Source organism: Lissotriton vulgaris, chromosome 5 (assembly GCF_964263255.1).
Source record: "Lissotriton vulgaris chromosome 5, aLisVul1.2, whole genome shotgun sequence".
Lineage (NCBI taxonomy): Eukaryota > Metazoa > Chordata > Amphibia > Caudata > Salamandridae > Lissotriton > Lissotriton vulgaris.
The window spans coordinates 357,707,906-357,996,263 of NC_141693.1; the positions used below are offsets into that span (position 1 = coordinate 357,707,906).

General features: G+C 46.7%; 1 protein-coding gene across 1 annotated transcript; it reads right to left on the reverse strand.

Annotated features, from left to right (window-relative positions):
- Positions 1-9,841: 9,841 nt before the first annotated feature.
- Positions 9,842-234,197, reverse strand: LOC147710896 (alkaline phosphatase-like). The gene is made up of 11 exons (XM_086921672.1): positions 233,902-234,197; positions 196,331-196,450; positions 194,504-194,619; positions 160,789-160,963; positions 147,448-147,623; positions 92,104-92,247; positions 89,886-89,955; positions 72,767-72,901; positions 68,092-68,283; positions 60,798-60,917; positions 9,842-10,449 (listed from the first exon to the last, which is right to left on the reverse strand). Exons 1-11 carry the CDS (start codon positions 233,963-233,965, stop codon positions 10,178-10,180), a joined length of 1,584 nt encoding a protein of 527 aa, XP_086777798.1. The 5' UTR covers positions 233,966-234,197; the 3' UTR covers positions 9,842-10,177.
- Positions 234,198-288,358: the final 54,161 nt, after the last annotated feature.

Genomic DNA, 288,358 nt, shown 5'->3' on the forward strand with positions numbered 1-288,358 from the left:
AGCTCGGCCTGTATGGAGGAGTAGAGCTTGGTTACCAGTTGTCTAGTCATCTTCTCATTTAAGACAGGGGCACAACTAGACCAAAACTTTGGGGGAGCTAAGACTCCTTGCCAGGGCCAGCTCGAGCACTGGTGATGGCCGTTACCACAGGATTTTTTGGTGCTTTTCTCTCCTACAACATCTTCTTCATATATTCCCTCACTACCACTTTCCAACAGTGCACCTCATCTCTCCATAGCATTTCTCTGATGTGCATTTAATTTTTTATAGTGTTACTCACAGTTTACTCAAGCTCAGTTGTGTGATCTGCATGGTACACATTCCTTGCAGCAGACATATTAACCCTCTGCGCTACTTTACAGTGAGTCAAAACAGCCACTAGACAAAAAATACAGCGCCTCCAACAGAGTCAATGCCAGGTGCTACTGCGCTGATTACTTCGCCCTAAAGCCAGTCCTGACACCAGCAATGGGGCAGGACACACATTTCCAGAAATGGGGTCAGAGCTAACCGCTTAGCCATTATATGAGGAAAAAGATATATGTAACTGGTGAGGTGTGATACTTCCCCCAAATTCCAGCAAGCAAAAGAAGTTAACAGATTTCTTCTAGATGATTTAAGGGAGAGTAGATTTCTCCTCTGAAATTTTTTCTGAAACGTTTGGGATCAAATTTGCTAAAACGCCAAAGACCCTTATAGGGCATTCGTGAAATATTCCAGCACTTTCCTGGTGCACCAGGGAAACCTGGCCTTTCCTAATAGCAGATCTCATTTTTTTCAAATGTCTTAAGTCAGAAATTACTTCCACTATACCAAGGTCATAATTATTTCATGGGTGAACCCCTTATGCCAAGGAGTACATTCAATATGACAGTGCCAGAATTTCATGTCATGTCAGGGGCAATTCACTCCATACATGGGTCTGCATTTTTTCATTGACACCCCACATAAAATGAGTACAGGAAATCTTACAACAAGAGTTACCTCAAATATCAGTTCCAACATTTTGCTATGGACCCACCCCATATGCTAAAAATCACATGCATCATGTTGAGGTCTTCAGCCAGGTGTGGCGGCATGTTTTCTGTGTCCCTGCCTTTGGGTATGACTGGGCTAGTGGCTTTCTCACTTAGACAGTTCAAGTTCCCTCAGCCAATGATGGTGTCTTAATAGATGCATGTCAGGGCCTGCAGTTTGCCATAGGTAACACCTCCCATCCATATGCTGTTAGTGCCCTTGTCAATAGGGCAAGAATAACCTCCAGAAGCACACTTGCACACATAAGACATATACCCTCAGAGATTCTCTCACACACACATTCTCATTTTGTCTTGCACTCTCTCCTACATATGCACTCTGTCACACTCACACACAGACACATTCCCGCTCACACTTAGTCAATCTGCTTTTATTGTGTTAGATAAGCTTGCTCGGCTGCTTCTGCTATACCTGCCTTTCTGTTAAATGAAGCCTAATAAAAACATATTCTCTACACGCAATCCAAAAATAATAATATATTGCATTGTCAATGTTTGTTACAAGTATGATGCGAATGAAAAGTGCACTTCCTTAAAGTAGCTGGACTTATATTCGGTTTCACGTGTGGATCAAACAGTTACAGTACTGGAAAATAACTAATCTACATTCTGACATGTAATATCACAGCATCCAACTGATCTAATAAAATGCTTGACTTCTTCGGCAACAATGGATTTTATCTAGTAACCCTTTGCATGTTTGGGTTTTTGCGACCCAACTTACAATGTAAAGAAACACCACATGTCCTGGAATGAAGCATCGTGGTGAATGGAAAGCCAGGAATGGCTGAAGGAGTCACATGATCCTTAATCACACCTCAAAGCCTCAGCCATAGGGCTGAATCTATGGGATATGGTGATGGATTGAGGATTGTGTGCCAACCCCTTGTGCCTTCCCACATTCTCAGTACGCTCTCCCGTCTTTCAACAGCCCCATTGTTGAAGATGGAAAATAGTAGGCATTTACTACTTTGGAAAGAGCAGGTATTCTGTGGGTAAAAACAAAATTAAAAATTCCCTTTTCACATATTGAGAGAAGAGACTTAGGTCTCTGGTGGGTTCAAGGGAGGGGGGCAGGGTGAGCCAACGGGCGTATCCCAAGTTGCATATGGATTTACAAATTCACAATACAATTTTAGCTAGCCTTAATTAAAAATCTTGAATATCAGTGCTGATACTTATTAAGGATTTATACACTAAATGTACACTTGTTTACAAAAATATATATTTTTACTTGAAGATATTATTTTCTGTTCATACCAAACAATCACATAAGTTTACACATTTATTCATAAAAACCATTAAAAACATTTGATGCAGCAAGTTATCACACAAAGTAACAATGTATTCAAAAAATATTCAAAATCAACGAATTTATCACACAAAAATTGTCTGTGGGTGCCTTTGTAGAAATATGTTTATATTCATGAGAGTTGTGTCATTTCTTTATGTGCAGAATAATAGGTATGCTCATTTAAGTGCTGGGTGATGGTGAATAGTATGAGGGAGTGCAGCATGAGTGGTGCGAGTGTAGTATAAAAAATGTGCAGATGTGAGCGTCGGGTGAGCTAAATCCAATGTGAGAGGAGGGCTCATTTGTCGGGAGAGACGAGTGCATGCAGAGTGAGAGGAGTGAATGCAAGGTGGTGTAAGCGGTCTAAATCCAGGGTGAGTGGTGTACCTGTGCGTGGTTCAGGGTGAGCGGTGAGAATGAAGGGTGGTCTGTGAGACTGACGGGTGAGTGCATTGTGAGAGGAGGTACTGCGGAGTGAGTGGTGTGTCCCCATGAGTTCAGGCAGACTATTGTCCCTGTGTGCAGGCAGGAGGAACAGATTGCCTATATGGAAAACAGGCTGAGAGGTTTGTTTGTGTGAGTACAGGATGAGAAGATGAAGTGCAGGGTGAGTGGTGTGGGTGCTGTGCTTATTTGCATGGTGTGAGTGCAGGGGGAGTGCTGTGCCCATGTGAGTGAGCGGTGAGCTGTGTGAATGAAAGGAGTACCTCTCAGTGCACAGTGAGCAATGTGAGAGTGTGAGAGGAGGGTTAGAGGAGTGACTGCAGGGTGGCTGATGTGACAGATGAGTTTAGGTGCAGGTAAGAGAACAGAGTGAGAGAAATTAATGCATAGTGATTGATGAGATTGTTTGAGTGAGATTGAAGAGTGAGCCATGAGAGTGACAGGTGAGTGAAGTGTCAAATGAGTGCAAGGTGAGTAGTGTGCTCGTGTTAAGTGCAGGGTGAAAAGCGTGAGTAATTGGTGAGTGAAGTGAGTGCAGTGTGATCACTGTGAGTGCAGGGTGAGCAGTGTGCTCATGTGACCACAGGGTAAGTAGAGGGAGGATGACGTGAGTTGAAAGCAAGGAGCATGAGTGTAGTGTGGTCACTGTGAGTTCAGGGTCAGCAGTGTGCTTGTGTGAGTGAAGGGTAAGAGAAGGATGTACAGCATGAGTGCAGGGTAACATCGTGAAATCAGTGTGATCGCTATGAGTGTAGGGTGAGCAGTGAAAGCTACAGGTGAGTGGAGTGTTATGTGCATGCAGGGTGAGTGGCGTGCAAGTGTGATTGCAGGTTAGGACGAGGGTGGATGGTATGAGTGCAGGGCAACAGCATGAGTGCAATATGATCGCTATGAGTGTATGGTGAGCAATGAACATTACAAGTGATTGGAGTGTCATGTGCGTGCAGGGTGAGCGGTGTGCAAGTGTGAGTGCAGGGTAGGAGGAGGGTAAAGGGGTTTGAGTGCCTGGGGAGCAATGTGAGTACTGTGTGACTACTGTGAGTGCAGGGTAATCATAAAAGTAAAGAGTGAGAATGAGGAGTGAGTTGTCTGAATGCAGAATGTAATCTCAGGCACCAGAAGTAACTCAGCATTGTATTGACGGTTGGCATAGGGTTTCAGATATAGTAGTAGTAAAGACTTTATTTCGGTTTTTGTACAAACCATAAAAGTACATATACAATAATAAAACAATTTAAAACACATGATTTGTAAACACATATCAGATAAAGTGCCAAAGGTGCAGGAATGCGCTGTCTTCCAAATAACAGAATCAAAAAGTAGATAATTTATCACAAGGGACCATTACCGGTCCATACAAATTCTCAGCCTCACATCCAATTTTTAAAATTCAGTAATTTGGAGAATACTGTCACTGTGCAAAAGTTGTAAATACATTAATGCCGGTCTGATCTGAATAAAATTAAGTTTTTTGAAAAGAGTAACCAGATATAAGCTAAACTATTGCTATTATGCCATAAATCAGGGATTGAGAGTGGAGTAAATAAATGAAGTGCTGATCTGCAACAAACTTTCAGTCTTCGGATTCGGGTTTCCAACTGACCAGATTTCTAACGGCAGCACCAGTATTTTGATGTGCCAGCCAGCACAGAAATAAGTGAAATCACATAAAGCCAGTACTTCTAGAACTTATCTGCCCCAGTAGCTGGAGCTGCAGCAGCCCGGGCTGAGACATATGAAAGGGCTAAAGCCCTTTTAGCCCTAAAGACATTGCACACCTGATTTAAGAACATGGTTAATATCTTGGCTTCAGCAGCTCCTCAGGAAACAGATGATAGTGCTCTCCGCTCAATGCCCGAAAGCAAAAGTAGGTGAATGTGCCCACCAGGAGCAAATCAGCTTTTGGGCAACCCAAAAATTGGATTGTATGGAATAGCTCCTTAGTCATTGGATCCCCCATTTAGTCAACCTCTTCAGGACAACTTTATCTTTAGTCAGCAGTATTAAAGGGAAGTGATGCAAGGAGTGTTCAGTGGAATATAGTATTGGGCAACCCAGCCTTCTACGGCTCTCCTCCAATGCCAACTGTGTGCATGCCACAGACTCTCTCCCTACTTGGCTGCAGTGTGGGGCCTTTGCAAAAACAACAAATGATGGACTGAATGTGGATCAATGTCACACACTCCCCCAGTCAAAAGATCTGGGCTCAAATCCATCGTTTTTTTGCACTCCACACCACCCTGGGTTAGACAATGGCGATATGCAAATCAGCTCTGACCCTGTTGCCCCATGGGAACAGTCCAGTCCGAACTACAAAAGCCATGTCCTTCCCAGAACGGAATCAAGCATCCGAGGACCGGACCGGTTTCGAGGTAACACCTCTCATCAGCCCGGCTAGCTTGACTCCAAGTGGTGTGGAGTGCCTGGGACCCACGTCTGGGCATCCCCAGCGCACTTAGGGCGGCAATTGCAAAAACAACAAATGATGGACTGAATGTGGATCAATGTCACACACTCCCCCATCAAAAGATCTGGGCCCAAATCCATCGTTTTTTTGCACTCCACACCACCCTGGGTTAGACAATGGCGATATGCAAATCAGCTCTGACCCTGTTGCCCCATGGGAACAGTCCAGTCCGAACTACAAAAGCCATGTCCTTCCCAGAACGGAATCAAGCATCCGAGGACCGGACCGGTTTCGAGGTAACACCTCTCATCAGCCCGGCTAGCTTGACTCCAAGTGGTGTGGAGTGCCTGGGACCCACGTCTGGGCATCCCCAGCGCACTTAAGGAGGCAATTGCAAAAACAACAAATGATGGACTGAATGTGGATCAATGTCACACACTCCCCCAGTCAAAAGATCTGGGCCCAAATCCATCGGTTTTTTGCACTCCACACCACCCTGGGTTAGACAATGGCGATATGCACAGGGTCAGAGCTGATTTGCATATCGCCATTGTCTAACCCAGGGTGGTGTGGAGTGCAAAAAAACGATGGATTTGGGCCCAGATCTTTGGACTGGGATGAATGTGTGACATTGATCCACATTCGGTCCATCACCTGTTTTGTTTGCAGTGTGGGGCCTGCCAAGGAAAGCCCCAAAGGATTGGGGTGTTTGTTGAATGGTGGTTTGGTAGTAGGTGCAAGTAGGTACCTACCGCTAGTACTACTCAGTACTACTATACTATGGACTGAAGGAGTGAATTGAGTGACTATTGGCCAAACTACCGGTAAGACACCCTTTTGAGACACTACAAAAGCATCGGCACCTGGGGCATTGGAGACAACAGGACCGAGGCTCCCCAGCGGCACCTGAATGATTAAGAAAGCCCCCAAGTGGCCTGCCTGACTTCAAAATGGTGGCCGCTGCCACAATACAGGCATCAATACCAACGTGAGTGCCAGAGACGGCGTACAAGGTAAATAATGTGCTGGAGGGAAGGAGCAACCACAAGACTGGGATCCAGAAAGGACAATAAGGGCAGATCAATCCTCTCTCAAGAGGTGAACTGACATTAAGCTACATATCAATGAACTGTCTTCCTTTAGACTCTTAGGGTAATTGAAATCAATACTCTCCCTGAGCCTTTTTTGTGAAACGCGCCTGACCCCAAAGTTGTGCAACAAAATGGCACCTGCAGAAGATCGTCGCCAGGGAACAAAAACAATCACCCTAAGGGAGCCACCTGACCGTAGAGACCTAGCTTTTTGTCCGATGCCTGGTGGGGCTACTAGATAGCTAAAGAGGAGATGGGCTGTGCAGTACCCCTTCGGCTGTCACCTACCCAGCCGGACTTTAGGCAGACCTTCCTTCGTCTCTCTGTCGTATTCTCCCTCCTACCCCTTTACTCCACTCACTTTCTCCTTTATGATACATTTATCCCTCCTCTTTGCTCTTTAATTGTTTTCCGGTTGAGACCTAGCTGTTTGGCTGATGCCCGGAGGAGCTACCTGATAGCTATAGAGGTGTTGGGCTGTTGTCTTCCCCTCGGCCGTCACCTATCCAGCCGTATTTTGGGCAGACTCTCCTTTGTCTCTCCATCCTATCTCCCTCCTTCCCCTTTACCCCACCCCCTTACCTTACTAAGCTCCATTTATTTTGTATTCTAAGTCCTTGAAATATTTTTCTAGTAACTGATGTAACTTGTAACTGATGTAATTTTGTGGAACCTTATGTAAAGCGCTCTGATACCTCACTAGCCAGCGCTATATAAAACTCAAATAAATAAATACAGATAAAAAAGTATCAACACCACAATCAAAATATAAGGCTCAGTCAAGGTCTTAATAAGTTATTCTCCTGCTCAACCCTTGGTAGCTGGCAGCCAGCAGACAAAGTTATCTTAGGAGACAGGAGTGTAAAGCTTTTAAAAACACCAATACACTAAATAAGAAAAACAAAACCGACAATAAAAACCCAACACCAATTTATTAAAATAGGAAATATTGTTAAGATTAAAATGGCATCAAAATGACAAAAATCCAAGGTAGGGAGCCAGAGACATACATTTTCAAAGATTTAATGTAAATCTGTGTGTTTTAGCACTAGAAAGTTAAAAGTGCCAACTGCAACTATCTGGATGCACCAGACCCGGACCAAGTCAAAATTCAGGCCCACTGTAATGGAGAGCGGATCAGATGCACTTGGGGGTTTGGAACGGTCAAAACTTTACCTTTGGACATAGTCACTTTTTTGGTTCTTTTTCTCTCAACGTCATGCTGGTTTCGTCAGCAGGCGATGTTTGGTGTTGACGATGGGGGCTTGGTCCAGCGGGCACCTCAGTAAACTCGCGTTGACGATGCATTGCTCCGGGGTATCTGCCATAATACTTTTAACATGGGTCCTATCCATTTCAACATAGGTCATATTCATTTCAATAGATGCAATATTAATTTTGATGTGTATCATATCCATTTTAAAGCATACCATATTCATTTTGCCAAGTTTCATTATAATTTCGGCATGGGTCATATTCATTTCAATGCGTGTCATATTCATCTTAGCATTTGTCATATTCATTTCAATAGATGTTTCAGTCATATTAGCGCATCTTATATTAATTTTAACATGAATCATATCCATTTCAACACATATCATGATCATATAAATGCATATCACATTACTTTCAATGCAAGCCATATTCATTTTGATAAATGTCATGTTCATTTTAACTTTACTTATATTCCTTTTAAAACATGTCAAATTCATTTCATTAACGCTTATATTCATTTCAACATATGTTATATTAATTTTAAAGTATGTTATATTCATTTTAACTCATGCCATGTTCATTTCAGTGGATGTTATATTAATATTACCACTTGTCATATTCATTTTAACGTGAGTCATATCCATTCCAAAATATGTGATTTGCATTTCAATGTTTATCATATTAATTTTAAAGCATGCCATATTTATTTTGTTCGGGCCACTTTAATTTCAGTATTGGTCATATTCATTTTCAAGCAAGTTGCATTCATTCCAATGAGACTCATAATTATTTCAACACATGTCACTTTCATCTTAGCATGTGACATATTCCTTTCACTAGATGTCACATTCATATTAATACTTCTTATTTTAATGTTAACATAAGACATATCCATTTTACCACATATCTGTGAATCATACTTTTTTTCAGAGCAAGCCATATTCATTCTGATAAATGTCATGTTCATTGCAACATTACTCATATTTATTTTAATCATGTCAAATTCGTTTTGAAAAAGCTTATATTTATATTAACACATGCATATTCATTTTAATGTGTCCTATTCCTTTCAATCAATGTTATATTTATTTTAATAGATGTCATATTCATATTAAAATGTGTCATGTTCACTTTAAGATGCAACTTACCCTTTTTAATTTATATTATATTCATTTGTATATATATCATATTAATGTCAATGCATGCCATATTAATTTTGATGGGTGTCATGAGAATTACAGCTTTGGTCATACTCATTTTAAGGCTTGCCACACTCAATTCAATAGGGCTTATATTAATTACACACAAGCAATATTCATTTTAAAACATCTCCTATTCATTTCTGTATATCTCATATTCAATGCAATCTGGGTAACATTAATTTCACAGCAATTCATATTAATTTCAACATATTTAAGGTTCATTTCATTGTATGTTATAATATTCTCAATGTGCATCATATCATTTTCAGAATATAGCATATTCATTTCAGTAACTTATATTCATTTCAATCTGTAATATACATTTCAATGTATGTCATATTCATCTTGGCATATGTACATCAATTCAAGAAATGTTTAATTCTTCTTGATGCTTATTACATTCGCTTCAGTGATTGCTACATTGTTTACACTGAGGGCCATATTCATTTTAGTTTGACTGATATATATTTCAGTATATCTCGTATTCAATTCGGAATGTGTATTATTCATATTAATCACTAAGTAGCACATTCACTCTGCCATGTTTCATATTTGTTTAGACACATGTTACATTCATTCTGGTGTGTGTCAAATTTATTTTGGAGCACTCCATGCATTTCAGGAGGTTTCTTATAAGGGGATCTGTAATTTTGACATGAACGGCTTCCCATACTGTTCACTGTCGCAAAAAATGTGCTGGAGCTGAAAATAAACAAGTCAGAGCCATTATGTTCTGTGTTTGCAGATTTGTGTTGTTTGGAACTGAACAAACAGATGTTGTTGCGCTGCACTAATTTGACAGATGGTGCAAAGCATTAGGTAAAATTAGATTGCTTGTTTGACTTTTTACGGAATCAGTAAAATAAGAGTTTAATACTCCTTTGTCTGGTTGGCCAAAACATTTGGATACACTGCGCTCTACAAGAAAAAGATTAAAAATAGTTAAAATTATGTTTTATCTAATTTTACCTGGATTCAAAACTGTAAGCAACATGAATATTAAATATGATTAGCGCTGGTAGCAAATACCTGCTGCAAAATGTTAAAACAACAATCCAACCATGGTATTTGTTAAGACAGACAATATGTTTTGATGAGAGATCTGCATCGGATCAATAGTGAAAAGTGTTTAAGAAAAACGTCCACTAGAATTGAATTTCAAGGCGCTTTATTTAGCATTCCCCTACAGAACAATTCAGAATATCAGTGCCAGTGGCACTCTGGGAACATTTACTTGCTGTTTTGGGAAAGCCTTGCTTCCATCCTCTCTGGAGGAGGAACTTACATTGGTACTGTCCTCTCTAAGGGAAGTAATTGAAGAAATAATGATTCAGAGACCTGTGTAGGTTTCAACATGAGTAAAAACATAAGAAATAAAAAACAGAATACATACACCTAAGGTTAATTCTACTGTTAAACGCTAACTCTAGGTTTTCACTCAAGACAGAACAGCTGATGGTTCACATCAGAAGGCGCAGCCTATTTGCTTAGAACAAGCACCATAACAGGATGAGTACCAGTAGGGAGTATGCAGAAGCTGTAGGCTGCATGGCCCTGCTCCTTTGGTAATCTTGCATGCAGTGGTTCAAATTCTGACCAATGCAGGTGGCATAGGCCATTGCATGAGGGATGAAGTTCTGCTCACGAACGCCATGTAGAAGGTGTGCCATGGGACCTTTGGCAAAGATGGCCACATCCTCACCACCATGTGTTTCATAGCTCAGAGGCACGGCCGCCTGAGCTCCATAGTTCCTATTAGCTGTGAAGAAAAAAAAAGAAAGTGTTACGACATGAATACTCTCTCAAGCAGCCAGTGAGTTGTCTCCCTTTTAAAGAGACAGAGCCATTAAAATTCGTCACAAATAGGGGTGCTATTATTGCCTGTTATAGCATCCATTCTCAGATTACCACTGACAGTCTTACTCTTTCTGGGCAAAGCACTTACAGTACGATGGCAAGTAGTATTAAACAGACATTTAAAATGCAATGGTCTCGGCATTATTAAAGGTAGAGCTATTGGCATTGCTCATGACATTTTTTTTCATTTTAAAAAACCCCAAATAAATGGTATTGTCATTTACAATGGCAATAGGTGAGCATTAGAGAGTAGTAGAGAGTATTCGCGGACACAGAGCCACACACACAGAAAGCCACACACACACACACAGAGCCACACCCACACACACACACAGAGCCCCACACACACACACAGGGAGCCCCACACACACACACAGAGCACCACACACACACAGAGCGCCACACACACACAGAGCCCCCCCACACACACAGAGCCCCCCACACACACACAGAGCCCCACACACACAGAGCCCGCCCCACACACACAGAGCCCCCCACACACACAGAGCCCTCCACACACACACAGAGCCACGCACACACACAGCCACACACACAGAGCCACACACACACAGAGCCACACAAACACACACACACACACAAAGCCACACACACAGAGCCTTCCCACACACAGAGCCACACACACACAGCCCCACACACACACAGCCGCACACACACAGAGCCCTACCCCCACACAGAGAGCCCCACACATAGAGCCCCCCACACACACAGAGCCCCACACACACACAGAGCCCTACCCACACACACAGAGCCCTACCCACACACATAGAGCCCTACCCACACACACAGAGCCCTACCCACAAACACAGAGCCCTACCCACAAACACAGAGCCCTACCCACACACACAGAGCCCTACCCACACACACAGAGCCCTACCCACACACACAGAGCCCCACACACACAGAGAGCCACACACACACAGAGAGCCACAACAATGCGCCCACTGATTCCTCAGGGGCAGAACGTTAAACGTTTCAAACCAAATCCTTTTTGTCCCTGCCCACCCTCGAGAGTTATCTCCCTGCAAGTAACAAGCACCAGTGTATTAAATAATTGCAGTCACATGTGAAAATTTAACAGTCCGCGTGAAAGGCAAAAGAAAAAAAAAGTCCGCTACTGGTTATTGCAGCTGGAGCAATGTTAAAACTGTTAGGGGGTGCAACCACATCAAGTATGAACTGCAAACACAAACCCTCAACAACCACGAGCATGAAGGTGGCTGGAAAACGTAGAGCAAGCTCAACTGCAGTCACCGACTATTTATTCAGTGATTGAGCCTTGTAGTGCTTCAGAGTCCTTTCAGCAAGCGAGGGAGGACAGGGGCCCATCCCGTCACAAGCAGCAGCTCACTAGGAGGTATACTGTCTTTTAACCAGAACAACTGCCAACTAAAGATTAGGGAAGCTTCTACCCACCCCATAAAGAATAATAAAAACAGTTACTTAATAATACTCTCCTGGCTACTACTTTGACAGACGCCTGCTGATTTTTATGGAGAACAGATGCACTTCACTTTATTTGCGCAGTCATACTACCATTACAGGTCAAATTATAGCAAGCTAGAAGGCACGATTGCCACAAATTAAACAGCAGAACAGCAACTACAGGGGATGGCTTCACTGTAAAAAGATGCTTTCAGCCAGCAAACACTGATCCTACCAGTCTCGGAAGATGTAGCAATGTAGAGCTGGACCCTGCAACAGCCAAGAAGGGAGGAGAGCTGGGAGCGGCGGGGATCACGCTCACCTGCCGCTCCAAGGCCCGCATCTGCTCCCATTGACAGGAAGAGGCCACGCCCATCATGCTCAGCATCCTAGATGAACTGGGACAGGCGAGAAACATTGGCAGTCGGCAGTAGAACCGTAGCCTGTCACATCCTGTGTAAAGCATGTGACACTGGTAGCATGTCTGCTTCTTGTGTAAACTGACTTTCGAAAGCGAAGCCTTACCACATTTTACAAAGAACCGTTTGGCCAGTTTTTGTCGTGTCACCATATGTTACAACTTCCAGTTATCTGTGCCTCTAAATCTTACGGATGGTCAGGTTTCCTTTCTACTTTGTCACTCCTTCCAATGTCAGGTTATTGCACCCCTACAGGCAGCCACTCTGTTTGCTAACGAGCATTATTAATGTCATTATGCCTGGGTTTAATGTGTAAACTCTTTTAAACACAGACTTTTGTAAATGATGTTCAGCTGGGTTGCATGAACCGTCGCTGTTTATCACATTAAAGCCTGCCTTATTGATTTTTCCGGCACTGAGGTAAAACAACAAACAGGGTAGGAAACCTCACACTTCACTCGCATTCGAAGAACGTCACCCACGTTTCAATTGTACTGAGCACGCTCCTAAAAAGCAGCATGCATCTATGACCCTCCACTAGGTCACTCTTTTGAAAACATAAGTAATTTCAGGCAGGTTTAGAGGAGGGAGGGGGTGGGATGGAGTAGACGAACCGGAACTCACCTTTAGGAACAAATGCTGAAAGGATGTTGAGCCAAGCGCTCGCCATGATGCAGCCTTTTGCCTTTGAGCCCCGTCCCTTTGAGACTGGGCTCCCGGACTTCCTGCTCAATTAAAAGGTTCCTTATCTTCTTTATGGGGTCATCTGGACCCATAAAGAAGATAAGAAACCTTTTACGCCAGCAGTAAGTTCCACACTACTACAAACAACTACAACATAAACTACCTCAACATAAACTATTATAACAGCATTCCATGTGCACCCATGTGTTGTTTAGTCAGTAATAAAAGTATTGATGATCACACCCTCATAGCAAGGAAAGACAGCCACCTATGACAGAAAAGGTGAAAACAAAAAAGAAGCATAGCAATTACCACATCATTAAATAGAGTACCACGCAAAGGGAAAACAAAATACCTCATCGTGAATAGCAGCAACACGCCAAGGCACAACTACAGCCCCAGTAAATATCAGTATGTTTTAGATGTACAACGAGGCAGTTGAAATGTTTAAAAAGTTTTAGCCCATAATGAATACTAATGGCTCAATAGAGATAGAAAAATAGCAAAGTGAATAGGGTTTTCATTTGCTAGCTCTCTGAATGACTTGGTCACTTCTCCAAAATAGAGTGCCGGAGATGAGTTTTTCCTGTGTGTTCAAGAATTTTAATAACAATTTAGAAATGCAAGTAATCACCGATTGAAGCAGGGTTCTCAAGGTAGGCTTTAGGTTAATGGATCCCCAAGTAGCATTCCTTTCTGAACTTAAGCTACTTTTTTCTGTCTCCTCTTACCTGTGTCAGGGGGGGCTCGCGACTTCCCTAGAAGCGGGTGAAGGTCTCACCTGTAGATGGGCTCGACAAATTTCCCAGTGACGAAGGGGGAGCCGCCCCGTGCCGGCAACAATCAAAAGGGGTCAGGGGCTGGTCTGGGCTGTCTCCCACGGTGGGGGGAGTGGAGGTGACACATGCCTTTTAAGTGTCAGTGCTGGGGTGAGCCGCGCCAGTGACAGGCACAATAGCAGCATCTTACCTGTGTGTGCCCCAGCCGCTGCTGAGTAGGGAGCCCGAAGGTGGAGCAATGTCACCAGGGCACATAGCGCTCCCCTCCAAGTCATGTGTGGCGAGAGAGGCTCGCCCACCTTGCCTGTGTGCCATGGGCGCTTCACCTCCACCAGTCACATGGCGGCCTGGGTCTTGCTGCTGTCGGGAGAGAAGTGCAGATCTGAACACATTGCTCTCAGCGGGCAGCCGCCGCTCTTTCGCTTTCACTTTCGGGGTCTTGTGGTTGAGTGTCACTTAAGGATATTTGACTTTGAATGGGGGAGGAGGAATATTGTTTTCGTGGTCGTTATGGCTAGGTAGAAAATTATTTAAACTTTTTTTAATTTTTAATCTTATAGCTTCTTGTTCTAAAAACGGAAAACGTACCCCAAGTTTTCTAAAATTGCATGCATAGTGACTTCTGCCGTTTTGCCCTCCGCTCCCACGCCGCAGCACTTAAGGAGGCAGTGTGAGGTGCTGGCTTTCTCCGACGCGGAGCGCAGCAGGAATCAAATAATCAACAAGCGCCCCACACTGCAGCTCTTAAGAAGGCAGTGTGAGGTGCTGGCTTTCTCCGACGTGGAGCTGAACGAGCCTTAAATAGGTGAACTTTTGTGCTGTCGGCCTTCCACCCATGGTCCACCCTCACACGCGGCAGTAATGAAATAATCAACAAGTGCTCGCTCTCCCGAAGGCAAGAGAGGAGCGCTCCACAGGACCATGTTACTCCGAGGCCCAGCAGAAATGCCTTGGAGAAAGCATCGTCATTTTGGGATTCAGGGGTGTGGTTTTCGTTCTCTCCTCTTCCTATTGGCTGGAAGGTAAAATTCCAGCCAATGGGAAGAGGAGAGAAAGAAAACAAGAAAGAAGCTAACCCCCCCCCCCCCGAATCCGAAAAAGACGGGGCTTGAACCGAGTGACGCCCCTCTTCTCCAATTGCTGGCCTCCGTTTACAACGCAGTCCTCGACCTAAACAGATCCAAGTGCTCTAGGGCCAGATGTGGGAGCACCTTCATCAGAGAAGGAGAATCAAGCAGTTTGCGACTGCTAAAACTGCTTTTGCAATATTCTAACCCTATTTTGCTACTTGGTAACTTATTACCGACTTGCAAAATAAGGTATCCGAGTCGATATTAGAAAGGGGATGTTTCAAGGGTGTCTCTTCCGAACAGTGAGTTGCAGTGGCATTTATGAAGGTTTTGCTTCTGGAATGTTGTTGCAAAACATTCATATTTGACCGACTTTGTGAAGGAGGTGGTAGCCCATTCACAAAGGGGAAGGGGTCCCATTTGTGAATTTGGGCGCCAACATTTTCTAAGAGCAATCAGTGGTTCCACATACCACTGCCTACTCTTAAACAATGAAAAGAAAACTTTGGGGCAGATTTATGAGTTCTGGCGCATCTCTGCAAATCAGCAGGGATGCGCCAGAACTGATGCGTCACGCAATTCCCTCCTTGTGACACCACAGATGCGCCCATTTACAATGAGGCGCACCATGGTGCAAGGAAGGACAGATGCGTGACGCATCTTGTGGTGTACGGGTGGCGCATTGCTGGAGTAGAGTCGCAAGTGCGACGCAACTCCTGCAATGTACAGAGGCCACCCATACAAAACGTGGTGCGTCACTCCTTACGCCTGCTTCAAGCAGGTGTAAGGATTTGACGCAGCAGCCTTGTAAAACTGACTCAGTGAAATCTTGTAGATTTCACTGCGTCAGTTTTACGGGGCTTTCCTACGAGGGAATGCCCACCCTGCGACAGAACGCCCACATGAAACCTGACGCAGGTTTCATGTGGCGCAGGGCTTTACAACGTGACGCATCTGCCTAGATGTGTCACGTTGTAAATAGGTCGCAGGGGTGCGCCACGTTTCCGCGCCGTTGCGTCACGCAACGGCGGCGTAAACGTGGCGCAAGTCCGTCATAAATCTGCCCCTTTGCATTTTGCTTTTTAACGCATCCAATTTTCTTATTAGGAAAACAGGCTGCATTTCAGAACTACGTTGCTTTATTTAAAAAGCAATCACCAAAATGGTGGTCTGCTGACCCCAGCAGGCCAAAATCCCTGTGATTACAAGCCATTCACAATGGGTCACAAATTGTGACCTACCTCATGAATATTAATGAGTTAGGTCATATGCGACCTCATTCGGAATCGCTCAATGTGTCTGACCCTTAAATTAAACAATTTTTAGCTGATACCTTTGTTCTAAAGACCCAAATACATAACCTTCCCTACAGGTCACTTCTGCATGAGCAGGATCTCAATGACCAAAGACACAAGCATTGGAAATGCAATAGGTCTCGCATTAGGAAAGTTTGAGCTATTGGTATTGTAAATGACACTTTTTTTATTTATGTGTTGGTTTTGAAAGTAGCAAAATTAATAGCTTTGTCAGTTACAATGTCAATAGTTTTAACTTTTGCAAATGTGACACCTATAGCATTTGTAATGCAATGTGTGTTGTATTTACGTGACTTAGATGTATTGATATTACAAATAACAATGGCTTTTAATTTTGTAAATAATTAATACTTAAATACAAGTTATTGTAATTTATAATGGTAATAGCTTAAACGTTTGTAAATAAGTTTTGTGAAGATTATGTTCAGTGTATTTTATTGTGACGACAATCCAAGAAAATTGCATTTGCACCTACACACACAGAGCCACACACATGTAGATGTGGTGGTGGTGGATGTGGTGGTGGATGTGGTGGTGGTGGTGGATGTGGTGGTGATGGTGGTGGATGTGGGGGTGGATGTGGTGGTGGATGTGGTGGTGGTGGTGGATGTGGTGGTGGTGGTGGAGGTGGTCGATGTGGTGGTGGTGGTGGATGTGGTGGTTGTGGATGTGGTGGTGGTGGTGGAGGTGGTCGGTGTGGTGGTGATGTGGTGGATGTGGTGGTGGTGGATGTGGTGGTTGTGGATGTGGTGGTGGAAGTGATGGTGGTGGGTGTGGTGGATGTGTTGGTGGTGGATGAGGTGGTGGATGAGGTGGTGGATGTGGTGGTGGATGTGGTGGTGGATGTGGTGGTGGTGGATGCGGTGATGGATGTGGTGGTGGTGGTGGATGTGGTGGTGGTGGTGGATGTGGTGGTGGTGGTGGATGTGGTGGTGGTGGTGGATGTGGTGGTGGTGGATGTGGTGGAAGTGGTGGATGTGGTGGTGGATGTGGTGGTGGATGTGGTGGTGGCGGTGGATGTGGTGGTGGATGTGGTGGTGGTGGATGCAGTGGTGGTGGAAGTGGTGGTGGATGTGGTGGTGGTGGTGGATGTGGCGGTGGTGGATGTGGTGGTGGATGTGATGGTGGATGTGATGGTGGATGTGGTGTTGATGGTGGATGTGGTGGTGGATGCGGTGGTGGTGGATGTGGTGATGGTGAATGCGGTGGTGGTGGTGGTGGATGGGGTGGTGATGGTGGTGGATGCGGTGGTGGTGGATGTGGTGGATGTGGATGTGGTGGATGTGGTGGTGGATGTGGCGGTGGATGTGGAGGTGATGGTGGATGTGATGGTGGATGTGGTGGTGGTGGTGGATGTGATGGTGGATGTGGTGGTGATGGTGGATGTGGTGGTGGATGCGGTGGTGGTGGATGCGGTGGTGGTGGATGCGGTGGATGTGGTGATGGTGGATGCGGTGGTGGTGGTGGATGTGGTGGTGGTGGTGGATGGGGTGGTGGATGTAGTGGTGGTGGGTGTGGTGGATGTGGTGGTGGATGTGGTGGTGGATGTGGTGGTGATGGTGGATGCGGTGTTGGTGGATGCGGTGGATGTGGTGATGGTTGATGCAGTGGTGGTGGTGGATGCGGTAGTGGTGGTGGTGGTGGATGGGGTGGTGGTTGTGGTGTATGTGGTGGGGGATGTAGTGGTGGTGGATGTGGTGGTGGTGGTGGATGTGGTGGTGGTGGATGTGGTGGATGTGGTGGTGGTGGATGTGGTGGTTGGTGGATGTGGTGGATGTGGTGGTGGATGTGGCGGTGGATGTCATGGTGGATGTGGAGGTGATGGTGGATGTGATGGTGGATGTGGTGGTGGTGGTGGATGTGATGGTCGATGTGGTGGTGATGGTGGATGTGGTGGTGGATGCGGTGGTGGTGGATGCGGTGGTGGTGGATGCGGTGGATGTGGTGATGGTGGATGCAGTGGTGGTGGTGGTGGATGGGGTGGTGGATGTAGTGGTGGTGGGTGTGGTGGATGTGGTGGTGGATGTGGTGGTGGATGTGGTGGTGATGGTGGATGCGGTGGTGGTGGATGCGGTGGATGTGGTGATGGTGGATGTGGTGGTGGTGGTGGATGCGGCGTTTCAACCCATCACACAGCTAGTACTTGTGGTTTAGAACAACAGACATATGAACTTCGATTATTTCAAAAGCCAATTTCCAACATGAAAATATTACCTTGTCTGACACCGACTCTTCTCACTGTGGTAAGTGTAATGCCGATAGTTAAACAGCGCGCAGGCTCCTGTGATTATTGTTGAGCACGTTTGGCCCACACCTTATCAATAAAATACACCGAGAGTGTCGTGGCTGACCAACTGCCCGACACAACAGTAAGGGCACATAGTTAACTGGCTCTCGGAGTGTCAGCTAGTCTTGGATATTTTAACCGAATGGGTAAAGTTACACCACAAGTCCCGACGTGCTAATTATAGACTTAAAAGTCCGAAATTGTTATGCATGGTTTTAGAAGCTGCAGCTCACTGTCAGGAGATGCCGGCCCCAGACCAATGGTGACCAACCTCAGACCACAAGAGGCACATTCTTATGGTTTCAAGTTTTCGACATTGGATACATTTGCATACCAGGAATTTGAATAGGATAACTCCCATTATGCCTCGGGTGTTCAGAAATCCGTGTGGTTACTCCGAATACTCTGGTTTCCCGGCTCCATGTGAATGGTAAAGGGTTGGAGGTTTGCAGAATCCAGTGTAACTAGTAAACTAAGCACTGGAGTCTGACCGGTTGCTTTGAAAATAGTGAAATAAGGGCTGGAGACAGATTTCAGTGTAAGTGATAAGCTAAGTGTTGGAATGTGAACATTTTCCATAAGTGACGAAGGGCATTGCTTTGGGGAGGGTGGAGGGGGGAGGAGAAATGCGACATGGCGGGCAGGGGAGGGTTCGGAGCGGGGGTGTGGGAGGAGGGAGAGCGATGCGGCGTTCCAACCCGTCAATAAAATACACCAAGAGTGTCGTGGCTGACCAACTGCCCGACACAACAGTAAGGGCACATAGTTAACTGGCTCTCGGAGTGTCAGCTAGTCTTGGATATTTTAACCGAATGGGTAAAGTAACACCACAAGTCCCGACGTGCTAAATATAGACTTAAAAGTCCGAAATTGGGCTGGTGCAACCCGAGGGTAGCTCTTTGTATCTTGAGGGGCAGCTCTACTATTTATGATATTCAGGTGTGCTTTTCTTACTTAAGAAATATCTATACTTTTTATGATGCGAGTGCATGTTTATGAAACCAGAAATATTACTCCACTGAAATTTACAAGCCTGGAAAACAGCGAAAAGTTACTAACACCCTTCTTCAATGACTGAGTCAACCTTCCACTTTTTTTTTTTTTAAAACCTTTATTCAAAACAAAAAGGAGATACATGCGCAGGCCCACAACCATCATGGCTGGCCGCAAAGACAATCAATGATAACAGGAGAGACTGAGGCCAATCAGTAAACAGGATATATCAAAGTATACCAGATGCGGTTGTGGGGCTCGCAAACAGGATGTGGGGTTTTCATTTTTAAATTTTAGAAAAAGAGTAGGGGCTGCAACAACAAGGACATCGCACCTCACAGGATAGGAGCACAAAGGAAACGATTGAGACTTACCCCAATTACAGTCTGAGATAGGCTATAACTAAAGCAACTATGCAATCCAGGCAGCCACGGCGATAATACTGGACAGTAAACCACATTACAATAATCCACAGTTCTAAAATCACCCCAGAGAGCCTAACCTCCAAGAACAGAAAAACAGAGGCTTGTCGAGAAGCCGAAAAAGAGAAAAAAGAAAGGTGCAAGACCAAGAGACAGCCAACCCTACGAAAGAGGAAAGAACCCTTCCAAAGCCGGAAAAGAGCGATAGGGACCATAGAACAAAACAAACTAAAATAACAAACCCCCCCCCGCACCCGCCACCCTGCACCCCTGTAATGGCTACGGCCTAACCCACTAACAGCGTGCCTGTCGCCCCGGAACTGCCCCACAGAAGGGAAAATATAAGAAGAGGCGGAGGAGGAGAAAATCAAACAAGCCCTCGGACACCTGATACCCCCCGCCGGCGGTGACCCCCCATAGCACAATCATCAGCAATAAAGCAAGAACAGTCAGCATTATCACGGGGAGGACAGTCACCAGGAAAACCCCCCCCACCTCCTACCCCCGGCCCGGTGAGGTATTCGGTGCAGTCCCGGCAAAAGTAAACGGAACAACCCCAGGGAAATAGAAGTCAACCCTGCAAGCCTCACGAGGAGATCTATCGCCAAAGTCATAGCAATTGCAAACCAAGGGAGCGTCTCAGATGGTCCAAAGCAGTGGCGAGAAGCAAGAAAACCTCAAAGTCAAAGTCAGCCCTGACCAGTGCGAATCCGTTCCGGAGCACATCCCGACCAAGTCACATCCGACCAGAGGCAGTCAAAGCGTCTATGGCGGACCAAGGCAGTGAAGGTGAAGCAAAGTCTGGTCTCAAAATGGCGACATCCGTTATGCAGACGAGCCGGAACAAAGGAAAATGGCGATCCCCTTCGACAGGACCCTGAGATTCGGCAATGAGGAACAGGACATCCAGAGGCGACACACCATCGGATAGGAGACGTAGAGGGAAGACCATGGGCTGTAGCAGATGAAGGAGAGGTGATGCCGACTTTCAAAGGAGCAAAGTCGGGCTGCCGCTCGGGCCCCTGCAGATGGAGGGTCAAATCGTTCATCTGGATCGCAAATTTCTGTGCAGGCGCTGCAGCATCCGTGGCCGGTCGCAAGCAGACAGCATCCAGTTTCGCCGCCAGGGAAACACATGCGCCGGTGAATTGCGAGCGGAGCGCCCCAATCGCCGCCATTACGGATCTCAATGAATGTGCGCCCTCCACCCCCACCATCCCGGGGTCCAGAGGACGGAGGGGGATACTATCTCCAGCCCACATCGCCGGGCTCCGGGTACACATCTGGCGATCGCAACAACAAGGGCGCCCCGAACTGGCACACTTAGAACAGACACCGGCCGTGGGTGCAGCCTGTCAGCCCCCGGACCGGGAAACGAGGGTCAGGCACACGACCCACAGTCGCGGTGCAGGAGGATCGCAGTACGTCACAGTGTCTCGTCTCCAGAACCATCCATCAACAAGGACAAGAGTCAAGAGCGGAAAGAATTATTCAGACCTGGAAGACCGGCCACAGTCGCGGTCCCACAGCCGATGTTGATCAGGTCCCTCTCGGGTGTTTCAAAAATCGAGGTCCCGGCAGCAGCCCGGGAGTAGGCCAAGAAATGGGACACAACATAGTTTCGTCTCTGAATAAGGTAGGAAATCCGGGAAAGCACCGTTGGCATCAGGCAACCTTCATACATCCAGGCACAGGGCGTGGGTGGAGGATAAACGACAGGATAGACAGGGTCGGCGGAGCCGGGAGCTTATGCGGCCATCTTGGTTCGCGGCGTAGCTCCTCCCCCAACCTTCCACTTTTGATGTATTAGCTTGTAGGTTGATTTAAAGGTAAAACAAACCCTTGAAACATAGCTAGGAAGGAGTAGATGCTCCCACAGTATATGCAATGCAATGGTTCTGGATACTGTACACAGATGAAGAGATCATGAAGGGTTGGGGGTGGGGGAGAAGTTTTTGGGCTTAGCCCTACTGACCGGAGGAACTGAATATCCGGAGGATGTAACTGACTGTTTAACTATAAGCGTTTTATACTAATGCTGTCCATGGTTTGTGATAAACCAAATAAATCTTGTAATAAGAAAAATAAAAAGTATACTATAATAAAATGTACAAATAAAAACAGTAGCTAAAAAAAAAATTTGCACGTTCTAGTGAGTTGCTGTCCTGTTTCCTGTGCTGCAGATCACCATCGTACACCCTGAACTCGAACGCAGAGCATCTAACAAAGGGTAACGCAGCTCGGCGAAGGTCCTCGTTCAGCAAAGTGCGCGAAACTGTGCGGAAAGTCCTATTGCCGTACAATTCCATTTGCAAACATGTTTACCACCGCATTTAACGCTACTAATTTTAGGACAAGAGTCAGAACGGATTTTTTGCATGGATAATGTGCCCGATCTACGCACCAATGTATCACCAACGTATAGGTGATGATAAATAAAAGTTTAAAACCTAGGGGATCCTAGTGTTAAAATGAATGCAAAACATATTTTGCACCAGTTATTGCCCACTTCATAGCGCCAAATGTAAACGAAGCCCCGAGTCCGAGCTACTTCCCCTTAGCGAGCGGTAAGTACATCCAGTCCGCGACTCGGCTGAAGCTTCCTGCCCACTCAGCACGTCAGTTACATCTCTGAGTTCCTGTTTACCAGTGAACCGGCGGGTCACGGCGTGGCTAAGAAGTATGAGGGACAGAGCGAAACAAAGAGAAACACGAGAGACGGCCTGCGGCCGTCAAAGTGAAAGTACGGCCGGCTGAGAGCATTGCTGTGGGGAGGGGGGATGAGAAATGCGACACGGCGGGCAGGGGAGGGGGCGGAGCGGGGAGAGCGGCATGAGGGTGTGAAGCAGCAGGGGAGGAGTGCTGCTGGCGATTGACTGGCGATTTGATGATGTGCACGCGCATTTTAGGTCAATGCGCTTGCGCATTGACCTAATAGCGCATGGGCACAGCATCAAATCGCCAGTCAATCGCCAGTCTAGGTAAAGCTTATTTAAGCCCCTATATATCTTCGCTCCCGCTCAATGCGCATGCGCATTGAGATAGGTCGCTCGACCTAATAAACTGCACAGGTGGGATTGTGAGGACATTCGGAACTTTGAAAAGGAAGAAATTAAGCAGAACATAACCCCTACTCCCTCTTCCACATCACATTCCAAACTGAATAATAATATAGAAAGTAAAGTCAAATCAGAGTCCAGGTACCTCTGGGCAGATGCCCGCAGGAGCCACAAAATCAATCCTATCCCACATGGAAACATCTGTCCTAACACACTGCTCAGGAAACTGGCAGAAAGCTATGAGAACCAGCAATGAAATGGCCTCAGGTGATCTGCCACATAAACCCATACAATGTGCTGATGGTAAAAGTGTCATTAAACAGGTCACAACGATAGAAGAATTCTTAAAAACAAACCAAAGCTACTGGAATATGAAGCACAACTGGTGACTCTGTCTGCCACTTGAAATTATATTTTCTTGGAAGGGATGGTACCAGTCATAAGCAGGTCCAGTGAAGATGCTCTTCCTTTACTAATGAGAGTTATGTGTCTGCCTACTTTAATGGAAGGCTGGGCTCAACAAGGGGGGCTTCTCTTGGGTAGTGGGTCTAAAGGGAACCAGACCAAGAGTGGTATTGCATGCAACAGACCCACCTTAGTACGACTGAGAGAGTTTCAACTAAGGGAAGAAGACACCTCCCACCTTAGAAACACCTGAAATATTTTCTTTTAGGATTGTTGCACTGCATTTGGGAAGACGTATGAAGATATGGAAGGTGCAGAGGGTGAATAAAGGCTGATAGCCCTCCATCAACCACTGCTAAAGGTATATGGAGACCCTGATGCAGGAATAAGAACACGACTGGACTTGGGGACAGGGAGAACAAGTCTGCTTTCAGTGTTTCCCTGGGGAAAGATCTGAGACTGGCCTGCTGTCCACAGGTGTCCGAGGACTAGAAGTGGCTCTCAAGGTTTGCTTCCAGGATAATGACATTAAAATATCAATCTTCCAAAGTATCGTGGTCATGATATCAAGTACTAGAATATCATGAAGGTAAACATATAAAGGCAAGTAAATATCTACTGCTAGGGTATTTGACTACCTCTGTGCTAGAACGCTTTTTTTCTCCAAACAATTGGTATTAAGTTGTTTAAAAGCCTGTGCCTCTTTGTCTGGCGCTTTCTGCATTCCTACCAACTATACGTTTTTACAGCACATTCATAGCTATGCATTGGTGAAAATCATGCAGCAGTATCTCACTGCATGACACAATAAATAACGGGGAGATATTTTGAAAAAATTATATTTGCTGAATATTTCGTTGCATTTGTCAAATGTACAGAATACTGACAGAGAAAACGTCCCACTGCATTTCAGAAGGTTCGGCCAATACTAAATAAGAGTGGATTTTCCAAGGGAATGTAGTCTGCACCATCAATTATGCTATTAGAGCAGATCGCAAAATTGTGGTACAATCACTATTTGTAGGGCACTGTTCATTTGATGACAGATACCAAACTTATTAGTGCAAGCTCAGTCTACTTTGTCCTGATTGGCTGGCCATTAGAACAGAGCATTTGTCAAATTAACATTTAGTTTGTTCACAAAATACAGTAACACCCTGCAGCCTCCCTCGCGCTGGAACGTATATCACTACCAATGCTTGACCCCGAACTTTGTTCCTCTGGGCCTCCTGAGCAAGGCAGTAGCAGACATGTCTGAGTTTTCTGTGAGTTTCCACAGGCAAAAAAATGTGTGCAGTGCAGTTTGGTAATTTAGAAGACAATTGTAAGCGAAATGCTGTTTTTTTGTCACAAGGATCACACCTGGCTGCTTTGAAACATACAACAACCATGTGTGTGTGTGTATGCATGTATGCGGTCTATCTAAAGTACAAATTTAGCCAAAAGCCAGAGAAGCACTGTTCCGGGATCAAATACAAGCATAAAGTGAATGAGTGATAGAGTGGTAGCTGGTTCTGGAATGTACTGCGATGTTCTGTTCTTTAAAGAGGCGCATCTTCAACTCTTTCCTAAATTGGATCCATGTAAGGAAAGTCCTGATGGCTGCTGCCAGTGGCGGCTGGTGACATTTGAAAGTGGAGAGGCATAAAAGTTGGAGATGAGTAGCCTGTGACGAGTGAGCATTACCAGCAAGCCTTACTGGCATAAGGAGGGGCACTTTCAAACAAATTTGAGAAAGCAAGAAGGTTAATAATGCACCTCTGAGCTTCCACTCTGCCTCAACCTTTCTCTCATCCTTCTCAAAGCCCCACGGCCACGGAAAGGCATCTGATGAAGCCCATCATAACATGGCTGGCGGTGTCTGATAGACACCGCCACCATATAAACCCTTTTCCGCCCCGGTCGCAAGGCGACCGGGGCATAAAAGCGGCGGACGGTGTTTCCGTCTGCCGCAGTCCCCCCACCATAGTAATATGGTGAGGGGGAAATGGGTGACAGACGGGCAAGGATGTCGGGCGGATCGCCACCGCCCGCATGGCGGTGGCGATCCGTCCGACATCCTAATGGGCCCCTTAGTCTACAATCTGATGGTGTCTTGGCTACAGTTGTGCCAAGAACAACTAGAGATGGTGAGCTTGTTTTCAGCATAAGGACGGGTGCTCGTGGTGATGACTTTATAAATAATGCAGCAGGTTTCGAAGATATGTCGGCCGGCAATGAGGCCAATAGAGTTCCATCAGGATGGGGTGATGTAATCATCATTCTTCAGGATGTGCTGTGGCATTTAGGATGCCTTTAAGAGTTGCAGTGTGCAGTCTGTGGCGTGTTATGGGGCAGGGTGTAACACTATCCAGATGCGGGGTACAAGGGTTTGAACAACAGTTCTCAAGATGCCTTCTGGAAGTAAGGGTTTTACTTTTTTTTAGAAGAGACAGCTGGTTCCAGGCTGTCTTTGTGTTTTTGGCAATATGTCTATCAAAAGTGAGGCTGGTGTCCATGGTGAATGCAAAATGACTTGGCATCCAGCGAAAGTTGGGGTTTGAAGCTGTCAAGAGACAATTTTTCACTGTTTGCTTTTGTAGGTCTTGGTAAATAACAGGAATTCTGCATTGGTTGCGTTGAGCTTCATGTAGGTGCTGAAAATCCACATCAGGATGATGTGCAGACAGTGCCTGAGGTGTTAGATGTCCGAAAAAAGTAGACTTTTAAGTAGAGTTTTATATCATCTTCATGGTGAATTATGATGCTATTATCTGCAAGTCGAGCACCAAGCGGGGCTCCATGTAGAGGCTGAATATGTCCGGTGTTAGCATGGATTTCTGTGGGTTGTGCAAGTTTTCTAGATCCATTTGGACCTGGAGGTGCCCATGTGCACAAACTGTTGAGTGTGAAGACTGGAGAAAAACCACTGAAGGACATTGCTGGTGAATGCTATTCAAGAATCCAGGCTGTGAATGAAGGTCAGCTGGTCAACTGTGTAGAAGGCAGCTAAGAGGTACAGCATTATCAGGAGGCAGGGCCTATCTTCATCTGTGGTCAGGAGGACATTGTCTATTATGGGTGAAGTAGCGGTCTCTGTGATGCAGCCTGATCAGAAGCCAGAGTGATAGATGTGCAGGAGATTGTTAGCATATGGCTAACTATATAGTTTTAGCATCTACACATGCTAAAGTTTCTATTACTGGGTACCTGTCCTTGTTCTCTTTGATTGGCTGGCCAGGAGATCATGCTTGTTAGACGGACCGGGAGGGTCGGCCGAGAATAAGGGGAGAGGTCTCCGGAGAGAGCCGTCTCCAGCGATCGTACAGACAAGTAACTTCCCCCCCACAGACGGACACCACACAAGGTTAAAGTTCAACGAGACTTTATAGGCAATTCTTTAAGTTACGATGAAATGATACAAGGAGGTCTGGACTCAGGGGTCCCCTCGATTCTGGTCTCTGGTTTGGGAAAAGGGGTAGCGGGACAGTCTTGTTACCAAAAGATGGATATAGCTCTCAATCCTCGAGCTCGGCGTTCTAGATGATCGGGCCGCGGCGGAGCCAGCAGGTCCCGAGATGGACGAAGGAAACGACGGTCCGCGGCGGAGCCAGCAGGTCCCGGTGAAGATGACGGTTACAAACGGTCCGCGGCCACGCCAGCAGGTCCCGACGACGATGAAGGATATGAAGGTTGCGAAGGTTGCGGCAGCGCCGGCAGGCAGGACGATGGTGCACAAGACAGAGCTATGGCAGCGCCAGTAGTCCGTCTAGGATGAGTTCCTCTTTGCGTCTCTCGACTCCAAGATACAACTGCCTTCCTGCTCTGGAGCTGCCCCAGTTATAGGGCTGGTGTGCTTTGATGTCCGGACCCTCGCACTTGGAGGTCGGGAGGTCCGGGATGAGGGAGTCCAGACACCCAGCAGGGGGGTGGAGCCAGCGCCCGGGGAGGCGATGGGCGAGCGGCACTTGGCGGGGGAGAGCCATCGACACCTCCTTCTCCCATTGACTTGCCAAGTAGCCCGCTCACCTCCTGGGTGGATGGTGGTGCCGGGGTGTCTGAGGCCGGGCCAGGCCCAGGGTTGAGGTCGATCGGGGGCCAGGCGGCCTCGTGGTGGAGTGTCCAAGATGGCGCCCCAGGATGGGCGCGTGGGCCGGCAGTGGATCGGACCCACGAGGTCGACATGCTCGAGGGCAGGGGTCCCTGGGGGGACGGAGGACGTGCAATGGTGGTGTGTGGTACTTGCGTGCCCGGGCTCGGGCCTGGTTGGGCCGGGGGAGAGCGGCCCTTCATGTGGCCTGTCCAACATGCGTCCCCCCCAGCTGAAGGCGGGGAGAGTTACCCATCCTCTTGGGGACTCTCCTCGTCGAGGCGGAAGAACCGGGACAGGCCATCCGCGTTGGCGTGATCTGGCCCAGGCCGGTGTTCAACTGTGAAGTCCATACCTTGTAGGGAGATGGACCAGCGTAGTAACTTTGGGTTTTCCCCCCGCATCTGCATCAGCCACTGCAGGGGTCGGTGGTCGGTCTGTACCCGAAAGTGTGTGCCAAAAAGGTAGGGCCGGAGCTTCTTGAGGGCCCATACCACAGCGAAGGCCTCCCTCTCTATGGTGCTCCAGCGTTGTTCCCGTGGTAGGAGTCGCCGGCTGATGAAGGCCACCGGTTGATCAAGGCCTTCGGTGTTCACTTGAGACAGGACTGCCCCAATGCCATGGTCGGAGGCATCCGTCTGGACGACGAACTCCCGGCTGTAGTCGGGGGCCTGGAGCACAGGGGCGGAACACATGGCGGCTTTCAATTGTTCAAATGCAGCTTGACACTCTGGGGTCCAGTTGACTTTCTTGGGCTGATTTTTTGACGTGAGTTCTGTGAGGGGCCCCACTATAGTACCATAGTCTTTCACGAACCTTCGGTAATAGCCCGTGAGGCCCAGGAAGGCTCGTACCTCGGTCTGGGTGATGGGGGGCTGCCAGGACTGGATGGCGGCAATTTTTAGCTGCAGAGGGGCCACCAGGCCGCTTCCCACCTGGTGCCCGAGGTAGGTTACAGACCCTTGCCCAATTTGACACTTGCTGGCCTTGATCGTGAGGCCAGCTCGCTGAAGGGCTTGCAGCACTGCTCGGAGGTGGTGGAGGTGCTCGGACCAATGGTGGCTGTATACAGCGATGTCGTCTAGGTAGGCGGCGCTGAATCCCTCGAGCCCCGCCAGGACCTGATTGACGAGCCGTTGGAATGTTGCTGGGGCATTCTTCATGCCGAAGGGCATGACTGTGAAATGGTAATGGCCATCGGGGGTGGAAAAGGCAGAACGTTCTTGCGCCCAGGGTGTGAGGCCGATTTGCCAGTAGCCCGCCGTCAGGTCGAAGATACTGAGGTAGCGGGCAGCTCCCATGCGGTCGATTAGTTCATCTGCCCGGGGGATGGGATGTGCGTCTGTTCTGGTGACCGCATTCAAGCCCCGGTAGTCGACGCAGAACCGGAGTTCTGGTGTGGTGCCGGGGGCAGCTGCTTTGGGGACCAGTACTACAGGGCTGGCCCAGGGGCTGTCTGAGGGCTCGATGACCCCGAGCGTGAGCATCTTGGCTACTTCTTCCTGGATGCAGGCCCGTACCCGATCTGGCACGCGGTAGGCCCGGTGGCGGATAGGGGGGCTGTCCCCCGTGTCCACATCGTGCACACACAAGGAAGTGACACCTGGGGTGAGGGAGAACAGGCTGGCGAACTGTGACAGGAGGACTCGACACTCCTGGCGTTGCTCTCTGGTGAGGGCCTCCGAGAGTCGGACCCCATCCACGGAGCCGTCTTGCTCCCGAGTCCGTAGGAGGTCAGGGAGGGGCTCGGAGTCTTCTTCAGCCCCATTGTCTGTGGCCATCAGGAGGCTGAGTTCTGTACGCACAAAGTGGGGCTTCAGTCTGTTAGCGTGGAGGACCCGGAGGGGGTTCCGGGAAGATTCCATGTCGATGAGATAGGTGGCAGGGCCCTTGCGCTCGACTACTTTGAAGGGCCCCATCCATTTGTCTTGCAGGGCGCATGGCTCGGTGGGGGACATCACCCATACCTGTTGGCCAGGTTCAAATTCAATGGATGAGGCATTCCGGTCATACCACTTTTTCATGTCCTCTTGACTGGCCTCTAGGTTAGCTTTTGCCAGCTCCCTGAACCGCCGGGTCTGGTTGCGGAGGGTTAGGAGGTACCGGAAGACATCTGGAGGGTTCTTTAGCGGAGGCATCTCCCAGCCTTCTTTGACTAGGCTGAGCGGCCCCCGCACTGGGTGTCCATATAGCAGTTCAAACGGGCTGAAGCCCAGGGATTTCTGGGGGACCTCCCGATAGGCGAAGAGGAGGCACGGCAGCAGCACATCCCACTGGCGACGGAGGGGCTCTTCCAACCCCCCGATCATCCCTTTTAGCGTGCGATTGAACCGCTCAACGAGTCCGTTCCCTTGAGGGTGATAGGGGGTCGTGAATCGGTAGGTCACCCCGCACTGTTGCCAGAGGGATTTCATATATTTAGAAATAAAGTTTGTGCCTCTGTCGCTGACGACTTCTCGGGGGAAGCCCACACGGGAGAAGATCCCCATCAGAGCCCGGCCGACTACCGGGGCTGTCACAGTCCGCAGGGGAACAGCCTCAGGGTAGCGGGTGGCGTGGTCCACTAGCACCAAGATGAATCGATGGCCTTGTTTTGTGCGCGGGTCCAGGGGCCCCACGATGTCTATCCCGACCCTCTCGAACGGGGTGGTGACCACGGGAAAAGGTTGCAGGGGGGCCTTTAGTTTGCGGCCGCTCTTTCCACTGGCTTGGCACGTGGGGCAAGATCGGCAATGCTGGTGTACATCGTTCCTCATTTTGGGCCAGAAGAAGTGGGTCACTAGGCGACTGTAGGTTTTATCTTGTCCCAGGTGTCCTGCCAGGGGGACATCGTGGGCCAGGTTTAGCAGAAAGTCTCTAAAACGGAGTGGTACCACTAGGACTCGGCTGGCCCCCAGCTCTGCGATTCTTTGCTCACTGTACAGCAGATCATTGTCCCAGTAGACCCAGTGAGTTCCGGAGGTATCCCCTGCGCTTTGGGCGAGCGCTTGCTGGCGGAGTCCCTCGAGGGAGGGACAGGTCTTCTGTTCTTGGCGAAATTGTTCTTGCGTGGGCCCCCCCTCTTGAGGCCACTGGTCGAGGTTAGCGAGGTCGGAAGGTTGAGCTGGTTCGGGGGGGACGTCACGGTCGGTGGTTTCGGCTGGGGCGACCGGAGGCGGTGGCGCCGGCCATTCGGGTTCTTCTGGGCGGTGGTTGGCACGGGCGGCCATGGACCGGGTGGTGACGCACGCCCAGTCCGGGACGCCTAACATCCCCAGGTGTTCTCTTCGTTCTACGGCTGCCCACGGAGAGCTTTCAAGGTCATTCCCCAGGAGGCAGTCTACGGGGGCATCGTCTCGGACCGTTACTTTCAACATGCCGGAGACCCCTCCCCATTCGAAGGGGACGCAGGCCATCCGACACAGACTTTCTGAGTTATCGGCTGAACGTACAGGGCAGAGAATGTTCGGTAGATACTGTTCTGGGGTCACCAGGTGACAGCGGACGGCTGTTACACTGGCCCCGGTGTCACGGAGGGCTTCGGCCCGGCGTCCATTGATGCTCACCCATTGGCTGTACTTCTGGGTGTTAGCGGGTAGGGGGACCCGCGGGATCATGTCTTTCCCCCCTAAGCATGCTAGAGCCATGGCGGCTGGCTCCCATTCTTGATGCTCTTGTTCATATTCCTCTTGTTCCTCTGTGATCTGTTCCTCCCCTAGAGCAGCAGCGGCTACTTGGCGGGGCCTTGGGCTCTGGTACTGGGGGCAGCTTGGGTCGTTGGCGTAGTGGCCGACTCGTTGGCATCGATGGCACGTAACATTGGCTCGGTATCCCGGTCGCGCCGGGGTGCTGCCCCGGTTGGCCGGGGGGGTGGTGTTGGTAGCGGGGGCGACCGGGCCGTTGTCTCTTCCGCGTCCTTGGCCCCCTCCTCCTCCTCTGGGTCGGTGCTGACCATTGTTGTTCCGGTTCTGTTCGTAGGACCCATTCCGGCCCACTCTGGTGATCTCCCACCGGTCAGCTTCGGCTGCGAGCTGCCGGGGATCCGTTAACTTGCTGTCGAGGAGGTGCTGGCGGAGTTCAATGAAGCAATTGTTCGATAGATGCTCCCATACCATAAGATTGAACAGTTGTTCGTAGGTTGTGACGTTGCTTCCTTTGATCCAGCCCTCGAAGGCTCGGCTAAAGTAGTTGACATAGTCCACCCAAGTTGTACCCGGGATGCGGGTGCAGTCTCGGAACCTCTGACGGTACATCTCGGGTGTGAGGCCATAGCGGGTGAGGAGTGCAGCTTTCATATGGTCATAGGAGGTCATCTGGTGGTCCGGGAGCTGTAGCAGGGCATCGCGGCCCTCATTGAGGAATCTCCCCCATAGACCGGCTCCCCAATCGCTTCTATCGATCCGGTGTGCAGTCATAGCGATTTCATAGGCCTTAAACCATTGCTGGATGTCGTCCTCTCGGAAGTATTCTCGGACGACATCCTTGGGGATGTGTACCTTTTTCTCTGTTGCCCCTGGGGTGTGGGGTTGCTCGGGCACCCCTACTCCTTTATTCTGCTTGCGTAGGCTGATCTCAGCTAGGTTCCGCTCGTGTTCGTACGTCAGTTTCTTTTCCTCGAGCTCCCTTTGTCTCTGTTTCTCCTCTCTTTCTTCTCGGAGACGCAGGTGCTCTAAGTTGATTTTTTGTTCGGCCAACTTAAGTTCAACGTCCATTTTGAGTCGGGCCATTTCCAGCTCGTGTAGTCGGGTTTTTTCTCTTTCCTGGATCTCGTCTTGCGAGAGACCCGTTCTTCGCTCTTCAGGGGCCGTGGTGGTTTTTGCTGCGGTGCTTTAATCGGGGGTTCCGGCAGCCCCGGTTTCTGCCCAAGCTTCTAGGGCATGCTTAAAATCGTCTTTGGTACTTAGTCCGGTGGTAGCGATACCTAGTTCGATGCAGAATTGTTTTAGTTCACGATGGCTGTACTCATCCAATTTCTCCATCTGGAACTTCTCGGTTGATCCGCTTTCTTTAGTTGTCATTGTGATTTCGTCGTGGGGTGAGCTACTCTCTGTACGTTTATGCGGTGATTCGGATCGCGCCGCTGGCCACCAATGTTAGACGGACCGGGAGGGTCGGCCGAGAATAAGGGGAGAGGTCTCCGGAGAGAGCCGTCTCCAGCGATCGTACAGACAAGTAACTTCCCCCCCACAGACGGACACCACACAAGGTTAAAGTTCAACGAGACTTTATAGGCAATTCTTTAAGTTACGATGAAATGATTCAAGGAGGTCTGGACTCAGGGGTCCCCTCGATTCTGGTCTCTGGTTTGGGAAAAGGGGTAGCGGGACAGTCTTGTTACCAAAAGATGGATATAGCTCTCAATCCTCGAGCTCGGCGTTCTAGATGATCGGGCCGCGGCGGAGCCAGCAGGTCCCGAGATGGACGAAGGAAACGACGGTCCGCGGCGGAGCCAGCAGGTCCCGGTGAAGATGACGGTTACAAACGGTCCGCGGCCACGCCAGCAGGTCCCGACGACGATGAAGGATATGAAGGTTGCGAAGGTTGCGGCAGCGCCGGCAGGCAGGACGATGGTGCACAAGACAGAGCTATGGCAGCGCCAGTAGTCCGTCTAGGATGAGTTCCTCTTTGCGTCTCTCGACTCCAAGATACAACTGCCTTCCTGCTCTGGAGCTGCCCCAGTTATAGGGCTGGTGTGCTTTGATGTCCGGACCCTCGCACTTGGAGGTCGGGAGGTCCGGGATGAGGGAGTCCAGACACCCAGCAGGGGGGTGGAGCCAGCGCCCGGGGAGGCGATGGGCGAGCGGCACTTGGCGGGGGAGAGCCATCGACACCTCCTTCTCCCATTGACTTGCCAAGTAGCCCGCTCACCTCCTGGGTGGATGGTGGTGCCGGGGTGTCTGAGGCCGGGCCAGGCCCAGGGTTGAGGTCGATCGGGGGCCAGGCGGCCTCGTGGTGGAGTGTCCAAGATGGCGCCCCAGGATGGGCGCGTGGGCCGGCAGTGGATCGGACCCACGAGGTCGACATGCTCGAGGGCAGGGGTCCCTGGGGGGACGGAGGACGTGCAATGGTGGTGTGTGGTACTTGCGTGCCCGGGCTCGGGCCTGGTTGGGCCGGGGGAGAGCGGCCCTTCATGTGGCCTGTCCAACAATGCTCAACATGACATTTGATCTTTGGTACTTGTCTGACAAAACATATATTCCTCCAGTCTCCCTCAGGCAGGAACATATACCTACCTTGGCTTGACCTACAACTTTGTTCCTTCGGGCCGCCTGAGTGAAGGGGTTCCAGATGCTTAGGTTTTCTGAGTGTTCTGAGTGTCCACGGAAAATAGACTATGTACAATGCATTTTGGAAATTTGGAAAACAACTGCAAGCAAAATGCTGCTTTAGTCTATCTGTCTTTTGGTTGCAGTTATCACCCCAAGTTGTAAGTAAACATACGACAACCATATATTTTTAACATTTGCACAACCTTGGGTTTTATTAAGTGGATGCCAGTCTTCCTTTACTCTGATTAAAATGACCTGGAGATCCTGTTGAACATGACGTTTGTCGGATCTTTGGGATTTTTTTGCTCCAAAACGTGCTAATTCCCTCAAGTCTCCCTCACGTTGGGGCATATTTCTACCAAGGTTTGAGCCCAGCTTTGTTTATAAGTCTGCTGAGCTTGTCGGTATGAGACATATATGTGCTTTCTATACATTCCAGGTGCCCACATGAGATAAACTGAGTACAGTGCATTTGTAAATTTAGAAAGAAACCAAGGGCAAAATGCTGGCTTAGGCAACCTATCTTTTGGCCACAGGTCTCAGCTGTGGGCTTTTAAAAAACATTCCACAGCCATATAGTTTCAACCTCTGCACATCGTAAGGTTTCCTTTGCTGGGTTCCAGACCTCTCTCACTTTGATTAGCTGGCCAGGACAACACACTGAACAAGACAAAAGTCAGATTTTCAACATTTGTTCCCAAAACATTGTAGTTTGCTTCAGTCTCCTCGCACAGAAACACACTTCTGTCAAGGCTTGAATCAGGTCTGTGTTCTCATGGGTCTTCTGATTCTGGGTTTACCAGACAAGTACTGGGGTTTTATGGATTTGAGAAAGCATTCACACAAGAGACTCCAGGGAATGATTTGTAAGCTTCCACCTGGGATGTCCACAGTCTTTTAGCCTGGGATCAATGCCCACCAGGGAATCCTAGAAACTCAAACATTTCTGAAAACTAGAAACATAGCAGAAGCCACAATAACGTGGCTTGCATGAATTCTGCATGTTTAATTACAGTGAATCTCCTGCAAATATCAAAGCATGGGAGAAAAGTTCACCATATCTTTACTTCTGTGTGACAGAACCCTCCAGAACATCAAGCGAAAGGCAACAATTATATCATCCAATGTTCAGACTTCGCTCTCATTAAAACAGTACCCCAAATTTGAGGTGCAGCCTATTGCTTAGGACAGAAATACATCAAAATAGTGACCATGTGAAGGGCACATTGACACTATTTTGACTCACATGGTCAGAGAGGAGGGTTGTTCCTGTCGGGTGCAATAGGCTCAGCCACGCATGTGATGTCCTGTTTTTATTCAAAGTAGTGTGGAAAAATGCTAGACAGTCCGGAAATTTCTTTTACATAAATGTGAGGGAATTCTGGGGCATATTACCAAGCAATAGCGATAATTATCGCTATTTCTTGGTTAGAGACAAAAATTTACCGCTGAGCTGCGGCGATTTTTATCGCAGATAAACCTTGGTATTACCAAGGTTTATCGCAAATGCGATAAAAATCGGCCGCAATGCATGAATATCGCAGAAAAGTCAGCGATATTCATGCATTACCGAGCTAATGCTCTTAGCCATGTTATCCACCTCCCATTGGATAACATGGCTCAGAACTGCTCAGGGCAGGCGTTAGCTTTTGGAGATATTCGCGCTTAGCGCGAAGATCTCCAAAAGTTGGTAATAGGAGATAGCGATGTTAGCGATTGTTTTCAGTCGCTAACATCTTGGCACGCCCACTTTGCATGTCATTAGTGATAAATATCACTGACATGCAAAGTGGGGCCCAAGATGGTGGCTATCTCCTACTAGCTGACGCTAACTGGTGATTTTATCTCCGCTTTCTTGGCTTTTAAAGCCAAAAAAGCAGAGATAAACCCCCTTGATAATATGCCCCTTAGTTTTATTAACTTTGAGTTGTGTAGGCCATTCTGGGTAAGATACAGTGGTGGCATCCATGCAAGGCACACCTCCCAGGACTCCTCCCGGTCTCTAGTGGTCTGAAGAGCCTGGAGTGGCACGTTTCCAAAGGTGCCAGACGATCCCAGAGCCAAATATCGCAGTTGCCACTTCCAAAAGCAACCCAATCCTACGCTTCTTTCTTGCACTTTTCACTGTCTCATTCTTGGGTCTTTCCCGCCTGGGGCAGTACATTTGTGGGCTACACTGAGACGAATGGAGGAGAAATAGCTACGGTGAAAACTATATCAAAATTGAGGAATATTGTGAAGGTAAAGGCAGCATGCTGTATGCTACTGCCACGTGCAGAAAGAGCTTGACAAAATGAGATTCAGCCAGGTGACAGCCTTTTGAAACTTCAAATAATTTGCAGACTCAACCCGTAACCAGAAAGTTTCTGTGATGGCCAGGCAGAAGGGGATAACCTGAGGATTCTGTTGATCCCTTCTCCAACAAAGTGGAAGAACTGTTTGTCTCCTCTTTGTTACATGTAAAATTGTTTTTCTAGTTTATCACTGTAATACATGATCTATACATCTTTAGTCGTCCTGGGGTAAATTGGGCACCAAACTATCTAGCCACTATAACATGTTAAAATCTGTAGAAATCCTTTCAAACATATGTGTGAACTGTCAGTCAGCTTTTGATACTCAACCAAGCCCAAAAACAGTCACAAATGTCAGCGTTACTGCTTATACATATTTACCTTAATGGGTTATGCCTCTACTGAGTGCCCTAAGAAGGAGACTCAAAAGAGATGAAACGTATGATCTGAGGAACCAATCGGGAGACCTCAGGTGTAGATCAGAGCATATTGGTTTTCAGGCCACAATCACTCACCTAAGAGTCATGCCTGGAAGCAAATGGAGAAGTGGCCAGCAGTGGCCCCTGCAGGTAAGAGCGGTGGGGGGTGGGGGTGGAGGGGGGGGGCGGGTGGGACCAGGTAGGGAGGGGGGTATTTTGATAGACGACGAGGGAAATGTAATTATTTATTTCATTTTCCCTGACAGTTGTCTGTCGAATCCACTCCCAACACGGCCCCCTCGCTCTTACCTGTATGGGCCGCCGCTGGAAGTGGTGAATCCCTCAGATGGCGGTGTCGAAGGACTGACTTCAGTATGCTACTAACATCTTGATTACAAGTTGGCTGAAGTTAGGTACAGGGTTACTGGGTGGTCAATTTGAATGTCTTGCACCTAAATCCGCCCATTACGATTAATTTCACCTGGAATAAAGCTTAATATGTGGACACAGTTTTATAGGGGCAAAAGCTGATTGCGGATCTATATTTTGTGCTGGAAAACAGGCACTTTTCTTCTCCCGCTCCTCTCGTTAGATTGGCCCACTATTTTTGGGTGAAACAAATGTATGCATTGCCATTCCTAACCTTTATGCTATAGCCCATCCACTGAGAGTACATTTCTATGGTGGCATTAGGATCTAAGAGAGATACTTCTCTGCCATTCTAAGGGATTCAGGGGCCATATTATCAAGAAAGTGCGATACATTATCGTCGCTTTTATCGGCAGGAAACTGCCGCTAAAGCGGTGATAATGTGCTTGATAATATGCCCTTGTGAATTCCCATAGAAGCCGAGGTTAACACCAGAACCTGGGCTTCTATGGGAATTCACAAGGGCATATTATCAAGCCCATTATTGCCGCTTTAGCCGCAGTTTCCTGCCAATAAAAGCGACGATAATGTATCGCCCTTTCTTGATAATATGGCCCTCACTCCCACCTATAGCTTTTATGAGAACCTCACCTTTCGTTATTTAAAGGGGTCATATATAGGCATGGCATCGCACCAAGAGAACTGGAATGATGAACGTGAGAGCTGCAAATTCAACATGTGCATTCTCTACCTACAGCAAAAGTACTCCCAGACTATGAATTATTAACATGTAAACAAATAAATGAGAGACCATGTGGGCACAGGCCATGTTTGGAATTCCACTTGAACAGTTGCAAAAGGTTTGTAATTGCTGACTACTTACCTCTAAATTACACCGAGTCCTCTCTTTCTCATGACAGTACATACTAAAAGAGTTATTGCAATAGATTGTGTAGTACGTCCTGCAGAGACGTTTAAAGCGTTGCCAAAGTAAGCAATTGCTTAGGGCCCCCACCAAAGGGGGCCCATGGGCAAATTATTTTTCTCTCTCTCTCTCGCCTCTACTTCTCTGAAAGCTTAACATATAATGTAATATTGCATTGCATGATGCAGCCTTGAAACAGAAGAAAATTGGTAATGAATTGCAAAGTTGTTCGGAACAGGTGGCCTCAAAATATTTCTTACCCGGGAACCCAAAAATCCTCAAGATTACGCTTACGTAGCGTGAAGAGGAAGAGGGAAGAGAAAGTGAGCGTTTGGGCCTTTAATGTACTGCTACAATAATAGCTGCAGTTGAATCCAGTAGGCGCTGGAATGTTCTTGCTCTATGTTGTAAAACCAATATAGAGATGGAAAAAGCAGCAGTTGATTCCATTTGCATTTCTCAACTGGTTATTGCTGTCCACCAAAAGTATATTTCTAGTTTTCATTAATTTTTAACTAGCAGACCGAGCCCTTGTTTGTGTTGTTCAAGTGGACATTTAAGCCCTAATTACGAGTGCCCCAGAGGGTTGAGTCATAATGTTCGCGCCCATTAAAACCTATACTCCAAAGTTTGGAATTTTTCTGGTGTCATAATTATCTTCAATTACAAGTTTTCCTATACAAATGATTTTCTGCGCTAAAATCCAGATGTCCTTGGAATCAGTTACAAGTTCCTCCCCTGCACTAAGGGTCGCTACACACAGGCTACGCCAGTCCCTCTAGCATTTACAGTTGGTCACTGGAATGTCTGGCATGAATATATAGTTCAAACCCCTTCCACTCTTTCCACTGACGCTAAATTCGTTGAGAAGACAAATTGTTTGAGCGATACTGACATCTAGAGGCAATTACATGAACTGGAATGGCCTTATAAAATACCGCATGCATGCAAAATACACTTACAATTGGTATTTCGCTGTTGCAGCTGTTATTTACGAAATCTAGACAAGGAAATACCGCAAGTCACAATGTAACAAACTTATACTGCGTTTCAGGATTTTCTTCTGACTTGCAATGTGCATTCCTGGACCACCTACAATTCAGGCTTAAATTGGGCGTCCATTGTTCCTTACTAACTGCCAGTGGCGGCTGACACAGAAATACATGGAGGTGAGGGCCAACGGGAAGCGCGTGGGGGGTTTTAATGATAAAAAAGCACACTTACCTGGGGCTGCCGGCAACCTCGCACTCCTCTGTTTCCAGTTCCTGGCATCAAGGATTCCCCATCCAATCCCCCCGCTGCTCTCAAGCATGAGAGCAGCGCGGTGGTTGGCCTAAACGGGCTGGATTCACTTTCGCTCAGGCATAGGGAGCCTGTGCTGTTTCTCCAACCAAGTTGTGCAATACAGCCGGGTTGGAGAAACTAAGTGTGCATGTCAGTGTAGGCGACAGGCCAAACTGACATGTGCACTTACAAGTAAACATCTACCACTCCTCTTCCCCCTCCCATGGTCTGGTCCGCCCATCCCTGCACATGCTGGCTCAGAGCCAGCACCTGAAAAATAAAACAATAGTAAAATATCATTTTGTTTTGCAGCTGCTGGCTCTAAGCTAGTGGGGCGACTTTCCTCAGCCATTGTGGAGGAGCTGCCACTGCTAACTGCAGGGACATGCATGAATACTTAGCAACCCTCACTGATGCCACGCCACCTACGTATAGCATGCAGGATTGGATTCACAAAATGGAAGCTGTTTGTGAACTACAACTTCAACTTCAACTTTGCGAAGGTTGTCTCCGGCATTTGGGGAAGCATACAGTTGCCCTCACAATGCCATTCACACAAGGTTTGTTTTTCTTCTTTTTGATAGCAGCCCCCATCCAAGGGGCAGTGGCTACAATCATGTTTGCGAGTCTTAGTGACATCCTTTGAGGCACAGGGTATTTTATATCTCTTGTACCTCAAAGGGAAAGACTGCTTGCAGCACCATCAGGGCAGACTGGCCGAAGTGGACTGCACTTGGCATTTTCTCCCAGTGGGCCGGAAGGGTGGAAGCTGAGGTTGGACCAGGAGGGGCCAGTTTTGCAGCAGTGCTGCAATATCGGCCCCATGTAACAAAAGCGAGAGTGATGCTTCTCAGTAGCACCACCCCCACCCCACCCCACTGGGGCCAGTCGAGCAGATTGCCAGGACTGGTTGCTGTTCCCAGTTCGTTCGTGGGCACAGTGCACTATGATGAGCCATTTTTGTACATCAAAGCGCAAGTACTAGATCAGGCTCAATAGCTATTTGGCCCTGTTTAGCACTAATGGCCATTAGGAGATTGTGAGAAGTTGGCCTGGCATATGCTGTCCACTATTCTAGTGGCCGCCTTGCACCAGTCCAAACAACCCTTATTGATGATAGGCTTAAGACAACCTTTATTGAAAGCTATCCTGGTGGTAGCAATGGAGAGCAGTCTTCAGGCTAAGTCTTGAAGGAGGGTAAAGCAGCTTGGTTTACCAGATTATAACCTATTGAATGTCTAAATGAAAAGAGAACTACAAAAGGTATATATATATAAAATATATGTATTTCTTTCTAAACACTCTCTAGTAATCCCTCTATGACATTACAGAGCAAAGTACACAATTTAAATGCAATAGAACTTCAGTAAATAGCACAATATACACTGGGCACCAGCGGGGTAGCAACCCATATATTAAGAAAGTGGTATAAGAACCACAACTTGACTAGACACAAGACCTAGACCCTGTAGAATAGCTGGGACCACAAGGAACCATCCAAGGTAGTGACCCAGGGGACACACGGGTGACGCGTGCAGTGTGCAAATACAGCTGTGAATCCCGTTATCTTCTATGGGGAAAGTCGTGGTTGTAAATTTAAAGATTAAGTACACTTAGGAGAGGACTTTGAGCAAACCCCTTTAGACTTAAGGGTTCTAGGGCCAACAGCCACAGGAGCACTGGAGTACTCGAGTTACCTCACCCAGGGAAGCTGGGTGCATAGGTGTCTTTTGGTGTTGGGAATCATCGTTGATTTCAATGGCGATCTGCTGCAAAGTGCTGCTGCTGTGGAGAAGAAAAGTGTCCAGTGTGATCCAAGCCTGGATCGAAGATGTGAAGAACCTGAAAGCAGAAAGGACAGAGTGTGGGTCACTTGCCAGTGTCCAGGGGCACGATAGACGAATGCCCACAGATGTCGGGTGATTCGGGTGTGAAGAGGTGAAGCTTGACTCTACAGCCACGAGGACCAGGAGGCGTCAACAACAACCAGGAGCTTGATTTGAGCTGCCCACAAAGGATGTCGAGTGCTGCAGTGTCAGTGCCCGGAGTGGACCCAACAAGCCTTGGCAACAGCAACCCATGCAAGAAAAGAAAAGATGCTTCGGTGTGGTCCAGCAAAATTCAGGGGACTCCCCAAGTGGCGGAGAGTCAGGGCATGTCTGGAGCAATCAGGGAAGCCCAAGGAAAGTCAAAGTTGCCTTCTCAGGGACCCACCAGTCAACAGACCAGGGATCACAAAGGTACCTCGAGCGAAAACACAAAGGGCCGGAACACTCATGGAGTATAGGCCAGCAATCTTTGGTGGAAAAGGTGCTTGGGGTCTGGGCTTCAAGTAACCCAATGCATAATTTCAAGGGACGTTGAGAAGCTAATGCACTTGCAAATGTGCACTGTGTCCAGGGGTTTCAATTCCACAGTACCCAAGAGAGCTTCGGGTCGCAGCTTTGCTGGGGACTCGGGTCAGCCTCGGGGAAGTCTGGGAATCCTCCTCGTGTGTTGCAAATACTTCGGAGTCAGGTGGGAGCTTCGGAGATGCAAGCCGGTCAGATGCGTCTTTGGTGCCTGCCAAGCAGGGGTGTAACTCCTTTACTCCAAGGGAGATTCTTCAGTCATCCAGCGTCGTGCAGATCATTGAAGTTCCAGGATTCTGTATCAGAGTTTCGTCCAGGTGTAATCTAAAGTCCTGTTGCCAGGTGTTCCTATCTTATACCCAAGGAGGGGGTGGGACAATCTTTGGGGACCCACCTATGGGAGAGTCTGGAAAGAGGGGTGGCTACACCCCTTTCCTTTGTCCAGTTTTGCATCAGAGCAGGGGCTGGTAGCCCCTGCAACCGGTTTGAACTGGGTTATGCACAGGGACACCAAATGTGCCCCCCAGTGCTGACTTCAAAGCACTCTCAAAGTGCTCCCACCCAGCCCCAATACACTAAAACCTGTCTGGGAGATGGTGACACTTCCCTGGGACAGGAAACATATTGTCCAGGCCTCCCCTGCCGGAGTTTTATCCAGCACCAGGTGGCCAGACTCGTGTCTGTGGCATCCATTTTGTGATGCCAGAGCTCTTTTAAACTGGTGTACCGGTGTGTACATGTCTCTCCCTCTAGAAGGGTGGAATCATACCCCCACTGCCAAGACTGGTGAGGGGTATGATTTCAAAGTGTTTGACACCAAACACAACATGTTTCCTTGCAGCCATTCTAAAGTTAGCATTTACCACGAGGTTATAATGACTTAGGAGTATATGGTCTGGCTGCATCACAGAACAGCCCCGGAGAATAGATTACGAAAGCTGTAGTGGGGACCTGCTCATGCATGGGCACCCTCTCACACTAAACCCAGCACCCTGCCTTCAGGATTGATAAGGCTTGCCATAGGGGTGACTGATAGGTTTATATGTGTAGTGATATAAGGTAGATATAGGGAACCTATATTTAAGTAAGGGGTACATACACCACCTTACACAGGCTGCAGTAGCAGACCTGTGGTGTAATTTTGGAAGGCTTCCCAGGGGTGGCATAATACATGCCTCAACCCCTGGTAGTAAAGTGGTACATGAGTATAACCCATAGACCTAGTCGGGATCAGGGTAAGGAGGTAAAACAAATAACAATATCCCAGCAGGTAATATTTGGTAGACAATTACATATGTGTGCAGAAAGCATTACAAGAACGAAAATAAAGGAGACTGTTACTCAATTGGTCTTGTGTCGTTATTCATATTATATTTGGAAAAGAATTGTTATGCAGGGTCATATTTATACAGTTAGAGTAGCACTGTATTAGACAAATCATATGACAACCAAATATATACTTGGTGCTCAAAGGTGTACAAGTGAACAGTGGCGACGCAAGTGGTAGGTCAGACAGCGTGAACGGCGCAATGTGAAAATAGGTGAAAGTATCATACAGTGGGTGGCTGGGTGAAGGGAACAAATCAAGTGACTTAAGTGTTCAATTCACGATTAAGCAACAGCCACAGTAGAGAATGCGCCAATTAATGTGCTGTAGAGTCAACGGTGTTTCGATCCTGAATTGTTTGGGATCGTCATCAAGACATGGTTGTCTTTGGTAGTAGTGCTTTGTTGGGAGTGAAGGATCAACGATGAGGAATCCTTTGGGATGGGTAGGCGAACAGGCGTCTTACCGGGACAATTTGTGGAAACTGAGGATCGAAGATGAGGATCCCCGAGGTGGGGAAGCGAGCTGGCGTCTTCCTGGTATGATTTGTATGAAGCAGAAAGGAGCGCCGATTCCGTACGACTCAGGGTGTCAGGGCGATCGGGTGGATCGTAGCGTGAGCAGGACCTGGATAAATCGCGGTCACTCGGGGGAGTGGATCCCGTAGATGCTCTCAGCAGCGAGGCGAGCTGGGAAAGACTTCCGCGTTTGTCACCCCCCCCTGGTAGGCCTTTGGGGTATCTATGCCCTGGGTATATAGGATACCATATACTAGGGACTTAAAAGGGTACCCTAGTAACCGAACTGGAATGTACCTAAAGTACATGGAATCATTTTAGAGAGGAAAGCAGATAGACTGGGGCCCTGAATAGCAGGATCCCAGCCAAACTAAGTCGAAAACCATCAAAACACCAGGAAAAAAGTGGGGGCAACCATGTAGTCAGATTCCTCCTTCCTACAGAGATGATCACAAATCGTGCTACTGAAGGTTTCTGCATTAATACAAGGTTTTATTAGTGGTATTACACAGCAAATTGTTTTGTAAAACTCAGTATTATCATGTACAAAAGAGACCTATAAAGATTTGAACACTCAACTCAGGATTTGTTAATATCAAACCCGCTATTGAACACATAAACACACCCAATGTTAAGTTATGTTCTGCTACATAGTATTTTGAAAGTGCAAGACCTGCTCAAGGGTATCTTGGCGCTGGTGGGGTCATAGAAAGGTGAATGAGTGAGAAAGTCTGTTTCCAGCTTCATTATCTGAAGGTTTGCTTAAAAAGTCATGTCTTCAATACTTTCATAAAGTGTGCCAGTTCCATGATAGTTCGTATCTCTATAGGAAGGTCATTCAATTCATTGGGCACCCGGACTAAGAATCTTTGTCTCCCTGCCCTTACTTTCTGAAATCTACATGCCACAAAAATGTTAGCTGATGACGAGTGGTGGGTCATTTTACAGGAGTATCAGTCTGTTTTTTTAGAAATTTAGAGGCCACTCCTTTTAAAGACTTGAAGACTATACAGCCGCCTTTAAATGTAACATGCTGTTTAATAGGGAGCCAGTGCCGAATTTTTTTTTTAAAATTATTTTTATTGCAAAGTCATATAGAATTTTCATCACAGTACATATATGTGCCTACAACCCTGAGGCCGGCTTGCAGCATGATGTAATGACGATCTGAACGTAGACCTTGTAGCCTTTTCTGGTTGTAGAGACAGTATCAATTACTCAGGATATGCAGTCATGTGGAACGAATGAAACTTACAGTGAAGATACAATGTGCGTTTTGTGTTTTTGTTTTCATTTTTAAAACGTAACTAATAAACTTCACACATGAATCAGTACGACAATAATTTACATTCGGTGTATTATCTGGCATCGAAGCTGCCCTGTGAGAGAACAGTTGTGCAATTCTCCCAATTTCACATCCCGCCTGCACACCCCCCCTCTGCCAAACCCCACTGCAATGTACCCAGCCCTGTTCCCTTCACGTGTGTTGCCTACCGTTGGTCTCGACCCCTATTCAGTGTCCTCCTCATCCTCAGAGCCTTCAAGATCCTCCTCCGACAATGGCTCGCAAATATCCCCCCTATAAGTGTTCCACGGTTGCCAAACCCCATTCGACTTGCGTGGGTTATCTCTCAGTTTGTAGACTGCCCTTTCTTTCAACATGAGCATATCCATGTTCCTGCTCCACTGTGCCAATGTGGGGAGATCAGCCGTTCCCCATTTTTGTGCAATGTCTCGTTTGGCTGTGACAAGTCCTATCGTAGTCCACACCCTCTCATAGAATGTAAGATCTGTAGGCCCCCACACATTCAATAGGCATACCCGTGGGTCCAGTGTGAGTGAGGTGTGAAGTGTTTGATCGATAGTGCGGAGTACCCGCTGCCAGTAGCTGACAATACGTGGACAGCCCCAGAGCGTGTGTATGAACGTGCCCTCCTCCCCGCAACCCCTGAGACAATATGGATGCTCTGCTCTCTGCAGTTTGTGAAGTGTAGTTCTTGTGTAGTATATCCTGTGCAAGATTTTTAGTTGTACCAGGCGGAATTTAGACAATATACCAGCCTCACGTGGAGATGCAATGGCTGCGTTCCAGTCGGATTCGTCTAGGTCTCCGACGTCGGTCACCCATTTGTCTTTTAGCCTCTCCAGCGGGTCAGGTAAGTTGTTGATTAACTTACGATATGTTAATGAGGTGGCACCTTCCTGCATGAAATCTGTGAGCAGACGGTCCTCCAGCCGGGAGGACTCTGGTGGAGTCGTGTCTGATGGGATCGCCGCCTGGAGGGCGTGTCTGATCTGTATATATCTATACAGCTCGCTATCCCCCAGTTCGTACTGTTCCTGAAGGGTCGCGAACGGAATCACTCCCTCTCTAGTCCACATGTCTCCCACAGTCGATATCCCAATGTTATCCCACTGGGTGAAGCCCTTAGTGCGCCGTAGATGTCCCAGTGCCTTGGTGTCCCACAGTGGTGTGAGCTTTGTGATGGTCCCATCCCAGTGTAGCTTCGCCTGCGCCTTGTGCCATAATTGTATGGTGTGTTTGGTGGGTCCTATAAGTTTCGCCGCCGTGCCTCGGTGGTATAAAGGTGCTAGTAAGCTATTTGTACCTAATTGTGCCCTGTCTGCTTTGAAAGCTGGGTCGTCCTGCGGGGCATGCACCCACTGGTTGAGGATCTTGAGTTGGGCCACCCAATAATATAATTGCATATTAGGCAGCGCAATTCCTCCATCATACCAGCTCCTATTAAGCTTCGTGTGGGAAATTCGGGCTGGCCGGTTTCCCCAGAGCAGACTCGAAATCTGTGCTGTTACTCTCTGGAGGAAGTTGGCGGGTATCAAGTGTGGGGCGTTTTCAAGGACGTATAGAAAGCGCGGCAGCGCCATCATTTTAAATAATGCTGCTCTGCCCAGCAATGTTAGTGGGAGTTCTTTCCAGTGTTGCACATCGTTACAGAGCCGGATCAAAGGGGGTTGCAGATTGAGCAGTGAAAACTCAGTTTCATCTCGAGTGATATGGATTCCCAGATACTTAAAAGAAGAGGGAGCTATCTCCAGCGGACAGGAGTCTGGCAGGGGCGGGAGTGGCCCCTTGAGCTCAAAGATTATCGACTTCGACCAATTGATAGTATAGCCTGACACTCGCCCATGTGAGTTGCAGATTACTAGGAGGTTGGGAAGGCTGTTTTCTAAGTCTGTGAGGTATATCAACATGTCGTCCGCGTACAGGGACACTCTGTCTTCCCACTGTGGATCCCATCTTATCCCCTTCAGAAGTTGTGTAGTACGGATAGTGACCGCCAGTGGTTCTAGGACCAGAGCAAACAGGAGGGGCGAGAGTGGGCACCCCTGTCGCGTACCACGTCCTAGACGTATGGCTCGCGACGTGTGTCCATTCGCTACTATCCTGGCCATGGGATCCTTGTAGAGCATCCTAATCCAGGAAATAAAGACGGGTCCAAAGCCCATGCGAGTGAGCACCGCGAAGAGATAGTTCCACTCCACCAAGTCAAACGTCATTTTGGCGTCCAGTGATAATATCGCTGCTGGTTCCCTCAACATTGGGAGTCGCGCCACAACTCCGTGCACTCTGCGTAGGTTTAAGGCCGTGCTTCTATGCGGCATAAAGCCGGACTGATCCGGATGAATCAACTGACTTAAGCATGGCATAAGCCTGTTCGCCAGTACTTTCGCTATTATTTTGGCCTCCGGGTTCAGGAGGGAAATAGGTCTATAGGATTTACAGTCGCTGGGCGGTTTTCCCGGTTTCGGGATGGCGACTATATTTGCCATCCGTTGATCTGGGGGCAATGTTCCCTTTATCCTACTTTCTTCATACATTTGAAGAAGGGGCTCACTTAGGGACTCAGACATGATTTTAAACCACTCAATGGGCACCCCGTTGGGGCCCAGAGCCTTACCCGAGTGGAGGGAGTTAATGGCCGACTGAATTTCGTCAGTTGTTAAGGGGGCGTCGATGTCTTTCGCCGCCTCTTACGTCAGCGTTAGCAGAGGCACACAGTCGAGGGTGTCCCGGGCTTCTTCCTCCGCCACCACTATTGTCGGAGTGTATACTTCAGTAAAGTGATCAGCCAGTGCTTCTACTATTTCCTCCGGCTGGGTGTGTACTGTGCCACACGAGTCTGTAATTTGTAGTATGTTCCTACCTCCCCCTTGTTTCTTGTCCAGCCACGCTAGGAGTTTACTAGCTTTGTCCCCAATATCATAAACCCTGTGTTTAGTCGCGGCGATGTCCGCCATGGTCATGATGTAACTGTAGGTCATGAAGTGTGTCTTCCGATGGGTTCGCCATATGGGCAGTGTTGGCCCTCTCGAGGCCCAACTCCAGTTCCAATGCTTCCCTCCTGTGTGCTCTCTTGTGATTCGTTATCGCTGCAATAGCCTGACCCCTGAACACTGTTTTGTAGGCTTCCCACAGTATTGAGGGGGAGTCTACCGAGGACTGATTCTCCTCAAAATATAGCCGGGTCACTTTCTTCAGGTCTTTACTAATCTGTGGGACTTTGAGATACCCTGGAAAAATCGGATACATCCTCCTACGTTTGGTGTCTGTACTAGCCACGGTCAGAGTGACCGGCGAGTGATCCGAAATGCCCCTCGGCTGTATCCCTGCCCCGTTGATGTTGAGGAGAGAGTTACCCAGTGTAAACAAATAGTCTATCCTTGAAAGGCTATTGTGGGTCGCTGAGTAATAGGTGTATTGTTGCTGATCTGGGTGTAGTGTACGCCACACATCCATTAAACCCTGCGCTTCTAGAAAGTTCTGGAGTTTGCTTGGGCCATCTGTGTGCGTTCGTGTGGGGAACCGATCAAGGGTGTTCGTGAGCGTCATGTTAAAGTCTCCACCAATAAGTAAATCCCCTTCGGGGAGTTCCAGCAGTAACTTGCCGAGATCCGGCAGTGCTACTGCTTGCAGCGCCGGCGGTATATAAACGGAGACCACGTTTAGCAGTCTACCCTCCCACTGGCCATGTACTGCTGCAAAGCGGCCTTGATCATCTATTTTTGTGGATTTCACTATGTACTGGGAAGACTTTCGTAGCAATATGCCTGTGCCACGTGACCCTGAGGTAAATTCAGCGTGCACTATCATATGGTACCCCCTCCTGTCCAGAGCACGTGTGGCCGCCCCCACCAAGTGTGTTTCCTGTAAAAGAACTAGGGTGGGCCCCTGTCTCTTAATACCTTGCAGCACCAGGCCCCTTTTGATCTTGTCGCCCAGGCCCCTAACGTTCCACGACATGATTTGCAGCGGGGCTGGTGGAGTGTGGCTATCTATCCTAGCCATAAGAATTGCTGGTGTTAGGGCCCGAAGGAGCTCATAGGGTGCAGTCCCTCTCTAGTCTTAGGGAGGGATCACTATAGGCCGTGAGGCCTTCTCGCCATGAGTGAGGTGTTGTATGGAGACATGCGCGAGGCAGGTGCGACTCTACCGTACCTCCCGCCATCGGGCTGTCCCAGTGACTTACGATGCTTTCCAAATGCTGAGTCATACCAATTAACATGTGTGTGTGCCAAACCAGAACTTGCAGGACCAAGTGGTCCCAAACCTTAACCATCCCTGTACCCCTACCTACCCCCTCCCTGCCCCCCTGCTATACGGACTCAAAACTGCCCGCCCCCCCAACTGAGCAGAGTGCATACCCCAACCCCAAAGCAGTGTACTTGCGCGTCGGAGTGAGGGACTCTCCGCTGCCAGCAGTCTCTCACTCACACCCTCAGAGGTCCATCACCCAGTGTCCAATGGCAGGTAGCGTGTGCGCAGCACAATAAGTCAAGTAAAGTATGGAAACCTGGAGATTACAGTTCCTCGTTTTCCTCCTGGCCGCCGTCTTCTCTTAAGGGCGAGCTGCTCTCTGGGCCCCCTCCCGACGCCTGGGAGTCCGGATGTCTTCCTGCATTTCGGCCCTTTGGGGGCCGGTTAGTTCGTCGAGGGTGGTGGCCCGGTCTCCATCCCTCCAGCCATTTCTGCACCGCTTCTGGGGTGTCAAAGAACCAAGTTTTATTTTCTGCTACTACCCTGAGCCTCGCGGGGAAGAGCATGGAGTATGGGATTTCTCGTGTCCTTAGTTCTTTTTTAACCTCAAAAAAGGTCCGTCGCCTGCGTGCAACGTCCGCCGTGTAGTCGGGGAAGAAGGCTATGGTGGAGTTCTGAAGCCTGATAGGAGGGGACGTCCTGGCCGCCTGCAAGATGGCGTCTCGGTCTCGGAAATTGAATAGGCGGGCAACTATAGGCCGCGGAGTCGCCCCCGGCTTCGGTTGACCGCCTGGCACGCGGTGGGCCCTCTCCACGAAGAAGAAAGTAGACATACCCTTTGGCTTAAGTTCGTCTGTAATTAGGCTCTCCACAAACAAGTCCATGGCTCTTGTGCCTTCCGACTCCGGTACTCCAATAATGCGGATGTTGTTCCGCCTAGAACGCCCTTCCTGCTCATCAAGCTTCTCACGCAGCAGTTTATTGTCCTGTGCCATTTTCCCCATTGCCTGTTGAAGTTCTGAGACATCCTCCACGAGGGATTTTGTGACCACTTCCATGTCTTTGACCTTCTCCGACATTTTGTGGAGGTCGGCTCTAAGCAAAGTGACATCCGTGGAGATCGAGCCCACTGTCGTTTGTAGCTGAGCCAATGCTTGCATCACGTCCTCTAACGTTGCCCTCTTTCCTCGCGGTATAAGAATTGGCTTGGTAGTTTGGTCTGCCCTGTTCCCATGATGCACTGGGCCAGGGTCAGACTAATTTGCATATAGCCAAGTTCCGAGCTGGGATGGTGCAGTGAGCTAAAAAACGGTGATGGATAAAGCCCTGATCTTTGGACTGGGTAAGAGTGGTCTGCTTAATTCAGACACTCTGTTCATCACCACCCCCTTTTCTGAATCTCTTTCCTCCCGGGGCATCTGCATTTTTGCCTCCTGTGTCTTTCCCCGTCACGGGGGAGGTAGTTGGCTTGTCGGACGTGTATCGTTCAATGCGGGTCTGCGTGGCGCCGCCCTTCGGTCCTTTCCCTGCCATGCCTTTTGGTTTCGTGGCTTTCGGGCCTCTCCGCTCCAGTTTGTCCGGAGTGGCTCACCCACCTCGGCCACGGAGTGTTGGTGTTCTCGTCCGCACGTGAGCGCGGCCAGGGAACCTCTCAAATGTCCGCCGGCACCAACGAGCTGTCCCCCCCCGGGCCCCCGGGGGACCGTATTGTGCTTCCAAACCGGGTGTATTCTGCTGCGTGTGTTCTGGCCCACCAGCCGGGTATCTGTAGGGCGTTCCGCAGGGCGAGGTACGCTAGCGGTCCATAAGTGCGCAGTGTTTTCTTCCGCCTAGAAAATGGCTGCTGTCCTTCACCATCCTAGGCTCCCCTCCGCCTGTGGCCGCCGGTCAGTCAGAGAACAGGGCCGGGGGTGTCGGTCACAGTGCAATAGTGCAGTCACACTTCCTTGGTTCGTAGGTGGTGCCCAGTCTGGCTGCGTAGTTTCGGGTTTTCGGCCGTCCTGTACGGCGTGCGGGCACTTCCGGCCCAGGTCCCCCGGAACAGCTGTATTTCCTGCCGGGTTATTCGATCATGGGAGGTCCCGGTTCAAGTGGTCGAAGTAGGCCAAACCGCAGCTTCGACGGAGCTCGGTCCCCAGGCGTCGGATTTGAACGCCGCTTCTCGCTACTTGCTCCGCCCGGTCCTAGGCTCCGGTTCCCTCCTGCAGGGCTTGAAAATTGTGGCGGATTATGAGCCGGATAGTCGAAGAGGCCGCTTCAGCCGTGGAGCCTGTCCCTTATGCTGCCGCCATGATCGGCTGCTAGCCACGCCCCCAGGGACGAATTTTAAAATAGGGGGTGACATGTGTTCTGCAGGGTACTCTGAAGTTCAATCTGGCCGTCCTATTCTGAATCTACTGTAGTGTCTTTAGGCCACTATTGGAAAGGCCAAGATGAATGCTATTCACCTAATTCAGTCTGGAGCCAATAAAAGTTGTACGAGGCTTCGTGGCACTCGGATCTAGGGGCCAGAAGGTGTTAGTCCGCAATGTAGGATTTTTGCCTAGCACCATGATCTGTCTTTTCCTTGACCCCACCAAGTAGGTCGCTTCCCCTCCGCACAGCACCGCCAGTGCCTCCCTGCTCCAGCTGCCGCTGCTGAGGAAGTTCGAGGTCCTCCACCACCCGCAGGCTACCACCTGCACCTCATCCCTGGTGACCAGTGGTAGGCCGTAGGTAGGTTTGTTCATCCTCCGCTTTACTGCTTTTATTGTATTGCCTGTATTTTTATTGTTGTGTCTGTGACTGCTGTTGTCTCTCTTCCCCTGTTGCCCTAATGTGTTCCGTGCCCCTTTTTCTTCCCTCTGTTCCCCTCACTGTCCGTGCTCTCTCTGCCCGGTCTTTCCTTCTGTTCCCTTCTGTTCCCCTCGCTGCCCGTGCCTTCTGTTCTTAGCTGCCCCTGTATTTCTGTATTCTGTATTTTGCCTCTGTGCCACTCATTTTTCCGGTATTTATGTGCCCTTTTTGCCTTCTGTGCCACTAGTTTTTCCCTCGTTTTTGTGCCCCTTTTGCCTTCTGTACCACTCGTTTTTTGTGCCCGTCTGCCTTCTGTGCCACTTGTTTTTCCCTCGTTTTTGTGCCCCTTTTGCCTTCTGTTCCACTCATTTTTTGTGGCCTTCTGCCCTCTGTTCATATCGTTTTTTGTGCCCTTCTGCCCTCTGTGCCACTTGTTTCCCCTCGTTTTTGTGCCCCTTTTGACTTCTGTTCCACTCGTTTTTTGTGCCCTTCTGCCTTGTTCCACTCGTTTTTCCCTCTTTTTTGTGCCACATTTGCCTTCTGTTCCACTCATTTTATGTGCCTTTGCCCTCTGTGCCACTCGTTTTTTTATGCCCTCCTGCCCTCTGTGCCACTTGTTTTTCCCTTGTTTTTGTGTCCCTTTTGCCCTCTGTTCCGCTCCGTTTTTGTGCCCTTTTGCCTTCTGTGCCACTTGTTTTACCCTCGATTTTGTGCCCCTTTTCCTTCTGTTTCCTTCGTTGTCCCTCACTGCCCTCGCCGCTGCATCGCCTGTGGCCCGCCCCCCTGACTGTCCATTTGCTACCCCCACCTCCCTCCTCCCAGCTGCTCCTACCACCCACCTCCCCATATATGCCAGCCGCGCGCCGATCGGCACGCCTAAGGCGAGCCCGTCTGCGCCCGTCCGTGCCTGGACCGCGCCCAGGGCCAGAACTCCTGGCCCCCGGACCCACCACGACGACCACCGCCACTACAATGCCAGCACTCTGCACACTCTCAACTCTGGACGGAGCCACACCTGCTTCAAGACCGCCCAGAAACGCACACACGGCCCCTTCACCTGCAGGAACTGCAGCTACACCAGCGTTAGAGCCGACGAACCACCAGCCAAGAAAGACCCCAACCACCTCCGATGCATACTACTGAACACCCGCTCCGCATGCAAGCATGCTGTCGAGCTCTGGGACCTGCTCGACTCAACTTCCCCGGACGTCGCCTTCCTGACAGAGACCTGGTTTAACTACTCCTCCGCACCCGACATCGCCATAGCCATCCCAGACGGCTTCAAGATCACCCGCAGAGATCGCACCAACGGAGTCGGAGGAGGAATCGCCATCGTCCAGAAATACAGCATCATGATCTCGACTAGCACCGCTGACGCGCTCAGCACCACCGAACACATGCATTTCCAGATCCACCCTCAGAGGCACCCTCGTCTACCGCCCCCCCCCCCCGGACCCTGCCCCCAGTTCAGCGGCTCCACCACCGACTTAATCAGCACGCACGCCCTCACCTCCACCGACTACATCCTCCTCGGAGACCTGAACTTTCACCTTGAAAACAACAACAACAACAACTCCACAACCCTGATCTATAACCTCGCCAACCTCGGACTAAGCAACTCGTCACAATGCCCACCCACTCCGTCGGCCACACGCTTGACCCCATCTTCTCCTCAAGTCCGTACGTCTCCATCAGCCACACCACCGAACTCCTCTGGAGTCTGGACCGACCACCGCTGCATCCACTTCGCCTTTCAGAAACCCACCACACACCACCGCACCCAACATATCCCCGCAGCTGCTGGAGCAAAATCACTGCAGACCAACTACACGCAAACCTCGCTCTCAGCCCACCCACCCAACCCTCCAACACCATCGACGCTGACCACAGCCTCAGATGCTGGATCAAGGACTGCGCCAACACCCTCGCCCCGCTGAAGAACCCCCCCCACAGAGACACCAGCAAGACTCCTCCTCGGGGACGGTGCTGACCTTGGTGGTTCCGGTTCTGTTCGTGCGGCCCATTCCGGCTTACTCGGGTAATCTCCCACCGGTCAGCCTCGGCGGCGAGCTGCCGTGGATCTGTCAATTTGCTGTCGAGGAGGTGCTGCCTGAGCTCGACGAAGCAGTTGTTGGAGAGGTACTCCCACACCATGAGATTAAAAAGTTGTTCGTAGGTTGTTACTTGGCTCCCCTTGATCCACCCCTCGAAGGCTCGGCTGAAATAGTTTACATACTCCCCCCAAGTTGTACCCGGGATCCGGGTGCAGTCTCGGAACCTCTGGCGGTACATTTCGGGTGTGAGCCCATATCGGGTGAGGAGGGCAGCCTTCATGTGGTCATAAGAGGTCATCAGATGGTCTGGGAGCTGTAACAGGGCATCACGGCCCTCATTGACGAACCTCCCCCATAGACCGGCTCCCCAGTCACTTCGATCGATCCTGTGGAAGGTCATGGCGATCTCGTAGGCCTTGAACCACTGTTGTATGTCATCATCTCGGAAATACTCTCGAACGACATCCTTGGGGATGTGTACTTTCTTTTCTGTCGCTCCGGGAGTGCGCGGTTGCTCGGGCACCCCCAGTTCTTTGCTCTGCTTTCGTAAGTCTATTTACGCTAGCTTGCGCTCATGTTCATACGCTAGTCTCTTTTCTTCGAGTTCTCTTTGTCTCTGTTTTTCTTCTCGTTCTTCTCGGAGCCGCAGATGTTCTAGGTTCAGTTTTTGTTCTGCTAATTTGAGTTCACCGTCCATTTTGAGCCGGGCCATTTCTAACTCATGTAGTCTGTTTTTTTCTCTCTTGGATCTCTTCCTGCGAGAGACCCGTTCTTCGCTCCTCGGGAGCCGTGGTGCTCCTCTCCGATGTTGCAACATTTTGGTCCGGGGGTCTGGCGGCCCCGGTTTCTGCCCATGACTCAATGGCGTGTTTGAAATCGTCTTTCGTACTCAGACCGGTGGTAGCAATGCCTAGTTCAATGCAGAATTGTTTCAACTCACGATGGCTGTATTCTTCCAATTTCTCCATCTGGAATTTCTCGGTGGATCCGCTCTCTTTGGTTGTCATTGTGGTTTTGTCGTGGGGTGAGCTACTCTCTGTACGATTACGCGTTGATTCGGATCGCGCCGCTGGCCACCAATGTTAGACGGACCGGGAGGGTCGGCCGAGGACAAGAGGAGAGGTCTCCGGGGAGAGCCGTCTCCAGCGATCGTACAGACGAATAACTTCCCCCCACAGACGTACGCCACACAAGGATAAGGTTTAACGTTCTTTATAAGCAATCTTTAAGTACGGTAGAATTGTACAAGGAGGTCTGGACTCAGGGGTCCCCTCGATTCTAGTCTCTTGGGTGGAAAGGGGGTAGCGGGACAGTCTTGTTACCAATCTGGTAGATACGATGATAAGATGGATAGCTCACAATCCTCGAGCTTGGCGTTCTTAGATGGTCGGGCCGCGGCAGAGCCAGCAGGTTCCGAGATGATCGTAGGTAGCGACGGTCCGCGGCGGCGCCAGCAGGTCCCGAGATGATCGTAGGTAGCAACGGTCCGCGGCGGCGCCAGCAGGTCCCGGTGAAGATGAAGGGTTCAGAAGGTTTTGCGGCAGCGCCAGCAAGCAGGACAGTAGTTCACAAGGCAGGGCTACGGCAGCGCCAGTAGTCCGTCAAGGATGAGTTTGTCACGGTGTCTCTCGACTCCAGGATACAACTGCCTTCCTGCTCTGGAGCTGCCCCAGTTATGGGTCTGGCGTCCTTTGATGTCCGGACCCTCGCACTTGGAGGTCGGGAGGTCCGGGATGAGGGAGTCCAGACACCCAGCAGGGGGGTGGAGCCAGCGCCCGGGGGAGCTGGGGGCGATCGGCACCTGGCGGGGGAGAGCCATCGACACTTCTTTCTCCCATTGACCTGCCAAGTGGGCCGCTCACCTCCTGGGTGGATGGTGGTGCCGGAATGTCGGGCCCTGGCCAGGCCCAGGGTTAGGGTCGATCTGAGGCCATGCGGCCTCGTGGTGCAGTGTCCAAGATGGCGGCCGGGCCGGGCGAGGGAGCCGGTAGTGATTCGGCCCCATGATGCAGAGATGTCCGGGGGCAGGAGTCCCGTATGAGACGGGGTGCGGGTTTGTTCTGTGGGTAACACCTGGAGGGCCGGGCTCGGGCCCTGTCATGCGGGGAGGAAGCAAGCCCTTCACGTGGCCTGTCCAACAAGGGCCAGCTGGTTTACCCCAGAACTCCTAGCCTTCAAGCAAGCCTGCTGGAAACTAGAGAAGAAATGACACAATGAACAAACTCTGGACAGCCACGCAGCACACAAGGACGCTATCCGCAACCACCACCACCTCATGAGGGAGGCCTAGAGGACCTCCTTCAAAGACCGCCTCAACAACAACGCACACAATAGCAAGGAACTCTTCAACATCGTGAAGGAACTCTCCAACCCCAGCTCCAACACCAACAACATCCCGCCTTCGCAAGCCCTGTGCGACTCCCTTGCCACCTTCTTCCACCGCAAGATAGCAGACATCCACGACAGCTTCAACACCCAGACAGCCCCAACAGACAGCAACACAACAGACCCTCCGTATACCATCGACCACGACTCTCTGCTAGCCTGGGCCAGCGTGAGCATCGATGACACCATCAAGACCATGTTCTCAGTCAACTCCAGCTCTCCGTCAGACCCATTCCTGCACCGCGTCTTCAACAGAGCACGCAGCTCCATCGCAACCCACCTGCGCAATGTCATCAATCTCTCCCTCAAGACCGCGACCTTCCCAGAGAGCTGGAAACACGCCGAGAACAACGCCCTACTCAAAAAACCTAAGGTTGACCGAAGAGACCTCAAGAACCTCCGGCCCAACTCTCTACTCCTCTTCCCGGCCAAGGTCATCAAGAAAACCGTCAATAGACAGCTATCCTGATACTTTGAAGAAAACAGAATCCTGGACCCTTCCCAGTCAGGGTTCAGCAGCAACCACAGCACCGAGACTGCCCTCATCGCCGCCACCGACGACATCAGGACCCTGCTGAACAACAGTGAGACCGCAGCACTCATCTTCCTAGACCTCTCTGTCGCCTTCGACACCGTCTGCCACCGCACACTATACACACGCCTCCACGCCACAGGGATCCGAGACAAGGCTCTGGATTGAACCACCTCCTTCCTCTCCGGCAGAACCCAGAGCATCCGCCTCCCCCATTCCATCCCAAAGCCTCTGAGATCATCTGCAGGGGTCCTCCCTCAGCCCAACGCTGTTCAACATTTACATGGTCCCGCTAGCACACGTAGCCCAACAGCACGACCTCAACATAATCTCCTATGCCGACGACACTCAGCTGATCCTCTCCCTCGGCTCCAAACCTTCAGCCTGGGACGACTTCTGGTGGCCGACGGCACTGGGAGCAGCCCTGACACCCACCAACCACGCACGCAACCTAGGAATCATCCTCGAATCAACGCTCTTAATGACCAAGCAAGTCAACGCCGTCTCCTCCTCCTGCTTCAACACCCTCCGCATGCTCCGCAAGATCTACAGATGGATCCCGACAGATACAAGAAAGACAGTCACCCAGGCCCTCGACAGCAGCAGACTCGACGACGGAAGCATCCTCTACGCGGGAGCCCCGACCAAGCTCATCAAACGACTACAACGCATCAAAAACGCCTCGGCATGACTGATCCTCGACAAACCACGCCACGGCCACATCACCCCCACCTGAGAAACCTGCACTGGCTCCCCGTCAACAAGAGGATATCCTTCAAGCTCCTCACCCACGCACACAAGGCACTCCACAAGACTGGCCCAGCCTACCTCAACAGACTGCTCTCCTTCTACATCCCCAACCGCCAGCTACGCTCCGCCGACCTCTCACTCGCCACCGTCCCGCGCGTCCGAAGAACAACCACTGGTGGGAGATCTTTCTGCCACCTCGCCGCCAAGACATGGAACACCCTGCCACTGAGCCTACGACAGACCCAAGACCTGCCGACCTTCAGGAAGATACTCAAGACCTGGCTGTTGAATCAATAGCGCAGCCCCCCCCTCCCCCTCCCCAGTGCCTTGAGACCCTCACTGGTATGTAGAGTGCTTTACAAATGATTGATTGATTGATTGATTTAATTTCAGGTGGTTTTGTCTCATCCAGCTACAGATAAAGTGCATCATGTTCCTGAACTGAGCTTATATTTGTTCTGTGGTGTCAGGCTGTAGTAGGATCTAGCAGTTGTCCGCATAGTTGAATATCCTGCACCTTCTTTCCACAAGCTCATTGTAGAAGTGGCTGGATGTATATATTGTAGGCGTGGAGGACCCCGCATTCAATCTTAAGGTCTGATGCCTTAAAATGTTTTATTTGGGCTGCCTATGTCCTGTTTTCTAATGCCAGCCAGCTATAGTTGATTTAACAGAATCCTGTGGTCGACAGTATCAAAGACTGCAAACAAATCCAACAATATGAATACAGCACTGTGTCCATAATTTAAATCACCTTGCAGATCATCTATCACTGACATGATTACTGCTTTCATGCAGTGTTGTGTTCAAAAGTGTGCTTGAAAGGGAATGAGGTAATTAGAGCTGGATAAAAAGGACCTCATCTCTTTGGCTATGTGGGCTTCCAGTACATTTACACAATATGGTAGCAAACAAAGAGACGGGAAAAAATATTTTTAGGATTTTTGGGGTGTTCGAAATTGTCTTTGAAAGTAATATCACAGTTGCTTTCAAAAAAGAGGTGGAAACCTCTCCAGCTTTTTAGGAGGATTTCAGAATAGTAGTGAGAGGGTTTACTACAGAGGGAGATATCCATTGAAATACTTTAGGTGGGCATGGATCTATTGGTGAGATAGATTTTACTTTAATGAGCAGGCAATAAACATTCTCACACTGAAGTTTAGTAAATTCATCGAGCTGAGGACTGTTTTCCTTACTCTCCAACCAGGCACAGTCTGCTGTTGGGCTACAATACCCATTTTAATAAGCCTGATTTTATCCTTCAAGAAGTTATTCAATTCATCACAGCATTCCTGCGTGTGGATCGCCTGATGTCTGATTCTGTCTGTATTAGAAAGGTAGTTTACTTTATCAAAGACCTCCTTCTGTTGGTTCTTGAAAGTGCTTAATTTATTTGGGATTAAGTTTGATTCCTCTTGCAGTATCAATTATTTGTATTCGAAGGCTGACTTTGCACAATCATCATCATACTTCCTCCTCTATTTTTGCTCTGTACTTCAAAGCTTTATTTTCGCTTTACGCAGTTTTTAGTGGATCAGGGGCTAGACTTTTGTTGCCTGTGTACTTTCTAGTGGCACATGTTGTTCAATTCCAATGCAGCCACATTAGGTCCATTAATTAGGGCTGGTTTTGTTCTTGGTTTTGTTCCTGGTTCTTGGTTTTGATCCTGCGTATCTTGATGGCAAACGTACCGACTTTCCCCCCACCTTTGAACCACTTCTCTTTGTGCTGGGGGACATGTTCTCTTCCCCTAGTATATATTAAGAGAGAAGTGGATCATCATATGATCGACTATCAACATGGTTTGATACCGCAGTTAATATGCAGGTCGTTTTGCGACCATTCCTGGTCAAATATATGTTGGTTGCAGTGCGTAGCGTGCTTTACATATTGCATTAGATGTAAAGAATGCATTAGTTCAAAAAACTATTTTTCCTGTGGGTGTATGTTAAGCTTATCTTCTCTATAGTTAAAATCACCAATAATGAATACTTTGTTGAAATGTTCTCCTAGCGAGCATATAATCTTCTACAAATCTATAGGAAAACTTGGCATGTAGTGTGGAGGGCGGTAAACTAATAGTATTGTCACAGAGACATTGCCTACTATAGCCTTTGAGCCCGCCGTGGCGGACTCTATCGCCCATCAAAGGCCTGCTCCAGTGTTGTTTTGGCCTTTAACAAGGGAGAGGGCCTTTAATGGCTGGTAGAGCCTGCTACGGAGGGTTCTAAGGCTATTAGAACATTTTGTCCCTACAGGGTGGAATGTACTAATTTGTAAAACAAATGCCTCATGGAGCCAGAGGGCATTGAAATCCCCTTGGGCTCTGTGAGGGCGTTGTTCACAGCAACAGCTGTGAACAAATATTGGCATGTTGGAGCTCTGGGCTTCTACTGGCCATTAGAAGCCAGGAGCACTCCATTGTTTTCAATGGAGTTCCCAACAATCATCCAATGTTTTAATAATAGTTTAAATAGGACAATCTAGATTTTAGATACTTCTAAAGACTACTTTATGATGGCGGCTACTCCGCTTCCTGTGGTGCCTTGTTCTCAGTTATCACTTAAAATGTCGTAGACATCAGGGACTGCCTCCAACGAGCAAGTCACCAAAGTTTCAATAAGCTAAGTTTTGGTTAATAGAAGACAATCTGGTTGTTCAGAGCATAGCGTTTTAGATATGAATGAATGAAATATAATTTGTAAACGCGCTACTATGCCCAGTGGGCGTCAAGGCGCCTAACTCAAAATTAGCTGCGGGCAGACAGAGACAGGAGCTCACTGATAGGCTTTGGTAAAACACCAAGTTTTCAGAGCTTTCTTGAAAAGATCAAGTGAGGGCTGTTGCTTGGAGATCAAACAACAGCCCTCACTTGATCTTTTCAAGAAAGCTCTGAAAACTTGGTGTTTTACCAAAGCCTATCTCAGATATCTCAGTTCTGTGTTTTACCAGTGACCTAGTATTTAGGTACATAAACTTCAATATATCAGTGAGTTTAGTTTCAGGGAACAGCTGACATGACTTTACTGACTCTTTCCCCTTTTCATTTAATATCCCGCTACTCTCGATCATTGCTAGTGCTTCAAAAGAAGAGAGATTTTTTTTTTTGATTCAGTGTGTGAAGCTCATTTGCCGAATATATGGCAAACGAGACATTAAGGCTGGCCCCTGGTCCTGTGCGGGCAAAGAAGGGCACAGATGAGCTTTCCTTAGGAGCACTTTCTGTGTGCCAGCGGGGTGTCTGCACATCAAGTTTCCTTATATAGTCTTCCTTTCACATTTAGAGCATTGACCTTCACAAGATGGCGCTTCCATTCATTCCAAGACTGGCCCCACCCAGCTGAGGGACACTCGCAGTGTCCCCGTAATAAAATGCAAACATGCAGATCTTTTTAAAAAACAACAATCAGTCAATATAACTCATTGACTGAGCAGAGAAAAAATCACATGGCACAAAGTTTCTGTGTGCAGCAGTGTTTTTGTTCCGTAACATACCAGGGATATACCTTATTGTGTTTTCATAGTACATTCACCTTTTCTGTAGTTTGCCATTTTCCGTCTGTCACTGATACTTACTGGTATCAACACTGGAAACATTCTCTCTGCTGCCGTTCACTAGTTTGTACCCTGGTCCATTTCCGTACAAAAGGGTTGTGTAAGGTTTGCCATCAATATCACTCAAATCAGGTGAGAGGCCTGGACACAAGAGACAGATGCAAGTCAGTAAGGGTAACATTGGTCACTACACATACAGCAAGTGAGGTCACAGATTTTAGCTGCCTGTTCATTCTTTGCAAGGCCAGAGGGAAAACTTGAAAAGAAAAAAACGATAATGGACTTACCCTTCAATGAAAATCCATACACAGTAAGGAACAGTTTGTTGGCTGAGAAGATGGTGGTGAGAGGAGAGGCAGTGGATACCAGTATTTTGATAAGATTGGAGTTTTTTCTATGATTGGTAAGTCAGGATCAGTAAACAAACACCACAAGGACCTGATCAATGAAGGCTGAATCTACTGTCATATATAGGATTGGTAATGGGTATTCAACTTGTATTCCCCATCAATCAATCAATCAATCAATCAATCATTTGTAAAGCGCAATACATACCCGCGTGGGTCTCAAGGCGCTGGGGGGGCGCTACTGATCGAACAACCAGGTCTTAAGTATCCTCCTGAAGGTCAGCAGGTCAGCAGGTCTGTAGTAAGTTCAGTGGGAGGGTGTTCTACGTCTTGGCGGCGAGGTGGGAGAAGGAACTCCCACCGGTGGTTGTTATTTGGATGCGCGGGACGGTGGCGAGTTAGAGGTCAGCGTAGCGTAGCTGGCGGTTGGGGATGTAGAAGGAGAGCCGTCTGCTGAGGTAGGCTGGGCCGGTCTTGTGGAGTGCCTTGTGTGCGTGGGGGAGGTGCTTTAAGGAAATCCTCTTGCTGACGGGGGATGTGGCCATGGCGTGGTACGTTGAGGATCAGTTCTGCTGAGGCATTTTGCATGGGTTGTAGTCGTTTGATGATCTTGGTCGGGGCTCCCGCGTAGAGGGCGTTTCCAGAGTCGAGTCTGCTGCTGACGAGGGCCTGGGTGACTGTCTTGCTGAGCATGCGGCGGGTGTTGAAGCAGGAGGAGGAGACGGCGTTGACTTGCTTGGTCATTGAGAGCGTTGAGTCAAGAATGATTCCCAGGTTGCGTGCGTGGTGGTGGGTGTCGGGGCTGCCCCCAATGCCATCCGCCACCCGGAGTCGTCCCAGGCTGAAGTGTTGGAGCCGAGGATGAGGACCTCATTCTTGTCCGAGTTCAGCTTCAGATGGCTGGTCTTCATCCAGTCGGCGACAGGCTTCATTCCTTCGTGATGAGTGGCTTTGGCAGTGATGGGGTCATTGGTGAGGGAGAGGATCAGCTGATTGTCGTCATTGTAAGAGATTATGTTGAGGTCGTGCTGTCGGGCTACGTGTGCGAGCGGGGCCATGTAAATGTCGAACAGCGTCGGGCTGAGGGAGGATCCCTGGGATATGTCGCAATATGATCTCGGAGGCTTTGGAACAGAATAGGGGGAGGCGGGCGCTCTGGGTTCTGCCGGAGAGGAAGGAGGTGGTCCAATCCAGAGCCTTGTCTCGGATCCCTGCCGCGTGCAGGCGTGTGCGTAGTGTGCGGTGACAGACGGTGCCGAAGGCGGCAGAGAGGTCTATGAGGATGAGTGCTGCGGTCTCGCCGTTGTCCAGTAGGGTCCTGATGTCGTCGGTGGCGGCGATGAGGGCAGTCTAGGTGCTGTAATTGCTGCGGAACCCTGACTGGGAAGGTTCCAGGATTCTGTTTTCTTCGAGGTATCGGGTTAGCTGTTTGTTGACGGTTTTCTCGATGACCTTGGCCAGGAAGAGGAGCGGAGAGATGGGCCGGAAGTTCTTGAGGTCTCTTGGGTCTGACTTCGTTTTTTTGAGTAAGGCGTTGATCTCGGCCTGTTTCTAGATCTCTGGGAAGGTCACGGTCTCGAGGGAGAGATTGATGACGTTGCGCAGGTGGGGTGCGATGGAGCTGCTTCCTCTGTTGAAGACGTGTTGCGGGAATTGGTCTGACGGTCTTGATGGTGTCATAGATGCTCACGCTGGCCCAGGCTAGCAGGGGGTCGTGGTTGGAGGTGTGCGGAGGGTCTATTTTGTTGCTGCCGTGCTGTTGTGCTGTTGTGCTGTCTGCTATCTTGCGGTGGAAGAAGGTGGCGAGGGAGTCGCACAGGGCTTGCGACGGCGGGATGTCGTTGGTGTTGGAGCTGGGGTTGGAGAGTTCCTTCACGATGTTGAAGAGCTCCTTGCTATTGTGTGCATTGTTGTCGAGGTCGTCTTTGAAGGAGGTCCTTTTGGCCGCCCTGATGAGGTGGTGGTGGTTGCGTATGGCGTCCTTGTGTGCTGGTGGCTGTCCGGAGTTTGTTCACTGTGCCATTTCTTCTCTAGTTCCCGGCAGGCTTGCTTGGAGGCTAGGAGTTCTAAGGTGAACCAGCTGGCCCTCTTGCTGGTTTCTCTGTCGGGGGGGTTTCTTCAGCGGGCGAGGGTGTTGGCGCAGTCTTCGATACAGCGTCTGAGGCTGTGGGCAGCGTTGTCGGTGTTGGAGGGTTCGGTGGAAGGCCTGAGAGCGAGGTTTGCGTGTAGTTGGTCTTCGGTGATTTTGCTTCAGCAGCGGCAAGGGATCTGTTGGGTGGTGTGGATGCGGTGGTGTGTGGTGGGTTTCTGGAAGGCAAAGTGGATGCAGCGGTGGTCGGTCCAGAGGAGTTCAGTGGTGTGGCTGACGGAGGCGTTCGGGCTTGAGGAGAAGACGGGGTCGAGCGTGTGGCCGCCGGAGTGGGTTGGGGTTGTGACGAGTTGCTTCAGTCCGAGGTTGGCGAGGTTATCGATCAGGGTTGTGGAGTTGTTGTCGTTGTTGTTCTCAAGGTGAATGTTCAGGTCTCCGAGGAGGATGTAGTCGGTGGAGGTCAGGGCGTGCGTGCTGATCAAGTCGGCGATGGTGTCGATGAACTGGGGGTGGGGTCCAGGGGGTCGGTAAATGAGGGTGCCTCTAAGGGTGTAGTTAGGGTCTGTGTGGATCTGGAAATGCATGTGTTCGGCGGTGCTGAGCGCGTCGTCGGTGCTAGTCGAGACCCTGATGCTGGTATTGTGGACAATGGCGATTCCTCCTCCGACTCCATTGGTGCGGTCTCTGCTGGTGATCTTGTAACTGTCTGGGATGGCTATGGCGATGTCGGGTGCGGAGGAGTCGTTAAACCAGATCTCTGTCCGGAAGGCGACATCCAGGGATGTTGTGTTGAGCAGGTCCCAGAGCTCGAAGGCATGCTTGCTTGTAGAATGCATCGGAGGTGGTTGGGGTTTTTCTTGGCAGGTGGTTCGTCGGCTCTGAGACTGGTGTAGCTGCAGTTCCTGCAGGTGAAGGGGTTGTGTGTGCATGTCGGGGCGGCCTTGAATCAGGTGTTGCTCCGTCCGGAGTTGAGAGCGTGCAGAGTGCTGGCGTTGTAGTGGTGGCGGTTGTCGTGGGGGGTGCGGGGGCCAAGGGTTCGGTCGCTGGCAGCAGTCCAGGCTCAGACGGGTTTGCCTTAGGCGCATAGGCCGGCATATATGGGGAGGGGGGAGGGAGGAGCAGTTAAGAGGCGGGGGCAGTGAATGGGCAGTGGGCAGTCAGGGGTCGGGCCGCAGGGGAAGCAGCGGCGAGGGCGGTGAGGGACAACGAAGGTAACAGAAGGAAAAAGGGACACAAAATCGAGGGAAAACGAGTGGCACAAAAGGCAGGAGGGCACAAAAACAAGCGGAACAGAAGGCAAAAGGGGCACAGAAACGAGGGGAAAATGAGTGGCACAGAGGGCAGAAGGGCACAAAAAAACGAGTGGAACAGAGGACAGAAGGGCACAAAAACAAGTGGAACAGAAGGCAAAAGGGGCACAAAACGAGGGGAAAATGAGTGGCACAGAGGGCAGAAGGGCACAAAAAAAGGAGTGGCACAGAGGGCAGAAGGGCACAAAAAAATGAGTCGAACCGAGGGCAGAAGGGCACAGAAAACAAGTGGAACAGAAGGCAAAAGGGGCATAAAAACAAGGGAAAAACGAGTGGCACACAGGACAGAAGGACACAAAAAAACGAATGGAACAGAGGGCAGAAGTGCACAAATAACGAGTGGAACAGAAGGCAAAAGGGGCCCAAAAACAAGGGAAAATCGAGTGGCACAGAAGGCAGAAGGGCACAAAAAATGAGTGGAACAGAAGGCAAAAGGGGAACAAAAACGAGGGAAAAACGAGTAGCACAGAGGGCAGAAGGGCACAAAAAACAAGTGGAACAGAGGACAGAAGGGCACAAAAACGAGTGGAACAGAAGGCAAAAGGGATACAAAACAAGAGAAAAACCAGTGGCACAGAAGGCAGAAAGTTCACAAAAAACGAGTGGAACTAAGGCTAAAGGGTAACAAAAACGAGGGGAAAACGAGTGGCACAGAGGGCAGAAGGGCACAAAAAACTGTGGAACAGAGAGCAGAAGGGCACAAAAAACAAGTGAAACAGAAGGCAAAAATGGGCAAAATGGGCACAAAATGGGGGAAAAACAAGTGTCACAGAAGGCAAAATACAGAATACAGGGGCAGCTAAGAACAGAAGGCAGAACGGGCAGAGAGGCATGGGGGCAGCGAGGGGACCAGAAGGGAAAACTGGGCAGAGACACAGGGGCAGCGAGGGGTACAGACGGAAAGACCGGGCAGAGAGAGCACGGGGACAGCGAGGGGAACAGAGGGGAACAGAGGGAAGAAAAAGGGGCACAGACCACGTACAGGCAGCAGGGGGAGACAGACAACAGCAGTAAGCGGAGGGTGGACAAGCCTACCTACGGCCTACCACTGGTCACCAGGGATGAGGCGCAGGTGGTAGCCTGCGGGTGGTGGAGGGCCTCGAACTTCCTCAACAGTGGCAGCTGGGGCAGGGTGACACAGGCGGTGCTGTGCGGAGGGTGAGCGACCTACCTGGAGGGGTCAAGGGTCGCTCCCCGCTTCTTTATATTGTCCCAAATCCTTAAAGCCCAATAGGTTATTATTTTTCTTAAACATCTTTAAGTTTGTCAGTCACTGTGCTCCAGATATGTCCCCCACTTAAACAGGTGTACATTTAGCAAAAAAACAAATCGTGAAAAAATTCCAGAACAGTGTCTAGAACAAAAAGGTGAAAAGGTATTTTGGGTTTATCACAAAAAAGAAGAAAGAGACCCTGTAAAGTTAAATTGAGGTAAGCCACACGTACAGCAAATGCCAATTTTATTAAAAAATCGTGAGCTTACTCAAAGTTAAAAACAACTACATGTACCATAGGATGAGCGTTGACCGGAATGAGACAATGCTCATCCTATGGTACACGCGATTTATGACAACATATGTGTTATAAAAGGGTCTCATAACAGAAGCAAGTACCCTATGACGAGGTGGATAGCTGGTACGAGGGGCCTTGGCTAATACCTGTCACTTTGTGTACAAAACGAAAGTCCAGTAAGGTGATTAACAACCTCGAGCCCTGATGAAATAGCCACTAAGAAAAACAGGCAATGAAACATGTTGGCCCATCTTCAATTGGTCTGCAACATGCAGTTGTTTTTCACTTTGAGTAAGTTTATGTGGGGGATTTATCTGGAGCACAGTGACTGACAACCTTAAAGATTTTTAAGAAAAATAATACCCACTGAGCTTTAAGGATTTGGGACAGTATAAAGATTTTTTTTTTATGGGGAATACAAGTTGAATACCCATTCCCAATTCTATATATGACAGTAGATTCAGCCCATATTGATCAGGTCCTTGTGGTGTTCGTTTATGTTTTGAGTGAAGGGCGACCTGATCAATTTTTCCCTATATAGCTCCTTATTGTGAGAGAAGTCAGGATCAGTGCCTGGTGTGTGGCAAGCCTTTAACGAGACATTCATGTTGTTGATCAATGTTTTGGTGGTCCCTGGCAGTTGTCTGGCTTTTTCCGGGTGTCGTACCTTGCACAGAAGGAGTGCAGTGGAGTTAAAAAGAGAGATATTAGGGTGATATTTTGGCAGAGGGTGTAGCGGTGGCATGATTTCTTGCCTGCCAATAATAGGGTTAGTGATGAGGACTTTATTTTATGTATGGGACTTGGAGTACTGGATGAGATATTTTTTTCAGAACAGCTTTCAGTTTACTGGTGGTCTTGTTTGTATCTTTGCCTGATTGTTTTTTAAGCCTCCGATACACAAGCAGTCAAAAAGAGGCAGGAGTTAGTAGGCCATACATCTGGTGAGATCTCAAGTGAGTGTTATTATTACCCAGAGGGTGGAAGATGATGCTAGTTCTAATGTGTTTATCCTCGTTGAAGGGAATTTTCGTGGTGAGGGATTCAAACATGCAGAAATATTGAATTCTGATGATGCTGCACTTTATGTGCTCTTTGTACGTGGGTTTACTTGTCTCTCTGGGATTTGCAGAACTGTCTTTGTATTGGATGATGCATGCATGAATCTATGCCAGGCTGATATGCTGGGTTGCACCAGGTCTCAGCGATGGTTGCATCTTGGTGGATGGGAACATGTGGTTTGATGGGAAATGTACCAATGTTGAAAAATCTGGGCTATGATTTAAGAGGCTGTAGGTGGGTGAAGCACTTGTCTTGACATAGGGTCTGAGCTCGTGGAAATACAGAACCAAACGTGTTCTACCTCTTGCAAGCAATATTTATATAACTTACAAGAACAGACTAAAAAGCATCAACTTCCTCTGCAATGAGAAAAAAGAGAACCACTAATGCACAATGTTGGTTCCAATGTCCCCCAATCAACAATAGTACGGTCCCCCTCAGGCCATAAATATAGGAATGGCACCTGGAGTGTAAGCTGCTGAATTATGTTTTAAATATGATTTTTTGCAATTTAATGTAGGGCAAATTTGACCCAAGGGCATTAGAGCATTTAAAATAACAATCTGATTACATTACACACTGCCTTATTTGGGCATGGGGAGTTTAAAAGATTTACCCAGAATCGCAGGATGGTTAAATAAACCAGATTTCTCAGTTGCAAGGTCGGATTTCTGGCCTTTTGGCCACATCTCCTCCCTAAGGGTTACTTATTTCACATTCTCTGCATCACTTGTAAGAGAACACTGTAATGCACACAGCGATAAACTCCACTGAAACAGCCTGAGACTTCTTCGGAAATCACAATATTTTTCTGTTCTGGATTTTCCTCTGTGAAAGCAGATAGTCTAGCATTTCATGGACAGATCTTTGGGATAGCGTTATTCAATAAGGGAGTAATGGTCGAATTTACTGCAGTATTAAAGTTTACCACATAATTCCTACCTTTGTCACTGTATGTGCTTTGGACCACTACAAAAAAGAGGCAATGGTACTTACCAAAGATGGGATTTCCACGGTCGGGGTAGCCGGCAATCATAAAAACATGAGAATGGTCTGCTGTGACCACGGTCAAGGTGTCGCTTTCTGAAGTCATCTTGTCTGCTAGGCCAATGGCGTTGTCCATTTCTATCGCCTCGTGCAGCGAGAGCTGAGCCTTCCCTGCATGGTGGGCATGATCGATCCTTCCTCCTGGTGAAAGAGAAGAAAGTCAGAAGCAGGAATCATTATGGGGCAGATCTCAGGATGAGTCCTTCTTCTCTCTCAGTTCATGGATCTTTGGACAGCACTGAATAACTTTCAAATGTGGTATTAAGACTATAAACCTCTCTTGACATATAGGGGTAATCAAAACTATCTTGTGAGGGCATCAGCTACATTTCCATCCTTTGTGGAAAGCTAATGCGGACATTCTAGTACCCTAACACCATTTTAATACCAACTACAAAAAGAGAAATCCCTCTAAAATATGTCCGGGTGGAATTTCAATTATGCCAGAGTATTTGGAGTAATTTTGAAATTCTGCATCACTCTTTGACTCAGAATTACACATAATAATGCAATTACTCCTGCCCGTGTAATTAAGACTAATTTTGGGGGGAAATCCCACTGCAAGAGCACGTTTAGTGAGCAGCTGCTCACGCTTGCCATACTTGTTCAGCTGCATTAGAGCTATATCTTAGCCCAAAAAGCATCCTCACATCCATTTTGGACCAAAGGGTGCATAATGTGCTAAGACAATAGCATTAAATGTCAGGAGTAAGTTGGGGTAAATTCCTACCCCAGGGGTACATTTTGCACTACTTCTTAGTGCAAAATGCATTTTTGCGTCCATTTTGGAAGCAAGGAGGCATTTTGCACTAAGAAAAAGGCGCTAAATGCCGGAAGTCAGATGGGGAAAAATCCCACCCAAGAGTACATTTGTGTTTTGTAGCATTTAGTGATATTTCTTAGTGCAAAATGTATCATGTGTCCATTTTGGACGCAAGAGGGTATATTTGTGCTAAGAAATATTGCTAAACACAGACTTACTCTTCATGCGTAATTAGGTATACTTTCACAGAAATCTTAGATAACTCTGCATGGTTAAACTACACTGAATTAAGCAAATTAATCTCATCCCTACTCTAAATTAACTGGCCAGTTAAGTGAGAAAACCAACTATGACCGAAACGAGGCATTGACAATTGCTTTGAAAACCATCACTGCTTTTTACATTATACAATCTATTAACAGTTAAAACTTGTAATTTGTAATTCTGTGTGCTGATAAAAACACAAAATAGTAGGATTTGATTAAACATTAATGAGACATGATCGAGTGAAAACATCTGTGGACTTTTTATTAGAAAAAAACTATTTGTAAAGAATAGACAATTTTAATATTTTGTTGTAACATGCTGTATGTTTGCGATTTTGTCTATGGGTTTTAAGCAAACTAAATATGATATATTTTTTATATATAATTATCATCAGCTAAGGAATTAGTAACGTGGTCTCACAATCATGATGATATAATTGAAATTTTTCAGAATAAATATTCCTCTAAGGTTTCGGATATAATCATGGGGAATCCCTTTTTTGTTGGTTTTAACTTCCTGATACAACATAGCATTTGTAGTAGTATATAACGCATTATCAATTTTTCTATTTTCTAGCACAGGCCGGTTCCAAACTGTTAGATTAGACAATCTTTGGGTGGTCTCCCCCCAACTTTTTGCCTACCTCCTCCACTTTTCTGACCTTGTTTTTTTCCTGACTAGGACTCTGTGCACTTTACCACTGCTAACCAGTGCCAAAGTGCTTCTTCTCTCTCCCATATGCATGGTAACATTGATTTATCCCCCAACTGGCATATTTAATTTACTTATAAGTCCCTAGTGAAGTGGTACCCTTGTACCCAGGGCCTGTAAATTAAATGCTACTAGAGGGCCTGCAACACTGATTGTGCCACCCACTTAAGTAGCCCTATGACCATGACTCAGGTCTATCACTGCCGAGCCTGTGTATGCAGTTTACTCTGCCATGCGAACTGGCAAAACAACCATTATAACAGTCACCCCTAATGTAGATCATGTATAATCTACAGGGCAGGGTGCAGTGTATTTAAAAGGCAGGACATGTTCTTTTAAGTTTTCCATGCCTTGACAGTCGAAAAACTACAAATGTCGTGGTTTCACTATAGCAAGGACTATCTCTCCCATAGGATAACATTGGAATGACCTTATTGCAGTTTTATAAGTATAATTTCCAATTGGGAAGAAATAAGGCCCCCAAGTCTGGTGTCTCTGGAATCCCAATTCAAAATCACAACGTATGGTGAAGTAGATTTTTAAAATTGCAATTCTATAAATTCCACTTTCACGTAGCTGGAATTTCTTACTTTAGGCATTTGGTGCATGTTGCCTTGTCTCTGTTTGTGACAGCTGGGCTTTGTGTATTCCTCTAGACAGACACACAGAAATTGAGCTTAGGTGTATTGTGATGGGCCATCCTGGGAGATGGGAGGGAGGAGCTGGGCACAGCTTCAAACTTACAGCTGAATAGGCTGTGTCCTGTCCATGCACAAAGGGCTACATACCAACCCTGTGGTGAGTTTGGAACCAGTGCAGGAAGGGAGGACCTCTGTGAACTTCAAAGATCCTTCTTTGAAGTCCCAGCCACTTCAAAGGCACAACTGGGTATAAGTACTGGATCTCTGAACCATGATTTCAGTACACTTCTGGACCTGTGACCACTCTCCCAGGAAGAAGAACTGCTGTTCTGCTGAAAGGACTGCCACTCTCCTGGACTGCTGCTGGGCTGCTACTTTGCTGGAATCCTGCCTTGCTGTGCTGCCCTGCTGCCTGCTGTTCCCCTGATTGGGTGAGAAGGAATGGATCTGCATCACTTGAGTCAGAGTAACTCCAAGGGCTTGCTGGCTAGCCTCCTGATCTAAAGTCTTAAGGACATAACATACTTCAAACTGTTGTGCTGCTTTACCTGGATTCTGCCATCTCATGGGTTAATCCACCCTGCCAAGTGGTGCCACCCCAGTCCCAGTTTATTCTGCAAACATTCATATCTCTACTTATTATATTTTTGTCATTTTGGTCTTGTTTTATTTATAAAATTAAGCTCTAGTTTTCAGAGCTGGTGTGTAGTATTTTTGTTGGTGTTTTCACTGTGTTACTTTTTAAAGTGTTGCACAAATACGTTATACATTGCCTCTAAAGTTAAGCCTGACTGCTCTCTGCCAAGGTACCAGAGGTTGAGCACAGGTTAATTTAGTGTGTGTTTGTGACTTACCCTGACTAGGATGGTGGTTGCTGATTGACTAAAGGTCACACCCCAGTGAACCAACAACACAATTTCTAACACAGACCATGTTAAAATATTTCTCATTTAACTTTGAATCCTCTTAAACCTTTATATCAATGTATTGTATTGTATTGTATTGTATTGTATATTGTGTATAACTTCCTGGTGAAAAGGGGCATGGTCAAGGGGAGGGAGATTGGAAGGGAAAGGCACTATTTTCAATCATTACGTTTACTGTAAAACAAAGTTTATTCTTTGCTTTCCTCTGACCTAAAAGATCCTTATTAAGGCAATTTCATTCTTTTCCACTGCCTATCCCCCATATGAAACAAGTTCGATAGCCCTTATTTCTATTTGACCTGTTAATGCCTATCTGCACATCCCCCTATTAAAATCTCCACCTATCTTTTCCCATGCCACACCACTTGATAATCTATTTTTGTTCCCCTCTGTCCACCTATTATGCCATCCTCCCCTCGCTAAATCCTCCATTCATGAATAGTTCTGCTCATCTCTCCAACTCCTTGTCCATTATTAGCGTATCCGAACACCTTTATAGGCTAAGAAAAGAAAACCTTCCTTCATGATCACCCCCACACCCATCTAGTAATGGTACCACTCCTCTCTCTCACTGTCCTCCCACCAATCGGCCTTTGCCATCTCCACACTATTCGCCTATGATACGTGTCACCTGTCTCCCTCCAGTATCTATCCACAATGAAGGGGGTTGCTACTCACCTTCCACGTGCAAAAGAAACAATTGATTGACAGAATGCTGGACAATGCAAACATTCACCTCCAGTCACTTAGATCTGGGTTAAATCCATCATTCTTTTGCTCACCACACCACCCAGTTTGGACCCAGCCATATACAAATCAGTCTTGACCCTGTTCCGTGTGGGAACAGCCCAGCCCGAACTGACAAGCCAGGTCCTCCCTGGACTGTAAACAAGCATCCTGGGACCAGTTTTAGGGCATCACCCTTCATCAGCCAGGCTAGCTTGAATCCAGTGGTGTAGTGAGCACAGAACCCATGTCTGGGCAAACCCTTCTCACTTAAGGCGACACATGTAAAAGAAACAATTGATGGACGGCATGCTGGACAATGCAAACATTCACCCCCAGTCACAAAGATCTGTGTTAAATCCATCCTTCTTTTGCTCACCACACCACCCCAGTTTGGACCCAGCTATATGCAAATCAGTCTTGACCCTGCACCTCATGGGAAACAGTCCAGTCTGAACTGCCAAGCCAGGCCTTCCCTGGACTGAAAACAAGCATCCTGGCACCAGTATCAGGGAATCACCCTTCATCAGCCAGGCGAACTTGAATCCAGTGGTGTAGTGAATACGGAACCCACGTCTGGGCATACTCACCTTCCACGAGCAGGAAGTATCCGTTAGGGTTCTTCTTGAGGATGCGGATGGCCACACTCACCATTTCTGTCAGAGAGGGGTCTGTCGAGATATTTCTCTCCAATTCATACATCAAATCCACGGGCTCAAAGAGACCTGTGACAGGGGAAAGAAGCATCCAGACATAAGAACCTGATGATGGTGATAGGGATAGAAGTACTAAACATTTCCACTTAGAAGCAAAGGCCTGTCTGCAATAGTGCAGCAGTTGCAATGGCTTATGGGTGCGAAGGTCATCAATTCCCCATTTATGGCAGTCTTTTATACCAGACTCTGGGCACGAAGGCATTATATGTACTTGCTCAAGGCACCTTTGCAAAGCCACTAGTTTAAAGGTGTGGTCAACCTGTCCAAAGCACTTTCTGGGGCATCATTCTACCCTAACCAGTGCTTTAAATGGACAGGTACTCACACATACTTAATACATGCATTTCTATCACCTGAAAGAGAGAGGACCTTCACTTCTGAGCAGGGATGTAATTCTTTTAATAGGAAAGCACCTGCACTTCTCAGTAGCATACAGGTACTCTCGATTAGTGAACACGCATATTTTTATATTTCAATTGTAAGCACTGACTGCAGCCACACAAAACTAATATGACCTGATATATCTAATAATTGGCTTTATGTAGCTCACTCATCCCCCTTGTTTTAACTCTTCAGTGGTTTTAGTGCAGGAAGGTACTCCTTCTTGAACAAAAACAATTGCTCCAACAACACAAAGACCCTGGCACCATGGTGCAAAGGTGTCTGTGTTGGAGCTTGGCTGCAAATTGTTCACTGGCGTTGGCAGAAAGGCTAGGAATGCACTGTATCTTGCAAATGCGGTGTATGCCTGCCCTTTCAAATTGATGTAGGACAGCACAGCAAGAAGCCTTGCGGCGCTGCCCTAAGCCAATTTCTTGTAAATGAGGCCCTAATTGTCAAACGGTTTGAAAGCACTAAATTCTATTACCATTGATCAAATTCTTGTACGATTTACATATTAAATAGCAGATGCATTTTTCCTCAAAGACTTGATTCAAACATTTCGTGGTAAATGGAGCATTTGTAAGTGTAGTGTGTTCTGAACATTGGTCAATATGCTTTTGAGACCTTGGCCCAGATTTACTGAAATCTCTTGCAATGCAGCACAACACCCAAAAAATGCTGCACAGCATTGCAAGAAAAGAATAGAGGAGTAGAGAGCCGTATTTACAGAAATATGGCACTCTTATCCCCTCTCACTAGCACCGGGGCTAAAATTTGCTGCCATGCACCATGCAGACACCTTTTCACCATGGTGCAAGGGTGTCTGCATAGGTCTAGCATAGGTTTTACACTGGAAGGATACCATCAAGTACAAAGTATTATGCTTAGATTAACTTTAAAACTGTTCCCACATTGTATGTGTGCTGTGCAGTGCAGCACACATACAAAGTCGGAAAAGAAAGGAGACATAAAAGCCTTTCTCCGTGATAGGGCCTATTTTAAATGGGTGCTGTTTTTTGCCGCAAAACCTTGTCTATTGTTTTTAGTAAATAAGGTTTGCATCAAAAACCTTGGGTGGTTGCATGGGAATGCCCATGCACTACCCCCTTGGGGATAAGTAAAGCAAAGCAGCACTATGCGCTGATTTGCATTACTTGCAATTGATTTTTCAGTGCAAAACAACTATTGTGATGGAGAGTAAATTGGTAAAAAAAGATTTTGCATCGATTTGCATCACTTTTGTGGCACAAACACGACGCACAATTTTAATAAATATGCCCCTATATTTTAATTGGGCCTTTAGAATTACTGAGTAAGAGTTAATGAGAGAAAAAGAGATGGACCAAAAAAGAGACAGAAAAACTGGACAGAAGAAAAGGAGACTGATTAAGAGAGATTTGCATAAAGACTTTATGTTAAGGCACTTTCTAAAAAACAGGATTTGTTGCATAATTGAACGTCACACAGACTCAACAATGAAAATCTGTGACACAGCACACATTCGAGAAACAAGCTAAGAGTTGGGATTTAAGGGCCCGATGTAGGTATCAAATACCGTTCGGAAATGGCCGATTTCGACCGGTATTTGGCCTACTGAGATGTAGGGGACCTTTTTTTGTCCGATTCGGTATTTTACCGATTCGGTAAAATTACCGAATCGCAAAAATACCGAATCAGTAATTTTACCGATTTTTAAATTTGGGATGTAGGTGGGACTACTTTCTGTCCCACAGGCCCTTCAGATTCAGTATTTTAACACCCAATCCAATTGGGTGTTAAAATACCGAATCCAGGTGTGCATGCACATGTGTGCAAGCACACCTATGCCATGTGACAGACAGACATGCCCTTAGGGCATGTCTGTGTGCCACATGGCTCACATGCCTGTTTTGGGGGTGCTAGAGGGTGTCAAAGTGACACCCCCTGCACCCTTGCACAAATCGGTAATTACCGATTCGGTAATTACCGATTCGGTAATGCCCATTGATTCCTACGGGCTTCAAGGCCCATAGGAAGCAATGGGGGATACCGAATCGGTATTTACAGAATCGGTAAATACCGAATCTTACAGATTCGGTATTTACCGAATCTGAAATACCTACATCTCCCCCCCTCTAATTTACCACTTCATAAATACCGATTCGGTATGATTCGGTATTTATGAAGTGGTAAATATAGATTTACCTACATCGGGCCCTTAGTGAGGATGTCCAGCTCTCGGTTACCTCCATGCGTGAATCTGGGAGTTCTGTTTACAACGTTCATGAAAAAGGACCTCAGTAACACGTGGTATGGCTATACACAGGTTTAGGATGCTAAGGCCCAGATGTACTAGTTTTTCACCTGGCAAAGGGGCGGAGGTAGCCTGGGTGGATACAGGGAGGAGGACCTGAAGGCAGAGAATCAGAGACAGGTGTTGAAGTTACTAGTGCTTGATCTATCTGCCAAGATTGACACTCTTGACACTTTGATAAAAGTATCTCAGAGTGTCGCTGAGGTGTCAGGGATTGCCCATGAGGGGATTGTTAAGGAATGTCACAGAGACTGCTGGATATCTTTTAAGAATTATTGAGGGTTAAGTACCCTACATTGGATCATTTTACAAAATCTCCACTTGCCACAGGTATCATTTCAAATGACTTAGTAAAGTAGATAATGAAAGAATATTTCAAATGAAGTAACAACTTGGCGAACAAGAATGCAGAATACCAATTACAGATCACAACAAAGACCCCCTTCCCGCCTTAATACTCTTAAACACCATACACCCACGAAGACATTCACACTCACCAAATAATACACCCACACCACAGTTCTAGCAAGCTAAGTAGCACTACCTACACAGTTCTTGCTCTATTTACAAACTCCTTCCACTACTAAATGATTGAACACCACGTCGGTCACCTTAAGAACATCATACCACATTCCACACAAAAAAACACAGGTTTTCTTACAAGAACGAAATTACGAATTTAAGAAATGAACTCTTCATCACACCATCATACATATTTTTATACTCTGCCTGCCTCCTATCATCCTTTTTCTTCACTTCTTCCAAATCAATACTTTTGTCTTTATGTCCCATTCATGTGGGACACAACGCAGACCTTCCACTCTTCAACAGAAATGGAGCAAATTTGGTCCCAGTATGGGTTGTTGCTCTGTATCTTTAAACAACGAGAGAGAGAGTGAAAACAAAGGAGCCACTCTTGGCCCCCGTAGTGAAATAGCAAATAAACAACAGAAGAGTGAAGCCAAATATATGAAGAGCTAGCAAGAGTAGTCACTCTTGTTTTTAGAAGAACCGTCACTCACCAACCTGGTTGGCGACATGCTTCATCATTGGGTTCCCACCAGAGAGGCCGAGTGCCTCCCTGGTGTGCTGCAACACCTGATTACAGCAGAGCTGTTTTTTTTATTTGTGTGGAGGTGCAAACAGTGATGATGCAATTGTTAAATTTGACCACACCTTATCACCACATTGGGTTGTGACCGGCCAATATACCCAGTCTTACATCCACCTCACTAAAATTGTTTTAAAACTTTGCTTACTGCTCCACCAATAAATATTTTGGATTGCAGGTTTGGTGAGTGTTGCTCTGTATGCCATCAGTCACATCTCCAACTCATTATGATATGACAAATGATTTTTAAAAGTCAACTGCATGGTGTCCATAAACCTCCTGTAACCATTTCTGCTTGTCCATTTACCTCAGCTTCACAAGAAGCTGACAACCTGGCTTTTCGAGTAAGCACCGGGGCTGAACTCACACACCTGCTACAGATCACCTGGATATCCTCACAGGTGACTATTGAACTAAAAACACCAATGGCATAACAGGCAATATATTGCAGGTCAGAGTGTTCAACAACTTATCCAGACAAAAACGTAGTCCTATCCCCTTAACATAACTGCTGCTTATTGTCCATAATAAACCCCTGAGGCACCCTTCCCTCAAAAACAGCTTCTCAAACACTCTTATATCACCACACATGGCTGTCGTTGATAACCAGCTTCAATACACTTAAACAAATAGTTAACCATGTCTACTACATGCCTACAACTTCAACCAAGACACTACAATGGCCCCAGAAGCGACATAGCATATTTGTTCACACACATTATTAGGAATGGAGACAGGAACTAAAAATCCACTCACTACCTTCAAGCCCTTATCAGACTTAGCAAGTGCCAGATTCTGCTTTGCTGCATACTCCACCATCAAATCCATATCTGGCCACCAAACCTTTTCCATCACTCTTGTCTTTGTTATGCTGGGTCCCAAATGCCATTCATGCACCACGTAAATAATTCCTTTCTTCAAACCAACTGGTGGCATGGACCTCCCATTCCTCCAAATTTCAATATTGTCTTCATACAACTCATCCTTCACCACCTAAACCCTCTTCCTACCACAATCGTAGTAGGTCAGCGATCAGCCATTCGCTGACTTCGAAGGATTGCGGTATACTTGTTTGTGTTGTGTTAAGAGGCCAGCACCGGTCTTCCACTGTTTACACAATATTTGTGCGCTATGAGAAAGATTTCCAGTATCCCAAATTGAGTGCCAGTGGGGCCCACTGCCACAACTGGCGCAATAGGACCACTGGATAGGCACTAGGCTCTTAGGACTACCAAGAAGCTTGTTTTACTAATAAGGGGAGAGAAGGAGATATTCAGTCCTGCGTGCAGGGAGGCTGCCTTTTCAAGCCCTAAGAATTAAGGCAGGCGCCGCCCGTGCAGGTAAGAGCGGTGGGGCAGTAGTGTTGGGTTGGTGGGGGATAAGACAGATGACCACGAGGGGAAATTAAATCCCCCTACCCGGCCCCACTGCTCTTACCTCCACGGGCTGCGGCTGAACGAAGGCTCGGCTGCTGGTGAGCCTGTCTGAGACTCACTACCCAAGGCACTGACTGGTGCTGAGACTGGAGACCATCCCCGTTACAGAGCCTGACCCTGGGTGATCATCATCAAGACTGATCTCTCATCTTTACCTGCTGTCAGTAGTGAGAGGGAATACCTCATTCTCACAAACTACCTTTGGAGTGTGGCTTGTTTCAGGTGGGAATCTTTTCTGCCCCCCTGAGATTGTGGCCTGCTGCACTGTGTGCTGCTGCAACATGGGACTTTGTTGCCACCCATGTGTTCTCTGGAAGCTCCTTGCACCTAGGACGCCTGCACACGGTTTTGTTCATCATTCAATCAATCAATCAATCACATTTGTAGAGAGCACTACTCACCCGTGAGGGCCTCAAGGCGCTGGAGGGGGGTGGGGCGGTGCTGCTACTGCTTGAACAGCCAGGTCTTGAGGAGTCTCCTGAAGGTCAGCAGGTCCTGGGTTTGTCACAGGCGGATCGGAAGGGTGTTCCATGTCTTGGCAGCGAGGTGGGAGAATGATCTGCCGCTGGCGGTCGCTCGTCGGATACGGGCAACGGTGGTGAGGGCGAGGTCAGAGGAGCGAAGCTGGCGGTTTAGTGTGTAGAAGGTGAGTCGTTCGTTGAGATATGTTGGTCCAGTGTTGTGGAGTGCTTTGTGAGCGTGGGTGAGGAGCTTGAAGGTGATCCTCTTGTTGACGGGGAGCCAGTGCAGGTCTCTCAGGTGGGGTGTGATGTGGCTGTGGCGGGGGATGTCGAGGATGAGGCGTGCAGAGGCGTTCTGTATGTGTTGTTGTTGTTTCTGGAGTTTGGCAGAGGGCTTTGCCGTAGTCCAGTCTGCTGCTGACGAGTGCCTAGGTGACTGTCCTTTTGGTTCTGGTGGGGATCCATCTGTAGATCTTGCGGAGCATGCAGGGGATGTTGAAGCAGGAGGAGACAGCGTTGACTTGCTGGGTCATTGACAGTGATGAGTCCAAATAAATCACTGTCACCCCAAAAGAAAGAGGCTTTGAGTTCCAAAGCGCCCTGCTTTAGAGGACCATGGCTGTAGGAGTGCTGGATCAGAGTGAGTACCATCCCACTAACTGCGACCACCCTGCATGATGCCACCAGCCATCCGCTGGGAAAGGACACTGGCCATGTGCATTTCAAGCACACACAGCTAGTTAGAGAGCTCTGAGTGCCTGCATCCTAAGCATGAGTGGCTACCTGGAGAACTTCAGCTAAGTACATTAGAAGCACACACGGTCAACCCAAAGATGAGATGTGCAGCCTGCATCCACTGAAGGACCAGTAAGACTGATATCAACTGCATGTATATACATTTCTGACTTTGTGCTGAAGACTAGAGACCCTGGGCCATATAATCAAGAAAAGGCGATACATTATTGTTGCTTTTATCAGCAGGAAACTGCCTCTAAAGCGGCAATAATGAGCTTGATAATATGCCCTTGTGAATTCTCATAGCAGCCCAGGTTCTGGTGTTAACCTGGGCTGCTATGGGAATTCACAAGGGCATATTATCAAGCCCATTATTGCCACTTTAGTGGCAGTTTCCTGACGATAAAAGCGGCGATAATGTATATCCCTTTCTTGATAATATGGGCCCCTAGTTCCACGTAGGATCTGCATCCATAGACAGTGTAAACCAGATTTTCACTAGAGTTGAATCAGATTACTGTGAGGAGAATGCATGTGTCTCACCTTTTTAGGTTTTGACTAGCGATGCATGCGTACGAAGTACGCATGCGCTAGGAAAAATCTTATGATCTGTGTGTGGAATCGGGTCTACGCCCCCTCCTCCCATTGGCTAGCTCCATAAATGGAGGCTAACCATTGGGAGTTGGCTTTGTCCGTCAATGCCGGACCAGATTTGGGGGCGTTCCCGAGAATTTTTGGCTTTTGGCTACGTCAGCCGAAAGCCTGTCCTCGGGAACGCCCCCGAATCTGGTCCGGCATTGAAGGCACTGGCTCCCGTTCCCGCCCCCCTACCGCTGCCTCTGTAGTTCGCCCCTAGCGCTTTGGGGCGCTTCATTGTCCTCGTAGCGCTTGGGAGCGCTTTTTGATGCCAATCCACGAGAGCCCACCTCACTTTATTATTTACGTTGATCGAGAGCCCACCTCGATTTCATCCCCGTGATCGCCGCCCGCCTGCCTGTCTGAATCGGGCCGCCGCGCTGCCCGCGGTGACCCGGAAGTGCTCAGCCAGCCGGCCAATTGCAGCGCGGCCGGCCGGAAGTCCCGCCCCTGAGCTCGGGGGAAGCATGGCGGCCGTTACGGGGCTCTTCTGACCTGAGGGAGCCCCGGAGAAGGAGGAGGAGGCGCGCCTGGAGGAGCGGTAGCGGAGGGGGCGCGAGGCACATTGTCGGTGCCTGCCCCCGCCGCGGAAAAGGGAAGAGAGGACAAGTGTGGCCGGCCTCTGGGGCTCCCGTGTGCAGAGGGAGCCCCGAGTGAGGAGAGGAGCGGCAGGCGGAGACTTGCGGCGGGGGCGCAAGGCACATTGTCGGTGCCTGCCCCCACCGCCAGCGGAGAAGAGCCGCCACCCGGAGGAGCCGCCCCTGAGGCCCGGTGAGTCTGGGCTGGGGCTGCGTGTATCCCCGGCCCCGTTCCCACCCCCCTACCGCTGCCTCGGCTCCTGTTTCTGCCCCCCTACCGCTGCCTCGCTCTCCGTGTCTCCCCGGCCCCGTTCCCGCCCCCCTACCGCTGCCTCGGCTCCCAGTTCCCGCTTCCCTACCGCTGCCTCGCTCTCCACACTACTGCTAACGGTACTATTACACCAGGGCTAATAAAAATTAATAGCATTACAATTGTTACAATTGAGATTACATACTAGTGACACATTACAAGCTACAGAAATAAAAGTAAGATTCAAAAACGTTACTTTCAATCACTCCTGTCTTTACATCATCTCATGTGCACCCGGAGCTACACCCCAGGCAGCTAGAAATCTATCACTTCAGAATCTAATTGTGTTCCCTTTAAAATACCTCGATGCCTGCGGGGGATGAAGGTGCCACATCTTTGGGATGAACCCAGGAAACGTGTGTTCTGTTATTGGGGTTTGTAAAGCACAAGTAACACAGGAGGCGTCTTGGCGCTAGCTAAGAATGCAGTGAATGGTATAAGGGGAGGAAACTGGGAGGCCAAGGAGAGATAAAAAGCCATTCCGGAAGTCCAGTAGGTTGGGTCCATTTTTGATATGCAAAATGTGCTTTTTAAATTATTATTGCTGTTGTTGTTTTTATTGTTATTGACCTCAGACACGCGGCCCCTTTCTGCTCGGCTCCTGCCTCAGGTAGAAGTCACCATGTCCCCTGCGCCTCTGTCCCGTGCATCCCCGTGCGCCTCCTCCTTCCCTCTTGTCCTGCTCCTCTGCCTCCTTTCCCTCTGCACCTGTCCCGTGCCCCTGTTTCGAGGGTGTCAGTCCCTCGTGCCCTTGCCCAGGTGCCCCCTGCCTCAGTGCCACGTGTCTCTGTTCCCTTTGCCTCCGTTGACAGTTCTCCGGTCCCCGACCCGGTGATTCAGCCCTGGTGCTCCTGTCCCTCCCCCTTGCCTGTCTCGTATGCCCATGTCCTGTGTGACTCTCCCGTGTCCCCCTGTCCCATGTGCCACCCCTGACCTGTGTTCCTCTGTTCCGTTTGCCTGTCCCATGTGCCAATGTCCCTTGAGACTCTGTCTGTGTGCCTGCCTCATGTGCCCCAGCCCCGTTTACCTGTCCCGTGTTCCTCTGTTCAGTTTCCCTGTCCCTTGAGCCTGTCTGTGTGCCTGTCCCATGTGCCCCTGTCCCGTGATCCTCTGCCTGTGTGCCTGTCCCATGTGCCCCTGTCCCGTGAGCCTCTGTCTGTGTGCCTGTCCCATGTGCCTTTGTCCCGTTTGTCTGTCCCGTGTGCCCATGTCCCGTGAGACTCTGCCTGTGTTCCTCGTGTGCCCCTCCCCACGTGCGCCCGGTTCTCCCAGCACCACCGTGCCTGCAGGGTGCCAGGCTGCCTACCTGGGGTTGCTGCCGGCCGGTCCCGGTGCGCTCCGGCGGGGGCTGCTCCGATGGCCGTGTGTATCCGATGGCCGTGTGTGCTGAGTCCAGACTCCACGCCCCTGACCCCGCGGCTTGAGGTTCTTATCCCCTTTCGTTCCTGTCCCTGCTCTGTTTCCCTTTTCTCGTGTGCTGTATCACTGAACCATTTCTGCTTTAACTCTGAACTTTCTATTCGGCCGCCTCTCCCAGACCCCTGTCTTTACTGCCCTCTGTCCATTCTCTCGGCCTCACAGTGTTTGTCCGGGGAGTCACTCTCTGCCCGCTGTCCCTCTCACTCTCTGTCTCTCTGTATTCTTGTATTCTTGTCACCTGCTCTCTGCTCTGTGTCTCTCTCGATCTCTGCTCCCAGCCCTCATCTACTTCCTTCTCCCTTTGTTTTTGTTGACTCTCACTTTCCTTCTGTCTCTGATTTGTCTCTTCCCCTGGCCTCCCCTGTCTCAGCTCTCAGCGCTCATCTGTCCCTGCTGTCCGTCTCCTCTCTCTCTCTCTCTCTCTGCTTTCAGCCTCCCTCTCCCCTGGCCCTGCTCTCCTCTCTGTTCTGCCCGGCACTTGCCTTTATAATCTCGCTGTAATTGCTTTTAATCGGATTATTGGCGGCTCTCTCCTCTCTGCTCCTGGATAGGTCTCCAGGCCCCACTCAGGCTCCGCCTGACGAGAAACGTCATTTCTCAGCAAAACGCCCTTGTGTTTTACCCTCTCTCAGTTTCCCTCCGGCGTGTTCTGCCCCCCACCTGCTCCCAGATACTGGCCCAGTGGCACGGGCCCTGGTGCCAACCAGGAAAAGTGCCTCTGGTGACCCGGTTGGGAATTAAAATCTGAATGCAGTGGGCCTCTGGGAGCACTGGTGCCGCTGCACCTGCTGCACAGTGATAGCCACGCCGCTGCTAGTTCTCATGCACTGGGATGCCCCCTGATCCCTAGGCCGCATGGCTCCCTGCTCCCGCGGGCCCAGTCTCATGCAGGCCTCTCTCCTACAGACCTGAAATTCCTTCATGGCCTGTGCGGTTCTGTACCCACCCTGGCATGGATGCCTCTTCCTCGTGCAAGCCCGCGCCATCTTATCCAGATCGCCACTCTACCCTGCTTCTCCAGAAGGTTCACTGCCCTCTCACCCTGCATCTCTTACAGGGCTCTTGTATCTTCCCTGCTTCTCCCTGAAGGGTTACTGCCCTCTCGCCCTGCATCTCTTGCATCTTCCCTGCTTCCCCTGAAGGGTTACTGCCCTCTCGCCCTGCATCTCTACCATCTTCCCTGCTTCGCCCGAAGGTTTACTGCCCTCTTGCCCAGCATCTCTTGCAAGGCTCTTGCATGGCTCTGTGAGGGTGTGTGGAGAGCTCTGTGTGGCTGTGTGTGTGGGGAGCTTTGTGTGGCTGTGTGTGTGGGGGGCTTTGTGTGGCTGTGTGTGTGGGGGGCTCTGTGTGGCTGTGTGTGTGGGGGGCTTTGTGTGGGTGTGTGTGTGGGGGGGCTCTGTGTGTGTTTGTGTGTGTCATTTGCGAGAGATAAAGCTAGTGGCATTGTAAATGACAATGCCATTTATTTATGGTAAAAAAAACATAAATAAAAATAATGTCAAGAGCAATGCCAATAGCTCTAACTTTAACAAAGGCAAAACCATTGCATTGTAAATGCTTGTTCTGCACTAGTGTTCTATCACACACCACCCATCCATTGGAAGGTTTGACCACATATCTATATATACGTCGGATAAGTTATTATATGAATGTTAAATGAAACAAGGTTTTCAACAAAGGTGCGGGCTACAGTACTTGGAAAACGTGCTGAAATAAACCAAAAGCATTACAACAAATTAAGGTGCTCAAAAATATCGTAAAATAAAGGGTAAAGCAAGAGAAAGGTCTGCATCACTGGCAAAGTGGAGAGTCGTCATGGTAACAGCTGGCCTATGACAGGTTGAAATTGTTTCAGCCAGATATGAATGGAGGATTCTGTATTGCGCTGTTATGTACTTTGTTCAATAGCCCATTACATGAACTATTTCAGACATTTTTGGATTTTTGCCGTAGGTTCTTCGTACTTTATCTCAATTTGGAAACTTTTAATAAATGAACGATATTGTCTAAGTAAGAAGAGTTATGTGCCACAAAGTTCAATATGAATATTTTCTAGTTCTCTATTTGTAAGTAGAGCACTTTCGCACCCAATACTATATTTTTCCTGTATAAATAAGACTGCTTTTGTGGTGCTTTGACTTGGTGCACGTATAATTGACTCCTATGAACGTGATGTTGTGCAGATACAGTACGAATGGGCATTCATTTATGTGAATGCAAATTGGGACTACGTTGTAAAAAAAATCGATGGAAATGAATATGAAAAGAACAATGCTGTCCCCTACAGGTAAATAATATATCGCCAGTAAGAGTATGTGGTCCATTAAGATGCATTTCTATTCTCTCTGTTTCTGAATGAATCGCAAGAACAGCAGGAAAAGCACGACAAAATACACTCTGTTGGAAACATATTTAGTTACTTGCAATTGTCCCATACAATGAGGAAATTCCTTATAATTATTTAACGAGCCACAAAGTTGAAGTGATAGTTAAGAGATGATCTTGATGCATAGAAATGCATAACAACGGCAATTGTTAAAAGAAGTACTGGGGGAATAATTAACAAAGGAATGTGTGCACACCTATTTAAATTTTGCTTGGCAGTCACTGTTTCAATTGAGGCAGGAGAATGACAGAGCACAAACAAATAGAACACCTAAAGCACAGAGAAAACATTGCAACATTGCAAACCTCTGCCTGCTGCAGCTAATAAGGTTTTTAGTATAAGATAACAACAGAAACATGCCCAGAGGCGGAGAGCAGTGGGCACGAGTCAAGGTAACCTCTCCCGTAACCAAAAGAGATATTAGTTATTTGGGCTCCTATTTTATTTGATTGTGGTGTGTTCTCAACTGGAGTTAGAGGACACTCGCACAGTGTAAATACGTTTGTGGATACAAAAAATAGGCAATCACTGTGAAGGGGGTGTTTCACAAAGCCATTTAGGAATATGTGAAGTAATATTCCTATAGTACTCTTTTCCTTTGTGAACTAGTCTCAAAACATCTAAAAGAGGTACACAATGGGAATATTCCTATACAGTTGAAAAGCCGGGCCTGGTGGAATAGTGGACCAACGTGCCCACTGTAGAGACCTGTGTTTGTTATGTTATGTTATGTTATATAGAGTTTTATTAAGTGCTCAGCTACTCGAACCGAGTGTCCCGGCGCTGTCAGACCCAACACAACACAACCATCGCGGCCGAGGGGAGTTAATTGCAGAACAGCCACGTCTTAAGCTCCTTCCTAAAGGACAAAAGGGTCACGCATTTCCTAAGTGACAGTGGCAGTGCATTCCAGGCTCGGGGTGCAAGGTATCGGAAAGAGCGGCCCCCGATGCGAGCACGCCTGACTGCCGGGATAGTGGCCAGTGAAAGGGACGCAGAGCGAAGTGCTCTGGATGGAGCCTGAAATCCCAACCACTTCCTTAGGTAACCTGCACCAGAGCCATGGAGTGCCTTAAATTCCATGGTCAGCGTCTTAAACTCGATGCGTTTCCGTATCGGAAGCCAGTGGAGGGATTTGAGCAGGCCCGCAGCGTGAGACCTCCGGCCATGGCCGAAGATTGCACAGAGCAGCCGAGTTCTGCACCACCTGCAGATGTGAGAGAAGATAATCAGGGAGGCCGAGGTAGAGTACGTTGGCGTAATCAAGCCTGGATCCTACCAAAGCATGCAATGTACTTTTCCTGTGGGCGATGGATAGGAAAGGAAGGAATTTCCTGAGCATTCTCAGTATCCTGAAGCATTGGCCCACCAGGCCTAGGATCTGTGGTTTAAGGGACAGACCGGTGTCCAACATGACTTGACCTCATTGTTCAAGTCCCAGAGGGTCCACCTCTGCTTTTCATCCTTCTGAGGTCGATAAAATTAGTACTATTGAGTTGGGTAACAATAAACATCTGTTATTTAGCACCAAGAATCCCTTCTGGGTGAACTTGCGCCTTACAAATACACATGTTATGTTACAGTTTGTACAAATAGTAAGGATTGTGTTCTCTTTGCACTTTTACTAGACGGGGGTTGTACGTTTTGGGACAATTTACAAAGTCATTAACAAGTAAGTCAAACAGAACTCCTGTTTCAATACTTCTGTAAAAAGAAATGCTTTTTATGAGTGAGTTCCATCATATTGAAATAAGCATGAGATTGTTCTGTTAATTCCTAAGGAATGTCTTCTGGCTTAAATCTGAGCCACCACTTTGCTTTTCCACAGTTCAAACCCACTCTTGGAAAGTGGCTTCGAAATCTGGAAAAGTTGCCAGCAGTCCATCTCACTCCCTACTTTTTAATGACATGGGGATAACTACAATCAGAAATGTAAGTGAATTATTTATATTGTGCTTGATGTGTAATGAATTATCATGTCTAAGTCACAACACTCAAAACCTCTGTATCCCAATACCATCACTAAAAGCCCCTTCCCCGAGAAATGCACTTTTGTACCACTTTCCATGATGTGTAAAGCCCTTCTGGCTGAAAAGGTCCCAAATCTTCCAATACATACAAAAATATATAGAAAAAAACACAGATGACATGCCGAGTCAACACATTGAAATTAAAGTTATGAGTATTAAACATGTTCTCTTCATTTTAACATTCATATGTCAAACACCCTTCCTTAAGGTTTTTGCTCTGAGGCAAATCAGACATGCAACAAAACCAAAGGAAATCCCATAATTCAGCGCATTGCTCTTGAGTTAAGTGTATATAAGTAACTATTTTTCAATTAAAATGAAATCTAATTGGGTCATAGGTGTTCACAATGTTATTAATTGGTGCTTAATTTATAAAACAATTAATGCTAGAGCTCAAGATATTTCTCAGTAGGTTAATGCATTTTGGACCATCTATGGTCACTGCCAGCATTGCCAAATATCAGCAACTATGACACCTGCTTGCCATTGTGGTCCTACAAATGTGACAAATTGGACTATACTAGGTGATCCAAAGATGTAAGAGTGGCCAGAGCACCTTGCATTTTTATTTTATGAATTATATATTACATTGATAAAATATTTACTCATAGGCTGTTTTAAAAATGGACTGACAGTATCACCATGTGGTGGACTGTCAGTAATGTGTGTCGGTTTTACAAAGTGAGTGACGGTGCCACGCACGGCAAACACTGGTACTAATTAAGCACCGTTATTAATGAAAAGAGCACAGCACTATATTACTCATATGGATCTAGCCTAAGTCAAACAAGTTTTGGTGTGAAACATCGTCCCATATGTCACTGTCAGGCAAGTGCACTGCTGTGGCAGATGGTCTGACTACATATGCATCTTCTTCTGCTATGAAAATCAGATTTTCAAAGAAATCTTCACATTTGTGCCCCTACATACTTCCCTTTGTTATTCATGCACAGGGCATCTGTCCTCAAAACCCATGATGTTTAACCTGGGCCAAATAGAATTTTCAACAAACCTGCACCATATACAATTCACAATTCTATGCAGGTATTTCTAATAATTGTTGGATAAATTGGCTAAGAGTTTATGAGGCAAAAGCTGTATGCAATTTTTCTATTGGATATGGAAGTTACTTTTTCTGTGAATTTAAGGAAGATGCTTCTAATATCTGTAAATAAACCATCAAATACATTGAGAATTAAAGGGGGAAAATGTGTACAATTTGCATCAGCATTGCGAGCTGGAGGACAAGATGTTGACCGTGTTTTGATCCAAGCTTTAGAAGTACACGATTCTGTGCAAATCAATTTATCTTCCCATCCCTGAAACTTTAAATATCTCTAGTGCAAGGTTTGACACAATTGCTCTAGGTGAGCGTTGGTTCCTAGCACCACACAGGAATGTTTCTTTTCTAATACAGTTTCTTTTGAGTGCTGAAGAAGCACATGCGGTACAAAAGGGGTTGGTGATGGACGGAGCTTCTGAATCAATCAGACACTCACACCCAGTAAAGAGATTTGGGTTTAATCCATCACCGTTCTTTAGCCCACTCTGCCACCCCAGTTCAGACATGGCTATATGCAAATCAGTCTGACCCTGTGCCTCATGGGAACAGTGCAGCCCGAACTGCCAAGCCATGTCTTCCCTAGACCGGAAACAAGCTTCCGAGGACCGGTTTCTGGCATTCCAGCCTTCTTCAGCCCGGCTTGCTTGAAACATGTAGGCATCAGTACAGAGGTGGTAGCTTCTTTGGACCACATCTAGTGTGGTAGAATTTTTTATCTTATATTTAGGACTTTTGAGGTTGGTTTGGAAATGTAATTGGGCGGAATGGTTACGAACTGTCTTGTGCACATTTATGCTGTTTTGGGGGAATAGACGGCTCTGGAAGATGATGTCAGTAATGGAGTCGGAAAGAGAGTCACATGGGATAAATGCCGATTTTCCCAAATTTAATACACAATGGGCCTCATTTATGAGGCCGTGCGTCACTTTTACGCCGCCGGTGCGTCACTTTTTGTGACGCACCAGTGGCGTAAAAAATGCACCTTGTTGCACCATATTTACAAAGTGACGCATCTAGGTAGATGCTTCAATTTGTAAACCCCTGCGCCACTTATACCTGCGCCAGGTATAATGTATGTAAGGGGGGTGTATTGACGCAAGGAAGGGTCGTAGAAGTGACGCAGTGAAATCTATGAGATTTCACTGCGTCACTTTTAGGACGCTGTTGCGTCAAAATCTTGTGCCTGCCTCACAGCAGGCGTAAGACTGACGCAGGCCCTTTCACATGGGGCAAGCCCCATGTGAAAGGACGCTTTGCTGGAGTTGCGCCACTTTTGTGACACACTCCAGCAATGCGTCACTTTGGCGCTTACAGATACGTCAGAAATACTGACGTATCTGTAACTCATGCGTCATACATTACATATGACGCACCAGGAATGTCGCAAGGAGTGCGCACTGAGAAGTGACGCATCGCTGCTTTCACGCAGCGATGCGTCATTTCTCATAAACGAGGCCCCATATGCTTAAGGAGATTCTTAAGATTTGTTTTTGCTAAAAAGTTGAAGGTTTCATTTTTTGAGTACCCTGATGCTGGCCGGGGGGACGGGGTTTGAGGGGGGGATTTCCCTTTCACTCCAGGGGTGCAGATTTAACGTGGATTTCGACTGAGCCGGAGCTGCTCCCCCCAGCCCCTTGAGACCCTCACGGGTGAGTAGCGTGCTCTATAAACCACTGATTGATTGACTGATTGATTGATTGATTGATTGGATTAAGGGTTGAACCCCAAATAAAATCTTTTATACTGGACCCGAAGTGCCCTGTAATTCCTCATTCTACCCTTAATTCCCTCCTGGAGACGTCGGCTGGTAGGGGAAACATGAGCGGTCTCCAGTCATTGTGCTGACCTCATAATTCCTGAGGGGGCCAGTATCAGGACTCCCGCATCAGGAGTTACAGGCCTCCCCTAAAGAGGGCCTGAAAGAGATCAGTGTGAACATTTACAAGTGTTTATATAGAATATAATCGAAAAAAATGCAGTTGACATCCAAACCTTCTACTAAAGGCAACTATTTAACATGTATGCATATCAAATATCAACGTTCACTTGCTATACTTTTACAGTTTCCTTTTCCTCCTCTTCTTGCTTCCCCAACATGCCTTCCCTTCCCTAAAGCATAATGCTCTTCAGCTCCTCTTCGCCTGAACTCACCCATGAGATAGTCGACGTTGTCAGGGTTGAGATTTAATAGAGCTGTCCGGTTCCAGACGTAGTGAGCCCTCTGTGTACAGTGAAAGTAGAGGTATAAGAATAAAAACATTAATGCAATGGATGAGTAAATTAGAATACGTCTTACTCCACACGGCATCTACATTGGTGTCCTAGGTGAGGAGGACATGAGGCTAAAAGAAGACCAAAAACATTTCCAAAACAACTGCTTCTGAGATAAAACAGCTAAGGATTGAAAAAATATTGTACCTATTTCTAAAGAATGAGAAACATTGCACTTTACTCCTAGTTAGAACTCCAGCCAGATAATGCTTTCTTGCCTATGTTGGTATTATTTTTGTTTTAACAGTATGAATATTTTTCCAATTCAAACAACACTGCTGTGATGTACAGAACTATGTTTTCTTGGCATAGGCCAAATTAAACCTGGACTCCATTTTTGATTTAGATATATCCATGTTTCACTTCTCATTGACATCGCATGGGGCATAATGTGCACTGATGCTTTGTGTTGACAACTGTTCCTAAAAAGCCAAGGAGGAAGTTCTTTGGTTAAATTGTTGCTCCCCAATGTCTCTTCCTGTTCACACACTGTTACCCTACTTATTCATAAGGATGGTATTGTTTAAGTATCCAGATCTTTGCTAATACATCCGATGACATTAGGTCAGAAGATTTTTATTATTATTCATTTAGGGGGATAGTGCTAGGATGGTGGTTCTATATGACATTTTTAAAATTGTGTATTATGACTTGATGATATGCTGATACATTTGCTCACCCTTTACTGACTGCAATTTTCATTGCTTTCTATTGTAAAGTTGTCTCTAAAAAGATGTGTTTTGGGGGTGACCCAGAGAAAATCTTCTTGGCCTCGAAGGATACCCCCTGATTTTCTATTGATTTGTTGTATGTTCTGGACTTAGGCTATTTTCTAGATTTTTATCAGGCTACATCTACTTTAAATTATTCCTGATCTTTATGCTTATGATTGGAAACATTATTTTTTTGATTGGCTTTGATATTTCCTTGCCTTCTGCACTGCACTTTAATGCCATTAATAAAACGCATTGGGTCTAAATTAGTGGTTACGAGCCTTTTTGAGTCAAGGCAAAAGGTTATTAACTGAAATTTGAAGTGCTGCTTTGTACCTTTATCATTTAGGACACTGCCTCCTCTATTCTTAAGACAACTACATCCTAGACCCCCCCCTCATTAGTTTATTTCTAACAAGGAGAAATAGTTTGCTATTCCTGTAGGAATTGATTTCTCGGTATCTCTTGTTATCAGTTTTGAGAAGTATCACTTTCTCCCCAGTGCCTTCAAAACAGGAATCCGGTATTCAAGACAGAGAATCCTGCACTAGAGTCTCTTCTTTTCGAAAATATCCGGGACATTCCTTCCCACTGACACCTTGCACTAGCAATCAAGGTTCATTTTCAACTGAGAGTAAATAAATATGTCTCATCAGAGACTTTGATTTGTAAGTGAGCAGATGGGAGACTGGAAATGCTGGCAAATGTGCTTAGAAAAGTTTCAACCTGCTTGCCACATTAGTTTCTCTTTCACTTATTAACTCAGTTGCTCTCTCGCTCACAAACTCACTGATGCGCATCTACAGCCACTTATTCCCTCACTCATGCTTCACAGCGTTCTCACTGTCATTCAGACTTCATTTTAAATATTCAAATGACCAGCAGCTCACACTCACTCATCCTAATTCACAGATTCTCACTTACTTTTAACCATATTTTCGTTCACATATTTACTTACTTGATCAATCTTTCACGTCTGTAAACTCATTCTCACTCACACACTCCTTATTCACTCGTATCTGTTACTTACTTGCATACTCTATTATTGTCAGTTGCTTACTCTTTGCTGCTAATTTACTGATTCTTAGGCGCTCTTACATTGATCCAAACAATTCCCTCCTTCTCACTTAACCATATGCTAATTCTCACTCAACGGGTTCCTCGAGCACATGCATTTATTCACTTCCTTAATTACTTACCTTACATTGTAAGATAGATGTACCATTGGTTTTGAGCTTTAACTCCTTCCATTATCAGACCTTCACTCTGTGCTTTCCACAAACAGAGGCCCACCTTTGAAAGCACTTCCAGAGCACATGTTTTCTCATTGGAGAACATCAAAGTTGAGGTTTGTTTTGATTCATATAAATAAATACATTCCTTACCTTCTGCGCATGTTTCCTTTCAGCCCACACCTTTACCAGGTCCTGACCATCTAGGCGGGTGCCATTAGCATCAGGGATTTTGGGGTACTCCACATCAGGGGTGCCAGCGGGGAACATATACTTTCGCCCGCCTCCTAGTATCACCTAAGAAGAAAAATGAAGATGTGTGAGTGATGCACATTTTCAGTGCATATCTTCTCTTGTTCTGTCAGTCCCGCATAATTCCAGGTGAACCTTTGTCTTTTTTTGGGCCAGGTTAGTATTAATTAAATGTCGATGGAACTGGCATCGGGTCACTCCGATATTGACATATGGAATATGATAACAATCGCAAAAAGGCTGATATAGCTGGATCACAGTGAGTCACGTGCCACAATGACTCTGATTGGAGGGTCTGGTAAACTGGCATAAGAATCAAACCTCTCATTGCCATGAGTTACCGTACAAGCACTGTGCAGTCAGGAGTGGGGTGTAAGGAAGCATTGCCTCCATAAGGAGCAGAATACACCAACAAGGTCCCCCAAGAATAAAACAATTTGTACGAGATGGGTCAGAATTAAGATTGAAAGAGCTTTCATATTATTAGTTAAGGGCCCATAGTTCCTTTTTCAGTTTGCTCCTGTGAAGGTTGACCGCCGTCTTTAGGTGTGGACATTGTGGGTTAGTTCTTAATGGCTGCAAAAGCTTGTTCATGGTTTTCTTGCAAGACCTTACTTCAGGAGGCAACCATTGTTTTGGTTGGGCCTTCGGAGTATGGCTATTAATAAGACATTTCCCTTTTTTTTTTTTTAATTGTTTATTAGAGAGTAGCAAGACATCAAATTTCAGAGTACAAACAGAAAATAAAACAGAAAGTATACAATACATAGTACATTTCATCTGTGTTATTGCTGCCCATTTTGTATTATACCCCCGAACCCCACCCTAACCCACCCCCAGGGATCGCTACAGGAGGAGAGAATAAAAAGGTGAAAAAAAACAAAAAATAAAAAAAGAATTGGATATGGTAAACTCGTGTTATGAGACAGGTGTATCCCATTATATTTCATTATATACAATATACACGTTTCATCCAAATTGTCCTCCTTCTTCAAGAAGAAAAAAAAAGGAAAGAATATTTTTTTTTTACTGATTTTGATTATCCAGCCAATTAATTACCGGCTCCCATACTGATTCGCCCTCTCTTTGAACCCGTGGACCTCTCCTCTTGAAAACCAACAGCTCCCACTTCCCAACATTCAAAAACTTATTGAACCACTTATGTTCTGACTTGGGGGAAGGATCTAACCACACTGTTGCTAAACATAATCTAAATGTAGCCATAGCTATGTAAAATAACGTCCGCTCTGGCAGCGTCATACTTGTATCTGCCACCCCCAATATAATGGCTTGCGAAGACAATTGTATCTGATAACCGAACACTTGCTCCAACCGTTGTTCCACTTTAATTATCAATGGAGTTAAACTAGGGCAGGAAGAGAACATATGGATACTGTCAACTGCTATTCCCCACACCTAGGACAATTGACTCCCGTGATCCCGCCCCATTGTTGTATGCGATGTGGGGTTATATATACAAATTAAACCATGTTTTAAAACATTGTACCTGGAGGTTAGCAGATATAGTGGCAGTTTAGCTTAAACATAATGAGTCTTCACAAACCTCCTGCCCAGCTTGTAAACCAATCTGCCATCGGTTAAAGTGTTTGGGTAGATCATCACTCCGCCTTTCATTCAACATTTTATAAATTATAGATATATTAAGAGTGCCCCCCACTAATAGCCTCAACTATTGGGACGAAATCCAGCTGACAGATTTCCTAGAAAGAAAGTCACGAATCTGTAAGAACTTAAAAAAATGCTGATTACTAATACCAAATTTATGTTTAATGTATTCAAATGTCCGCACCCCCTGAGCTGAAACCAGGTCCCCCAACATAGTAACTCCATGTGTAGTCCATTCTCTGAAATACTGTCTGCAAATATTTCTGGCAGAAGGGTATTAGCCATTACATATGTATCCTTCCTATATTACATAGTTTCCGCACAGGCGTCCAGACTTTAAAGGCTGCCAGTAAAACTTTAAACCTCACATGTTTGAAATACGCAAAATCAATATGCCTGAATAGAAACCCCTTCACCTCTTCCCCATAAATTAAACAATACGTAGAGAGCTCAGAGACCTCTAAGTCCACAGAATCCATTAATACGGCAATGTGCCATAATGTAATTGCCCAATAGTAAAGCTGAAAGTTAGGTAAAGACCAACCCCCCCCCCTCTCCCTGGGTAACGTCATATATTTATGGGCTCGTCTAGGTCTTTTACCTGCCCATACAAACCACGATATTAGACATTCTAATTTCCTAAACCATACTTGTTCAAACAATACAGGAATAGCTCTAAAAAGATACAATATTTTTGGTAAAAAAATTATTTTAACAACATTACAGCGACCCATCAGTGTTATTTGAAGGTTGTTAAACTTTCTAGTATCTTTTTCCATCTTGCCTAACAGTGCTTTAAGATTAATCTCAACAATGTCCTCGGGATTAGAGCTTATTACAATTCCTAAGTACTTTGCCCTATCAATGACCCGAGGATCCAACAAATAATTTTATCATTGCATATAATTTGGGTCTTGGAGTCGTTCAAAGGATATCTAGACAACTTACCAAACTGTGATGTAAGGTTTTGAATATCTAACAGTGCTGCCTGAGGAGAGTCTGTCAAAATGGCTAGATCGTCTGCATACCCCAGTATTTTAGTGTTACCACCCCTAGATCTCACTGGGCAAATCGACTCATTCAAAAGAATTTTTTTAAAAAGGGGATCAATATAAATTGCAAATAATAAAGGGGAGCAGCGGCAACCCTGACGTGTACCTCTTAAAATATTAATTGAACCCTTCTGGATCCCCATAACTGAAATTTGGGCCGTCGGGTGTTTATACGTGCTCTGTATCGCCCTAATGGTTCTTTCTCCTAGGCCATAATATCTCAACACAGCCCATAAAAAAGGCCAGGAGACCCTATCAAAGGCCTTCTCTGCATCTAGCAGAATTAGGGCCATAGGGTCTCCTGAAACCTTAGTAAAATCAAACAGCCTAATAACACGGCGTATATGGTCTATAGTTTCTCGCCCAGGCACAAAGCCATGTTGTTGAACAGAGACAAGTTTCTTAATCACCCCTGAGATCCTATTAGCGAATATTTTGGCATATATTTTAATGTCACTGTTGATGAGCGTGATAGGGCGATATGATCCCAGATCAGATGGATCTTTATCCTTTTTTAGAAAAATTATAATTCGGGCACCGCGCCAGGACTCTGGAGGAACCTCCCCATCCTGAACTCTACAAAGTAATTCTAACATGACCTGAGTGAGCTGAGGCCAAAATATCTTATAAAATTCCCCCGGCAGAAAGTCTGGGCCAACAGCTTTGCCCCGCGGGAGAGAACTATAGCCTGCCAAAGCTCCTCAATACAAATTTCTGCGTCTAATGATTCTCGTTCTTCCGAGGTTAGCGTATCCACCCCGATCCCCTTCAGGTATTTCTGAATTTCCGCCCGGAGTGCATCGTTATCACAAATATCATCATAATATAGTTTTTGATAGAACTTTTCAAAGGCGAAAGCAATGGCCTTCTCCTCAGACACGAGCCCCAAATCCGGATCCTGAATCTTCTTAATACGTATAGCTGCTTCTCTGTCCTTAGTTCTTGCGGCTAACATAGGCCCTGCTCTCTCACTACTCTCGAACATTTTAGATCTCCAAGCAATGAATTTGCTAGCAGCTTTCGCCTGTGAACGTTTTGTGATAGCTGATTTTACTATAGCAATCTGTGTTAGGGCTAAATCACTATCCCACACCTATCTGTATCGAGCGAGCCATGTTCACCTCTGCTTTTTCCAGTTCTTTATACAGCCTCTTTAAATTAGCCTTCTCCTTCTTTTGAGCATCCCAGCCATATCTTGTAGTTTCACCCATGATCCCAGCCTTAAGAGTATCCCAAACATTCTGAATACCTGTGCTACCCTTATTTTCCTCTAAAAACTTTAGAATCCAGGGGGACATAGTATCCACAAACTCCTTCTCACTAAGCAGACCACGGGTAAAACGTCCAGACATCACTTTTGCTCTTACATGCCTGTATATTCATCTCCAGCACGAGCGGATTATGGTCCGACATCACGCGTGGATATCTAATAATACTGGAGCCTTGACTAAGAACTGGTGATATAAAAAAATAATCAAGCCTGGAACAAATTTTATGTGGCGCAGAAAAAAAAGTGAACCCAGGATCACCCCAATTAAAAAACGCCCAAGCATCAATTAGTCCATGTATCTCTATCAGATGGCGTAGAGCCTTGTACACTTTAAGTTTTCTCCCAGTGTATGCACTCTCTGGTTGATTCAATAGTCCACACTCCATATTGATATTTAGATCCCCGCAGATTATAAGCGGGGATGACCATCCTACCAACTCCAGGCTTAGCCATTTATACAATTCTGGGTCATCCAATACTGGGCCATATAAAACACAAAGTGTGACATTTTTGCCCTGAAAATCACCGTATACAATTACCCAGAGACCCAAACTATCAGCCAAAGAGCGAATTATATTCACCTTCCCTCGTCTTGCTAAGATTGCGACTCCTTTGGTCTTAGCCTTAAGTTTAGTCCAAGAAACTAGTTGGAACCCCTCAAATTCCAACAATTTATGGCGGCTAGCTTCTATATGCGTTTCCTGTAGGCAGAGAACATCTGCCCGCAAGAATCGCAAACCTTCCCTGACTCTTTGCCGTTTAATCGGATTATTAAGCCCACATATGTTTATGGATACAATTCTAATATTAGCCATTTCTTAGAGAAGATGTTCCAGAAAACAAATATAACCAGCACTTCATAATAATGTTCAATACGGAGAGTTTATCAGAAAACAATGTCTCAAATCCTACCATTTGTGCCCCCCGTAACAGATCCCCCTCCCCCTCCCCCCCAATCCCCTGACCCCTCCCCTCCAAACACAGGCAAAATAGGACCTCAGACCCGTGTGATGCCTCCCACACTTCCCGAGTGTGCCCTGGTCACTCACTCCCTGTCTATATGTCCTTAAATACAAAAGTGAGCGAAAGTGCCCAAATAAAATTGAATCCCATGTAAGTCTACCCGGGGTAAAATCAACCAAAACAAGAGAATATGAGCGACCATAGTATACCCCTCTCTGCCATTTTCCCCCTCCCTCCCTAGTTGAGACTTGATCAAATACCACAGCAGATTAAATCTACATTTATACTGATAAACCAAAAGCCATTTAGCCAATAGGTAGTTCTTTTAAATAGTCCTCGGCCTGTATCTCAGAAGTGAAAACCCGGATTTTGCCACGAAAGATAACTTTAAGCCGTGCCGGGTTCATTAAGAACACCTTGCACCGTTTCTTTTGGAAAGGGGTAATCAATGAACGGAGCCGCCACCTCCGTTCCACGGTTGCGTGGCAAAAATCCGGCCGCACAACGAAAGTATGACCTTCAGCAGTTCTTTTGGTATCAGGACGCGCTTTTTCAAAGATGGCTTGCCGTAGTAAAAAATTGCCGAAAAAAATCAGGATGGCCCTAGGTTTTGCTCCTAGATCAGGATTCTTTTTTGCATAAGGGGAAAGCGATGCGCTCTTTGGATCTCAGTGTCCCATGTTCAATGAGAGAGCTCCGGAAAAGCGGCTTGAGGTGTGGACATTGTGGGTTCTTAATGGCCGCAAAAGCTTGTTCATGGTTTTCTTGCAACACCTGACTTCAGGAGGCAACCATTGTTTTGGTTGGGCCTTCAGAGTATGGCTATTATTAAGACATTTTCTAGAGAATTTCGATACAATGTATTCTGAAAGGTCCAGCCAACTACATGTAGGGTCCTCAAGGCTTGAATTACTTAGAAAAAAAGTTGCACAACTATGGAGGATTTCTGGTGCTATTTCCTCGTCCCATTTATCTTCTTTAGGTTCACGGTAGGTCCATCTTACAAGGGGACCTTTGACTCATAGTGGATCAGGATATTTGTTGCCAATGTACTGACCTGGGTGAAGGTGGTCACTATCCAGATGTTGGTTGATGCTAAACTGCTAGATAGGGCTGAACAAGACAAAATTCGCCAGTGTGTAGTACAGGTATGAGACACATTCCTCCGTTATCCTGGTCCACGCTGGAGGGTTATCGTCGGATAACCTGCCGGTGAGGACAATGAGGCCTACTAAAGTGCAAAAAATTAAAGAGGGTCTCCCCTAGTCTGTCAAAACGTTTTATTGATGCAAAATATTATTTTGGGTTTACCCCTTAGATATCTATCTCACTTTGGTCCCTTTCTTCTCCTTGGGTGTGAAACAGGTCGAGGATGAAGTTCCCTGTTAAGAGATGTCTGCATCATTGTAGATCGCTTTCACATCCATTATGACTTGATATAGTTTTTCAATTGCTCGCGTTCTTGGGGGGTTTAGATAGAGGTTTGTAATGAAAAGGGGGGTATTCCCTTCTGACTTCCAGCCTTCCAAAAGCACTGCAAGGAAGCCAGGCCCTGTCAGCATCAAGTGGGAAATGTGTACCTTCCGGTCAGAGCTAACATAGATGTAGACACCCCTGCTGAGGCGGACAGGCTGCTCTTCTTGAATGGCCAGCGAAATGTACTCAGGTTAGCGAAACTGAGGTTGGTGACCAGGATTCTTGAAGTGCTATAACATGGAATTGCTGCCAATATGTTGTACGATCTTCATGATGTATGTTTCTGCTTAAACCCTCCAGGTTCCATCAGAAGCTCTTTAATACTCTTGGCTCCTGCAGCTGAATGGCGTTCGAACTTATTTAGTCACTGCTGGGATTTGTTAAGAGTGCAGCTGCAAGCCAACTCCACCCTAAGGAGTGACGGTGTGATTGACTGACTCTATGCCCAGCCATCGCTTTTTGAGGCCGAACCAGATCGGGGGGCTGTCACACCGGGGTGGGAGGAATGCTGATCAGGATGGCCCCATGGTGCTTCTCACAATAGAGATGGAATTACTTCTCCCCATTGGAGGGATTCTTGACTTGCTATCTGCGAGGATATGCATTCCCAATGACCTAACAGATCTTTATGCCCTAGGGTCCTGAAGATTGCTCGATGCTGATATACCAGTTTGACATGATGGTACATCGCAAAGGTGACATCTGTAGGCTCGGTTCACTGAAATCCATGAGGGGGTATAAACTGTATGGAGGGGATGTATCCCGCTTTTAGGCATGCTAGCACAGACATTTTGGCCAGCTACCTAAGAATATTGGTATCATTTAGCACACCCTGATTGCCCCTTTTTTTATATTCTGGGTACCACAGTATTTTGTTTTGCTGAAGTATAAATGGTTGGTCGTTGCTTGGCCCATGAACTCTGTTTAATTCCTCTTCTCTGTAGGAAGGGATTTAAAGATTGTCTTATTACCTTTACACATCCATCTGAAGTGAAGTTCTTGGGATCATGCTTGGTATCCCCATTTTGGGCACCTTCAAGCTTGTGAGTTGGTTCTTGATCCTTAAGGACTTCGTTGGGGCCATTTGTGGTTTGATGGATCGTTGTACCCACTACCCGCTAAGAAATCTGGCCTTAGTTCACTACTGGGGAGATTAAGTAATTTGATCAGGTCAAACCAAGGCATATTGGAGGCTGATTGAAAGATCTGGGCACGTTCCCCCCAGTATTGTGGGGAGCCCGAAATTGACCTATTCGTTTTGAGTAGTCACCACCTCCCACAGGGGCCTACTGGTACTACGGTCTTATTTAGATGCGGTTCTCCCTCCTGCTGGCCTTATAGCATCCATTTGTGGACAGTGTTTTCAACCTTTGTGACTGCCTTGGTGGTTTCCTCTTCCTCTCCTTGAGCAATGTTTCCTTGCTGTTCTCTTTATTGAAGATTGGGTATAGCTTCCCTATTTCTGTGGGTTTGCTGATGCAGAGTTTTGATTCCTTCCCTAGTTAAGCTTCTTTCTATACTGTTTACTTAATCGGGAAAGGGAGTGGTCCTGTGGCCTTTATGAATAGGCATGCAGGAATGGATTTGTTACACTGCTGGGGACGTTTCCTGGGCAGCTTGTCTGTCCATCACAGTAAGGGTGTCCTCTTTACCTCCATCTTCTGTGAGCTTCCACCTGCATGTGTTGCATTTGATTTGGAGTTATTTACAGACTCCCAGTTAGCAGCCCTGTGCATTCTGCAAGTGTCTGGCTGGGGAGGGTGGTTAACTTATCTAGTATGGGTGAGCATGTGCAGGGAATTTCTACTTTTATGTTAGCTTAAGCTCTTTCAATAAGTAAGTTGAGAAGTCTTAGTTTATCATCAATCGCTGCTACAAAGACAGCAAGTGTGTTGAGCAGGTTAACTTGAATGTCCAATTAATCTCAGCTGTAATTTATTGCAGGAACTACTGATTGCATCGTATTCAAATGGCTTGCCAGGTGGGGCTATGGACCAGCTGACTGGATTTTTGCTCTACCCCCTCAGTTGACGGCAAAGTATAGAGGTCTGATTGGTCATTCACTCGCAAGGAACTTTGGGCCACATGCATCAACCTATTTAGGAAGTGCAAACGGTGCGAATCGGTAAATTCGTCCGTTTGCGATTCCTAAATAGGTTTTTGAGATACATCAAACATTTTTTGGAAAATTGCTATTTTTAGCGAATTCCAAAAATGCGATTGCTTTTAAGGAATCGCAAATTTGCGATTCCTTAAAAGCAATGCATGATTGCTTTTAAAATTGCGAATTCGCAATTAGGGGTGCAAATTACCACGAGGGTGAACCTCGTGGTAATTTGCGAAAAACTATTAAAATGCTCAAATTAGCATTTTAAACACTGTTATGTTACAGACACACATGTCCTTAGAACATGTGTGTGTGAAACATGCACTTTAAAATACATTTCAGGGGTGCAGGGGGGGATCCTTTGGACCCCCCCTGCACCCATTGAATGCATTAACATTTTGCGAATCGCTAATTAAAATTTGCAAAATGTCAATGCCTTCCCATTGATTCCTATGGGCCTTTAGGCCCATAGGAATCAATGGGAATTGCGAAATCGCAAATTAGAATTTGCATAATATTTGCGATTCGGTAAAAATTGCGATTTTTACCAAATCGCAAAAATTATGCGATTAAATTGATGCATCCCGTTTTGCGATTCCTTATTTGCGATTCCCTATTTTTCGCAAATAAGGAATTGCAAAACCTTACATTGATGCATGTGGCCCTTTGCTCTTAAAGATTGACAGAACTTTCAGCCCGTGTCCGGGCTTTCTGCTGGGCTGTCTGTGGCATAACGTTCAGTGCGTCCATGTTGGTAAATTTATTTAACCCCTCCCATGCCCATGACGAGCTTAGCTTGTCATGAGCCATGGTTGCGCTGTGCTCATGACAAGCTTAGCTCGTCATGACCGCCGTGGTACTCACACACGGGGATAATTCCCCTGCTGTGCTGAACGTTCCACGAAAAAAGGTGTGGTCATGACGAGTTCGTCATGAGCACAGCAACACCGTGCTGCATGATGAGCCGAGCTCGTCATGAGCACCGAGGCACTGCGTGCGCCCCCTCTCCCCCCAGCATAGTGGGGGAGTTACCCCTGCGGCGAAGGGGTTAATATTGTTGTTAAAGGACTCTATTAGCATTGCGCCTGTTCAAAATTATACAGGGTTAAGTTAAAGAGGGCAGCATTGTTTGTGCGGTACCAGACAGTAAGTTTTTCTATTGGTTCTTGCCTGATAGATGGCAGGATGCCTAACAGCAAAGGAAAAGTGTTGATGGCAGTGCTAGGGCCGGCATAAAAAGCCTGGCTGGCCTTCTTGATATTGTTCTTGCTTGACATTGCAACTTTGGACTGGTTAATCCTAACTCACCCCTCTCTTTAGGGCAGTATGAGAGAGTAAATGATGAATTTCCTTGGGCCCTTGAGCCCTAGCTTGTATGTAGGTCACTCTTGCTTATTTTTCTTCCGGCCTTTGGTTTCTGGGGAGACAAGGTTTTGAAAACCGTAAATATCCTTGAGAGCTCGAGACTGGTTCCAAGGAACTCACCTCTTGCTAAACTTACAATTTGCGTGCATACTCATCATAATAATCTCTGTGCAACATAGTCTCCTGGGCTTACTCCCTGTCATAAGGTTTATTTGAATTCTGACAGATCGTATTGCTAGGGGAGCCTGCCTGCTTCCCACTACTTTTGCCCTTAGGTAGTTGGATTTTCAAGGCCCTCTGATCGGGCGCAGAGCCCGCATGCCTTGACTGGTGGCGTGCTTACTCTGCTTGGCTTGCTCGCTTGTTTTACTCCATTTTGATGCGCTCTGCACCCTTGCTCCCTTCTCCAACTGTGGGTGTTTGCCTCTCCCCAGGTTTTTGATGGCAGGCTACTGTCGCTAGTGCTGGTGCTTATCTTCACGACTTTAGGATTTTCTGGGCCTTCCAAGTATTTTTGGGGAGGGGGGCACAGGAATCTCTCAGGATATAGGGGCACAAGTCGCACTGTTCCCTAAGCTTCTGCACCAGTTATGTAAACAACATACTCTCCCTGTTTGCACCCGTCGCACCTTAAAACAGGTGCGCCAGGCGCAAAGAAGGAAAGTGCGCCCTAATACATAGAATGCGCTACCCGTAGGGCAGAAAACGGGAACTCCATGGCCCTGGGGGCAGGGCATTCCTGTGAAAAACTGAGCAGTTGCTTTGAAGCCGCTTCGTGTTTTCACAATGCAGGCAGCACTGCCTGCACTTTTGAGAGGGATTTGAGATCCCCTTGCAGACCGGTGCAGTGACTTCATCCGCCTGCAAGGAGATGTGTTGGGGGAGGTCTATGGGACCCACTCCCCCCCCCCCCCATCAGAGGGCTGCAATCAGGGGGCACACTGACAGTGCACCACGGTCAGTGCACCTCCTGAGGACTTCTTAGTGGAGAAGTGTGGCTCAATGGTTAGAGCGGCAGATCCTGATGCAGAGGTCTGGTCCGGGGCCAGGGTTCAATTTCCACCTCGGCGGGTCTTGGGCTCAATTTCCTCGGACCTGATAATTCTCGCCTCGGTGCCTATTCTAATCATGGGTCCCACTCTGCAACTCTGTGCAATAGCTTGCTTAATCTCCACAACGGCCCCAACAACCAACAACGCTAGGATGCCTGGCTTCACCTTGGGGGTGTCCAGGAGTGGGCACTTCACAGGGAAAAGCCAGGAAGGGTTCCACAGCGGAATGCGTACAAGCGCCGAGATACCCTCAGGGGTCGATTTGTGCGCTATACAAGTACTACTGCATCTACATTTACATTCTTTGCCTCTGTGCCCGCGTCTGTAATATGGCAAGGGCCAGAGGCAAAGGGATTCCCTCATTTGCATGGGGCACTCCCCCATGCAAATGAGGGATCGCCCCCTGAAGATAGTGCTGGTGCTTTACTATCGATAATACAGAAGGGGCCACACAAGCACCTGCGGCTCCTTCTGTAATGCCTCGGGGGTCAAGCGCCGATTGCCCCCGGGGTAACTTGTGTCATATTGCCCCAAGGTGCCTAGGACCGTGCTCAAGTGTGGACGAGGCTGAGTAACTGCGGTCAGTACAGGCAAGGCCACGTCCAGTGTAGCTGGAACAGGTAGAGGAGACACTTTTGGCAGGCAAGGTGTGGAGCAATGGAACAACAGACGGTGTGATGCAGGAAATCGTCCCACTCTCTACTGAAGCAGCCTCCATCAACGCCGCGGCTGCAGGCCTAGTTTGCTCTACCCTTGCTGCCTGGATCTGCCGCTGCCTGCTCCTTGTTCCATCCTGTGCTCCCAGGCTCAGCTCCTGGCTCTCTCATTCGGCCTCCATGCCTCTGTCCCTAGGACCTTGGCGGTCAGTGATTGGTAGGTAGCCTCTCCCTGGCCACGCCGCATCTGCTCCTCTGAGGTGCCTACCCCTTTATTCACAGTAGCAGCCGTAAAGTCAGTCCAAAATCAACAATTAATAAAGATGTTTGTAGATGTACTGTTTGCAAATGTTTTTGCTCTGCTAAGTTCTATATAGATATCCCTAAATAATCATAAAAAATTATTACACAGAATGAATAGATTTTTACAATAGTGTCACAGTTTTCGAGTGGCATGCAACATGGTAAAAGTATGGTATTTATTTTTTGTGGGTGTAAGGTATAAAACAATCAACAAAATAACATAAAAATAACATGTAAAAAGTAATTTCTACGAATAAATCCTGATATCAAGGAAAGAATACTGCAGGTGTGATCTCCAGAGCACCTTTGGGACTGAGAATATTTTCATAAAGATATGAAGATAAATACATACAAATTCAAAATTGTGTTAGAAGAGATAAGCAAATGTAGTCTATATAGAATGAACTAAGACGACTGACTGATCGATTAAGTACTGGGATAATCGAGGCTTGGGCTCTTATGTGGTCTGTTCTATGACGACCGTCAGGCCGAGTTTATCGCTGGCTGTTGTGACTGTCAAGGGAGGTTCAGGCCAATTAGCTAAAAGTCACACTTTCTTCTGGTGCTTATAATCTGACCTAATTTAAACATTAATGGTGACCTAATTTAAACATTAATGGTGGTTGATAAGACGAATGCTATGCATCTGTGAACAGTATCCAGATATAAAAGCCCAGCAATAATTGCAGAAAAGTATCTCAGTAAATCATGTACCTGCAATAGAGGTTTGTGTGACATGTGCAAGTTTGAATCTAGGCGGGGAGTGGGGGCGGGGGGGGGGGCGGGAGGAGGAAGAAGACTCAGACTTTCATTCTTTTGGAGTTTATAAAGTTACAGCAGTTGAAGATGGGCATATTTTGCGACAATTGCCCCTGGGTATAAAGCACTCAATGTCGGGCATGTCTTCCTCTGCTCTTCTTCCTCCTGAGGCCCGTGAAAGAAGTATCAGTTTTCTTGATAGCAACCGACACAGGCAGTATTCCTGAGAGCTGGAGGGGAGCTATTATATCCCCGATCTATAAAGGTGGGGAGCGCAAGGATCCAAACAACTATCGCCTGATTGCTCTCCTCGACGCAGAATCAAAATATTATGCGTCACTGATACTTGCGGACCTGGCTGAATGGTCAGAAATGAACAGCAAAATACCATTGAACCAAACCGGTTTCCGGCGCGGCATGGGAACAACGACGAACGCCATGGCCCTATGCCTTATTGCCGAGAAAAGTCTACAGGACTCCCACGATCTTCATACCTGTTTCGTAGACTTTAAAGCGGCATTTGACCGCGTTAACAGGCAAATGCTTTGGGCGAAATTAAAGCACCAGGGCCTACCGGACTCAATTCTCTCGCCCATCATTAACCTTTACACTGAAACTTGGATGCAGGTAAAAGTCGACAATGGACGACGTCTGACCAGGAAGATCTACACTGTTGACGGACTAAAGCAAGGATGCGTCTTGGCCCCACACCTATTTAATTTATTTATGAGCGATCTGGCAGAAAGTTTGGACAAGGTTAACGCACATCCTCCCAAGTTAGGCACCCTTCGCCTAACGCACTTATCGTATGCGGACGATGTGGTACTCCTGAGCCAGACAAGAATCGGCCTCCAACGTCTGTTAGACGACTTGTCCGCCTACACAAAAAGGAACCTATTAACCATAAACATTAAGAAAACAAAGACAATGCTCATATCACGCCGACGCAAAAATCCGCCAATTTTTCAAATAAATAACGACCAGCTGGAATCCGTCAATGACTATAAATATCTGGGGGTACACCTAGACAAGCATTTAAATTTCCTGGTGCACTTCAAAGCCATGGAAAGAAAGGGGGCATCATTATTGCATGCCTTCACTAACTTGGCAGCTGAGCTAAAGGGCCCTCTTGTCTTCCCCCTGCTAATTGTAATGAAAGCCAAATTATTGCCTACAATAGCGTATGGGAGCATTTTGCACCATGGGAAAAGCGCCACCCTCCTGGAGAAAATACAAACTAAAGTCTACAAGCGGGTCTTCTTCTTACCGAATAATTCTTCTCCAGCACAAGTCAGACTTGAATTTGGTCTACAATCCCAAGTCTTACTGAAAAAACATGAGGCCATTAAATTTTGGTACTACGTCTGGAGGAACAAGGAGAATAAAATGAATGATGCACTTTGGGGAGCGATCCAGACAAGCCCGAACTCTGAGTACTCAAAATATTTAAAGCTCTCACTGGAGGAAACTGAGCTCGGAGCTTTGTGGGAAACAAAACTCCCAGCCCCTTTATTCAACCAGGTAGTCAAAAGGACTGCCAAGAAGCACTCGTTCCTCAACGACAAAATAATTTTCAGTACCCGGTCCCACGCCTGGATGACTATTAAATCGTACACAAAGCAAGCGCCAGCCCCTTATTTAGACACAGCATTCTCGTTGAACCTTAAACTTAAATTCCTCCATTTAAGGCTGGGCATTTTACCCACACGACTAGACCAACCTAGATGGAGACCACAAGTAACAACTGAATGCGATCTCTGCGGTGCAGGTAACCAAGACTTTACACACATAGTCTGCATCTGCCCAGCCATGTACTACGGACGGCGGCACTGGCTCAAGGACAAACTCAACGAGCTAGGAGTCCGTACTTGCCGGTCCGCGATAGTCCAAGTCTTATGCTCAGCGGACGCCCAATTGATCTGTAGACTAGTAAAATTCCTGGACAGCTTCGCGGAGAAAACAAGGCAAGCTGCTGCTTGCCGGACCCCCATCGAGACTTAAGATCACTGTTGATAGATAAATCTGTATTACACCAAATCCTGCTATGACTGGCCGGACTCCTTGTATCGCAAACCTTTTACAACGTAAACCTTTCTTTTAACTCCTTTCCTTTTCCTATTTATTTCCTTGCTAATATTTTAAGAATTCCGTTTTAACTGCTGTACCATATCATATATTGTAATGGTTTTAACTAACCAAACAATAAAGAAATTTACTATTACTATTGATAATATTTCCACGGGGACAGTTTATGGCTGGCCTGTACAGTTCTGCGGAGACATTGTAAATCACGTCAGGCATGCGTAGTGCTGCCCTTTAACCGAAATGTGAAGAAGAGTGCGATGGTGTACAAATAAAATTACACAGGCCAACCCTTCGTCTGGGCTCATACTGAGGTACCAGGCGTAACACAAAATGATGCTCCCTCCCAGGCCCGGCTCCAGGAATTTTTATTTGGGTGGGCCAATGGTGCATTAGGGTGGGCCACTGCGGCACTCGCGGCCGGCATGACTCGCGGGGCAAGGGAGACGGGGCAGGGGGTTCATGCGGGGTGGGGGCACACGGGGTGGTGTTTAATTTAATAATAATTATTATTAAAAAATATAGCTTACCTTTCCGTTGGCTGGGACCCACGTCTTCTCGGCTCCTGCTCTCCTGCCACTGGTAGGAACAAGATGCAGGCAGCCTGGCTCCCTCCCCAAAGCCAATCACAACGCTGCAAGCAGTGTTGTGATTGGTCGGGACACCGCCCAGCCAGGGCCTTATGTGGAGGCCATGTTCTCTATGCAGGCTGCATTGCAGCCAATGCAGCCTGTATGGAGAAAGACATAGTGGGCATGACTAGTTTGGGCAGCCCCAGAGTGCCGACCAAACAGTCTGTGCACTCATGACCTGACAGCTAATTAAATAAACAAAAACCGAAAGGGCATGACAGGGCCGGCTTTAGCACTAATGCGAAAGTCTTGTTTGGCGCCCCACCAATGACCTCTTCATCCGTAGATACCATTACTACCACCCTTCAACAGTGCCCTTCAACCCTCTGTAGCCCCTCTCTCATATGCATTTCATTTGTCGTATAGCGCTACTCATATCAGTGTAGGGTGTCACAGTACTTCACATAACACACACATTATACAGAGATAATGAATGATGCAAGTAGGTAAATCAGTCTATAGGGAATGTCGCATAAGCCAATGAGGATTAGAAAGTGTAGGACTCGTGTCATCCATACTGGTGGGCAATATATTCTAAGAGGGTATGGTCTGGAGAAGCACAAACTCAGGATTTAAAGCATACCCTAATGGTTGGTGGGTTGGCTATACTAATAAAATGTATATCTGCCCAAGCTAACTCTTTTTAGCAAGATTAGAATAATGAAAGACTGAGGAAGTTCTAACTATATCTCAACACAAACAAAATGTGAAGTTCTAACTAAACCATTCAGATTTGTATGCAGCTCTTTGATGACAGTTCATAGGTCACTGTTCTATGTTAGGATTGTAACTTCTGAGCTGCAAGTAAAACAAGAATCGTTGTGACAAAGACAGTAACCCACTGAGCTATCCACATAAAATACAGTTGATCTGCATTTCAAAACTACCAACAAAGAATTGCTCTCCAGCAGGATCAGTAATCATCAGTTATCTGGACAGTTTTATTGTTGCCTTGCATCCATGGTCAATATAATGATAACAAGCATTTGCAATGCAATAGGTCTCTGGATAATTAAGTTTGAGCTATTGGCATTGCTAAATATTCCAACACCAATTGCAACAAAAATCAATAAATTGTAGGCCAAAAAAATGTGTATGTATTTTTGTAGCAATGGTGGCATGCTGCGCTTTAGATGAATATGTTTAAAAGTAAAGTGCGCCATACTGCGATTGCTCCAATAGTTAATTGTGGATGCGTTAACAAATTATGTGTGCACTAACGGCTGGTGGTGTGTGTGCCTGTAGAAATTGTGCACTGATGGCTGGGAGTGTGTGTGTGCCTGGTGAAAGTGTGCAGTGACGTCTGGTGGTGTGTGTGCCTGGTGGAAGCGTGCACTGACGGCTGTTGGTGTGTGTACCTGGTGGAAGTGTGTACTGCTGGCTGGTGGGAGTGTGCCTGGTGGACGCGTGCCTGGTGGAAGCGTGCACTGTCGGCTGGTCGTGTGTGTGCCTGGTGGAAGCGTGCACTGAGGTGTGATGTTTGTGCCCGGTGAAAGCGTGCACTGACGGCTGGTGGTGTTTCGGCCCGGTGAAAGCGTGCACTGACAACTGGTGGTGTGTATGTCTGGTGATAGCGTGCAGTGACGGATAGTGGTGTGTGCCTGGTGAAAGTGTGCACTGACGGCTGAAGGTGTGTGCCTGCTGAAAACGTGCACCTCCTACAGCACCACTCAACCCCCAACGCCTACATCACCACTCAATCCCAACCGCGTACAGCACCGCTCAACTCCCAACGCCTACAGCACTGCTCAACCCCCACCGCATACAGCACCACTCAACCTGCAACGCCTACATCACCACTCAACCCGCAATGCCTACAGCATCACTCAATCCTCACCGCGTACAGCACCACTCAACCCACAACGCCTACATCCCCACTCAACCCGCAATGCCTACAGCGCCACTCAATCCCCACCGCGTACAGCACCACTCAACCCACAAACTTCTGAATGCAGGGTCTCTTACCGTGTACCCTCTCAACTCACCTGAAAGGACATCTGCATGTAAACAGAGGCCAAGTTCGCTGAGGTATGGGGACTAAGGCGCCCATTTTGCAAAGACTTCCCATACCCTTTAGTAAAAACAACCATCCCAGATGTGTTAATGGGTACCTGGAGGTACCTCTGTGTGTGAGTTCAAGGAGGGGGTCTAATGTGATTTCATTTATGGAATAACTTGAAGAATCATGATGACAAAAAAAAATGTTTTTTTTAGAGGCAATGTAAGGTTGTTGAGTTTTAAAACGTGTTTTTTTAATGGTCATAAAAAATGTCTGCAATAGGTACAGTCTGGTTAGCTATTACTGCTGCTAAAGCACTTGTTTTATCTGATACAGGGCTGCTGGAATTATGCGATTCTGCATCTGTGACATTTTTCACATAATTATGTATTTTCCACATAATCCACCACGTGCAGTTTAACATGCAGATTTAAAAAACAATTGAAGCTCAAATGGATCAAAATTTACTACAAAACATGGTGACGTGTTTGCGCGCATTGGAAGCCCTTTTCAAAGGGTAACTTGCCAACTTTCAGTAGCTTATTTCTGTATTTGGCTGTTAAATTGGTACTAATGGGGTGAAATGTTTACCCAGACCGTTCTACCAAGTAAAAAAAATTCAAAATAATGAACTTATACTAGTATACAATGTGCTGTATTATACTGCATAATTTGTCTATGGTGCTCCCCTTCCACATAATTCCATTGGCCCTGATCACATAATCATTGTGTGGCAACCTATGTTATACAGTGTTTATTACAATTCTAGAATAATGCCCTACATATTCACATTGCTTTCTGTTCCATGCTGGGACCGCAAAACTATATAAATACACGTCACTATTATGCACTCCAGCATCCTGGATTCAATTTTGTGACTGTTCTCATACAGACATCTTCGGGTATCACATTAACCAAGTTTCATGATGTGTGTGTCCCATCAATTAGTTTAATGTGCATTTATTTAACACCTCTTTACTCACTTGTAGGCGTGAGCATTATTTTAAGTGCAGTTGCTGAACGTGAAAATACAACAAAATACTTATCAAATATTGTGTTGTTTTTAGCAAAGCTGTTGACTTTAAATGAAGACAGCCTAGAAATGCAAAAAAAAAAAGTTGCTCTTCCAGGCCATCTTCATTCTTCAGTACTTAAAGAGGCATTTGCACCCTCCTGGGACTGCTGCCACTGACCCACAGTTTGAAGACCTCCGCCCTAAGGCCAGGGCAGGAGCTCCCACCACATGCTGTGACTGCTGGCTTTGGCCCATTTTCATTCTATATGTGACAATGAGCCGCGATAATCTGTGCTGGGCTGCACAGAGGCTGCAGCAGCCTCTTCAGGGCCGGCTCTAGGCATGTGCAAGCTGTGCACCTGCACAGGGCCACCAAACCCCAGGGGCCACCACACCAATATATATCCTTAATATATTAATCCTCTGAGGATGGATACATATTTGTGTGGCGGCCCCTGGCAGGGATTTGGCGGCCTCCGGCTCTGTTCCACTTCTAAACTCCATGACCCCCTCCCTCTTTACTGGCCTGCGCGCTCCGCCCCGCCCGGGCCCCCTCTTCCGGGCCCCCTACCTATGCTCCTTGCCCAGGGCCACCATGAGCCTAGAGCCGGCCCTGGCCTCTTGAATCGGATCAGGCAGAGCCAGCCTGAACACAGATGGCTGGGGGTAGAAAAACGGCTCACATCATGTTTGGGTGGGCCAGGCTCATGTTTGGGTGGGCCTGGCCCACCCGGCCCACCCTCTAGAACCGGGCCTGCTCCCTCCCTGCTGCAGAAAGCAACGAGGGGGCCAAGACTCTTCTATATCTCACAGACATTTAGTGGCCTTGGGCTTTATGGCCCCCCTTTGAAGAGTTGGGGGCCGTGAGGAGGGTTGGGGGCCACCCTGCACCGCAGGAGCCTATGTTACGGCCCTGTAAGGTACCAGGAACTTCAGCCTGATGCAATTCTCCTAAATACTAGCTGTATTTGGTGGAGGTTGATAGATTGAGGACAGGAAGAAATGCCTCTCAAGCAAGTACGCAAGGAGTTAAGGATGCAGACGAATAAGCACGGTGCTAACAGGTCAGGGGGAACAAACCCAAACAAAACAACCCCTGTGAGTGTGTAAGTCAAGACCTACACAGTGAATATAGAACCAAGTCCTGTGCACATGTATGAGGGTGAAGGTTTTAGTCTAAAAACCAAACTTTAAAGAACTTTTTTTGCAGAAATTATGGAGGTCAGCACAGGACTAGCCTGGGCTATTTCGTCAGTTGTCAGGGCACTATCTGTAAAATCACGGTCCTCCTTGGACAAGCACAGGAGCCGTATATCCCGGAGCAGCAAATGAGCGTCTTCCTCCGGCCGATCCGAGACCGAGGTGTATACAGTTTGAAAGTATGTTGCAAAACTATCAACAATACTCTGGGGATCAGTAAGAAGCTCCCCCTCGGCCGTCACAAGTTCTGGGATGACACGCTTGGCACTATCCTTTCTGTCCAACCAGGCTATGAGTTTCCCAGCCTTATCTCCGAGATCGTAAAGCCTCCCCTGCTGCTCCCTACTTAGAGCCCTAGCATTCTCAGTGACAAGAGATTTATAATCATGCTGCTTAAGAGTCAGAATATGCAATTTAGCTCGAGTCACCTCACGCTCCAGTTCTCCCTCTTAGCGACCAATCTCAGCCTCCGCTTCAACAGCATCTTTGTTCCTTTCTTTTTTCATTCCGGCTATCAACGACAGAGCCTGACCCTTGATAACCATTTTAAAGGCTTCCCACAGAGACACAGAGGAGGACACCAACCATTCCTTCTCCAGAAAATAATGATCCAGAGCCTTGATGAGGTCCTTGCGAAGTTTGGGGTTACGCAAATACCAGGGGTTAATAGGGGCTACCCTACCCGCCGATCTCAAAGCGACACTAAATCGGAGCCAGAGCGGGGAGTGATCAGAGATGCCCCTAGCCAGGTGAACAGCCTCAGTTATGTAAGATACATGGGCCGCAGGCACGAAACAATAATCCAGGCGGGAGAGGCTGCCATGTTGTCAGGGCTAGGGTGGCTTGTGGTCTAGGGCCCGCCCCACTCTGCATTCGGGGTTACCCCTGTGGCAAATTGCATCAGTCCTCTTTGGGAGGGCGTTGGTGGCTGAAGTGCTTTAAACCTGCTTGTGCATTTAATTTGCATCCATGTTAGTAGATCTGCGCAGGTTCCCTGCCCTTTAGCTGCTGTCTGCTGCTGTTTGACATGCTCACGCCTAATGCGTGAGGTTTGGCATGCTCACGCCTAATGCGTGAGCTTTGGTTGTCGGGTCGCATGCGTGAGCGCCGAAGGCACGCTAACTTACGTGACCGCGCCCTGTCTCCTGCGCTCACTATTCTGGACTATTCCTAGGGAGTGGCTGTGGTTTCTTCCTGCTCCCTTTCCTGTTTCCCACAGATCCAGCGTTTTGGATTAGGATTTCACCGGTGGCTTTCGGTGTTCGTTGCAGGGGGCGTGGCAGTTTCCAGCTTGCTCCGTTTTCAGCTCTCCTGTATAGAAGAACCGTGTTGGAGCATTTCATGGGGATGTTTTGTCCATCAGAGTAGTAGAGTAGGTCGTACTCTATAGGTAGGGAATAGGAATTCCTTGTTCATGGCTAAAATGTTTGAAATCGCTTTCTTGTTTTAAAAGGTGATATTTAAAGCTGCCAAATGCATGATAGATGATTTCTTAAACACAGAAAGTTTGAATCCTTTAATGTTTTATTCCTCAAGTAGGGAACTGCAATCCATTGCTGGCAAGGGTTGTTGAAAGTATTTCTGGGGAACGCAAAGCTTATCTGAATGCGCGTAAATTCTGTTTTATTGCAAAATTGTCTAGGCGCATTCCTTTCTTGAGAATTCTGGCTAAGAGGCCAAAAGGGTTATTTTTTGCTGATGATGTTTATGTGGTATTCATTTAGTTAGTCCTCCAAAACTTGGCAAAGGAGTTTATTTGCTGAAGTGTGGTGCTATTTCTTTTATGAAGAATCTGTCGCAATTCACAAGAGTTAGGAAGTCGCTATTCACAAGTGATTGAAAATTAAACAGCATAATTAATAGAGAGTTTTATTCTTGAATACAACTGTGTAGGAAGCTTATCGGATTTTTAGAGAGTTTGTCTAAAGGCTTGTGTTTTAGTATATTCTCAGTCTTGGTACAAAGGTTATTTCCAATTTAGAATTGCAGAATATTTTGTTACTAACTTTTCCTTTTCAGATCTCCTTCCCCGCAGTTCCCTTCCCAATTCCCTTTTCCCCCCGCTTGATCACTCCAAGATTCTGTGTAATAATTACATTCGGAATTGGAGGTATCGAGAGGTGGGCCCTTATAACTTCACGACAGACCCTGAGGAAGACGTCCCCTGACAGAATAGTGAGCCCACGAATTATTTTCCTCCTGGTCTGTACGTGAAGTCATAATGACCACCATCAATGATTTAATGTCTGCAATCATGCGTATACAAACAGACTTAAAAGAAACCATGGATGTAACTGCTTTGTTAGCAGCTAAGGTGGAAAATATTCAATTACAGAGTACTCCTCTTCCGGAAGAGGTTCAAGAAACTGGTGCTAGCAGGGGAAATACAAACATAGCTGTTACAGTGCCCCCCCAGATTCCTTTGGCAGCTCCTGAACGTTTTTCTGGGGACCCCTCTAAGGTGCAAATCTTTTTGACCCAGATAGAGTTGCATTTTGCTTGTAGACCAACTGCATTTCCAACCCCACAGTCTAAAATTGCGTTTTTAATTTCCTATTTGACCGGAGATGCCGCAAACTGGGCAGTTCCTTTGGTCAGACAAGATGACACTTTGCTTTACAACTGGAAAAGATTTGTGGAAGAATTTGAAAAAGTTTTTGATCGCAGAACAGTTACTTTATCCGCAGATCGAGAACTACTTCAGTTGAAACAAGGCAATAGGGACCTTGTTTCTTATTTGTCTCACTTCAACAGATTAATCGCTGAAACTTCTTGGCCAGAGGAAAAAAGAGCCGCCCTCTTTTATCAAGGTTTAAAAGACGAGCTAAAAGATGTTCTGGCGCAAATTGATCCTCAACCAGTAATTTGCTCTGAATTGATTAATCTAACGCTGCGTTTAGACCACAGACTCTCTGAACGGAGATCAGATAAAAAAAGAACAGACAAACCAAACTGGAGATCAGAAGCTAAATCCAGGCCTCAATTTACAAATTCTGAAACTGGTTCGGAGCCTATGGAAATAGGAACTTTAAGACAACCATTGTCAAAAGATGAGAAAGACAATCGTCGAAAGAATGGACAATGCCTTTATTGTGGTCGAAAAGGTCACTTCGTGAAGGACTGTTTAACTAAGCCAAAGGGAAAATTTCCTAACTCTAGTAAGTCAGCAGCTCTGGAAAAAACAGATCTAAAATCGGAAAACTAACCGGCCCAAGATGTTTGAAGGGAGATCTCTTGGGTACCATTGCCTTCCCTTCTGTGAACTCATGTGTCTCTAACTACAAAGCTCATTTTAGATTAGCCGTACAAATCAGGTTAATTCATGAAACATGCCAAATGGAAGTTTTAGTTGATTCTGGAGCTACAGGAAATTTTGTAGATTTAGAAACCGCCCAACGCTTAGGAATCATCTGTGAACAAAAAGAGACTCCAGAAATAGTGCAAGCGGTGGATGGAAAAATTCTAGCTGGAGGGCCAGTAACCATGCAAACATCTAAGGTTATTATGTTCTGTGAAGATGCTAAGCAACAAATACATAAGGAGGAGCTTCAATTTGATGTTATCCAAGCACCTCAGTATGGTTTTATTCTAGGAATGCCTTGGCTTTGCTTGCACAATCCAACCATAGATTGGCGAAAGAGAGAACTGGTTTTTCTGTCTGATTTTTGTCATTCGACTTGTCTTAATGCCTCAAAACCAACTCTAAGTCAATTGGCCACAGCTGAGGAAAAAGAAACATTGTTACCTAAAGTTTACAAGGACTTCGCAGAAGTTTTTAGTGAAGCTAAGGCAGCCCTCCTTCCTCCTCATCGAAGCTATGACTGTCAAATCGATCTTGTACCTGGATCTAGTGTCCCAAATTGTCGCATTTATGCTTTGTCTGAAAAAGAGAACCAACATTTAAGACAATATCTCGACCAATATCTTGAGAATGGATTCATCCGCCCCTCCAAGTCTCCGGCAGCGTCTCCTTTATTTTTCATTCCGAAAGCAAATGGGGAATTGAGGACTTGCATCGATTATAGGGCGTTGAACAAAATCACTGTCAAAAATAAATACCCATTGCCTCTCATCCCTGTTCTATTGGACCAAGTTAAAAGGGCAGAAATCTACACTAAATTGGACCTCAGAGGAGCCTACCATTTGGTTCGTATCAGGCAAGGTGATGAATGGAAGACTGCTTTCAAAACCCGATATGGATTGTTTGAGTACTTGGTGATGCCATTCGGGCTGTGCAATGCACCAGCAGCTTTTCAGTTTTTTTTGAATGATGCCTTGAAGGAATTTTTGGATCTTTTTGTTATTGTCTATATAGACGATATTTTGATCTATTCTGATTCTGAAGCCGAACATGAAGGTCACGTCAGAAAGGTTCTGAAAACTCTGCAATCTCATAATTTGTACTGCAAATTATCCAAATGTGATTTCCATGTTCGGGAAGTTGAATTTTTGGGAGTTCTCCTCACTCCAACTGGGATGAAAATGACTGACAGAAAGATCAAAGCTGTTGCCGATTGGCCCACTCCGACATCTGTTCGAGACATACAGTGCTTTTTGGGATTTGCTAATTTTTACCGCCGCTTCATTGATCACTTTTCTGCTGTGGTAGCTCCCATCACACGGTTGTTAAGAAAGAAGGTGAACTTTGAATGGTCCATAGAAGCTGAACATGCATTTCAGAAGTTAAAAAGAGCCTTTACTGAAGCTCCCGTTCTCATGCATCCCAATGTAGAGGAACCCTTTATCATTGAAGCTGACGCCTCTGATGTAGCTATAGCAGCCATTCTCTCCCAAAGACATCATACTACTGGTCAAATGCATCCGGTTGCCTACATGTCTCGAAAACTAAATCCCGCAGAGCAAAATTATGTAATAGCTGAAAAGGAACTACTAGCGATTCTAGAAGCCTTCAAAGAATGGAGACATTACATAATGGGAGCAAAATTTACTGTAACCGTGTACACTGATCAGAGAAATTTACAGTTTATGAGCTCAGCCAGAATGTTGACCCCGAGACAACTCAGGTGGATGATGTTCTTTGCCGAATATGACTTCATAATTACCTTCCGTCCAGGCCAAGACAATAAGAAAGCTGATGCCCTGTCCAGAAAAGACTCTTCTTTGCATCGCTTTGAAGGAACTCCTCAACCAATAATCGATCCAGGCAAAGTAATTAATGTACTCTCGGCAGATCAATTTTTGGAGAATATTCACGAAAATTTTCCTTCTTCTCAGTGGAAATCATGGTTGGACTCCAATGTTAACCAAACCATCAAAGAAGGGATACCTTTCCATGGAAAGCAAGTTTATCTGCCCTCTTTGCAATTACAAGAAACTGTATTCAATTGGTTACATTCACATCCTATGGCCGGGCACCCAGGCCCTCGAAAGACTGTGGAGAAAATACAAAAGATGTTTTGGTGGCCAACGCTGCAAAAGGATGTGCTAAAAATGGCTAATGATTGTGAGGTCTGTGCAAGATTTAAATCCGATCACACTAAACCTAAAGGTTTTCTACAGGTTCTACCTACACCAACTGAACCATGGAAACATATTTCGTTGGATTTCATTACTGATTTACCACCAATCCAACACCATACTGTGATTCTATTAGTTGTGGACAGTTTAACCAAATATGCACATTTCATCCCTTGTAAGCAGCTACCCACTGCGGGACAGTTAGCACAAATATTTCTGCGACATGTGGTGCGCTTACATGGACTGCCTTCAGTATTGCTTTCAGATCGAGGGTCTCAGTTCTCTTCCAAGTTCTGGCAACAATGGTGTAAAGATCTGCACATCACTTCCAATATGTCCACTAGTTATCACCCTCAAACTGATGGGCAAACTGAAAGACTGAACCAAACTTTGAAACAATACTTGAGGTGTTATGTTACGGACTCTAAGAAATCTTGGTTAGATTTCCTTTGGATTGCTGAATTTGCGTATAACACTTCGCCTCATTCATCAACTGGTTTCTCACCGTTCAAGGCACTCTATGGCTATGAACCTAACACCATACCGTTAACTATGACCAATGATGGTAGTGGTGTGCCAGCAGTTAGTGACTCTGTACAACTTATGCAAACTATCCACCGTCAAGTTCAGAATCGCTTGTTGCAAAGCAAGAAAAAATACAAAGAGCAGTATGACAAAAAACATCGTTCAGGTCCTACGTATGCCCCTGGAGACAAAGTTTGGTTGTCCACAAAGAACTTAAACTTCAAACACAAAAGTATGTTTCAACCTAAGTACATTGGTCCTTACCCAGTTCTTCGACAAGTGAACCCTGTGACATTCAAGTTGTTGTTGCCTAAGTCTCTACGAATTCATCCAGTGTTTCATACTTCCCTTCTTAAACCTGCTAAACAGAATCTGGCTCCCCGTCCAGCTCCAATTTTAGTTCATGGTAATTGGGAATATGAAGTGCAAGACATTTTGGATTCTAGACGTCGGGGTTCCAGGTTGTGGTATCTTGTCTCCTGGAAGGGATACGGTGCTGAAAATGATTCCTGGGAGCCGGCTGACAATGTTCATGCCCCACGCTTGGTACGCCGTTTCCACCTCCTCCACCCTCTAAAGCCGGGCCCTAGACCACTCTTGGGAGGGGGGAGTACTGTCAGGGCTAGGGTGGCTTGTGGTCTAGGGCCCGCCCCACTCTGCATTCGGGGTTACCCCTGTGGCAAATTGCATCAGTCCTCTTTGGGAGGGCGTTGGTGGCTGAAGTGCTTTAAACCTGCTTGTGCATTTAATTTGCATCCATGTTAGTAGATCTGCGCAGGTTCCCTGCCCTTTAGCTGCTGTCTGCTGCTGTTTGACATGCTCACGCCTAATGCGTGAGGTTTGGCATGCTCACGCCTAATGCGTGAGCTTTGGTTGTCGGGTCGCATGCGTGAGCGCCGAAGGCACGCTAACTTACGTGACCGCGCCCTGTCTCCTGCGCTCACTATTCTGGACTATTCCTAGGGAGTGGCTGTGGTTTCTTCCTGCTCCCTTTCCTGTTTCCCACAGATCCAGCGTTTTGGATTAGGATTTCACCGGTGGCTTTCGGTGTTCGTTGCAGGGGGCGTGGCAGTTTCCAGCTTGCTCCGTTTTCAGCTCTCCTGTATAGAAGAACCGTGTTGGAGCATTTCATGGGGATGTTTTGTCCATCAGAGTAGTAGAGTAGGTCGTACTCTATAGGTAGGGAATAGGAATTCCTTGTTCATGGCTAAAATGTTTGAAATCGCTTTCTTGTTTTAAAAGGTGATATTTAAAGCTGCCAAATGCATGATAGATGATTTCTTAAACACAGAAAGTTTGAATCCTTTAATGTTTTATTCCTCAAGTAGGGAACTGCAATCCATTGCTGGCAAGGGTTGTTGAAAGTATTTCTGGGGAACGCAAAGCTTATCTGAATGCGCGTAAATTCTGTTTTATTGCAAAATTGTCTAGGCGCATTCCTTTCTTGAGAATTCTGGCTAAGAGGCCAAAAGGGTTATTTTTTGCTGATGATGTTTATGTGGTATTCATTTAGTTAGTCCTCCAAAACTTGGCAAAGGAGTTTATTTGCTGAAGTGTGGTGCTATTTCTTTTATGAAGAATCTGTTGCAATTCACAAGAGTTAGGAAGTCGCTATTCACAAGTGATTGAAAATTAAACAGCATAATTAATAGAGAGTTTTATTCTTGAATACAACTGTGTAGGAAGCTTATCGGATTTTTAGAGAGTTTGTCTAAAGGCTTGTGTTTTAGTATATTCTCAGTCTTGGTACAAAGGTTATTTCCAATTTAGAATTGCAGAATATTTTGTTACTAACTTTTCCTTTTCAGATCTCCTTCCCCGCAGTTCCCTTCCCAATTCCCTTTTCCCCCCGCTTGATCACTCCAAGATTCTGTGTAATAATTACATTCGGAATTGGAGGTATCGAGAGGTGGGCCCTTATAACTTCACGACAGACCCTGAGGAAGACGTCGCCTGACACATGTGCACCTGAGTGAAAAGTGTACTGCTTTTCGCCTGGATGGAGCAATCTCCAGCCATCTACTAAACCCAATGCTTCAAGAAAATCAGGCAACCATCGCTGAGTACGCCCCGTATCACGCTGGGGGTGCCTGTCCATAGACACAGAAACCACTGCATTGAAATCTCCCCCCAAGATCAGTAGTCCGATTGGTAGGTTCAACAGGAGTTTCCCCAAATCAACGAAAGTAGTGGCATGCATACCCGGTGGGACATATGCCGACAAAAGGGTAAGAACATGCCCCTCCCAACGACCCGTCACCCCAACATATCTGCCTCTATCATCCTCTAGCGTGGAGTCAATCACCAGCCTAAGCGCCTTACGAATCAGCATACCCACCACCCTGGACCCTGACGTAAATCCCGCATGAGCCACCATGCTATGCATCGCTTTACATGAGTTACCCACTAAATGCGTTTCCTGGAGCAATACAAAATCTGGCGCATGACGCTTGAGATACTGAAGAACAACACTATGTTTGATTTTGTCCCCCAACCATTCACATTCCAACTCTAGACCTTCAGTTTCCTATCCCCCATGGTCATACATGAAAAAGAAGCTAGAATCATCTGTCTGTTGCCAGTGTGTCAAACATAGAGCAATGATGCTGTTAACCACAAAGAGATTAGCACAAACTGCCAATATTACAAAAAAAACAAAAGTGAAGAACAAAAACATCTCAACAACATTCCCCTCCCGCCACCCCCCACCTAGCACCCCTGCTCTCGGCGTCCGCCAACCCCCAGTTCGCAGTGTGCATGTTACCCCAAAATCTAAATAACCTACTATCTAAATATAGATCAGAGGAGGCCGCCAGCACCCCGCTCCCCCGCCCCGCCCACCAGAATCATATTTAGCACCACATACAATACACAATTTGAAGGGGCAGCAGCAGCCGTTTGTGAAAGCTGGGAAGATGGTTATTTCAGCACCACAAACCCTTTGTTGATACCATGTGCTGGGAAATAACCAGACGCTGTCATCTGTAGTACTTTTTCCCCATTTCTCACAAAGACATTTAGCTGTGTTTTGGCTAATTTCTGGGTCTCCTTCAGGGCAATCAACAAGCCCTGAGTACCTTTAAAATGTCCATGATGTTGGAAGAAAGGGACGCAACTTTGGTGTGGATACTTTATGTGGTCAAAAAGTTACAGGGGCCTAAGCGTGAACTACCCCAAATAGCCAAAAGAAGGCTTAGCACGGGGTAGGACCAAGTAGTGAAAGGGTTAAGCACTTTTGTATATAAAGGCCGGGTAAACAGGATTGTTACACCTCTTCATGACAGCAATGGTGAGAACATTTGGCATATCCTGTAAACTGGAATTCATAGTGTTAAAAGAAAAAAGTACCATTTAAAGAGAGGCAGGAAAGACATTTTGAACTACCGATGTGCATAATTACAACACATTCTTCTATAAATTCTTGAAGATAAGGAACGTTTCAGATAGTTTCTGAATCTCACATAATTTAGCTCAAAGGGTGTGTTTCTCTTATTAAAATCTTCTAAAGTAAGTTTCAAGCGGTTTTAATTAGTTTTTGTGCTTTGGTAAATAGCTTTTTTGTCAATGTTGTCTTTGGATTGAAAAAGGTAATAAAAGGCACTACTAATTCCATTTCTGAGGCACATTTCGAATTACAGAAACATTTGCCTGTTTAGTGAGATGCAAATGTTGAAATAAATGTTCACTTTCCAAATCTACAGAATTTTCAAGGAGCAAAATTGAAAAGATGAAAAACACTTGGACATCTCGCGTTTGATTCCATGCTGGGACCACTGATCAGATGAATAAGAATAACCTGCACTAGAGGAAATATCAAGTAAAATAAAAAAAAAGTGTACAAAACTGCAGACTTGGCATGGCTCATGGAAAAGATATTCAGATTAATGCTAATAATATAGTTAGTCAGCTAATCACAGGGTGGTGCCGTGTTTATGGTGTATCAATTAAATATTAGTAAATGTTGAAGCCCTGGAAATGAAAGGCTTTTCCAGGTCAAGGCGAGAGGTGGCAGCTGAAATGTATGCAGGGCTAACTCTAGAAGAGCAGAGGAGATGGCAGATCATGATTTGAGATACATTGGCAGATCTCTGTTGGATTCTAAACATTGGAGAAGTGAGGTGGATATTGCAGTATGTGTGTGTGAGTTTGTGTGTGTGTGTGGTGTGTATGATTGTCGGCTGTGTGTTGGTTATCCGTGATGGCTTTGGCCACAGGGCCTGGCCAGGGGAAATGCACTGTGGCCAATTCCCACTGTGCATGGCCAACGGCAGCAGATGGGGGTTGGCTGCCCATGGGGATTGGGTGCAGTGCCTGGCTGTAGGCAAGACCCTGTGACCAAACCCTGCTGTGCATGGCTGATGGTTGTGTGAAGCGAGGGAGTTGGGTAAACACAATAAAAAAAACTGAAATTCACTGAAAAAAACAACAGTTAGATTGAATTTACAGATAGTTATGTGTTGAACCTGACCCTATTTGCAGGGTCACCTCAAGCGTTTTACCTTCACCCTCCTGTTCGTTAAACCCATTTTTTGGGGGGAACCTGCGTAATTTAGCACTGCTAATCAGGGCTAAAGTGCTTGTGCTCTCTCTTAAAACATGGTAGAATTGTCTTATACCCAATTGGCATAGTTAATTTACTTATAAATCCATAGTTGCTTGTTGCACCTCACTTCTCGCCACTGTAGCTCATCCCAGCTCATTACCTTCATCAATACCTCCTCCCACCTCAGCCTCTTCAATGCCTCCTTCAATTTGCCTCCTTCCACCAAAACCTTCCCAGCATTCCGCTTTTCCAGCAGTACCTTAATCAACTGAATTATCCCACAGAGCCTCCTCAAAGCCATGTCCCTCTACCAGTCCCCCCTTACCCCCAGTTACTTATCTCACCTTGCCCCTTCACCATAACTTACTCACTAACTCCTGCACCATACCCTGCCTACGCCCTTTCACCAGTATCTCCCTCCATTTCAACCCGAGTACACCCTATCCTAGCCCAGTCCCTCCACCAGTTCCTTTCTCACTTTACAGCAGGAGTGCAATGCCCTTTAGGCTAATGGGGTCCTTAGCTTAATGGGTCTTCAGCCCCTTCTCCCACCATGTCATGTGCTGTAGCCCGGGCTGCTGCAGGTTCCAGTTCTAACTGATGTGTGCACTGGGCTTGGGCCCCAAGACCAGTCTCACCAGGGGTGAAGATTCAGATGGAAGTTTGGGTTGTCACACCTCACCTTTCTAACAAATGAATTTAGCAGTTCCTGGTTGGGTCTAGGAACTCTGAGTTGGGGTTGGGAGTGTCTGAATAGGGATTTCCTTGGGTTCATAAATACTCACAGCACAGAAAATGTCCCTGTTAACCTGTGAAGAACATGTTTAGACCAGCGGCCCGTGCAGTTAAGAGCGGAGGGCCCTGGTGTGGGAGGGATTTCGACAGACGATGACGAGGGAAAATGTATTATTTATTTATTTCCCCGGCCCCACCGCCCTACTGCTCTTACCTGGTTTAGACCGGCCCCACCATCTTTCACAAGGGTTGCTGTTCAAGGAGAAGGCAGGGAGATAGGTTATGGTAGACATCCATGAAAAGGGATGAAGAAGGAAAGAGAAAAAGAAGAAGACGAGAAAAGAACGAAGAAAGAGAAAGTGCAGTAACCATATCATCAGCTAGGGATCGCCCCACAATCAACACCAAACCAAAATCCCCCCCTACCTGGAACCCTTCCCAATACCATCCAACACCATCCCAAAATTACATGAGCCATGTAGGCCTCGACCGGCCACCTAGCCAAACTGTGCAAGCCAAAACAAAAACAATAGGAACGCTGGCTGAGAAGTATACCAGTATCACTGAAATATCAGTGTACTAGCATGAATACAATTCTATCTTGAATTTACATAATCGTACATTGATAACATAAACATAATACTTCTGTTAAGCAAAGTATAAATGCTCGAATCATGAGGTTTAAGGTGAGCGACCATCCTTAGGAGAGAGAAGCCTCTTAGTGTAAGCAGTGCTTTAAATGGGCCAGTACTGTCCTTCTCTTTTTATTTTGGGCATTTCTCAAGAGAAATGTTAAACTTTTAATTGGAGAGTACCGGCCCTTCTCAGAACTAAGCAGGTACTCTTTTAATTGGAGAGTACCGGCACTTCTCAGAACTAAGCAGGTACTCTGGTACAGAGTACCTTCACTTCTATTTTTCCATTTCAAGCACTGAGTGTAAGTATACTTACAGAGAGTGATTTTTGTTTTAAAGACATATTTTATTGTTATTAATAAGACAAACAGGCATCAACAGTTACATAGCCAATTCCTATTGTCCTGTGTCACAGGTGAGGTTAGGTAATACAGCAGAAGCATGACTTCATTACAATAATGGCATGCCCTACATACACATTTTCATAAATGCCCTGAAGAGTAACTGATTATAGCCTCTCAATCTTACAGAGTGTGATTAATGAGACATATGTGGGTGTATCAAATCTTTTTGCCCCCCCCCCCCCCCTTGCCCCCCCCAGCACCTTGAGACCCTCACCGGTGAGTAGCGCGCTTTAAAAGCCCCTGATTGATTGATTACAAAGGACTCTAGGTCCTTAGGATCATCATAGATAGTGATGCCGCCTTCATGTGTGATTCTCATTTTCGCCGGGCCAAACAGAAGTAAACAAAACATTCAGGGATCTCAGATCCGGATTTAGAGCAAGGACCCTTTTCCTGAGGTTCACTTTTCAGTCTTGTGAGATTCGGATTTTATGTCCTTTCCAATTGATGACTCATTTGCCTCATGCGATCAAGAATCAGCTCTATGTGATGGTATCTCAAGGACCAAAAGATTAGGGGCCTCATTTATGAAAAGTGACGCATCGCTGCGTGAAAACAGCGATGCGTCACTTTTCACTGCGCACTCCTTGCGACACCAATGATGCGTCATATTTAATGTATGATGCATCATGTCGGTAAACAGTCATAATATCGATTCCAAGATATAGAATGGACATAATATCGAAGTAAAAATATAGAATGGACAAAATATCGAATGGACACAATATAGTGGTTAAAAATATCGAATTTAAGGTAAGTGATATCGATTTTCAAAATATAGAAGTCAAAATATCGAAGTATACAATATAGGCATTAAATATATCGATTTTTTAATAATATAAATTTTTTTAAAGTGTTTTGTATGTTAGTATATGTGTGAAAAGTGTATATTAATTTTTGTAATGTATGTTTAATGTATTTTAAGTAATGAATTTTATGTTATTTAATTTTTGCGTAATTTAATTCTGTAGCGGGTTGTGGGTTTATAGGGGAATAGGGTGGGAAGTAATTTAATTGTAATTAATTAAATACTTTTATTTATTTATTGGTATTCATTTTGAATTTATTGTTATTTTTTAATTGGTAATTAATTTTTATTAATTGCCAATTAATTTGTATTAATTGATTAATTGTTAATTATGTTAATTTTCTAAATTTATTTTCTGTAGTGGGTTGTGGGTTTATAGGGGAATAGGGTGGGCAGTAATTTAATTGTAATTAAGTAAATAATTGTTTTCATTTATTGGCATTGATTTTAAATTTATTGTTAATTAATTTTTAATTGGTAATTCATTTCTATTAATTGGCAATTAATTTTTATTAATTGGTAATTATTTTGTATTAATTACATATTTGATAATTATGATAATTGTATTAATGTATTTTTTGTAGTGGGATGTGGGTTTATAGGGGAATAGGGTGGGAAGTGATGTAATTGTAATTAATTACATATTAAAAATACTTTTTGTGTATTGATAATTAATTTACTGTTAATTTTTTATTAGTATTAATTTTTATTATTAATTCGTTTTTGTTATTGAAAATTAATTCGTTGTTAAATAATTATGAATAGGTTATTAATTTTTAATAACTAATATGTAGTTGTATTTCTAATTAATTATTACATAATATTACATTGGTTATTAATTTCAATTAATGTTTTATTGGTATTGATATTTAATTTATTTTTAATAATATATTAAATCATTACTTTCCCTACTGTTAAACTCACTGGAGTGGGAATAGTAATTTTCACCCTCCCGCTATCCAACGCTTTCCCTACTGTTGCACTCTCTGGAGTGGGAATAGTATTTTTTACCCCTACGCTATGCAACGCTTTCCCTACTGTTGCACTCTCTGGAGTGGGAATAGTAATTTTTACCCCTACGCTATCCAAAGCTTTCCCTACTGTTGCACTATCTGGAGTGGGAATAGTAATTTTCACACTCCCGCTATCCAACGCTTTCCCTACTGTTGCACTCTCTGGAGTGGGAATAGTATTTTTTACCCCTACGCTATCCAACGCTTTCCCTACTGTTGCACTCTCTGGAGTGGGAATAGTAATTTTTACCCCTACGCTATCCAATGCTTTCCCTACTGTTGTACTCTCTGGAGTGGAAATAGTAATTTTTACCCTTCCAATATCCAACGCTTTCCTTACTGTTGCACTCTCTGGAGTGGGAATAGTAAATCTTACCCCTACGCTATCCAACGCTTTCCCTACTGTTGCACGCTCTGGAGTTGGAATAGTAATTTTTACCCTCCCGCTATCCAACGCTTTCCCTACTGTTGCACTCTCTGGAGTGGGAATAGTAATTTTTACCCTTTTGCTATCCAACGCTTTCCCTACTGTTGCACTCTCTGGAGTGGGAATAGTAATTTTTACCCCTACGCTATCCAACGCTTTCCCTACTGTTGCACTCACTGGAGTGGGAATAGTATTTTTTACCCTCCCGCTATCCAACGCTTTCCCTACTGTTGCACTCTCTGGAGTGGGAATAGTAATTTTTACCCTTACGCTATCCAACGCTTTCCCTACTGTTGCACTCACTGGAGTGGGAATAGTATTTTTTACCCCTACGCTATCCAACGCTTTCCCTACTGTTGCACTCTATGGAGTGGGAATAGTAATTTTTACCCCTACGCTATCCAACGCTTTCCCTACTGTTGCACTCTGGAGTGGGAATAGTATTTTTTACCCCTACGCTATCCAACGCTTTCCCTACTGTTGCACTCACTGGAGTGGGAATAGTAGTTTTTTACCCCTACGCTATCCAACGCTTTCCCTACTGTTGCACTCACTGGAGTGGTAATATTAAATGTTACCCTCCTGCTATCCTACGGTAAAATATTGTACATTTTTTTATTAATAACTTAAATTAATTATATCTTAATTTTAAGGTTATTTGAGTATTTTTAAGTATGTTTTAGTTAATTATATTTATTATTTCATTAATTTTAAATTACTTTTAAGACATTTAAAAAAATTCGATATTTTGACTGACTATATTTTTTACAGACTATATTTTGGATTCGATATTTTTGTACTTACCTGTTTGTAGATAGGAATTCGATATTTTGTCATTCTATATTTTGGTGACTATATTTTGGTAAGTCTATATTTTGTCATTCTATATTATGTCAGTGATCCATCATGTCGCAAGGACTTACAGATACGTCAGTATTTCTGACGTATCTGTAAGCGCAAAAGTGACGCATTGCTGGAGTGTGTCACAAAAGTGACGCAACTCCAGCAATGCGTCCTTTCACATGGGGAAAGCCCCATGTGAAAGGGCTTGCGTCAGTCTTACGCCTGCTGTGAGGCAGGCGCAAGATTTTGACGCAACAGCATCCTAAAAGTGACGCAGTGAAATCTCATAGATTTCACTGCGTCACTATTATGAGGCTTTTTGCGGGGGAACGCCCCCTCTGCATACATTATACCCGACGCAGGTATAATGTGGCGCAGGGGTTTAAAAAGTGACGCATCTACCTAGATGCGTCACTTTTTAAATATGGCGCAACAAGGCGCATTTTGTACGCCGCTGGTGCGTCACAAAAAGTGACGCACCGGCGGCGCAAAACTGACGCAAGGCCTCATAAATAAGGGCCCAGGGGTCTTGGCTTTGATAATGTAGCGGCAGCATTCAACAGATTTCTATGCGCTCCGCAGATTTGAAAGCCTTTGGAAAATGAGATGTCAGAACTTGAGGGACCTAGATTCCAAGGAAAGTTGCACATGACTTGGCGCTGTATTCTTTCTTTTCAAGTTAGCCGAAAGATTCTTAAATTGCCATAAAGTCTGAATTTTTCAGTAGTGAATTTTGGGTATCCTCCGTTTTCCCAATTTCGGGAAATGGGGTCCCAAGGGCCCAAATCAGCCCGGGGAGCAGCGCAGCCCCCTCCCCATTCTATTTTAGCTACCCCCGGGGAATGGGGTCCCCAGGCTGGATCCAGCCTGGCGAGGAGGGGCTGTGAGCCTTCCCGCTCACAAAGAAAAATTATATATATACTAAAGCCGGACCCCACGGATGGGGTTCCCAAGGTCGAAATCCGCCTGGGGAGGGTGAGCCACACAGCCCCCCTCCTGCATTGAAGTATGGTACTCCCCAGGGGGATTGGGTCCCCAGGGCCTAAATTGGCCTAGGCATGCGGGCTGCAAGGCCCCACCCCCATTCAAATGTGGCCAGTCCACCCACACGCCCACTCACAGACCCACACAGACACTCACACACCAACTCATTGACCCATTCAGAGACTCACACACCCACTCATAGACTGACTTAGAGACTCATGCACCCACTCACAGAACCACTCAGACTCACTCATCCACTCACAGATCCACACAGAGACCCATGCACTCACTCACAGAACCACTGAGAAACTCATGCACTCATTCACAGACCCACTCAGAGACTCATGCATCCACTCACAGACTGACTGGAACACTCATGGAAGCACTCGCAAACTCACTCAGACACACTCACACCCATTCATAGACCTACTCAGACACTCACGCACCCACTCCCACACCCAGTGAGACAATTTTGCAGCCACTCCCTTGCCCACTCAGTCACTTACACACCCACTCAAACACCCATTAAGACACTTACACTCTCACACCCACACATCCACTGATACACTCACTCTCAAAGGTTGCAGATTACAGTTAGGAAATAAAATTTAAATAGCCTGCTTATGACCACATATATTACATCACTCATGACATGGTCAGTGACATTTCTGGTGACAACACTGATGATACCTCAGATGACATCACTGATGACATCATCCACAGAACCAGTCACACCTCCATAGAACCCCTTATACACCCACTCCCACTATTATACATCCCCTCACATACCCATTCACAGACCCATACCAGTGCCCACACAGCCAACCACTAAACCATAGAGACACTCACACAACTACTCACTTCTACTGCCACTCACTAACTCACTGATACAGTCACTAATGCAACCACTCACTCACTGATACAGCCACTCTCAGATTCAGTCATACAGATATACAGACACTTACACACCCACTCATGTACCCTGACAGCCACTCACACGCCCACGTAATCACCCACTCAGAAACTGACACAGCCATTAACTCACCTATACAGATACTCACACACCATATAGCCACCCATACAGCCACTCACACTGCCACTCACTCACTAATACAGCCACTTACACACCGACTCACCTACCCATACAGCCACTGACACAGCCATTCACCTATACAACCACTCACACACCCACTCACTTTTAATTACAGCCACTCACACAGACATTCACCCTCAAAAACAGCCATCATGCCCACTCACTTACCTATACATGCACTCAACCAGCTGCTCACTCACTCATACAGTCACTTACACAGCCACTCAGTCACCCATACAGCCATTCACACACCTATGCAGCCTCTCACTCAGCCACTAACTCATCCATACAGCCATTCATACACCCACTCACTCTCCAAAACAGCCATTCACACAGCCTCTCACTCACCCAGACAGCTACTCACATACCCACCAATACATCCATACAGCTGCTCACACACCCATACAGCCACTCAGACATCCACTCATACACTGATACAGTCAGACAGCCACTCAGATGAGATATGTTAGAAATAGTATGACTAATTACTAGTACAGAAAGAGAGAAATGTAACTTATTCTGTACCTTAGTATTTATTTTTAACCTCTTCCATGCTGATGACGAGCTCAGCTCGTCATGCAGCACAGTGGCGCTGTGCTGATGATGAGCTGAGCTCGTCATGACCTCCGCAGAACGCCCAGGTGGGGATAATTCCCCCGCTGTGCTGGGCGTTCCATTGAGCGGGCATGGCCATGACGAGCTCAGCTCGTCATCAGTAAAGCGCCACCATGCTGCAAAACGAGCCGAGCTCAACATCAGCACTGCGGCAACGCGCGGCGACCCCTTTCCCCCCGCACCACCGCAGGGGAATTAGCCCCGCGGCGATGGGGTTTAGTCTCAGAAACATTTACAAAAGTCTTACAGTCAGAGGATGATGTCATCAGTGATGGCTTCAGTGATGTCAGTAGAGATGTCATCAGTGATGTCACTAACCATGTCATGAGTGATGTAATATGTGAAGTCATAAGCAGTGCATTGCGGGGTCAGACGTTACAGTTAGCTCAGGTAACTGCTGAATTTCACAGATTTTGTACGATTTAAATTTGAGGCTAACTATAACATCCCTGTAACCTTAGTTTTTTTCAGTAAATTTCTGAGGTCTTTTAATTCTATTTCCTAACTATAACTTCCTTTGATACAGGCTTATATGCACACATTCAACCACACCCACATTCATATAGAAAAGTTGACAAAGGGAAGATAGAATAAGAGAAAGATCACATTACCAGGGGGCCCCTTGAAAGGCAGGATCCATGGGCAACTGCTTACTGTACCCATGCCTTAAAATGTCTCTGGTTAGATATGCTGCAGAAATGGTTGGGAAATGTCAGATTTATACCCCCTGACCCTCACTGGCTAAGCTATGCTCCTGAGCCTCATCCCAAGCTTTTCACGACGCCGAAAGCTCATTTAAAGATACAGGTGGCTTTTTATTGCTTATTACTTCTCTTGCCCCTGCAATCTTGGTTCTTTGGCTAATTATCCTATTTGTGAGGTGTTCAACTTAGTATCTGGGAATAGATCATGGGGTATGAAAGGCTTAATTATCACACACAGTCCTTTGACAAATACACAGGAGGGTGTCTCAAATTGCTCAACAGACTGGGAACCAAGGTGTGTTTAAGTTTCCTAGCACTGTGAACCCATTCTTAAAGAAAAGCACCAATGAAACAGAAAGTGAATGGAAAACAATGTTATGTCCTGTCATCAGGTTCTTACACTCATTCTAATTAATGGTCTAGCCCTCCAACCCAGTCTTCTCCCCGATTCCAGGAAATTGTTGCCTAAACTAAATTGTATTGAGTGTGATGTAGGCCATGTTGTACTGTGAATGCAGGGTATGCAACATTTTCCTTCTACGGAGCCTGCTTTGAAGGTGAAGTAAACTCTTCTGTCTTTTAACTTCATGAATCACTGGGTCTGCATCTCCAAAAAGTAGCACCCTCCATCTCTAAGCATTTCCTATGTGACATATTCTATGACCCCTCCCAAGATAGTAGTTTTTGGCACGGACAACTGCATCTATCTTCACACTTTTCTCCTACATCCATGAATAAGTGCAGCATATTTGCAATGATATGTTGCATTCCGGTGCTCTCCCCTGTGCTGGCGCACAAACAGCTGCCATGCGCCTGCTCAAGCACCCTTGCACCATAGTGCAAGGATGCCTGCATCATGGGGAGATTGTTTTTGTGCAGGAAGGGGCACCTTCCTGCATGAAAATAATCACTACAGGTATTGTCCTCTTTCAATGCGTGCTGTAGAATGCAGCACGCATTGAAAGAGGAAAAAAACGAGGAGAAATGAAAACATTTCTGCTTGTTGCACCTCGCTACACCATCCTTAGTGTGGCTTAACATACTGACACATTTCCAGGTTTACGATTCCTCCTAAATCTGTAAATGTGTCTAGTTCCATGGGTGTTGCGTGGGAACGCCCACAGCAATACCCATGGAACGCCCCTTTCATGCAAATTACTGCGTGTAAAGGGGCCATTTTTACAAGAACAGGAAAAGCCACACAGGGTGGCTTTTCCTGTCCTTGTAAATATGGGGCAGAGAAATGTGCTGTCAGTGCGTCACAAAATGTGACGTACTGGCAGCGCAAGTGGCTTGTAAATCTGCCCCTATATATGCATTGGCTTTTATGTAAAACAGCACTTGTTTCGAGCCCTGTACATCACTTGGAGGAATGAGAGACAATGAGAGACAATCTACAAGACCAAGTACATCAATAGGGACTACACAAAAACAATTCATACGTTACTTTTTTTTACACTTGGAGAGATTAGGTGATTTGTTTTGCCCAGAATCACACAATAGGGAGACAATCTCCTAGAACAGAATTCGGAACGGGGTCCCCAGGTTTCAAAGTCAGCAGCTCTATCCCCGTGGCCTCAGCTCCTCCCATCCATGCATTTGGGAGGAAATGTGGCCTAGCGGCTAGAGCTACCGACATTTAAACTGGGGAAAAAATTTCGCCTTGGATCAAAATCCTGTAATTCTGGGCAAATCATTTAATATTCCTGGGCATATATAATGTGAAATGTAATCTGACTCCCTTATAAAGCACTCCAATGCCGGACCAAGTTCATGCTATGTGAAATTGGAAAATACATTAGAATCTAATGCTTGAGTGACCTATCTCTTGTTCCCTTTTACTTAAAAAGTACGACTAGAGCACAACTTTGTTTCTCACGCAACCCATCCACAAATGCACTTTGGCACCTCATTGTGAGTAAGAAACATCATATAAATAAAACGGGGAACAGCGTTTACAACACAATTTTTACCACGCAGTACCTTTACCACACAACTTTTACAACGCAAGTTGTTACAACGACTTGTGCTGGGGGGCTTTGTAGGATAGGGAATAGTTTAATTTACTATCCAAAACCTTCCCTACTATCCACGGGGACTGGAGTTGGAATAGTAAATTAAACTATACACTATCCAGTGCCCCCCAACGCAAGTCGTTGTATCGACTTGCGTTGTAAAACCTGCGTGGTAAAGGCATGCGTTGTAAAAGCATGCGTAGTAACGACATACATCCAAATAAAACTATAATTGAAATCAATATATTCTATCCCTACAGCCCGGCAAGGCCATAATAATGGAAAGGCAAGGATAGACAAAAGCCTGAATCATAACTAACCCTGCCGCCATAACCTTGCAGACTTTATATATATATATTTGTTTAAATGTTTAACTCTTTATTTTAGACTGCACAGTATGCCACTTTGCACATCACATTTACATATCATATATTACAGTCCTTTTTTTAACTTTCTTTTCTCCCCAACTTAACTCCATCAGCCTGAGGCTATTACGGCTTGATCTTTATCATTGCTTAACCAGAGTATAAAAGCATAAAGTCCCACATTCCTGTTTACACATATATGTCGTCCAACCACGTCCTTTGTGCAGGCATCACTATGCAGGACCTCTTGTCCGATAAGCCTGACAACAGTGAAATTATCGTAAGCCGATCTCTTAAACTGTCCCTCTCCCCGTAACCCTCCCCCCCTACCCTGTACCCCTCCTGGTCATACTGATTCAAAAGGAATAACACTTCCAAACATTAATGTTGAGCTAACTAGGCATATAATGAAGATTTACTAAAAAACAAATCTGTGCGTTTGTTGGATCTTGTGCTCCTACAGTACCCGCGCTGACATTCCCCACATTCCGCCCACTTTCACAATCAATCCGTCTGTTTTGGTACCAATTCCATCCCTTCCAGCTCTAACATCATAATTTCCGATTCTCGGCAAACGGCACAGTCCTGGACGTATATGCTAGCGCCTTCCTCCAGCACGTCAGTGCTGTGCGCAGGAGAGGATGGCAATCCGGAGCAATCCTAGTCCTGGGCAACAACAGAGAATGCAAGTCTCCACGTGCCAGTTGAGCCGCTGTAAAATTAATCTTGAATAAATTCCTGCCCACTGGAACTGACTAGCGTATTAATATCCACGCAGGTCGGGCACCCCGAGGCCACCCAGCTTAGTCCCAATCTGAAGCTTTCGGAGGCTGATACGTCTCCGCCCGGACCCCCAAATAGGAGTTGTCAATATCGTATTCAATGTATTGAATATCTGTTGTGGGAGGACGACCGGCAAATTAACAAAATAATACAGCATGCGGGGAAGAAGAACCATCTTCGAAACAGCAATTCTACCCAAGACGGATTCGGGTAAGGACGTCCAGAACCCTACACTGCCCCGGAGGCCAGCGATGGCCCTTTTAATATTACCCTAAATCTGGTCCTCGGGTGTTCTATATACTTGTATACCCAGGTATTTAAACGTGGTCTGGGCCACCGGGATCTGGTATCTCCCAAACTGCAGCAGAGGAGGGTGTGGTAGATCTCAGAAGTAAAAGCCAGTAGATTTCCCGGGGTTTATAGCAAGACGGACACTTCCTCGAAGTAGTTAAAGATGTCTGCTATAACCGAATGGTCTTCTTCCATATCGCGAAAGTATAATAAAATGTCATCTGCGTATATGGAAATCAGATTATGGGTCTCTCCGATCGAGATACCCATTCGTTCCTCGTGAGCTCTAACAGCTATAGCTAGGGGCTCTAGCGTTATAACAAATAATAAGGGCGATAAGGGGCAACCCTGCCGGTTACCTCTGTATACCGAATAGCTATCTGAGATGTACCGGCCTGTACGCGCTCGGGCCGAGGGATCCGTGTATAGTAGGCGTGCCCATTTTAGCAAGGAGTCTGGAAAACCGAAGCACCGCAATACCTTGAACATAAATGTCCATGACGGAGAGTCGAATGCCTGCCTGAGGTCCAGCGCTATACATCCGGCCTGAAGAAGGTCTTGTGGCGTGGCTAACATAAGGGCATGAAGTCTCCACGTATTTTGTGACGTACTCCTACCTGGGAGGAAGCTGCACTGGTCTGGGTGTATCAGAGCGGGAAGATGGGGTTGTATCCATAAAGCATTAGCCTTACTAAGTATCTTTTACTCAGTTGAGAGCATTGAAAGGGGCCTGTAGTTAGTCAGTTCGAGCGTATCTCTTCCGGGTTTTGGGATGGATGTGACTAGGGCTTGCATCGTCGAAATGGGTAGGTGACCTTCTTCGTATGATGTCTTATAGACTTTCTCGAGAACGGGCACCAAGGTATCAGATAATGTCTGGTAAAACTCCACTGGGAGCCCATCCATACCCGGTGTCTTGTTTTGGTTGAGGGACCGGATAGCAGCACGAATGTCCCGTTGTGTGATGGGGCCACCTATTTCTTCTTGTATTTCTTGTGATAGGGCTGGGAATGGCAGGTCTCGAAGGAACTCCGCCATCCGATCCGAGGCCTCCAAGGGGACAGGAGCATACAGTGCCTGCAAGTGATCATGGAATGCCCTATTAATCTCGGTCTGCGTATGTACTATGTTTCCCGACTCGTCACGGATCTGTGTAATCACCGGGGGGGCTGGTCTGTCCCACACCAGTCGGGCCAGTAAGGCGCTCGACCTGTCAGCTTCGGCGTGTTGCCGGCGTAAGTAGTCTTTATTGTCAATGGTCCTCAGAGTTTCTAATAATTCTGCATGATCTATATTCTCTGCTTGCAGTTCTCCCTTCTTTCCTGGGTCCACACTTGCCTCCCCCTCTAATGTTTTCAATCTGTTCTCAACTTCACAGAGTCTCTTATGAATTTCTTGTCTGGGCCCCACCAGTTGACCAATAGCGGCGCCTCGCACCACTATTTTCATAGCATCCCACACCACCAGGTTAGACGACGCAGTGTCCCAATTTTCAAGAAAATAATTGTTTAAGGTGTCAGACAGGGAAGTACAAAAAGGGGCATCTTCTAAGAGCAATGGATTAAGTCTCCAGGTGGGCACCGGAGACGGCACCTTACCCCACAGGAGGTCAGGGGCCTATGGTCATAGAAAGCTTTGGCCAAGTATTCCGAGGTACTAATCTTGGCCAACAGGGACCTGTAGCACAGGAATCTATCCAATCGTGTGTGTAGGTTATGTACTGGGGAGTAATAAGAATACTCTTGATAGGCCGGGTGTAATTCACGCCAAGTGTCCACCAATCTCCAACCCTCAGCCCAGGCCTTAAACGTCTCAGCCATTTTGGTCACCCCAGCCATCTGGAGAGGGGGGTGCGACCTATCCAAACCCACATCCAGCACCATGTTCCAATCACCGCCCAGGATCCAGGGGATATCCATCCAGTCAGATAACGCCCGTCCCACCTTACAAAGAAATGTATCTTGGTCAAAGTTCGGGGCGTAGATACTGCCAAGAACCAGTAATGTGCCATCCAGTGTGCCTTTCACCATGATATACCTGCCCTGATCATCCACCTTCCGCTCTAACTCTACAAAGGGTGTCCCGTGGCGTACCCATATGGTTGCCCCCCTGGAAAAGGCGGAGTAAGACGTGGAATAGATAGAGCCTCTCCATCTTTTCCTCAGTGTAAGAGCCTCGGATGCATGTTAGGTGAGATTCCTGCAAGAATGCGATCTGTGTGTGGTGCCGTAATAGAAATGCATGAATCCATTGCCTCTTTTGTAGTGCACTTAGCCCACGCACATTCCAGGTAGCTAATTTATAAGACCCTATTATGTCAGCCATAATCACCTCCGCTCTTATCCCGAAGTGTTACAATGCCTCCTCTGAGACGTAAAATAAATGGTAACCAGGAGACGTACTCTGTCCCTCCCAATGTCAAAACTAACTTGGCCCAGCATATTAACATTGCTGAGCCGAACGAGATAATTAGAAACATAACAATCCAAACACAGGTGCATGCGCCTTTGTGGGGGTGGCCAAGCACTGTTCTCTTCATCCTAACTGTCCTGCCGGATGCCGCCGGCTCAACCGTACGCCGACCTGGGGGTACTAATCAGGAACTTATACGCCAACCTGGGGGTACTAATCAGGAACTTATACTTAGGCCCTCTCTGGAGGACCCAGACAGGGGGACAGAAAAATCCTTCGGGGTATAGCAACCCAAACTGGCCCCACTCCCATCTCCTATTCAGCCGTGAGTCGAGACACCACTACATCCAGTTCCATGCATCAACAATAAATATAATTCCCCGGTCCCCCCGGTACCTCCTCGCATACCATAATGACAAATTTCAGCCAAATGTCACAAAAGGATATCAAAGTCTTTGAGCGATCCATCTACTTTAGACCGTGTCGCTTGGCCTCTCAGTTGTCCAGCATATCGTCTGCCGCCCTGGGTGTGACAGTAGGGAATAAAATCTTGCTGTGGTCCGAGTCTGAGTGAATCGTACTATTGTCCGTGTCCGTACTAATCTTCTCCTGATCGTCCCGGAAGGTGCCCACCAGTGCAACAGCTCCCAGCTGATCTTTCTTCTGCTGTTCCCGCGGAGGTCCGTGAGGTCCCGACCTCCTGCCTGAGACAGACGAGCCTCCGTCGTTTTGTCCCGAACCTCTCCTCGATCCGCCAGAAGATGCGTCCTGGGTAGCCACCTGACTGCCCTCAATGCCCATCACTTCCAGCCACTCTTCCGCATTCGTTGGACTTTCGAAGAAATGCGTTTTCTTGTCATACACGATCTTCAGGCGAGCCGGGAACAGCACCGCATACTTCAACTTGGCTCTTTGAAGTCTCTTCTTCTCCTCCAGATGTGAAGATCTTTGTTTTTGCACCACGTTGGTATAGTCCGGGTATAGCGATCTTCGACGGTTCTCAAATTTTATTAGGGATTTCTCTCTCGCCTTTTGCAGAAGGACATCCCTGTCCCGGTAATTTAAGATCCGTACGATCAAAGGGCGGGGCGGACGGCCCGGTCTATGCCTTCCAGTGGGGATGCGATGTGCTCTTTCCACACAAAAGTGTGGCGACAAGCCGTCCATGGCGATGTGGTCTCAGAACCATTGTTCCATTAAGTCCTCCGTATGGGTCCCCTCACAGCGTTCCGGAAGGCCAATGACGCAGATGTGATTGCGTCGATTGCGGCCTTCCGCATCTTCCACAAGGTCCATCAGGGAGGCAGCCTGCTGCTGCAACTGCTGGATAAAGGTCTGCCACCGTCGGGGCGTGGCCTGCCATCTCCCGGCCCTGGTCCTTAACCTTGTCAGCCAGTTTAGTACGATCTGCTTTAAGCAGGGAGAGGTTGGTGGTAAGGCCCCCGAGTTGTATCTCCATGGCTGGCCTGGAATCCCTAATTTCTTTTAGGATCAAGTCCAGTTTGTCAGTTTGTTGTTCTCCAATAGGGCTCAGCTCAGCATTCCCCGAAATAGCCCCTCCATCCTCGGCGTCCTGAGTTCGCTGAACAGAGGCCGGGCCCTCCCGGCCTTCAAGCGCCTTCGCCCCCTTCCGGACCATGGCCAGGTATATCGAGGATTGTCTGGTCCTTTTCACATGCGCACTGTCCAGCGCAGGCCCTATAGCCGGAGCTATTCCGTGGGGTACAATTTAGAAAAGGGGGTGGTGATGAACAGTGTCTGAGTTAAGCAGACCACTCTTACCCAGTCCAAAGATCAGGGCTTGATCCATCACCGTTATTTATCTCACTGCCCCATCCCAGTTCAGAACCTGGCTATATGCAAATCAGTCTGTCCCTGGCCCAGTGCATCATGGGAACAGGGCAGACTAAACTACCAAGCCAATTCTTCACCAGAAAGGAGACAAGCTACCGGGGACCGGTTTCTGGCATTTCAGCCTTCTTCGGCCCGGCTTGCTTGAATCCTGATGGAGCAGTGAGAAAGGGACTCATGTCTGAGTATACCCTGCCACACCTATAGTGGCCAAAATCGATTTAGAAAAGGGGGTGGTGATGAACAGAGTGTCTGAGTTAAGCAGACCACTCTTACCCAGTCCAAAGATCAGGGCTTGATCCATCACCGTTATTTATCTCACTGCCCCATCCCAGTTCAGAACCTGGCTATATGCAAATCAGTCTGTCCCTGGCCCAGTGCATCATGGTAACAGGGCAGACTAAACTACCAAGCCAATTCTTCACCAGAAAGGAGACAAGCTACCGGGGACCGGTTTCTGGCATTTCAGCCTTCTTCGGCCCGGCTTGCTTGAATCCTGATGGAGCAGTGAGAAAGGGACTCATGTCTGAGTATACCCTGCCACACCTATAGTGGCCAAAATCGATTTAGAAAAGGGGGTGGTGATGAACAGAGTGTCTGAGTTAAGCAGACCACTCTTACCCAGTCCAAAGATCAGGGCTTGATCCATCACCGTTATTTATCTCACTGCCCCATCCCAGTTCAGAACCTGGCTATCAGTCTGTCCCTGGCCCAGTGCATCATGGGAACAGGGCAGACTAAACTACCAAGCCATCAGGATTCTAGCAAACCGGGCCGAAGACGGCTGTAATGCCAGAAACCGGTCCCCGGGAGCTTGTTTCCTTCCCAGTGTAAGAATTTCCTTTTGTAGTTTGGCTTGCCCTGTTCCCATCATGCACTGGGACAGGAACAGACTAATTTGCATACAGCCAGGTTCTGAAACTGGGATGGTGCAGTGAGCTAAAAAACGGTGTTGGATCTAGCCCTGATCTCTTGACTGGGTGAGAGCTTTCTGCTTAATTCAGAGACTCTGTCCCTCACCACCCCTTGTTGTAAATATTCTGTGGGGTACAGCACCTCCCTGCGCCACTTCGTAAGCTCTGTCCCACCAGCCCGCAGGGTCCAGAGTAGTTTTCCAGCGAAGGTGCCGCCGCTATGGCCTTCTGCTTCACTCCGGAGACGTCTCCACGTGTCCTAGGCCCCGAAACCACACTCCGCCTTCTCAGGACCTCCTATTCTCTCTTCGGGTACTGCCTGGCAAGGGGTCCGGTCCTCACCCCCCGGGGTGCACCACCGCGTATCGTAGAGGGGGAATCTCCCAAGCATAGCCCGTAATGGCCGCCGCTCTAGTACCCCTCTTTGGGCAGTTGCCTCCTCAAAATGCCCATCTCCACGCCACCCTCCGGGCGCAGCGTCCACTAATGTCGCGGCGCGGGCAGGGGGGGAGGGATGGAGAAGCCCCCCCTCATCAGTATTGCCGGTCTCTTCCTCCTCACCTCTGGATCCCGCACCTAGGGGCCCGCTGAATGTTAAAAACGACGTGGGAGCTCTCCGCCTCCTCCAGCCCTCTGGGTCAGCCGTCCAGGATTATTGCCCGCTCCCCGCAGTTCCGGGCAGGTCCCATGCCTCAGTCCGCAGTAGTGCCTGTAGGCAGGTCTCTGCAACACAGTGCTCCACCACGGGGCCACCGGCCCGTTTACGGGCCCAGCCCGCAGTCCAGCCCCCGGCCTCAGGCTCGGGGGAAGGCGCAGCAGGCCCAAGCTCTTCACCGGCACCGCGCAGTCTCTTGTGCTGTCCGTCCCAGCACGGGGGCCCCCGGGGGGGTCCGCCGCTGAGTTTGTACTGCGGTCGCAAACAGGGACCTTCCAGAAGCTCTAATTAGGATAATGACCCCCAGGCGGCTCTGGAGCTCCAGCTTCAGCTGTCCGCCATCGTGGCTGGCTAGCCACGCCCCCCTCCTTGCAGACTTTATACTTAGGCCCTAATTCCAAGTTATATTTTAAGTTCCGGCCCATGCACAACTGGACGTTCGTGCACAGTTTGGATATTTAAGTTGTTCATCAATTACCACATACCACAGTTTTTCCCTAATAGATTTCACCAGGAAAAAGCTTGTGAAATCTAAAGGCTAAACACTTCAGGAATAAAGCAACACATGTGGTAGAAGGCATGGTTAACACTGATTCCACATTTTAGAACTCCTTCTGAGTTGGGTGATTCTGAAGAGACGATAATTACGTCACCTAGTAAATACTCCACCCCAGGATAGCGATAATTATTACCTAGATGCTGGAATTGTAATCCAAATTCTGCACAACACAGAATCAATGTCTCAGTCTCTCCATCGGTCTTTCTATTATGTTATTCACAAATGTACATAGCTAACTATATTTTAGTCTTCGTTTGATGTCACCAAGCTCACCTATTTTGTCAATGTTTCTACCTCCTGTAACTTCATATACTCTAATAATTCTCCATTGCTGCTGTCTTTGCCCTGACACTACAAATACAAATTATATACATGTGTGTACACATATACAGATGGCAAAGCAAAAAGGCTCATCTTTTATGTACATTTTCCTCCCATTTGAATTCACCAGCTCTGTTTTCACTCTTGCACTAACATTATATGTCATAGAGAGGCATAGCTAAGTAAACAAGATCAAACGTACACAGATATTGATAATACAAAGCCTGCATATTCCACTGTTTACTAGACATTTTTCAACTGATAAATTCCAGCAGGCTTGAGTTACTGAATGTTAACGGGGGAGGGGTACGTTATTGTACCCATTCATTAACACATGAGATAAACATCACAACACTTATAATTGTAATCCCTGTGCAAACAGGTGTTTGCAGAAGAATCACAACTGAATGGGTTACGTATAGTCAGGCCTATAGCCTTCACCTATGCATTTGAACCTGGTGCACTGAATCTGAAAGCATGTGGTTAATAAATAAAAAATAACTCACCAAAACATTCTGAATAACCTTAAGCATGGCTTTTTAAAGAGTAGGATAGACTGGAAGTAGCTTCGGATCAACAAACCATCATTTTGTATATTTTGTCTGTTCTGAAGAATTTATGTGATAGTGACAGACCTCTCAGGCCCTGATTCGCTGTCTGGAAGATTTGTTCAAATGGCCATTTGAGAATGTTTGTACTGGCTGGTGACTATTGGACTTGGCCCTTTTTGCAGAGTTATCCCCAAACATTTTGCCTTCTTCCTCCTTCTTTTTCTGACCTGTTGTTGTTGGCTTTAGGACTCTTGACACTTTGTCACTGCTAATCGGTGCTCAAGTGCATATGCTCTCTGTGTAAATTGTATTGGTGATTAGTTTATCCATGATTGGCATATCTGATTTACTAGTACGTCCCGAGTATTGTGCACCAGGTATGCCCAGGGCCTATACATCAAATCCTACTAGTGGGCCTGCAGCACTGATTTTGCCACTCACATGATTAGCCCTATCCCCACGTCTCAGACCTGCCACTTCAGTGTCTGTATGGGTAGTTTAAACTGCCATGTTGACTTGGCAAGTGCACCTATTTGCCAGGCCCAAACCTTCCCTTTTACTACATGTAAGGTATCCCTAAGGTAGACCCAAGGTAGCCCCATGCTCAGGGTGCAGTGTATTTAAAAGGTAGGACACGTGCTTGTGTGTTTTACATATCCTAATAGTGAAATACTTCTAATTTTGTTTTTCACTATTGCAAGGACTATTTCTCCCATAGGTTGTCATTGGAGTTACTTTGTAACCTCTTACAAGTGTAACTTCCAATTGGGAAGAGATAGAGATTTGGAGTTTGGGACCTCTGAACTCACAATTTAAAAATACATCTTTTAGTAAAGTTGGTTTTTAAATTGCGTGTTTTGAGAATGCCACTTTTGCATTTTCTTGCTTTACTATTGTGTGTCTCTGCCTGTCTGTGGAATCAATGTTAGAGGAAGGGTGACAGTTGGGCTGTATTCACTCTAGACAGTCACACAAAGGGACCTAAGGGGTGCTCTGCATATACTGATGGCCCATCACCTGGCTAATGGGTCTTCTTGAGCTAGAGTGGTGGTAGGAGTTGTCACTGACACCTGAATAGGGCTGTGCCTGTCCTCACACAAAGCTGTCTCAACCCCCCTGTAGTGTGGAGCCAGGTCAGGAAAAGGCAGGGTCTTGTGCAATACAAAGACTTTCCTTTGACGTTTGCCTACTTCAAAGGCAGAAACTGGTATAAGTACTGGAGCTGTGACCCCACATTTTTAGAACTCTTCTGAGCCAACAAGAGATTCTGCCAAGCAGAAGAGCTGGAGAAGCTGTAGGAGGGGAACTGCCACTCTGTTTGGTGCCGTGTTGTGCTGGCCTGCTGCTTGTGGCTTCTGTTTTGGGCAGTAAGGGTCTGGACTTTGCTTTCTGCATCCTGCTTACCAAGGTTCTTCAAGGGCTAGTGTGTGCTTGCCTTCTGTTAAGAACTCTCAGGATCATCAACAACTTCATCTGTAGCCCTTGAACACTCCTCTGCTAGGAGTTCTTTCCGACCTGCCAAGTGGTGCCAATTCCAGTTCTGGGACCTGGAGATGGCTTTACTGCAAAATACTGAAGAAACTCCATGCATCGACCTTCAGTGCCTTTCTTTCCTGCTACAGCATTGCCATACGATTGAAAAACCAATGCATTACCAGGGTGCGGCCAACGAATCAGAGCAGCACCTGCCGAGCGGCTGAAATGATCGCCGCAGACCAAAATAAGAGCACAGTGTCACCGGCGTCCGTGGCACCCCCTCCGAGTTCGATGCGGCCCTGCTCTGCGGCTGAAAAAATCGACACATCACCTGTTCCAGGGCTGGCTGGAAAATCTATGCAGCACTCGTTTGCTGCTGCCGCATCGACCCAGTGCATCCAAATTTTTGATGCATCACACCTGGGCGCTAGGTTCTGCATCAATGGTATCTAGCAGTAAATACCAGAGGCAGTATGTTCGGAAACCGAAGCATCACCTTCCCTTACAGTAAGGAACCAATGTATCATCTTCCCTGACAGTAAAGAACCAACACATCACCTCACCTGCGTTGCAATAAGGAACCGATGCATCCCCTCCTTCATTTTTGATTTTGACGCATCCCAGGTACTTTGTGATAAAAGCGATGCATCCATAGTTTCCTATAGACGAAACTATTTTGAATCTTTTAAAATTGATATCTCTACTTGTGTATGTCGGATTTTTTGTTGTTTTGCTCTAGTTTTATTCAGATAAATATTAGTTATTTTTCAAACTGGTGTAGTGTCCTTTTGTAGTGTGTTCACTGTCTTACTGTGTGTGTTTGGACAAGGGCTTTACACATTGCCTCAGAGTTAAGCCTGACTGCTTATGGCAAGCAACCAAGGGGATGAACAGGGGTTATCTGGGTGTGAAATCCCCTTACTCCGACTAGAACAAGGGTCCCTGCTTGGACAGCGTGCAAGGCACTGCCAAATAGAGACCCCCATTTCTATCATAGGTGGCAGCCGTGAGATAGGACTTGTGTTTGTACTTTGCATACAGTGATTGGTGTCTACTACCACCAGATCACAGACCATTAAGTACCAGCATAACTTTTTTTATTTATCTTTTTGCAACTCTTGAATTTGTCCACAATCATGTCTCAGTCTGGTGAGCCATCAGCAGTACCTGCAGAGTTCGTGTTTGAGCAGGAGAGGTTGGTGCCTAAGCTCAATGAAATTCTTCAGGGATACCAAGTGTTCTTTTAAAGACCTCACTGGAATGGAGGAGCTTCAAACGATGCTGAGGGCCTAGTTGGCAGCCAGGGAGGCTGGTGGGCAAACAGAGAATGAAAGTTATGCTGTGGAGGAGAAGGAACAAAGTGTGCACCTGGGATGGCTGGAGGAGCCAGCATCGCCTGTGGGTCGGGGCCAGCCTGAATGGTAGAAGATCTCCCTCCAGAGCTGGCAGCAGTGTTTCCTCTCCAGTCTTGTGTCCAGAAGGCCTTGAGTTTCAGGGAACCAGGAAAATCAAGCAGGAGCTTGTAAAATCCTGGGTGACGCAGAAAAGAGAGAACATTGTGGAGATGGAAAGAAACAGATTGAGGCCTAGAGAAGAAAAATGCTTTTTACTCATGAACTGAGTTTGAGAGAGCTGCAGTTGAAAGTCAAGAGTGCTGAGTCCAGCTCAGATGGTGGCATAGCAGCGAAAATGTAATACCTAGTACTGCAGAGTAAGTACACTTACCAAGAGGCTTAGGGGCTGACTTGAAGAATGGGATGACATACACCAGTGGGTTCAGGTTTATCAGGTAGCTCAAGAGGTGTGCAGGGTCCCTGAGGTGTATTGGGGAACTGGCACGAGGAGTCATATTGCTAGTGGTAGAAGGGACACTCAACTGGCTCTCGACAATTTGAGTGCAGGAGAGCTTATGTTCAGTCACGGCCATCACCCGGTGCGGCGAGATCTCTCTGACCCAGGGAACTTGCACTGGATTTTGGTGGATGCCAGAAGGGGTGGTTCAGGTTTTACCCAACCAAAGAATGTGGGGGAGGTTTGCAGTAGCCCAGATAGGTGTTGTGGGATGAGTAGGGGGTCCCATGTCCTTTCCCAGGGTAGGAGGAGAGGTGGGTATAGGCAGGGGCCCAGGTTTCCCAAAACCCTGTATGGTTCCGAGAGCAAGCACCAAGAGGGCCTAGTCTGCACCCCAAGTCCCTCCCCTGAGGCATACCTCATATTGTCAGGGGAACTGGGGGGGGCGGAGGGGTGGCGGCTGTCACAAGCGCCCCACTAGTTCTGGTGTCTGGCAGCTCCACTCCGGAGGGGAGGGTGCAGAAGTCCAGATGGATGGATGAGAGGGGGAGACAGTCCCCAGAAGGTGGACCAGTGGGTTAGGGGTTGCCAGCTCTGAGGTCAGAACACCGCAGGACTGACCAAGGCATGGCCACATCTGGCTTGAGCGGCTCCAGGTGCTGCCAGATGAACAGAGGGCAGAAGACTATTGCCAAATAGACTTTGCACAACACCTGCAGTAAGTGTTTCTCTTGGTTAGGGTGGATATACTACCCCGGAAGTCCTGGTGTGCCAGGCACCTGCTCAACCTAAGGGTATAGATCCTGGGTTGGGAGACCAGTTGCAGGGTAGCACCCCTGAACTGGTCGGAGAATTGTGCAGGACACTTGCCACAAGCACCCTGACAGTTCTGGAGTCTGGGGGTACCACTCCACAGTGAAAGTTATACAGCCCCAGAGGGGGAGACAAGGTGTGGGAGTGCCCATGCCGTCTTCTGGTCAGTCTCGGAGTATAGATCCCTGGCTGGAGTGCCAGTCTCAGGATACCACCCCTGAACTGGTTGGACGGAGAGAGGATAAAGGGTGCCAGTCACCTGGGGCTACTTCCCCCACTTGGAGAAACCACAAAGGTTGGAGAGTCCTGAAAGGCCTGAGCCCTAGCTCTTGTCACTGACAGCTGTCAGTGGCCACTGTGGATTACTGTCCTGGTGGACTGAGTTGCCCTTGGGTTGGGGACAAAAGTTACACCCCAGGGGTGGAGTGTACCACACCACTGTGTTAGCCGTGGTGGTACTGTCTGCCTACTGGGATATATTTGTGAGTAAAGCGCGGTTAGGTGCTGCCCAGATGGGATTCACAGGTGAGGGAAAGCATTCCCCATGGGTTAGCTTAGTGGGCCCTGAGAGTATGGACAGAGGGATCCAGCTGGTTTCCGAAAGGAGTAGAATCAGAACTTGCCCCTGCTGTTGTGGGCCAGGGTCCATTTTCTATCGCCCTAATCAGGGAAGTTCAGCAAGGTATTGATTATTCTACCCTGGATTTAGGCTTGAAGTGGGTTGTGTTGGACCCGTCCCTTTTTGCAAGGTTATCCCCAAACGTTTTGCCTTCTTCCGCCTATTTTTTTAAGACCTGATTTTGTTGGCTTTAAGGCTATGCATTGGATATGAGAATGGCTAAATGAGGTTGTTAACAGCAGCTATTTTATTTTTATTTAGCGTAGCGGACTGTCATGGCAGAGCAAATAAGCAACAGTAATATTGCCAACGGAATGGCACTCAACCAGTCTTGGAGAAAGGAAAGATGAAACGGGAATCTAACATATCGTTTGTGATTCATATAACCCAACATCAGGTATGTTGTTATACCACTCACCTTAATATTTTCTAAGACCTGTCCAAGTATGTGTAACAACCCCAACAACCATAGGGTGCAATATCCAAAGAGCAGATTAAAGACATGCCGTTGGTCAATAAAAAGGCAGAGACCTTTTTCTGGACATATAATGATCAATTTTTTATAAGCACATTGTTCGTTCACATAAGAAATTCTGTGAGAAATGTCAAAAGGGTTGTTGTCTTGTAATAACCATATAAAAACTAGGTTTCATGTTTTTTCCTATTGAAATCTGAAGAAACAGCTTTCTCCTTTATTAAGACCACTGAAAGTAGCCTTTAGAGAGGGATGAATACACAAAAACAGGTTGCATTGTGCTTTTTTAATATGCTTTAAATGCACATTCCCTCTTGTTTTCTTGTACTGCCTCTGATTATACTGCCTCCAACCCCTTACTTCTTCTAGTCATATTTTAGCTAGGCCTGGGCGGAGTTCGCAGAGTTCCAAGTGATCAAAAAACCCTGCTGCACTATGGGGAGTTCCACAAGCGGCAGAGTGCGATATATCACAATGCTTATGCTGATTATTATTATTGGTGTTGGTCCCAAGCTCTAAAATCAGTGTGAACGGCACCACGTGCAGCTCAAGAGGGTGCTGCTTCCTTCTGCCGCTCGAGTAGTTGTTCTCCCTCAATGGCAGCTCCTTCAACATGAGAGTAAGTCTCAGCGCGAGCAATAGCAACCAGCTGCAACCGCCTGTGTTGAGAAATCTCGCTGGGAGGTGGTCTGGAGTAAGGTTTTCCTCGCTCGCTAACTTAATGTTGGTGTGTTGCTGGAGAGGAAAAACTCCACTCCGTGCTGTTGCGCTGTGTTTTTTGGTACTCCGCTCTCTATGCAGAGCTGGGAGTGGGAAAAACTCTGCAAACTCCGGAAGCGGAGCAGAATTGCACGCCCAGGCCAGGAATCATCGTAGCCCCCTTCAACATTTGGATCTAGTTGCACCCCTGCTCTGCAGCCCCATCACAACAGTTTTGTCCTTCTCACTTCCCCACAGTACCACATCCCAGCTCAGCACCCACAGCTTTACCTCCATGTCAGGGATGTTCTCTAACAGCTGCCAGGCAATGTCCTTGCAACCTTGTTCTCTAGCTTCTCGTGGTATGTCGCTATCAGAATACCAGTCCCTGTCGACGACATGTGCGTAAGCAGCTCCTGGGGTGGCGTGCTGGACTCTGGTCGTTGTCACCAGCCCCACAGACTTCCCTACATTGAACACAGAATACATAATCATTAGAAGATATGTATTGTTACAACACAAAGAACATATGCCCTAAAAGCTACGAGAGCGATCACAAAATACTTTTCCTGCGCACTTCATCCAAACAAAGTGATGCGTTTTGTTGAAATGTGAATGAGCCTTACCTTGTCGTTACTTTTTCTCCCTAATTAATTACATAGTGAGGCTACCATGCCGCACTATGCAAATAATTAGGGTGAAAATGTACTCTGAGTTAGGCAAGTACCAGTAAGAAATTGAAGCAATACCTATGTATAATGGAAGTATGCAAGTCAGCAGTGGTGACGTTTTTTGCCTATGTATGTATTTCCTGCACTTGCCACAGAAATATTGATCTTCTGCATAACTTGCAGATTTTAATAAAAAGCTTTGTTTCTATCTCAAACAGGTCAAAAGTCACACAAAAAAGCAGCAATATATGTTGCTGCACAGTGGGTGCCCTTGCCAAAGGTTGACTGGTCCGCTTTCTGTAACCTATTGTTGTATTGGAGTGTTAAAGTGGTTAGTGGCAGCCAGTAATGTGTAGCAGTGGCGGAATGGGCACAAACACACTTTCACATACATACTCACATCCAGAACATGGACACGCACGCACAATTCAAACCATGCACAAACATACACATATTTATACATGCACACACACAAACGCACCAGCCTAACATTACAAAAAAAAGGTTAAAGGGCTGAATCTTGGATGGCAGAAGGGAAGCCGCAGTGGTTTCTGTAGGACTAGGACTGCCACATCCTCTCTCTGGCTGACCGTCAGCCAATGAAAGGAGGCAGTAAACCCTTACCTGTCACAGAGTGGGATGGAGTCAGTGAAAGTTGCTGACCCAACCCCACTCTGTGATGAGCATCCATGATGGACACTCGGCCCTAAGCACTTCAGGCCTTAAAACTGAAGTGCCCAGGCCCAAGTCGATCAATGATGCTCCCCCTTTTCATGAGAGGGAGGCTCATTGAAGACTTTGCCGGGGTGTGGAGGCCACACATGGGAAATCTTCAGCCTGGCAAATATTGGCTCAGCCAACCAGGTGCATGCACATTTAGAGCATGTACAGCCCCTGGATGCCTTATCCGAACACAAAGAGTATTTGTCAGACTGATCCTTGCTCAGCCTGACAGACAGTCTTCATGTAGGAAAAAGGTGGAGGCTCGGGGCTTCTCCACCCTCAATGGCGGGCTGCTGCTGGAAGTGGTACTAATTAGATTTCAACCTGTGCTAAGACAGTTTACATAGATGGAAATTACAAAATAATGAAGTAATACTGTCAAAGAATGTGCCACATTACGTAGCAAAATTTGACTTTTCCGGACACATTTACCCAACTCAGTCACATAATTTGCCCCTCTCATAATTCCAGTACCCCTGCCTATGTATCACTGAGTATGGGTACTGTAGCAGAGGGCAAACACAAGGAGATGATGGACGTAGCACTGAAACTTTTCAGACACTCATAATCATTCTTTATCTCACTTCGCCACCTCAGTGCAGACCCAGCTATATGCAAATCAGTCTTGACCCTGTGTCTCATGGGAACAGTTCAGCCAAAACTGCCTAGCCAGGTCTTCCCTGGACAGGAAACAAACATCCCGGGACTGGTTTCGAGGTAACACCTCTCATCAGCTAGGCTAGCTGAATCCAGTGGCAAAGTGGGCAAAGGACCCACGTCTGGACATACTCTGCCAACTTAGGGCGAACAAAGCAAACACAAGGAGATGATGGACAGAGCACTGAAACTTTTCAGACAGTCATCCCCAGTCACAGATCTGGGTTGAATCCATCATCGTTCTTTAGCGCACTTCGCCAACCTAGTTCATACCCAGCCCTATGCAAATCATTCTTGACCCTGTTCCTTATGAGAACAGTCCAGCCCGAACTGCCAAGCCAGGTCCTTCGTGGACCAGAAACAAACATCCTGGGACCGATTTCGGGGTAACACCCCTCGGCAGCCAGGCTAGCTTGAATCCAGAGGTAAAGTCAGCAAGGAACCCACCTCTGGGCATACCCTGCTAACTTAGGGGGAACAAAGCGAACACAAGGAGATGATGGAATTAACGCTGAAACTTTTTAGACACTCACCCCCAGTCACAGATCTGGGATGAATCCATCATCGTTCTTGAGCTCACTTCGCCACTCCAGTTCAGACCCAGCTATATGCAAATCAGTCTTGACCCAGTGCCTCATGGGAACAGTCCAGCCCGAACTGCCAAGCCAGGTCTTCCCTGGACTAGAAACAAGCATCCTGGGACTGGTTTCGGGGTAACACCCCTCATCAGCAGGCTTAGCCAGGGGACCTCTGTTTGCAGAATGCAACTCTTTCTCTGCTAACTTCCTTCTTAGACTGGTCAGTCACCACAGGCTATCTCACTCCCATTCCCACCCTGTCCAAATGATACTTTTCAATCATATCATGCAGAAACAACACTACATCATGATTACTCTGTTACATGCCATGAAAACGTTGGTTCGTTCAACATGCCCCACTTCTCTCAAACTCTTTCCATGTCTTCCTGTAATCAGTTAAGTTGGTAGAGGTTGTGATCCTTCCTTTCCAATGTGCCAGAAGTCATACAGTAATTGGGGAGGTCACCTAAGTTTCTGCCATTGGTGTCCACCCCTAACTCTTGCTCACCATGTATAGTATAAAGGTTCAGCCAAATATCAATCCAGACTTTCACTATGTGACCTCTCTATATGATGTTCCACCTAGGGCACTGTAAAACCTACACTCCTACTATTTCTAGTAGACATCTGATTTTCCTGATTAGCTCATTGCCCGAGGCTACTTTGTTTTGTCCAATGCAAATGTAACTTTTTAAGACATCTTCCTTTCCAACAAACACACAGTTTCCAAGACTGTGGAAACTCAGTAAAAGGCATCACTATGATTCTCTTATTTACTAGCCCCATGGCCATTTATATAACTAGGACAACTCAAAATCTCCACTCCAATGGTGTTGTTTCAACATGTTAATCTTTTGGTGGTCACACAGAGACACCTGTAACATTTCTAGGTCTTTTCTAAATAAATGCAATAACCTCCATAGTTGATCCCAGATTAACAAAACTGTCACTCAATGCAGACCAGTACCCAAAGTTCCTGCACTGCATTGTGTGTCAGGGATAGAGCAGGTACTTGATTTCTCCCTAGCACCAGCGCACAATTAGGCCGCCAAGCGCCACACACAAACCTTGTCAACATAGTACAAAGGTGTCTCTGTGAGTCTAGCTTAGTTTTTGCACTGGAAAGGTAACCTTCCAATGCAAAATACTATGGTTAGACAAACTTTACAACATTGCCTGCTTTGGATGTGTGCTGTACAGTGCAGGACACATGCAAAGTGGGAAAAGTAAGGTGAAATGAAAGCATTTATGCTTTTTGATGCCTGCTTTCAAGTGGTATTTTTTTAATGAAACCCCTGTCTACTGTTGTTAAGAGATAGAGGTTTGCATCAAAAACCATTGGTGTTGCTTGGGAACTCCCACGTGCTACCAATGGAAAGTCCACTTGACGCAGAATAATGCAAAGAAGGTCTTTGTGCCGGTTTCTGCTACTTTCATTTGCACAGGTTTGCGTCACTTTTTTGACGCAAACCCAGCACAAAATATATGTTACTCTGGGCCGTGGTGTGAACAACATGCCCCTGACATGGCCAAACGCATCTGTCTACTGAATGGCCTTGTGCAAAAAGACGTTACAGAAGAAGTTCAAAAGTCCTGACAGTTGTTGAATTTTTCTCAGCTCACATTTCTCCATTCCCCAACCCATGTACTAGTACACTAGTGTTTTTTGGGGGGAGCCATTATTCCCCCAAGACTGAGCCAAGTTTATAGCACAGAGGAGCTCATTTGTTTTTGGACTTCTATAGTTTTCCCAGTGGCAATAGAACCCTAAAGTCTGTTGTCATTTGTTCAAATTCTCAAAAGAGCCCTTTACAATGGCCTTGCACATGCACTTTTCCTACAAACCAGAAGTCACTAAGATAAAATAGTCTCTCTTAGTCCCAATCATGATTTTGCGCACTCCATAAAACTGCATCTTAAAAACTGTGCCTTATAAGTAAGCAACCAATGGGCATTTCTTTGTTTACAAAATATTGGCATCAAATCACATTCCAAATAAGTTAATGTCATTGAGGTTCCCCAGTGGGAAGAAATTATGATTATTATTTCTCACACATCAACATATTTGATTCTCCTCCATTTGCGTTAACCAGTTCAATTGATTTGACCACTAAGTAATAGAATTCGTTTTTAAATGAACTCATCTTGGTGCCAGGATAACTGATGTTTTAGTCCAAATTCACCTTTTTCTATTCTAAAACACTTTTACAGTTTCTTAACACTATTTTTGTCTAGATAACAGACCTGTCACTTCTTCATGAGATCTTGCTTATCAAGTGCATAACCCCCCTCCCAGCATTGGTCTTCTCCCACCTCTTGCTTCTCATACACTAAGGGAACGTCCCTTGTTCCTTCATAACCTTGCATCATTTGACACCTACCCACCCATATTGAATATTCACACTTATTCTTGCATCAGAGTCTAATGTACATTACCACTGTGCATCCAACATTCATACTGAGCCACTGATCCTAGTCGGGTGAACACCATTGAATGGGAAGACAGCTTGAAGTCCACTAAATGTTTATTGCGCGGAGACTGATCTCATTGGAACTGTCCATAAAGCCTTAGGTACATAGGGCCCGATTCACAGAACTAAGACAAAATCCTAAACTTACAACCATTTTGGTATTCACAGAAGGCACTTACTCATTTTGGTATTTACAGAAGTTGGGAATCCTAACTTTAGGACTCCTAAACTGAGAAAAATCCTAACTTTAAGATTTTCGGTATTCACAGAAGGCATTTAGGAGTCCTAAAGTTAGGACTCCTAACTTCTGTGAATACCGAAATGAGTAAGCGCCTTCTGTGAATACCAAAATGAGTAAGTGCCTTCTGTGAATACCAACATGGTAGTAAGTTTAAGATTTTGTCTTAAGTTAGTTCTGTGAATCAGGCCCATAGTCTATACACCCAGTTGATTGATTTATCTTCCCACATTGATAACCTGAATTCTATGTCAGGACCGGAGGCTTCAGATTATGCTTTTTCCTTCTTCGTTTTTTTATTTAGCTCAACACACAGCAGCCAAAAAGCAATAACACGAGCCCTAAATCTCCAAACAAAGGTAAAAGGGCTAGAACATTAACAAAAAATTTCATTAGAAACTACAAGTCCCATGACAGCAAGCCAGGCAGTCCACAGCTTAGTCCTTCCTCAATGTCCATACAGGCTAGAAATGACGTCCTCTCTGTGACTACTTCCTCTTTCTTCGCTGCTTCGCAGCCAGTTAAGTGTTACTCCTTATCTCCTCATTTGTGTGGAACTCTTTGCCTGTTGCTCTGTTTCCTTTTCAGAGCCCTTAATAGTCGCGGGGACATTCGCGGTCCTTACGCGACTTTTGCCCAGTTCGCGGCCTCCTCCGGCCGCTAGGGGGCGCCGGAGCGTCTCGCTGGTCTCAGCGCGGTCTTTCTCCTCAGGGGAACCGCGCTGGGGAGAGCGAGCCGCCGGAGCCCTGTTACCGCCTCACCGCTATGCCCGGGTCCGTCCTGGGTCAGTACTCTGCCCTGATTCTTTGGAAAAAGTGACGCCCCGCTGGGGTCTGTAAAGCGGTTATAACCGCTGTGCCGCCTACGGGCGTTTTCTTTGTCAGGACACGATAGTAATCCCTGCTTCAACCATATCGCAAGCGCCCATGGAGGTGGTTGGACCCGGTTCTTGTAAGGGTCGGCGCGCTTGGGGTCTGTGTCCCCCCCCCTCCGGTTACACTGGGGCCAAAAGCGGCAGATTCGCTCTGCACCAAAATTTGCGCAGGTGCTGCCTGCTGTCCTGATTTTGTGCCTCCCAGTTCCCTGCTAGTTGGGCCATGGATCAGGAGGAATATTATGAGGAAGGGGAATCCCATCAATACTTAAATGATGAGGAATTCTACAACGCAGTTGACAGCTCTATTTACCGCTGTGTGTAGGAGATAGTAGGCCCTATGGAGGACCGCCTGTCTGCCCGCATTATTCAGGAGTGTGAGAGGGTAACTCAGGCCCATCTAGGGGTCGCAGACCCGTCAGTGGTCCCAGCTAGCAGTGTCCCGCCTGCCCCTAAGAGGATGTGTAAGGACGGTGTTTCTGGGGCGGCGCAGGGTGTGGACAGGGACGCCTTTGAGCGCTTGCGTGACACCTTTTTGGCCAAGGCGACCGCGCCTACCCCTGCACCTCCACCAACCCCGGGCCCTTCGGGGTCCATAGTCACGGCTCCCTTGTCCCCGGGTGGTATGTCACCGGCAGACACGGATGACGAGGAGGAATCTGTGCGTTCTTGGCACCCTTCGGGCTCCGCCGCCGACTTGCCCCAGGACAGCTCGGGCATGCTTGACCCGGATGAAATAATGCATCCGCGGTCGGCTGCCTGGACCCCGGGGGAGAAGGAGAAGGTGGCGAAGTTCGTCGCAGGGCGCCTCCGCAAACCCCTGGCGAATGAGGCGAGGAGTTGTCTGCGGGGAGAGTGCCCTAGGCCTATATTGGAGGGCAAGGTGGCCCTTACTCCAGAAATAGACCCAAAGATGGCCACCTTCCTTGCCAAATTCGTTAAAGATCCTCGCAAGGGGATTGATCGGTCCTGGCGTTCCTGCCAGGATAAACTTTTGGATGCCATAGGCCCGATCACGAAGATACTAGACATGGCTGAGGAGGCTAAAGTGTCAGGGACGGCCATTTCTCCAGACGTGCTCTCTAATTGGGCTCAGAGAGTGGTAGTTTTCCTGGGCAATGCAAATTGCGCCCTCTCGACCGAGCGTCGTAGGTCCCTCTTAATTAAATTGGACCCGAAGCTGGGTGACTTGGCCTCTTCTGAGGCGGGGGCGGTGGCCCAAGGGGGACTCTTTGGGGACCCTTTCATTAAAGAGTTGGGGAAATTCGTTTCCACCTTTACGTCCCTGGACAGGGCTCAATCAAGCATTAAAAAGGTTTTCCAACAGCGTTTCTCCCGGGGGGCTGGTCGCGGTGGGGGCCGCGCGACCGGCCGTGGCGGTCAGCAGCAGGCTGGCAACAGGAATCAAGGCTCCGGGCTAGGTCAATTTAACGCCTCCTCCAACTACAACACCTTCTACCCCACCAGGGGCCAGGGCTTCCGAGGCAGAGGTAGTTTCAAGAACACCGCTGGAAACAGTTCAAACGGTGAGTGTCATCCCGGCGGCTCAGGTCCGCATTGGGGGGCGGTTGGCTTTATTTCCGGAGGCCTGGGCCGCGATCACATCGGACTCTTGGGTCTTGCAGACCGTCCGAGGATTTCGCATAGACTTTTACGATCGACCCTACCAGCGAAGGCCTCCACATCCTATCGTTTTTTCTCACGCAGATGCGCAGTTGGTCGACAGAGAGGTCTCGACTTACTGAAAAAGGGAGCCATTTGTCTTTTGACGCAATACCCTCCGGTTTTCTGAGCAATCTATTCCTAGTGGAAAAGACGGATGGGGCAAGCGACCGGTAATCAACCTCAAGGAGTTCAATGGATGGTTGGTTTACCGGCATTTCAAGATGGAAGGTATCCATCTGTTGCGGGACGTGCTACTTCCCGGCGATTGGATGGTCCGGCTGGACCTCAAAGACACATATCTGGTGGTGCCCATTCACCCCCTGCACCGTCGTTTTCTTCAATTCCGGTGGAGGGGCCAGGTTTTTGAGTTTATCGCCCTTCCATTCGGGCTTTCCTCAGCGCCTTGATGCGTCACCAAGCTACTCCACCCGTTGGTGGAACACTTGGGGAGCCAAGGGGTGCGGATGATTGTCTATTTGGACGACATCCTGTTGATGGCGCAATGTCCCAAGAAGCTATTGCTTCAACTTCAGCAGACAGTGTCCCTGCTCCAGGGGCTGGGGTTTGTCGTGAACGAGGAAAAGTCGGTTCTCTCTCCTTCTCAGTCGTTGGTGTTTCTGGGTTTTACGGTGGACTCGGTGCAGTGCACCCTGAGTTTACCACCCAGGAAGATAGGGAAGATCCGTCACATTTTGCGCCAGACGATCTCAAGGTCTCACACTTCCCTCCGCCAGATTGCCGGGTGGTGGGGTTACTTTCTTCATCCATCCAGGCAATCTTCCCGGGTCCCCTACACTATCGGGCCCTTCAGCGCCTCAAGGCACACCATCTACGTCGGGGATTGACCTACGATCAGGTGGTCCCTCTCTCCGCCGAAGTGAAGGAGGAAATGGCATGGTGGCTCGCTCATATGGAGGCCTGGAATGGTCGGGCGATTTTCGGACCAGTTCCGGACTTGGTGATAAAGTCCGACGCCAGCAGAGCCGGTTGGGGCGCCCGTTGCAGAGAGTTCTCTACAGGCGGCGCCTGGTCGTCCGGGGAGCAGGAACTGCATATCAACTGCTTAGAGCTGTTGGCGGGGTCCTTCGTGGTGTGCTGTTGGACCAAAGAGTCAGTTCGTTCCTGTGTCCTGCTTCGGATGGACAACATATCTGCTGTCCGCTACGTCAACCATCTGGGTGGACCTCGCTCCAAAGCCCTCGCGGATCTAGCAGAGGATTTCTGGGATTATTGCCTGGCACACCACGTCTCAGTGACGGCGGAATACTTGCCGGGTCAGGCCAATCAAGTAGCGGATTGGCACTCCCGGCACTTGAGGGACTCCAGTCAGTGGAAGCTGGACCCACAGGCCTTCAGGTGGCTGGACAGTGTTTGGGGCCAGTTCTCGGTGTATCTCTTTGCATCCCGCCTGGACCATCAGTTGCCGCGGTTCTTCAGCTGGAGGCCGGACCCTCTCGCGGAGGCCACAGATGCTTTCCTCCAGGACTGGGGTCCAGAGAGGTCGTACGCTTTCCCTCCGTTTTCAATGATTCTGAGGGCGGCCCAGCTTCGCCGCCAGCGAGCGGAGGTGATCATGATGACCCCCTGGTGGAGATCTCAGGTGTGGTTTCCAGTTCTTCTGGAACTTTCTTGTGATTCTCCAATCCTACTCCCCCGGTTTCCGCATCTTCTTCTCAACGCGGACGGGGACCCCCATCCTCTGGTGATGCAGAGCTCTCTCCACCTCATGGCGTGGAGGCTTTCGGGCGACGCTGGTCGCTCCTAGGCCTTTCGGGATCGCTGAAACTTTCCTCTCCAAGGCCTGGGCCGGTAGCACGGCGAAACGATACTGCTCGGCCTGGGATAAGTGGTCTCGTTGGTGTCTTCGACAGGGTCTGGATCCCATGGTTGCAGGCGTCGTGCCAGTTCTAAATTTTCTGGCGGACTCGGCTTCGGCCGGCCTGGCGTATCGTACTCTCAATGCAATGCGTTCGGCGATCTCAGCAGGCCACCACCCGGTGGAAGGTGCACTGATTGGGGCACATCCTTTTGTCTGTAGGCTTTTGAGGGGCATTCGCCTTTCCTTGCCCCTGGAACCGCGATATTCGGTTCTCTGGGATGTTAACCTTGTGTTGAATCTTTTTTTGTCTTGGCAGCAGAATAGATATTTGTCCTTGAAAGAGCTCTCAGCTAAATTAGCCATGCTTTTGTGCCTGGTTTCATGCAGGCGAGTTTCGGATGTGCGAGCTCTGGATGTTTCAGCGAGGGTTTTTTCCCCCGATGGGGTCGTCTTCACTTTGGGGTGCCGTACGAAATGTGGGTCAAGGACGATTTCCTACCCGTATTTCGTCGACGTCCCCAAACTCTGTGTGGTGCAATGCTTGAAAGCGTATGAGGAAGCGACCCTAGAACTTCGCCCTGCGGGCGAGCGACAGCTCCTGAATGCGTTGCGAAAACCGCACAAGGCTGTCTCGTCACCCACCATTGCCAGATGGGTACGGTGGATCATGCAAGAAGCAGGTATTGATACGAAGCAGTTTGGTGCTCATTCGGCCAGAGGGGCCATGGCTTCAAAAGCCTTTTCGTTGGGAGCCCGCTTGGAGGACCTCATGCGCGCGGCGGACTGGTCCTCGGATTCCACTTTTAAAAGGTTCTACTTTAAACCGGTGGTGGATATCGCACAATTGGTGGTAAGTAAGCTTTGAACTAGCATAATCTGAGGCCTCCGGGCCTGACATAGAATCGAAATTTGCCTAGCATTGTAACGGTAAGTTTCAATTCTATTAAGGACACGGAGGCGAGGATTATCCCTCCCGGGCCTTCGGTGGAGGCAGTTACCCCCGTTCTACAGTAAGTAGTCAGTTTTCCTCTACTGTGCAGTTGTAACCTTCACTGTTCTCACAGTCATAATTTTTTCCTGATGGTGTACATAGGGATTCTTTTCCTTGCACCGCTGACGCTTTGTGTATTTTTCTTGCCAGGAAATGATGGTGCAAAACAAGACCAGTGATACTATGGCTTGACTCGCGCGAAGAAAGAGGAAGTAGTCACAGAGAGGACGTCCTTTCTAGCCTGTATGGACATTGAGGAAGGACTAAGCTGTGGACTGCCTGGCTTGCTGTCATGGGACTTGTAGTTTCTAATGACATTATTGTTAATGTTCTAGCCCTTTTACCTTTATTTGGAGGTTTAGGGCTCGTGTTATTGCTTTTTGGCTGCTGTGTGTTGAGCTAAATAAAACAGCGAAGAAGGAAAAAGCATAATCCTCGCCTCCGTGTCCTTAATAGAATTGAAACTTACCGTTACAATGCTAGGCAAATTTTGATTCTTCACCATTGCTAAAAAATGAGACTCTCCTGTCTGCATATCATATTCTTCACAGATCAACAGTCATATAGTGCAGATGTGGACATCCAACTTTCCACCTTGGACGGCGCCTGGGAAAGAAAGTCAATTCTCAATCTTCTTTATCTTTGGAATCTTCTTTGCATCTGATCTCTTTGTACATTAGCTCAATGATCTTTACAAAGTCTACGGTCCCTCCAGACTTTCTCTTTTGTGGTAGCCATGGGGTGGGATTTGGGGATTTATTAATTCATGATATGGCAATGTTTGCTTTATGCTTTATACTTTGTATGCTTCACCATTGGTCTCTTCTTTTTAGTTAGCCTTTCTGGTTCTACTATTTACATTGATTATTGGCGGCTTTGCTATCTTGTAGCCTGACATTTGACCTCTGGTTGTGAACCACAGCAAATGTTACAAAAGAAGAAGAAAATGTAAATCTATTTTTACTGCTCATTCACCTTTGGAACTCCAGCAATATTATTTTGGGGTTGCTACAGGACCCGCAACACAATTAGCTCCAATGCCCATGCTGGAGAGAGGCCTCTTGTTTCAACCACCTTTAGTCTCCCTAGCTCCTTCACATGGGAATCTGCCCTCTCAACCTGTCCTCCATTCCAATTTCACATTACATGTGCCCTTTGTCCAATCACAGTGGGCGCCTCATAAGGGGGCTCCTGTCTGGCCCTCAACCAAAATACAGAGTCCACAATGGTGGCACCCACCTCACTCCTGGGGAGCATTTGAGTGATGCCCCTTTGTAAAGAGACAACAAGAAATCTTTGCCAAACATTGTGATAGCAAGAGATGGCATTTGAATAGAGGTTAACCTCTTTGCTGCTAAGAGTTTCCCCATCTGGCCCTAAGCCTCTTATGGATGTTTAGGGCAATGCACACTTAACCGTCATACCTTTTTTCACAAAAGGTGTCCATGCCAAATCTGCATCCTTTTTTCCACCATCCTGGAGATTCTAGAGGAACCCAGTGTTTGTAGATTCCCATTGAGGAAACTATGAGAATAGCCAAAATACATTATATTTTTAGGGGACAAATGGGAAAGAAAGTGCCGTGTAAGGAAAGCATGTGTTTTTTTCTATTTTTCTAAAAATGGCATTGACGAAAGGTTTGCTGTGCTAGGATTGCTGTCTTCCCAGCTTTCAGAAACAAGCAGAGTTTTATCAAATAAACTTTTACCACAGGTTTTGTGTTTTTCTAAGAGGTAGTCCATTTCCCCTACCCTAATTTTTGCGCTTTCAACCTACTTGCAATTTGTGATGAAAACAGGTGTGAAACCCCTTGGCCATTCAGGAGTAAACTTGTGCAGATATACCAGTCAGCAATCTGCAAACAAGTTTACTTCTAAGGCCCTGATTCCGATCACGTTAGGAAAGCCCTCTGAACGACTCGGTTCTGGAGAGCATTCCAAGCGAATCGTGCTCTGGGAGTCCGTGCTACTGATTCTGATGCATCCGTATAGTGACAGACTTGGTTCGCTCGGACTCCCATTGAACTCTATGGGAGCCTGTGTACCAAACACGTACATAGGCTCCGATTGCAAAAAGGGGTGGGTGGGGAAAATTGTGCACCATGTTGTGGTGGACCCCATGGTGTCGTACACACTGGTCATGGTTGGGTAAAGGGGACCCATGAGTAACCTCCGGGTCTGATTCGGAGAGCCCGGGGTGAAGTGGGTCCAGCTATGGGCCCCCATAGACCGATTCCGGAAGCCTTTATGATCCGGGCAAACCGAATCTGAAAGGCTGTCCGCATCATTCATCGTACTTGCTCGCTTGGAAAACCTAGTCTATAGAGCTGTATGAATCAGCTTTGGAGGGCTATATCTCCCCAATTGCCTTACGGAACCGATTCAGTCAGAGCTAAGGCTTTCCAGGCACAGTACTCTGTAGTTCAGAACTGTGAACGATTCGGTAGGAAACAAGGGCTCCGGATTGGTTAAGGCAATTCCAAATCCGGTTCGGAGCCCTTTCGATCGAGATCGTAATTGACCCCTAATTTGTATTCATATTCTTGTGGGTTCTGGAGCATGAGTTAAAAAAGTGGGGATCTTGAGGATTCCATAGCAGGATTGAAAGAGCAGGTATAATGCCAGGAAAATCGTGATGGAATCATTAACTATGGTGACAACATCATACTGACATGGATAAAGAGTCTTTGTCACATGCAGCCTTTGAGCAAAAAATGCCCTTATAACAGAGTAAAGGCACAATATTTACAAGCTATGTTATGCTATGAATTTACACTGTGTAGTGTTATTTAATTGTGCAGGTTTGCATGCTTCAGATGGGACTGCATTTTTGAGTTTTTGCTTTGTGAGACTACTTCTGATCGAAGGGCTCCAGGACGCTTGACAACTTTTTGAACTTTGCAACATGGGGTGAAGTAAGGGCCAAGTATCCAACTTTCTACTGACCTGCAGCTTTGGCCCACTTGAGAACTGAATCCACCTCATTGCCTTTGGTGGTGTTGCATTGACCTTTCACCGCAGCCGCACTCACGCCAAGAGTTCCCATGTTTGTCTTTACCCCACAGAGGAAGGCTGTAGCAGTGCCAGCACTGTCTGGAACTTGGTGATCGGTGTTATAAGTCTAGGAGATGCAAATGCAGAAAACAATGACGTTATGGAATTGTAATAACAAGACAATGTAAAAATGTTAATATTTTAATATGGAAATTCAGTGCAGACAATATGTGGGGAAAAATCGATAGGGACAGTTGTGAATAAGGGCTTAGTCTAGGAGGTTTTGAATCTCACTTTCAAGAAAAAGGGAAAACTAATGTTCACAACATAGGAAAAAACATAGACTAGTCAATTTCTTATGGATGCTTACTGCTTTAAAAAACCGAAAATGGCCAACAAGGGGATCATTTACAACAGGTTTCAAAGAGGTGACATGTGAATGTTGCCGTCTTGTAGCTGTAATTCCCTTTAAGCTTATTCACAGACCTAAAACGTTCCGATTTAATTCTATAATGAACTGCGGCCTCACAGGTGAAATATTACTTTATATACAACATAACTTTTGATCTAGCTCTCCTGTGGAAATTGCAACCTTCCATTAAGGGTCTACTCAAATCAACCACAAAAACAGTCCTGGAGAAGGTCTTCCGTATTACATACAAATAGAGACCGAAATGTTGACTTCTTCTTCAACAGTTAACTGTGGGATCGACATCCATAAAGCACCTGCTTTGCACAATGGACTGACTCCATATTAAGAATGGATTTACCATACACTGGTCTATGGTCAATGCCTAAATAGAAATGTATTGTGGACAGACATGTTAAATGTATAGTTGTTTTGCTGATCACGTACACTTTATTTCATAACTTTTATCATTACAAAGTTTGGATCTTACAATATGTTGTCTTTATTTGGTTTTCTTAGATCATTGTTTTTACCTTCGATGTATTCCTTTGGATCTAATTCTGCATGTCATAGCTCAGAACATTATAATTAGCTTCAAATATTTAAATCCTATTGTAAATGATCTCCTTGTCCACCATTTACCTTTTCATAAAAAGTACATAGCCTACACTGAAATAAGTATGCCATTGGTTGAAACGACTTTGGCATGCATTGTAAAGAATGTGATACATATCGAAATGAATAAATAACATACATTAAGGTAATGGGTTTAAAGAGTTTTTAAATGATTATGCTAAGTGTTGAAATGAATAATAAGTGCTCTCAAAGTAATTTGACACATGTTGAAATTAATATGGCACCTCTTTAAACGATTATGACCCATGTCTAAAGGAATATGTTGTTCATTAAAAAGAATATGAATCTGGTTGAAGACTATATGAGATAAATGAGACAGATTATGAAATGCCTAGCATATTGAAATAAATATGAAGCATGGTTAAATTATATGACATCCAATTGAAATGATGATGGCATGTTTTCAACTGAATGTGACCTGTTGAAATGCATTTACAAGCACTAAAATTAATATATCCGGCACTGCAATTAATATTACATTCATTAAAAAGAGAATATACCCTTTGAAAATGCAACCCATGGATTTGCATTATGAGGAGGTCGTGGTGGAAGAACATGAAGGATGAGTAGCTTATCACATGGTTTCATGTGGTGATACCACTCAGCTCAAAATTCAAATAATACTTTCTCCAATTGCACACGTTCTGTAACAAGTTGTTTGCAGATGAAACTGTCAGACAGGTGGAAAGACTACCAAAAAACCCAATCTTCTCCGGCAGACTCCCATGTGTTCATGTTTTTGCCATTTAACCACCTCAGTTGTATGTACGTCCTAATGATTGCACCTGTGCATGATTTTCACAATACCAACTACAGAGTTTCTTGCAGCTTTAGATCATTCGGCTCCTTACCTGTTGTGCCTTAGTTTTTTAGTTTATTAACATTATGTTACTTATCAACAAACAACTCACCAACCACTTCGAACTACAACGCCTTCTAAACTGCACCCAATCAGGATTCAGAAGTTACCATTACACTGAAACTGCACTCATCGCGGCCCCATGCGACATTTGAACCATATTGGACCGAGAAGTGAATGCACCCCTCATCCTGCTTGACCTCTCTGCACCCTTCGACCAGTCTCCCACCACACATTCATCAAAAGACTCCACAATATCGGCATTCGAGGAGTGTCCCTCAACTGGATAGGCTCACACCTCACAGGAAGAACTCAGAGAGCCAGACTACCATCCAACAAATCAGAATCCAAGAACCTGATCTGTGGAGTCCCTCAGGGCTCATCTCACAGACCTGACTAGTTAAACATCTATATGACTCTGCTCGTCAACATCATCAGAGTCTAAGTTATTACCGTCAGATCCTAAGTCGATGACATCCAATTCATCCTATCCCTAATCAACAAGACAACCACACCAAGAATCAACTTTACCAACCGCATGATCAAGGTAGCAGAATGGATGAGAAACAACTGACTGAAGCTCAACTATGACAAGACAGATGTGATGGCCTTTGTAAACAAAAACTCTCCCTGTGACTCACCCTGGTGGCGCCAGAGCTAAGACTCGTCAGACCACGTCAGAAAACTGGGGATCATTCTGGATGATAAACTCAATATGACAGCACATATCATTACAGTCAGCTTCTCCTGTTTGCACATCTAACCCACGCTACACCAGATCTTCAAATGGGTGTCTCAGAACATCAGCGTACTGCCACACAAGCACTCATCACTAGTAGACTCAACTACTGCCGCAAGACTCATCCTCAACCTCCCTCATAGTACTCACATCTCTCCCCACTTCAGGGAGCTCCCCTGTCTCCCCATACACAATCTCAGCTAATTCAAACTCCTCATGCATGCATACAAGGCACTGTACTACATGGGACCAGCATACCTAAACAACCATATGAACCTTAACCTGTCAACTAGACACATATGCTCAGCCTCACCCTCACTTGCACACACACCCCGCATCCACAAAGGCAGAACTTGAGGTCGCTCATTCTCTTACATCACACCCAAAACCTGGAACGACCTCCCTCAACAGATCAGAGCCTCCTGCTCGGATCTTGAATCACGCAAAAAGCTAAAGACCTGGCTCTTCGACTAACTCTGTCAGGCCTAGAGGCTACGCACCTGCTCAAGTGCCTGGATACACTCACAGGTGATTAGCACGCTGCACAAATCCATGTAACATAATATAGCATCCCATAACATAATATAGCATTGATTACTTGATAAATTACATTAATTACAACACAAATGCCAATATAAACATTGAAACAGCTTACAGTATAACAGTCATTGTTTCATAGTGATTGAATAATTAAGTTACTTTTTTTAAAATAAAAAACACAATTAGTTTTTAGGCGGTTGGAAACTCTGCATTAGTGGAAGTCTACATATGAAATCCTCTGTTTACATGCAAGATGCTTTTTGTTACAGGATAGCTTTCTGGTTGTACTGTGGCATGTTGTGCAGGTGTAGTAGTACGGGCGATCAGATTGTGCTAGGAGTGCCAATTTGTGCATGCTTTAGGGCAAGGACAGAGCTGAGATGTTGCTTAAATATGCTTTGCATTCCAATAGAGTAGATCCGTGGTCTTTTAATTTTCTGTGCAAGTTTCTTTATTTCCTGAGGTAAAAGCCTGTGCCTGTTTTTTAACACAGGTTGATATGTACGAGTCCTTATGATCAGGGTAACTAAATGAGTGAAGACACACAGCACTCGTTGTACAAGCCTAGGGCTTTCTCATGTCTGAATGGTAAAACATAATTAAAAGTACCGGAAAAGCCACAGTGTGTATTATACAAGGGTTGAAAACAAATATAAACTGAATAGCGGAAGTGAAGATGTCTTTTTGAAGGGTGCAAATATGGTCATGGCCATAGAGAAAAAGAAAGAGATTCAACACAATGAATATCCAAGCACATCAGTAACCGTATCCAAGAACAAAGATAAGTGTGGAAATCATACTTAAAGGTGATAAGTACATCACGTGGTCAGATAAGGAATTATGTGAAATCAGGAACAAACCCCAATGAATGACTGAACAGCAATGTGACCATTATGCATATCATAGCATATTATGACAGATTATATTTATAAATGGAAAAGACAAAAAATGGAAACAAGAAGAATTGAAAGAATAAAGAAATCACAAGTAATGAGCATATGGCCAGATGAACTTAATACATTTGTTACAAACGTCGGATTCCATGCATACGTTAATATCAGTGAATCAATCAGTACTTGTTAAGCGCAGCTACTCACCCGTGAGGTTCACAAGGCATTGGGGGTTGCAGGTCTGACTAGGTGCTATGGTTCATCCGAAGAGCCGGGTCTTGCGATCCTTCCTAAATTGTGTCAGAGATTAGGAGATCCTGAGGTGGAGAGGTATGGCTTTCCAGAATTCGGCAGAGAGGTAGGAGAAGGGTCTTCCTCTGGTCCTGGTCTTGTGGATCTGAGGGACTGTGGCGAGGGCCAGTTGGGCGGAGCGGAGGTGTCTGGTGGGTACATAGCATGAGAGGTGGTGGTTCAGTTATGCTGGTCCGGAATTGTGGTGGGCTTTGTAGGCGTGTGTGAGAAGCTTGCAGGTGACTCTTGACTGGGAGCCAGTGGAGTTCTCATAGGTGTTCGAAGATGTGGCTGCTGCAGGGGATGTTGAGGACCAGTCTGGCTGCTGCATTCTGGACGTTCTGAAGTTTCCTGAGGAGTTTCTGGGTGGCTCCTAGGTAGAGTGCGTTACTGTAGTCGAGTCTGCTGCGGATGAGTGGTGGGTGGCCATCTTCCTGGCCTCAGTGGGGATCCATCTGCAGACCTTCTGAAGCAGGCAAAGAGTTTGGAAGCATGATGCAGTGACAGCGTTGATCCGGTGGTTCATGGTGAGCAAGGAGTCCAGTATAATGCCGAGAGTTTGTGCATGATTAGTGGATGGGGGGATTCCTAGCTTGGCTGTCCACCACGAGTCTTCCCAGGCATAAGTATTGGGCCCCATGATGAGGAGTTTGGTCTTGTCCGAGTTGAGATTGAGGCAGCTGTCTCTCATCCAGGTGGCGACGCCCTTCATCCTGTTGTGAAAATTGTTTCCGGAGATGGTGGGCTCGTTAGTGAGGGAGAGAATCAGTTGGGTGTCATCGGCTTATAATACAATGTTGAGTCCTTGGCTCCTGACAATGGTTGCGAGCAGGGCAATGTAGATCTTTAAAAGCGTGGGGCTCATGAAGGAGCCCTGAGGCACTCTACAGCTGATCTCTGTGGGTTACTAGAGGAACAGGGGAAGTCTGACTCACTATGTGCTACCAGTGAGGAAGGAAAAATCTAGTCCAGGGCTTTGTCGTGGATGGCGGCGTTATAGAGTCTCGTGTTTAGGGTACGATGGGAGATGGTGTCGAAAGCGGTCGAGGAGGATGAGGGCTGCTGTTTCCCACCCGGTTGAGGACGGAGCAGATGTCGTCGGTGGCGGAGAGGAGGTTGGTCTCAGTGCTGTGGTTTTTTCGGAAGCCCATTGAGAGGAGTCCAGGACATGGTTAGCTTCGATGAACTCGGAGAGTTGGGTGTTGATGGTCTTCTTGATGACCTTAGCTGGGAAGGGGGGCAGTGAGATGGGTCTGAAGTTGTTAAGGTCCATCGGGTCGGCTGATGGTTTCTTCAACAGGGGGTTGATCTCGGTGTGATTCCAGTCATCAAGGAATGTGGCAGGTTTGAGGGAGCAGTTGATGGTGTGGCATAGTTGGGGGTCGATGGTGGTGGTAGCTCTATGGAAGATATAGTGCGGGCAGGGGTGCGAGGGGGCTCCGAAGTGAATGCTTCTGCTGGTTATGAGGGTGTCATCTGTGGTGAGCGGGGTCCAATTAAGCAGGATCTGTTGAGGGGCGTCGCCATCCCGTGAGGTGGTGCCAGGAGTGATGGGTGAGTCTTGGGTGTCAAAGCTATCATAGATCTGCTTGATCTTGTGGTGGAAGTAGGTGCCGACTTTGTTGCAGAGGTCTTTGGAGGGTGGGACTCTGTGGTCTCACTGTGGGATTTGGATAACTCCTTGACAATGGCAAAGAGTTCTTTTCTGTTGTATGCGTTGGCATTGATTCTGACTTGAAGGGCCGCTTTGAGGAAGGTGTAGGGTTGTGGAGGTGGCGGCTTTGAAGGCTGCATGGGTTTCCAGTGTATTGTTTTTCCTCCCTCTCTTCTTGAGCCATCTACATGTGTGTCTGGACTCGTAGAGGGCGGGAGTGAACCAGCTGACTTTCTTGGATTGTTGCTTGCTGGGTGCTGTCATGAGTGGTACTAGTGCGTCAGAGCAGTTGGCTATCCACCGGTGGAGGTTGTGTGCTGAGGTATTGGCGTCTATGGATGTCAGAGGTATGGTTGAGCTGAGGGAAATGGGGAGGTGTTCTTTGGTGATCTTGTTCAGACATTGTTCACTTTAATATTGGCATATGTTAATACAACAATCATAATTTCATCTCATACACATTTTTCGATATTTGAGTGATGGAGTGAGCAGTCCAAATATGAAGCCCATACTGAGATTAATTTGCAAGCAGCAGGTAGATGACACATTATGATGCGCAATTTGATACAACATATAAGCTACAATGTATCACATAGGTGATGGGTGGATGTACACATAAGCAGCCATGAGAAGGAACAGTCATACATACGTATATCCAAATGTTATTTTGTCAAATAGTCGAAATGTGTGGAGCATGATGAGGAAAAAGAAGGGGGAAAAATATAGAACGACTTATGAGTTCTGCAACTGTGGAGCATCGGTTTCCCAACTAGTCCTTTGGTCACCTATAGTTTTAGCAAATAGGTAGGATAAGAACACTTGGCCGATAGGGATGACAGTCACATCCAGAACTCATTAGTCGTCTGTTATTTTTCCCCTCCTTTTCCTCATCGTGCTCCACACATTTTGAGTATTTGACAAAACAACCTGTTTTAACAAAAAACATGTGATTCTAAACTTAAGAACCACTTTAAAGCACAGGTTTGTACCTCATGAAATAAAAAGAATTGCACAAAAAAATAAAAAAAGAGCAGTGATCTACTTTAATTGGAATACAAAACATATTTAGGCAACATCTCAGCTCTGTCTTTGCCCTAAAGCATGCTCCTCACCCTCACTCAATGGGTTAGGGGTCTCCCATTAACTAAGGACATATGCACAAACGCATTAACTCCACTACAAAAGAACAGGCTCACCTGGAACATTCACGCCTTCTACATTGAACGCGTGCCTATTTGTACTCTGTCTGCCCTTTGTGACTGTTTTTATTCCCTCTATCCCTTTCCTAAATCTCACCCGAGTCCTGCATCAAACCCATATGGTGTTTGCACTGTGGATCAGAGTCGGGGAATAGTAAGGGATTTTGTGTTTCCTCTGCGAAGTGGATCGAAGAGCTCCTGACTTGCAATCCTGCAGCACCGAAACATCAGGGTTACTGAACATCTGACCTTAAGGATCCTGAGAGACGAGTCGACTGCACAGTGCTGCACAAGGGGCTTTAATCCCTCATTGTACTCTGCACCCATGTTACATCCATGTTACAGCAGCCTGACATTTTACCAGTAGTGGCTACTCCATTAGGGCGTTGGAGCACCACCCCACTGCTTTCCCGCAGCGGGAGAAGCAGAAAATAGAATGGTATGTTAAATACCATTTTATTTTCTGCGAGAAAGCAGAATACAGGGGTATGCCTGGTTGGGTGCTGGCGGAAGGATATGCCTGGTCAGGGGGTTTGGGGAGGAGTGGTTTGCACCACTCTGAGTGCCCTGACTGCTTGGTCTGCCCTGGGGCCGACCAAAGCAGTCATATACACTCTACATTTTCTTTTTGCAGGCTGCATGCAGCCTACATAGAGAAAATGGCCTCCCTACCTGGTGCTGTTCGGGACTCCGCACCAATCACAACGCTGACATTGCAGCATTGTGATTGGCTACAGGAGGGGAGGGCGCGTTCCTGTTCTGGACCGGCTCAGGAGCAGAGGCGGCGCCCTGGGATTGGCAAACCCCCCCGCAACTCACCCACGAATTGCGAGTTGCAACTGCATTTTACATGTGTGTGACATCATAGGAATAGATGACAGAATTCTAGGAAGCGAAGTATTGAGAGCCCAGTGGCAGTCACACCAAGTTTGGTTATCACCAGCGTCAGAATGACCCATATAGACATTAGGAGATTTTCAAAGACCATTTTCTCTGAAAGCTGGTGAGGTTGGGACTTAGGGCCCGATGTAGGTAAATGGCATTTACCGATTGGTAAATACCGAATTTTACCGATTCGGTATTTACAAATCGGTAAATGCTATGTAGGTATTTTTACCGTTTTTTTTACCGATTCTGTAACATTCGGTAATTACATAGGAACCAATGTCAATTACTGAATCGGTAAATACCGATTCGGTAAAATTACCGAATTTACAAGGGGGACAGGGTGTCACTTTGCACCCCTGATTCAGGCGTGTGTGCCATGTGACACACATACATGCCCTGAGGGCATGTATGTGTGCCACATGGCACAGGTGTACATGCACAGATGTGCATGTACACAGGAATTTGTTATTTACCATGCAATAGTATTACATGGTAAATAACGAATTCTTAGGGGCCTGTGGCACTGTTTCCAGTGCCACCTACATATAGATTTACCGATTAGGTAAAGTTACCGATTCAGTATTTTACAGAATCTGTAAATTTACCGAATCGGTAAATTTACTGATTCTGTTAAATATAGGCCCCTACATCTCAATCACCAAATACCGGTCGGTAACGGCTGAAATCGGCCGTTACCGACCGGTATTTGTTGGCCTACATCTGGCCCAAAGTCACTTAGCCTTCGACGTGCAAGAAGCGAACAAAACTGGGAGATATTTTGGGTCCGCTGTAATGAATGTGGGAGAATTGGTCGATATTGCTGGCTACTGACTCGAAATGTCCTTTAGGTGTTTTCTGCAGTGTCCTGTCATGCTACTTTATATTGCCAATAATGTGTAACGTGCTAAGGCACTGCACAGCCTTTCCTACGTGCTTGAGCCTTCAGCATTGTTGTGACTGCCCTCAACTGGGCCTCCTCCTACATCTTAAACTGTACCTTCTCTTTTTCATGGTGCTCGGCCCACTCCTTATCCCCCGGTTCCAGTGGGTGTCCACAAAGCCCAGCCCCAGTGCCTCATTTGTAAAATAAGAAGTGCCAGGACCCTGGTCAGCAGTCCACTGCAGCTTGGACCACCCATTGTCACTACCAACACCGCCAATAATAATGGCATCATAACTACTAACCATCACACTCCCACAACTGTGACAATTCAGAGTACTCCAGGGTCCCACAGCTATAAGAATGGCTTGGGGAGCAAGTATTAGTCATTTTATAGTGTATTGAATTGACAAACAACTTGAAGGGAGGGTTAAGGCCATTGCAGGATCAATATTTAGGATGGATGTTACACTGGGTCCTAAATCCATCGAAGAGCTTCGAGAGACATATCATGCAAAAATAGTTTGTTTGCTGTTGTACAGGTGCAAGTTTTTGATAGGTAAGAAAAATGCAATTCATTAAAATGAATGTCTGGTAGAAAGGGTTGGGCCTACCTAGAGGAACTGTAAACAGGGCACTGAGGCTTGACATGGGCCTAACAAATGTTTTATTTAAGTAAAAGCAGCAGCTCCTTGGATGCTAGTGGATGAGGGTTCCTTAAGGCAAAATGTACAATCCAGCCTGCAGAAGAAGTATGCCGACAGGTAGGTGGCTAACTTACCGGATATTAAGGAATCACTAGATGTTGCAGCACGGGAGAAACTCCATGGGTTGCCTGTTACACAGCAGAAGAAAATTGTAAAGGATGTAGTTAAGGAGGGCTTTAGGAGGAGTAAGTTGAAGACCTGTATAAGAAAGCAAGCCTGTGCCATTTAAAGGATATAAGGTATGGGGCATATTCAACCTTATCTGTGGGAAATAAAGAGCACCCATATAAGGAGGTGGGCATTAAAGGTTAGATTGGGGCAGCTTTTATATCAGCTTTTATACGATGGAAGCTGGTTCAGCAAACTAGGATGGATAATGCTATGTGTCCCTTTTGTTTAGAGGGACCACTGACCTTTTTGCATTTACTTATAATTTGTCCTAGTTTTGCATCTAGTAGAAGAAAGTTGTTGCTACTGACCTTCAGATCGACTCAGATCCGACATACTAAGGGTATCCTGCAACTAATTTTAGGATTTGAAAATATACCCATGTATTATGCAGAAGGGAAATTCTTGGCTGTTGTCATTGACCAGTTCATTAAGAAAAAAAGTTTGCCTCATTAGGGATATGGAATGGAGGACGTTACGTTATAGTTATATTTCCAATATAATGAAGGGTATTGTGAGGAAAGGTGATCTTTCTTAATACTATTATGTATTTGCACTTTGTTGTCTAATTTTGCACAAAGGAAAAAGGACTTTTTACACTTTCAATTGCGAATATTTTTAGTATAGAAATTTTAATGTCACATTTATCTAAGGGCGTATGATCTAGAAAAGGCTGTTGAATTATAATGTCTCCTCTATCACCATTTAAGTATTTTTAATATTAAAAAATGTTCTATGCATTTGGTGAATCATTTATCTAATGTCTTTTTTGATTACTTGCCCAAGAGATAAAGATACTCGCATCCATGAAACTATTGCTCCAGTTTGCACCCAAGTGGATTGTATTTTGCACAAAGATAATGTCTACCCTGTATGGAAATAAGATTTTAACAAATATTCCCATGGTAGGGGGGTTAAGGCTTGTTGTTTTATTCTGAAATAGGTGAGATTTTAATGTTTTTAGACATTGAAGGGCCATATGTAAAAAGAATAGTTGATGGTTTTAATACATGTATGTGGGCGAGTAAAGTATATTAGTAACAAAAATATTTTATTGGAAAAGTATACATTTTTAAATGCAACTTGTTTTTCTGTATTGCTAGTGTATGTCAATTGTTTGTAATGCCTTTTTAGGCATGATATCAAACTATTAACAAACTGAAAACTGATAAACAACTGTTGTTGTTCTCAGCTTTAAATTAGAGAACCAGCACCACCATGTGGTGCTCTGTCATAAGGGCTGGTGTTGACCATTAAGTGCTGGTGCCAAGCAGCGGAAACAACCAGCTCAAATTAAGCAGTGCTTGGCCGATCAACTTTTCTAGCTGTACACCTCCTCAGTAGGTGAGACTAATTCCTTGTTTGACTTATTGCCTCTATAGCAACAACACCGAAATCTTCCCTTATCCCCCTTTCGCACCTAAGCTTCACACTCCAACCTTCATCTGTCCCGCTGCTCTCATGAATCACAAGACTCTACATTATTTCATCCTCAATTCAATCCACCTTCAACCAATCACTCTGCCTATCTTTTTCCCCTGGAGTCCTTGCTTTTTGCCCTTCTGCTAAAGATTTAGAGTTCTATTTGACGCAAAAATTCACCAACAGTGCTTTTTTTCTGCATCACAACTACATCCCCGCCATGTTCCCAATGTCCATGTGCGATGTGCTACTCCAGTCCAGGTTTTGTCTCTCAATTCTGGGACTTGTAGACTTGTTTTTTTCATTACAAAACAGGACTACTAGCCCCAGAATTCAATGGAATAAACCTGGAAAGGAGTAGCACTTTACACTGGACTTAGGAAACTTGTCAACTATGCAGCTAATGCAAGTATGCATAAACTGCCCACTATCATAAATATTTATCCGTACCTTCAGTTTAAATCTGCTGATACAAGCAAGTTAGTCTGTAAGTAAGGCTCCTGAAATATGCATTCTCTTCCCTTGACAAAGTCAACAATTTTGCAACCTTCATGCTATGTGGGCTCACTTACCAGCCCTTACAGCAGTGAAGTTGGCTTTCTGCAAGCAGTAGTTCTCAGTCTAAGCTATTCATCTTGGTACATGGACTGAAGCTACTTACATGACTGAAATTCTCTCTCTTGCCGCTCACCTTCTTCACATCTACACTCTCCTTACCTTCACTTCTCATTGTTGTGATTCACACACAATGTTGTTATTGTCATTCTACTTTCTTGTCCTGCGTCATAGAAAATGGGTCTTAAAACTCACCTTACTCCATACTGCCCCCTTTCCACACTGTTCTCCCCAATTGATCTATTTAGATGACCTCAAACCCCATAACATTCAGGTGGTTAATGCTTGATATGAAAAAACTAAAACAAGCGTTCACATGGAATTCATTTAGAAACACAATGTGATAACACAAAAATTCTATGGAGACTTAATTTACATAGAATAATTTCTAATGAAACAGGCACATTTTCTGTAAAGGCTTGATGTTTGTTCAAATTCAAGTGACAAACAACCAGTATTTCATTTTCCAATTTGATTCAACAGAATCTAAGTTTATTTTGAGCCACACAATATAAAAAAATATATCATTCACAATAAAGTGAGCGATTAGAAGATTTGAAGGAGCACCCCAAGTGAAGGAAACCAAAACCACGAAAGGACACAGTGACCAATTATGTGAGTATAAATGGTAGATTGGAATTATTGTTTTTTTTCTCTGAGGAGACTGCCAAAATACTATTCCACATAGCTTGACACAAAAGGTAAATACTCAATGTGTTCTGTACAACTGACTGTGGTCTGTCTCTTTATTGTTTTCGATAGCGTATCGACCCTTTTTCGGGATACTAGGGAAAACAGAAAGGCAGGGTTTGAAGAAATTGTGGAGCTAGAAAAGGAGCTGCTGGGTTATGACAACTTAGAAGAAACTAAATTTGCCCTGGAGAAATTAAACAAAACTATTGCAGAATGTAACACCATAGAGCTAAAGGAAAAGGCTGACAAGGTCCAAAAGGATATAACAAACTTTAGCAAGAAGAAAGCATATCCCTATCTACTTGATGACTACTTTACTCAGACACAGCTACCTCGTAGACATGTTACCTGAGGTAGGTACAAATATCAAAGATTAATCACCTTCACTGAGTTGTCTGGGACCTCTGATGGCTCAGAGGATCCAGGGGAGGGTACTAGTGGAGACTCAGGCAACCAAGGACACAACAGTGAGGCTGGGGCAAGAGAGGGAATTGAGGGAGATCAATGAACCAACACCCAGACGACCGCCAAACTCGGAGGTGCAACTATAAGTGGGGGTCGGGAAGGACACTAGGCCACACATACACAACTTATACAAACCCATTTGACCCAGAGTCACCACTACACGTTTTGTCTGATAGGACGGTGGGCCAGAGGAATACTTCCCAATGTGTTCCAAACTTTAATCTGTTCAATCAGATACTTTGTTCAGTAGAAGCGATATGTTTACTCAGCAAGAGATTGTCATTTGTTTTTAACGGAAAAGACAGACTTCTTCAAGCTTCAATCAGAAATGTTTTTTTTTAAAGAAGAATCAGGTTGAAGTATTTTTTTCTATGGCAAGGCCACCCCCAATTACCCTCAGCCTCCCAACAAGGGGCTAACTCATCATTTATACCACCTAATGCATTAATGCCAGCAGAGATGCTAGCATTCACGAAAGTGGTGCTGAATGACATCAACATTCTTGACAACCATTTTTTTTACCCCATATAACATCACATGCAGGAGAGACAGTTACTTAACAAACTTAAAATGAAAAAGTCCTTTATAATTAAACATGGGGACAAAGGAGGGGGAATTGTCATGCAAGACAGACACATATGAGGCAGAAATCTCTAGACACCTTACGTACACCAATCATTATAAAACGCTTTTCTCAAACCCTGTCCATGAGATCAGACAGGTAATCCTTGAGACCACTACCAGAGCATTGGAACAAGGCTATCTTACTCAACACAAATTTGAAGTTGTGAATAAAAAGTCTCCAAGGACTCCAGTACTCTACACGTTACCCAAGATCCTCATAAATGTGACTAACCCCCAGGCAGGATAATACTATCAGGATGTGACTCCATCTTGTAGCCACTTGGAAATGATATCAATATCTTCATCAATGAATATGCACCTCTCCTACCCACATATGTACGTGACAGCACATTCATGGTCAATCTCATTGAAGATTTTGACTTTAAACCCACACGAGAAGTATTATTGACTCTAGATATAGAGTCACTTTATACTAACATCCCACAGTGAGAAAGCATTGAAGTAATCAGAGGTATCCTCAATATCCAACCTGCTCCAGTGAATGTCGCGACAATGTTTATAGTTGAACTCTTAGAGATAGCCCTGACCACCAACTACTTTATGGTTAAACAGGATTATTATCAGCAGTGCTCCGGGACATCCATGGGGGCAATTTCTGCACCCGATCTGGTGAATTTGTTCGGTAGGCCAGTTTGAGTATAACTTTATCACCACTGATCACAACTCCCTTCTTCGGCAACATCTGATGTTGGAAGAGATATATTGACAATATCTTTTTGATATGGAGAGTCCATTTATCGGACCCATTACATTTTATACAATACCTTAACATCAGTTAACTATATCTCACATTCACTCACAATGACAGCATTCCATTTCAAGACCTAAAAAAAAACACATTGGCAAAGACCTCATGTTTTCCCTCTACACTAAATCCACAGAACGAACCACACTGCTGCAATATAAAAGTTACCATCCTAGAGCATTGAAGGACGACCTTCCCTGTAGATGGTTCTTCAGTTTGTGCAGGAACTGAACTCTCATATAAGATTTCTTTAGGGAAGGGGCCATACATAACATGAAACTCTGTGAAAAAGGTAACCCCAAGCCCCTTGTGAAACCTTTTATGAAAAGGGCTGGGTTTAGCCCTAGGGAACAGATATTACAGACCAGGACCAAACCTATATCAGACAAGATAGCATGCATCACAACATTTTGTCCAGAAACCAACTAGATAGTTAAGATCATCAAAAAACATTGGCCCATTCTAACAGCCATCAATGCTTTCAGGGAGCTTCCCTTGTTCTCATACAAGAAAGGCAAAAATATTAAGGGTCACCTTGTTCATTCAAATTGCAATGTCACCAAACCCACATCTGACTGGGGTCTTAGCCCCGTAAAGGGCCATTGTAATTGTGGGAACTGTGTTTCATGCCAGTATAGTACAAACACCAAGACCTTCACACACGGACATATACACACCACCTAACAGCACCACACTAAGGGGGTCATTACGATTGCGGTTTTTCTGCATCCTCGGGGCCGGCGGAAGCCACCGCCGGCCCCGAGGATGCGGAAAAACCGCAGCGGACTGACCAAAGACCCACCGCCAAATTAGGATGGCTGGTGGGTCCTGGTTTCCGTCCGCAGCTTTTCCGCCGCGGTCGGATTACAACCGCGGCGGAAAAGCTCTAATATGGTGACGGTGTCTTACAGACACCGTCCACCATATTAGGATGGCCAGTGAGTTATGCTTTTCCGCGGCGGGTTTTCCGCCGTGGAAAAGCATACGGATCTTCACTGCGGGGGCCCGTTGCGGGCCCCCTAGGTGAAGGGGGGGTGGGGGGTGCACATGGGAGGTACCTATGGTACCCCCCTGCATTTGCATGCAGAAAGCGGCAGGCACCGCGCGGTGCCTGCCTCTTTCTGCATGCAAATGCAATGCATGCATTTTTAACATTGCCGCGGGTGCAGCTTGAAGCTGCACCCGCGGCAATGTTAAAAATAGAGGATGTGACCGCCAGGGTGGCGGTCACATCCTAATTACACAGGAGGGAACTCCGCATGCCATGCGGAGGTTCCCTCCTGCTCTGGGGTCGCGGACGGACGCAAGTCCGTCCGCGATCCTAATCGACCCCTTTCTGTGCATCAACAAATGTGATTTCCTGTATTTGGCGCCCTTGAGATTTGATTTATGTAGGACAGACATCACGGCAAATCAAGGCCAGAATATGACAGCATAGAAGCAGGTGTTGCTGCTTGATTATGACAGCTCCTGTGGTCTCACACTACATGGAAAAGCACTACACAGCAGACGACATAAGGTGGCAAATAATTGAGAAGTCCTATCCCTCCCCCAGAGATGGAGACATGTCATCCAAAGGCTGGAATACAAATGGATAGACAAGTCTGCTAGTCTTTCGTAAAGCCTTGAAAACCGTTTTGTTTTAATAAATTCACTTTTTTCCCTTCTGTTCTGTTTCCTGTGGTGTTGCATTTTTACCTGCCATGCGCCTGGACGCCCCTTAGCTGGGGCAGCAGTGCGCATTACAAATGTATGTAACATAACATAACATAACAAGTGTGACTCAATAAGAAATGGATTGAACATTTAGAAGGGGTGGAGTAAATTCATTGCACTTCTGAACAAACTTCTTTGGTCTCTTTACATATACACTCCCTTTTGTGTTACAAAGCCTATGTTAGTGTTTCTTTTTTATTTTGCAGTATTTTTTATTAAGGACGTGGAAGCAGTGTGCTCAATTGTTTCTTGTTTGCAATTTTCATGTTTCTTGTTTGTATTTTCCATGGCTTATATTTGTAATTTGCTCTTCGTGTCCCCCGTCTGATCTGTTCACGGGGGTTCCGTTTCTATGTATCCTTGGTATATTGGCTTGAATCATGTTTCTAAAATATGTGGGCTACAATGTCTCTTCTGCCGCCCAAGGGCACTACAATATTGTTCTCCCTTCAGATGCAATCAATATTTCCTCTTCCTCTTCTTAGGATAACACCTGCACACTGGATTAGCTCTCTTTTAACAGCATAATACTTCCACTTAGAAGGTGCAGGGTTCGATCTACGACATTTCTGTTTTCCCTTTTGACAATCATTGTCATTCCTCCATTTTTGTATATCCACTAATCTGTAATTTTATTTAATTTTTTGGTGCCTGGTCCGCTCCGGTTTTAGATGACTAACTGAGAGACTACCTGCCTCTTTGAGTCCCGCCCCATGAAACACCCACTCACATGCCTCCCCCTCAAGGACGTTGCATGGTGGAGAGTCCTAGTCTATTTTATCCGCTCAGATGAGCCAGCGGGTTCTGCATTGCCCTTCACAGTGGCATAGCAAGTTGGGTCTAGAGATTTTGGTGGTTCTCCCTGGACTGGAAATAAGCATCCTCGACCGGTTGTGGGCTTTCACCCCTCATCAGCCGGGATAACTTGACTCCAGTGGGCAAGGGACCCATGTCTGGGCATACCCTTCCTACCGGGGGTGACAAATGCAAACAGAACAATTGATGGACAGCATGCAGAACAATGTCATAAATTCACCACAGTACAGAGATCTGGGTCTAAATCTATTGTTTTTTTGCTCACCATCCCATTCCAGTTTGAACCCAGCCATATGCAAATCAGTCTTTACCCTCCGCTCAATGGGAACAGCCTATCCTGAACTGCCAGGCCAGGTCCTCCCTGGACTGGAAATAAGCATTCTAGGACTAGTTTTGGGGTTTCACTCCTCATCAGCCAGGATAGCTTGACTCCAGAGGCATGGAGAGCACGGAGCGCACGTCTGGGCATACCCGTCCCACTCGCGGGGACAAATGCAATAAAGAACAAATGATGGACAGAATGCAGAACAATGTCATACATTCACCCCAGGAAATAGTGAATGGATTGCACACTCCCTTATAATTCAGATAACTCAAGTTCAACAAAGTAGGTTGATCAGCGTGCCACACTTGTGAAATGACTGCCTAGCATGTGGAATAACTAGTAAAGAATGGCGAATCCCTAAGGCGACTTGGACTTGAGCGTGCACTTTAGCTATAGTGACATTATGTCAACAATTTAAATGAATTGTGTTTGACCAGTTTGTTAGATTTTTACTCAAGAGTATATTTATTTTTACTCTGTGCTTTTTATGTGTGTATGAAACAAAATTACACATCAAATTTCAAATAAAACAAAACATTTTAAAAAAATTCAATCAATTATGAGCAAAATACAAAAGCATTTGATTCAATAGAAGGAAGGTATGATGCAGCCCGATGCATTTCGGGATAACTGTCCCTTCGTCAGGGGAAAAACCTATTTACAATAAAAAGTTATTAAGTACAAAGTTAGTTCATCACGAAAAATCAACAACGCTGTTTTTATCACAATTTAGTAAATTATCAAAGTGATGTCACCGCTAGCCAGTGTTACCTTAATGAATGCCAACATGCACTCCTAGCACAAAAACCTAGTGTTATTTTGTTAAAAAATTGTTTACACCACCTAGCCACCATGAATTTTAACATCATGTCACCATCCGATTTAGTAATGAACTAGCTACCTTGAAAAACACCTTGTATGGTGTGTGCCCGTGCTCATTCTGAATTAGCATGAGCAATCCTTCATTTGCTGTATCAAAAACAACATCAAACCATCTTTAAGTTGGTTGATAAGGCAACTAGTTACAAAATTTGGCAAATGAACGTGGCAACTGTACTAAAATTTACCTGAATCTTTAAAAGACGCAACTCGCGTTCACCGTGCAGTCAAACCTCCGAATTCCTGTGACGTTGCTACCCCTCCCTAGCAGAGAAATAGACACGTCACACACTATACTGAACAATGGTCTTAAAACTGTCCAGCTCAACTGGGCGCTAAGTACATACTGCAAGCTTTAATGTACACTGTGTCTAAGTGTCCTCGCTCGTTCCATGGTACAACTGGACTTCCGAGCTGCCGGTTATCAATACGCCACGAGATCTCGCGATACCTGAAGAAACAACAAAAACTTAGCACTATCTTGGAATGGAGTAAGTCAATAACCTTGTTACGTTGACACCAGAGTAATCTTGATTTATCCGTCCTTCAACCACGAATGGAAGTCGCCAAACAGCTTGATATATCTATTACATCGTCTCTAATACTCGTATGAATACAACGCTCATCTTCTGAGTCTTGCGATAACCAGAATTAACACGTCTAAGCGCCATCTTGGAAAAGATAACCAAAGAAGGCTTCAATGTGCAACATTGCAACTTTATAAATCAATCCTGTTGACAACTGAACAACCTATAAAGGCCCGTCCACGAATGGAACCATAAAGATTGCCGAATCAGTCGATATTCCAACATAATTTTCTGTGACTTCACATGTAAAACCTCCACTAGCCAAAACTACATTTCTGTATAACGCTGACTAATCACATGTTACATTGAACAAGCAACCTTCCTACTGTAAATGTGGCATATACGAAGGGTATGCTCATCAGGTTATTTCTCTTATGGTATACATTTAGGGTGTTCCATTTACTATTGTGACAGTTCAGCCATTCTGTGAATATTCCTATTACATATACAAACATAAAGAACATACTCGAATATACATATTATCCATCACAATGAAGGACATTTCTCATGACAATTATACATGGTATATTAATCATAGTTGTTATGAGTACATTATGCCTTTGTGTGTGGGTGTACTGATACCTTTTTATAAGTGTGAAGTTTCTCTAGTAAACCCTACATATTTCTAATCATCTCTGATGACTAACTTATAGAAAACATGCTATTCCAAACTTGTCATTCAGACCAAATGGCGTGAGGGTGTTTAATTTTTTGATCCAAAATGCTTCTCTTTGCAAGAGTTTTCAGGAATTTTCAGCGCATTCTGTAATAGACACTTGTTCTATAATTTGGAACTTTAGTAGAGCTATTGTATGTCAACACTGCTCCCAATGAGTGGCCAAGCTTGATGTAGTGTTTTTATTTCTGATTTTCCTCTCATGTTCAGTTAGACTAATTTGAATTTTTCTTTCGGTCTTCCCTATATATAGTAGACAACATGGACATTTGATGGAATATACAACATTTTTAGTATTGCAATCTGCCAAGTGTCTGAGTTTGTGTCATCCTCTATCACGTTGTTACAGTGAATGCAGTTGTAGCTATTCTTCGTGCCTGTCTTTCTTGGGATAGTCTTATTTTGATGTTGTATTCTAATTTCTTTTAGGTTCCGTGATCTTGTGTGGGCTAAGATAGGTTTCTCTGCATAAATTCCATGAAAATCCAGCTCTTCCTCAAGAAGTTCCCACTGTTGGCATATAATTCTCTTCATCCCTTTTGACACTGTGGACAATTGAGAGACGAATACCAATCTGTTTGTTGTTTTTTTGGGGGGTTTTGTAGTAGTTCCTCTCTTTCATGAGACAATGCACGTTCTGCATCTGCGTCCAACAAACCCTTGGGATATCCTTTTTCCGCATACTTAGGTTTTTTGTTGTTCTATGGTCTGTTCACAAGTGTTGATTTCTGATGTCATCCTGCGGGTCCTCAGGAACTGCAAGTATGGCAAATTCTTGACTATCAATCAATCAATCAAAGACATTTATAGAGCGCACTACTTACCCGTAGGGTCTCAAGGTGCTGGGGGGAGGGGGGGTGCCGTTACTGCTCGAATAGCCAGGTCTTCAGCTTCTTCCTGAAGGAGAGGTGGTCTTGGGTCAGGCGCAGGTCGGTCGGGAGGGAGTTCCAGGTCTTGGCGGCCAGGTAGGAGAAGGACCTTCCTCCTGTTGTCGCTCTTCGGATGCGGGGGACGGCGGCGAGGGCGTGGTTGGCTGATCGGAGGTGGCGTTTGGGAGCGTAGAAGTTGATTCGGTTGTTGAGGTAGCTCGGGCCTTGGTCGTGTAGGGCTTTGTGTGCGTGGGTGAGGAGGCGGAAGGTGATTCTTTTGTTGACGAGGAGCCAGTGCAGGTCTCTCAGATGTCCGGAGATGTGGCAGTTTCGTGGGATGTCGAGGATGAGTCTGGCTGAGGCGTTCTGGATCCGCTGGAGTCTCTTCTGGAGCTTGGCGGTGGTGCCGGCGTAGAGGGCGTTGCCGTAGTCCAGTCGACTGGTGACGAGGGCCTGGGTGACGGTCTTCCTGGTCTCGGTGGGGATCCACCAGAAGATCTTCCGTAGCATGCGTAGGATGTTGAAGCACGCCGAGGAGATGGCGTTGACTTGCCTGGTCATGGAGAGGGAGGAGTACAGGATGAAGCCCAGGTTGCGTGCGTGGTCTGTTGGTTTGGGTGCGGTGCCCAGGGCGGGAGGCCACCAGGAGTCGTCCCAGGCGGAGGGCGAGGAGCCTAGGATGAGGACCTCCGTCTTGTCTGAGTTCAGTTTCAGGCGGCTGGTCGTCATCCACTCGGCTACCTCTTTCATCCCTTCGTGCAGATTGGCTCTGGCGGCGGCGGGGTCGTTGGTCAGGGAGAGGATCAACTGGGTGTCGTCGGCGTAGGAGATTATGTTGAGGTTGTGTTGGCGTGCGATGGCCGCGAGGGGGCTCATGTAGACGTTGAAGAGGGTGGGGCTCAGCGAGGATCCTTGAGGGACGCCGCAGATGACTTCGGTGGCCTCTGACTTGTACGGTGGCCTCTGACTAGTGACAGAGGGTGAAAACTCTGGTACATCAGTGAATTGTTCCTATCCGTGGGTCTCTTATACATTTTCGTTGTGATCTTTTGCGAAAACAATTGTATCCAAACATCAAGAATGCTATTTCTCTCTTGTTGATGGTGTAGGTGAATTGTATTCAGGGCTCTTTAGTGCTCAAGATTCTGATGTTCTCCAATAATGATTCTTCGGTGTGATTCCAAATTAAAAAGATATCAATGTAGCGCTGAAAAAAGATTAATCCAATCGTCTATGCGGAGTTTCTCAGAATGTGGTCATATTCAAACTGGAGTTCCTGGAAAACCCATCGATGTTCCATTGAGTTGCAAATAAAATTGTTCATGTCATCCAAAATAACTTTGATGAAGATAAATTTGCAATACTTCCACCACAAAAATATTTTGATCACTATCTTGAGATTGTCTCAGTGATACCCATTCTACTGCTTCTAAACCACTAGAATATGGTATAGAGATATAGAGTGCCACAACATCAATTGTGCAAAGGTACCATTCTTAATTTCCTCTTTCTGGTACGGATGTAATGCTTCTTAGAAAACCAGTTGTGTCTTCAATATGTGTTTCCCAACTTGACCATGGGTTGGGAGATGAGCATTGATGTATCGCCCTGGTGCTTCAAATACTGAACCGCAGCCTGACACGATCGGTCTGAATGGTGGATTCGTGGTGCTTTTATGTATTTTGGGTAACATATATAGCTTGGGACGTCTGGGAAAATAAGTGGTAAGGTACTGTTTGGTGGTTTCATCTATCCAGTTCAAGTTGACAGCTTTAGTTAGAATCTTTCCAAGGAGATTTGATATTTCTGAATTTGGATCAATTTCCTGTTGTGTTTAGATGGTATTGTCATTAACATGTTCATTCACTTTAGTGACATAGAATTTGCGATCAATCATTACTAGATCACCTCCTTTATCCGCTTTCTGACATGTTACTCCCAGACTTCTGGCCAAATGTTGCAGGGTGCTTTGTTCTGTGTAGCTTAGGTTGCATTTGTTTTTCTTTGCCTTGGCATAAATGACTTTACTCACATCTCTCTCACTATTAATTCAAATATATCAAGTGTTTTACGTGATACTGGATCCATAAATATGCTCTTTGGCTTGAAACATGTACTGTCTTGTTCCTAGCTAGAGGTATCAACAGGTATGACGTTAGTTAAGAAATTCTTCAACCCCAGCACTCTCACGAATTTTAAAAAAACAATCTTGTTTTCAAGGGCTGTGCTGTTATATGTTGGTCGAAGGATGTTCCTTTGTTTAATGTCACCCGCTGCGCACCTGTTAGGTCGACTGAAGAAATATTTATGTTGAGGCTTTGTTCTGGCTCCTTAATCCTTTTTTTGATTTTTTCTTTTCTTTTTCCTCTCCTAGTTTTTTTGCGCGAGGAGCTTGTTTTTCTTGGAGTGGGTCCGGTGGATGCCCTGAATCCATTGACAGGGATAAAAAAGTAATCATAGAGGAACTAGAATGTGCGCGTTCACTGCTTTATTTGTTGATTGTGCTGCTAGTTATTGACTCAAATCTAGATGTTATAGGCTTCAATGGTACTCTTGCAGAATCATTATCCTTCTCAGATGCTAAGCTTTCTTCTGATGAAGTGTAGGTTCTTCCTTTGGGCATATACCTCGGCCCATGTGTAGGCCTAATTCAATTTGTAGTCTATTGCATCGCGCTTAAACTTTCTTATTTTTATTTCTTGCAACTCTTTACCATAAACTTCTAGCTTGGTGTTAAGCTCTTCGAGAAAATGTTTTCAGTGTCCTTCGTCCATTCTTTGTGAAAGGTCACACTTTGTTCTGTGAATTTCTTCTTCCAGTTCTCGAATGATTTTGGATAGTTCTTCTATTAGTAGCAGGTTCAAATCAAGTGAACACTTGTTTAAAATCGCATTCCACTTTACCATAAATGCCTGGTTATGTTACAATCCATATAAAATAGGTTTAATGGTAAGCATGGGCGGAAAATCCGTTTCGCTCGCGGATTTTGCGGATTTTCGATAAATTCGCAATCCGCGAGATTCGCGAATCTCCCGCAAAATTCGCAAATCCGCGAGCAGCGGATTTTATGGCTTGCTCGCACTGTTCGCGTGAGTTCGCGGCTTCCCAGTACAACTTCGCGCCCAGCGAATAAGCGCTAAATTGCAGAAATACGATCTTAGCAAAACTGAAACTACTTACCAGGTTCAAAAGTTCAGGCTCCTCATTAGTAGCCATTTCCTGTAGTGCTTCCTGAGGGGCCCCTCCAGAGTTCAGTTGCCAGTTGCAACTATTATGTGACCCTGCTCTGAACCTCAGAATAGTTACACATATGCCACAAAGGTCCTGAATTACAGCTAAGGGAGACAAGCAGGAGCCAGGCTGGAAGTTCAAATCCATTAATCAGCCCCTAATTCATTATTGTCAGTTGGGGCAGGGCAGGTGTTGTAACTAATTTTGCAACAATGAAAGCACTTAGCAAGTGCAAAAGATCACTAATCAGGAAGCACTAAGGAAGCAGGTGCCAGCTAAAAAAATATTCTGTGACACATTAATCAGCCCCAAATTAATTCAGGTCACTTGAGGCAGGGAAGGTGTGCTTTGCTTTGCCACAATAATGTACACTGACTGGACAACCAGAGGGTGCTGTGATGAAACAGAGGGTGGCATGGGTTGGCCAGAGGGTGGCATGAGTAGTCAGAGAGTGGCAGTGGTGACAGAGAGTGGCAGTGATGAAGAAGAGTGTCCCAAACAGGCTGGACACGTAGAAACAACAAGTTCGCGAAACTTGCGACCCGACAGGTAAGTTCGCGTTTGCGAAATTGTACAAAACCCTCGCGAACTGGCAGAAACCCGCGCGAACACAAAAAAAAAAATCCGCAAATTCGCGAGAATTCGCGGATTTTGCGGATTGCGAGTTCGCAAATCCGCAAAATTCGCGAACGCGAGATTCGCAAAATTCGCCCATGCTTATTTAATGGTCAGTTTTAAGCCGCGAGGTATCCGTTTTCCTTTGTGATATTTGATGAGAGTGGATGCATGTAGTCGTTAATTTAACTCTCTCCGTGATAGAAATTCAAGTTGTTTTAGTTGTTGCATTATTGAGCCACTTTGTACTACAGTTCGGGCTGGACTGTTCCCATGAGGCACAGGGTCAAGACTGATTTGCATATGTCCAGGACAAAACTGGGGTGGCATGGTGAGCAAAAGAATGATGTATTCAACCCAGATCTCTTGACTGGGGGTGAATGTTTTGATTTGTTCTGCATTCTGTCTATCAATTGTGTGTCTTTTGCTTTCTTGCCCTAAATGCGCCGGGTTTGCCCAGACGTGGGTCCCGGGCTCACTGTGCCACTGGAATCAAGCTATTGTGGTTGATGAGGGGTGAAACCCCGAAACCGGTCCTAGGATGCTATTTTCTGGTCCAGGGAGGACCTGGCTTGGCAGTTTGGACTGAACTGTTCCCATGGGGCACAGGGTCAAGACTGATTTGCATATGGCCAGTTCCAAACTGGGGTGGCATTGTGAGCAAAAGAATGATGTATTTCCGTAATCCGGATCTCCCTCTGACCCATGCCCGGCCAGAGTACTTGCGGGTGTAGCGGAATCGGTGGGAAATGAGGTAACCCAAATTATTAACCTCTCGCTCTACTCAGCTACCGTCCCTGACTGTTGGAAACAAGCAAAACTGCTTCCACTATTAAAAAAAAATGGACTTGATCCGGCCACCCCGTCCAATTTTCGACCAATATCTTTGCTGCCAGCGCTTGCAAAAGTATGCGAAAAGATTGTTTTTGGTCAACTAGAGAAATTCGTGGAATCCACGGAGGCCCTACACCCAGCTCAGTCTGGCTTTAGGGCCGCCTACAGTACAGAGACGGCTTTAGTCGAAATATCGGAGGCTATTCGGGAGTGCCTTGACGGGGGTGGCAGAGCGGCTCTGATTTTATTGGACCTCTCTGCTGCCTTCGATACGGTGCCTCACTCCCTTCTACTCTCCAGACTAGCCGATATAGGTATTACTGGCTCCGCATTTGACTGGCTGACCTCATTTTTAAATAAGCGCACGCAACAAGTTTGGTTGCCCCCCTTTGCTTCCACTCCTAAATTGCTTTCTACTGGTGTTCCTCAGGGGTCTATGTTAAGCCCTTTGCTTTTCAATATTTATCTTACCCCTCTGATCTACCTGGCTGAACAGTTAGGGGCAAAAATTATGGCGTACGCCGACGATACGCAATTGTTGTTTACTTGGCCCAAAGATAATTTAGATACGTCGGCGGCCCAATTATGCCTATCTTCTGTCTTCCAATGGTTAGCTAACGCCCAGTTAAAATGTAATGAAAGCAAATCCGAGATCCTGCTATATGGCTCTTTCCCTGAGGATTTTAGTGACTGTCTTTGGCCTACCAACCTACCCCCTCCAAAAGCTGCTTCGGGCCCAGTGAAGAATTTGGGGGTTTGGTTCGGTAAGAACCTTAAGTTTGAAGACCATATAAATAAAGTCACTGGAGTTTGTTTTTTCACTCTAAAAACTGTGCGCAGGTTTTTCCCTCTATTACCGAAAGAAGCTAAAGAGACTGTCATTCGGGCATTAGTACTCTCTCGGTTAGACTACGCTAATGGACTGTTCTCTGGCTTACCGGCTTACCTGATTCACCGCCTTCAGGTTATTCAGAACGCCGCCGCCAGACTCCTGTTCAATGTCCCAAGGCGTTCCAGTGCTCGACCTCTTCTCCGTGCTCTGCACTGGCTCCCTGTTGCCCACAGGATTCTGTTTAAAATCCTAGTGCTGGCGTATCGAGCCATCCATCACACTGGGCCTGTCTACCTGAGAAATAGGTTCTCCCTGTATATTCCCAATCGCCCTTTGCGTTCGGCTAATCTGTGCCAAATGACTGTCCCCAAATTTAAATATTGCAGACTTGGCGGTCAATCGATCTCAGTGAGAGCAGCGAAATCCTGGAATACTTTACCTCTTCATCTAAAAACTGCACCGACTCTTTGTTCCTTTAAGAAGAGTCTAAAAACCCATCTTTTTAATATTATAGTCTAAACCTCCCCACTCCCTGTATTCCTAGCTATTTACGCTCACCTAGTCTGCTCTGCCTTCAACGCGCCAGGATACTATTTTTTTAGTAATAGAGCGCGATATAAAAGCCTTTAAAAAAAAAAAAAAAAAAAAAAATAATGTATTTAACCAAGATCTCTTGACTGGGGGCAAATGTTTTGATTTGTTGTGCATTCTGCACATCAATTGTGTGTCTTAGGCTTTCTCGCCATGAGTGCGCGGGGTATGCCCAGGCGTGGTACCCGGACTCACTGTGCCACTGTATTCAAGCTATCCTGGCGGATGAGAGAAGAAACCCTGAAACCGGTCTTAGGATGCTTGTTTCTGGTCCAGGGAGGACCTGGCTTGGCAGTTCGGGCTGGACTGTTCCCATGAGGCACAGGGTCAAGGCTGATTTGCATCTGGCCAGGTCTAAACTGGGGTGGCATGGTGAGCAAAATAATGATACATTTAACCCAGATCTCTTGACTGGGGGTGAATTTTTTGATTTGTTCTGCATTCCGTTCATCAACTGTGTGTCTTTTGCTGTCTTATTATGTAGGAATGAATCATGCTTCTTTCCGTCAACCAAAGTGCTTTATGTAGCCCAATCAGGGGATCATGCCTTTATGTACCATTGGTTTACTATGTCCAATGGTGTACAAATACTATTTACTCAAATGCAAATACTTGCCAATCACTACTATACCATTTAATTATTGGACAATGACAACAATCAAATCCAAGGGACATGGAGACCAATTACTCATATTTTGACTTTAAAACTAGATCCATAGCCACCGTCAGGAGACCCTGTCAAATGCTTTTTCATCATCCAGCAGGATCATCCCTGCGGGTCCATTTAATTCCCTTGCCACATCCAAACCAGACATGGCAAGAGTGACATGAGAAACAGAGTCCATTGAGTGTACAAATCCATACTGCATTGTGTCAATTAATAGGAACATCTCAGCAGCTTGTTGATTTGACAGGATACGGGTATAAACTTTAGAACCACAATTAACCAGGGAGACGGGATGGTATGAGCCACAACTTAAAAGATCTTTGTTCTTTTTGACAAATATAGAGATATATGTTTTCCCCATGAAGGTGGAACTGATGTTAAAAAAAATCCAAATTAGCTAACTCAGTAAAGAGAGGGGTCAAGATGTCATTACACAGCTTAAAGAACTCAGTTGGAATCAGGTCTTGACCTGCTGCATTATCACTAGCAAGTTGCTCGATAGCCATTTCAACCTCTGCCCCGGTTATTATGTCATCCAGCAAACTATTTTGCTAATCAGTAAGCTGATTAAGCCTTGGAATCTGTACATGTGATTGAATATTTTCTTATGTTGCAACACATTCTTACTTATATAGGGCTGAGTAGAACTGATGGAAAACTGCTAATATCTCTGGGCTTTTTGTTACCACCTTCCCAGCTGAATCCCTAATACACCAAATCATGGTGTTATCGCTCTTTGCCTTCATTTGGAAGGCCAAATGCTGTCCGATCTCCCAACTATTTTTAAAACATAATAAGCATTTTGCTTAATATTTAGTGCAGGCCCTCTCCCAAATCCATTTGCTTAACTGCATCTGCAGGATAGTCAACTGATGGAAAAACTTGAAAGTATTATCTGCACAATGTGATATCTTTTGAAATGATGAGTATGTCAATTCCAGTTGAACAAGCCTTTACCACAGCCTAACATCTGTTGCCTTCCCCTCCTTACCTTTAGCAATAACGTAGCCAGTAGTCTGACCCTGAATATAAGCTTTTAAAGCATCCCAAAACCGTTGTTGAGTGGGATGTGCCTCTGTAAATGGAAAAATTCGCTCAGGCCTGTACCCATAAAAATCGATATATTCATGGAGTGTCCAATAAAGGCTTACGGTCAAATGTCCACCTTCGCGGGGATTGAGAATCAGGCAAAGATTAATAGAGGGTTATGATCTAACACAATACGTGGGTTCAACTTGATTGCCACTGCAGGCAGAAAACTGTGGCTGACAATACACATAAATAAGGTGTGGCATGAGAAATCAAATGAAATGTAAATCCTGATTAATGGACCCAGTGAGTATGCCTAACATCTGACAAAGCATGTTTTGTCCTAATTTGCTTAACACTAGACATGGCCATCCTCCCCTGTGTATCAAAAGGAGGAGTTGTTGAGTTTACCCCGGCTCCATGACAAGATTGCAGTCCCCACACATAACCACTGGGTTTGGCCATGTTCTGAGTTCGCCCAATAGGTAATTAAAGAGAGAGAGGTCATCCGTCTTTGGGGGCATAGACCACACGGACTGTTAAAGTTAGACTGCCATTACCTATACATGCGATTAGCCCTCTCCCAGACCAGTCAATCTTAATCCGACTAGCAGGCGATCCTTTCCCCTCCGAAGGTAAAGCAACTCCCCTCTTTGGGGCATCAATACTAACAAGAGTATTATAGCCTAAATCGTTACGATTACGTAATTCCCCAGTAGTAAGATGCGTCTCCTGAATGCAGACAAGACATGGATTAAATGTAGGGTTCTTCCCTCAAATATAACATTTTCGCATTGGAACTCATACCATTAATATTCCAACTGAGAATATGTATACCCTGATTGCGACCACTGATGGTGTTATCTATCATTTAATTGAAGCATATTCCTAGACATAAAATGATGGTTTAATGATACTGACGCCCATGCAATTCCTCCTCTTTTTAACTGAACTAACCCAAGTGCCCCCCTGAACCCTACAAATCCATAGCTTATCCATAACCTCCCCTCCCCACCCCAGACCACAGCACCAAGCCCATTCCAGTCCCACTCGGCCGAAGAGGACTTTGCTGTAGCCCTAGGTCCACACCACACTCTAGCAATTGTGGCAATTTGGCCCACAGCAAGCACATTCCCCACCCAATGGATAAACAGAAAATACCTAAACAGTGACTGGATACCCCCACCAGGCAATGTAGTTATACAGAAAAGATAGAGCATTTCAGAAAGACCATAGCCGGATAATACCAGCCGATACCAAGCAAGAGTTAGCCAGTTAGATTAACCAGTCGCTGACTGGAAACTAAAGTCTGAGCCACCAAGCAGCTAATCTTTAGATTCTCCTCAAGATCTCAGAAACTCATGCGCCTGTGCTGGGTCTTGACAGTAGATTTTTTGGCCTCCATAAATAATCCTCAGTTTAGCAGGTTCAAGCAATGAGATCGTACACCCAAGTTTCAGAAAAGATGGCACCGTTACCTGCAATAGCCATCTGCGCTCCACTGCCTCACAACAGAAATCAGACCTTACAGTAACATCTCCACCACAGGCTTTGTTTGGTTTTGTTAGGGTGAGCCAGCTGAAAAATGAGCTGCTGAAACATAACATTCCCAATGTGAATTAAGATAGCCATTGGATAGCTGGCAGCGCGACCTTGTTTGGGTTGGTTGACAGGAACCTGGGTATACTTGGCAGTCCATGCCCTAAACACTAAGGGGCCGATTATGATTGCGGTTGATCCGCATCCTCCAGGCTGGCGGAAGCCACCGCCGGCCCGGAGGATGCGAATCAACCGCTGCGGTCTGAAAAAAGACCCCCGCCAGATTAGGATGGCTGGGGGATCTTTTTTCCCGTCCGCCGCTTTTCCGCCGCGGTCGCCTTCCGACCGCGGCGGAAAAGCTCTAACATGGCTGGCGGTGTCTATCAGACACCGCCAGCCATATTAGGATGTCAGCGGTCCTATGCCTTTCCACTGCGGCATTTCCGCCGTGGAAAGGCATACGTACTTTTCTTTGGGGGCCCATTGCGGGCCCCCAGGGGTGAAGGGGGGAGGGGGTGCACATGGGGGGTACCTATGGTACCCCCCTGCCTTTACGTGCACGAAGCGGCAGGCACCACGCGGTGCCTGCAGCTACGTGCACGCAAAGGTAAACATGTTTTTTTTAACATTGCGGCGTGTGCCAAGCAGCACCCGCCGCAATGTTAAAAATACAGGATGTAACCGCCAAGGTGGCGGTCACATCCTAATTAGCACGGAGGGACCGCCGCAGCCCCTGCGGACGGTCCCTCCTCCTCTGGGGTGGCGGACGGACGCAGGTCCGTTCGCCATCCTAATAGGCCCCTTAGTTGGTGAAAAACCTGTTCAAGTAAGTAGATAATATATCTTCTGGTGGCATTCCCCTCATTCCCTTCCGGTATCCCCAATACCCAAAGGTTATTGCTTCACATCCCATTTTCGACATCATCGAGTTTCTTTGCCATAGTCTGCAGTTTGCCATCATGCTTCTTCATTTCCTCTTTAACCCATTCCGTGCTCCCGTCGGCCAACGTCCGACGGGAGCACTACCTGGCTGGTGCTGCGAACAACCATTGGCCGACGCAGCCCCACACTTTTTTTGAACGTTCCGCACTGGCGCGGAACGTTCGAAACAGCCAAGGTGTTAATACCATGTGTGGACGTCACCAGGCTAGCAGATTGACTCTCTATGTCATTAAGATGGCCACAAAGGATATTTATATGTTGGACAGTTTTCTTAACATAACCTGCGTCTTCATGTCAGGGGTCATCGGGGCCAATGAATCCATCTCATATTCCTCTCTATGCAATGAGAGTAGATTATATAGGGTAGGAGTATCTTCATTTGTAGTTGTTGTTGGTCAGATTTCACTGGCTCCATCCTCAAATGGGTGTGCAATGACTGGTTGCCCAAAGAGGGGGGGCGGGGGGGTTATAAATCCCACGCTGCCTATCAGGGATACCAACTGAGGCACCAGACAGAGGGAGTACCTCTCGTATAGTTACATTTGTGGGAGTGGGTTCTACCCTGTGCGGGTCCCAGAGCATTTCGTTCTTACTAAGATCTCCCAAATTACGGAGAGGAACCATAGCACTTGCCAGAGTTGTGCCCAGTGGCCTAGCTAATTGTGTAGCTCTTTGTTTGATCATAACCCCATTGGTCAAATCGGGGGATGTAATTTCATTAAAGATGACAGTGTTGCCAAATTATCAATACGCATTTAGGTCCATTCCTTTGTATTTATTAAAAAGTTTTTTTTTTAATGTAAAAGTAGCTCGCAAAAATTTATTTGGGCTTACAAAAACCCCAGTGTGTTATTTGTTATCTTCAACTCCCACGTAGGGAGGGGAGTTCGCACTCCTGATTCTGTAGTATTACTACCTAGCTTTGTTTATGTTTCTGCTCTCTGCAGTAGTAAGTTCTACCCTAAGGGACCTCACAGACTTATTCGGGGAATACCAGATTATCCCTATGACCATTAAGTCAGATCAGAGCTTGGCGATACTGCTTACTTAAAGCATACGCAGCTTAAGATGTTATTAGTCTACCATCAGGTTTGGCAGGTTATTCAAGACAATTGTCAGGTAACCAGGTTCTATCAATATACCCTGTTAGGAAACTTACCTAATTTTCCATTCTCTTTTAACAAATAGCTCTCTTTAATGTTAACAAACAGTGAAAATTCATTATCTGGGTCAATTTTTTAAGAATGGTAGCTTTTTATCAATTCATGATATGAATAAGGAATTGGCCACCCTAAGACGGGGGCGTTCTGCTATCTGCAATTAAGAGTATGTACGCAGTCACTCCCTGATATGAACCCTAATTAATTTCTTTAAAGTTTTATTAAGAATAAGAGACATGGTTTTATACATATCTTCTATCTGATTCTGGGACATCAGGGCAAAATGCTTAATATATTTGAGAAACTTGCTGTTAAGTGAGTATGAAGTTTGAGTTCAATGTCTCAGTGCCGGAGATACATCAAGATAACATGCTGACCCCGGGTGCTCTAAATTTCTCAAGGCACACTCTTTTAAGCTCTTCAATTATAAATATTATACACCACTCAACCGGTAAAAGTGGGGCCTGAGGGAAACATTGGGTTCTTTTCGTTGCGATGCACCCAAGGCTGATACTATCCATATTTTTGCAACATGTGGCTCTATTATACCATTTTTGCACACATCATTTGCATTCATAAACAAACTGTGTAAATCTAGTATTATCCCTGATAATAAAGTCTTTTGTTGGACATGTCCTGAGCCGGGCCGAGGTTGTGGGTGTTTTTTATTTTCTAGTCACTTCTAGGAGATTAATGATTGCTCGAACCTGGCTGCAAAAGGAAACACCAGAATCAAAGGCATATTTACAAGGAGCTAACACCGCCGCAGCGTCATTTTTTTCTACAAAGCAAAAGTGCAATTAGTGCTCCACCCTACTCCATATTTACAAACTGACGCTTGGGGCTCAATGCATCAGTCTGTAGCGGCCTGTGTCATATTATACCTGCGTGAAGTATAATGTATGCAGGGTAGGCTTTCCCACATTAAAAGCCATGTAGAACTGATGCAGTGAAATTTACAACTTTTCAGTGCATCACTCTATGGCTTGACTGCATCAAAATCCCTTCGCCTTCCCAAACCAGGCGTAAGGAGTTGGCTGGGCTTTTAACATCAGACTCGCCTCTGTGTTCTGACACATTGCTGGAGTTGCGTTAGTCTTTCGACCAACTTCAGTTCTTGTAAATATGCCCCTCAGTATTGGGGTGGTGGGAGTTTATATTTCTCAGTGGGGTGGAGTTTGCAATAATTGATAATCATTCAAATTGATTTAAGTTAAGAAGAATGTGGGAACCTGTCAAGTGGTGTATACTAGATCTCTTTTCTGGTTGTGACATGGCAATATGATCCAACTGTATAGTTTGAAGATTTTCAGATTCTTTTTCCTGTGTGTATTTGTTATGGTTCTTTATCTTTCCTTCTTTTATTTTGAAATGGAGCCATTCTTGTATGTGTAATTCTGTTTTCTTTTGAGACAAAAATAAATGAATAATCCTCAAGCAAAAAAATCAATAATCTAGATCTTCCCTGCTCAGCTCTTTACCTTTTTGCAGTAAACGAGAAACCATTTTGTAACATTAGGGATGCTAGGAATTGGTTTGCTGATTCACACTAGAGGTACCCTTTATCTAGAGGTGTCTAGGATTACCTTGTGTCAGAGGCATCCATATTCACATTTGACCAGAGGATGCCCATTCACATAATGGCTCTTGGGGTGATTATGCTATGCAGGGGTAGGGATATAGAAGATTTCAGTGGGCCAATGTGAATGCAGCATTACCATGGGTAGGCTTAGATAAGGGTATATCCATGGTTTGTTCGGGTCAGAGAGTATTAGCGCATAAAATAGGTTATAGGGCACCATTCTTCCATAATGTATAGTGTATCCATTTGTACCTAGTGATAGTGGGCATACTGGCTTATCCTAGGTTCGAGGGAATCCAGACATACCAGGATCAGGATGTATCCAGGCTTACCTTGGACAACGCCACAAAGGGAAACTTGTCCATCTCTAGTTGAATCTCCTCTCCGGGTTGGCCGGCTAACTGCCCCTTCCGGATCCGGGCTGCGGTCACAGTGGACACTCCCATTCCTGAAACAGGGGCATATCGCAGTTAGTGGTGGAAAAATCCGCACATTAATGCACACATATTAGTATGTTATGTTACACCGAGTCAGGGACCACGCGGGTGGACAGCGTCCCCCCACTTATATTACCGGGTGGACGCCGTCCCCCTTGCCAAACAGCTGGACTTCACTCTTTGGCCTCTCTGGGACGAAATTGGAGCCCACAGCACGCTGCACACGCGCTGGCTTCTCAGATGCAATCGCATCTAAGGGGTGAGCGAGAGGAGGCAATGAGCCCGATGGTGCAAGCCACATTTCGTGACGTCTCTTCCTGTCGTGACGTCACTTCCGGTGACAGCGTCCTCGCACTTCTTTTTTAGGTCTCCCGTGGCGTACTGCGCACATGCGCAGTCAAGCTCACAAGATTTTATGTTTTAGAGTGTGCTTCACTAGCGAGGGTTAAGCCCCGCCCCTCTTCTCCATTGACTGTCCTCCTAAACGGTGGCCAGCCATTGGAGAAGAGGTCCTAGTGAAGTTCTCCTTTCTCTCTAAGCCCCGTCCTTTTTAGACGGGGCTCCTTGACTTACTGCTGGCGTAAAAGCTTTCTTATCTTCTTTATGGAGCCAACAGATGGCCCCATAAAGAAGATAAGGAACCTTTTACGCCAGCTGGAAGTCGGGCTCTAAAAGAGAAAACTCGATATCGTGTGGTTTCCGGGGCACGGCCCGCCCCTTTTTACCCGCATTGTTGTTGTTCTTTCGGCGAGAGACAGACTTCTTTTGTCCCACCCTCTCTCCCACAGCATTCACCATGAGGCTCCTATACAACACACACTCCTTTTCAGAATCTCGTTCCAGTACCGCTGGACGAAGCACAAGAAGGACCCTAAGGGCAAGGGAGGGGGCAGCTCCCCCGGCGGGCAGTCACCTAGCAGGAGCCCCCTCCCCCCCGCAGCTCCACCCCTACTCCGGCCAGGGGGCCATTCTGGAGGATGCGGGTTATACCCTGGTTACACATGTTTTATCATAGTGTATAGCTGCCTGTACCTTGGCTGCTGGCAGTATGCAGAAGCAGGTGTTTGTGTTTGTGGGTTATCTTTGGGGCTCGTCCATAGGCATGTCCATCGACAGACCATGCCTATTGTCAGGGGCATCACGCAGGCCCGTGAAGGCAGTGTGGTCAGGAACTCCCAGTCTTTCAAGGGGCTCCCAACCATTCAGTGGGGGGGCATTCAGACCAGTTTAAATTCACTTAATATATGTGCAATGCGATAGTCTCAGAGGCCATCTTAATATACTAGGGGCGGGGCTTCAATTTGCGTTACACAGTCACTTACGCCACTCTCCACTGTAGTGATAATCGGTGATTTACGGTAGTGTGAGGGAAGGCCATTATCGGAGTGTATGGCGTTGGTGCCGATGATGTTTTAATGTGAGTCTTTCCCCGCTTATGCAATGAGTCTAAAAGCTAGTTCCTGGCTTTCGCAAGCCCTCAATCAAGAGTCTGTGCAGGGTAAATACCAGGTGAAAATTCCCAGAATGCAGGCTTTTGCATGCTTTTGCAGGCCATGAAAGAAGATCTAAAGCCCGTTTCCGCCTCCCTTGTCGAGCCAGCAAAAAACGCCCACCCCCCAAACGTTCTATTAAAATTAGACACACTTTCCTATTTATTTATGGCACTCTACTCATTGGCCCTCCAGTGACACGTTCCCTCTCACACAACGAAAGAGCACTTACCGTCCCCGAGGAATATGATGCCATTTTTAGCCACGTTGGTGTTCAGCACCTGGAGCTCCAGGGATTGCTGCAGCGTCTTCTGGGCGGAGTCCCTCCAGTACTGCGGGTCTTTCTCTCTGTCTGCAGGGAGATGAGCAAAGAAGGGGTCACTTCGGCCCTACATTGTCCTATCTGAGGCTGGACTAGGAAGCCCAAAGGAGGCTCGGCAAAAGTGCTCAGAACAGCCCCGCTCCCTCCTTCTCCTGTGCAATGTCTCTGTTGCATCTACCCATTCTCCCTCTCTCCTCTCTGGTGGCTTTTTAGTAATTAAACTCGGGGGCCTGAGTAAGTAGGAGAGGCACCAGGAGCCGCGCTAGGCTTTCAAAACAGGACTTTAAAGGCTCCAGCCTTCTCCCCATTGCCTCCTCCCACTCTGCTCAGCATCTGGGATGCTGTACCAAGTAAACAAACAGTGGAGGAGTACCCCCTATGGGCCAAAAAGAATTTATACCAAGAAGAGATTCCTTCGGTATCAGGAGCTTAAGGCCTTGGTTTTAGCAAGAGATTGCCCCAACCTTTTTATATTGGACAGTCATAGTCCTTGTAGAAGACCCCTCACTCACCAACCTAGTTGGTGACATGCTTCATCATCGGGGTCCCACCCCATAGGCCGAGTGCCTACAGGGTGTGCTGCGACACCTGGTTACAGTGGAGCGGGTTTTGTTGGTTTTTATATGTGCGAATGGTAATTACAAAAAGTGTGTTAAAAAGGGTTCGAATCTACTCACACCAAGAATTTATTCTGGAGTGTTCGGACCCTATTAAAAATATGTTGCACCAGTGCCTATTTAGGAAGGGTTAGGTGCTACGAGACGTGTGAAAAAGAATAAATAGCGTAGTGTGCTATGTGAATTATTTACAAGTTAAAATAGGTCTACATGTTTCAACCATAGGTCGTATTAGGTGGTTTTCGTCAGGACCGTGTTGTTTGGAAGGGGTGGTACACCCACGCTAAGGAGTGTCCAGTCCTCATCCAAATACAGACCATAAATAGCGGTCTGGTGTTAAAAAAGTGCTTTTTCCTGGATTCAGGAGAAAAACCTGTAGGAATAAAAACATATAAAAAACATATATAAGGTTGGGAAAACGTACTGGGGATCACAATACAAGGGTACTACTTTATGTAGTTATTGTGCTAGGTGAGTACTCAAGTGATAGTCAAACACCTCGCTTTTCAAGTCGTACCCGTGGGCTGTCTGTGGTGGTTGACAGAAGTGCTCAGGCGGAGTTTACCGGAGCATAAATGTGTTGAGAGTGGATCCAACCGCTAGTTGAATACACTCGTTTAATGGTACACGTGACTGAGGAAAGGGGGGGGTGTGTGGGAGAGCAATCGCTATCTATGGTGCGGCGTTTCAACACGCCCAAGCATTTCTGACCGGTATCTAAGTTTTTGCATCAATACACAACATCATTCATTTAAAGGGTTGTTTTGGCTTACACTTGAAGCTGCGATTTGCGCTTCATGGGCATCGAGTTCGCCAAGACTGCAGGTATCCGTTACCTAAAGAATTGCGGCAAATCGAAAAGTTTGTATCCCATAGTACTGTAGTAGCAGATGGGCATGTACTGCTACGGGACGCGATAATCGCGTCTCGGATCTGTGAGGCAGGGCACTTACTTGCGGCTTCTGCTAGTCAGGCTTCACAACCTACTTGGTTCTGCACTCGAAAATGCCCCGTGGAGTAACCCGTGGCGGTACCGGCGTCTAGAAGTAGACTGACCGTTACTTCCTGGGTAGGCGGTACTCCGTTCGGGGAGGTTGTTTCTGAGCCAATCAGTGCGCGGCTCATGGGTGGTGCCCGATGACGCTGTGTGTGACGTTTACGGTCACGTTGCTTACAGCGTTGTTCGGTTACCTTGGTAATGCAGAACGCGGACGGCGCTCATGGCTGGTGCCCGATGACGCTGTGTGTGACGTTTACGGTCACGTTGCTTACAGCGTTGTTCGGTTACCTTGGTAATGCAGAACGCGAACGGCGCTAAAAAGCGGGTCGTGCATTTGGAAAGGGAAACAGGTTTTTAAAGAGACTTTAAAGAGGCTTCCTAAGCTCAAGGTTGAGCGAAAAGTATGTACTAGGAGGAACAGAGGTATCAGATTGTGCAGGACATGTACCTATATTAGGTCCACGTGTTTCAGTTGTTAATTCGGATATTACAATCCTAATGTGAACTTGGGATTTTCAGAATTTACAAGACGAGTTTGGGAACATAGTCAGGTTTACTTACACACTGTGTTGCTATTTTCAGTGACATCGTGGTATGATTTTAGGCAACATAAGGATTGCTTACACGCCGTATTCTAGGTGGTTATGTATTACCCCATTACAGAGTTCCATGGGATGTTATCGTTAAGCCCAGATATGTGGGTGGCAAGCCTATAAACCCACCTTTGTTCTTTCTCAAAAAGGCGTTGGTTTATATTGATTCCTGGTCTTATTTGTTCTATCACTGTCCAGCGAATGTCATCAGCATTATGGTTAGCCGACTGGAAATGTTCAGTAAGCCTTGTGTTTGTTTTTTTGCACCTAATGGTGCTTCTATGTTCACCAATGCGTGTCTTAATTTTTCTGCCAGTCATACCCACGTATCTGAGGTCACAAGGACATGTTAGCAGATAGACTACGTTTTCGCTGTTACAATTTGTATGTCCCCTGAGTGTCCATACTTTGTTGGGTTCCAGTTGTAATGTTTTTACATTGTTGGTGAACGGGCATACGCTGCAATTACCACATTTATAGTGTCCTGTCACTTTTGGCAGACCCCATGTGTTCAAAACAGACTCAGTTTCTGTTGTGTTTATTTTTGGTCTGGTATTCACAACTGCATCTTTGATGCTCCTCGCTCTTTTGTATGAAAAGAGGGGCTTTTCCCAATGTAAGTTTCCAGTATTGAGGATACTCCAGTGTTTTCCTATGATTTTGGTTACCTCATTGGAAATTGTGTTGTATGTTGTGACACAAGTTAATGGAGGTTCCTCTTCTGTTCTGGTTGTATCCTCTAAGAGGGCCGCACGGTGTTGATTGCGAGCCCGTTTTTGGCTTTTATTCAGGATTTTGTTGGGGTAACCCCGATTTTTCAATTTGTTTGTGAGATCCTGTGCCTGGTGCTTATAATCATCCAGTTCACTGCAATTTCTGCGTAAACGTAGCCGCGCACTGATTGGCTCAGAAACAACCTCCCCGAACGGAGTACCTCCTACCCAGGAAGTAACGGTCAGTCTACTTCTAGACGCCGGTACCGCCACGGGTTACTCCACGGGGCATTTTCGAGTGCAGAACCAAGTAGGTTGTGAAGCCTGACGAGCAGAAGCCGCAAGTATGTGCCCTGCCTCACAGATCCGAGACGCGATTATCGCGTCCCGTAGCAGTACATGCCCATCTGCTACTACAGTACTATGGGATACAAACTTTTCGATTTGCCGCAATTCTTTAGGTAACGGATACCTGCAGTCTTGGCGAACTCGATGCCCATGAAGCGCAAATCGCAGCTTCAAGTGTAAGCCAAAACAACCCTTTAAATGAATGATGTTGTGTATTGATGCAAAAACTTAGATACCGGTCAGAAATGCTTGGGCGTGTTGAAACGCCGCACCATAGATAGCGATTGCTCTCCCACACACCCCCCCCTTTCCTCAGTCACGTGTACCATTAAACGAGTGTATTCAACTAGCGGTTGGATCCACTCTCAACACATTTATGCTCCGGTAAACTCCGCCTGAGCACTTCTGTCAACCACCACAGACAGCCCACGGGTACGACTTGAAAAGCGAGGTGTTTGACTATCACTTGAGTACTCACCTAGCACAATAACTACATAAAGTAGTACCCTTGTATTGTGATCCCCAGTACGTTTTCCCAACCTTATATATGTTTTTTATATGTTTTTATTCCTACAGGTTTTTCTCCTGAATCCAGGAAAAAGCACTTTTTTAACACCAGACCGCTATTTATGGTCTGTATTTGGATGAGGACTGGACACTCCTTAGCGTGGGTGTACCACCCCTTCCAAACAACACGGTCCTGACGAAAACCACCTAATACGACCTATGGTTGAAACATGTAGACCTATTTTAACTTGTAAATAATTCACATAGCACACTACGCTATTTATTCTTTTTCACACGTCTCGTAGCACCTAACCCTTCCTAAATAGGCACTGGTGCAACATATTTTTAATAGGGTCCGAACACTCCAGAATAAATTCTTGGTGTGAGTAGATTCGAACCCTTTTTAACACACTTTTTGTAATTACCATTCGCACATATAAAAACCAACAAAACCCGCTCCACTGTAACCAGGTGTCGCAGCACACCCTGTAGGCACTCGGCATATGGGGTGGGACCCCGATGATGAAGCATGTCACCAACTAGGTTGGTGAGTGAGGGGTCTTCTACAAGGACTATGACTGTCCAATATAAAAAGGTTGGGGCAATCTCTTGCTAAAACCAAGGCCTTAAGCTCCTGATACCGAAGGAATCTCTTCTTGGTATAAATTCTTTTTGGCCCATAGGGGGTACTCCTCCACTGTTTGTTTAATTCTAGTTTAGGGGACCAGGAGTTCCCACCACACATAAGACTGTGCAAATTTCCCTTACTCTCTTTGTTGTTATACACATGCTGTACCAAGTACCTAAAAAAACATTCTCAAAGCCAATAGGTCACAATGGCGCAAACGCGTGGCTTTGCCAATGCTTGTTTTTTCCCTCAGGTGATGGATACCATGTTTGCTTTGACACAGCTACCTTAACAAGAGCACTGGTTCAAATGCATCACTCTCAGTGCAGTCCAAAGTGACAGTTTCCATTACTGCAATGCAGAGAATATGAAGTAGGAAGAGAGACGTGCAGAGGAGGAATGCATATGAAACTGATGTGTCCTTCCAATCATGTTTATTGGCGTTCTATAACAATACAACACGAGGGCCCAATGATCAGTCCCCAACCAAGTTCCCTGCCACCAACCCTGTTCACCACCAACTCATAACCTGTTTGTTCCCCCTCAGTGTTCTTGCCAGAAATGTACAAGCTTTGGCCTGGTGCCTTATGCAAGATTTACCCAATTTGCCTTCCCTTAGCTGATGTACTGCCTATGCATCCAACCCAGTACTCTCAACTTCCTAGGGTTTGCGAGACCTCCAGGATCCCAACCTAGGAAGGGGAGAACTGGCTTCCTGTGTACTTCATTTATCCTCCAGGTCAGTGCCTGCTGGTAGTGTGCCTCAGCAGTGGGGTTGACCATACGCGCGTGCACAAATATTCACACTTACCCATCACACATTCACGCTCACTCACATCCATCCATTCACAAGTACGCACACATACACCCACCATTCACAAGCACATGCAGACATTCACAGCATGCACGCACAAACATACAGATATGATTCACAAAAACGTTCCAGGCCGCAGCTCTGATATTGGGTGGTGGGTGGGAAGCCTCAGTGGTTCTTGGAGGCTTTGGGAAAGGTCCTGCCACATGGTCTTATTGGCTGACCTTGTCATGGGTCAGCTAATGGGATGAGGGCCTCCCCTTACTTGGGACTGTGAGCCTTGCTGACCCCACCCCACTGTGTGACGAGATATCACTGATGGACAGCCTACTCTGGGCTCTTCAGGGCTTGACACTGAAGAGCACAGGTCTGAGTCTATTAGCAATGCCCCCCTTGTCATGAGAGGGAGGACCTCACAGCCTAGTGCTGGGATGAGAAGTTTGCTGTCAGGGCTGTGAAATCTTTAGCCCAGCAAAGTTCAGCTCAGGGAGCCAGATGACTCCCCATTTAGCGCATGTCGGACTCCTGGCTGTCTGACCCGAACATGAAGAGTGTCTGTCAGGCTGACCTTTGTTCAGCCTGACAGACACTTTTCATGCTTTAAAAAGTTTGAGGGATGGAGCTCCTGTGCCCCTAATGATCGGTTGCTCTTGTTCCAGGCCCGCCATAGCGTAATCCAATTTCCCATCACCCGCTAAAAACCCACACCATGGCCAGAGGTCAATCGTCAGGCATATGTTCTTACCCCATATGGAATCACCTTTATTGCAGCAAGCTAAGCGATTAGGCAGCGTTACAATGCATGCGATACATCGCATGCCATAACAACGTGGTCATTACAATGACCGCGTTGTTACATCGCATACCATTACAACGGAAGCCGTTACAACGACTTTGCGGTAGGTGGCGCGCTGGATTTTGGAATAGTATAATTTACTATTCCAACTCCAGTCTGTGCAACAGTAGGGAAAGTGTTAGATTTTACTACCAACACCTTCTGCTCCCTACAGCAAGTCATTGTAACGACTTGCTTTGTAATGGTTTGCGATGTAACAACGCGGTCGTTGTTATGACTGCGTTATAATGGCATGCAATGTATCGCATGCCTTGTGAACTATGTTTCCCAAGCAAAAGATGTGGGAAAGAGGAGAGGACAGATTGTAGGAGCACCACGAGGGATGCACCTTGCGGCAAATGTGACTAGAGGGGTCCCTCAATTTCCTCACTTCCCATGGGACAACCCATTCCCCTAACCTAGGGTTACGAAGTCTCAAAGTAGAGTTTCACAAAGGTCAACCTACCAAAGTGGATTTATCTTCGTCTGTTAGAGACTAGATAGGAGCCCTATTATTTTGTCCTAAACAATGCCATAGACCCTCCTGGCCATGTTGGCAGAAACATGTTTTAATATTAAGCAAACCCCATATAAATAAAATTACATGTGGAGTTTGCATTCATGTTTTAAGTCACTCACTCACTTTTGCAGGGGTCCCCACTTAGTTGTAGAAGTGCCTCCCTGTCTCCAGGTGAAGGCCCGCTCTCTATCAAACGTGGTTTTTAGAGAGCGAGGACTGCGGATGATGAAGCATGATGCCTGGTGGTGTGTGAAGACAGTCCTTCCATTTTTTTGATATGCCCAACACCACACAGAAGAAGGCGTAGGGCGTCTTTGTCCATTTCAGAATCAGACACTTATTCAGGGTAGCTTCTTGGTGTGTGTATCCAGATCCTCTTTCCCTACCCGAATGGAGGAGGAATGTCTCCCTGGTGATTGTTACCAGGACCACTATTTTAGGACATTGCTCTATCTCTTGTCCTGTTGCCTTGGTGACCCCATCTAGTACCACCACCCAGAAATGTGTAAGCTTTGGGCATGACCATTGTATATGTATGATGTGGAGGTCTCCCTGCATTCCCCACAAGCGTTTCTTCAATTTTGCACGTTCGGACTCAGGAATGCTATAATGCCCTTTGATAGTCCAATATATACATTTTTTCCCCTGACTAGATCACGCAGTCTGAAACACTAGTGCCGTTCCATGGCTTGAAGGCAGGTTTTTCTGGCCCAGGGGAAAATCCAGTGTTGCCAAACAGTGGCATCAGTGGAGATGGGTCGGTGGTTTGACCTCTTCCACAGAAGAGACAGTCCCTCACATCGATTGTGGAGTTTGTATAAATGAGGATAAATATATGTTTCGGCCTCGCTGGGGTTTCTAGACCCAAGGAATTTCACCCAATGAGTGGGTGGCTAAGTTCAGACCTATGAAGCCCCTTAGCATTTCAGACTCGCCATGAAGCCACTCCACCATGTAGAGTAGTTGCAAAACCAGGGAGGAATGAAGCAGATGGGCCACCCATAGAGCTCTCTGATTTGGATGCTTTGTTCATGTTTTCCAACTTAGCCTGGGCTTTCCCCCCGACCATATAAATGGTTTTCATATATTTTTGAGCTGGACAAACTCCTCATTTTAAAGGGGTAAAGAGAAACCTGAAAAACAAATAGGATCCTTAGAAGAAGCATCATATTGAGAGCGGCTATCCAGCCAGCCCAGCACAGGTTTTCCTGGATGCAAGGCTAGTCTTAATTTTCCTCAGCTGAAGCTGTTCATTGCATGAGTCATAGGTCATGAGAGAGATTAATGCCTAGATACCTTAAGCTCTGGGATGACCATTTGAAAAGGGTCATGGATTGCAGTTGAGCTGCTAACTGATGGTCACCTCCCAGAACCAGGCCTCCAGGTTTGTCCAGATGTTGCCCTCCACTATTTCCTAGTATACCTCTAATTCGGAGATTAATTCTTTTTAGGTTTTGGCTTCGCTCTGCTAAAAATATTAAGATGTTGTCCGTGAATGCCATACATTTAAAGGTGTTGAGATGAAAGCTAAGCCCTTTAATCCGAGGGTTCTCCCTGATCTTTTATATTAGAGAGCAAAAGTTAAAGATTAGAGGGGTAAACCCCCTCTCCCTCCCCCGAATTTTAACTGCGTCCTTTTACCATAAATTACACCGCTTGACAACGTGCTGTGGGGCCCTGGGCAATTGCCTACTTTGCCAAAGACAAAAACTTTCGTAGGCAGTGAATACCAATGGCATTACATTGATTTTTTTATCATGCTAAATAAATCAATGTAATGCCATTGGTATTCACTGCCTACGAAAGTTTTTTTCTTTGGTAATTTATCCTGTCCTAGGAGTTCTAGAACCATACAGGGGGTCCTAGCTTTTCACATCAAATGCATACTTTGCCCATGCCTTAAAACGTCTCTGATTGGCTCGAACCAGTCCTTCTGCTTCCCATTCAGAGAACAATGGCAGACACACAGAAGTTCAATAGGAGAGTTTGGCATGTGGATTGGAATAGTTAAGCCCATACAGCCCTCGATAGAACTCCTGAAACGCTTGTACTTTCCCCTCTTCTGACCCATTAGTTTTGAGCTGCGGCGCTGTACAGTTTCTGTGGGCTGGAATTAAGTCAAAGTGTGGAAGCTCTAGCCAGCTCAAAAAGTCCTATAAAGCAATTGAGACCCAGAAGAAAGTCTACCCTTGCTGTATCTCATGCAGAGCTGCGGAAATTAAACCAGAGAAATGATGGAAAAGGGCTGCCCGACAGATCGCCCGCTGTAAGTGTAATTGAGGAGGTAGTGCTCAGCCTGCTTAGCAAGCACACTCCTTTTGCACCACCTTTTTTTTACATTTTCTATAAAAGTATCATTGCTTCCTTTGACCTTCCAGATGCAGTGGGTTAAACCCCGGGTACTAGACAGGTATCTAGATCAAGGGGCCTTTGTGATCCACCCTAAGTCCTGTGTTCCACACTGTAGCCCTCTGTGTCTGTGATCCTACGGGATTGACATATTTGCACCACACCCCATGAACTCTGAGGAATGCAGATGCACATGATACTGTTATTACAGTTGTGTTCTTTTTCAACTGTCCTATTTAAGTACATGCAGCTACGGGTACAGCCACCTCTTAATATAACCATTTGGAAAAAAGTATCCCATTTTTGTGGAAAAAGTAGTGATTCTGCATTTTAAACCACAGTGTCTGTATTTGTGAAGCTTCATGAAAAGGGAATGTCGCTAACCATATAACGCAGTAAGTATACTGTCTGTTTTATGTCTGAGCTTCACTAGCAACAGAGGGGCAGATTTACAAGTTCCTTGCATCACTTTTGCGCTGTCGTTGTGTCACTTTTGTGATGCAGCGGTGGTGTAAAAGCTGTGGCCCATTTACAAAGTGGCTCATCTAGGGAGACGCGTCACGTTGTAAAGCCCTGCGTGACATTATACCTGCATCAGGTATAATGTATGCAGGGTAGGCGTTCCCACGCAGGAAAATCTCGTAAAAGAGATGCAGTGAAATCTACAGGATTTCACTGAATGAATTTTAGAACGTCGCTGCATCAAAACGTAAGGAGTGACGCAGTGTATTGGGAATAGTCCGCAACAGGCATTGCTGGAGTTGCGTCGTGTACCAACACTGTATATTATTAAGCAATCGCATAGAATTGTGTAATGCCATGTTTTGTGAACTCTCCATTTATTATGGTTATAAGTTTGCTGTAATTATATAACTTTGTGAGTTATTAGCAAAAGTGGTGTTTACACACAGCCCATTTACAGGACATGTAGACTTCTTTAGAGGTTTGATAGCTGTTTACACTGTACCTAGACCTTCCCTATGCACCCTCTCAATTGAGGTAAACCTTCGACTACTCACCCATGTCTACCAAAAGGTTGTTTGAGTGCCCTGCACTTACTGCTAGGTCCTGTATCCTCCCGTCCATTTGTTTAGTTTTTAGTTACCTGTGAACCAGCTCTCGAAAGGACAGATAAGAGACAGTGGCAGAGCGCGGAATAACATCAAACCAGATAGACTGTGCTACTATCCTTGATGACACCCAGCCACAATGAGGGGACTTGGATCCGATTAGTAATGCTCAGAGAGTATAGTCGGATCCTTAGTCCTTAGACTCCCAAGCGTCTATGTTAGAGAGGACACTAAATAGGATGCACCCTTCACAGCTCTGGTTCAATTATAAACTAAAGATTCTTAAACAAGAGTGCAAAATAGAAGAAATGAGAAGACAGTCTGAGTGCTCAGTGCTGGCCATCAATGAGAGAGACCTGTGCATTTTTCAAATGGGTATTGAAAAAATATGAGTATGTTGCTGGAGATGTGGGCCGCTGTGCCACCAATGTACTTACCGGGGGAGGGTAAACACCCATTATTCCGCAACTTTCTTTCCGCATACCATCACTCTGCATACTTTCATTACAGAACTACCATGACTCCGCAATGCCATTGTAACGCATGGCATTACATTTTATATACTTTTACCACGCATACATTTACAACGAAATTCGTTGTAAATGTATGAATAGTAAAAGCATGTTTTTTTTAATGTTTGGATAAGGTAAGTATGGGTATAGGGGTATATGTTTTAGGGGACTGAGGTAAATGTTTCGGGGTGTTTGGATATTTTAAGGGTTCATATATAGTTTTGGGTTATGGGGTACAGGGGCAGTATTAGGGTTTAGGGATAGGTATGGGTTTTGGGGTACAGTGGTATTTTTAGGGTTCAGGGCTAGGTTTGGGTTTTGGGGTATAAGGGTATTTTTAGGGTTCAGGGGTAGGTATGGGTTTTGGGGTACAGGGGTATTTTAAGGGTTCAGGGCTAGGCTTGGGTTTTGGGGTACAGTGGTATTATTAGGGTTCAGGGCTAGGTTTGGGTTTTCGGGTACAGGGGTATTTTAGGGTTCAGGGGTAGGTTTGAGTTTTGGGGTACAGTGTTATATTTAGGGTTCAGGGCTAGGTTTGGGTTTTTGGGTACAGGGGTATTTTTAGGGTTCAGGGGTAGGTTTGGGTTTTGGGGTACAGGGTTATTTTAAGGGTTCAGGGCTAGGTTTGGGTTTTGGGGTACAGGGGTATTTTAGGGTTCAGGGGTAGGTTTGGGTTTTGGGGTACAGGGGCATTTTTAGGGTTCAGGGCTAGGTTTGGGTTTTGGGGTACAGGGGTATTTTTAGGGTTCAGGGGTAGGTTTGGGTTTTGAGGTACAGGGGTATTTATAGGGTTCAGGGCTACGTTTGGGTTTTGGGGTACAGGGCTATTTTTAGGGTTTAGGGATAGGTTTGGGTTTTGGGGTACAGGGTATAATTATAGGGTTAATATGGGTTAGTGTTTAAGGGTGTTGGGGTATTTTAAGGAGTAAGGGTGGGTTATGATTATGGGGTGCAGAGGTATTTAAAGGGAGCAGGGTGGGATTAGTTTTCAGGTTGTAAAGGGTAATAAAATAAAATAATAAATAAAAATAATATAAATAATGCAATTTAAAAGAATAAATGTTTTAATTAAAATAAAAAAATATGTATATATATATATATATATATATATATATATATATATATATAAGCACATATATACAGACATATATTTGATGTTTTAATAATGTACTTTTACAATGTATATGACTTCACCACACATGCATTTGCGTTATAATGGCATGCGTGATAAAGTCATATGTGTTGTAAAAGTTCTAGAAATAATGTCTTTGCGAGTAATAGTCCCCCGTTATAAAAATTGCGGAGTGATGGTATCCGGGATGTTGGTTTGCAGAATATCATATAATAATAATAATAATAATAATAATAATAATAATAATAATAATAATAATAACATATTCCCGGGGGAGGGATAGTCCCTTTCTTGCTATTTCTGTGGAGGTAGGCCTTGTGTCCGAAACTAATTTTCATGACCTTCTCTACCATTTATCACATATTCCTAATGTTCCCTTTTGTAAAAATTGCAATCTGGCCCATTGATTACACTTTATCCGGCCCCAGCCGGAGATTACGGCTTAAGCGGAGAGTACGGCCCTAGCCTGTGAGTACACTCCCGGTGCATAGAGTACGGTCCTGGTATGGAAATTCCGGCCCAAGTGCGGACGTAAAGTTAGGAGTCATAAGTGCATTCTGTGAATTCGTATGTGCCTTCTGTGAATACCAAAAGTAGTAAGTTTAGGATTTTGTCTCAGATTAGTTCTGTGAATTGGCCCCTCTGAAAGGACCACTTCTAACTTCAACAATTGTCTATAGCCCAGAATCGGCATTGTCTGCCAAATGGTGGCCAAACTTCTTGAGTATTGCACCAGTGTCAATAACAGAAGATCGTAAATGGGTAGTCATGGTGGACAAGAATGGAAGTTTTATTAACAGGTCAAACCGATTTTCTCTAATGACATCAGATTACTACATTTCATCAAGAAAATCCTCTTGTCCCTCCCAGTCAGTGAAGAAATAATTGATTTAAACACTTATTATGACATGCATAGATTACTGTAATGCCCTTCTTGTTGGTCTATCAGAATATCTTTCTCAGTTACCATCTCCAGCTATTACAGAATGATGCTGCAAGGCTGATCTTTGGTCTAATAAGAGATACTCTGATATCCAACACCTGCACAAACTCCAGAAGCATTGGCAAAGCCAATAAGTCTGGCCTTTGAGACCTATTTGCTTTGCCAATATTTTTTAGCGATATTGGAGGGATGAGAGTGCTGCCAGTTCTGTGCAACTGCTACTCAGTGTGAGTTTGAGAGCGTTGTTGATGAGTTGTGAGTGTTAGTTGGTTAGGGGTGGGAGAGTGCATCTTGTAGGGTGTGTAACGGCTAATCAGTCAGAAATGAGTGTCATTGGTAGTGTGAAACAGCTACTATGTGCGGGTTTCGAGCTCTGTAAATAATATGTGAGTGCTCAGGTGACTACTAGGTATGGGCAGTAAACTCCGCTCTGTTCACGGGGTTTGCAGTGTTGTTGCCATTCTCCACGGAGTGGTGCAGAGCAGAGTTTTTCCGCTCTTGCGGCTTACCAACATTAAGTTGGCAAGCTCAAGCAAATAAACTCCAATGCTAGACCACCTCTTCATGAGATTTCTCAATGTGGGCAGTCGCGGCTGGTCACTACCGATCAGAAGCTGCCACTCGAGTAGAAAATCTTGTGCTTCGTGTGGTGGCATTAGTTCTGATTTCCTGCCTGGGACAAATGTCCAGCACTACAAATCAGAACGAGCAGCAACTTACCTCACTCTGCCACTTGCAGATCTCCACAGAGCTCAGAGGAGTTTTTTTCCACTTCTCCGGACTCTGGGAACTCCGCCCAAGCCTAGTAACTTCCTCACTCCACATCATTACGAACATTGTTTCTAGCCCTGAGTTTTCCCCTGCAAATAATTGCTGTCTGCTGTATTAGTTTTATTAGTTTAATGGGTGCAAAATTAGACCACAACATAAAAAATGTGGTAGGCTATCACACAAAAGTCTGTGGCTGGAAACCACGTCAGCAGTGACATGGAGTAAGTGGTCTCCCCAGTGAGTGCTGCTCTGTGATGATTTTAAGTGCTATGATGACTAAAGCTCCCTCAGCGAGACCCAATCCAGGGCAAAAGTCTACAGCCAGGCGCGTAATTTTACAACTGAAATGCATTGAAGAAACAACTCAGCTCTTCATTGGCATGTGTTTTTAGAAAGTATTCCATGGCTCAGATTTCAGAAATGTAACAACATTAAAGTGACAAGCCATCTTCAGAGCAGCTAGTAGAAACTAAACACACTTTAACAGTGCTTTCTATGTTTCAATGGAGAGTAAAAATATATGATTGCAGTTTTAACCCCTTGAGCTCAGCTCGTCATGAGGCTCGGTGCTCCTGTGCTCATGACGAGCTGAGCTCGTCATGACCACACCCATTTATATTGATCCTCAGCACAGAAGAAGATTAACTCAAGCAGCGATGGTGTTAATTAATAGTCAATTTCACGCGTAGGTCCTTCAAGGTTCTAGTCTTTTTAAGGGAAACTTCACCATTTAATAACTTGCAACGCTCCAAATCACTCATGAGAAGATGGCATTGGGAAAGAACATCAACAGTTTAATTGAGATCTGAAGCAATTGTGTATTATTCAAGCAATGTATTACGGCAGTTGATTAAGCTGTTTATTCAACAGCTTAGAAGTGCCATGAAATACCAGAAAATTCAGGTGGAAACAGGCACCTCTATATCAGGAAAGGCAGCATGCCAGCATCATGTCTTTGTGTTTTAATAACAAGGACAACTCTATCTGCCCATGTGGATCAGGGTAGGTATGTATTAATATAACAATTGTCCAGTGGGACTCATTCAAAAGTGGTACCGTCTTCTGTGTCTTAGATGGAGCCCAGAGTTACTCACACTTATTCATCAGACCAAAATTAATTATAAAGAAAACCAAACACAGGATTTGCAACACAAAATTGAGAACCCCACTCTAACATATGGGCTAGCCTCTCTTTTGGGGGATGGAGACATTCGCTTTGTGAAAGTACTTGTGCTGAGGAAGGTTTTCCCTCCTCACTCGAAGGTGGAATTTGCACCACGGCAATTGATAGAAAGCATGCATTTCCAACACAATAGCCAATACTGCAATTTATTCATATAATGACTGCACCGTGAAGAACAGACTCAAACTGGTCCTTCAGAAGATTTTTTCATTGGAATGAATCTATTTATTTCAAGTAGAAAATCACAACACTATTTCTTGACTGTAAATTTTCTTGTTCGTTTTCCAAAATAAAATTAAATTGACAGGAGAGAAGAAGAAAGGATAAAAATCCTATTTACAAGACATTTTAATTCGCTAATCACTCACATTCTTTCAAACATTCACTCGTGAAATTTCATTCATCCTCATATGTACAATTCTCTCAGAAAGCCGTGAAAAGAATTAGAAAGAAAAAGAATGAAGAAGAAAATAATCAAACTATAATCATAAACAATGATTCTGTTCTACACAATTTGATCTTAATCCAATAGGATAACTAAAGCGTACTTTTCAAAAGTACATTCACAATTTTAAACAGTAGGCCATCAACACATATAAAGTATTCAAATAGTTCTTTAAAGCGTTTTTTAAAAAAAGATTGGCCTAACACGATGATGGTCGACGCGTTTCGAGTTCCTTGAAAGAGGAACTCTCCTCAGGACCTCAGAATAATTTCTGAAAAACTTAATAGAAGACCTTGTCTTACTTCGTTGTAAGGAAAGGTGAACTAAACAAACTCAGTGCGGCTGCATAGGCACTCTCACCTTAAAGCTCACATCTTATACTCTTGGCATCCATGGTGACAATCATGCTGAAAAAATCATAAAAACAATGAGGGTCAACAGGTCCTGTCTAAACCAGCTTAATTACATGTACGACAGTTAGTCAAGATAAGGATCCTTACTTTCATGTAGCGTGTTAACCTTTCTCTAGACAGGGCGTTGGTTGTGTGGTAGCTTAATACGATCCAGTGACTGCCTGCAATGCAAAAATGGATGCCTTGTTTCCACGGTTCATATCTAGTTTCCCAAGCAAACTAAGAAACATTGCACTCAATAACATACCTTATAGGCTGTTTTTTTGTATGTTGACTTCTGTAAATTAGTAATTCGAGTGAATCTGAAATCGTAAACAAAAGATGTAGTCATATATCTGTCTCGTTTATGTTCAGTAGCAGAAGTTATTGTAATTTTATGACTGGTATGTTCCAACTCGCTTTTTCATCTGAACGTTTTTTTTTAAAATCTGCGTATATTGTCGTCTTTAACAGAACATGTGGCATTTACAATTTAACATTCCAGACTGAGCGGTTGTTAACTCTCTTAATTAGTCCCGAAGGAGGCAACAATGTGTCGTTCAAATGAATGTACCGTTCAGATGAAAAAGCGAGTTGGAACATACCAGTCATAAAATTACAATAACTTCTGCTACTGAACATAAAAGAGACAGATATATGACTACATCTTTTGTTTACGATTTCAGATTCACTCGAATTACTAATTTACAGAAGTCAACATACAAAAAAACAGCCTATAAGGTATGTTATTGAGTACAATGTTTCTTAGTTTGCTTGGGAAACTAGATATGAACCGTGGAAACAAGGCATCCATTTCTGCATTGCAGGCAGTCACTGGATCGTATTAAGCTACCACACAGTCAACGCCCTGTCTAGAGAAAGGTTAACACGCTACATGAAAGTAAGGATCCTTATCTTGACTAACTGTCGTACATGTAATTAAGCTGGTTTAGACAGGACCTGTTGACCCTCATTGTTTTTATGATTTTTTCAGCATGATTGTCACCATGGATGCCAAGAGTATAAGATGTGAGCTTTAAGGTGAGAGTGCCTATGCAGCCGCACTGAGTTTGTTTAGTTCACCTTTCCTTACAACGAAGTAAGACAAGGTCTTCTATTATGTTTTTCAGAAATTATTCTGAGGTCCTGAGGAGAGTTCCTCTTTCAAGGAACTCGAAACGCGTCGACCATCATCGTGTTAGGCCAATCTTTTTTTAAAAAACGCTTTAAAGAACTATTTGAATACTTTATATGTGTTGATGGCCTACTGTTTAAAATTGTGAATGTATTTTTGAAAAGTACGCTTTAGTTATCCTATTGGATTAAGATCAAATTGTGTAGAACAGAATCATTGTTTATGATTATAGTTTGATTATTTTCTTCTTCATTCTTTTTCTTTCTAATTCTTTTCACGGCTTTCTGAGAGAATTGTACATATGAGGATGAATGAAATTTCACGAGTGAATGCTTGAAAGAATGTGAGTGATTAGCGAATTAAAATGTCTTATAAATAGGATTTTTATCCTTTCTTCTTCTCTCCTGTCAATTTAATATTATTTTGGAAAACAAACAAGAAAATTTACAGTCAAAAAATAGTGTTGTGATTTTCTACTTGAAATAAATAGAGTCATTCCAATGAAAAAATCTTCTGAAGAACCAGTTTGAGTCTGTTCTTCACGGTGCAGTCATTATATGAATAACTTGCAGTATTGGCAATTGGTTGTTGTTTATTAGTTTATAAGGCTTGGCCTTACTGCAGATTAGAAAAACCTTCTATTGGTTCACGCTATTTCCAACACAATGGAGCACGAGCATTGTTTTACCAGTAAAGAAGAGAAACCGACTGCCAAAGCAAGCGTGGGTTTGTCCCGCCTAGTCCACCATCCTGGTTTCGAATCCTAATTACCAGGATGAGTTTAGTTGATATAAGGATTTGAGTGACTATGGAGCACTGAGAATTGATTGGTCACCCCTCTATCCCAGTCCTGATGAGGCTTTCAATGCACCAAAGGCCAAAACAAGTCGATCATCCTTCTTTTGGGAGAAGAAAATCCAAAGATCAACATTGAGGAATAATTATTGTGTATGGGAAATCATACTAGAAAAATAGAATATTAACAGTCCCCAACGAGTATTTTATTTGGTGGATTAGACACTTGTGGAAAAAATATCACAACTACATATTCTAGTCAAATTATGTACCAGATGCGGTTGGGAGAGACCTAGAATGATCTTAATTTATTTTTTTGTTAAAATTAGACGTTTGTACATTTTTGTGATGTGTATAAACGTTTTGTATTGTAAAAACACGAGTTGAAATAAACAGTGTCTATGATTGGGCTTCAGAAAATATATGGTTACATTGGATTTCCATTAAATGTATATGGCCAGACTTAACTTAGTTGGCCGATCATACTAATTTGTTCTGTTTGATCTAAAATAATTGTCATTCAGAAATAGTTTCTGCACTCTCCTATTTTGCTGTGTATCCCTTTTGGGAAAAGCAGTTGCTTTTGTGTAGTACAACCCTCACCCACCAGGGTTACCACTTGGTGGCATGCTTCATCATTGGGTTCCTTCCCGTTCTGTTTCAGAACGGAGCGTATCAGACCACTCATAATGGAAGATAGGAAATAGAGAGGTTCTTTATGGGTTAAAAATACCTGACTGGTAGGAAATCTTATTTGATTAAATCCTCCAGTCGGTATAATTAAAATGTACATGTATGTACTGTGTAGTATGCACATAGCAAGAGATGGGCCTTACATTTGCTCGCAGGGATCTTTTGTTTGAAGCACTGGCGTATTGTAAACAAACAGGCAGTGAAGGCGCCCATTCAGTGCCCGGAAGCTAGGCACAGACTTATGCCGCAGCTCAGGGGATAGGGTCAGAGTGCTGAACACACCACCCAGGGGTGCAGAGACAGCCCCCTCTGTGAGGTTGGACCACCTTCAGGGATTTTCAGATGGGGTGTTATGCTGCTCCGCCTTCCACTAGGATGCCTCCAGGTTAATATGAAGGTGTGCAAGCCCACCATTCATTGTACGACAGCTTCAGCCGATGTCATGTTGTTGACCATTGGTCCTTCAAAATAAGCGGATGTGGTAAGCAGGAAGGTCGTACACGGCTCAGAGCACTTTTCCACCACATTGTGTGTGACCTTACCAATGGACTCACTCTCTACTGTACACTAGACCACGCAGCCTGGAAGCAGGATGAGGGGCAGGGCTTTCAGCTTGTCAGGAATGCAGCTTCCCCATTGTTTAATAAACTTGATACCCTGCTCGCGAATGATCCTGCCCCTAGCAACTCCAGACACAATTACAAGCATTAGCAAAGCTAATATATAATGTCTATGAGACCAAATAGCAAAGCTGATAGCGCTTGAAAAAGGAAAATTCAATAAAAATGGAAAGGGCTTGCAGGGTTGGGAGACCGTGAAAGCAGGGTAGGAGAGAGGATGGAGATGAAAGCAGGGAGGGAGGAGGGACAACCAAAAGCAGATGGAAGACAAAGGAAAGCGGATAAAAGAAAAAAAAGCACATGGCAGAGACGATGGATGGAAAGCAGATGCCTTCTCATGGAGTGATTTACAAAAAAATAGATCCCAAAAAAGTAGATTCTGATCAGCCAATCAGAGAGCTGCTAAATAGTCTATGGTCTAAGGGAAGGACAAACACAAGCCAGATGGACTAAAACAAACAAGTATGAAAAAGGGAATGACTAAACAAAAAGCCAATGGTAAGCAGTAGGCTGAATTCATTCCTAGATCAGCTTTCAGAACACCCCTGAGAAACCTTCCACAACCAGCTGCGCTGTCTGGTAGGCTTTGATCTAAAAAGATGTATATTAAAAACATTATGCACTTGCCCTAAGACTATTGTTGGCACAGAAAAGTCTTCTCCGTGGTAATGGACCTGCATCCCTGCCCTGAGTGCCGAACTGTATTGATGTCTGGATCCCTCATGCTGATTTGTTTTGTCATAGGTGTTGTTGTCGCGCCTTGACTACGGCAACATCATTTACAATGGTGCGCCTGCCTACGCCATTCACCGGCTGCAACTAGTGCAGAACCAGGCGGCCCGACTTATCTATGGCCTGCCTAAATATCATCGGGCCACCCCTTTACTGCAGGCACTGCACTGGCTGCCGGTGAAAGAGCGGGCCCTGTTCAAGCTTGGGTGCTTCACCTTTCAGGCTAGAATGGGCACAGCACCAGAGTTCATCTGTTCGGCTATCAAGCCTTACATCCCAGGGAGAGCACTTCGCTCCTCCCACCTGGCCCTCTTAACTGTTCCCCGATTCAAAAAGAAAAAGGCTGGCGGCACTAAGTTCTCTGTTCTGGCCCCTGTGTTTTGGAACTCTCTGCCCGCGGCACTTCGCACAACATCCTCCTACACTGAATTCAGGAAAAACCTTAAAACCTTCCTTTTCTCTCGCGCTTTTGCTGCCTAACTCTCCTCGTTTGCCATCCCCCTCGCAATCTGAAGCGCCATGAAACCGCTTGGTATAAGTGCGCTATATAAATGTTTTTAAATTCAAATTCAAATTCAAAATAGGTGGACATGGATCATGTGTATGCGCCATGACATAGCCCTGTGTCAAGCATTCCAGTTTAGTTCGACCAGGAGGGGCGTCCAAAGCGTAACCCTCATAGTGGTGGAAGGCTACTGCCTACTCCAGGAGTGAAGCACAAGTGTCGTGGTGGCAGCATACAGTGTAGCGATTAGTAGAATTGAACAGGTCCATTTTGATCTGTCACTGGAGTGAGGCCTACAGGCTCACTCACTTTTTAAAGTTCCGTTCTTGTGTTCTGAGCAGTGCAGAAGTTTTGTATCTGCCCTGGGTGTATATGTGCCTGCTAAAGGGCACAATACAGGGATAGTGCAGTACTAAGCAGTGCGTGCATGGTGTAAGCATGTGCTGGAAGCAGATCTACCCAGGAGTGGTACAGTACCTGAAGGATGTAGTGTTGTACAGAGCGTGCAGTATAAATGTATTTGTTGGGTGTATGTGTACTTGTGAGTAGAGGTGGGTGGAATTTGCATAATCATGTTATGCAAATCTCCGCAAAACGGTAAAAAATCCCCGCGAACGCGCAGAAATTCTACAAACACGCGGAATTGGTTGTTCGGGTTGCTTTTTTTACTGTTCGCAATCGCTGTTTGCGTGCTCGGGGTGAAATATCTTGCAAACACGCATTTGAGAACGCGAAAAAGGAAATAATTACGCAAAATCGCGAAACGCAGAATTTTGGGCAATTTTGCGTTCTCTGCGGAACACGAAATTACCCAAATTCGACAAATTCCGCGAACGGAATGGAATTTACCACCCAGGCCTACCTGTGAGTAGTACAATACGTGAAGGGTGCAGTGCGTGGGATGATAGGTGCATGTGCTGGGTGTATGTGAGCTTGTGAGTGGTACAGTACAGAAAGGATACAGTGTTAAGCAGGGCACACATGTTATATTCAAATACTGGATCTATGTGTGGCTATGAATTGTACAGTACATAGATGATGCAGTAAAGTGTAGTACGTGTATGCTGTGTATATACACTGGGTGTATGTGTGTCTGTGAATGGTACAATGCATGGAGGGTCCTGAGTTTCATTTTGGGAGACGCATGCCTGTATGGTGAAACATGGAGTGGAGGTAGAACGATCTTGTTAGACATATTTGTGGATGCTGTATTCCTGTATGATGGGTGGGAGACACACTGGGAGGGGGGGGGGGCAGGCCTCCCTGTACACATCAAAAGGGTGCTCTTTGATTCAGTGAGAGATCACAAGGAAGGGGCCTGGGTACATCTCAGGAAGGAAATGGGGTTGATAAGAGAAACATAAAGAGTAGGGCTAGGAACCTTGGGCTAAACTTGCACATATAATGCACATATTACAGTGGCTGACATCCAGGTGTGACCTCTAGTCACTCCCATGGCCTGTGTTGTGGGACTATCAGCTTTGAGACATCCTTACTGTGACAGACTGCATTTCAAGAGGAATATGGAGCAGAGAAGCATGGACTTCAAAAGATGCAATACTTCCACCTGTAACCAGGATTGGGGGCCAAGGCCTATTAGTCTCCCTGCTGGATGAGGGGATATTACCCTGGTAATCCAAGACCATATGCCCTGGAGCACCAGTGCCTGCCTACTGGCCAATACCACTGTACCCAATGAGGAAGAGGAGATTACTGGGGGGAGGGAGGGGGGAGTCCAGTTAAGGCCACTGTCAAGTGGACTCCCTGTGCGAAGTGTGAGGAAACTGCTGCTGCACCGATCAGGTCATTGTTTGTATGCAGGTCTGAGTCTGTGACCCACATATGCCAAGGTAGGGCCACTGTAAAGACAGCCGTGGTAAAGACTGGCATGTGGTAAGGGCCAAAGCCTTGCACGCTAACAGTACAGAGATCCCGTATGCAAGGAGGGGCTGCCATGGTAAAGATTGCTTTGCAGTATGGGCCAAAACCATGTGTGACAGCGGTGCGGTGACCTTGCAATCCAGTAGGGGCTGCCGTGGTGCAAAACTGCAGTGAGATAAGGGTCGAAGCCTTGGCTTTTATCAGTAGAGCAACACAGTATGCCGGGATGGGGGGCTGCCATATCTAACTGTGCAATGTTTACTGGGCCGGAGCCCATGGAAAGTGAGCAGGAGTGACCCTGTACATCGAAGAAGGTCTCCGGAAGCCCCAAGCACAGCCACTGGTCTGACCCCATTGGGTAAGTGAGGATGCTGTGGAAGAACCTTCACCCAAGCATGGGATCAAAATCAGGATCGCAGTAGTCATCCTCAGGTGTTAACACTCACATCACAGGGGAAGCTGCAGCAAACCTCAGATTGCTGCAGGGGTGCAACTGGGAGGGAGAGGACCTGCCCCTGGTGATTACAGCCGCTCAGTCTGCATGCGCCCGAGTCACCTGACTTGGACTGGAGCCGCTGCGAGCACTCATTGATGGGGCCATTCCAGGACACTGAACACTTTCCTCATGATGGTGCTGGTAAGACTTGTTTTGGGCCTGACGGCCCCAGGGGGTCTTATTGCCAAATCAAGCTTGTGTGGGCTGGAACACAATTGACTTTAAATCCGCGTCGTAGAGGACTCTTGAGACTCAGAATACTAGTGGGGCATACCCTGGATGTTTTAGTAGTGAATGGAGAATAAGCATGATTACTAACACAAGGGGATTACGGGACAGGGAATCACCTGATGGACACTACAGCTACGACCTCAAGGGGAGGACTGTGTAATTGTTTGTGAATATTGTATTCTTCCTTTGTGTGGTATAGGTAGAAATGAAATACTTCTCTTTGTTCTTAAAAGTATTTTGCTGGCCAATGATTTATTGATGTTGTTGCATGCATTTTGAGTTGTGAGCCCATGTTCACTAATATGTGTAAGTAAAAGAAATAAAGGAGGTCTCCTTACAAATCCAATCAGTGACAAGGAGCAGTGTCAAAACAAAGAGGGGGAGTCCCTGTTTTCCAAAACTTGGAAGTATAGTGATAATACCGCCCTTAATGAACATTCAAGCCCGTAAATACAAAAACCACAGTGTTGTCAAACACTTTCAATTAAGTAAGATACTCAAAAAACAATATCCAATGTTTTTTTTTTAAAAGATATTTGTACAATTTATTCAATATAAAACAATACATTCAATCACAATTTTAGTGCCTTAAAATACAGTGTTAAAAATCACATGAAGTGCAATTAAAAAACTTTTTTTTAAAGTTGTCGACGCAGCGTTTCGGTTTTATTATAGCACCTTCATGTAACTGGATGCTCGCCGGGATCAGACGAAAAGAGTAACGAGCGGAGCAGGGAGGCCGTATTTCCTCGACCAGATCTGGAGAATTAAATACTCTGCATCTAATAAAGACGGATCCAGCAGGACGCGACAATCGACATAATTGCAATTTATAACGCCATTGTCACGAGCATCCAGTTACATGTTGCTACGATTCTCCACATATAAGGCTTCATCTCTGCATCAATAAGTAACGGTGGCTCCCTCAACTCTTTTAAACAAGAACATATTCAGATTCAAAGAAATTGTCCGTGCACTAAGTCGAAGCAAGTGACACGCGTTTTCATGAAGGGGATGTTATTCTGAAGAACATTACCTCAAATTGATTATAGAGGAGGATAATTCATTCCTGTAACTATCAAGAGCTTTGTCCTGATGAAGGTGCTATAATAAAACTGAAACGCTGCGTCGACAACTTTTAAAAAAAGTTTTTTAATTGCTCTTCATGTGATTTTTAACACTGTATTTTTAAGGCACTAAAATTGTGATTGAATGCATTGTTTTATATTGAATAAATTGTACAAATATATATTTTTTAAAACCATTGGATGTTGTTTTTTGAGTATCTTACTTAATTGAAAGTGTTTGACAACATTGTGGTTTTTGTATTTACGGGCTTGAATGTTCATTAAGGACGGTATTATCACTATACTTCCAAGTTTTGGAAAACAGGGACTCCCCCTCTTTGTTTTGACACTAATATGTGTACACACTTTTACCTTGAGAGAGCCTTGGACTGTTCGACCACGGTTACCACTGAAAGCCAAGTGCAGAAGGGGTACTCGGCCCAGTTGCTCAGAATCCAAAACAGGTCGGGCCCCCGAAACATCAGGATTAAAATGCCTCAACCACCATGGTGGGACCAGTAATCCTTACCTGCCCAGTGGCCCTCTGAAAGGAGCTCTGATAACCATTTAAGGAAATAGTAAGCATAGGTTTAGGAACTCCATTTGTTTCATTTTATATCCCTCTCAGGGAGTTAATATCTAACACAAGGAGACTTAGTAGTCACCCCGAGATATATGAAAGCAGACAGGTTGGTTGCTGTCTTGCAGTCTTTATAGCCAAGATCTGGATAGCGTTACCTCCTCTGACCAGGCTTCAGCCCAATCTGTTGGGATTGAAGATTCAAATAACAACCTTTCTGTTCACATAGGATGTGGCACTAGCGTCCCATCCCCCCCCGCAGTTTTATTCAAGAGCTTTGATTCCCTCTTTAGGAAGTAATCATTTGCACTATATAAATTCTGAAATCAAATCACCCCCTAAGTGCTGATTCTACAGACCTTCACATTTCTCCCATTTAGAGCCTGTATATTTACTCACTCTTTAGAACAACATTCTGATCTATTCAAAGATACACTAGAGACACTTTTCTGTCGTCAAGTCTATCTATATGTGTGTCAAAGTAATTTCTAAATTTGCGAGCACTCTGGCACACCAATAGGTGCAACAAAGACACATTCGAGTGGACAGTACTCTGTCACATCTACTGGTGTAAGAGAGGCACTTACAAACTTACCAGCACTCTGGCACACCTAAAGATGCAACTGAGACAAGTTGTATGTGGATAGCTCATTGGCATTTATTTTTATAGGTGTTTCATGTGGACTGCACTCTGAGGCCTCTATAGGTGGACTAGACATTGTCCATGAGGACAGAACTCTGCACATCTGTAGGCGACACCAAGACTCAGGTGGGAAACACCCTGCCACATCTGTATCCGTAATAGAGGCCCCTTCCATGCTAATACTAGACAGCACTCTTACACATCCGCATTGGAAAGGGAAGGGAAAATAAGGGAGTTGGATAATGTTTCTGGAGGCCATCATTCTTCCACGTACATAGGTAGATGCACTCTGGCTCATCTTAAGGTGCTATGGAGACTGGAGACACTTTCCACGTGGGCAGCACCTCTTGATGTACATAGACACCACTACATCACAGCAGGAGGAGTCATTGGAATCACTTTCCTTGCAGATAGGAGTTTGGCTGAGTCAGCGGTGCTATAGAGGCACTTTCGTTCCGTTTAATAACAGTTTTATTAATATTAAACCAGAACGCATATATTGAGACTAAAAGATGCACTTTTTATTCAGGCAGAAATGTGGCTTGCCCAGAGCTGACATCAGACGATTTACAGCGCAATAGGAAACTCATAAATAATAGAGACAACTTTAGCTGCGCATAAAGCACAATGCTGTTTGCCGTGTAACAAAAACAGCCCCCACCCTCGTGGCCCACCGGGGAAACGCAGGGTGTCCACTACGGCCAGTCCCGGCCTCTGTGTTATCTTTGCCATGCCCTCTACAATACTTCCCCCTCAGCTTCACCCCGTTCTAACTCCTCTTAGCCCCCTTTCACTTCTGTTTACATTTTCCTCAAGTCCCTCAATTTCGCGATGTCCTTCCTCCCTGCTCAGTCCTATATCCCTCTGCCACTTCTGCTTCACCCTGCTTTCCCCTCTGTCCTTAATGTATGCTTCACTGGTTTTGTGGCACTTATTTATTTATTTATTTTTGATATTTAATAAAGCGCGAACAATTGCCCGCAGGCGTCTCGGCGCTATACTATTGCAGACTTCTCCTATGCTGGGCTTAGTGATGTGGCGAGGGAATCTGAAGCTCTGATTTCGTGTCTCTGTAAATTCGCAACAAGAGCCACAAGGGAGGAGTGTTTCAAGTCGTTTGCACCGCACAAACCATGAGGTTTTTTGGAGTGGCATGTTGTAGAGAGGTGGTTAAGGTAACATGCTATGCAAGGTCTAACCCTGGCCTTGTTCCATTAAACTCCATTGAAGGCGTACCGTCCTGTGACAGGTTTATTTTTTAAATCACCCTTTTAATTCAAGCATTTTGTATCTTATTTGCACCAAGGTTAAGCTTGCAGCCCACAACCAGTGATCTCTATGTGCAATTTACATAACCCAATTTAAGTTATCCATTCCTGCGAACACTGGCGTTTGTAAATGTAACCCAACACTTTGCATACTCCGTAAGTAAGAACAATGTTTAACGGAGACACATTTTGAAATTAAGGTTGGAGAAATGGGTGTTCGCAAGAGTGCACAAGAATGTAATTTTTGGTGAGCAGGCACAACATTGTATCTTTTTAGGGATTCATGCACATTCAAAGTCTTGTTTCAAACCTAACTGGATAGCAACTGCATGAATTTCCTGATCTTGTTGGATATTAGTTTCCAGTTTAGCAGTTTTTTGTTGGAAAATATGGCACAAGAGACTTTAACGGAGCTGCCATTTAATTGTGCTCATTTTTAGGTCTCACCTGCGTCAGCGCATTCGCTCTCTCTTGCAAGAGATATTGTGTTGAACAAGGGGCTGGTTCTGGTTGTACACGCCATTCACTAAATGGGTAGCTATGTGTCTCTCCATTGTATCTCAAATGCTAATGCATTGATTTGAACTCTTTGCCCATAAGGGTGGGGCGTGGATAGCAGGAGAAGCCATATAAAAGCTCAGCTTGTTTTGAGCTTGAAGTTAAATAAGACACGCTACCTGAGCCTGGCTAGAGCTTTTCAATGGCTTCAGAACTTTCTGTAGCTTTCAAGCTTTCAGTGGCTAGCCCACTTCTAGCCCACCTCTGGTGTATGAGAGCACCTTCAAATTTTCCATTCTGTGTAGCATACCTGGATGTTTAGTGTGACACACAATTCCACACCACACAATTCACTGCCACACAATTCAACACCACCCAACATAATTACACTCCACATAATACCACTCAACTCAACATAATTACACTCCATATAAATACACTCTACTCAATACCGCATAAATACACACCTCATAAAACCTCATAAAACCACTATGTCACATAGCAACGATACACAGAAATGCACTCCACACCATGCCACATGATTCCAATCAGCATAATTTCACTCAACGCCACACAATTCCACACCACAAAATTCAACTCCACACATTTCCATTCCACACCACATAATTCAACACCAAACTACATAATTCAACTCAACAACACAGCAACACAACACACCACACAGATCCAATTCACACCACAGGATTACACATCATGCCACAAACTTCAACAGCACACTACATAATTAAACTCCACTGCATACCATGCCACAACATGACATATCCTCCCACAATATTGCACTCAATAAAACACAATCCCACTCCACATAATTCCACGACACTTAATCCCACAATTACTATTCACGTAATTTCACTGCACACCATGGCACATCATTCCATTCCACATATCCACTCCACACCACACAATCCCATGCCATACAATTCCACAACTAACAATTCCAATCCAACCCACATAATTCCACTGCACACCCCATACATACACTCCATAACACCGGGGTAAAAGACATTGTGATTTACAGCGCCAATAGCGCAAACTCAAGCAAATGCGAGACCTGTTGCATTTCCGGTGCTTGTTTCTGTTGGAATTTGGACCATTGGTTGTTTACATCAGAGAAACATTTTCACTATTTGTGGGTTTAATAGATGTATGCTGCTACTTTGTGATTTTCTCTCTTTAAAAGAGTTGTATATATTGCTGCATTTTTATCTTTTATATTGTACACTTTTATGGGTTGTGCTGAAAGAAAGTTATATTTGACTTAACTTAACTACCACAGGATTGAATATATCTGGAGGAGAAATGGGAATACTTTCCAAACAAAAAAGACTGAAGCTTTTCTAGGGATGTCACAGGAGTACTTCTCATACATCCAGGACTGTGGTGTACCCGGACGTGTCATGAAGGCCCTCTCAGTATAGACAGGACTGTGGCTTACCTGGAGGTCTCATAGAGTCCCTCTCTGTAAAGACAGGGCTATGGTTTACCTAGAGGTGCCATAGAGAGGCTTTCCTTACAGACAAGACTGTGGTTTATCAAGAGAGATCACAGAGGCATTGCTACATAGAAGGGATTGCAACGTGTCATAAAGACAGAACTGGTGTTCACCTGGAGTTGTCATAGGAGTACTTTTAGTGTAGCCTCTAATGAGGTTAACTTAGAAGTGCCATAGAGACAGTTTTCATACAGACAGGACTATGGTTCGTCTACAAGTGACACAGACACATGTTCCTTACAGGCTGGAATATAGTTCCTTTACCGATGTCATAGAGACCCTTTCTACACAGACAAGGTCGTTGTTTACCCAGAGGTGTTACAAAGCCACTTTCCAATTCGAAAATCATGTTGGTTGGCCTAGAGGTTTATAAGAAGCAGGAGCTCTCTGTTTAATTACATGGAACCAGGGACAACCAAGACTGAAAAAAACAATGGTCATATAATGAAACCTCAAGGGACCCTCCCCGCAAGCTACATTGCAGAGTACAATGAAGGGGCCCTGAACTAACAATCACCATTGCATCTAATATGTTCAAGTACCTCACTCAGCCACTCAGAGTGTCAGCAGGAGTTTTAGAGTCACATGCTTATAAGCCTATAGAAATGCTCCCTGTGGAAATATAGTAATGACAGGGCATGCATTCTAAGTACCGAAGCACCTTAGAAGTCATTGCAGTTATTTAGATAACAGCCTTCTCCAGCCACTCAACTCACCTCCTCCCTTCTTGTCTTTCAACATATTGCAAGTAGGACCAATCAAAGACCCCTGACTCCACATCAGTCAAACTGACAACATCTCCAGCCTCCACCCGCCAATCAGCTTTCTCACTCCTTTTCCTGCCTTCCCACTTAGGGCAGCAATGACCAGTCATTATTTGCTAAGGCCAAAAGCGACCCACTAGCCACCACAGCCAAGTCCTGCAACATAATTAGTTCCACCCACCAATAAGATCACTGAATCCCATCCCCATTTTTAAAAATGGACACTCCCAAGGCTTGTCTTGACTGCACATCATCAGCAATAGGTATTTGAGCTCAAGGGTGCCTCTTGTTTTGGCTAGTAAGGGAAAGGAAGGATCCAGATTCCCTACCTCCAGATAAATAAAGTACCTTCATCATGTGCCTCAAAAACCATGGTCGTATCCCCGCATTGAGGATCTGTACCACTCGTCCACTCTGATAACACTCTCATGGCAAACTTCTAGAATCATATATATATCCATCTCACCAGCATATATACCCAATCAGCTTCCGATGCTTATCAATGCACATTTGACAGTTCTCCACTGACACCACAGGCATCCCATAACACAAACTAAATGCACTCTTATCACAAAAACGTGACTCCCATGCCACATTCACATATGCCTTAGACATCCTCATCTACACAGTCCACAGCATCCAATGCACTGATCATACACATAAGGCAAGTAAGAATGCTGCCATCATTCTGAAATCCACCTGGCTCTGCAACCCTAGTAATTTTGGAGCACTCAAATGAATTGAATTTGTCACATTCTGTTTGACTGTCTCTGCATTGAAGACCACAATATTCATTCTGTCCTACAGACCACCCAGCACTGACATGGTCTTCACCAAAGAAATCTCAGACCTCATCACCTCTACCTCCGTTCAAGACATCCACACCACATTCCTCAGAGACTTCCACCCCTACAAAGACTCAACCATCAAGAAACTGAAAAAGTTCTTCCAAAAATGTTTCAACACATTGGACATCAAGCAGAACATCGCCAAACCCACACCATCGCAAGGCAATCCACTGTACCTCACCAACAAACCAATGCACGCTTTTAATACCCCTGGACTGGACTGACTATCATGCTCTTCCCTACTGCATTCATCAAGCTACCCAGCTTCCACCAGCATTCATCAGATGTCAACATAGTCTTTAAATTATAACACACCTCCATGAAAAATCACAAAGACTTCATCTCACAAATCAAAATGTGATCCCTCAAAACCAAACCTTCAGCCGCATGGTGCAGAAGGACTTACTGAACAAACCCTCCACACACCAACACGAAAGGGAGACAGGCCGATGTTCCTGTCACCCTCAGCTAACTCATTGGACTCCATTGTATATGCAGATCTCTCATGGACGGAACCAGAGCATTTAAGAGAATCAAAGTACTCTTCGAAGTAGTTGAGCACTGTGACAGTCCACTAAAGACCTACAAATCCCTCAATCAGTTGACAAGTTCCATACCATCAGTCACTGAGAAGATAAGCAGATAACCAGACTCAGAATCCACATAGACAACCCCAACCAGACATCCACTTTGCTTCCAACACCCCACTGATCTTCCGCTTGGTGGACAGCCTTCAATCTTCCCTTACATACTTGATTCACTGACATCCTCAACACCCTCAAAGCCAACACCCATAAAGATGACATATTAGCAAACATTGTTAACAAGATGCCGCGTTGACATTACCTGATCTATCTGTGGCCTTTGACATGGTGTCCCAGTCTACTCTCATTCAACGCTTGGAAAATATAGGAGTCAGTGGCTCTGCACTGGCCTAGATTGGCTCCTTTCTTGCTGATAGAGGTCAATATGTTTAGATGCCACCGTTTGCATCTCATCCTAAACAGATCAGGTTTGGTGTCCCACAAGGCTCTGCCTTGAGTCCGACCCTTTCTGATATCTACATGACCCCTCTGGCCTCCCTCGTGGAGTCCTTTGGGTTCCAGATATTGTCATATGCTGATGACACGCATCTTCTCCTCTCTATGGATAACAACTCACTGGATGCCTTTAAGAGGTTTTAGAACTGTCTGACAGCCGTCTTTCAGTGGATGCGGGCTAGCAACTTACAACCTAATGTCAGCAAACCTGAGATTTTGCTATTTGGCTTGCCTCCTCCTCCCACCTGGGATGGTGAATGCTGGCCAGGTTGTATTTCTCCTCCTCCTGCTCCTGCAACAGTAGTCCGTAATTTGGGGGTTAAGATCGACTGCCTGTTATCCTTAGGTCCGCAGGTGGTTTCTGTGGAGGTTCCCGTTTTGGTAATAAACACACAATTGATAGACGGAATGCAGAACAAATCAACACATTCACCCCCAGTCAAAAGATCTGGGTTAAATCCATATTTCTTTTGCTCACCATGCCAACCCAGTTTAGACCTGGCCATATGCAAATCAGTCTTGACCCTGTACCTCATGGGAACAGTCCAGCCCGAACTGTCAAGCCAGGTCCTCCCTGGACCAGAATCAGGCATCCTAGGACCGGTTTCAGGGTTTCACCCCTCTTCAGCCAGGATAGCTTGATTCCAGTGGCACAGTGAGCCCAGGACCCATGTCTGGGCAAACCTGGCGCACTTAGGGCGAGAAATCAAAAGACACACATTCCGTGTTGGTAATGTCACTGGCAGCGCTGGCAAGTGCAATGGACGGTGCAAGCTGCAGTAGCCTCCTGACATGGGTCCTGGCACTTTTTTTTTTTTTTACAAATGAAGCACTGCCAAAGAATTCTGTCTCTGACACCAAGTTCAGCTGCAAAGTGAACTGCATTGAAGACTTAGAGTTGCAAATGTTTTTTTTTAGCACTGAGGAAAGCAAAGTGTCTTCCACGAACTGTTACTTTTCAAAATAATACCCAAGGAGAGAGGGCTGAGGGCCCTCCAGGATGGCAAACCATGGGGCCTCCCGCACCACGTGGGCTGGGGAGCCTTTTGTTACACCCATGCAGTGGAATAATGATTAAGTTACACAATCAGCAAATAACTCAAAGAAGAATCATTTCAATTACTGTCATTGCCAGTTAATGATATGATTTGTCAGATGCAATTATTCAGACAAGATGAGTAGGTGACAATACCCATAAAGTAAACCACAGTATACAACATCTAATTTCTCGTAACAGCGCTCAATGCTAAAGCAATCACACAGTTTGGGGGGGGGGGGGGGGGGGTGTTAAAAGGAAGATAAAAGTGTGTATAACAAAAGTGAAAGATAATGGGCAAAGAAGTTAATTTTTTCTGTTTATACGGATCATTGATATTGCAACATATATGAAATTAATTCAGAATGCCAGATTGCCCACAGCGTCGATGGTGTTTCGACCCAATTAGGGTCAATCAAGAGACATCATCAAGACTGGAGTAAGTTGGAGCATAAGCAGTAGGAAAAGTCATTTGTCGCAAGGATCAAAAGGTTAATGGATAGTGGTGTGTTCTCATGTCTGTTTTACTGTATTTTCTGGTCATGGTTTTGTAAAGCGCTCTGATACCTTCGGGTCTAGCAAGCGCTATATAAAACTTATAAATAAATAAATATAGTATTTCACTGTACAGCAGGACTGTGGTTTGCAAGGAGGTGCCATGTATGCACTTTCGATAAAAGATAACTTACTTCGAAGTTTCATCTGCGAGCATTTCTTACAGACAGGACTGCGGCTTACCCAGCGGTATCGTGATGCAGGTTACCCACAGATGCCGCAGAGTTGTTTACCTTCCAGACAGGACTGTGGTTTACCCAGAGGTGCCATGGGGCGTTTTCGATACAAATACGACCTTATGGACAGGATTGTGGTGTACCTAGTCAGAGGTACCGTGAAGTCAGGTACCACACAGAGAGGAGTGTGGCTTACCCAGAGATGCCACAGAGTTGTTTACTTCAAGACAGGACTATAATTTACCTAGAGATCCCATATAGTATTTTACCGCACAGACAGGACTGTGGTTTACCTAACAATACCACACAGGCAGGAACTGCAAACACGTGACTGTTTTTTACCTAACAATACCACACAGGCAGGAACTGCAAAGACGTGACTGTTGTTTACCTAACAATACCACACAGGCAGGAACTGCAAAGACGTGACTGTGGTTTACCTAACAATACCACACAGGCAGGAACTGCAAAGACGTGACTGTGGTTTACCTAACAATACCACACAGGCAGGAACTGCAAAGACGTCACTGTTGTTTACCTAACAATACCACACAGGCAGGAACTGCAAAGACGTGACTGTTGTTTACCTAACAATACCACACAGGCAGGAACTGCAAAGACGTGACTTTTGTTTACCTAACAATACCACACAGGCAGGAACTGCAAAGACGTGACTGTTGTTTACCTAACAATACCACACAGGCAGGAACCTAACAATACCACACAGGCAGGAACTGCAAAGACGTGACTGTTGTTTACCTAACAATACCACACAGGCAGGAACTGCAAAGACGTGACTGTTGTTTACCTAACAATACCACACAGGCAGGAACTGCAAAGACATGACTGTGGTTTACCTAACAATACCACACAGGCAGGAACTGCAAAGACGTGACTGTTGTTTACCTAACAATACCACACAGGCAGGAACTGCAAAGACGTTACTGTTGTTTACCTAACAATACCACACAGGCAGGAACCTAACAATACCACACAGGCAGGAACTGCAAAGACGTGACTGTTGTTTACCTAACAATACCACACAGGCAGGAACTGCAAAGACGTGACTGTTGTTTACCTAACAATACCACACAGGCAGGAACTGCAAAGACATGACTGTGGTTTACCTAACAATACCACACAGGCAGGAACTGCAAAGACGTGACTGTTGTTTACCTAACAATACCACACAGGCAGGAACTGCAAAGACATGGCTGTGGTTTACCTAACAATACCACACAGGCAGGAACTGCAAAGACGTGACTGTTGCCACACAGGAAGGAACTGCAAAGACGTGACTGGTGTTTACCTAACAATACCACACAGGCAGGAACTGCAAAGACGTGACTGTTGTTTACCTAAGGAACTGCAAAGACGTGACTGTTGTTTACCTAACAATACCACACAGGCAGGAACTGCAAAGACGTGACTGTTGTTTACCTAACAATACCACACAGGCAGGAACTGCAAAGACGTGACTGTTGTTTACCTAAGGAACTGCAAAGACGTGGCTGTTGTTTACCTAACAATACCACACAGGCAGGAACTGCAAAGACGTGACTGTTGTTTACCTAAGGAACTGCAAAGACGTGACTGTTGTTTACCTAACAATACCACACAGGCAGGAACTGCAAAGACGTGACTGTGGTTCACCTAGAAGTATCATGAAGGCAGTTACCACACAGAGGACTGGGGTTTACCCAAAGAAGCCACAGAGTTGTTTACACAGACAGGACAGTGGTTTATCTAGAGGTATCATGAAGGCCGTTACCACACACAGAGGGGACTGCGGTTCACCCAGAAGTGCCATGCGGCTTTTTTCATACAAATAGGAATGGTGTTAACCAGAAGCGCGACAGGAGCTTGTTGCACACAGACAGGACAGGTTGCAATCGACATCTACCGCGATAAGTCCTTGTTGGCTGCTGCCAGCAGTTTCATAAGCGCTCTTTGATGGTATCTGGGTGTGTGTGTGTGCTGATGATTGTTCTCGCTGCCAAAGCAGGAAACCGGCAGGGACGGTTCCCTTTTGCTGCCAGCTGCCCCGCAGTGTTTGCTGGGGCGCCCTCAGGGTTAGGGCTGAGATGTCCTTAGAATCCGGGGCTCCAAAGGCCCTCTGGGTTGAAGATGGGAATCAAAGGGCGCATGGGAGTGTTTCGGGTTTGAGTTTCGGAGGAGGACTTTGTCAGGCTTGAGCAAGCAACGAGTCATCAGGTCCTGGTGACAACGGTGATCTTTACAGCTGCGGAACCACTTTTAGGGCCAAAGTACGGATCTTTTTTGCCATCAGCAGGGCTGCGATTTTGAAAACTGTAATCTTTGCAGCCGCAATGAGGTAAGTGACAATGTACCAAGGGTGCCCTGGGAGACGAAGATTGAGGGTTGAAGGGGGGTCCCCCACTTTCCTGCGCATTGCATTGGCATGCATTCATGCTTTGCAACCACAGTTGTGCTCACAGACCACTAACGGGTTACCAACCGGTCAAACTAGGTGGTAGCAATTCTCAGGGTGGAAGCTGCCCCCATGTGAATCGCAGCTGAGGGCATTGGGGATGCAGCCTTCCAGAGGACCACGGAATGCCCCTCCCAATGTCCATTTGCAAGATGCCGCAATGTGTTTTGGTACATGGCAGCTAATGTCCCTTCAAGGTCAGGAGTAGCCATCTTGGCATTCTGTGAATTTGAGGGCAGGGACGGACTTCGTGTATGATTGCGGTACTGTCATAGCACAGACTTACTACTTGCCAGACAGGCAGTCGAGTGCTGTACAGAGGCAAAGATACCGCCAGTGAATGATTGGAGGGGTAGCATTTTGGAATGATTTTCAAACGGAATCCCTGCCTCCTAAACATCAATGGTCAGATATTCTACAAATCCTTCTGATTGCCATTATTAGTACGTCAATTGATGCGCAAAATTACATTCTCTGGTCACCTTTTATATGCTACAAAAATATTGCATCTGAGATGCAGCAAGGGATTAGTATATGGGGTGCATATACTTTAACTTCAGGGAGACAGACATCCCTCGCTGCTTTGAAATGAAGGGTACATTATTGCCCAGAGGAGGCTTCCTTTCTAGCTATAGCCTTCAACACGAAGGCTCGTTGCTTTGGCAACCTAATATAGTTATTGATTAATATTGCATGCAGGATGTCTCTCACAAAAGACAGTCACTGTTAGGGCTCAGATGTGAGTACGAGTGAAAATTACACTTCCCTTCCCAGAAAGTTGCCCCAGTTCCTGTCAGAAGCTGGACACCACGTCACTCCAAGCAGGCTGACACTCAAACTTTAGCAGGCTACCATGTCATTGGGGCCCCCCAACTGAGTTTAAGAAGATTCTTCAGTAGGTACAATCAGACCAAGACTTGTCTACAGAATTCCGGGGACCTCGATTCACCAATATTCCAGGGAGAGTGGGCGTGAAATCATATACCCTTCAACCCGACATGATAACATGTGGTTGGTCCATAGCCCACCCTTTGCCCATCTACACGATACAATTTAATTCCTAATAGGAAGGAGTTGAAGCTATAGAAAGTAAAGAGAGGTCCAGGAGCACTGTGTACTTGGGGCCCATTGGGGAAAGGGGTGGGGGGGAAGAAAGCACCGACCCGAAGCGAATGTAAGTGTGATAAAGGCCGCTTTATTGGAAGCAGGTGCATCCTACACAATCACATCCTTGGCCTGCGCCGCACAATCTAAACCTCATAAATATGTAATTTCCTGCCTCATCCCCACCCCCTCCCCTAACTGATTCCCACAATCCACAAACAGTAACAATTAGCATAACGTCAATTTGCCTCTCCACCTGGCTAAATACTTTATTGTGCTTGACCTACCCCCCGCTAATCCAAACAGTTCTCCTACTCTTCCCCCATATATTAGGAAGAACCGCCCCTACATACAGAATGCACCCCACACCTGCTCCAGCGACATGCGAAAACCCCCCACCCCATCCAAACCCCCTTTTTGCACCGAATACAAAACATTGTAAACAGCCTCGCCACCCCCTGCCCGGCGGCCGAGACACCTCACCTAAAATGGTGTCTCTGCCGCGTGGCCGGGCAGTTACCACCGCCCAGCCCAAAGGAAGCCCAACCCAGCCCCGCCCCCCAGCCCAAAAGCTACCGAAACCACCAAGCCCCGTCTCCGTGAGGCGCCATCTCTACCCCCCCCCTTTCCCCGGCCCCAAATTCCCCCGAGCGGGGCAGGCCTCCCTTCGGTCGGCCGCCCCCCCCAGGACCCCATTTCTATTCCTGCCATTGCCTTCAAGACCCCTGTGACTAGGAGGGCTACCAAAGGACTTGCCAACGGTAACACTTGCTCCCCCTGGCTACACTTTTTATTGACGTCCATGTAAAAATCCAATATGTAACTCAGAGGAGATGGCTACTCTAGTTCTCATCTTTGGAAAGGAGTGCACTACTGCGTATCGACTCCAATAATATTGGGTTATAAGAGTTTCGAAGACAGGATATCGAGAGACAAAATATTGAAAGGTAAGTTGCTGAAGGAAAGTATAGATTTACTATTCCCAACTCCACATCTATGTACCTTGAAGACATATTTACTGCATAGGTACATGTATGCAGAGTTGGGTATAGAAAGTCTAGACTTATCTGTCAATATTGTTTTTGCGCTATTTGGTCCTTGGTATCCTGTCCCACCGAAATTGTGGGTTTGGTATTCTGGGGGCATACAGCCACCGCTCCACACCTCGTCTGCAGAATGATGAAACTTTCCTCCGAGGTTGCCGAAGATGCGGGACTGGGTTATGGGTAAGGCAGGTCACCCATCTCACATGACCTCTGACATGACCACATGATGCAATGTGTAGCTGTGGTTCATGGAATTTGAGATGGCTACAAGAGGTAAGAGCAGATTCAGCTGAAAGTGATGGGGTGGATCAGGTACAGAAAAGGAAAAAGGGAAACTGTAGCTTCCAGGGTGCATCAGGAGGACTGAGCATATGCTACACTGTGGTATAGGACACTGTCTGACAGTCCCCGGGCACAGTGTGAGCACCTACCTGGAAAGACAGCGATGGCAAGAGAGATTTGCATCAACAGAGGGATCAGTAGGGCGTTCATCATCTCAGTGTGAGCGTCTGGCCAGTAATGTGAAGATCTCTTCTGAATCCAAGAGGCAGACAAGCTCTGAAGGGGACTTGGAGAACCTGGAGAGAAAGCAAGCAGGTGTCAGCAGCGTCTGAGCTTTGAGGTGTCCTGTGCTTGGCAGTCCTGAGATCTTTCAGTTGTCCAGACTCAGGACCTGCTCCTTGCCCGCTTCGTGCGCCTCTGCAGCGTGAAACACACAGGTGTGTGCAGGGGACACCCTCCTGCTTACACCTGCCTACTATTTCTCAACCAGGACAAGGTATTATGAAGAAGACAAGGGCGGAAGCTAAACCAGGAAAGAGGGCAAGGAACCCCCACGTTTCATATGCCAACATTGGAAGGCACACCCAGGCAACTCCTACAGCCAAGGGCAGGTTTCCAGCATCAGCAGGGAGATACCATTCTAGTTTGTGCAGGGTGAACATGTCGCTTTAGGGGGGTGGGCAAGCGATCAGGAAGGGGGCATTGACAGCCAGGCACGTAGAACGTGAGCAAACTCTTTGCTCGGGCCCTTATAGGGACATGTCGGCTGGGCTTTGGAGAGGACTTTTTTCATCTGCGTCATTCACTGCGCTCGTGACAGTTTGCAGTCCCTGACCGGAGAACTCCAGCACGAGACAAGAAAGGGCTTGTAAATATGTGGCATGTATTAGCTGCACCTATCTCCCTCCACTATATGTGCAAGGGTCGCACGCCAGGATGGAAGGCCCTGGCAGAGACCTCTGGGCGCGCCTGCTATGGTCATACCGTAAGGCGGACAAACCGGTTCGGGAACCCCAGTAGGATAACAGGGGGGTACGCTGCATGCGCAGGCTGAGGGGCGCTGTCTCATCTGTGAGAGGACTCGCTGGGTGGCGACAGAAGAGAAGCGAGGAACACTTCAGGTAGTAGGATTGGTGCCAGAAATGCCTAAGTCTGTGCGGCGAGAGGGAGTGCGCAGGGCAGGTTTAGCAGGGAGTGCTGCAGGTGTGGATTGAGGCGGTTCGATAGAGCGTTGGCAGTCTGATTATTAATTATAATACGAGAGTGATAAATACTGAGGTGCACTGGCGGAGCTGCATGGGAATATCAGAATCCACACCGTGCAGCTGTAAACTAGCCTTCACCTAATGCTTCACTTCCAGTCCGTCACCCGGCTTTCACGAATAAAGGCCCACTCTTGACCCCACCCCACATGCCCCCGACAATCTTTTATCCTGCTACCCACACTCCAGGCTTACAAGTCCTTCCCGAGCCTCAATGGCACCACAGCCCCCGAGTACACCGCCTCGCAGTAATGGGCCCGTTGGGCTGGGGACACTCACGCAGCCCGGTGCATTGATGCAAGACTGGGCGTCCATTTGAATGCACGTTTTTCCCTTCATTAGCATAAACCGTTTCTAACTCCCACGCAACCCAAGGACATATTAAATACTTTTTTAATGAAGGAATTAATTGGGTACAAAATGTGACCTAACAGCTAGGTAGGTCGACCTCGGAGCTAGGGAACCAGTTTTGAGTCTGAAGGAGCTAGGGAACCAGTTTTGAGTTTTAGCAGGAACGCTCAACATTTTGTGATTCTGGCCTGGGCAAATCACTTAATCTATCCCTGCCTAACAAGAACGAATGTATCCATCAGTAACATAACTGGTGTTCATGGAAAGCGCTTTGATACCTTTGGGTCTAGTTCGCGCTATATAATACGCCACAAAAAAAAATCTGTTTAGTAAGTACACCATCTAAAAAAATCCCACAATAGAATATAACTATCGCAGATTTCAGGCTAAGCCCAGCTCATAGACCCCCTCCAGGCAATCACCTGATGGTAATGCTCGCGCAGTTAAATAGTGTTATACCACCTCTCAAAAATATCAGGGAATGCTGTATCCTATTTTGGTCTGCAGTACTTAATTTGAGACGGTGGGGGCCACCAGCACTTATACTCGCGGACGTGCTCCTATTTATCAGCATCAGACATTTACCCAGAGCAAGAGAGAGCAAAACAGACAAAGTGGGAGTGGCGTAACGAAACTTGAGGTGGCCCCCCTGCAAGATACGCAGAGGGTCCCCTCCTGCAGTGGCGGCTGGCGACATTTGAAAGTGGTAGGCGTAAAATTTGCTTTGTAATGTACAGCGGCGAGCTAGCCTGAACAACATAAGAGGGGTCCGGGGGGGTTCTCCCCTGAGAAATTTTGAAAAAAGTGTGGGAAAATGGTGCATTTTCAAGTAAATTTGAGAAAGCAAGAAGGTTAATAAAGCAATTGTGAAAGTGCAGTTATCTATACTAATTTAATAAAGAGGGAGTCCAAACCTTTGAGGCGGGTAATCTCAGGAACCACTGCACCAATCACAACACCCAATACAGCGTTGGAAAGGGCAGTTGCAACAGAAGGACATAGGCTATGCAGACACCCACCATATACATTTAAAAGGTAAAAGAACCGTGCCAGCAAAGTAGTCCCTTGTGGGCGTGTCTGCGTTATGTTGTGGGCGTGTGCTGGGGACGTGACAAACGCTTGGGGCGTGTGGTACGTTCCGCCCTTCATGCCATGTCTTATATCGTGTGCTAATCCCACCCTGCTCCCTTTAAATACCCCTGCACCCTATAATCATAAGCCACCCTTACTCCTTAAAATACCCAAACACCCTTAAACACTAACCCATCTTAACCCTATAAATATACCCTGTACCCCAAAACCCAAACCTATCCCTAAACCCTAAAAATACCACTGTACCCCAACACCCAAACCTAGCCCTGAACCCTATAAATACCCCTGTACCTCAAAACCCTAACCTACCCCTGAAGCCTAAAAATACCCCTGTACCCCAAATCCAAACCTAGCCTTGAACCCTAAAAATACCACTGTACCCCAAAACCCAAACCTACCCCTGAACCCTAAAATACCCCTGTACCCCAAAACCCAAACATACCCCTGAACCCTTAAAATACCCCTGTACCCCAAAAACCCAAACCTACCCCTGAACGCTAAAATACCCCTGTACCCCAAAACCCAAACCTATCCCTGAACCCTAACAATATCCCTGTACCGTAAGTCCCAAACCTATCTCTGAACCCTTAAAATACCCCTGTACTCCAAAACCCATACCTAGCCCTGAACCCTAAAAATACCCCTGTACCCCAAAACCCATACCTATCCCTAAACCCTAAAACTGCCCCTGTCCCCCATGACCCAAAACTATATCTGAACCCTTAAAATACCAAAACATATACCTCAGTACCCCAAAACATATACCCCTATACCCATACTTACCTTATCCAAACATTAAAAAAAAACTTGCTTTTACCATTCATGCATGTTACAACGAAATTCGTTGTAAATGTATGCGTGGTAAAAGCATATAAAATGTAATTCCATGCGTTATAATGGCATTGCGGAGTCATGGTACTTTCGTAATGAAAGTAAGCGGAGTGATGGTATGCGGAAAGAAAGTTGCGGAATAATGGGTGTTTACCCTCCCCCGGTAAGTACATTGGTGGCACGGCGGCCCACATCTCCAGCAACATACTCATATTTTTTCACCACCCATTTGAAAAATGCACAGGTCTCTTTCATTGATGGCCAGCACCGACATACACTTTTAGACACACCTCCCGCCACAAGTTCTAGAATTGCGAACTTTAGAGCTGGGTTGCTACGTTCGAATCTCGGCATCAGCTCAACATCCTGTGATTCCAGGCAAATCGCTTTGTCTCCCCATGCCTACCACAAATGAATGTGTTCTTCTGTAATGTAAATTGTGCTCATGCCATGTTGTCGAGTTCGCGCTATATAATATTGCAAGGAAAAATAAAGTAGGGAAACTCAAGTTCACACACTACTGAACGTGCACTCTTAAGTGCATCTGCAATGCACTGTGAATCAGAGCGTTTCACAGGCCTGTCACAGATAAGAAATGCTATCAAAACGAAATCCTACAAAACAATATACTACTGGCCGGCAGCAATTCATACCCGGACAACGTCGGGACGGGCTGCTATTTACATTAATAAAGAGATATCATATAATAACATAGGTAGTTGCTTATTCAGGATAAACACAGCGCTTCATAACCAACTTTGAAATACATTGCTGAGTACCTCACAGATTTTTTTTATTTAACAAACAGCCAACTAAACAGGTCACAAACTAGCAGCATTCACGAAGAAATTTTAGGATTAACGTATTGCCTGCCTGGTGATGATGGTGATATGGTATTCTACCTGGCAAATCTCATGCCATGTGGGGTGGGTGGGGGGGGTGGAATAATAATTAATAAGTGAAGATATACATATTGTGGACTCATTTAGCTCACCATTCAAAAGACCACAACAGGAGTCACACATCCAGACCAGAAATATAAAAGTGTACAAAACTGATGCAACGACTTGAACATCTAAGCATTGAAACCATTGTTGTGGGCCTTTAGAGTCCGTGTATTGTAATGATTGTGACAGCAGGATATGCATAGGTTAACGTACCATCAGTATTTACCTTTACTTCACTTTGAAATATTTAACGCCTTAGCAGTCGCCTTAGCCTACACTACAACTCCAGTGTACACACTACACACAGCAGTATAAAACAGAATTGCGTGAGAGAAGGGCTATGGAGAGATAAGGGGCAATGTTGGAGGGTCAGTGTGGTAGTGGGGGGGTCTGTGGAGAAGGTTTTTTTGTGGGTGGACCATGGGAAGGGACAATGCCAGCAAACAATATTGCCACAGACTTTATCAGTGCTAAAGCAGGCACTCTCTCTCTGATCTTGTCTCATCACTCGTGCCCAATGCCCAGTTGATTCATATCAGAAAAATCTAAAATCCCTTCATAAAGCACCAAGCTGGCTTGAAATTTTACAGTAACTTTACAGGTAGAAAAATGTGTATCTAACATTTTCCATTGACCTAATGTTACAATTGGATTCCATAACTTCTGCTTAGCTTGCTTCACATGTGGATTTGTGAAAGCTGCAGTTAAAGTCAACAAGCATTTGCAATGCAATATGTCTTGCAAGAGTTAGAGCTATTGGCTTTGTAAATTAAAATGTCTTTTACTTATGTGTTTTGGCATCGAGCGTAATGGGTGCATGTAAGGTTGTGACTAAGTCAATTACCTATAAAATCGTTTACTTATAAACAACCAGTTAGGGTGAAGCAGCCAGTGTTAAAGGCCATATGTCACTGTGTCTGCAAGAATAGTTAACCATGTGTTAGATGTTAATGGTAGACTGATAGATGATAGGCTTGGTTGGGGGAGATAACCATACCTGCGACTGCAGCATAAGAGTCTTTTTGTGTTAATATACTTAGTGAAAAAACAATGTTGAGAGCAACAGAAATTACACAAATTCACGTATGCGCACTGGGATTACCTGACAGCAATTTCATTATTGGTAAATCCAATCAACAAGTACTGTATTTCCCAATAAATGCAAATATGAAACATACGGAAAAATGGAATTTAAAAAAGGTGGAGGACAAAAAGCAATGAGGGTTGACAGTTCAAGGGTGCTAGTAGCAATTCGAGGAAGTCATGAGAGATATGAAGACAAAAACATGGAAGGAAAATAGTTGAATAGAGGATGGAGGGTAGATTTAACAAATAAATTGGATGATGGATGGGAAGGAGGACTGAGATTCAGAGTCAGCAAAAAAGCAGATGTATGAATGTAGGATCAAAGACAAAACGTTTTGAGAGTATTCAAGGAAGACTGTTTTTTTAGATTAAACAAAAGGCATGCATGTAGTCAAACGTTAAGGGTGGCTGGAGAAGAAAGTCGATAGATTTCAAAGATGAAAGAGTGTAGGGTGGTTGGCGTGGAGAAGCATGAAGTATGGTCAAGAACTGACATGGTTGTTAATTTATTCTTAACAGAGGGAACATAAAAAAATGTCCACAATGTGCCTTGCCTTTAAAATTATACTTTCCAGTTTTGGTCATGTTTAGATGAGACATTACCAGTAGAGGTTTGCGTGAGCTTCACCTCATCCATTTCTTTGACTAAGCTATATGAAACAGTGTAGTGCAGTTGCCTGCCATGTACACAGGTCTTGTCTACACCCAAGGAAGACCAAAAAACTCACCCGTCACTCGTAGTCATGTTGCCAGGTGTCGGTGTCTCATCAGAACAGTCCACAGTGCTTCCTTTCAATGAAGCCCAGATGCAACTCCTGAAATTGCCTCTCAATTACAGCTCTAAACAGAATACACGAGGCACAGAAGCATGCGCCGTGTAACTGTTTATGCCGAGAGAGAGCTGTGCTCATGACGGAGCGGTTCCGTCATGGCCCTCTCGGTGCGCCTGCGCGGCGCGAATTCCGCGCCTGCGCTGGACGTTCCATTGAGCGGGCGGGGCATTGACGGAACCGCTCCGTCTTGAGCACAGCTCAACCGCGGCTCGTGACGGAGCGGCTCCGTCACGAGCATGCGAGCGCCGCTCGGCCCCCCGCCCCCTTAGCGCTGCGGCGGAATTCCAGCCGCAGCGAAGGGGTTAATTGTGTTACGGTGCGCACCGAAGTATTTTCAATTCAGGGAGTTGACTTCAGAAAAAGACCTAAATGTTTCCCCTTTAGAAACAACGAGGTGGAAAATTCCATGCCTCTATGCCGACTCAATCAGGAGCTCTCCAGCCAAGCCCGAGCACTGTGCTGAGGGACCCCCCTGGCGCTTGGGGGGGGGGCCCGCACCGCAGGGGTTGCGGGGGCCTGTGTTACACCCCTGAGTGGGAAGACAGAGGAAGAGAAATATGGAAAAACCGTCACAAAGTGAGAAAGCAGGCACCTTCCAGAGTGAAATAAAGAGACAGTCAGTGTCTGATAGTGGATTAGAGAGGCATGAGGTGGATTTAAGGCTATCAGCCTTGGTATTCAGAGAGCCGATGTTTAATTGCACCAGGCGTGGATGGCACGGACACTCTTTCTTTTACAAATTAAGCACTGCCTATGGGTGTATAAAGTAGTACTTTATAACCCCACCCTGAGCAAAATGTGTTTGTTTCAGGCCCCACCTCAAGCTGACCTGCGTGGGGAAGATTACATTTTTGGGAGCATAAGGTGCATAAGCACAGGAAGCTTCTTCAGTTGTATTGCACAGTGACGATTGTGTTGCAGTATGAGGGGTCCATGAGTGGACCGTATCTCTTGCCTTATCATTCCAGGAACCTGCATCCCTCTCACACTGCTGAGTACTACATTGTTTCTGTCAAGCCGCAGAGATGCTCTGCCTTCCTCCTGAAGTTCAGTGTGCCTTATTCAATCAATCAGGCATCCTGGCCATAGAAGCAAGGAGTGAATCCAGCCAAAAGAAGTAATCATTGGCTGAATAACCTGGTTTTTAATTGCTTCCTAAACTGGCTTCCATTAGTAATATGGCCAGGTATCACCGAGACCCAGCCCGTCCTTTTAATGACCACAGATCCTCACACCTGTACCTCCATCATCCCTCATTGCTAAAGACAGCACAAACCACGATTTTAAAACTTTTGGGTTAGGGGGTGTAAACCCCCGGACATATTTATTATGATAACCAAAACATCTCACATTAGAATGCACTCACCATATACACATTTTTTTTATGCAGAAACCCCATAATGCAATGTACAGTATTATTTAAAAGTTTTGATGGATGGCTAACCTTAACATAAACTCTAATACATAGACATTTCTAAGCATAGCTAGCCTTGTCCCTGCGTATCCAGTGTTGAGCCTATGACTGGTCCACCTGTGAGGGCCCCTTCCTAATGGGAGGGGCCCACCCCCATTGCATCCCGGAGTAGGCTTGTGCTGGGGGCCCATTTGCCCGCCAAGTTCCCTACCTCAGGTATCCCTTACACCCTCATTATCCCACCAAGGGCCTGTGCTAGCAAGGCACCCATATCCCTTGTTGGTATTGACCGTAAGGGCTTGTTGGCAGCAAGTACTCCCACCCCCCCACACTAGTTGACTTTCTGCAAGCACCCCCTGGAGGGCCCGTGAGACCACTGTCCCACCTATCCAAGTAAAACGATGCCTTCTATGGACCCAAAGAGCCCCACCAATCATGACCTCACCGCCAACCTAGGACACAACAAAAAATACGACAAAAACGCCAAACAGCTGCAAAAGAAGAGTTAATACAAAGAAAACAAAAAAAATAGCTAACAAAAACTCCAACTTAAATCACATAAAGCTGAAAGGGAAAAAGTTAATGAAAGCAGGGTAGTGGAAAAAATTGAACCATACAATGATCTGCTGTCTTAGGGGATGGTGAGCGGGAAATGTAGCTCTGGTAACCCAGATGGGGGACCAACAGAGTCCTGTCTGTGGAGCAGCAAGCGTAAAAGAGATCGCTTCACTACCCGCAGCATCTTTTATGGGCTGGGCCCTGTGTGAGCTGGAATAGACGTGACCAAGAAGCGCTTATACCACTTCTGGGTCGCCGCACGCCTGAGGCCAAATCCCTGACCCAAATACATATTCACATGATTACATAATCTGTATATCAAAAAATGAATATACATTTTACAGATATGACAAGTGTAGTAGGACCTGAACTCATATTCTCAAAGTTGAGTATTAGATGACATTCTCTAATTGTATGTCACAATTAGAGATTGTCATCTAATACTCAACTTTGAGAATATGTGAATATGTAAATAGAAAGACCATATTCAAAATGGTGCTAAAATTCAATGTTGATGCAATAGACTTACTGTAATTGTCATATCTGATAAATGTCTATTCATTTTCTGATATATAGATCATGTAATCATGTGAATATGGAAATAGAAGGGCAATATTCAAAATTGTGCTAAAATTCAATTTTGATGCAATAGATCTATATTTAAAAGACATACTCGTTAAATAATGCTCTTACCTTGCTGCTCATATGAAGACACAAAGCTCAATAAGTGTATATATTATGTGTATATATTTAAGTCCACTGTATATAATATGTGCTGTCATGTACATTTATTGATATATGTTTTTTCACAATTTATAGAGCAGTAGACGGTAACCTGAAGAAGGCTCAAGAGCCGAAACGCTCGTTGTGGCATCTACCGCTTTGCCTTCAACATTTTGTTCAGACTCATGTCTATTGGTTATGTATATATTTTTTCTAGTATGCTTTTAACTGACTTTTGTTATATTGAAAAACAACTATAAGAAAAGAAAAACAGAAGAGAAAAACACAAAAAGAATATATAAAAAATATGTAAATCTTAAAAGAATTGATAAATATATATAATAAATACCAATAAAATCAAATGAGAATATTTCATTGTTTGAGATTATCTATATATAGTTGGACTTTCCATTCTCAATTTCATATGTAAACTATATCAACCATGATCTCCATATAAACACATTTTGATTTTGTCACTTGGCTGTAGATCTTCCTTAACTTAATCTTGGCTTTCTAAACAGCTCACCAACCTTCTTATTAATCTGCTTGACAGAGTGATTGAGAGCCCTGACCAACTGACCCCCTATCCTTTGGAACCTCAGGATGATGTGGGACCAAACGATGACTAACGGAGGGTGTTTCTTTGCCAACCAGCCCATTTCTGTTATTGACTATTCAAATAATTCCCTCCTGCCAAGGTGCACCAAATTGTTGCTGTCAAGATGCACTACCATAATCCCAGGGGGCGTACACCCCTTGAGTAGCTATGATTCATGTTTATTCCTCCAATATGCCAATCGCAGTCCTCCTTGCCTATGAAAAGACACATGGTAGCACGCCTGGCGGGCCTGGTCCTCAAAGTTACCTCCAGAATAAACATGCTTAACCTGCTGCAGATAGGAATGGCCTATTACCCACACTTCTGTCACCTATGTCACCTCAGTGTGCACCGGAGTTGCACAAGAATGCAGTCATCGACTTTGCACTGCAGACTTTCCACTTGCCTCATAGGACAGGAAACATTTGGGAGAAAAGGAAAAAACACAAGGTTTAGCAGCAATCCTACAGCATGTGAAACCTATCATAATGCTTGTAACAATCAGACGACCATCTGCCAATCTTCTGCACTGCCTGCCAAGAAAGTCCCATTGCTGTCGCTGCTGTGGCCACCCCATTCCTGAAAGGGTGAGAACTGAACTCCGTGGGGGGCCAAATCCAAAGCTTTGAGTGCCAACCCAAGCAACTTATAGAACTGAAACCTTGTTAAGGGGAACCAGCGACATGTAATAGGAGGGGGCACCCCTCACCCCCATTATGTGCCAAAAACAATTTGAGGCTCCCCACCAGACAGCAGAAATGCCTGGTGCCCTGTGCAAAATGATCTGGTCTGTCTTGGAGCATGGCCGCGTAGTAGCCAAAGAACCTCCCAAAAATTGCACATGGGCCAGCTGCAGCCCTCCTTGCATGTCCTTCTTGTTCTTGGCCACCACTTCTCCCACCCTGAAAGCCCCATAAAAGGCTAACATAAATTTTGCCCTGAACAGACAGGCCTCTTCTGTTGACCTACAGATATTACCCAGGACGTCCAGGACTGCAGCCAGCTTGCCGATATCAATGGGGCGCCTGAAATCTGGCTTAGTCCCCTTAGAACACTGCCATCCCCGCAAGGCCTTCTGCACTAGAAATGATCTGGTTACATCTGGGTGGCCAAGCATTCTAAAGAAGAAGGATATTGCCTCCATGTGGTGTCACTCACAAGCTACAAAGCGCCCTTGATCCCTTAGGCCTCTCAAGAATGACAGGACAGAAGAGGATGAAAACCAAACTCTCTCACCCCCCAGTTCCCAAAAAACGATAATAAGCGCTGAATGCCCCCTCATAGGCACACCTCGTCCTGGGTGCTAAACTGGCTGCCATGAGGTCTGGTAGGCTTGGGCGCCAAGGAGCCACAGATGGCCTTGAAAATGTTTTTGGACTTTTGCTGCTTCTAGGTGGTAAGTCCTGAAAACCTGCATCTTGAAATGAGATAGAGTATCAGCAGCATCGTTCAACACACTCTGGACATGCTTGTCCCTTAATAATACATTAAGGGCCTCATATACAATATTTTGACACACGGCAGCGCAGCAAAACTTCCTGCTGCTCTACTGTGTGTCAAAATAATAAGGCAGGATTGCGCCGTGTCTACAAGATACAGTGAATTCCTATCATCCCCTAAGCCAGCGCACAAACAGTTGCCATGCGCCAGCCCAGACACTCTTGCGTCATTTTGCAAGGGTGCCTGCGCTGAAGTGATGATTGTTTTTGTGCAGGAAAGGGTACCTTCCTGCACAAAAACAATCATTAAAGGCATTTTCCTTTTTAGGTTTCGCTGGGGGGCGGAGCCGTTAGGCTCCTCCTCCAGAGAAATCTATTGAGTACAGTAAGCACTCTGGAACACGCCCCCCGTCCCATTTGCTAGCTCCATAAATGGAGCCTAGCCATTGGACGAGGGGCCTGTCCATCAATGCCGGACCAGACACGGGGGCGTTCCCGAGATTCTTTGGCTTTGGCGACGTCACGCGACGCCGGGAACGCCCCCGAGTCTGGTCCGGCCGGGCCGTGCTTGCTGCTGTCCTGCCTTGTGTCCCTCCTCCCGCTGTCCCCACGTTTCCCGCCTCCCTCCCGACGTCCGTGTCCTTTCCCGCCCCCCTCGTCCTCTCCCGCCCGCCCCCCTCGTCCTCTCCCGCCCCCCCCCCCCCCTGTGTTCATTTTTTAACTCGGGTCGGAGGGAACTCCTCCCGCCGCCCCCCCTCCCGCTCTCCCCCCTCCCGCTCTCCGTGTGTTCCTCCGTGTCCCCCCTCCCGCCGTCCCCCCTCCCCCCGTCCCCCCTCCCCGTAAAGCGGTGCTTAGTTTGTGTGAAACGTGAAGGACACTGCAAGCGCCCCCGCCGCCTCCTGGGAGCAGTCCGGTTTGTTGTCGGCTTCTCTTGACGGGTGATTGGGCTTGTCACAGATTTCACATCTGAAGCTCAAAAGCTCCAGGTAGGATGGCGCTGGCTCAAGCAAGGGAACCCGACCTTGTGTTGCGTTTCCTGCAGGAGGTGGAGGAGCGAGCCGAGGAGGTACTGGCGGACAAACAGCAGGTGAAGAAGGGAGGGCGTGTGCATTTGGAGGAGAATGCAACTGTTTCGGCGTGCGGTGCTCGACTGCCCCGCCTCCTTCCCACGCGTCGAGATGCCTCTACCTCTTATTAGTCCGTGATCTTTCAATCAACTGCTCTGCTACTTCGTCCTCTCCTTTCACCACCCGACCACTCTCCGCTCACACACCCCCGCTCTGCCTCCCGCCTGTCCCTCACTAGCCCCTGATCTCTTAACCAGTCTGTCCCCAGTCAGTCTACTCTCTAATGCGTGGTCCCTTTTCGCTCCCCCTTTCATCCGCCTATCTACTCTCCCCGCTCTCCTCTTCACCCCATCCTGTCCTGCTCACTAGCTCCCGTGAACCGTCCGCCACTCTCCCCGCGCTGGTATTTTGTATCCATTCGCCATTCGACGCCCCGACCCCCTGCTTTCACTAGCATCCCTCTGTCCTGCCTCTCCCTCGTTGATATCCGCTCTGCATTTCACCCGTTTGTCCCCGCTCCCACGCTGCCCCCTGCCCTTCTTTCAGCAGGCCGTCCCCGCTCCACTCACTGGTCCTCTGCTTACCGTTTCACCCGCCTCTCCCCCTAGTCCGGGCTCCGCTTTTCATCATTGGGCCTCCCTCCCATCTCTGCTTGTAGTTCTCCATTCGCCAGTCTGCTCTCGCCGTCCTACCCCCAAATTCGACCCTCCTGTCCGTTTTGTCCGTCTGTCCCCGCTCCCTCGCGCTCACCAGTGCCTGCACTACTTCACATCGGTCCTTAATCTCCGACCATCGTTTGTCCCTCCTCTCTTCATCTTCAGCTGGTCCCCTCTCCCTCGTTGGTCCCCTCTCTCTCTTTTTTCGCCCATCTGTCTCCTGCTCCTCTCGCTGGGTCGCGCTTTGCTTTCGGCAGCCTGTCCTCTCTCCGCGCACTCGTCCCTTCTCTCTCATACTCATTCGCCTCCCTCCCCCTCACTATGATCTGCTTATCTTTTCAGCCGCCTGCGCCCTCTCCAATACCAGTCCCTACCCTCCTTCCTCTATATCAGCGCCCCCTCTTACAAGTCTCTGCTCGCCTTTCTATACCCCATTCTTGCCAGTCCCGGTGGCTCCCCCTTTTTCCCGTCACAGCACCTTCTTCCCTCGTTGGGCCGTGCTCTCTCTTTGAACTGCCCGTCCCTTTCACCCAACAACTTGCTTCTTTAAATGCCTCTCCCCGTTGACCGTTCGCTCTCGCAGTATAGATTAATTTCTATTTTTGACCCAGGCTCACCCATCAGCCGTCCCCTACCCATCCAGCAAGGGTGCAAGGACATGAAATGTCCCGCCTCCCCCAGCTGGAGTGAAGCGGGGCCCTCTCAAGGCCCCCCCCCCCGGGCCCCGGTGCCACTGCTGCACAAGTAAAGGGGCGCCCTCGCCCCTTCTCATGAATGTGATATAATGCCCCCCCTCACCCCTATTCACCTTGCACCTAACCCGCTTTGCTGCATTTTCCTGATTGGGTGTCTCTCTTCCCAGCAGGTGTCTTGGGTGCCCTTAGCCCTCCGCCCCCTCTATCATGGTCTCTTTTCACCCTCACTGAATGACCCTCCCGCATCCGCAATGTACTTTACAGAGAATTCTGGGCACCTGTCACAAGACACTCAATAGAAGTGCAGTGCACCTGTCGCACTCCGGTACATCACGGTGCTTTACTGTGATTGTTGCAAAGTTTGAAAAATGTAAGTCATTCTGTCTTCAGTGCCAAAACGTCTCGTACGTCAGCTTGGGTGCGCCTTGAAACATTGCAGGCGCTTATGTTCAAGAGCAAAGTCACAAGGTACTTTCAAAGGCACATTTGGGGTAAAAAAATAAGGTTTGCTGTACACAGCTGGTGGGTACCTTTTATTCCAGTACGGTCTAATATACCCTTTGGGCCAACAGCTGAAGGCACAGAAAAACACGCGCACGTATTTGGATACAAACCTAGCGTCGTGAAGGCGTCTTTTGAAACTGAGATTGTAGCGGCATCAACTTTCCAGACAGCTTGTGTCGGGCCAATAAAGCAACTACTTGGCCCAATGCGTTGACCCAGTCACTATAGAGATTCGCATGTTTATTCGTTGATGTATGTAGTTTATGTAAAGCGCCCACATGCGTTGTGACTGCACCTTTTGGGCGCTTTGGGATACTAAATAAATGTAGGTAAGGAAGCAGTCGCTGGGTGCAGGGGGTGATACGTTTTATGTGGAAATGTGCAAAAGCTGGCCGGCCACTCCTTTCATACCAACAGAACAAACTCGGCGGCTTGGTGGGTTAATGCACCTGCTGGAGCGTTGCAAGGTCCCTTAAATCGTGGAAAAAAATCAAAATTTGAACAGTGCATTTCCAGACCAACTTGCGCACGACCAGCTAAAAGAGAGCTTTAATGCGTTGCCACGTCGAACCGTATGGTCGTGGAATCCGTATGGTCGTGGAATTAAATTGATTCATAAACCACTAGCCTTGGTCCGCCTCTAGGCGCTTTCGGCAGACGAGGGGCAGTCGTGGGTAGTGATAGAGGCACGTCTTGAATACCTGAATTGGTGCCTTCTGGTGTAGTGGTACTCGGCGTTGTCTTCCAAGCCCCCTAGAATCAGACCACCACAGGAAATGCGGACATTCCAATGCTTGATATCTCGGGTGCCCTTTGCGGTTGGAAACAGGAGGATGTGGCATAACGGCCAGAGCTGCCACTTTGGACCTGGGAAACTAAGTTCGAGTCTCGGCGTCGGCTCCACATCCTGTGATCCTGGGCAAATCACTTAATCGCCCCATCCCTATATATGTGTATCTTTTTTGTAACGTAACTAGTGCTCATATAAAGAGCTACAATACCTTCTAGTCGAGTTTGCGCTACATAAAAACTGCAAAAAGAACTTCTAGTCGACCAGTTACATATGGATTCCATAGGACCCAGTTGCTTCCTGGCTTTAGGGTGATTGGGGGCAAGCCCTCGACTACTATGGAGGAGTCCCAGTCGTACCCTGGAGTTTGTTTGTGGCACATGGTGGTGTCTGTCGGGGTTTTAATTCGAGCAGCACAGGCATATATGGTCAAATGTACATATAGATGCTGCAGCTGAAACCAGTGGTAAATTGTCCTTCCCATTTTTCCCCCAGGGATGCCCCGTATTAGACAAACGGAACAAAAGCGACGCTACAGGTGACCTGTGATCTTTGGAGAACCCCGTATTGACCGACTAGAGAAATGAGGCAGCGCGGTGGGTTGGCGTGCCGGCTGCCGAGTGGCAGGTCACAGATATTAGCCATGGTGAGCTCAGCTCAGCCTTTCATCCTCACCAGGGATAGGCTCAGTGATTTGGGCAGTAGTCATAACCGTTGTTCATAGTGCCACGGAGCCATAAGCATGTTCTGGCACGTGAAATAAAGAGGCAAGCTGTATATGTTGTTAAACGTTAACCACGGACAGGTGTCTGGTGAAAAGTGCAACTGTGTGGGAAAAAGAATCCTCCACCAGTGAACAAAACGAAGAGCGCGTGCCCACCTAATGTAAAAGGTAGACTCCACCCAGTAGCCGAGCCAGTGTGTCATGGACCCCAAGGCAAGGAAAATAATGCCCCCCGGCTGCTGTTTGAATTATAAAATACAGTAAAAAACAGGGTTAAGTGCCCGCTCTGGGCAGGGCCCCGGTGCCACTGCACCTGCTGCACCAAAGGAAGCTACGCCCCTGCTCCAAGATCTTTTACTCCCACTATTTTTTTGGGGGTACCAGTTTCACTAATTGTTGCGGGCGCATGTGTGCTGCGCAGAGTAATAAGCAACCATTAAAGAAAGTCCCTTCAGACGGCGTGCAGTGCTCGTGTGCCCCGCCCCCTTCCCACGCGTCGAGATGCCTCCAGGTGAAGCAGGATAAATGACTCTTTCAGAGACCTGTTTTGTACGCTCTGCTCAGAAGCTGTAATACTCCTTACCTTCAGAGGTTCGTTTTTGTAGGGGTGGGAAGATTTCCGGGGGTGCAAGGGGCTTCTAACAAACAAAATAATTCGGCTCTTGGGGGGCGGGGGGGTAGTTGCTGTATAAAAAACGGTTTGATTTGAATGAATCATTATGCACGTCAGGGTGTAGTGTAAGATGCACACAATGGGCCCGATTCACAGAATGAACTTAAGACTCAATCCTAAACTTACTACTATGTTGGCATTCACAGAATGAACTTACTACTTTTGGTATTCGCAGAAGTTAGGATTTTGTCTTAAGTTTGTCTTGAGACAGACTTAAGACAGACTTAAGACAGACTTAAGACAAAATCCTAACTTCTGTGAATACCAAAAGTAGTAAGTTCATTCTGTGAATGCCAAAATAGTAGTAAGTTTAGGATTGAGTCTTAAGTTCATTCTGTGAATCGGGCCCTATTTTTTTGGGGGTACCAGTTTCACTAATTTGGATATTTGGATATTTGGATGGGTATTTATAGAGCGCGAACGTTCGCTCCGGAGGGAGCATCATGGCGCTGACAAACCAAAAGACCAAGTCACAAGGAAGGTAGTGGGGGGCTAGATGGCTGCTTTAGTCCAGTCATCAGAGAGAATAAAAATCCACGTTTTGAGGTGTTTCCTAAACGGCTTTTCAAGCGTCTGAAGTCTGAGATGCCTTGGCATGCTGTTCCAGGCTCTGATAGCCAGGGTACTAAGTGTTTTACCGCCTTTGGACTTCAGATTGAATTTGGAGGGGGTCATGAGGTTTTCTTGCGAGGATCTAAGGGAGCGGCCTGGTGTGTAGTGGGGAAAGCGGCTTGACAGATATGCAGGACCGGATTTGTTGAAGGCTCGGAAAGCTACAATGAGAATTTTAAAAAGTATTCTTTTATGCAAGGGGAGCCAATGTAAGGCTTTCAGAGCAGAGGAGATTGAGGATTTGAGTGGGAGTTTAAGGACAAGGCGCGCAGCAGTGTGCAGGACGCTTTGAAGTTTCAACCGGGTGGACTTTTTGGTCCCTGCCAGGAGGCCGTTACAGTAGTCCACTCGAGAGAGGATGAGGGCTACCGCGATGGTCTTTCTGGAGTCGAGCGGGAGGAAGTCAAAGAACTTTCTCAGGGACTTTATGATGCCGAAGCATTTACCTGCTACGGTCGTGGCGTGGGTATCGAAAGAGAGATCGGAATCACAATAAATTGTTACTGGATGCCTTGCCTGTTCCGATACCCGACCAACCGTCATCTGCTACCTTGCAACAATCCGTTGTCTAGGTGGATGACTACAGCTCCCAGGATGCATCAGGCCGCCAAATGACACCCGGGCATGGGTTCTTGGTGTTCTGAGTGGCATTTCTTCCTTGAAACGAACATACCCTTGCTCCCAAGGAAGTAGTTTGTGCTTTCCATGGGCAGGCACAGAATTGCCATCTTTACAAATATCTTGGGTTTTCTCTACACTGTTTTACCTCCCTTCAGGCGTTTCCAAAACGCTGCAAATGTCAGCTGTTACTTGTACCCAAATAGGTGATCATTAATTTACAGATCAAAGAAGGTGAAAGGGCGAGTCTCCCTTGTAGTGTAGGCAGAATTGACAAACGTTAAATATTTTTTGGGAGTGGCGGAGCAGTGTATTAAATGCACCATTAAGTTGGGCAAGTTGTCTTTCTGTATGTATGCGTGTGTACATGTCTATATGCTGCTTCTTTTGGTAGGGCCGGCTTATTTACCGGTCATTACAAATGTTTCTGTGATTTCTGGAGATGCTGCCCACAGTGCAGGAATCCCTGCAACTCACAGCCCTCCTTCCACCTCACAGCCCTCCTTCCACCTCACATCCCTCTATCCACCTCACAGCCCTCTATCCACCTCACAGCCCTCTATCCACCGCACAGCCCTCTATCCACCTCACAGCCCTCTATCCACCTCACAGCCCTCTATCCACCTCACAGCCCTCTATCCACCTCACAGCCCTCTATCCACCTCACATCCCTCTATCCACCTCACAGCCCTCTATCCACCTCACAGCCCTCTATCCACCTCACAGCCCTCTATCCACCTCACAGCCCTCTATCCACCTCACAGCCCTCTATCCACCTCACACCCCTCTATCCACCTCACAGCCCTCTATCCACCTCACAGCCCTCTATACACCTCACTGCCCTCTATCCACCTCACTGCCCTCTATCCACCTCACTGCCCTCTATCCACCTCACAGCCCTCCCTGCAGGAACTCACTGCACCTCACAGCCCTCCCTGCAGGAGCTCACTGCACCCCCCAGGTGGTTAAGCTGATCTCGCGAGGATAGCTCTGGTTGGTTCCGGAAGTGGGGGTCTACGACTTTGAGACCACCTTCTCCGTGTTTATTCCACCTGGCTTTGCTGTGGCAGAGACTTGTTTGATATTGGACAAGGTGAGAGCAACTAGACGTGACAGCTTCTTGCATTTCCACCAGAATTTCCAGCCTGTCCTCTCCCTGCCTGTTGTCGTGTCCCGGCGGCAGCAGGTAGGAGCGTGCACTGCGTCCCCGAAGTAACAGCCCTAAAGCAAGCAAGAAGTACGCCCCCCTCCCACCAATCCCTGTTAGGTAGTGGAAACTGTCCAAAATGGGGTGCAGACAGCCCCTCTCACCTTTCGGCTTGGTACCACTGCACCAGCCACACTACTTCCCTACTGACCGTTCTCCACTTCAGCCCCGTCTAAATTACAATTCCTGCTTGTGACCCTTTTGCCTGCTTGTGCTTGTTTTCCTGACCCTGTTGCCTGCTTGTGCCTCCGTGTGCCCCTGTTGCCTGCTTGTGCCTCCGTGTGCCCCTGTCGCCTGCTTGTGCCTCAGTTTTCGTGCCCCTGTTGCCTGCTTGTGCGCCCCTGTTGCCTGCTTGTGCCTCCGTGTGCCCCTGTTGCCTGCTTGTGCCTCCGTGTGCCCTTGTTGCCTGCTTGTGCCCCTGTTGCCTGCTTGTGCCTCCGTGTGCCCCTGTTGCCTGCTTGTGCCTCCGTGTGCCCCTGTTGCCTGCTTGTGCCTCAGTGTGCCCCTGTTGCCTGCTTGTGCGTCCGTGTGCCCCTGTTGCCTGCTTGTGCGTCCGTGTGCCCCTGTTGCCTGCTTGTGCCTCAGTGTGCCCCTGTTGCCTGCTTGTGCCATGTGGGTGTGTGTGGAGGGCTCTGTGTGGCTGTGTGTGTGGGGAGCTTTGTGTGGCTGTGTGTGTGGGGAGCTTTATGTGGCTGTGTGTGTGGGGAGCTTTGTGTGGCTGTGTGTGTGGGGAGCTTTGTGCGGCTGTGTGTGTGGGGAGCTTTGTGCGGCTGTGTGTGTGGGGAGCTTTGTGTGGCTGTGTGTGTGGGGGGGGGCTCTGTGTGTGTCATTTGCGAGAGATAAAGCTAGTGGCATTGTAAATGACAATGCCATTTATTTATGTTAAAAAAAACATAAATAAAAATAATGTCAAGAGCAATGCCAATAGCTCTAACTTTAACAAAGGCGAAACCATTGCATTGTAAATGCTTGTTCTATATGTGCTGCAGATGCAGATTCTTGAATTAGATAGACTCGGGGACACTGTAACTGAAATAGGAATTTAGAATGGAATGGGACAGTGGTTGAACCAGACGACTGTCCAAGGGGAACGAACACTATTAGCTTCCACAATGGAAATTTAAGGTCAGTAGTATGACCTGACTGGGAAACAGGGATGGCGCATTGTAAAATTGTAGACAGAGAGATATACTAGAGAAGAGGATGTCAGAAAACATTTGAGAAGATTTGGTGGGCCTGGGACTGGTGGGGTACACCATAGACAGTGTGGAGACTGGAGGAAGCTGCACCTGGTGGAGCAACGTGTTGGACACAAGACGACAGGGTTGGGGGGTACACGTGACTGTATGTCCAAGAGAGTAGTGGTATGGGATTTGCCACTGTCATTGGTGGATTTTCCACTGTCATTGGTGGTTACACATCGGAAGAACTATGATTTTGATGCCGGTGAGTGAGAGGAGGGAGAGATATCTGTATTGTCCAGGAAAGTGCTGTGTAGGTACTGTAGGGGGAGAACGTGGGAAGACCCGATATACCCTTGGAGGCTTAGGCAGTTCAAACAGTGTCAAGTCAAGGTTCCTACAAGGGATTTTATTTGAGAAATATGACTTCTAGATATTATACTGGAATTACTTGGTGGGTCAGTCTAATCAGATCTTGAGCCAAAATTCAAACATTCAATAAATGTAACAGAAAGAAACAGAAAAAACAGAAAAAAACACGGGCCTATCTCTTTGTAAATATGCAAATGAATTTTTTATATGGAAACCAAAGTGAGAAGGGTACAATCAGAAAGAATTAATTCAGCAATAAATCATGAAACAGGTTTGTGAAAATTATCCTACAACTCATGAATAAAAACATCTATTCCAACACAATAAAAAAAGTGACATATCTCCCAATACAAATAACAGTCACTTGAGTACGTTGGATATTTGGGAAATAGATGATAAAGTCGACGTTTCGGTCTTTCGTGGCGTTAGTCCGTCAGACCATCTTCAGGACGATGAGTATTGCATATAATAAAGACCCCTATGTAGACATAATGCATACAATTACATTTATGAAAGCTAAACTTAACTGTGGTCAAATAATACAACAGTTAACCAAGATAACATGTGTAGAAAAAGAGAAAAATAATTAGAGTGGCAAGCAACATTCTAATTTATAATTTTCTAATTGTAACAGAAATATTTTAAAGATCTGGACTCAATCATTTGAGCAAAGGGAGTGAACCAAGATGATGCCTCTCACTCAAGCGATATTAAAAATACATTATTCATCAATATTACTATGCTTACTTATTAGAGATCCGTTTTTTTTAATTGGACCCAGCATGGTTAATTCAATTTCCAAAGGAATCAGATTCACTCCAAGCCTTCAATATCGAAGCTATCACTGCAAGACGGAAATGTGAAGATATTTTTAAGTGAAATAGCACATTATTCAGTATAGTGTTAACACTACTCTCAGGCTGTACATCAAACATACCTCATACGGTAATTAAAATCGGCCCAGCAGTGTAGTGACAGTTTCAAGAAGGGTCACATTTACCTCAAGATTTCAATGTTGGAACGGTCACCATAAGACAAAACAATAGTGATGCTGAAGGGTGGAATTGCACACTGACTGATGTGTTGCTGGTGTACTCCACACACTAAGATTAAAAAATTAAAAAATACAGCGGGAATTACACATCTGATTAACAATCATCTGAGGGCATTACTCATCTGATTAACTAGCCTTCCATAATGGCAATAGATGCCTTTAGGATTATTAGTTCTTTATGTTATTAAATAACATTAAGTTATGGTGTATCAGTTTAAAGCCATTGTTTTTTAACGTGAACAAAATAGCTGAACACTAATTTCACAGACCTACTTGAAAAGAGGAAGGACAGGGTGTCATTTCACGTAACGTATGCATTCCTGATCCTTTTACATTGCCACTTGTGCATTATCTATTTCTAATTGACGTTCCAGAGAGTATTCATTCAAATCGTGTCCCCCATTAAATGATTATATATACATGCACTGAACTAATTATATGCTGGCGGCTCGTCGGACCAAATACACATGGTCCTAGGACTAAATTAAAGTCTCCGGAAATCAACTGCGGAGTACCCCAAGGATTGGCATTTTGCCCCACATTCTTCAACATCTACACGGCCGCCATCGCCAGTCAGCACGGGCTCAGAATTGTATCCTACGCCAATGACACCCAGCTCATTCTCTCCCTCACCATGGACCCCATCACAACCAAACTCAACTACCAGGAAGGAATAAAGGAAGTTGCATCCTGAATAAGCAGCAGCTACCTGAGGCTCAACTCGGAGAAGCCAGAGGCTTTCGTCCTCGGACCCACCCCCTCTGCATGGGACAACACCTGGTGGCCAACCACCCTCGGCAGATCTCCCACCCCCATGGACCACGCCCGAAACCTTGGCATCGTACTTGACCCCTCCCTCTCCATGACCCGACAGGTTAACGCCGTCACCTCCAGCTGCTTAAATACCCTCTGCATCCTCCAAAAGACCTTCAAATGGATCCCTCCGATTCAAGAAAGACCAACACCCACGCATTCATAAATAGTAGACTGGATCACGGAAACACCCTCTACGTCGGGATCAACAAATCTCTACTCCACAAACTCCAGACCATACAGAACCCTGCAGCCCGTGACACGAACACATCACCCAACACCTGCAGAACCTCCACTGGCTCCCCGTTGAGAAGAGAGTAACATTCAATATACTCACCCATGCCTACAAATGCCTCCACAACACCGGACCCCAATATCTCAACAATAGAATCTCCATCCACATACCCAAGAGGAACCTCCGATCCGCCGACCTTGCCCTCGCGGAAACCCCGTGCATCCGCTGAACATGAATGGGCAGAAGAACTTTCTCCAGCATCGCGGGCAAGACCTGGAACAAGCTAAGCTCCCGATCAACATCAGACACGTCCTCACCCTGCACATCAGGAAGACCATCAAGACCTGGCTCTCCGACTGACTGGAGTTGCGCCCCCCCACCCCCCAGCGCATTGAGACCCTCACGGGTGAGTAGCACGCTTAAAACCCCCTGATTGCTTGATTGATTGATTGATTGAAAGCTCAGTATGCCGAACATCAGGGCTGCATAGTCTTGAATCGACCCAAAGACTCTTTAATCCACTACCAGACACTCCCAGCCCCTTTATCCCACTCTTGCTTGTTTCTGCTTTCTCTCTTTGTAAGGTTTTTCCGCTTTTCTCTTCCTCCTTTTTTTCCCTTTTTATGTTTTCCCTTCCTTGCTATCGGGAAATCTTTGAAAAGGAAAAATAAGTGCTAGTCCCCAAAAATGAGTGCTGGTGGCCCCCATTGGCAATCACTGGCTCAAATTGAACACTGGGGCCACTAGAGTCATTAAGTTATGTTTCAGTAAGAAATAACATTAGATTTCAAGTCTGTGAGAAGATTAAAAATATCATAAGAATGTTTGGGACGTGACAATACATTAATAACTGAGCTTCAAGGGTATTAATAGTGCTAGAAGGTTGGGGTTTAGGAGAAAATTTTATGGAGGAAACCACCAATTAATTATGTGGGCAAGAAAAATGGCTCATGAGAGGAACCCGAGGAAGTTTAGTCTTACATTTGCCTGTAGAGCATAGAGCTATTAAGACAGCAGAGTGAGGTTCCGTGACAATTGTAAGTGGTGTTTTTAACTCGCACGAATATGGTCGAGTCTAGTATCTATGAACCGCAAATGACGAGTTTTGTAAGTGTGCGCAGTTTCGCTGTGCTAACTTAAACCGTTCGTTTGTTATGTGGGTTTGTCATCTGTACCCACGGGTTCCATCTTAGATACGGCATCCATTTTGTCTCTTGCCCTCAAGTAGCCAGCGAACGGACGCTGTCCGCTTCGCGACCCTGGGACTCCCAAGATATGGCGGAAGACGCATGTTCTTTGTAAGTGTCTTTATGACGAGGGGGATGCTACTGTAAGGCAGATGGCGCCGCTCGAGGCTCATCTTGCCGCACGGGCTTATTGTCTCAGTCGTGCATCTCATTAGGCACGTCCCTTTGATGCCTGTATCTCGTGCTTCTCGACACTCCCCTTTTACACCCTTTCCGATCTCCCTACTGTCTCCGTCTTCCTCTGCACCTGTCTTCGTTCCTATTTCGATCTACTTTACTGCTGATTGGAATTTGCTAATGGTGGGAAGATGGGTTTTTACAGTTGGGAATCGCCAAATGTTTCCGCACTTATGTTCCGGATCTTGTGTGTTTCAAAGTGATCTAAGCGACCCCTCTGAGAGCGACTTGTGGGAACCAGGTTGTAAACTATTGTGTATCATGTTATCCTATGGGTAAAAACTGTATAAAAGGAGCGATCCACAAATACAATTTGAAGCAGTCTCCCCGAACTACACTCGATGTACTTCCTGTGACTTCTGTGTTCCCTGCAGTAAATAAACCTTGACTCTTTGACGCCGAAGGAAGTGTCCCGTGTCTCTGTGACTTGTACGCCGGAGCAGGTTACCCACGAAGGTTTCAGGTGTTGTGCCCTGGCACCGCTGGGTCCAAAGAACCCAGTCCTTCAGTTGGCGCCCAACGTGGGGCTGCATCAGTGGTACCGGTCCAAGCCCGACGATCGTGAGGAACTTCGTGTGAAATCTCCGAGGGAAGGTGCACCCCGCTTCATCGATCCTGTTGTCGAAATAAGTGGCCCGAAGACTTTTCCCGCGAAGATTCCCGCCTCCTAACGGCTGCGACGGACTGCTGCCCTGACTGTAGACCTGTTTTGGCGCCTGGCGTAGACCTTGGTATAGCGAGACGATTGACGGGCCTTCCTGAGGACGCCATTGATCTTTGAGTTAAGTATTTGTGGGTCGCTCCCAGAGTTCTTGGTTGTAGACACTTTAGCGAGTGTCTTTGTTGTAAACACTTTAGCGAGTGTTTTTGTTGTAGACACTTTAGCGGGTGTCTTTGTTGTACACGCTGTGTGAGTGTTTTTGTCGGTGACACTTTGCTAGCGTACTTTGTTGTTGTTGTATTTGTTTGACGACTGCAGCCGCCAAAGACCGAGGGTTTAGTTCTTTGCTGGGACTTGGTAAATCCCGAAATCCCGTAACCCTTGAAGTTTGTGAAACTCGGCTAGTGTGCAAGATGCCTGGTCGCAGTACTTTGTTCAGTTGCTTTAGACCTTGTGGTGCGGATTCCCTGCTGGAGGACTCGTGTCCGATACCTCCGGTTGGAACTCCTACATATGACTTATATAGCAAACATGGGCTAGGCCCGATTGCTTTTAACGATTATTGGATCAAATATACAAAGAAAGACGGCGATCTTCGTTGGCCACCTCACGGTAGCTTCGAAGCGTCGATCTTAGATAATTTGGAAATGAAGTTGTTCGAACGTAAATCAAGGCCGGCCATGTTTGATGCCTTTCGGTTCTGGCGCAAAGAAGCCCGACAGAAAGAGATCAGACAAAATAAACGTAGTCAGCGAGATACTGTTGCTACTATAGTGAAGAAAGCTGAGCAGTTTCAGCGTGATAAGGAGGATAAGGATGAGGAAGTGTTTGAGAGATTACAGCGTATGTCCATAGACAAATGCTATCCTGTTTTGCCTACGGAGTCGGATAAGAAGGAAGAGGCAGTTGAGGATTCTTTAATGTCCTATCTTATGAAGTCGCCACCTCCGTACGTACAGGGTACCGCAGCTCCTGTGGTCCCTGCCGTACCTGTTCTTCCACCTGTAATTCCTCCACCAGTTCCTCAACCTGCACCTGCTCTTCCGACTGTTCCTGCTCCTTTGCCTATTTCTATTCCTACTGCTCCTCCGCTTCCACATACTCCTGTTCCCGCTACTGCTCACGCTACTGCTCCTGTGTTGTTAACCCCTGTTGCTGCTAACGTCTCTACTCCTTCTCTTGTTAGTCCTGTGTCTTACTCTTCTCCCTCTACTCGTAATCGTGATTCTCCCCTTGCGACAAACTTCTTTCAGTCGCTCGGACCTGTTTTTGGGTCTGCAGGTTCTGATGGTCCACAGAGACGTAGCCAGCTTCCTGGTAATAGAGAACGTGTTGCGCTATACAATATGGCGATGGGTTGGATGATAAACCCTGTTAGAAATCCACCTCGTGTTGTCCTCGAAACGTTTGATCAATTCAACATACCTACTCAGAGATATGTGTTTGATGAAATGTGCAAGTTCTTACATGATCAGATAGCGGCCAATGCGCCTGACGAGGTGCTGACCGCCCTGTCTGAACTCCGGCTTCAGTTCGCAACTGGACTGATAGTCGACACTAATGTCCGACGTGCTATTGAGCGGTTGCTATCTCTTCGTCCCGCTCCTATTCCTCATGCATTGTTCGTTGAGGACATTGAACAACGAGATGGGTCTGGCCAATATCCTATGCGTGAAGTTCCGCCAGTTTGGGTACCCGCTGATAATACTAATGCTAATGCTCCAATACCAGCACATTTCCAGAGAGTGTGGATACACCTCCCTTGGAAACGATCGGAAGTGCTTCAGGTGAAACAAACTTTGCCTGATCCTCGCAAAAATCCTGCGGGGTATTACAAAGAATTATCGCAGCTCGTAGACGCTACGATAATGAATCTGGCCGATATCGACATGTTGTTTGGCAATGTCGTACCGCAACCGGTATGGGCCAAGATTCGTCACCAAGATCACGCGAATGAATTAGGTGGTGATTGGGCTGCCATTACAGCGGCAGACGCTGGACAAGTGGCTGCTACTAAACCCGATCAGTTGATTGAACTTCTTCCCCAGCGAATCATTACATTAATGAAAACGCTTATGCCAGCTATGAGGGTAAATTGGGACAAGTTGTCAGCCTGTAAGCAGAAGAAAGATGAGAGTGTTTCAGACTTCTTTACGAGGTTCGAGGAAACATTCGTCGATCATAGTGGGCAGGATATGGGTACTGAGGGTGGACAGAGGTTGTTTGTGGATAAATTCGTATCGAACTTATTGCCCGACTTGAGCCATAAATTGAAAAATTCAGAAAGTTCATGGGCCGTTTCTACCTCAGCTCAGATATTGGCTACGGCACAATATTATGAAAATAGAGAAAAAGAGGAAAATGACCGTGCCGATAAAAAGACGAAAGAGCTGAAAACTAAAGTGTTGTTACAACAAGCATATCCGCCGCGTTCTAATCAGAATGCGCCTCAGCAGAATAGATCGCAGTCGCAATCGAATCAATCGCAGCCGCGTAATGATTCATCTTTTCAGAGATCTTCATTAGGGTACAATCAATGTGCTTATTGTAGACAGGAGGGACACATTAAATTCAATTGTCCTGCTTTAAATGACCGTAGTGGTGGTAATTCGTCTAGAGGAGGTCGTGGTGGTGCACAGCACGCATCACGTGGTAGAGGTCGTGGTGCTCAGAATGATCGCTCTGACCATTCATCAAATTCTAATAACTGTTTCGATCAACGTGGATCATCGCAAGGACGATCTGCGCAGTACAATGTAGACGATTATTACGTCGATCAGGGACCTGACGATAGTAATTACTAGGACAGCCAAAGACAAGGAGAGGGAGTGGTATCAGTTCCGGTTGATCAGAGAGGGCCTTACGTCGCAGTTGCTACATCGGGCGTCGTTGAGCCTTTTCTGTTGGACACTGGTGCAGCGAAAAGTTCTATCATGCATTCGAAACTCCCTGGCGCACCTTTGTCTGGCTTAACAAATGTTTCCGTTGGATTCTCTGGCGCCCCCGTTAGCAATCCAGTTTCGCGCCCTTTGCCCCTTAAAATTGGGCCACGTGAGCTCGAAGCTCCATTGATTTTGTCTACTGGTTGTGGCGAAAATATTTTGGGTCTGGATTTGCTTAAACGTTTGTATGCGACTTTGTATTGTTCTCCTGCGGGTGTAAAGCTTACGTTAGGAGAGAGGGTAGTCTCTCCCATGTACTTGTCCCTCGATAAGCTTCCACCGGAATTGAGTTCTCTTCCTGCATCTTTGTGGGCGACGGGTCCAAATGACGTGGGCCTACTTGATATCTCCCCTTATGTTGTTCAGTTGAAATCGAATGTGCGATTGCCACGTATTCCCCAATATCGTATCTCCCTTGATGGTGAACGAGCTTTGTTAGCGATCATCTATGATTTGATCGAGAAAGATGTCATTGAAGAAACTCGGGGAAACGTGTGCAATAGTCCTGTACTGCCCATTCTTAAACGTACTGATCCTACCAAACCGCCTGTTTATCGTTTTGTTATCGATTTACGGGAGGTGAATAAAATTGTGGTTCCTCAATTCCCTGTTGTGCCTGACATTACGGCGCTACTGACTCTGATTCCAGCTACAGCTTCATGGTTTTCGGTGATTGATTTGAAAAATGCGTTTTTCAGCATCCCGATTGCCGAAGAGAGCAGGGACCTTTTCGGTTTCTCTCTTGGTGGACGTAGCTTCCGGTTCAAACGCGCTCCTCAGGGCTACTGTGAAAGTCCATCGATTTACAGTCAAGCTTTGAAGGGTCAACTAGATGCGTTTAGGTTGCCGGTTGGTGCGGCTTTAATCCAATACGTCGACGACTTATTGGTGGCTGCTGATACTCAGGACATTTGCAAAATTGCTACAGTGTCGTTGCTGCAACATCTCTGTGAGTTAAATCACAAGGTGTCACCTTCTAAACTCCAATATTGTTGTCAAGAAGTAACCTACCTAGGTCACTTATTGTCAAAGGAGGGAAGGAGATTGACCCCAGAGAGAATTGCAGCGATTGCGCGCATGGCTGTGCCACAAACCCAAAGAGATGTGCGTGCCTTTCTAGGTATCACATCGTACTGCAGGCAGTGGATTCCTAATTTTTCATTGCTGGCGAAACCATTGGTGGCTCTTACGTGCAAGGATGTTTCGACTCCTTTACCATGGACGGAAGAATGTCAGAAAAGTTTTTCTGAATTACGTGATTCATTGTGTTCGGCTCCTGTGTTAGGTACCCCTGATTACAGTAAACCGTTCACGTTATATGTTCACGAGAGGGAAGGTTGTGCTTTAAGCGTCTTAACGCAACCTTTTGGTGGTAAGCAACGTCCATGTGCATATTTTTCCTCGACCTTAGACCCAGTAGCTAGAGCATTGCCGAGTTGTTTGAGAGCAACTGCGGCAGCTGCGGTCTCCATCCGACAATCAGCAGGATTGGTCATGGATAATATGCTTACGGTGATGGTTCCGCATGCAGTCGATACTCTTTTGAACCGTACGAAAACTCAGCACTTGACGAGTGCGAGGTTATCTGGGTACGAATTGACGCTCTTGGCAAGCCACATTCAGATAAAACGTTGTAATGTCCTAAATCCGGCAACTTTGTTACCAATTAGTGCAGAGTCAGATGCAGTAACAGAACATGACTGTTACTTGCGGACAGAGGAGGAAACAAAAGGTCGTGTGGACCTTAAAAACACCCCATTGGAAGACCCGGATGGCATCCTGTATGTGGATGGGTCATGTTTTAAATTGCCGAATGGTGATGTGACTACTGCTTATGCTGTGGTGACATTGAATACTGTTGTTGAGACTGCGAGATTGAGTCAGAATTCTGCCCAAGCTGCAGAGCTGATCGCTCTTACTAGAGCATGTGTATTAGCAAAAGGTAAACGTGTGAATGTGTACACCGATAGTCAGTATGCTTTCGGTGTAGCGCATAGTTTCGGACGATTGTGGCGAGAACGTGGTTTCTTGACGTCACATGGCACGAAAATACAGCATGGCCAGCTTGTGAACGATCTTTTGGATGCATTGACTTTGCCTGCTCAAGTTGCAATTGTTAAATGTAGTGCGCATCGTAAAGTGACGGATGATGTTGGTCGTGGTAATGCGTTTGCAGATGAGATTGCTAAGGAGACTGCCCGGAACCTTAGCACTCGAATGTATGTGACGAATTCGGTTAGGTGGCCTACAGAATCAAGTATGTGTGAGAATACTATAGAGAGTGTGAAAGCAATTCAGAATGAGGCCACCGACACTGAAAAGATGAAGTGGAAAGAAAGTACGGGAAGGTTGGATGTGAATGGTTGCTGGATTGATTTGTCAGATCAGAAAAGATGGATGTTGCCTGATGCGTATGTACTGGCCGTTGTGCAAATGGCACATGGGTTAGCACATATTAGCGCGAAAGGTATTTGCAAGTTGTTGGCTGATGTGTGGAAGAATGATGGAATTACTAAGTGTGCTGAACGTTTGGTGAAGAATTGTATGGTGTGTATAATGTACAATCCTGGCAAAGGAACCCCAACTCCCCCTGGCAGTTTTGCTCCTCCTTTGTATCCCTTTGAGGTGATCCAATTGGACTTCGTCCATATGGAGCGATGCAATAACCTGAAATACGTTTTGGTTGTGGTTTGCGCATTCTCCCGATGGATCGAGGCCTATCCCCTCAAAGACAATACTGCTTTGTCTACTGCGAAAATCCTACTGAAGGAATACTTTCCTCGGTATGGAATGCCTAGAGTCGTGTGGTCAGATAACGGAAGTGAGTTTGTTGGAAGTGTGATGAAGAGTGTGTGTAAGGGCCTTGGAATAAATCAGAAATTCCATAGCGCCAATCATCCCCAGTCAGCTGGATTGGTTGAAGGGTACAATGGCACCCTTAAACTAAAATTAGCGAAGATTCAAGCTACGACTGGACTTTCGTGGCCTGATGCTTTGCCTCTAGCATTACTGTCAACTAGGGCGACTGTACACTCCCGAATAGGGCTCAGTCCCTATGAAATAGTGTTCGGCCGTCCTGCGAATGTGTGGGGGGTTCCTAGGCCAGGAATATTCTCTGATCTTGAGTTTCCGATGTTGATTGATTACTTACATGACTTGACTGCTAAACTGAGGTTAATTCATCAACAGGTTTACGACGCCTTGCCGACGCAGACGGAGGGTCCAGGCCACCAGCTCCAGCCCGGAGATTGGGTGGTTACCCGAAATTTTTCACGAAAAAACAATCTGGACCCTCGCTTCACCGGACCTTACCAGGTGCTCCTGGCCACGAGGACTGCCGTTCGTCTTGAGGGGCGGAAAAATTGGGTACATGCTACCCATTGTAAGCGAGTCCCTATTCCTTTGTCGGCAGACCCGTGGGTAAGGAAAGGCATTGCGTCAACAGAAACAGAAACATTGCCGGCGTTTGTACCTTTTAGCGACGCACAGCTTGTTGGAGAACCCTCAGCGCAGCAGAAAGCCACTGTTGAACATTTGTCAGCAAGAGACTCAAGACCAGACCAACGAACTGATCAGCAGGACGCTGTCTCTTCGACAGATCCTTTGTTCGACGTGCAGACACGTCCCGGGAAACATCGATATTCTTTGCGATCTCACACTAAGGACAAATAAAAATTTGCTTGCTTTGCTGAAATTGATAACTGCAATATCTTCGTTTCCCATGATCAACTTTGAACATTCGTATCATTGAAAATTGTTTTGTATATATATATATATCAAGCTTCTTCCTTGTATCTTTTTCTTCCACAGCTGAGAAATATTGTGCTAATATATACATATTGTGTATTGAGGGCCGTAGGGCCGCGCGCGTACTTCCTTCTGGACAGTAGGTCTTGACACTAGGTTAACGACCGTCGGTTCCTAGGAACTCCTGGGGATTGACTATTGCTGCACAGAACGAAGTGCGTCAAGAAACGTTGCGGACGGTCGTAGGGAAATGGCATTTTCGAAGCTGAATGATTTGGAAGGAGCTCAGGCATATAGAGTCAAGCTGCAGAAACTTAGTCGTACGAAATGTTTTGTATCCCAGTTGTTTGTTTTGTTTTTAACTGCTTCTGCATTTTTGGCGGGTGGGGTGTATTACACTATGTCTTACTTCTTACTTCCTACCCCTACTCCTACTCCTTACCCTAACATTACTTCTACTGCTACTACTACTTCTCCCCATTCCTTTCATATTCTACCGGAACACGAACAGGCTAGACGTGTAGAATTCCGCAACAATTCCTTTATCCAGCTCCTCCATCAGCATCAGTTAGTGGTTAACACTACTAATTGTTGGGTGTGTGGGTTGATGCCACATACTACGGGTAAGGGAATTCCATATCTGGTGTTACCGTATAGTTCCCAAGGGTCAGCTCGAGCATTCCAAACAATGCTTCGAAGCGCACTAGGTTTCCACCCCTCTCTAGAACGTTCCCCCAAACCGGGTCCTACCTCGTGGCAGTGGGTGGTATCGATGATAATACAGGATTTGGAAGATGAGATCTATGATGCTTTTCTCATCCCTAAGGCAGAGGTACAAGCCTATAGGGCACCGGATAGAGGGGAATATAGTACGTTCACTAATGAAAAGCAGCTTAAAAGCTCGCCTCCGATATGGGTCGTACCCCACACTGGTAATTTTTGTATCGTGGGTCGTGGTTCGCAAGTCTCACTTGGAGTAAGTGCTTGCACTGAAAGTTACGTTCTGTCAATGTCCCCGATCCCTGTGCTTCTGGCTGCCAAGGGTACGTACTTCATCTGTCATGATCGTGCATATACATGGTTGCCCGCAGACTTCATGGGCTCATGTTTTGTTGCAAATCTGTTGCCTCCGACGTTTACTGTAGATGCCGATTATCATAAGACTAGAGTTGTACGAGGCGTAATTAGCGAAGAGGATACTGCCGGTCAAGAGGCAGGAGACTTTTTCAAGGGTTTCCTCCCGTTTTGGGGACCTATGGTTAATAGTAGGAACCTGAGACATTTGACTCGAGTGGTAGAATCGACAGCTAACATTACTGCCAGTGCCCTTGGTAATATCACCACAGAACTTCAGGCGGAGAGACTTATGACATTACAAAACCGTATGGTTTTAGATGTTGTCTTAGCAGATCGCGGTGGGGTATGTAAAGTGATCCATTCGAGCTGTTGCATTTTCATTCCAGATAATGCTCCTACTGTCTATCAAGCCATCTCGAAGTTGCACAAGATCTCCGAATCCATACACGTGGATGTAGGGGATTGGACGCTACTCGGTTGGTTTTGGGGCCTGATGTCGACTTGGGGTTGGAAGATTCTGACGATCATCGGGGTTGTGGTAGTGTTCCTGTTCACGTGTTGCCTTTGTGTGCAGTGTGGTCCTGCCTTATGTGGCCTCTGTGCTACAACGTGTATGAGACAACCATCTGTTACCAAGGGGACTCGGTTGGACAGAGCTATGCTACAACGACATCTTGATGGTCTGATGAATATCGAGTATGATTCCGACTAGTGCTTGCCTACATGAGGGCAAAAGGAGCGTCTGAGGTTCCGTGACAATTGTAAGTGGTGTTTTTAACTCGCACGAATATGGTCGAGTCTAGTATCTATGAACCGCAAATGACGAGTTTTGTAAGTGTGCGCAGTTTCGCTGTGCTAACTTAAACCGTTCGTTTGTTATGTGGGTTTGTCATCTGTACCCACGGGTTCCATCTTAGATACGGCATCCATTTTGTCTCTTGCCCTCAAGTAGCCAGCGAACGGACGCTGTCCGCTTCGCGACCCTGGGACTCCCAAGATATGGCGGAAGACGCATGTTCTTTGTAAGTGTCTTTATGACGAGGGGGATGCTACTGTAAGGCAGATGGCGCCGCTCGAGGCTCATCTTGCCGCACGGGCTTATTGTCTCAGTCGTGCATCTCATTAGGCACGTCCCTTTGATGCCTGTATCTCGTGCTTCTCGACACTCCCCTTTTACACCCTTTCCGATCTCCCTACTGTCTCCGTCTTCCTCTGCACCTGTCTTCGTTCCTATTTCGATCTACTTTACTGCTGATTGGAATTTGCTAATGGTGGGAAGATGGGTTTTTACAGTTGGGAATCGCCAAATGTTTCCGCACTTATGTTCCGGATCTTGTGTGTTTCAAAGTGATCTAAGCGACCCCTCTGAGAGCGACTTGTGGGAACCAGGTTGTAAACTATTGTGTATCATGTTATCCTATGGGTAAAAACTGTATAAAAGGAGCGATCCACAAATACAATTTGAAGCAGTCTCCCCGAACTACACTCGATGTACTTCCTGTGACTTCTGTGTTCCCTGCAGTAAATAAACCTTGACTCTTTGACGCCGAAGGAAGTGTCCCGTGTCTCTGTGACTTGTACGCCGGAGCAGGTTACCCACGAAGGTTTCAGGTGTTGTGCCCTGGCACCGCTGGGTCCAAAGAACCCAGTCCTTCAGAGGGGTAAGAGATTCTGCCTGGAGTAGAGAAAAACCAGGCAGCATAGCTGGGGTTGGGCATGACTTGGTGCGAGCGGGCGCTGTGGGGCTTGCCATTGGTATGTTTTTTGCAAGCCCGGGGTGTTTCTATTTTGTACTTACACTGCACGTCCATGCACTTGTCCTGTTTATAACTGACAAGATGGCAGCTCTTTGTAGCACAGGGAGCAAAATTGCTGACCTAGAATCATGCTCTATCCAACAACTAAAATTCAGACCGGAGAGGGTGATAATAAAAAATCAGTGTAGCCAAAGAATCGTGCTAAGGTGCAAAATAGCAAGTAGTGCATACCATTTAAAAGCACGTTCAAAATCGAATGGAGAAAATTAAATCACCATGAGCAACCTCACAATTGGTTTAAAAAGATAAACCTTTTTAAAAGTAGCCTCCTCCCGACTTCCTCCTGCAGCTCTCCCTCCCACCTTTCTGACTCTTATATAACTCTCCTGACTCAAACAGTGCACCCTCATTCCAGGACATACTCAACTCTGCGCTGTAATTTCACCCTCTAAACCAGAAAAAATGAATGCTGTTAACCTGAATGGAATCACAGCCCTAAAAGCAAACCACCTCCCCACCCAAAAAAAGTTTAATCTCTTTTTATTTCAAATGGCTCACCCTTCGGAATTTCTCAATCTTGCCTCCTTGGATACTCAAAAGGTAGAGTGTTATGCTCCAGCATCCTGCCCCAGTTACTCACTCCAAGTTCCTTCACCTTTCTTCCCTCACACCCCTCCAGTGCTTCTTCAATACATACTCCTGTGGATTTACACCCTCCAAGGTTTAGGAGCTCTCCCATGCTTCTGTCTGGTGCACTTGTCAGACCTTCCATGCATTCTCTCTCCAGAATTCTTTATCTCCCTATCTATACTTGATCTGGAATAGCAGCCGATTGCCCCGTTTTTGCCGGGACTGTTCCGGCAATTACACTTCGGAAAGAATTGCAGGAAATTGTGATAGGAATTTCAAACTTTTGGCCAAAGTAGAAGAGTAAGAAAAATTCTCCAATGCAGCTGAATGGGATAAATGTTTCCAACTCAGCTATTTTGGCCTTCAATTTGAAATTCCAGTCTCAATTCCCTGCAATTCTCTCTTTATTGAGTAGACCCTATAATCTGCACCATGATGAGTATGCAGCGTTAAATTATGCTAATTATGTGGGTTGGGTGGAGCAGGCGGAGTAGGCAGAGCTTTGGGGTAGTGGGTGTGGTAAATTTTCAAGTAAGTAATTTATAGCTGTGCTGCTAAGTGTCCCTGGAATTTTTTTCAAATGTTGGCAATTATGCTCTAGCAGAGCCTCTACCCATCTTCTGCAATGCACCTTCCTTTGAGGCTCTTTAATGACTCCATTCCCACAGAATCCTCTCACTCTGGAGTACATTCATATCCTTGCGTGAGCCCCATGCAGTGTTCACTTGATCCGGGCCACAACTTAACACCATATTATGAGACCTGCTCCAAGTCCAAAGCTGTCTAAGTATAAGCCCAAATTGAGCTAAAACAGACCAGTATCAGCATGAAAACAGCCCAAAGGTGCAACTCTCACATTGTTAAAAAAAATCCTAAAGGAAAAAGTTTAGGTAAAACTCTCATTTATATTGAAGATGCATATTGAAGAATGGGGTTCATTCTGCATCTCTGCACTTCTGCAGTCATGTCCAAATTCTATTAATAACTTCACTTTGAAGGTTAGTCACAAATATGACCTCTAACTGGCACTTCTGGTCCAACAAATCCAAACCTGAACTTGGCATTCATGAATGAACTACGCAAAAACAGATTATAATCCACTTCAATGAAGTCTAAGGGTGGGAAGGAATTCTAGCACAACTTGTTTGTCAAGGCCTGCATTTTATCTACTTGCCTGAAGATATTCAAACAAAAAAGCTGCTTTGTTTTCCTCCAAAACAAATGTGAAGCAACAGTGTGAAAACGTAAAGGACTAAGAGAAGTCTGAGAGCTGCGAGGAACAACCCAGCCTTTCAACTGAAATGTACAGAAAAGTCCAAAAAAGAGACAGTCACTTACTCTGACCAATCCCAGTCCTCCACCTTAAAGGTCTTCACCTTGCCCGTTACTCAGGCCCCAAAGTTATACAGGACCCCTGTCGTTGCCTTCATGTTGCAGCCACTACAAGACTAAAGCTCCCAGTTGAAAAGCAGCTGATGGGTTTGTTTGGGTTCCAAATGAATGCAAAATGATTTGAGCTAAAAGAAAAGAGAGGCCTTTCAGAAACTTCCAGCAATACACTCACCCAAACATCCTAATGCTAACGCTCCCTCAACTCTGCTGACACTCATAATTCCTGGTATCCCATCTACTCCTTTTTCCTTATTTATTTATTTATTTATTTATTTATACAGTTTATATAGCGTGCAATTACCCTGGGGTGTCTCGGCGCTGAGCAAAACATATGCTGAGAGGGGCCATGACTTATTGATTTAAATTTGTTTTTATTGTTGCAATAAAGCATATCAGTACAGAATAAACAGTCCGCCAACGTGGCCTCAACATTCAGCCACGAACAGCTATGTGTGCAACGTTTTCTCATTTTATAGAACTGGTACACATAAACATGACCTCGGTTAATCAGTGCATTATGATCGTGTAAAGGCTCCTGCATGCTGGGAGGCGATGGGACGGTATCGCCATGGGGGCGATGAATAAGAACAGACGGGTACTTTCATGCCGTAACAGCGCCGGATCTGGGTCTGTACTGTGCACATAACAGTGTTACCAGTGAACAGAGGGGTAACGAAACTGTGGGAGGGAAGCATGTAGGCGCTAGCAGGGTCCAAGTAGGGAGATATTGGCGGTGGGTGTCGGGGGGGGGGGGGGGGGGGGGACCCACGGATGGCCGGACATACGAGAGGTTGCCCTGGACGTAGGGGGTTATCGGGGTCCGACCCTGGGGTGGCTCACTTCAGGTGAAGGCTACCGGTCTTCTCGGGTGGGGGGAGGGGAAGGGTCAGGCGGGTCTCCAGCCTGCGTGGACTGTCGGAAGCTGTGAAGGAGCATGGCCCATTCCATGGAGATGGGAAATTTGCGCGCGCCCTTGGCTTCTTCTTCCCTTAAGGCGTCTTCCTCCGCCGCCGCCCATTTGCTAACCGCCCCCTTCCATTGTGCTATGGGGGGACCCTCTGGGGATCGCCAGCGCATGGTTATACATCTATTGGCCAGTAGGAGCGCTAAGGACACGAAGCGTCTGTGCACCGGTTCTTGCTTAGAGATGTGGAGGATGCCTAGTGCACTGGACTCCCAGGTGGCCAGTGTAGTGAGACCTGTGAGTTCCAGTAGTGTGTTGTGCACCGCCTGCCAGAAAGGTTGAAGGTTGGGACAGTCCCAAAACATGTGACGGAAATTTGCAGCTGGGGAACAGCATCTGGGGCATAGGAATGGCGTGGAGGGGTAGAACTTCTGTAATCGCGCTGGGGTGAGATAAGCCCTGTGTAAGATATAATATTGAATATTTTTGAAGCGGGCGTTCCTAGAGACGCGTTTAGGGGCCTCTAGCGCTTTAGTCCATTCCGAGTCGTGCAGAGCACGGCCTATGTCCTCTTCCCAAGTGGCTCGTAGGTTCGTCAGGGGAGTGTATGAGAGTTCCCGGATGGATTTGTATAGCCATGTGACCAGGTGGCGACCCACCCCCATATGCAGGATAGCATGTATTACTGGATGCGTGTCTGGCTCGCCATTTTGGAGATTGAAATGGGGTCGGTACCCGTCGAGCAGTTGCCTATATCTAAGGAATTGGCCCGGGGGGAGCCCGTATTCTGCGATCAGGCGCTCCAGCGGTTTCAGCGGATTTCCTCGAAGAGTGATTCCAGGTCTGTGATGCCACAGCGGGACCAGTCAGCGAGCAGTGGGGCCGTAAAGTAGGAATCCTGCCTGGGGCCGCCTATTAATGGCACACTTGACGGGTTAAGGGTGTCAGATCCAAGGATGATAGGGTGGACTGATCATCTGCTAGTAGAAGCGCTCTGCCCGGTCCATGACAAGCCTTTTATACCCAGGGAAAGGCTAACCCTTAAAAGGCCGTGGCACAAACTTACGTTGGAAGAGTTCTACGGTATATTAGAGCGGAAACCTCTGAGCAATTTCACTAATGTGGAACAAGGCTACCAACAGTTCTGCATGTGGATCACCGACGCCTTGGACTCTCTTATACCTCTACGATGGGCGAAAGGCCGGACAAAAACACCTAGTCCCTGGTATAACGAGTCTCTGGCAGAACTGAAAAAATCCTGCCGTAAAACAGGGAGGGAATGGAGACGATCATATGACCCTGCTCTGAAAATCCGGTATTTCACTGAGTTGAAACTTTACCACAGAGCTATTTGCAGAGCTAGAGCTGCATTCTATGCCCAGGAATTTGCTACCAGCACTAACCGCTCAAAACTGATTTTCAAGGTACTGAAGGACCTTATGAAAAACAGATCCTCATCAGAGGCGATTTGCACAGATTCACACTGTGATAAATTGGCCTCCTTTTTTGTGGAGAAAGTGGAAAAAATATATCACGGGTTCGACACACTCCACCAGGATCAAGAAGCCACTGTCTCTGATACATCGGATCATGAGCCCCTGGCTATCTTACCTGAACTGTCGGTTGAGGCCTTTGACAGACTCAGCCTCAGGGTCAAATCAGGCTCCCCGGCGGACCCGTTAAAGCCAGCCTTCATCAATACACTTTCCCCGCTGTGTCGTAACCCCATACTGGATCTCATTAATATGTCTTTGTCTTCTGGAACTGTACCCGCGGCTTGGAAGCAGGCAGTGGTTACTCCCATATTAAAAAAAGCCAACTCTGACCCCCGACTGCCAGAAAACTACCGACCTATCTCCCTGCTGCCTTGGATCGCCAAAGTAACAGAAGCGCACGTCAACTCGGTTCTGTCTGAGCATCTGGCTTGCAACCAGATTTTGGACCCCAGTCAGAACGGCTTCCGGTCAGGACACAGTACCGAGACGGCATTACTCTACATCTTGGAACACCTCCGCCAGGTACTTGACTCAGGTCATACTGCAGCGCTTATATTATTAGATCTAAGCGCTGCCTTCGATACTGTGTCCCACCAAATACTTATCCAACGCTTACAGGAGGCGGGAGTGACTGATGTCGCTCTCCAATGGTTTCGGTCCTTTCTGGCCGACCGTACTTTTAAAGTGGCTATACCACCTGGCCAATCCACCACTTACCCCCTGAAGATGGGGGTTCCACAGGGATCTTCGTTGAGCCCTACAATATTTAACCTCTATGTGAAACCGTTGGCTGGTGTCGTCAAACAGTGGGGTCTTACGATGGCCTCATATGCGGACGACACACAGCTAGCGGTGACACTTAGCGGAGACCCCGAGGTAGCAGCTCCGAGATTCCGTGCGGGTCTCTTGGCAGTAGCCAGCTGGCTTCGCACCAACTGCCTCCAGTTGAATGCCACCAAAACGGAGGTATTGGTTCTAGGGAAGCACGCTGAGCTATGGGGTAACCAGTGGTGGCCGTCAGAGCTTGGTGTCACTCCTATTCCAGTGGCTGGAGTGAGAAATCTAGGAGTCTGGGTGGATTCTGCGCTCACCTTCAGGGACCACACCAAGAAGGTGGCTGCCACGTGCTACGGAATATTGCGTGGTATTAGGCCAGTCCTGAAGTACTTTGATCCCCCTACCAGACAGCTTGTAGTTCAGGCCTCAATACTATCTAGGCTGGACTACGGCAGTTCGCTGTTGTTAGGGGTGAATCAAGCGGAGGCCTCTAGGCTCCAAAGAGTACAAAACGCCGCAGCACGAGCCATTGTGGGCCTCCCCAGACACTGTTCAGTGTCTGGCACCATCACGGCCTTGCATTGGCTCCCGGTCAGACAGCGAATCATGTTCAAGGCGCTGTGTCTGGCCTTCAAAATTTTGAAAACTTCTTCGCCACCGGCACTTGTCAATCTACTCACGCCCTATGTGCCGTCGAGATCTTTAAGATCTGAGGGGCTTCATCTGGCTGTCTGTCCACGCTTTAGGTTGAGCAGGATGGGTGGCCGTTCTTTCAGGGTGCTAGCGGCAGGCCTATGGAACTCGCTCCCAGTACACATTCGAGCTCTTGAGGATATGTTCGCCTTCAGGCAGGCGATTAAAACTTTCCTCTTTCCAATTTCTAGCTAATTTCTTTTGTGTGTTATGTTACAGCATCTGTCAAAGCGCCAGGACGCCCCTTTGCTGGGGCAGCTGTGCGCTATAGAAATTTTAATAACATAACATAACATAACATAACGTATGGGGGTCTACCGGGGGACAGCCGGTGAACCCGTAGCATGCATCGGCGCGCTATTGTCACAAGGAGGGGGTATGTGCGCCGTGGCTTGGTGCCCGGGAGGAGCAGACGGGTGAGCTCCGGAGTCGCGATTCTGCCAGTAGGGGTGACCGTCTCCTGAGGGTAACGGTCCGCTGTCCAGTAGGACAGCCACTGGAGCTGTGCCGCGAGGAAATATGCCTCGAAGGATGGTGCTCCAAGTCCCCCCTGTGCCGTGGGGAGTTGAAGAGTTTTCAAGGCGACCCTGTGGCGGCCTGCTCCCCAGATGAGAGTTCCTAAGAGAGAATCAACGGCACGAAAGAAGGATCTGGGCGTTATCACCGGCAGGTTTGTGAAATGGTAGAGGAGCCGGGGGAGCATCACCATTTTAGCAAGGGCTATCCGCCCTATCGGGGCCAGTGGTAGTTTATTCCAGAAGGCGACCGTCGGGCGCAGACTCTCGAGTACCTTGCGGTGATTGCCTTCAAAGATGTCCGCCGGAGAATGGTATAAGCGGACGCCGAGGTATCGGGGAGCTTCCGCGGACCATGAGAGCCTATGTGGTCCAAGGTTGATGTCTCGGGGGGGTAGGTCCGGGTGTAGAGGGTAAACTGTGGACTTGTCCCAGTTGACTTGTAGACCCGAGGCAGCTGCAAAGTCCGTCAATGTGGCCCCTATAGGGGTCAGGTCCATTTCAATGTCTCGGACATATATGAGGAGATCATCCGCGTACATGGACACACAATGGGTCCCGTCTGCAAGCGGTACTCCCCAGTCCACACCTTCCCGACGCATCAAACTGCCAGCGGCTCGACCGCCAGCGCGAACAAGAGGGGCGACATGGGGCATCCTTGTCTTGTGCCTCGTCGAACTTCAAACGCCGGTGAGATACGTCTCCCGATACGAACTCGAGTAGTGAGGTCGGTGTATAGGAGGCGGGTATATGCCATGAGCGCCGGGCCGAGATTGAGGCGTCGCAGGACCGAGAATAGGAAGGGCCAGGTGAGGGTGTCAAACGCCTTCTCCAGGTCCATAATGAGGCAGGCGGCGCGGGGAAATCTGTCGCGTACCTGATCCTGGATATGGAAGACTCGGCGGAGATTCTGGGAGGTATTTCTCCCGGGGACGAAGCCGCATTGGTCGGGGTGGACCAGCGGGCGTATGATCTGTGCATAACGATCAGCTAGGATCTTCCCCAGGATCTTACAATCAGCCGACAGGAGTGTGATAGGCCGGTATGACCCCATGTGAAGCGGATCTCTGTGAGGCTTGAGAAAGGTGACAATCACGGACTCCCGTAGCGACTGGGGCAGTTTCCCCGCATGGAGTGACGCCCCGAACACCCGTGACAGACGGGGGACCACCAGGGGAGAGAATGTTGAGTAGTATTCTAGTGGGAAGCCGTCCAGTCCCGGTGCTTTATTTCGGGACATGGCGCGTATCGCTTGGATGATGTCAGAGGGAATTATCTTGGCGTCTAGTGCGCGCTTGTCGGCATCCGATATCGTGGGCAGCGTCAGAGGGTCTAAAAAATGATCCGCGGTAAACGGGGTACAGCATGCCGGGGCCTCGTACACTCGCGCAGAATGGCGTTGGAATGCTAGGAGAATCTCAGCTTGTGATTGCACCAACACACCCTCCGGGTTGAGAATGTCCGTGATCGGCTTGATTTCGGTGTCCTGCTTCGCCATCCAGGCCAGAAGCGCCCCGGTTTTGTCTCTGTCTTTGTGCACCCTAGAGGCATATGCCCTGAAATTATACTTTCGGAGGTCAGCGCAGGCAGTCCGATATTCCATTTTGGCCTCTGCCGTGAGTACGGCGTGTTCCTCCGAGTCGTCAGGCCGTTTAGTGAGAGCAGCTAGAGCTTGCTCCGCCGTTAAGAGCGACCGTTCTAAGGTGCGGCGGACCCCCACTATCTGTTTGATGCATTCTCCCCTCGCCACCACCTTATACGCGTCCCACTCCACTAGTACCGATGACGCTGTGTTCTCGTTGTGCATAAAGTAATCGCGTATGCTGGTTTCGTGTGCGTCCCTGAAAACCGGGTCCGTTAGACAGTCTCTAGGGAGGCGCCAGGTGGGGACCGGTGGATGCGGGGGGCGCCAGGTAAGACGTATTATGTGGGCATCATGATCTGAGAGGATCCGTCCCAGATAATCCGTAGATGTAACCTTAGGGAGGATCGGAGCAGAGCAGAGGAAACGGTCTAGACGGACCCGAAGGTTGTGTGGAATCGAGTGGAAGGAGTAGATGCGAGCCAGTGGGTGTAGGTGTCGCCATGCGTCAGTGAGCGCCCAGTGTGTGGTCCATGCCCTGAAGAGGGCCGCCTGCTGGGGGGCCGGGGAGTGTGTGGGGGGAGGATGTGAGCGGTCCAGCGAGGGGTCTAGTGTGCAGTTAAAGTCGCCTCCCAGCACCCATAGGACTGTGGTGAACTGGGCTAGGACGCCCGTAAGGTGATCCCAGAACCGGTCCTGATCCGTATTAGGGGCGTATATGCTGCCAAGGAGTACCCCTTGCCCATCAAGAATTCCCTCCAGAAGCGCGTATCTGCCCTCTCTATCTACTACTCGCCGGAGCGCCCGTAAGGGAGTACCCGGTCTCACCCAGATTAATGCGCCGCGCGCGAACGCTGAATATTGTGTGGCGCAGATGGTCCCTCGCCATTTGGCTTGTAGGCGATTGAGTTCAGTAGCGTTAATGTGCGTCTCTTGTAAAAACGCTATATTGGCCGCCATGCGCCGTATGTAGGAGTACACAGAGTAGCGCTTGCTGGGTGTGTGTAGGCCCCGTACGTTTAGTGTAAGGATATTAATGTCTGAGTGGGGGACAGCCTAGGGTGATGTGGTTGGGGAAGGGGCACCTCTACAGTTCCCGTGAGCCGCCCATGTGTGCGTGTCATGTATGTTCCTGCGCGCCAAGCTTCCTTAAACGGGGGGGGGACTGGGGGAGTTAACAGCAACTAGAACTTTGGGTGGGCAACTGTCCCAATACTGAGGATACGTCACTGGGGGTGGCATATCCAAACTAGTGTCCCACTAGGGGAGAAAATCAACAGAAATTTGCGGGGGTGGCAGCATGTGTCGCTGCTGGGCCTGTGCGGGGGTCGGGCTCTAGTAGGAGAAGTGCCTATCGCTCGCTGGCGCTTACATTTATCTAGTAGATCAGTCTAGGCTTCTAGACGTCGCGCATTACAACAGGCATTCATGAAAAGGATATGTCAGGTGACAGTTCAGTTGTTCACGAGGAGGTGACAGGTTGGCTGGCCAGGGCAGCGTCCAATGTGTGTGCCACAACAAGGGGGGAGGAGATCGGGCCAAATCCCGACATAGTTCCATCACTGTCCCGGTCTTTCTCTGGGGTGAACACTTGTGGCTGACCTTCCAGGTCTGAAGCAGGGGGTGACAAATGTAGTTCAGTGGGCGCCCGCAGGGCGTCTCGTCGTTCCTGCATGATTTGGGTGAGATCGGGTGAGCCCGCCGAGGAGGACGCCCGGCTCTTGGGGTGGCCAGACCGCTCATGGTTTGCGCCCCGTCTCCTGGACCGTCTGGAGTCATTATTGCGTGCCTTCTGGGGTCCGGGTTTAGGGATCAGCGGGCAATGAAATTCGGTCCAATCCTGTGCGTCCGCCGCCGTGTCGAAGAAGAGGGCTTTCCCTTTGTGGATCACCTTAAGGCGGGCAGGGAACAGCAGGGAATATTGAAGATCGTTTGCGCGGAAGCGCCTCTTGACTTCTAGAAACGTGGATCGTCGCTGTTGAACCTCTCTGGCATAGTCCGGGAACACCATAACGTGTTGGTCCTCCACCCGCAGGGGGCCCGCCGTCCGGGCCGCACGAAGCACCGCATCCCGGTCTCGGAAGTGTAGAAACTTGGCTAGCATGGGCTGCGGGGGAAGACCAGGTTTGGGTGCCCGGGCCGGGACCCTGTGTGCCCTTTCGATGGAGAAGTATGGCGATCGGTCGCAGTCCGGGGTGAACGATTTAGTCCAGGATTCCATGTAGGTCAGAGGGTCCGAGTTTTCAATCCCCTCCGGCAGGCCCAGGACGCGAATGTTGCAATGTCTTGAACGCCCCTCCAAATCCACTGTGCGTTCCTCCAGGGTCGTCACGCGGCGCAGGATCTCCTGCATATCTGCTGCCTGCGATTGCACCGTTGGTTGCAATTCAGTCACGATCCGCTCACCCTCCTTCACCCTATCCGCCAGTTTACGGTGTTCATCTCGGATTAGGCTAATGTCTGTTGCCAGGGTGCCCAATCTCTCCTCCATCGAGAGGCGAGACATTTCTATTGCTGCCAACACCTGGTCCAGCTTCGTTGATAGCGTAGGGTCGGCTTGCGACGCATTGGTCTGTGTCCATGCCCTCGTCTGGGGCATCTTCTCGACAGCCGTTTCCGGGACTGTCGTCCCCTGGGTGCCCCTCGGCTTCCCCATGGGTGCTGATGAAAGGAAGAGGGGGGGTTCCCCTTGGTCGTCGCGTGTCTCGCGGGCGGTAGGTCGTCGCCACGCGGTGTCGGTGGGTGAGTGGTCAGCCTCTTCGGCTCCTCCGGGTCTAAGGTGTTACCGGGGCCGGTGGTTTCGACTGCGTGGGGGCCTCTCCTCTCCGTGGGGTGGGGCCCAGTACCCGCGTTGACCGGCAGGGCAAGGTCGGGTGGCGTGGGCCAGGGGAGGCGCTGAAATTGTCTTCAGTGCAAGTGGGGCGCTCCCGTCCCCAGAGCGAGACTCTTGGCTGTCCCCGGCGTCAGGTCTTCACAGGCGCCATATTAAGGTCAGGCACTCGGAGTCACTGGGCAGTTTGTATAGGTGAGTGTGACCCAGGCTCCATGGTCGGCGTGCTCGGTGGCTTTCCCCGTGGGCGGACGTGAGAAGGGGGCCACCGGGGCGTCGACTTGAGATCTTCGGGGAGGGGGAGGGGAAATGGCAGCACAGCACTCACCGCCCTCGGTGATAGTGGCGGGTTTCCGAAGCGCTCAGCTCCGTGTGAGTGGCGTCCCTCCCACGGTCCGCGGTGGCAAGCTGTCAGGATTTGGGGGCCGATCAGGCTCCTGGCAGGGAAATAGCTCCAAGGTGCCGGAGTCCCGGGGTGGCGGCCGCCATCTTGGGGTCCGGGGCCCCGGGGTGAAAGAGGGCGCCGCTCGGTGTTCTCGCCCCCGCAGGGATGTCTCCCGGTCGTTGGCTGGCTGCGTTCTCTGGGGCCGCTGTTCAGGGATCTAGCGCCCGGGGGTTCAAGGGTCCGAGGCTGAGGCGCCGCGGTCAGGATCTCCGGGGGGGGGACGGGAGAGACCAACACTCACCGCCCACGATGAGGGTGTCGGGCACCCGGGATGGTCTGCTCCGCATCGGTGGTGTGCTCGCCGGCTTCTCGTGGTCAGTGGTGACAGGCCGTCCAGGTCTGGGAGCCGATCAGGCTTCTGGTGGGTGTTCCGCTTCTATGCATCGGAGCCCCGGGGCGGCGGCCGCCATCTTGCGTGTCGGGGCTCCGGAGCGCAGAGAGGTGCCGTGCAGCATGCCCCTCCGTGGGCCAACGCCGTCCCTTATGTAGGCTCCTCCGCAGTTGTTGCTGGTCGCGTCTTCAGGAACCGCTGTCCAGGGAGCCGGATCTCGGCGGCTCACAGATCCGCAGGTTTAGGTAGCGCTCGCCATTTTCCAGGGTCTTCGTCCCTCGGTCCTGGCAGGATACAGCTCGACTTGCGTTGTCTGCCCGCTGTAATTGCTGGTCACTCGAGGGGTGCCCCAATGTGCGGGGGCATCCCGAGCGTTGTTTCGGGCAGGTTGAGGCTCCCGGCGATCTCGGGAACTGGGCAAGATGCTAGCCCGATCGCGGAGCCTCAGCAAGACACAGCCGCCATCGTGGCTTGCTAAGCCACGCCCCCCAGGGGCCATGACTTATTATTGGTTAAATAGCCAAGTTTTTAAATGTTTCCGAAATGTCATTAAGGAAGGGCTGGTTTTTATATGTTGGGGGAGAGGGTTCCACAATTTGGAAACAGACACTATAAATCGTCTGTCTCCCCAGGTAACTTTTTTTGTTCGGGGGATTGAAAGCAAATGGGCTGAGAAGGAGCGTAAGGCTCTTTTGGGGTTGTATACACATAGAACTTTTTTTAAATAGTCTGGACCTATGTTATTCAAGGCCTTATAAGTGATACACAGCACCTTAAATTTAGTACGACTCCTAACCAGGAGCCAGTGAAGTTGGCCAACAATCGGGGTAATGGAAGAGAATTTTGATGTGCAAGTCAGAATTCTAGCAGCCGCATTCTGAATTAGTTGCATCTTATTAAGGACTCTTTCCTGGGCGTTTAGCAGCAGAACATTGCAATAATCGATCTTAGAGAGAACTAAGGTACACATTAGAGTTTTGCCTGCATTAGGAGGAAGAAATGGCAGTAATTTCTTAACCATCCTTAGAGTATAAAATGATGCCGAGACCACTGCCTTGGCATGGCTCAAAAATGACAACTTATTGTCAAATAATACTCCTAAGTTCCTGACATTAGTGACCGGAATTGGGGGGGCTACTAAGTCAGAAGGCCACCATGCTGGGGACCAAGACGGGGTCATCATTACTGCTGTCCACCTCTTATAAGATGGTCGAACTGTGCATTTCGTCAGGCTGCGCAGCTCCTTCACATCTATTACTCTGGGCTTTAAGTGTGGGCTGTCCCAAAACGGACTTTGAAATAGTATATTGTAATATGTATATGGTAACCTCTACTGGGGTCATGGATTAAATGATACAGGAGACTTACAGTGTTTTTTTTAATGTGCTGGGATGCTGCTGCACTTCCTGCAGTCCCCCAACAACATTAAATAAAAGGTTGGTGGTGCCCCTGCTCCTTCTAGGGCACCACCAAGAAATAAATAATATCATTGAAAATTCCCCTAGGATATTTTGGTGCGGACCTTCAACCAAGTAAATAATAATAATTGAGAGGTTGCTGCTGGTAATTTATTGTTCCCTTTTTCATTTTTTTTTTATTTTTCAAAGTGGGTTCCCCTGTGCCCACCCAGGTCAACCCACATCACCTAAATTATTGTGGGCCATGGGTGGAGCCCTTACTGGTTCCCCACCAGCACCCAGTTTTTTTTTGTGTTAAGCATTGCTGCCCCTACAGAGCACCTTCAATGCTGTCTTCGTTGGGGCCGCAGGATAAGCCTGAAGTCCCTTGCAGCCCTTGCCAGCTCCCCAGTCAGCACCCACAGTGGTGCTGACGGGAGGCAGCTCTCTAAGTTTGCTACACCCAGGCAGGAGCAGTATGCTTCACTTCGCCTGCTGGGCAGGAGCAAAGTTCTGTTTTTTGCCTGAGAGAATGCGGGCAGGGTATGCCTTCACTCTCCTTGGAAGAAAACAACAGTGTCTCAGGGGATGGGGGCACTACTCAGATCAGGCCACAGGGACTGATATATGCTTGGGGGGCTATTTACCCCCTCCCCTAATAACATTAATGGTCCCAGGGAATGGGGTTCTCAGGGCCTCCTAGACGCTCATGGAGCGGGTCAGCACGCTCCCTCTCCTTTAAATAAAATTGCAGAGACCACCACGCCCTGGCCCACCCTTAGGTAAATTTGTAAAAGGGGAAGACCGCCATTTTTGTTTTCATCAGATCCTCCATGTATCGACTGCACTGATAAAAACAATTGTCATTTTTGGCCCAAGGAGGAGTCCCTCTGGGATCTCTCTCCAGGCCTAGGGGCCAGGATATCTCTACCCTGCCTTCAATATGTTTTTTTTTCAGTTTGTCCTATGACAGGGGAGTGAGTCCCCGAGTCATAAGATGGCTCCCATCACCATCCTGTGGTGGCCAATCACATCTTATCTAGAGATCTGGTGGCTCCGCTGATCCTTCGCAGTGTAAAATATACAACGTATTTGAGCCTTGATTTCTCAAAAAACTCTGAATTAATTTATACCAAATTACAAATGGCGCACTTTCTCAACCAAGATCTAGCTTTCTGCCAAATTTGGTGTAATTCTTTTCAGTTATTTTGGCTGCAGGTGTGTTTAATTTTCCTATGGAAAAATGTATGGGGAAAATGCATTTTAGAATCCCCCTTTTTCTCGACCACCGCCACTGACTAGGTTTAGTTGGAACCATGTTTCCCAAGGAAAAGCATTTTTTTGTTTTCTAATATCTTTCGCACCTTTGACAAATTTTAACAAAACTTTCCAAACAAAAAGTTCATCCACCTGAGCTCCTTACTGGAAACTTCCAGGGTGATCCATCAAGTGGGGGCCATGAAAGCGAGGGGATCCCAAAAAGCATTTTACCCATACAATTTTATTAGGAAACAGTTATTCCCGCAAAAATGACTGAATGGATTTACACCAAATTTGACTGAAGGCTAGATCCTAGTCCAGAAAGCGTGCTTTTTGCAATTTGGTGTAAATCCGTTCAGTAGTTTTTGAGAAACTAAGGTTTAAAATGTATGTCTATATCACTCCGTGGAGGATTCGCTGATTCCACAGATCAAAAGATGAGATCTGATTGGCTGCCATCACATCAACAAAGATGTGGTGGCAGCAATTTTAGGACTCGGGGACTCAGTCCCCTGTTCTGTGAAATGATAAAAAAATGTATATAGGCAGCAGGACAGACATACTCTACCCCCTTCGGCCTGGTGGGTGTCCCAGAAGAACCCTCCCTTGGACTAAAAAGGAGTGGGGTTTTTTTGTTACGTGTATTTGGGTTCCTTTTTTTAAAAAAAGCGTGGCTCACACCATTTTTCAAATAAACTCCCTGGGATGGCCCAGGGCCCTGGGTGTTGGTGCAATGATTTCTTTTTGGGAAAAGGTGCATGTGGTCCCCCTCATCAAGCCTCATAGAGGCACTAGGGACCCAATCCCCGGGCTGTCATTCATATTAGGAGAGGTAGGCGTGAGGCCCTCCTCCTGAACCTCATAGAGACCCCGGGGATCCCATCTGCGAGGGCTGACATTCATATTTAGAGGAGGGGGATGTGAAGCCCTCCATCCGCGCCTCTCAGAGGCCCTGGGGCCCAAACCTCTGGGGCCGATATTCATTTTTAGGGGAGGGGGCGAGTGGCTCACCTTCTCTAGCCTCATTGAGGCACCTGGGACCCCATCCACCATGGCCAACTTTGAAATTTTGGGGAGTGTAGGCACTCTTCCTCAGCCATTCACCAGCCTCGGAGTCTCAATCCCTTGAGTACCGATGAAATAAGTGTCCCAGGGATCCCATGACATTTTTGTTCCCTGGCTTGTAGAGTTTGGGCATTCCCTACCCGCACTCTCCTGGGCAGGGAACACCACTTTGCTCCCTCCTGGCGGGAGCATAAAAAAAGCTGCTGCCGCTTGAGGCGGAGCAAAGGAATGAAGCTGGCTCCCTCTGGCTCCCAGAAAAGGTGCTGGCTGGGAAGCCAGCAGTGGCCATGGGGACATTGGGGCCACCCCGTGGTCCCCAACATTTGTCCATGGTCTGGGTCCCCCGAATGGGCACTGAGATACCTATAGAAAAAAGAATGCCTATTATTCACTGGTCCGTGCATGGAATGCCCCATAATACCCTGCAAGGGCTTTTTCATAATATTTTTGGATCCTGGTGGTGCCCCTATAAGGCGCAAGGGCACCACCTAGCATTTTTGTAATTTTGAAGTGGTGCAGCAGGGAGCAAGGCAGCCCCTGCCAACATTAAAAATAAATTACAGTAAATATCCTGGGTCCTTGAATCCAGGACCGCAAGTGATCTTATCATATTATTTTCTAAAGCTCTCTAAACTGCAGCTGTATGCCATTCATCTGGAGTACAGGGACCCCTTGAGGTTGGTCCTTTGACTGCCCTTTGAAGCCTACATTTTTTTAAAGACTCAAAGCATGTTTAAAGTTTTTTTGTATATGCTTTATCGAAACTACTTTGTGACAATCCCTATTAGCAAATATTGCAATGCGTGAATTTATTTATTAGACCTTTGATTGTAGCTATTGGTGATGTTTTGATAAAGATGATGTCTGCTTTGTATGAATTGAACTGCAGACCTTGTGATAAAGCCAATAGGCCTATGTCTTAATACAGTTCTGTGTTGTGACCCTTTGACTAAACCAACCCCAACTCCAGGCCTTTGGCCTGTGCAGTGTGGGGGTGGGGAGGGGGGGGGGGGGTAGTTGGAGTTTAACCCCAAGCCACGCATAGTGATATACAACTTACTTTATTTTAAAAAGAAATACAAATTCACAGAAAAAAATCAAAGGTTAAAGCAACGTTATAGTTAGATGAAAATGTCAGCTAAAACATACTTTTTAAATGAACAAAACCACTGATATTCACCAGTTGTAGTTATCTCAAGTAACTATAACTCATGTCCTCACCATGCATTGCTTTTGCCATTATTGATTGCTCTCCCTTAAACCATGATGTGTTCAAGGTAAGAAAACCCAACATGCATAACCAACAATCCTGGCAGGACAGCCCGGGACTCCTACCCTCTGGAGTGTTGTTGTTCCATCCCTCATCATCTTACTGATCTCTGGGTTGGTGTCAGTGAGAGTCGGGGAAGACTGGGGCAGGTACAAATAGCTACAAAAATGGAGGTCTCAGGACACAAAAAGACCGGACAGGAGTGAGGATGAAGGATGAGTGCTGGGTACTAAGCACCTGTGCCGGAATGAAGGGGAAAAGCCATCCACAAGCTAAGGCTTTATGAGATGGAAGAAGGGATGCAGCCTTCTTGCTCCTGAGAGAAAAGGCTAAGCAGACTAAAGGCAGCAGAATAGACTGAATAGTAAGCATTGTAGTCTATGCCAAACCACTCTGTCACTCTAATCTACTCTGCACCACTGCACTCTGCGACACTGTACTCTCTACCACTGCACTCTATGCCACTTCAGGCTACTCTGAAACAATCTACTCTATATCAATGCAGTCTATGACACTCTATTCCAGTCTGTGCTACTCGTCTCTATGCCACTCCACACTATGCCACTATATTCTACAATGCTGCACGCTATACAACTGCACTCTAAACCAGTGCACTCTTCGCCAATGTACTCTGCACCAGTTTAATCAAAACCAATGCACCCTATGCCATTGCAGCTACGCCAACAACTTTGCACCACTGCACTTTACTCCACTGTACTCTAGAACTTTCTACTGTATGCCACTGCACACATCACTCTACACCATTGCACTCTATGTCACTGCCCTCTAAGTCACTACACTCTACGTCACTCTAACCTACTCTGCAACACTGTACTCTGTCACTGCTCTCTGTACCCCTTTACTTTGCTCCACTCTAAAACCCTGCACTCTATGACCCTGCACTCTTAAACTCTATTCTGCATGTTGGACTTGGCCCATCTGGCAGGTCCACCCCTGAAGTTTTGTGCTTATTATATGTGTCCGGGGAATGGTGATTCCCCTTCTGAGTGTGTGTGTGGTGAGAGAGACCTGCCTCCCATAGGAATGCATGGGGAATGTATGTGGCTCTGGTAGTTCCTGAAGCGTGGGGCGTGCCGAGTCGTGTTTGGTATGTGTGCGCTCGTGAGGTTGAATGCTACAAGATGATGTATGCGGCATGTGTGTGACTAGAGGGGAAGTACCACTTCTAGACCGTGGTGTGTGTGTGCAGTAGGTGTGCTGGCGCCTGATTGGCTGAAGCCGGCTGGGCCTTCCCCCACCAGGCTGGCTCCACCCCCCTGGGGTGCGTCCAGTGTCCCTGGCCTGGCCAGCAACCTGAAATTCCTTATAACCAGTTCTGGCTGGTTCTCTCCCTGCCTGCCCCTTTTGGAGACAAAGGAAGCTCCTGTATAAAAGGAGGGTGGGCCCTCCCCTCGCTCTCTTCTTCTTCCTGCTTGGGACCCTGCCAGGGTCGTGCTGCTGCTTGGGGCTCAGGGAAGGGCGTGTCTCCCTGGGCCCTGCTCTGCTCCTGAACTACGGACTTCCTGGACTTCCTATGGACTCTGCTTTCCATGCCACTAGCCCTTGGGAGCGCTTTCCTGCTGTCCTAGCGCCTTGGGCGCTTCATCTATGCTTCTGGCGCTCGTGAGCGCTCTCCTGCTGGCCTAGCGCCTTGGGGCGCTTCATTTCTGTTTCTAGCGCTGTGAGCGCTATCTTTCACCAGCCGGTGCCACCCGGCAATTGCCCGATCGTGTGAGGGGCCCGAGCCCCCAGCGAGTGCCTACCTCGCTTGCCCCCGCCCTCGCTACCTGATCGAGGGAGCCCGGCCCCTGTTACTGCCCCCGTGATCACCGCCGCAACCCGGAGTTAGCCGGGGAGGCGCTGCTCCCGCCTTCCTACCCGGGGCCGCGCTGCCATTGGCGGCCCGGGAGAGAGCCCTGCTGCCCGCGGATTGGTCCTGGCCGCCGGGACTCCCGTGACGTCATCGCGGGGTCGCGCAGGGATTGGCCCGGCTCTGAGGGCGTCCCCGCCTGTCCTGCAGCGAGGCTTCCCCCGAGGAGAGAGGGAGAGCCCCGCCACCGTCCCGCCGAGGAGAAGCTGAGGGGAAGCTGATGCCATGAGGAGCCGCAGCACGTTGAGATCGGTGAGTGCGGGCGGGCTCCGTGGCGCTCCTCTGCCCTGGGGGTGCCGTGTGCCCCCGAGGGCCCCTCCCTTGGTCCACGAGTCCGGGAAGGACTCCAACGATGCCCCCCTCCTAAATGGACTGAGCCCTGAGAGGCTCCACCGCTGGCTCCTGCATTTCTTGAGCTTGGCGAGGCTCCGTCGCACTTCACCCCTGCGAGCCCTGTCACCCACTTCCTTGAGCCCCGAGGGGCTCCTTCATGGCCCGTGGGGCCCCAGTGATATCGGGTCCCCCGAGAGGGACTCCCCCGTTACCCATGAGCCGTGAGAGGCTCCACCGTGTCCCAGTCCCCTGAGCCCCGAGAGGCTCCATCGGCACCCTATCCCCCGAGCCCCGAGGAAGCTCCAACGTGCCCTGCTTATCCTGAGCCTGCGAGAGGCTCCACCATTGCCCCCCCTGTCCCTCCGAGCCTGCAAGGCTACATCCAAGCCCCTCAGCGGCCCAGCACTTCGTGGGCCGCTGCCACGTTTAGGTTTGCCCCGGGCCCCTTGCAGCCCACTTAGGACATCGAGACTTTAAGGCGCCCTCGCCCCAGGAAGGCCATCGGGCCTAGAGGGCGCTACTGACTATTATCAAAGTGTTGCTGAGAATTATTATGTGTTGCCCTGATGATGGGGGCCTCTGGTGTGTTATGTACCTTGTCCCTTTCCCCCCTGAATACCCGATGTCTCATGTATGTCGATACTGGTTGGATTGAGTTCTATTGCTAGTCCTATGAGACCCCGGGGCGTGACGTATTCTAATGCTAAGCTCCTGGTGATTATGTGTTCTAGTCCTAGTCCGAGAAAGCTCCCAGTTGTTATATGTTCTAAATGCCAACTCCATCATGTGCACCGTCCTGGCAGTGGCCCCTTGGCCCTGCCCTGTACCTTTTCCCTTGTAGCCCCTGCCGTGCCTCGAGCCCATTGTGAAGTGTATGTTCCTATGTGTCCTTCTTAATACAAAGACTATTTTCATATATACTTGGTGTGGAGTTCCTTTTGTGGGAGGCCCGGGATGTTGTTGTTGGTGGGTGCGTGCGCAAATGCTTCACACATGTCCTCCGAGATAGGCCTGGCTGCTCGCGCCGCGTTACCTAGATGGGTGAGCAGGGGGTCGACTTTACATAGGAGTGGCGGTCTCTGACTGGCTGTGGCGCAAGCCCTGGCCGGCCGGGGGTCCCATTTCCTACACTGCATAACTGCACTTTATGCCATTGCTTTCTACTCTGCACCACTCAACTATACGCCACACTGCTGCACTCTAGGGGCCCGATTCACAGAATGAACTTAAGACTAAATCCTAAACTTAGTACAATTTGGTATTCACAGAATGCACTTACTACTATCTGGTATTCACAGAAAGCACTTACTATTTTCAAGATTCACAGAATGAACTTACTACTTTCGGGATTCACAGAATGAACGTACTACTTTTCGGGATTCACAGAATAGACTTACGACTACTAACTTTACGTCCGCCGCCGAGCCATAATTTCCACCACCGGGCCGGATTTTACGGAACGTTGGCGGACTTTACGGCATATCAGCGCAAAATCCAATTACGGGCCGTAAATTACGACTATGGGCCGTAAATTACGATTACGGGCCGTAAATTACGATTATGGGCCGTTTGTCATGTTAGCCAAGTGGAAACACCTGGCCAAGGTCCACCCATCCCCCACCATGGATCAGCTGACACACAGCAGCCAATCCCAGCCCTGCTGCATGTATGAATGCAGAGCAGACACAAGCAATCCCTTTTCAGGATGTCACTGAACGTGTTTGTAGCACTACCCCTTGCCATGCGGCAAAACTACTTGAGGAGGAGGAGGAGGAGAGCAGAGAGGATCTACAGGCAGAGGACCAACCTATTTGGAATGTCCAGCCAGGATATAAGGGCAAGGTACCGTTTCCCACCTGAAGTAATCCTGGAA

Bases quoted from the DNA above. Each gene is read 5' to 3' on its own strand.
- LOC147710896 (XM_086921672.1), bottom strand. From the start codon at position 233,965: ATGATGAACGCCCTACTGATCCCTCTGTTGATGCAAATCTCTCTTGCC. The intron at 92,248-147,447 runs GTAAAGCTGTGG...TTTTCTTCTTAG, and splicing joins AGAACATCCCTGACATGGAG to GTGATACTAGGAGGCGGGCG. The intron at 60,918-68,091 runs GTAAGTACCATT...TCTTGTGTCCAG, and splicing joins CCGTGGAAATCCCATCTTTG to GCCTCTCACCTGATTTGAGT.